This window comes from Sturnira hondurensis, unplaced genomic scaffold, assembly GCF_014824575.4.
Source record: "Sturnira hondurensis isolate 20B ecotype Veracruz unplaced genomic scaffold, ASM1482457v3 Scaffold0015509, whole genome shotgun sequence".
Taxonomy (NCBI): Eukaryota; Metazoa; Chordata; class Mammalia; order Chiroptera; family Phyllostomidae; genus Sturnira; species Sturnira hondurensis.
In genome coordinates, this window is record NW_028088140.1 from 13,086,912 (window position 1) to 13,335,985 (window position 249,074).

A 249,074-nucleotide genomic window follows, 5' to 3' on the forward strand; every position below is an offset into this window, starting at 1 on the left:
GCTATTGCTGTCGATGTGTAAGATGGTATGTCCCAATCTTGATTTCTTTCCCTGATCATTGGTAATGTTCAGTAGGTTAACCAACATTTACAACAAGGAAGAGTGGGTTGCGATTCTGGAATTTTAATGGTAAAAACCATATGCCCTGTTCTAAGCTAGGGAAATCCCTTAATACACGTTTCAAGATACCTCACTAACCTTCCTCACTCTAACCCACCTTAATTTTCTTATTACTTCAACTCAGACCCTGATTCAGCTGGACAAATGTAATTGCTATTTTTCCCCTATGTAATTTTCTTCTCTGAACAACAAAGCTGGAAAAGCTGAAATCCAGAAAAGAGAAATGATTTATCCCAATTACATTTTAGTTAGGGCTCTTTCTCCAGTATCATACTTCTCATTTCTACTCCCAAGCCATTATCTTAGGCTTTCCCTCTTACCCCAACTTTGTTTTCTCCTTTCTACCAAAGCCTGTCCTCAACCCTTTAAAATCTTTCTTGAAAATTTTTCTCCTCTAAGTAACCAGACCTTTCTGATATTCTCCTGGCTCTAATCACCCCCTTTACTCTAAGATTCTATTTCTCTTTTAGGTATAGAATCATATGCTGTAGGGTCATTGAAATTTCTGGCTTAGAAGAGCACCCCAATTTTTGTAGTAAAAGACCCCAACTAGCTAAATCATTAGTCTGAGATCACAAAGCCAAGTCTAGAACACAAGTCTTTGAGTCCATAGTTCAAGATTTCTTTTTAGTACGTGAAAATGTGTATTTGTGCTTCTTTTCTCTATCCATATTCTTATGTCTTCTCATGAGGTCCATCCTTCTAATTTCTTTGTCACCATTACCATCATCATAATTATAGTCAATGTCATAACTCAGCCATTCCCCAGAGCACTTCGCACAGTGCCAGTGGCTACTCTATGACCATTACTGATTGCCCAGCTTCTTAACTTTTTTCTTAAATATATTTTATTGATTATACCATTACAGTTGTTCTATTCCCCCCTTCATTCCCCTCCACCCACACCCTCCCTCCCCCACCATTCTCCCCCACTTAGTTTATAACCACATGTCTCAAGTTCTTTGGATTCTATATTTCCCCCACTAATCTCACCCTCCCCCTATCTATTTTCTACCTACCCTCTATGCTATTTTCTGTGCCTTCTCCCCCCTTCTCCCCCTCCCACCCCCATTTCTAACCCTCCATGTGTTCTTCATTTCTATGGTTCCACTCCTGATCTAGCTGTCCTCTTGGTTTGCTTTTGTTTTAGGTGTGGTTGTTAATAACTGTGAGTTTGCTGTCCTTTCACTGTTCATATTTTTCATCTTCTTTTTCTTATATAAGTCCCTTTAGCATTTCATATAATAAGGGCTTGGTGATGATGAACTCCTTGAACTTGACCTTATCTGAGAAGCACTTTATCTGTCCTTCCATTCTAAATGAAAGTTTTGCTGGATAAAGCAATCTTGGCTGTAGGTCTTTGGATTTCATGACTTGGAATACTTCTTTCCAGCCCCTTCTTGCCTGTAAGGTCTCTTTTGAGAAATCAGCTGACAGTCTGATGGGTACTCCTTTGTAGGTGACTGTCCCCTTATCCCTTGATGCTTCTAGGATTCTCTCCTTCATTTTGGTCTTGGCTAATGTAATTATGATGTGCGTTGGTGTGTTCCTTCTTGGGTCCAACTTCTTTGGGACTCTCTGAGCTTCCTGGCTTTCCTGGAAGTCTATTTCCTTTGCCAGAACAGGGAAATTCTCCTTTATTATTTGTTCAAATACGTTTTCCACTCGTGGCTGTTTCTTTTCCCCTTCTGGTACCCCTATAATTCGGATGTTGGAACGTTTAAAGATGTCCTGGAGGTTCCTAAGCCTCTCCTCATTGTTTTGAATTCTCATTTCTTCATTCCTTTCTGGTGGGATGTTTTGTTCTTCCTTCTGGTCCATTCCATTGATTTGAGTCCCCGTTTCCTTCCCATCACTATTGGTTTCCTGTGCATCTCCCTTCATTTCAATTAGTTTAGCCTTCATATGTTCCTCTAATTTGTGACTTTGTTCCTCTAATTTGTGACTATAATCTACCAGTTCTGTGAGCATCCTGATAAGTAGTGTCTTGAATTGTGCTTCTGAGAGGCTGGCAATTTCTCGGTCGCTTAGAGTTATTGGCTCTGGGACTTTGAGTTCTTCTTGCACCATCTTTCGGGTTGTTCGTGCCTGTTCCATAGCAGGATCAGAGCCCTAAAGTGTTCACTAGAACAGGGCAACTAAGTCGCTGGGTTGTGACATTGTATGTGGGGGCAGGGTCAAAGAGGGACTATGGCGTCCTGTTCGTCGCCTGCTGCCACGGCCCTCACCGGTGCTGCAGTTGCTGCCGTCACCGGGCCCACGCGTTTCCTCCCACTGCACACGAGTGTGCCACCGCCGTCAGCCCTCGCCCCCTGGGGCCTGCGTGGTCTGTCTCACTGTGCGTGAATATGCGCCCACGGTCTGCCCCACACCCCAACTGGTTCCCGTCTGCCTGCACGCCTGGGTCGGGGGCCCTGTCCTGCCCGACCCTGCTCGCTGCTGGCTCCGCCCCTCTTACCGTCCCCATTGAACGGTTAGATGTAGTCGGACTTCCGTATAATTCAATTCCTGTCCTTTGGTTGTGTCTTTGTTTCTCCAAACCTTTGTTGTATTCAAACTTGGTTGTGGGAGAAGGCACAGTGTTTCCACCTATGCCTCCATCTTGGCGGAAGTCAACTTTTTTCCTTATATCCCAAATGATTCCGCTTTTGTCACCCTGTGTCCATCACTACCAAGTCTCAAGGAAACTAGAGTTGGTACAATGAAAGAAACATTGCTACTGATGTAAGGAAATCTGCTCTTTTATCTGAAATATGAAATATCAAAATGCAACTTGCTAAACTGAAAGAGGAGGAAAGATGATGACCACAGGGAACATAGTTTTATGAACATTAAACTTTTGTCTTAAACTTTTGACTTAACTTTTGTCTATTAGATTGGCAGGACCCAATACCAACTAGTGTAAAGATGCTGGATTTCAAAGAGCCTGCTATACCATGGTTGAAATGAACTGGACAGCAATGAACTCCTGATTCAAGCTGGGCCAATCTGACTCTCTTAAGGCAATTTATACTTTAGGCCTAGAAACAATAGAACCTGTCCTTTAGAGGTTAGAATTACAAAGTGATGTAAAACTAGGGCCCAGCCCTCGCTAGTATGGCTCAGTGGTTGAGTGCCAGCCTGCGAATCAAAGGGTTGCTGGTTTGATTTCCAGGCAGGGCACATATCTGGGTTGAGAGCCAGATCCCCAGTGGGGAACGTGCGAGAGGCAATCACACATTGTTGCTTCTCTCCCTTTCTCCTTCCCTTCCTCTCTGTCTAAAAATAAATAAATAAAATCTTAAATAAATAAATAAATATAAAAAGACAACTACTTAAAAAACAAACAAACTAGGGCCCAGATGGTCATGCCTGATGAAGCTGGGAAAGAGAGAATGAAGTAGAACTTCAGAGACGCAAAGATGACTCGAAATGGACAGCAATCTTGGGTCCTGATTCCTACTCCCCGTTCCACTTCTCAGTGGCCTGTGAGAAACCCAGTAAGCCCACCAAAATTCTTCTACTTCTGCTTCTTCTTTTCTTTCTCCTTGGCAACTGGTGTTGAGCAGGTTTCTTTTGCAACCAAGAAGTATTAACTAAGAGTCTCCCTTTCTTCATAGAACTGAAAGATGAACCAGGCAATTGCACATGGTTGGGATGTCAAGGAGGGGGTTGCAAGGAGTTGAAGACATTGCTTCCTTCTCTGTAGGAGGTAGTGCTTTTCTATCTGTGCTTTTCTATAAATCAGATTACACAATCACAGATATCTTTTTCTGCCACCCTCCCACCCACTTCCAGGTAGACACAGCAACTCTGGCCAGCCTTCAGCCTTCATAAAACTTTATGTGCTCTCATGCACTTCCTTCTGAAGAACCTAGAGCACACTTTTGTTTATTTAGAGGCAGAGATAAGCTTAAAGCTTTGTTAAAGTGAATCGAACTGGTCTTTGGCATTTCACATCCACTGTCTCTGTTGGGAGGTAGTAGGATACATTGCAGAGATTCTCCAACTTCAGTCACTAGCAGACTACCTTTATGAATTTTGACATTTCTACATACCACTTGTATTATAGTTTTCTTAATATTTTTAGAAATATACTTAAAATATTTTTGTTTACGCTCATCTGTAATGTTCATTAACCAAATGATAGTTTGCTATGCATATTATATGTTTCTAATATACATTAAAATGTAAAACTGTTATAATGAAAATACATTGTTACCACCTAAGGTCATCTCATATGCTCCACCTTAGAAAATGTTAGTGTAGTGTGGGTGTTGGAGTCAGACAGGTCTTAGCTCTGCCACTGAATACCTGTAGCATTGGCCCTGGCTGGATGGCTCTGTTGATTAGAACATGGTCCCAATATGTCAAGGTTGCAGGTTCAGTCTCCAGTCAAGGGACACACAAGAAGCAACTACTGAATGCATAAATAAGTGGAACAATAAATCAGTGTCTCTCTCCTTTCCCCGCTCTCTCTGAAATCAATAAAAAAATTTTTAAACTATTTAAAATCAAGCTGCTCTTGGAATGCTAAAAAATTACCACATCTGAAATTATTCTACCCCCACGTCACCCCAGTCCCACCCTAGAAACAGGATTCCATTCCTATATCACAAGCCAGTACCTGTATGGAGAACTGATTTCCTCCACAGCCTGTCTTTACATGCTTGCTACTGTGTAATATTTCATTTCTTTATTTGGTTCTTTTTAAAATTTGTTTTTGTATTAATTTTAATTGAATTTATTGGGGTGACATTGATTAATAACATTATGTAGGTTTTAGGTGTACAAGTCTATAATATAATACATCCTCTGTATTATATATTGTGTGTTCACCACCCCAAGTCGAAGTGTGTTTTCTTCTTTTTTAATTTTGAGAACTTTAAAAATACAAGAAAGTAATTATTTCTATGATGATTAAAGTTAGAGTTAGAAGATATGTCACATTACACAGAAATTAAAACAAATCCTAATGAGGCCAAGTCACACAGCAAGACGACAGCACTCCTAGAATTGTACTGAACTACCCTGTCCCCTGGTACAAGCTGGTTTTCACTACTGAGGTGATTCCTTTGCTTACATTTACAGGTTTGGGTATATTACTGAGCCTTTTGAATGATCTTAGCTCTGTGTCTTTCATTTTGATGTTTAGCATAAAATACTGTATGGGGGGGAAAAGAGATAGCCCTGGAAACACCTGTTTTAGAATGTGAAGTAGATCCAAAAATATACATCCACAGAGAGAACCCCCAATTATAGTGATGTGCATGACCAAAATTGACCCCAGGTTATAGACTGACCTGGGTTGTCAGGCTTTTACTTAACACTGTGGTCATGCTAAGGACCGATGAGCAGGCATCTCCTGCAGCTGGGGTTCTCTCTCTGTAGGAGAAATGAAGCACAGTCAACAGGGAACCTGCAGAGAAGGTGGTATAACACAGCCTTCACACTTTATTCACTTTTGTTCTGAATAGCTTTGAGATAGCTTAAACAAAGGATATGCATACAATAAAGTTAGCATCAGGATTGTTTAAAGAAGAAGCGAACCAAAAAGGCTACATACACTTTTGTCCGTAAGCCTCCTGACAACCATAACAAAAAGGGAAATAAGTGGTAAAGAAAGGTGGATGCCCACCAATTATCTACAACAGAAAAAGATTTTCCTGGAACTAAATTCTTAAAATATTTTTTCACACATAAGGTCTTATTTTAGGAGCTATTGTGCAATATAATAGGCAATGTCCCAGACAGTGGTTTTACAATAAATGCAGAAAATTTTCATAGGACTGTTTGCTGTAACAAGTTTGGATTAGAGTCAAGATTACTATAACAAGGCCTACTGGCTACAACCTTAGATTGGCCTTTAATGAACAGCAAGATATTTATTTCTGGGCCACAGTTTTGCCACCTATATAATGAAGGGACTGCCTTTTAGATCAGAGAAGAAGTAGAGAAGACTATCAGATTCATCTGGAACGTTTATTAAAAACACACATGCTTTCTGCATTATCCTAATCCCTTGCATATCAAATGTCTTGTGAAAAATTATTCTAGATTACTTTTTTAATACCAAAAAAATAAGGAGAGTAATACAGCACTCATGTACTTGGCACTCAAAATGAGCTAATGTTAACATGTAGTCATATATCCTTTAGACCTTAAAAATAGAAAGAAAGAACAAAACATTATAGATCAGGATAAAGGGTCTATATTAGTTACAATGGGCTAGGCTACACTGCAGTAAGAAACACACAATCCTGCAACATTAGTGACTGGAAACAGCAGAGATCTGTTTCTCAGCTACAACACATGTTTACTGTGCGTCCTTTGGGAACTCTGTTGTGCTTTGTCCTCATTCCAGGATTCAAGCTGATGAAGTAGCCTGGAACAATGAAATCTAAAACACTGCAAGTCACTACAGTAAAAAGAAAAAAACAGTGAATTGTGCATATGGTTCTTAAATCCTTTATTCAGAAGTAACACTTTCACTCTCATTTTATTGGCAAAGGTAACTCATATGGTCATGCCTAACTTCAAAGAATGTGCCTAGAAGAAAAGCCAGAATATTCATAAACTGTCTCATTCCCCTTTGCTTTCCTCCCAGCTGTTTTCCCCTCCACTCAGAGGCAGCCATTATCATGAATTCGGTGCCTATCTAGACTCTATTCTATATTTTTACTGCAAAATAAGCATTTATAAGTAATATACAGTAAAGGGGGGAATAAAACAACTGTAATGGTATAATCAATAAAATATATTTTAAAAAATAAAAATAAAAATAAATAAAAAAATAATATACAGTAGTGTTAGTTTGTATATTTCATAAAATATTTGTTAATAATATTATACTTTGAAAATGCCTTAAATTTTTAAAAATATATTTTGACTCCTGGATTTATTTATACTGAATCATATAGATCTGGTTCATTTATTTAAACTGTTCCCTATAATTCCATACTAAAAATATACTGTGAGTTACTTATCTATTCTCTTACACACAAACAAAATATTTTCTATTTTATTCCTGGTAGTGTGGGGTTATAAATATGTTTGAGAGAGTCCTTGGAAATCTTTCTCATTGGGTTTGATAAGACAAATACTAATACCATACATAATGCAATCACTGTATGTAGTGAATTAACTTCTCTCTTACGCATCTAGCATGATACTAGTTTGGTGACATTCTTGGGAGAGTTGGGAAAATAGTCACTCAAATAATTGTTTTTGTTTGTTCTCTGGTTCAGATGAAGGATCCTATTTGAGAAAGGCTGCTTGGAGTGTAATCTAGAAGTAGATTGCAAGGTCTTTACATGTGGCCACTTTCAACTTTTCTAGGTATTACCAAATTATTCTCCAAATAGTCCTTGGAATTTCTATTACTTGTATATGACACTTATCCTTTCCTAACACTTGCTATTTTCAGACATTTTACTTTTAGCAAATCCCATGGGTATGAAATAGTATCTCATTGTCATTTTAAGCTGTATGTCTCTGATTACCAGTGAAGTGGAGCATTTTTTTCATATTTAGGACTTGAATGTATCTGTGCATCTCCTACTCAAATTTTCCATTGATAGTATCGTTTATGTATTTCCTATTGATTTAGAGTGGTTCTTTATACCTTTTGGATCTAATGCTTCCTCTGCTACATATGTGGCCATCTCTCAGTGATTCTGGAATATTTTTTACCTACACATCACCCACCACAACTACTAAAGTCACTATATCTCTAACTCACTATATCTCTAACATTTTTTAAAATATATTTTATTGATTATGCTGTTACAGTTGTCCCATTTTTCCCCCTTCACTCCCCTCTGCCCTGCACACCCCTTCCCACCTACATTCCCCCCACCCCTTTAGTTTGTGTCCATGGGTTGTACATACAAGTTCTTTGACTTCCAGATTTCCTATATTATTCTTACCCTCCACCTGTCTACTTTCTACCTACCATCTATGCTACTTATTCTCGTACCTTCTGCCCTCCCCCCTTCTCCTCCTCCCACTCCCCTCTTGATAACCCTCCATGTGATCTCCATTTCTGTGGTTCTGTTCCTGTTCTAGTTTTTTGCTTAGTTTGCTTTTGTTTTTGTTTTTGTTTTAGGTTTGGTTGTTAATAACTGTGAGTTTGTTGCCATTTTACTGTTCATATTTTTCATCTTTTTTCTTAGATAAATTCCTTTAATATTTCATATAATAAGGGCTAGTGATGATGAACTTCTTTAACTTGACCTTATCTGAGAAGCACTTTATCTGTCCTTCCATTCTAAATGAAAGCTTTGCTGGATAGAGCAATCTTGGACATAGGTTCTTGCCTTTCATGACTTGGAATACTTCTTTCCAGCCCCTTTTGGCCTGTAAGGTCTCTTTTGAGAGATCAGGTGACAGTCTTAGGGGCACTCCTTTGTAGGCAACTGTCTCCTTTTCTCTTGCTGCTTCTAGGATTCTCTTCTTAATTTTTAATTTTGGATGATGTAGTTATGATGTGCCTTGGTGTGTTCCTCCTTGGGTCCAACTTCTTAGGGATTGTCTGAGCTTCCTGGATTTCCTGGAAGTCAATATCCTTTGCCAGATTGGGGAAGTTCTCCTTTATGATTTGTTCACATAAGTTTTCCACTTGTTGCTCTTCCTCTTCTCCTTCTGGTAGCCCTATAACTCAGATGTTGGAATGTGTAAAGATGTGCTGGAGGTTCCTAAGCCTCTCCTCATTTTTTTGAATTCTTGTTTTTTTCATTTTTTTCTGGTTGGATGTTTCCTTCTTCCTTCTGGTTCACATTGTTGATTTGAGTCCCAGTTTCCTTCTCATTATTATTGGTTCCCTGTACATTTTCTTTCATTTCACTTGGCATAGCCTTTATTTTTTTCATCTAATTTGCAACCAAATTCAACCAATTCTGTGAGCATCCTGATTAGTAGTGTTTTGAACTGTGCATCTGATAGGTTGGCTATCTCTTCATCGCTTAGTTGTATTTTTTCTGGAGCTTTGATCTGTTCTTTTATTTGGGCCATTTTTTGTTTTTTGTCTTGACCCTCCTGTTACATAGTGAGGGGTGGAACTTTAGGTGTTCACCAGGGCGGGGCAACCCACGTTGCTGTGTTGTCAGGAAGGGGTCCAAGATGGAACAGTGGTTCCATCTATATTTCTCTACTGGATTTCAATTACTTCCCCCACTTCCCACAAGCAAATTGAGCCCTTCTGGTGCTGATTCCCAGGTGGGTTGCCTTGTGTATGTTCTAGGACCCTGTGGGTCTCTCCATCAAAATCTCCTATGAGGCTGGGAGTTTCTCCTGCTGCCTCAACCCCCACAGGGGATGTGTTTAATTGGTGGTTTGAGGCTTTATTTCCCCATGCTGGGACCCTGGGTTGTGTGGTCTGTCCCGCTACTCAATTGTTTCTCCTGGTTTTTCTGCATGTGAACGTGGGACCATCCCCAGTCTGCAATCTGCCGCCTTGCAGGTCCGCCAGCTGCAACCTTGCTGCAAGTCCTGTCTGCCCCACTGCTCATGTCCACCCCTCCTATGGGTCTGGATGAATGTGTCTTTTTTAACTCCTTGGCTGTGGGACTTCCATACAGTTCGATTTGTCAGTTCTGGTTGTTTTTTTGTTTTTAAATTATTGTCCTTCTTTTGGTTGTGCTAGGAGGCACAGTGTTTCTACCTACACCTCCATCTTGGCTGGAAATCCTCAATCTCTAACATTTATTTATTTATTTAATTCTTATTCAAGTACAGTTTTCTGTTTTATAGTCCCTGCCCTGCCCCCCCAGTGCTCCCCACCTCCCTCCCATTCCGCCCCCCACCTTAATTATTGTCCATATGTCCTTTTAAAAATTTAATTCTTATTCAAGTACAGTTTTCTGTTTTATATTCCCTGCCCTGCCCCCCCAGTGCTCCCCACCTCCCTCCCATTTCCGCCCCCCACCTTAATTATTGTCCATGGGTCCTTTATACTTATTCATGTGAGTCCCTGCCCTTTTTTCCTATGATTCTCTCCCCTCTCCTCTCTGGACCCTGTCAGCCTGTTCCGTATTTGAGTGTTATTGGTCATATTTTGCTTGCTTGTTTGTTTTGTTGTTTAGACTCCTGTTAAAGGTGAGATCATATGGTATTTGTCTTTCACCACCTGGCTTATTTTGCTCAACATAATGCTCTCCAGTTCCATCCATGATGTTGCAAAAGGTAGGAGCTCCTTCTTCCTTTCTGCAGCATAGAATTCCATTGTGTAAATGTACCATAGCTTTTTGATCCAGTCATTAACTGATGGGCATCTAGGTTGCTTCCAACTCTTGGCTATTGTAAATTGTGCTGCTATGAATATTGGGGTGCATAGGTTCTTTTGGATTGGTGGTTCAGGGTTCTTAGGATATACTCCTAATAGTGGAATTGCTGGGTCAAAAGGCACATTCATTTTTAGTCTTCTTAGAAAGTTCCATACTGTTTTCCATAGTGGTTGTACAAGTCTGCAATCCCACCAACAGTGAACTAGGGTTCCCTTTTCCCCACAACCTCTCCAGCACTTGTTGTTTGTTCCTTTTTTTATGATAGCCATTCTGACTGCTGTAAAGTGGTATCTCATTGTGGCTTTAATTTGCATCTCTCTGATAGCTAGCGATATCGAGCACCTTTTCATGTGTCTCTGGATCCTCTGTATGTCCTCGTTGGAGAAGTTGTGTTCAAGTCCTTTGCCCATTTTTTAATTGGGTTGCTCATCTTCTTTGAGTGGAGTCGAGTGAGTTCTTTGTATATTTTGGAGATTAAACCTTTGTCTGAGGTATCATTGGCAAATATGCTTTCCCAAACAGTTGCTTCTCTTTTTATTTTGATACTGTTTTCCTTAGCCATGCAGAAGCTTTTAATTTTGATGAGATCCCATTTGTTTATTCTTTCCTTTATGTTCCTTGCTCTAGGGGACGTATCAGTAAAAATCTTGCTGTGTGGAATATCTGAGATTCTCCTGCCAATGTTCTCCTCTAGGGCTTTAATGGTTTCCCGGCTTATATTTAAGTCTTTTATCCGCCTTGAATTAATTTTGGCGTATGGTGTAAGTTGGTGCTTGAGTTTCATTTTTTTGCATGTAGCTGTCCAGTTCTCCCAACACCATTTGTTGAAGAGGCTATCTTTACCCCATTTGATGTTATTGCCCCCTTTGTTGAATATTAATGACTGTAGAGAGTTGGGTTTATTTCTGGGCTCTCAGTTCTATTCCATTGGTCTATGTGCCTGTTTTTATGCCAGTACCAGGCTGTTTTGATTACAGTGGCCTTGTAATACAGTTTGATATCAGGTATTGTGATCCCTCCTACTTTGTTCTTCTTTCTCAAAATTGCGGCTGCTATTCGGGGTCTTTTATGGTTCCATATAAATTTTTGAAGTGTTTGTTCTATGTCTGTGAAATATGCCATTGGAACTTTAATAGGTATTGCATTGAATCTGTAAATTGCTTTGGGTAGTATGGACATTTTGATGATGTTAATTCTTCCAATCCATGAGCATGGTATATATTTCCATTTGTTTGTCTTCCTTGATTTCTTTCTTCAGTGTTGTATAGTTTTCTACGCACAGGTCTTTAACCTCCTTGGTTAGGTTTATTCCCAGATATTTTATTTTTCTTTTTGCTATATCAAATGGGATTTTTTTCCTGATTTCTGCTTCTTCTGTTTTATCTCTAAAATTTTAAAATTAATTTTATTTATTTATTTGTTTGTTTATTTGTTTTTAGAAAGAAGGGAAGGAAGGGAGGAAAGAGAGGGAGAGAAAAATCAATGTGTGAGAGAAACATTAATTGGTTGCCACCTGGCCAGCAATCCAGGCATGTGCCCTGACTGAGAAACAAAGCAATGATCTTTTAGTTCTCAGGCCAGCACTCAATCCACTGAGCCACGCCAGCCAGGGCTATCTAACCTTTTATGGGTCTGTGTCATGACTTAACACACATAGTTTTATACATATACACCCAAACCTAGGATATTTTAAACCAAGCTACAAAGAGTTCTTCTAAATATATAGATGCATTTTATATATTCATTATATCCCTAAATAGCATCTTTCCTGAAAAGAAGACAAATTGTGAATTTGCCTAAATTACAAAGAACTTTTGAACGTCCAGACCTGGACAAGGCTGGCTATTCTTTGTTAAGCACTGTTATTGTTACCCAAAGATCAGCAAGTTCAAATGCTCTCCTCATAGAGGTCTTCTTGGACCCTGTGGGCAGTAGAACCATTTAAAATAAGCTGACCAGTCCTTTAAATGAAACAGGATTTGTGATACTCTCTAACAGACTGGGGCAGAGCAGTCCATGGTGCCCTGTGCTCATGAGTTGGCAGTAATGTCTTTAAAAGGGAACATTAGCTTAAAAAAACATTTTAAGTGCAAAAATTGTGTGATAATTATAGAAATAAGTGGAGAGTTCAATTTAAAAAAATAGTATCATTATCAAAACAGACAACATGCAGAAGTGTGTTAAGATCATGGTGTTATTTATGGTACTTCTCCCATTTTCTCTAATATTTGAGTCTTTCTTCAAATATCCTATGAGAGACTTACATTATATTATTAATTCAAAAATCAGAATAAGAAGCAAAACCAAAATGTAACCCACAGTAATTACAAGGATTCTGTTTCTCAAGTGGGTGGGTATTCACTTCAAGTTGGGGGAGAAATCAAAGACAGAAAAGTGTAAGGGTCTTTCCCATTGGTAAGTTTTTCAATGTAAAATTGAAAGTGCTAGAAAACTGCAGCTTACCTAGGATGGGGAGAAGTGGCCAAATGCTGTGACTGAGAAATGCAGAGAAAAAGTCCTTGTGATGGAGAAGAAGAACAGAATGAAGCAAGGAAGGAAAATGTTGGCTCTGCCAAGTTTACGGGGGTCTGGGATAAATTTTTATGCCCAACTTAACAAGGCAAGAAGGCACAGAGTGGAGAATTCAAGAAGGTTTGATGTAAAAAGCTTTATGTGGGCCCTGCCCAGGTGGCTCAGTTGGTTGGAGTGTTATCCTATTCCCCAGAAAGTTGACGGTTTGATTCCAGGTCAGAAAACATACCTAGGGTTGCAGGTTCGATTTCCTAGCCAGGGCACATATGGAGGCAACCAACTGGTGTTTGTTTTCTCCTTTCTCAAATCAATAAACATTGGGTGAAGATTTTAGAAAATAGTTTAAAAAATTGTTATCCTTACATGAGGACATTTTTTTCATTGCTTTTAGAGTGAGAAAAGGAGAAAGAAAAACATGTGAGAGAGAACTATTGATCAGTTGTTTCCTGGACACTCCTGGACTGGGATCCTAGGCATCCCGACTGGAATACAGACCCACAACCTAGGCAGTACCCTGACCAGAAGTCAGACTCACAACCTTTGGCTATGGGATGATGCTCCAACCAACTGAGCCACACCAGCCAGGGACAAAAAAAAAAAGGTGTTATTGTTTTTTAAAAACCCTCACGTGTAAGCCTTGGCTCTGCTGTTAACTAGTATTTGACCACAAGTAAGTCACTCAACCTCATCTGAGATATGAAGGTGGCACCCAGGATTGACGTGAGCCCCAAATTCAGTGATGTCTGTGAAAGCACTTGGTAAATGCTGAAGTTCCAAACTCAGGTTAATTATTAGTAATGAGAAAAGGGCACCAGAGGAATGCTAGTGAAGAGCAGAGAGAGAGAGAAAGCTCCTAGTCAGGGACAGGGTGGGAAGAGTGCCCGTGACAGAGAAAGCAAGACCAGTGCACATGACACGGGAGCCAAATATCCCAGCCCTTTCTGATTCACTGGGGTGGGCTTGGTGTTACAAACCCTCGAGACACAGGGATTTGGAGGAAAAACACCTTGCACATGTGCTATATATATTTAAAATCTAATAATGTTATTTCTTATGAAATCTCTTCACACAACATTGGGTTAAGAATGCTTGCCAGTAAAGGTCACTATGGCATCCAGAAAATGGCATCCAGACTGTATGATACATTTTGATAGGTGTAAACGATGCTAAGAGAGGAAGAATTTTTTCTATCCCAATGCCCTTCACCTTCTGTGAGGGGAGTGATGTCACCAGCTCTTGTTAAAGAAGAAACTGGACTCAGGCTGGTGTCCCTACCTCAGCTCCCCAAGGTTCAGTTAACTTTAGGGACAAATAACTAGCTGACTATTCTTCCCCTCCCATACCTTAAAACTGGGGGTTGCATCTGTAATTTTTCTTTCCCCTAAAAGATAGCTGAATATTGTCTTTCTTTTAACCACAGTTCATCAGCCACAAATAAAAACTAAATAAGTGACCTATGGGAGGAAGTGTTATAGTGATGGACCTCACTCCTCTCCCAGTTCCTGATCCCAGGCACCACCATCATGGTTGCTGTTTTCATCGAGGAATTAAGACCTCCAAAGAAATTCTAATTTGCAGTGACCTAAACCTGGCTCTTCGCTTAGAGATGCCTGGCTTTGGGAAAGGCCTAGATATTAGGTCCTTTCCTCATTACACTGTTGAAATGGTTCTTATGAGCTCTATATAACAGATATGGCCATTGAGACTTAGAGTGATTCAATATACTTCCCAAAGCCCAAGTGGTGTATTGTAAAGTTTCTATTATTGTCTTCAGAATCAGCTCTTTTTACATGTAGCTCAGTAATTGTAAAATTGTAAAAAACAATAGACAGTGAAATTGACAAATATCTCCCTGGCTGTTGGGAATGTGCAAATATAACTTCTTTCATGTGAAGGAAGTGAGAATTCAGACCAGTGAGAATGGGATGCTTATGTTCCATTTATCAGATGAGGGATATGGGTTAAGTCTCCACTGGCCACGTGCTCCTTCTTTGCTACATTGGTGCTTTCTATTTAATATAATCTTGCAATGAAATTATTTTCATTATATTGTCATCTGAAACTTCAATATTTATCACAAATAGCCACTATTTTCTCCTGTATTTAATTACATAGTCTATAGTCTACATATTTGTGTTCCCCTTCCCAAATTCATGTTAAAATTCTAAACTCAAAGGTCATGGTATTAGTAGGTGTGGCCTTAGGGGGTAGCTTGGTCATGAGGGTGGAGCCTGGTGAATATGATCAGTGGCCTTATAAAAGAGATTCCCCAGAACTCTCTAGCGGCTTCCACTATGTGAGGACACAACCAAAAGCCTGGAAGAAGGCTCCCACCTGACTGTGCTGGCACTTTGATCTCAGATTTTCAGCCGCCAGACCTGTGAGCAACAAACTTCTGTTATTTATAGGGTACCTACTCTGTGTTATTAGCCTGAATGGACTAAGACACACAGGGAAAAGTAGCACCCATTATATAAAATGGAAAAGATTGCAATATAGCATTACATATACAGTATAATCTCAATTTCATTATTTTTTTAACTAATTTCTAAGTTAGTACGAGAGGCAATGTGCTGTAGTTGAAGAAAGCATGGACTTGAAATCAGAAAGAGGAAGGCGTGAATATGGTCTCTGCTTCTCACTAGCTTTTATATAGCTGGGGCAAGTTACTTAAAGTAACTTTAAACTTTACTTAAGTAACTTTAAGAGTTTAAACTCTCTGATCCCAGTTGTTTTATCTGAAAAATGGAAGGGGTAAGGAAATTAGTACATTTATTTTGGGGAAGTTGAATGAAATTAGGACTAATTTAGGTAAAATACTTGACACACAGAAATAAGATAATACATGATTTTTTTATTATTTTAAGCAAGAAATATAAAGAGCCAGCTTCGTAGGCACATGACTGTGTAGTCACACAGAGCCCCATGCTTAAGAAGGGCCTTGATTTAATGCTCTGCTGTTGCCATCTTAGAATTTGTAATAGTTTTTGGAGTAGGGGGTCCACATTTTCATTTTGCACTGGGCACTGCAAACCATGGAGCTGGTTCTGTGAATACACACATATACACACTCTCACAGAAGGAAAAGATTGAAAAACAATAAACCAAACTGTTAATAGTCTTTGTCTTTGGGTGGTTTTAGGGGTGAGTTTTATCTTATCCCTAATTCTTCTATATATTCTATGTTTTCCATTATAAATGTATATTACTTTTTAATCAGGAAAAAAAAGTTAATACATGTTCTTTACAAACAAAACTGTCTTTTCTGTTTTGCAAATGAGTGAAACCAAGGTAATGCATAGGAAATGACTCACCTGAGATTGCTTAAGCAATCAGTGTTACACGTGCTCAGGAAACTGCACTTCCAGTTCTGTACTCACTCCCCTGGGCCTGTGTTACCCACAGTTTTTCTAATAAGAGTCCCTTGGGGCGACTGACTGGGTTGGGGAACTCAGCACTGCACCATGCAGAAGCCCAGGATCACCCACTCTGTGCTCGTCTGCCTGGCCAACTGCTGTGGGAGGTCCAGAAGTAGAAGTCACAATTCTTGTTCTCAAAAAGCTTACTGACTGTTTGTATATGAAACAGTGATGTAAATACTATTGTTCAGACTCTAAATGTTGTTAAGAACAGCACAAGGAGAAATCGGTTGTCAAGGAGCAACAGAACAATTGGCACAAAACCTTTTCAGCGGGGCTGTTCACAAATTAAAAAGGAGGTATGCTGGAGTTTTATTCTTTTCAATTTCCCCCCACCCTCTGCAAAGATATTTGAAGGTAGGCAGTGTGAAGAGAAGGTAATATAAGTGTGCAGGCTCATTTGGTTTGCGTATTATATAGTTTGCAGTATTAAAGTTATCCTTTAGTAAACTTTCATTGAGAAGGTTTCTTTTTTAATTTTGTTTAATTATTGTTCAAGTACAGTTTTCTGTCTTTTACTCCCATCCCAGCCCACCCCCTCCAGTGCTCCCCACCTCCCTCCCATTTCCACCCCCCTTAGTTGTTGTCCATGTGTCCTTTATACTAGTTCCTGTAAATCCTTCCCTTTTTTCCCCTGAAATTCCCTCCCCTCTCCCCTCTGGTCACTATCCCCCTGTTCTCTATTTCAGTGTCTTTGGTTGTATTTTGCTTTCTTGTTTGTTTTGTTGTTTAGCTTCCTGTTAAAGGTGAGATCATATGGTATTTGTCTTTCAACACCTGACTTATTTCACTCTGCATAATGTTTCCCATTTCCATCTATGCTATTGCAAAGGGTAGGAGTTCCTTCTTTCTTTCTGCTGCGTAGAATTCCATTGTGTATATGTACCATAATTTTTTGATCTGTTCATTTACTGACAGGCACCTAGGTTGCTTCCAGCTCTTGGCTATTATAAATTGTGCTGCTATGAACATTGGGGTGCATAGGTTCTTTTGGATTGGTGTTTTAGGGTTCTTAGGATGATATGTCCCCTAGAGCGAGGGACATAAAGGAAAGAACAAACAAATGGAATCTCATCAAAATTAAAAACTTTTGCATGGCTAAAGAAAACAGTATTAAAATAAAATGAGAACCAACTGTATGGGAAAACATATTTGCCAATGATACCTCAGACAAGGGTTTAATCTCCAAAATATACAAAGAACTTACACGACTCCACTCTAAGAAGACAAGCAACCCAATTAAAAAGTGGGCAAAGGACTTGAACAGACATTTCTCCAAGAAGGACATACAGAAGATCCAGAGACACATGAAAAGATGCTCAGTATCACTAGCTATCAGAGAGATGCAAATTAAAACCACAATGAGATACCACTTTACTCCGGTTGGAATGGCCATCATAAACAAAGCAACAAACGACAAGTGTTGGAGAGGTTGTGGAGAACAGGGGACCCTAATCCATTGTTGGTGGGATTGCAGACTGGTACAACCACTGTAGAAAACAATATGGAATTTTCTCAGAAAACTAAAAATGGGCCTGCCTTTTGATCCAGCAATTCCACTGCTGGGATTATATCCTGAGAAGGTTTCTTTATTTCACATTCACAGTAGCTCAAGCAGCAACCCACCTCTGATTTTCCCTTCTGCACTTTCTCTTCCTCTTCTGTTCCTCTTGGCAAGACATCTCAATGGGAAACTTCTTGTCCTGTGGCCCACCTCAAGCGTTTTGTAAACATTCACACATTTTATCCCTGCTTCACCTAACCTTTCCTCCTCCAAGAACCAAACTTACAATTTAAGTTTCTCTCAGCAGCACAGTAAATCTTTGTGGACTTATATACTTACAGAACCTCCAGAACTGATCTCTGGCACAATTATGTTGGCCCAGACTAGAGGCTCTGAGCTGAGATAAAGGAGATACAGACTCAGAAGGGTTTAATAGCCAGGCTTATACTGATGACATTCACGTGAAAATTCTTATCAACTGCCCTTAATGTGTTCTTCTTATTCTATACAAGGCCTGCAATTTGCTTTACAACTGTGACCTGATTTAGTTTAATCATCACAATGATCTTTATCAGTTAGGTACTATAATCCCCAGTTTTACAGGGGGAAAAGAGACAAAGTAACTTGCTCATAAACACAGCTAGTCAAAATCCATAGAAAGTACAACACCAGGAGTGAACACTAATGTACACCATGGACTTTGACTGATAATGATACCTCAGTGTAGATGCGCTGATGCCCAGTGTTGATAGAGGGGGAGGCTGCGCCTGTGTAGGGGCAGGGGTATGCGGGAAAGCTCTGCACTGCATGCTCAGTTTTGCCTAAAACAGTTCTATAAAATAAAGTCTATTTTAAAACACACACACACACTAGCAAATAGCAGGACCAGGAGTCAAAACTAGATCTTTCTCCTTGGTTGATAGTGAGTTACTGTCATCAACAACCTGCTTAGCTCCACTGAGTAGGTAGCAATAATGATGGGGGGGTGTCATCCTGTTGCAGATCACACTGCTGCGTCTGAGTGTGTGGCAGGAGTAGGGTAAGCAGTAGTATGTGGGGACAAGAGAAAGAATTGTTAAGAAGAAATCTTGAACTGGGTCTTGGCTCTATCACCTGGTAGCTGCATGATCTTGGACACATCATTATTGTTTTAGTTTCCTTATCTGTACATTGCAACTGGGTGATTGTGAGGGTCAAGTAAAATAAAATATGTACAAAGTACTTTGAAGTCATAAGCAACTATTCCCATATTAGTTGTCTTGCACACACACTCACATGTGCACAAGTATGTGATTACAAGGGTAACTGGGAAAGTTAGCTTCTAATTCTCTAAGCCACCTTCACCACTAAGTTGCCTCTATGATCTGTAAGATGGAGTAGTTGGACTGGAACCCCATCTCTGAGGGTTTGTTTTTTTCAGTCTTGAAACTCTGATTTCCACACTCTTACCAAGAACTCCACTGCTGAGTTGTCTGAGCCTCCCGCCCTGCCCCTTCCCACCAGGCTTCGGGCTCTCTGCCCATTTCTTGGTAGAGAAATAGCGCCTTCCAGCCTTTATCTTCCCCACATTCCAACCCTGAGTCCTTTGTGCAATTTGGGAAAAGGTACAACAGTGACATTCAGCCTTCCCTGTCTGAGGAGCACTGTCAATAAAAAAAGACCCTGTTGCCAGCATCCCATCTGCTACTGGGATAAGTAGCCACAGTTTTCTTTTTTCCTATTCTTTTTTTTCAATATGTCATTTCAAAGCTTGAAAAAAATGTCACACAATTTTGTGTGACCTGTGACTACCCAGCCCTAACACACCCAGGGCCCTTAGAGGCTTTTAAACAAGTTGCCTGCTTGTTTAAAATTTGAGGAGTTCCCAAGAGGTACCTTAAGGGGTAACCTGAGAAATAGATGGTGGGACTGGCGGGGAGGGGTGGGTATGACTCTGGGGTCCGAGCAGCCTCACTTTAATCTGTTTTATACTAACCTCTGCATTAGATCTCATTTACGAAAAGGTTTCCCTTGCTTTAAAAAGCTTAAAAGCCTCTGATGTCTCTTTCCTATTATTACTAAGAAGAATCAGCTATTACACCTCCACCCTCTTAAGCCATCAGAAGAGTACCAGGCACCTTTCAACTTCATCACAGAGGTGAGAGGTGAGAAGGGCTCTGTGTCAAAATGACAAGGCTCTGATACTAATCATTTGTTGAGTAGTGAGTCACAGTTAAAATCCCCATACCCTGAATGCAAAAGACCGAAGGGAAATTTTGCTTACCACAACCAAGAGCATCCCCGGGCTGCAGGGGGCATTCCCATGAGCACTGTGTGACCTGAGTTCCTACATATGTCAAATCGGGGTTTAGCCTATTTAGAACATCTATCAAGAGATGAGCAGTCAGGATGGGAATGTTATATGAGTGGCAGCCACAGCTCAGCAATACTTCGAATATACTGAATTTTGGTCTACAGCTCCACTGTCCAATATGGTAGCTAGTACCTAATTAAATGTAAATGTATTCAAATTAAATGAAATTTAAAATTCAAAGCCTCAGTTTTACTACCCACATTTCAAGGACTCAATCTCTACATGCGGTTAATGGATGTTATACTGAACAGTGAACATTTGTTCTCTAACACTTCCATTTCCAAAACTTCTATTCAACAGTGTTAGAGTCACACAATCTAATTCTTAATTATCTATCTGGCCAATCTGGGCCCCTCATCAAGCCCTGCACTGGTAGCCCCCTCCAGGGACCACCTCCTTCCCCCCATTCTCCCCAAAGTTTTCCTTTTCTGTTCCTCCTGGCCCTAGGATTCCTGCAGCAGTGAGTTTGCAAGGGGCAGAATGAATATGTGAAAGAGTGTATGTGAGTTTGTAAGCATGTTCTGAATATGCCCTTACTCTCCCTTTGGTGTCTGGTTTGTCATGTGTCTGGCCTGCCCAGTTTTCACTAGCAGAGGTAACAGATGGGGTAATTTTTCTTAAAATTCTTCTAATTACATCAATATTCCAATAGGGAACCTTAACTTTAATAAAGTTAAGGTATCTCTAATACTAAAATTCAGACCTGGATCTGAGATCTCATACTGTTATACAGTAAGTGTTTACTTACTGAATTTTGGTCTACAGCTCCACTGTCCAATATGGTAGCTAGTACCTAATTAAACGTAAATTTATTTAAATTAAATGAAATTTAAAATTCAAATCCCCAGTTATACTAGCCACACATTAGAAACAGTTAAACACATGTTAGAAACAGAATTTAAGATCTGAAAGGATCTTAGAAACCATTTGTTCGACAGCTTCACTCTTCACAAAGAAGACTATGAGATCCAGAGGTCAGTGACTTGCCTCAGAACACACAGCAATTCAGCACACACAGGCACTCAGGTCATCTGGTTCCCACGGCAGGGCTTTCCTCATTGTTCGGCATTGTTCTCATGACTGCCTCTTCAGGGCCCCACAGCTCTTCGCACCTCCTACATCATAAGACACTTCTAGGGTCTCAGTGTAGTACCCCACTCCATGACCATTTTCTGAATGGCTCTGAGTGTTTATTCAAGCATAGTCTAAAAAAATTCTTCCCAAGCTGCAGGTTGTCTAAAACTGTCCCCTGAGCTTCACACTGTAAGAGTCACCCTAGCAGTAAAGAGAAATTGAAACCTTTCCTGGCTAGATGGTCTAGCTTCCATATAGGTATAGTTTCAGTGTTGCAGCCAAATGTCAGAAGCACTCTCCACTAGAGCTTGACATTTCAGGTTTGTGTCTCACAAAGCTATGTATTTTGTGATTTTTATATCCCCATAGTGCCTAACACATTATCCTTGCAGTCGAGGAAATTAGATTTGAGAGACAAGATCTAGAAGATCGGACATGGTTGTGATAATCAGAACTCCAGATTCTATTTCTGCTTATATTCTAGAACCAAAGTCAGCGGAATGTGACCTGTGGGGCCAAACCTGGTCCACTGTTAGGTTTTTTGTTTTGTTTTGTTTTGGTAAATAAAGTTTTATTGAACACAGCCACACTCATTTGTTCACATAGCTGCTTTCTCACTTCTATAGCAGAGTTGGATATGGTAGTTGTGACAGAAACCATATGGCCCTCAGAGGTAAAAATATTTACTTTCTGGTCCTTTACAGAAAAAAATTGCTGATGCTTGGTCCAGAGTCACAAGTAAATAAACCACTTTCCAAATCCTGCTTGTTATTTACTTCCAAATGATGCTATGAGGTGGGAAAGATTCAAATTCAGAAAGATTTTGCCAAACCAAAATCATTATTATAGCCAATTACAGCTTTTTCCTTTTAAAACCAATGTGCTTATTAATAGGAAATATATATATAATTATTTAAATTATATATAATTATATATATCACTAAAGGATGATCAGAATTTTCATAACAGGGATGCAAAGTGAAAGAAATAGTTGATATTTGCTTCTTACATCTTTTTTTTCCAGCAAGACAATATTTTTGATAGTCAGGTTTTGTTGAGAATGAGGATTTTCTAAATTTCTTATTTCTTCTTTAAAGTATTATCATAGAGTTTCTTATAAGGCACACCCTAATCAAACAGGAAGAAAAAAAAGACAAAGTCCACCTTTTCTGACCCTCGATTGTAGGAATTATGTGAAGAAGAAAAGCAAAGGAAGAGAAAGCAGGGATTTAAATGTGTTCCAGTCTCTCCTCTCTGGGCGAAAATGGTGGTAAGAGTACGGACTCCTCTCGGAATGCCTGGGCAATGTTGAATGTATTTCTGTTTCCTGCTCTGCAAATCGGGGTTAATAGTGTTATTTACCTTGCAGAATTGTTATGAGAACTAAGCAACAGCTTAGAACAGTGTATTAAAGTGCTTAGAATAGTGCCTATTACGTGGTGGCATTGTTATGGGGGATGGGAGTGGTGGGTATTACTGGTGGATTTTGAAGGAATGCAGAGAGAGGGCCCAACATCTCTCTCCCACTTTGGAGTCTGGAAGATCACCTCAAAGGCTTCCTCTGCACCAACCTGGAATGGCCACATGAAAGCAAACTCTTTACCAGAAGTGAGGTGGAGCTTGCCTTTTGCCAGGACTGTCAGTAGCTCTCAGTCCCCATGTACCTACAGCAGAACAGAAGCCAAGGGTCTGTTAGGAAAGTTTTCAAAGGGGGATTATCTTTTCTTTTTTTTCTTTAATCCTCACCTGAGAATATGTTTTTATTGATTTTGCAGAGAGAAAGGAAGGGAGGGAGGGAAGAAGAGAGAGAAACATTAATGTGAGAAATATCCATTGGTTGCCTCCTGTACACACCCCACTGGGAATTGAACTCAAACCTTTTGGTGTTCGGGATGATAATCTAACCAGCTGAGCCACCTGGCCAGGGTCAGAGGGGATTACCATAGAGGGTGGACCACTGGGCTGGTACCGCTGAGGTGGGAGCACATACAAATCATAGCAGATTGCAGAACAGGACAAATCACCATAAGAGCCAAGATAGGACAGAGTCTACAACAGAGCCCCCTGAGTTCTTAAGAGCAGGCAGAGAATATACCATGAGTCACCCTGGCCACAGACATCAGCTACCGTTGCCAGCAGGAGGCCCTGGAGCAGGCCAAGTCTCTCCTCAGCATTCATCAATTCAGGGGGCAACCCAGCCCTGCCATAGCAGAAACTCACAAAGATGACAAGTCACAGGATACATCTGAGAGCTGTCACCCTTGCACCACCAAACATACATAAACCACACCCCTCCCCCATGCACCTAGATGCCGTCTTTGGGGGTGATGAGTGGAAATCTGAAAGACTGACCATTCTATCGAAGCCGAACTGTTTGCCATTTAAATGAGATCAGACAGAAATATGGTACATCCCTCCTCTCACCACTTGTCCAGCAGGGTGGGGACTTATGAATACATTACATCATTTAATAGATACAAAGAACTTGCCTCCCCCATTTTTTTAATCACATTTGGATGTGAGTAGTTTATGACTTTGTTCCTCACCCTGCCTTTTAAACTCTGAACTGGATCACTGCCCTTTAACACCCCCCCCCTCCCCGCCCCTTCCCCAAGCTCTCAGGGACATACCCACACCCAGACAGACACAAGCTGTGGTCTAAAACCAGCTTCAGGAACAAGCCAGAAGAGATTGTGGCCCTAAGGTAAACAGGAAAAAAACATTTCCAAAAAAATACACACCCCTGGTAGCAGGGAAAACATGACTGCTTTCATGAACTGAATTCGAAGGTATAACTTTTTCCTGCTCTCTTTCTGGCTAATCAGGGGAGAAAACAAGGGCATCATACAACCAGTTAATAATAATGTATTGTTTACTTACTTTGTAGAAGAAGGCTTATGCTTTGGAGCCTATTAGGTAAACTACAATTAAAGAAATTTTTTTAAAGATAAGGGGAGCATAAGAAAGAACAACAGAAGTTCCTGAGCCTCAGTCTTGGGAATATGCTGGAGACCACCCCACCCGTGGTGACAAGGAACCCTCCTCAGCCCCACTGGTGTGCAGTCAGATAGTATTCTTGGGCTGTTTTTCAACTTCCTTGATAAATCCACAGGGTTTCTGTGCCAGTAGTGAAGCTACTAGCTCGGAGCAGGCTGTGTAACCTCAGATGGGTCTTCTGGGACTGGAGGGGCATTGGAGCCACTGGAGAAAATGATGCTGTCACTCCAGCTCAAAAGGTCACCTACTACGATGCCACATGTCACCATTGGAGCATACATGCTCTCTCTCTCTCATGTGTATGCTTATGTACACTTCCCCCACCGGCTGAGGCCGACACAGGCATCCCACATCAGATGGATGAATAGCTTGTCTGTCCTACCAGCTGTGTGCTCCCTCCCACCCAAAGAAAGCTGTAGAGACTCAGACCGGAAAGCCTGGCATAGCCCACGCAGTCTGCTACGACACTGTTAGCACTCAGTAAGGGCGAAGGCACCTGAGGGAAGCAAGATGGAATCAGAAAGAGAAATCATCAACTTTCAAGTAAGTTCTCTCTGGGAGAGAGGAGTGGAGATGGCGACCCTGGGGGAAGTTGGGGAAAGAAAGGATTAATGTTTTGGTCACTTGATATTCTCTCCTTCCTCCCCACCTCAATTCTCTTCCTACCTCCCTTGTCCAAATACTCCCTAGGGTTTATCTCCTTATTTTCTCTTTCTCTCCCTTTCCCTGCCTGGTTCTTCACTTGTTTTTAAATATGTGAGAAACAGATTGTTTAAATCCCTCTTGACCTCTGCTTCCTTTTGTCAAAGAGCTAATTAGAGTCATGTTACCAGAAAATGATTTCACATTCTGCATGGCGCTTTTCCCAAAACCCCTGGACAGCAGAGAGTTATTTGAGAGTTGTTGGGCAGTCCTCTGGAGACAAGGAAAGATATGAGTTTTGGGGCTGGGAAGAAAGGCAGCTGGCCAACTGCGTTTTACAGGTTGGAAAAAAAGCGCGATTCCTGGGCTCTCTCCACAAAGCTCTGCTCTATAGCTCTGCTCTAGGACAGTGGCTCATTCGGACAGTGCAAGAAAAGAACATCAGTCTAGTCTACTGGGAGGAAGCAGAGACATGTATCCCTCCCTGCGTCAGGTTTCGGGAGGGGGTGGGGCTCAGCATTCCCCAGCTCTTTTTATTGAATAGAATTGAGTCAACCCTTCTATAGCAGATCACAGTGGTTGTATGATAAATTCTCACTGTCTGACAGTTAGAATGGGGAAGGACTATTAAGATCAAGAATTTTTGGTCACCGAATATATTCTTCAAGCAAAATCTTAAGTAGTACCCCAGTATATGCTTCAGATTCAGGAGGAGCTGCTGTGTGTTGGGCAGAGTGTGGGAGCCTGATGGGACCTCCACCCCTGACTCCCCCACCCCCACCCCTGAGACACAATCAGGGAAGTTCTAACATTAGTTGGAGTGCTATGTCAAAACAATTAACCTAGCACAATCACAAACCAGTGTCATTTTCCTTGACTGTCATCCAGCCCCAAACATGGACCCACATTAGGGCTTGCTGGTCCCTCTGCCTGGAATCATCTTTTCCTTGGCTGGCTCCTAGTACATTCAGGTCTTGGCTCACATGTTACTGCCTCAAGGAGACCCTCCCCTTACCCTCTCTACAGGAACCCTCCTCCAGATTTAACTTTACCAACTGTTTTATTTCTCCCACAACCCTGCAAACTTTTGAAGTTACATTGTTTATTATTGATTACTTACTTTAATGTCACTAGGACATAAACTCCACTGAGGCAGGATCTCCTCTGTTTTATTCATTGCTATATCTCTAGTGCTCAAGGTTAGTGCTGGGTGCACAGCAACTGCTTAGAAAATATTTGTTAAATGAACGAGTTAAAGAGCCATGAATTAGATGGATTGCTGATGGGCATAGGTCACTCAGCCAGAACACAACAGAGTCAGGACTCCAATCCAGGACTTTGATGCTTCATCTGGTTCTTTTTTTAAAATTGATTTTTAAAAGAGAGAGAGAGGAGGGGGAGGAGGGGGGAGAGACTGATGTTGATTTGTTGTTCCGCTTATTTATGCATTCATTGATTGAGTCTTGTATGTGCACTGTCCAGAGACTGAACCTGCAACCTTGGTGTATTGGAACGACTCTCTGACCAGGGCTCATCTGGTACAGTTCTTGCTTCCGTTGGATCCATAGTAGCTAAGGAAACAGTATTGCTCATTTTCAGACTCTGAAGAACAAGTTTCTTATGTGCTGATGAACTAAACAATCCTAAATTACAGGGTAAGGGCTCTGAATCCTAAAGGTTAAGAAAGAAAGGGGAAGATAGGGCTAAGGACAAGAAAATTACTGGCCAGGCCTTGATACATGTCTCTATCTCTGGTAGGTAACTAAAGTCTTAGAGTATCTTTCTCTTCTTCATTAGAATTATTTTCTCTCTCCTAATATACCCTTTATTCTGGTTTCTTATTCATGCTTTCCTTTGATCATTTATGTATTTGGTTGGTCAGAAGGTTATCATCCATTAGTTTCTACAACTTCCCCTCCAGCTCTGGATCCAATTAGGTCTTGAATCCTCTTTGCAAATTGAGTCACTGTGATCTGAGAAGAAGGTGAGCATTGGTTATAGACAGGTGGAGTGTCTGTCCCCTGGGAGCGTCATTTTACCTTCTCCTCACATAGCTGCTGCCGCCTGAAACCCAGAGGAAGGACATCAATAAAGGCCCTAGAACATTATGTATTAAATACATGTGAGTTCATCCGCTGGTTTTTTCTTTTTAATGGTTTCCCAGGGGTGGTAAAAAGTTTGTTGGCTATAGCTATGTCATTTCATCCATTCATTCAACTAATAGTTACTGATTAATGACTATTCCACTCTATGCTTGCTATGTATGGAAAAGTTATCATAGCTCATGAGGTCATTATAATGGGTTGAATTTTTGCATGAGCCAAATAATGTTGCTCTGTTTCATAGCCCCAAAACAAATTATTTTTTTAATTTAAAGAAAGTTTTTTTAATCCTCACCCAAGTATATGTATATTGATTTTTTTTAAGAGAGAGAGGAAGGGAGAGAGGCAGAGAGAAACAGTGGTCAGCTGCTTCCCGTGTGGGAAGGCAGGTGGATCCCTGCCTCCACCAGGGATCAATCGCACAATCTAGGAATGTGCTCTGACTGGGCATCAAACCCACAACCTTTTAGTATACAAGGATGCTCCAACCAACTGAGCAACCCAGCCAGGGCCCAAGACAAATTCTTAAACTTGTAAATGTGTTATCTACTCCAAGGAGAACAGGTAGAAACATGTTAATGATTCACTGTTTCCCATCCAGAACACCTTAGAGCCAAATCCGAACAATAATGGCACAGTATTTAAACCAAGGCAACTTTCTTTACCATATGATTATTGTTCTCCCCTTTATAATCCTGATCTTGGAGACTTCATTTATGTTAAGCACAATGATTAACTCCTATCGATTACTATTTCATCGCCAAAACAAAACAAGTCAAAATAAGAACAAATATTTTCTGAGCTTCAAAACTGTACTAAATAACAAATAAACCATGATACCTAACCTTAATAAAGTTCATAATTAATAATTGTGTATATAAATACAATTATATAAAGAAACTGTTAAAAATACTGTTTTCAAAAAATACGATTCCAACAGACAATAAAACCATTACTGATGGCTAACAAGTTTTCATTGTAATGCTAATCTTTATAGTTTTCATTTATGTTACAAAAACATAGCTAATCCATCAAAACACTGATTTCAAAGTTTTTATTGCCTAGAACGAGGCTAAAGGAAGTAGCATGGTATGTTTTAACACTGGCAGACTTGTGAATGACGTGGACACACCCAAATGGTTTAATGATTGTATCTGTCTTCACTGTTCAGAACTGTGGCTGGTTTGGACGACATGAATCACAGGTGCATGTGTCTTGCTTATTGCTGCATTGCTCTCACTAAAACATTGAAATCACAGATGATACAACTGCATTTTGGGAAACTCCAATCCAAAAACATTAATTTAAGCCTCTATAGTTAGTGTTGTGGCTGTTTCCTTAGGTCAAAACCTGTGAGACTGGGATGGTTAGTAGTGGTACTACTACTTGGATGTAAAGAAGATGAATACCCAGTGCTCACAGAGAGTTTCCTCTCCCAGGTAAAACCACCCCTGTCCGATAGCTGTGACTTCCAAGCTTCTGCCCTTCCCTGGCCCTGCCAGGGAGCTAAGGCTTCTCTCCCTGACTCTAGACTTGACTAGTTATCCATCTTTCCCCAGCTCCCAGAATCTGAACATATGAAGGATGGAAGAAAATCCCTTGTTTCCCCTTCAACAAGGGTTGCAACCCCACCCCTAAGTATGGAGTTCAAGCCACTTGCCCTGCTCCCTCTGAAAGGGAGTTCCTCTTCCACTTACTATTAGCCTAAATAGATTCAGTCCTCTGCCTCCTTTTTTCTACCTGTGCTAAGTGTTGATGGAGATGTGACGATGATCAGAGGCAGTCTCCTAGTGGAGGAACTAAGACCTGTACACACTGAATGCAAATTCAGTGTAGAAAGGGTTAAGTATAGCAGAAAAGAAATGTTAATACTGTTATTTCTAGATTATGAATGACTTTTTTCTCCTTTTACTTTTTGTTTCCTCTACATATTTTCTACTAACCCATATATTTTATTTAGCGAAGAAAAACCCTGTGGTTTAAAAAAGGAAATTAGAGAAGCAGATGTGCCTATATGCAAATTAATATATGTCTGAACATGGACCCTAGAGGCATACACATACACACATATATTCCCTGTCTCTGATTACCATAGGAAATACTGATGAATCTTTTTTTAAGTGGCATCTTCTTTTAAGTGGTTGTTTCACTTTTAAAAGTTCAACACAATATCTCAATTCTTGTTTTTCATATCTGGATATGCTCCAAGAACAGACTTTAGAAATGAGATATCCTGGGACAAAACTGCAAACCACTGAGCTTCTATGGAGGCCCTTCAGAGGGACAGTATCAGACACAAGTAGAAGAGGGTAGGTAGGTGGTGGCATCCCTGATTTAGTTAGATCTTATTCCTGATGACTTCAGTAGCATGTCTTACTACTACCTAAAGAAAAATACGAAAAGCACTTGCATTAAATAGATAGCTACATTTAGAATAATAGACTATTTTAAAAATTCTTAGACACAAGGAGATGTTAGAAATAAATGTTTTCTAAGTTTAGGTGAGAAATTTATAGGAGAATGAATGGTACCTGCTGACATATGGATCGCTTTGTGAAATCACTTGTGCAGATTCCTACAGAATGAGCTTCATGCAGCCTCTATTTAGGTCATCGCCACTTCGTTGGAATGGCATGTTGTAGGTGGTATATTGATAGATACCCAGACAGGTGACAGAGTATGTGGGATGACTTCTTGGAGGAGATAAGACTTTGGTAAAATTTGTGAGAATAGTGTGACCAAAGCTAGAAGGAGGAAAACACAGGGCATAGTTGGAAAAGGACAAATAGTCCGATTTGTCTAGACTACTAGGTGAATGGAGGATATCACTATTAAGGTAGGTGGGAACCAGATCATGACGGTCCTTGAGGGGCAAGTAACTCTCCTCAGGGATGAACTGACCAATAGCACCTGGGTTCTTTCCAGGAGGTCCTGGAAAGAGGTGGGCAAGTAATAAAAAAATCTAGTGCCTCTTGAGAACTAATGCCATTCCCAGATCTAGACTTCTAAATGGGACCTGGAGGAGTCATTAGTCTCATAGACCATAGGCCTTGTCTGATAAAGGAAAAAATGAGGTCCAGAGACGTGCGATGCTTAATTGGGTCTTAGAATCCCATATGATCTGCCCAGAGTCAGCCATGACATTGAGCAGAGTATCCAGTTGTCAGCAGACAAACTACTCAATGAACACTGTATTTGTTGACAAATTTATATATTCAATTTGCCAGGCACAGTGAAAGTGTCTTTCAAATACAAAATGTAACCAAACTTCCCAACTACCTGATGGTCATTACTCTGCCTCTGATGGATGAGACACTGAAGCTCTGAGAGGCACTAAAGCAGGTCTGGTACTCAAATCTAGATTTTCTTTCTGCTATACTCTAGCTCAGTGGTTTCCAAATGTGGTCCCTGGAGCAGGAGTAGTCCATCACATGGGAACTTGTTATAAATGCAAATTCTCAGGCCCTACATCAGACCTACTGAATCGCAAACCCTGGGGACAGGGCCCAGCAATCTGTATTTTAATAAACCCCCTGGTGATTCTCATGTGCCAAGATTCAGAACCACAGTTTAAATACATGGCTAATTGATACAGGAGGGACTTGGAGTCTCCAAGACTGCTTTCTTTCTCCTAATTAATCCTAGGTAAGCCAAGGAGTAGCACTTGCACAAGACCTTGGGTGATACAGAACTGCCCTCCCCCTTCCTCCAAAGGATGTTGGCTTTAGGGTAGAATTCAACTGACCCCACACTCTGCAGTGTAGTCCTGGCATGATCCTCATCCAGAGACAAGCTGCCAGGCACTTTTTGAGAGGACAAAGGATGTAAACTCACAAATTCAAACTTCTTGTTTCAAGGCGAATCACCACCATAATCACTGCTACTACGTAAATGTTGAGATTTACACCCACTCAGATGAGAGATGGTTGGGATTACTTCAGCCTGGGGAGGAGGTGTGTAAGGCCTATCCCACTGGGGACATTAAGTATAATGAAGAACACAGGTGAAGATGGATGTCTCTCTCCCATTACCCAGCCATGCTTTTCATGGGAAGGAGAGGAGCAACTGTAGGCAAGAGTGAGACTTTCCCATAGTGCACTGGGGCACAGACTCCTGGCGTGGGAAACACCACCTTTCTGCAGGGGTAGAAGAAAGAGCAGAGGCAGGTATTATTCCCGAAGAGTCTGCCCAGAGCCTTGAGCACAGGAGTCAGGAGGGCAGAGGGCAGCACTGAAACATCAGCCAGCAGGAGAGAGTTGCATCTGCAGTCTGGAAATCTCTGCAAAAGGACTAACAAGAGTCCTGAAACAGTGAGCCTCAGTGAGGCTGCAAGGTCACCAGGCTCCATGCCAAGAGAACGGAAAATCCCTGGGCCTCTCCAGATGTGAACTCCCTATTTCCACAAGCCCCCTTTAGGGAACCCGGGTCATTGACCCTCAGGTGTGAGTGTCAGGCTATGGTCTTTGTTTTTGTGTGCTTGCCTTGCACCTTGGGCACAGAGTTCATGGACTGGTGTTTGCCCAGATACACATTTTCATTCCTCATCTGTACACAACCACGCTGGGTCTCATTCAAGCAGCCAGGATCTTTCCCCTTCAGCTGCAGTTTCCTAGAAGTGTGACCGCCCAGTGTTGATTCGAATAGGGCTTAGTCCCTAGGGATAGCAGGGCAGGGCAGGGCAGGGTTGGCAGTATGGGACCTTTAATGCCATGCATTGTCTCTGTCTCTCTGGTCGTCACACTAATCTACATAATGTTATGCCCATACACACCTCTCCTGTGAACTGCCTTCAAAGGGGTTAGGGATGGGGGTGAGGAACAGAAATCTTGCAAAGCCTGTGACTTGTCCCGGTTGCCACAACAGAATCTCTGTTAACCAGACCCTAGGCTACTTCAGACAACCACTGGAAGCCAGTGCCTTCCTTACCCAACAGCCTCCAAGCCCAGGAGCTCTGTACTTTCAAGCCTTGAGGAGCAGTCAACAGGACAGAAGATTTAAATCCTTTGCTGAGATCTCCCCTCTCCTGGCAGTTGTAGGAGTGGTTTGAAGAGGAGATGGGGGACGGGGATAGGGAGTGGTAGGCAAACTTTCTGCTCAATGCAATTTCCACTGGTATTCCCAAACCTCTAGAGTTCAGTGTTGCCTGTGCATGCTTTTCACAGCAAGAGTATCCAGCTGCAGTGGTGGGGGGTCGGGGGTGCTTCTTTCAATGTGAGATAGAGAGATAGAAACAGAGAGGAAAGAGAGAAAGGAGGAGGGGAGAGCGAGGATATGTATATGGGAAAAAGACTGAGAAACAAAAAAGAGCCTTGTTTTGTTTTTCCATTCTCTATGTGATTGGCAGCGTTTTTCCTCCTCCCTTAAGAAGTCAGCCTCCTCCCCTACCATCCTAATGTGACCTACTTATCTACTCCCTTAAAGGGAGGTACTTTGGAAGGCGTCTCAGTCCAGGGCAGTTCTGTCTGAGTCTCAAAGAGACAAGCTCTGTAGTAAGTGAAATCCAGAAGCTGTAAAATTGCGCAGCAAGTGGTAGGAAAGTTAGGCAAGGCTGAGGAAAGAAGGGAAATAGAGGTTAGCCCTGAGGAGAGTGTTCGGTGGTGTGCTCTGGGACATCGGGACTATTTGCGCCGAGACTAAGGCAAACAGGTTTTGGACCCAGCACAGAATAGAATAGTGGAAGCAGCTGTCGTTGACTCCTGGAGAGGGTGTCCAAACAGAATAAAAATAAAATCCCAGTTTTCCAAGTTTCCTGCTTTCTGCTCCTAGTTTACTGAGCTGATTTATCTCATCTCTGAGCCCCAGTTTTCTTATCTGCAAAGTAGAGACAATAATTTCTACCTCAGAAGACTGATGAAAAGATTAAATAATTTATTCCACCCTCTGTTCACTCCTAAAGAAAACTCAACTATGCCCGAGAACAATGGCACATAAATCATAACAACTATCATTTACATATATCTATTTTGTAGGAGGCACTGTATGTATAGCTTATCTCAATTCTGTAAGAAATGTATTATGACCATTTACCGATAAGGAATCTGAGGCTCTGAGAAGTTAAATAGCTTAGGCAAAGTCACACAGCTAGCAAATAGCAGAGCTGAGGTTGGCACTCATTGTTGTCTGACTCAAGGCATGTCCTCTTAAATATCTCCCCTAGACTGTCACATCACTGGCCTTAATGACAAAGGAATTGGCAAAACCCTTCTTCCCAAATATTAAGTAAATTTAGAATGCTGAGTCACACTGGGCCCCTGAGAAACCAAAGTATAATTGGGTTGTATAATGCTATCATTTTATGTTAATCTTGGCAAGGAGGAGAGATTGTCTTGCAGTCTGGAGACTATAAACACCTATCTGGTTCTAGCCTCTGGGCCTTCAGTCTGGCTTCCCTCCAATCCATTCTCCTCATTGTAGCCACAGAGAACATTTTCCTGTTTCTATCACTGGTTCCCAGCTGCCTTCAGAATTACATCCAAACCCAGCATGGTCAAGGCCTATCCTGTCCTTTGTAGGCCCTAAACTTGAAAAACCCAATCCTATTTTTTGTCAAATGTATTAAAATACATCTAGATCACTTACCGAATGTGAATTATTTATGTAAAAAATTTGAAAGGGTTTTTCATTATTTGCATTTTGGAATAATTAATTTAAATGTTTAGTTTTCATATGTAGGTGCCAATAATTTTTTTCAGGTCTCAAATATTTGGGACCTTTGGGAAGCTCCTGGTCCTACGGGCTGTACATGTGGTGCCTAGTGGGTAGAACAGCCCTCTGTGTGGCCCCATCCACTTCCGCTGCATACCAGGCTTTTGTAAATACTGTTTCCTCTGCCAAGAATTTTGTTCCTCCTTTTTCAGCTGTGCCCTGATTATACCATTCTCCCCTCCTTCATTGCACAGAAATTTAATTATTTTGACCTAAGTTCATAGATGCCTAGACTGTTTCTTTGTGTGTAAAATAGGAGTGATACTGGTACCTACTTCATATGGCTATTAAGAAGATAAAATAAGTTTTAGTACACCAAAGCCTTGCTACACAAAGTATGGTTCATGGACTTTCACCTGGGAGCTTGTTAGAAACACAAAATCTCAGACACCACCCCAGACACACTGAATCAGAATCTGTAGGTTAACAAGATCCATCGATGATTCGAATGCATATTGAAATTCGAGGAGCACTGTGCTAAAGCTCTTAGAACAACAATTTCTATTTTTAAAAATGTATTTATTTATTTTTTAGAGAGACAGGAAGGGGGGGAGAAAGAGAGAGGAACATTGATGTAAGAAACATCACTTAGTTACCTCTTGTACACACCCTGACCAAGAACAGAAACTGCAACTGAGGCATTGAACCAGCGACCTTTCACTTTGTGGGACAATGCCCAACCAACCAACTCACCTGTACTGAGCCATCAGTAAGGGCAGAACAGTGATTTTCAAGTTAGGCTTTTTCATCTCATTGCACACATAAACTAATTAGTGTAATTCTGCAACACACCAAAAAATGTATATTTTTGCCAATCTAACAAAAAAGGTATAATTTTGGTTGACTTACCAAGAAAAGTAATTACCTACCCTTTTTGCTCCAATACGACTTCTAAAAAATTCAGGTGCCTATATTTGTACATACGGATTGTAGGTATCAAGAATTAACCAATCATATGCAACCTAATTATGCTACATGACCAATAAGATGGAACTCTATTATATGACCTATGTATTTATGGTTCAAGGCACAGCATTCACACTGGGCAGCTATTGTTGTGTTGGCTGTATTTTTTAATTTGACAATCTAAGGGGAAAAAGGTCAGTGCCCCTGGCTAAATAGTCAGGTTTTGTATTTTTCAAAAATTCTTGTGGCATACCAGTGTGCACTAGCTGAATCTAATTTAGTGAAAATCGCTGAATTAGAACAATGCCTGTTACATAATAAACAACTAGATAAATGACAACCATTGTTATTATTGTCATGATCGTCAAAAGTCAGGTTTGCAGTTTTCTTTCACATCTTACTTTTAACTTCAAAACTCTTTGTCGGTGGTCTGCAAACAGCTCCTGGGGAACACTGGCATACCTGGGACCTGGACCTGGCATTTCAGCCTAATGCTAATGTTACAACCAAGCCGGGGTTGCTGCACTCACCTTCCCTCCAGGAGATAGATAAAGAAGTAGGCAAATGCAACATGTGGTGTAATAAGGGCTACCAAAAGACGATGCACGAGTCCTGCAGGAGGCAGCTGAACCAGGCTTGAGAGGTCAAGGAGAGTGCTGTGCATTCTACTGCCTGAAAGATGTTTCAGTAACTCAAGATTCCCCTGCAAAGTGACAAAGTGGTTTCTACCTAAACAATGAACTAACTGCATCCAGGTGTGAGAGGGCCCAGAAAGGCCTTTAACTTTGCTCTAGGAAGTAGAATACTGACTGCCCTTGCGGTCTGTTCCCAAAACAAACAAGGGAACCATGGGAATTTGAGTCTAGGCAGTACTTGGTGTCCAGGTACAAGCCCCCTCACTTAGAGAAAACTTCAGCTTTATTGCAAACCAGACCCTCAGGAGCTGTAAAATTCTTAGTCTCTCAGAGCCGTAGTTTCCTCATTTCCAGAACTAGAATAACCATTCGCCTCCCTACAGGGGTCTTGGGAGGATTAAGTGAGAAGACAGAAGTAAAGTTCCAGACACAGAGAAGGGACTGAAGGACTTGTCCCTTCTATTCTCCCTAGTTCGAGCAGCACGGTGTAGCAGCTGGGTGGATTTTGGCCTGAGGGCTAGAGCTTCTACACTGCAAAATATTTCTTCTTACAAGTACCACCCACTTTTTAACTCCCCCAACCTAGTCTGGGAGGCTGAGATATACTGCAATCATGTCGTCTACAAGCTGGAAGGGAGGGGATCAGTTAGTGTCACAAATGGAGTCGTTTTGGAAGGAAGAAAAGGCACACTGTTTTCCCGGAGCCCTAAACAGCCCTTGATGGTTGGATGCTCTGAAAGCTCCTGAACTGACCCGACACAGTGCAGCCACGGCGAAAGTCCGGCTGCCTTCCTGTCCTTAAATGGTGCATTCCCTGGTAAAGACCTTCGTGGAAATATGAATATTACTTTCATAACGGGCGCACTATGGCCTGTGCCGTCCCCCACCCAAACTAGCCCCGGAAAAGCAGACGAGCACTGAACGGAAAAGGCAGAGCTGTTGGGCAGCCGCTGATTGGCTGAGAGGAGGCCGCGACAACGCGGAGGGGCTAGCCGGAGAAGGGGCGGGGCGAGGGGGGTACCCAAGGGTGGGGCAGGCAGGGCTCAGGGGCGCGCCTTGGCGGGAGAACCAGGAGGACGAGCGCAGAATGAGCTGACTCTGGCTCAGTGCCTGGGAAGGTACAAGGTGGCCTATAGATAACCTTTCCCCCTCCGACCCTGGGGCCTTCCTCAAATTTGGCCGTCAGTTTAAGTTTCCTGGCTTATCTCTCTCTTCCACTGGCATGGAGATCCAGAGCAGTCTTAAACCTTTTTGAAAGCAAAATACCCCCCTCCCACCCCCAGCTCAGCTCAGCTTTCGGCTCAGTCTGTAGGGCAAACTGGCTTCGGGGTGGGGGAGGGCACGGAGACCTTTTCCCGTCTCTCCCCCTCGGGAGCGGACTTGCAGATCCGGTGGGCGGAGCCCACTCAGGGCTATTTCGGTTCCTATTTGCAGAGGAGCCTTTGATTTCCTGCTTAGGTCCCCATAAGCTTTCCTTATGTTGTTATTAATAATAGCTACCACTTTTGGAGTACTTGCTCTGTATCAAGCAGGCACTTTACATATTTTTTCTGGTATTTCTGGACAACTGTGTGTCATTAACCCCATTTTACAGATGAAAAACTTGAAGTTCAGAAAAGCCAGCTTGCTGAATGTCACAGCTATAGTAAGGGGTTCAACTGGGATCCGAGTCCTAGGATGGCTGACTCTAGCTGAGCACTTGCACCCTGCTTGCCATACTCTCTGGATGAGGCTATGCCAGGACTATGTTGTAGCACGTGGTGTTCAGCTAAAGTCTACCCTAAAGCCATATTGATTTCTTTTGAAGAACAAAAATTCAGTGGAGTAAATTTGAAAATCTAACTGGCTAAATTGAAAGATTCATGAGTGGAGCAGCATGCCATCCAGCAAGTAGAGCTGAGCATACAATGTGGAAGGTATTTATAGGCAGGAGCTGATGGGGACAAGAAAGCTGATACGGTCAGGGGAATGCAGATTAGGGCCACAGTTAATGATCACCTCATACCTGGCAGAATAGCTATCATCAATAAATATACAAACAGCAAGTGGGAGCCCTGGCACACTATTGGTGAGGATGAGGATTAGTGAAGCTGTTACCAGAGAAACTCGAAACTCGTTCTTCTGGTAAATGTGGTAAAGAATTGCAGATCAGCAAGTCTAGTACTGTGTAAGCAGGGTTTATGAATGATACGTTCTAGTGGAAGAGAAGGGGCCTTGCCAAGGTGGGGGAGCAAGGCAAATGCTTGGGTGGCAAAAAGCAAAACTGGCAAGATCAGGGGTGGCAAGAGGATCAGGTCCTTTGTTCCCAGGACTTGTATAGTTGGTGGGATGGGGGTAGAGGTATATATTGATTGATGAGTAAAGGTGGTGCCAGCTTGGAGTGGGGTGGGATACTACCTAAACGTATGTATGCGTGTGGGTCTTTTAGCTTGATTCTTGCTCCAAACTAGCCTTGTTCCTCTTGTCATAAAACAGACACAGATAGGAGGCAGTTAATTAAAGTCTAGGCAGTTATCTAAAGTTGTTTATGGGCCCTTTATTTAAGCATTAGGGGTCCTCATAAAACAGTAACCAGAGGCAGACAATTAACCAAAGTTGTTTTATGAGCTTCTTTGGGCACTGTTGACCCCCCCTTTTCCACCTTCCAGACCTTGGGATGAATACAGATTCAAAGACTTTCTTTCCCTGATAGTGGAAACAATACACACAGAATTTCAAGGGCTCCCCTCCTTAGTGCTAGCATGGTGTTTCTTATGATGTTGGAACACCTGGCGATATTATTGGCCCAGGCTCAGAACTGCTGAATGGGGTGCCAGAGATTTGTGAAAAGGAAACGAAATGTTTATTTAATGCTATTCAGGCCTAACGCCTCCATTAAAATATCAAAGTCCCTTAGGTTATACACCTACCCCCCACACACACACACACACACAGTGCTTCCTTCTCCCCCAGCGCTAATTTGGGGTACCGTATCTCAGGAAAAGAAGCACATGTCTGTGTTTCAGGTCGCTGGTACCATGAACTGTGTCGCCGTCCAGGCAGGATCTCCAGTTAATCCAAAGTCATGTGGCACCTTCTCATGGTCCACTTGCAAGAGTTCTCCGTACCCATTTTTCCAGGCAAAGTCTCTCCTGCTTTCCATGCCACTCGGCCAAAGGGAGCACCCCAAAGCTGCGTGGGCCTCTTTTACCAGAGCTGCAGGGGGTCTGCACTCTGACCAAAAGCGCGTGGCTTTCTTCTTCACCTGGTTGCAGGGATCTCCATTCTGTCAAAGTGCGTGATTTTCCCTTTCACCTGGGCAAGAGGGGGTCCTCATTCTGCCAAAGCCGCGTGGCTCTCTTTTCACCTCACCAAGAGGGGATCCTTACTCTTCTGAAACCGCATGGCTCTCCCCCCAGTGGCTGCCATGTCTGGGTTTAAATCCCTGCGCCAATCTTCCTCTGTACCCCTATTTCCGACTCCTCCCACGATCAGTTACACCTGCCAGTATTTCTGTGTTATTATAAGTTTACTGGGCTGCCATTGTTAGTCTGGGCAGGTATGGCCCCATGTCCTAGAGCCAATCTTCTCCAAGCTCCCACGCAGGTGCTGTAACTCAGGAGACCTGCCCCCCAGTTACATCTTGGGTAGAAGCCACTCCCTTCTCCCTGGCTCAAAGCATGGCCACAGCCATTTAACATATCTATGAAACCAGTTGAAGGTTATAGATACATTAAATTACCATTCCAGAGGTTAGCTGCAAAACTGTTGCGATACAAAACAACTCTCAATGGCCCTACTCCATTTATCCCTTCCCCCGGGGGGTGGGTGGGGGTGGGTGAGGACATCTTAATATTTCCTGGACACCCTGAGCTCTTGACCCCATTCCAAATTCTTTTGGGGGGCCCCCTTCCTGGCTGCACCCTGTTACAGGGTGGGTAGTGGAAATTTGTGGGGGGGTTTACACTTTGTAAAGTGTACAATTGTCTAATCCCTATGCTGTACATCTGCCACTAACACAAAATAATATTGAATGTAAACTGTAATTGAAAAATAACGTTTAAAAAAGAAGTCATTAGCAAAAGAAAAGAAAAGATTGTTTCATTATTTTCTCTTGTGGGAAGGGCATGTGTCTCATGAGACAGATTGCCTCAATTTCCCTGAGCGGGTGGGCTGTGAAGAGTTCATGAAACAGATTACTTCCGTGTTACTAACCAGAAAATTCCAGATTGATAGATTAAGATTACATTCCTGGAGAAGCTTAAAACTGCCATGAAGTTAGGTACTAAATCTAGGTTCAGTGTCATGGAGTTTAGCATAAGCAACTTCATTTTGAGCCTGTGGTTTCTCTTTTAACACATCAAAGACATTTTGGGGGGTCTAGACTAGGAAATAACCTAACCGCTAGAGCAATACTAGAAAAGATTTCCCCTAGAGCCTGTTTCTCTAGCACAGGGATCTCAACAAAGCTAGTGATCTGGAATTCTTTTCTGACTTCTGTGAGAAGCATCTTAGTTTGGGGCACATTCCCCCAACTGTTACAGAAAACAGCTCAGCTGCTTTCGGGTGTACAGAGTGGAACTTTATTTTACACGCGAGGACCCAGAGGAGTCAGTCTCCAAATTCTGGGCCCTGATCAGTGGGGAACAATTGCTTATATAGGGATGAGGGGCAGTCTGCCACTCAGACCGTTACTTCTGGCGCGAAAGCAAGAAAGCAGAACTGCTGATAGGAGTTAATACGAATTTCTTTGTTCTTACTTCCTAGTTATTTAGCTACTTGCCCTCCCTGATCCTGTTGACTCAGCTGCGAGCCTGTACCCTGGGTAGGCCATTAGCCATTACATTTATCTTATTGATTCACCAGCTAGCCCCCCTCCTGGGCAGGCCACTACATTTCCATCCTCCTGACCCTTTGCCAACCTCTAGGTCCATCCATGCTGTCACAAATGGTAAGATTTCAAATGGTTTGCTTTGAAATGCATTGGGTAGCCCAGTGAGTTAGATCATTGTCCTGTTATGTCAAAGCTGTGGGTTCAATCCCTGGTCAGGGCACACAAAAGAATCAACCAATGAATTCATAAATAAGTGAAATAATAAATCAATGTCTCTCTTTCCCCCTTTTTCTGAAATCAATACATTTTTAAAAATATATTTTAAAAAAAGGCCCTGGCTGGTGTAGCTCAGTGGATTGAGCGTGGGCCTGCGAACCACAGGATCGCGGTTCGATTCCCAGTCAGGGCACATTCCTGGGTTGCAGGCCGGTTCCCTGCAGGCCAACTCCCAGCAGGGGACTCATGAGAGGCAACCATACATTGATGTTTCTCTCCTTCTCTCCTTCCCTTCCCCTCTGAAGATAAATAAATAAAATATTAAAAAAATAAATAAAGTTTAGATTAAAAAATATATATATATATTTAAAAAAAGATTTCAAATAGTTCAAATGGTGAACCCTGAAGAGAAAGAACAAGGCATTCTATTGATCCAAAGCCTCACAAGGCAGCATTCACCTGCAAATCAGTCATAAATATCATCAATCTAGAGAAGTAGAGAGTGAGACATGAGGAGCAAGTCAGTGTAGTCACTTTCAGGAGCTCAGAGTACTTGAGAAGTACAACAATCTCCCAGGTCCTACCTACGTGCCCCACAAAATAGACACAGCCCATGTCCCCAGAACAACCCCCTTCTTGTTGAGTGGGTAGGACTGCTTAAGAAGTCATAAGTGGTAGCTTTGAAAACCAGGGAGCATTATACACATGGAAGGCAGGGCTTTTGTTCTAATGAAACATCCATAAGGCAATGTCTGGTTTTTATTATTTAAAAATAATATAAGCAATTTGTCAAATAATTACATCTAATGAAAAGAATTATGTAAGAGAAAAGTCTGAAAACCACCTGGAAGACCCATACCTTAAGATCCCTAGACAAAAGTGTGCAACAATTTGGGAAGATCAGTTCTTGTCCTCATCTCCAACCTACAGCCCACTCTGTCCATCTGGTAGTGAAATGGGGAGGAGACCTCTGTGGCATTTGAGCCACAGTGGGCTGGGGTGGAGAGGATTCTCCATTCACTTACGAGTAAGCACAATACAAACTGGACATTTAAAAATAAAAGAGACTGTTAAAAGGGGAAGAAGAATAGAAGTTACCAAGCCCTTTGGGTGAGTTAATGATCAGTTGAGCACTGAAGGTCCTGAAGCCTTTGAAAGGAAGGCCTCAGTAACCAGAGTGCTGTTCCTCCAGGGTGTGTCATATTAGAACTACACTTCAACTTTTTTCAGGCCAAAAATATTTACCCTGTTCTAAAACTTCAGTTTCCACATTTGTGATATAAAGCAGTTGGATTTGATGACTCCTAGGCTGCCCTCAAGTTTAGAAACTCTTGATTCTGCAATGCTCAGATATTTTCATTAAGTGATGCACAACTCCTCCATCTCAATAATGTGTTAATCATCTGACCAATTGCTCAGCTTTCCTGCTGTATGAGATCATCACTGCCAGTGCATTTGGCTGCCAGAGGGCAAACAATCCATGTGCTGTGACAATAGGTCTGGCAAATCTGAGGCATTTTGATTTAATCTGAAATAGCACTAAATGTGGTGAAGTCTCCAACACACCATTGGACAACAGGGCCTGGGGCAAAGCCTCTGAATTTGCTTTCAGCCAGCAAGAATCTTAAGGCCTCGGGGCTTTGGGGAGCCAAGAATCATAGTCCTAGAAACCTTACACGGAGGATCCTCAGAAAGTTACCAGGTCTGCCCCTAGCCCTCATATGATTCATTACATTGGCACTGTCATCAGCCTAGTCCATTATGCTGAGGTTCTACTTGATATGATCCATAGTTGGGGCTAGAACCATCTGGAGAAGGTACTTGGGGGAAATCTATATATATCACATGACTAAATACAGTCATGGCAAATGATCATGATGTCAAAGTGACAACCCACACATAGTTTCCAGAAGGCATCTGTGGCTCCTTATAGGTACCACAAACTTTCAAATCCATAGATGAAGCAATAGGTTAGTGTGAGGAACAGGGTTTTTCTTCTTTTTAGTAAATTCTTACACAATGTTCTGAGTGCCATCACCGAAGTATATGAAAGATGTAGGAGCACAGAGAAGGGAGGAAAGCGGTAGGGAAAGGGGCACATTTATTGAACACTATCAGCATAGTGGTTAAGAATACAGGCCACAGAGCTAGACTGCTTGGACTTCAATCCTGGGTCTTCCACTTCTAGCTGTACTGTCTAAACTAAGGCAAATTACCTAATCTCTCTGTGCCTGTTTCTTATAGGACTATTATGAAAGTGAAACAAATTAATTTACATAAAACACTAAGAACCATGCCTGACCCATATAAATGCTATATAAGTGTGACTTAGTGTGACAAGTCCTATGCTAACTGCCTTACATCTATTATTTGTTTAATAGCAGCAATTCCTTTTGAAAAGGAAAATACAACAAATTACCAAGTTTAGTATACTAGTTATAGCAACGTCTGTGACTAGGGGTATATATGGGGAAGGATATATGGATGCATAGACCAAGCCCTTGTTTCTTTTACCAGTTCCTTCTACATAAAGGCTTCATACTATGTCTGATTGCTTTTTGGGGGGACACAATAATATGAATTGGAAATCTCTCCATGTCAGAATATGTAGCTCCACTTCAACCTTTTAACTGCTATATAGCATTACACAACATGGATATATGGTAGACTCTTTACACATCCCCATATAGTTACTGTGTATCTAATGTTTACTGTACATAGTACAGCATGTGGGAGGAAACAGGGTAACAAAGCAACATAGAGCATAGTCCCCCAAGAAGCTTGTAACTTTTGGGGGAAATGTGGGACTTAGATGAAATAATCAGAGACTAGTACAAGGAGGTATGTAATAAAATATTAAATTGAATTTAAAACTAAGTGTCAGTCTAGTGATTTAATAGGAAACAACACATTGTATATGAAAATGGAGCTGAGGACCTGCCTTGTGGAAGTGCTGGCTGAGACAGAGAACAGATCTACCCATTAGTTCTTCTAGCCTCTCGAAAAATTACTCAAGACAAGAAGGACAAGTCTCCACTCCCTTAACAAGCTACAACACAGCAGCATGTTGGTGTCTCATCTGGAGGAGGAATGCAGCAGGCCTAGGTGATCTGCAACTTGCTCGGATTGTGGGCAGCACCTTCCTTCTAAAGCTGTGCGGGAGATTGTTCTCACTTCTGTCTTCTGATAAAGGCTCAAGTTGTTCTCCTTGAATCCCAAGTGGTACAGACACTTTAAGGCACTGCGACTCTGCTCAAGGAATTGGAATGGGTACTCCCTGTTTTGAGGTCCTGAGAACACTGTTTGGCTCCGCATCTTGGGAAGAATTTGCAGGGTTGTGAAAGCTGTTGTACCATAGGGCCAAGCTGGGGACATTCTGTGCTTAGGTATTCATAAGCTTTTGCCAACGCTGTATTTCTTTTACTCCACCCTAAGCACTAATCACCACCTAAGTCAGTAACACCTGGTTGCTAAAGAGAATTAGATTGTGTCAAAGCCCACACTTGACATTCCTTTTGCAAGGCCCTGCCCAGCAGCATTTTTAATACCTTGGTTAGAGTAAACCTTTTGACCTTACCCTTGACCACTTATACTTCTACACATGCCTTTGTCTCTATACTGATGGGATAGTCAATAATAGAAAACTATTTACTGGGCACTTACTATATATTTAGCTCTGTGTAAAGCATGGGGTTAGGGATATTGGGGAGGGAGATTCATAAGAAAAACGAGACATGGCTCTGCCCTTGGCTTCGAACTTTGATACACACAAGAACACAACACAGTAGATCCTGAAGTGGTCAAGGTAGGTGGCAGAGACAACAGCCTCACCCATATCACTTCCCAAATAGTCACCTCTCAGTTCTTTCTGGCACCCCTGGAGCCTGAGTTCAGTGAAACAGGATGACCTGAGGTGGCAAACAGATCAACATTTTGCTCACAGTGTCACAAAAAGTCAGTGTTTCCCTGGTCGCTTGGGAACCAAAATGACTGTTCCAATTTTCCCTCTAACTTTTTATTTTCTGATACAGAAAAACAGAAAGACTAGTACAATGAATGTCTTTAAACTCTTCACCTATATTCATCAATATTGCCATACTTATTGTATCTCTTTCCACAGTACATAATTCCACCTCACCCACACCCCCAATTTGAAAGTAAGTTGTAGACATCATCCCTGATATCTACAGATATCAGTGATACCTACAGATATCAGTGATACTGATATCAGAACCCTGATATCAGTATCACTCAGAAGAAAATTGACTTTGATATACTGTTCATATTCACTTTGGCCAATTATTCCCAAAACAACACTCTTTGTAGCTCTTTTCCTTTTTTTATCTTTCCAGGCTCTTTTCCTTTTTAAGAATTAAAACATAATCAAGGATTAATCACTTTGATTGCTGTCCCGTCTCTGAAGTCTCTTTTGATCTGCAGCGGCACTCTAATTCCCTTTTTTTGTCTTATCATCATCTTGACATTTTTGAAGACTGTAGATCTGTCGTATTGGAGAATGATTCACTATTTGGATTTGTTTGATTATTTTCTCATGACTGAATTCAGATTCTATCTTTTTGCAGTAAAATATCTTTACCATAAAATTCACCATTTTAACCATGTTTAAGTATATAACTCAGTGGCATTAGGTACATTAATAATACTGTGCAATCATTACCACTACCACTGTCTATTTCCAGAAACTTTTCATCGTCCTAACAGATATTCCATTCTCATTAAATAGTAACTCCTTATTTCAACCTCCTCCCAGCTCCTAGTAACCTAGAGTAACCATCACTCTACTTTCTGTCTCTGAATTTGCCTATGTAGACACCTCATGTGAGTAAAATTTGTTGTTTTGTATCTAGCTTATTATTAGTATAATGTTTTCAAGTCTCATCCATGTTGCAGCATGTATCAAAATTTTCCTCCTTCTTATGGCTGAATAATATTTCCTTGTATGTATATGCCACATTTTGCTTATCTATTCATCTGTTGATGAGCACTTAAGGTATCTAACTTTTGGCTATTTTGTATATTGTTTCTATGAACATTGGTGTACAAGTATTTAAGTTTATGTTTTCAGTTCTTTTAGGTATATACGTACAATACCTAGGAGTAGAAATGCTGCATCACATGATGACTCTATGCTTAACGTTTTTTAGTACATTTTAGTGATTTTGCTATTGCAATTGTCCCACTTTTTTCTTCCCTTTATCCCACTCCATCCTGCACCACGCTCCCACCAGTATTCCCCACCTTTGAGTTCATGTCCATGGGTCGTACATCTAAGTTTGTTGGCTTCTCCATTTCTGATACTATCTTTAACCTCCCCCTGTCTATTTTCTACCTATCAATTGTGATTCTTATTCCCTGTACATTTTCCTCATTCTGCCCCCACCTCTTCCTGCTGATAACCCTCCATATGATCACCATTTCTGTGATTCTGTTCCTATTCTAGTTGTTTGCTTGGTTTCTTTTTGGTTTTGTTTTTTAGGTTCAGTTGTTGATAATTGTTTGTTGTCATTTTACTGTTCATAGTTTTGATCTTCAATTTCTTAGATAAGTCCCTTTAACATTTCATATAATAAGGGCTTGGTGATGATGAACTCCTTTAGCTTTACCTTGTCTGGGAAGCACTTTATCTGTCCCTCCATTCTAAATTATAGCTTTGCTGGATAGAGTCATCTTGGATGTAGGTCCTTGCCTTTCATGACTTTGAATACTTCTTTCCAGCCCTTTCTTGCCTCTAAGATTTCTTTTGAGAAATCAGCTAATAGTCTATGGAAACTCCTCTGTAGGTTAGCTCTCTGCCTTTTCTCTTGCTGCTTTTAAGATTCTCTCCTCTTTAATCTTGGGTAATGTAATTATGATGTGCCTTGGTGTGTTTCTTCTTGGGTCCAATTTTTTTGCAACTCTCTGAGCTTCCTGGACTTCCTGGAGGTCTATTTCCTTTGCCTGATTGGGGAATTTCTCCTTCATTATTTTTTCAAGTAAGTTTTCAATTTGCTGTTCTTCCTTTTCCCCTTCTGGTACCCCTATAATTTGGATGTTGGAGTGTTTAAAGTTGTACTAGAGGTTCTTAAGCCTCTCCTCATTTTTTTGAATTCTTGGTTCTTCATTCTGTCCTAGTTGAATGTTTATTTCTTCCTTCTGTTCCCAAATCTCTGATTTGAGTCCAGGTTTTCTTCCCTTCACTGTTGGTTCACTGTATATTTCACTTTTTATAGCCTTCACTTCTTCTTTTTTTTTTTTGCATATGTACTCTACAATTTATGTGAGCATCCTGATTACCAGTGTTTTGAGCTCTGCATCTGATAGGTTGGCTATCTCTTTATTGTTTAGTTGTTTTTCTGGAGTTTTGATCTGTTCTTTCACTTGGGCCATATTTCTTTGTCTTGGTACATCTGTTATATTGTAAGGGGCAGAGCCTTAGGTATTCACCAGGGTGGGGCAACCCAGGTGGCTGAGTTGTGGTGGTGTATGTGGGGGAGGGATCATAGAGGAAACAATACCACTTGTTCAGCTCTCTGCCCTCTTTCAGTCACTTCTCCCACTATCCAAAAGGAAATTGTGCCCTTCTGGTGTTGATTCCCAGGTGGGTAGGTTTGTGTATATTCTAGGACCCGGTGGGTCTCTCCATTGAACTCTCCTATGAGGCTGAGAGTTTTTCCCTGCCATCTTAACCTTCACAGATTTTTTCAGTCAGAGGTTTTGAGGCTTTATTTCCCCATAGTGGAACCCTGAGTTGCTCAGTCTCCCCAGTTGTTCCACCCAATTTACCCCCACGTGTATGTGGGACCACCAAGGTCCGCTAGCCACCACCTTGCCACAAGTCCTCTCTGCCCAGCTGCCCATCTCTGCCCCTCCTACTGGTCTGAATGAATGTTTCTTCTCTAACTCCTTGGTTGCCAGACTTCCATACAGTCCAATTTTCTGTAAGTTCTGGTTGTTTTTTGTTTTTAAATTTGTTGTCCTTCTTTTGGTTGTGTGAGAAGAGACAGTGTATCAATCTATGCCTCCATCTTGGCCCTAAGTCATGAAAAGTTTGTTTTCTTCTAAGAGTTTCATAGTTTTAGCTCTTAAGTTTAGGCCTTTGAATCATTCTGAGTTAATTTTTGTGTATGGTGTAAGATAAAGGTCCATTTTCATTGTTTTGTATGTGGGAATATCTAGTTTTTCCAGCACCATTTGTTGAAAAGACTACCCTTTTCCCGTTGGTTTATTACTTCCATGCACTCTTTTTTTTTTTGGTCCATATGTCTGTTATATTCCATTTTAAGAAATATATGGGTTTTTTCAACCTCTTTCTCAAATTTATACCCACTCTCTCAAACAAAAGGGAATGAGGAGAAAAGTCTTAAAGGCAAAGGAATTTAGTATTATGGTGCCCTGGATTGGAATGCCAGGAAGAGCACAACAGGCTGGAGGCGCCCAGTTTTCAGATAAGTATTCAAATTGTCAGTGATGAGCAAGCATTTTATTCTTTCTTAAACCTATTCCCTTACTATCTTCAGCACAACTATTCTACATTTTTCCCGTGTTACCAAACTTAAAGGAACCAAATATGCTTGCAAGTCATGTTGTTTTAAAATTCTACATGATGCAAATGAGATTGATTTTGTGTGTGTTTAGCCTTTAACCCATAGAAGAAGAACTGCAATTAATCAATAGTTATTTATCGAGCACAATTTATATGGGGCATGGTAACATAAAATTTATAGTCAGGGTGGCTTATAGTATAATTGGGGGACTCTAAGTATCTACAATATCTATCTATGTCTATATATCTATGACTTGATAATTACTTGGAAATGGGAGAGATGAAAATTAAAATTGTTGGTTAAAAAAAGAATTCTCAAAGTAGGGCCTTTGGGGGATTGTTAAAGAGAAAGAGAAAATTCAGATTCAGGGTTCAGGATGAAAAATACTGGTATTTAAATGCAAAGGCAAGAATGAGTAAGCTATCTGGTGACATTGAGCAGGCCAGCCCGACTAGATCAGAGAGGTGTGCAGGCAAGCACTGGTGGACATGTGGGGTGGGGCTAAATTATGTAGGCTTTAAAAATAACTAGGCTTTTTAAATAATGAGGAAAGCCTTAACATTCTTAAATAACATGATTCATTTTTTCTAACAGAGGAGTGGAATACTGCTGTAGGTAGGCTGGTCCAGGAGGGGACATAAGAAAGATTATTAGAGAAGAAAAATTGATTAAGATCTCACAGGATTTACCTTGGAAAGAAAAGCAGTAAATTTTTGCCACAAGTCCGATACCAGACTGAGGTATTTTTCAAAACTTCTTATTCATATCCATGGTTAGAAAATGCACTAGATCTAAGATCCCATGAGATTTAGCTCAAGTTCAACCCGACCTTCCAGCGTTTTGTGTTAATGGTGTAAAATTCTCACTCTTGGCTCTATTTTGGTTTGGCACCCTCTCTAGATTGTCTCACTGTGGTGCCATGTTTCCAAAGCATCCAAGATACAGGCAAGGCTATAATTTCAGTTTCCCTATTTTTGCGAAAGGTCAAGTTTTTAAAAACTGTTAGTGGGTCAAATGGAATTTGTCTGTTGAAAATGTACATGAAAACTGGGAGACATTGCAGTTGGTCTTTAGAACCTCCTCCCCATATCTCCCCCTCTCCCCCTAGAGCAGGAGTGTCAAACTCATTTTCACCAGGGGCCACATCAGCTTCTTGGTTGCCTTCAAAGGGCCAAATGTAATTTTATGAGTGTAAATATGTAACTACTCCTTAAATAGGGGCAAGGAGCTTGGCGCTGCTGCCAGGTAGAAACAAGGTGCCAGCCAGATGAAACAAAGTGGAGGGCCGGATTCGACCCACCAGCCTTGTGTTTGCCACCTGTGCCCTAGAGGCTAAGCTTTGTTAGGGTCTAGTACTTTCTCTTCATTTAATGCTTTCCCATGACAGTTGGAAACTACCTGTGATGCACACAAGTAGCTCAGGGTGCTCAGTCCTAGACAAGTATGCTAAGTCTCAATATTTGGGAGAGTCACTGGAAAAGAGAGGGTAAGCAGGGGCCTGGGCTAGGCTCAGGGGAGATACAAGGACCCCATGAACATTCCAGAGCACAGTTTGAACAATGGCATGTGAGGAGCCTTTAGGTTGATTTCCCCTGTGGTCAGAGGCTGACTGCATTTTTAAACTCCCTTCCCAGCCTGAACACTCCCAACATTGGAATTTCGTCAGATGGCTACTGTGTTTGGTTTTCAACCAGGACAAACAGAGAAAAAAGATTTGTTTTCCTGTCTGCTTTTGCTGAACGGAATCTCTGATTCTACTTACTCATCATGCCTTAGACACAGTGGGGCTGGTTAAGACTTAGGACATTAAACTCTGAGCACACAGGACTCCTTACTTTCCTGAATCTTTTTACATATCCTGAGCCTGAGTACAAATTTCATCCTCTGCCCCCCACTCCTTGCCAAAGTCTTTTCAATCCTTGGGTAATTCTGCAGCTAATTCCCAGCTAATATTCTACCCACAGATTGTTATTTCAGCTGAACGTTCCCAAACTTGAACATCCTTACCAAATATTTCAGCTTCCTCACAATCTTATTTTTTATTTTTGTTTTTATTTTTTATTTTTTAATGTATTTTATTGATTATGCCATTACAGTTGTCTTATTTCCCCCCTTCATTCCCCTCGACCCTGCACACCCCCCCACCATTCCCCCCTTTAGTTTATGACCACGTGTCTCAAGTTCTTTAGATTCTATATTTCCCATACTATTCTTGCCCTCCCCCCTGTCTATTTTTACCTACCTTCTATACTACTTATTCTCTGTACCTTCCCCCCCTTCTCCTCCTCCCACTCCCCTGTTGCTAACCCCCCATGTGATCTTCATTTCTATGGTTCTGCTCCTGATCTAGCTATCCTCTTAGTTTGCTTTGTTTTAGGTGTGGTTGTTAACAACTGTTAGTGTGCTGTCCTTTCACTGTTCATATTTTTTATCTTCTTCTTCTTAGATAAATCCCTTGAACATTTCATATAATAAGGGCTTGGTGATGATGAACTCCTTGAATTTGACCTTATCTGAGAAGCACTTTATCTGCCCTTCCATTCTAAATGAAAGCTTTGCTGGATAAAGCAATCTTGGATGTAGGTCTTGGGATTTCATGACTTGAAATATTTCTTTGCAGCCCCTTCTTGCCTGTAAGGTCTCTTTTGAGAAATCAGCTGACAGTCTGATGGGAACTCCCTTTTAGGTTACTCTCTCCTTACCTCTTGCTGCTTCTAGAATTCTCTCCTTCATTTAAATCTCGGCTAATGTTAATTATGATGTGCCTTGGTGTGTTCCTTCTTGGGTCCAATTTCTTTGAGACTTCCTGAATTTCCTGGAAGTCTATTTCCTTTGCAAGGCTGGGGAAGTTCTCCTTTACTATTTGTTCAAATAAGTTTTCCACTCGTGGCTGTTCCTCTTCCCCTTCTGGTACCCCTATAATTTGGATGTTGGAATGTTTAAAGATGTCCTGGAGATTCCTAAGCCTCTCCTCACTTTTTTGAATTTTTGTTTCTTCATCCTTTCTGTTTGGTCAATTTTTTCTTCCTTCTGGTCCACTCCCTTGATTTGAGTCCCAGTTTCCTTTCCATCACTATTGGTTTCCTGTGCATTTCCCTCCATTTCAATTAGTTTAGCCTTCATTTGTTCCTCTAACTTGTGACTAAAATCAACCAGTTTTGTGAGCATCCTGATCACCAGTGTTTTGAACTGTGCGTCTGATAGGTTGGCTATTTCTTGGTCACTTAGAGTTACTGGCTCTGGGGCTTTGAGTTCTTCTTGAGTCATATTTTGGTCTGTTTGTGCCTGTTATGTATGAGGAGCGGAGCCCTAGGTGTTCAACAGGGCGGGGCAACTCAGTTGCTGAGTTGTGATGCTGTATGTGGGGGCGGGACCAGAGAGGGACAATGGCGGTCCCCTCTGCTGCTTCCTGCATGCAGCTGGGGCCTGTGTGGTCTGTCTCACTGCTTGCTCCTTCACTGGTTTATCTGCGTGCAATGTGTGACTGTGGTCAGCCTGCTGCCTTACGCCCTCACTGGGTCCACCTGTTGCTACCCCACACCTGGGATCCACTCACGGCTGCCTGCGCACCTGGGTCAGGAGATCTTTCCTGCCTGACCCTGCTCTGCTGCTGGCTCCGCCCCTCTCCTTGTTCTGGCTGAACGGTTGATTGTTATTGGACTTCCGCATAGTTCAATTTTCTGTGTTTTGGCTGCGTTTTTGTTACTGAAACTTTGTTGACTTTAAAGTCGATTGTGAGAGGAGGCACAGTGTTTTCACCTACGCCTCCATCTTGGTGGAAGTCTTGGCTTCCTCACAATCTAGTTATCTTCTCTCATGTGCATGCCTTTCTGGTATAATTTTGAAGTGGTGAAAATTCTCCTCTTATTTAAAGGGTGTAGAAAGCTCAGCCCTTCTGAGAAAGCTCAGAAGAGGTGTTACAGAAATCTGTATGCCTAATTCCAGACTTCTGGGAGTTTCAGGTAAAATTTATAAAAATCTTTTATGTTCTGGTGCTTTTCTTTTCACTTTCATTTCCCCTTAACTGAAAATTGGTTAGGAGCAAGAAAAGAGATTGTGAATCCCAAGTTAAAACAATCTCAATTTAAAACAACACCCACATACAAACACAAGGAGAGGCTTTGCACTTTCCATTTCTGATCCAGGGTTCAGGAGATAGAAACAACTCCAGGTGAGCAGTTTTGCAGATGCCCATGCATGTCCGGAACATTCCCCCAAGGGTCATTAGAGACAGTCCAGCAGGGGTGTGGGGGCCAGTCTTCTGTTTTGGTTTTCTTTCAGAACTTGTGTCCAGGGAGCATCCTGTTCTGTTATATGTATACCCACTGCTGTCTCCAAATTGCTAGGTGGAGAACAACAAATACTCAGGCTCCTGGCATTGAGTTAGAATAGAAATGGGCTTGGTTTCAAGGCTATGACAGGGATGGTGGCTGAGTCCTCCCCCTCAAACCCTTCTGAGTTTTGCCTTTCACTCTTCCCCTGCCCAGATCCCCAGAGCTTAACTGTCCTCACGTAACAGTTGAAGGGAACTTTAAATGTTTTCAAAAGTGCCCTTGATTCTTGCACATACTTAAGAAGCAGCTGTTTTCCTTTCAGAACATTAGACAAACCTGACTGTCTTCCTTCTCCCTCACTCACTTGTATCTGGGCGGCTGGGCACTGCTGAGCTGGGACCTCTCATAAGGGAGCTTGCAGTGAGGTGCACACACCCAGCCTTTTGAGTGAGGGACCTGAATGGGGTGGGAGGGTCGTGTTTGTGGGGATTTGCATTTTTGCAGGCTGTATTTAGAAGCTGCTTTCCTGCTTCCAAAAAGCAATGGCCCACTCTGGCTACAATTATGACCAAATAGTCACTTTCTTTCAGAAAACTCTATTTTCAGATGTTAACTCTTTTTTAAAAGACAATTTTATTTATTTATTTATTCATTTATTTATTTATTTTTAAAGAAAGGAGAAGGGAGGGAGAAAGACAGGAAGAGAAACATTCATTGGTTGCCTATCACACACATCCCGGTTGTGACCAGCCCACAACCCAGGCACATGCCCTAACTGGGAATCAGACCAGTGAACATTTGCTTTGCAGGAGGAAACTCAACCAACTGAGCCATGCTGGCCAGGGCTACTCTTTTCTTTGAAATGGGAGGGGGGGAAAGTGGCTTTGCAGGCAGGTGGTCCCTAGTGCATTCTGTCTCCTGAGGAAGGAGGGGCAGTGTTGTTTGGTAAAATTTCTCTTCGCTATCTTGGGGATACATCAAGACAGAAAATGAGGTAGGGCCTTAGGGACTGCAGAGACTGAAGATTCCTTTTTTCATCATCTAGGCAGTCAGCGAAGTCTCAAGTGGGTTCATTGCATAGACAGACCTGGAAGAGAGGATTAGTGGGTTGTGCTCCCATTTTCCTTCTTATCAGACCTATGATACTTCCATCCAGGTAGCATCATGCAGTAGCCAAGGGAGCCAGACTGCCTAGCTTTGAATCCCATGTTACTAGTTGTGTGATCTGCTCGCTCTTTGTGTGAACTTGGGCAAATTCCTGAATAATGGTGCCTACCTTATAGGATTACTGTGAGGATTAAATGAGTTAATACAGGCAAAGTGTGTGTGGCATATATTATAAAAGCACTAGTGTGATTATGTTTTTTTTTCTTTCCTTGTCTGTAAAATGAGGAAATGCTATTAACTGTTATGTTGGTCATTCTGCACTATGGACAGGAAGAGCACCCCTTGTGTGCTGAACACTTACTGTACATGATGTTATGAAGAGATGCAGAGGAAAGGAAAGATCTGGCTCTTACCTTCTGTGAGAGAGAGGAAGGGGAGGCTCCTCAGAGAGATTCTCAGAGAACATGCAGAAGAGAAAAAAATTCTATGTGCTGCTTCCCTTATGGAAAATGTCATGACACAGAGTCTGTCAGTCTTGAAGACCGGTGGTCATTTCTCCACCCAGAGCTACATTATCAGCTCAGCTTGAGGATCAAAGAAAACTGTGGAGGGATCATGCAGCTTCTGACATGCTTGGCCTTGGTCTTTGGACTACAGCTCCCTGTTCCTTAGTGACTGGTTTTGTTTTGCTTTTTTTTTCACTTTTTTTAAATTTTATTTTTCAGTTAAAGTTTGCATTCAATATTATTTTGTACTAGTTTCAAGTGTAGAGCATAGTGGTTAGACAATCATGTACTTTACAGAGTGTTCCCCCAATATTTCTAGTACCCACCTGGCACTATACATGGTTATTACAATATTAGTGACTATATCTCTCATGCTGTATTTTATATCTCTGTGGCTATTTTATAACTACTAATTTGTACTTCTTAACCCCTTCAGATTTCCCAACCTGTCCCCCTAACCCCGCTCCCCTCTGGCAATCATCAGTTTGTTCTCTGTGTCTGTGAGTCTGTTTCAATTATTTGTTCATTATTTTGTTCTTTAGATTCCACATATAAAGTGAAATCATATGGTATTTTATCATGCATCTTACTTCTTCCACTAGTCAGCAAGTTCTTGAAAGCAGAATCCAAATTATATTTGGATTATATTAATTATATCACTGTTATATTTTCCCATATCCTAGTATATCTTTACATTTCCTCATGTCCCTTATATTCTAGCATCCTCTCCTAATATAGCTCCTAATTAGAGGTCCATAAATATTTATTGGGTAAAGAAATTTGTTAAACCAAATGGTAATGTTAATAAACAATGCTAATCCAATAAATTTAAGTAAATAAATAAAAATAAAAAAAGAATGGCTTTAAAATCACTAAAAAGAATTAAATACAATACAAAAATGAAATAATTAGGTGGAAGAATTTGAGTACACAGGTCTCTCCCCTTCCAGTCTTCTTTCAAACCCCTCATACCCTTACACAACCTATAAAGATATATAGACAATTATATGTTGAGGGTCCTAGAAAGCCACGCAGAATTGAACCCAGTAGGGTAAGATTATAGAGAACAATGGATTATTTGCGTACTACATTGTAGAGGAAAAGGATGGAACATAGAGTTCAGGATGGGGATAGAGGAAGGACTGTAATAGCAATGAATTTCATTCTTTGAAATATTGCCCAACATCCTGGTATCTGGGGAATTTACCTCCCTTGCCAAGTCTCCCTAGCCAAGCCAGGTCACTGGTGGACCTGTTGGTTTTCCCCTGAGCCACTCCAGACCTGTTACCCTCTCACCCATCCCAAGGCATATGCTGGATGCAAAGTAAATACAAGGATGGATGCTCTTGGGCCAACTGAGCTTGGACTCAAGTTGGTAAATAACCACTGGGCTTTTAAATTCAGAGCTATGCTTTGTGTGCATGGGAAAAACCTTCCCTGATTTGGGCTCATTCATTTAGGGACTCACAGTATTGAGCAGACTGGGTGGGCTGCCTCAGCAGGAAGATGAGCCCTCGGAAAAGGTGTCCCCATATAGGATCTGAAGGCAAAAGGAAAGTTGCCCCAGGGTAGGTGGGAGGATGGGTGAAGCTGGGAGATCCCTTCCAGAAATGAGAGCAGCTTTCCACTTTAAGGACTACAAGCCTGCCAGCCCACAGTTGTCAAGGTGGAAACTTATAAAAAATAGCACTGTCAGGAGGGATGCTTCACCCTCCAGGCACTCTGTTCTGAAGCCCCTTTCTTGGTTCCATTCACCTCACGCCAGCTACCCAAAGAACCTGGCCTTGAGGCTGACGGCCCTGTTGACCTGTGTGATGCTCCCTCTTACAGCATGAACCTTTTTCTGATCCAGTCTTCCAAAAGCTAAGAACCTATAATAGCCCTTGGATAAGGGGACACAGAGGTCCCGTTAAAAGTCCTGTGGGAGTTTTAGAGCTTATATCTATGAAAAATCAAGAGAAGGTAAATTTAAACTTATTGAAAGCAACTCACACAAGGGCAGGATTTCTAAACCTGGGTCCAGTAAATCCCCAAGGAGGTCTATGAATTCAGGGGTGGTAAATCCACTGAAACTATGTGTGAAATTATACATGTATGGGTAGGTGTGGCTACATTTTTTCTGGAACAAGGGTCCATAACCTTTAGCAGGTTCTTTATCAGATTCTATCAGACAAAACAACAAATTTTCCTAGAGGATAAAGGTGGGAACAGGGTGTGAGAGGAATTTAGAGGACATTCCAGCTCCTCCCACTTCCCATGTGTCGCAAATATATGTGCAGTGGGAAACAATGACAAACACAGGGAAGTGACAGATTGCTTTTTTTGAAAAAGACCTCAAAACTGATAGAATCCTGAGGATTTCCCAGATTTTCTTATAAAAGTTGTCTTTCTCCTCTTAAGTAACACTGCTCTTTCTTACCTGCCCCTCTCCCTTCCATGTTGTCTTCACTGCCGCTGGGGAACCTATTGTAGTTGCTGCTATTTGTCCAATGAGACTGAGGTCAGAAGGGGAGGGAGGTTTGTTGGTTGGTCTGGAATGAGGAGCCACGGTCCAGGAAAGGCTGAGTTTATGTGATTCAGTCGTTGCCAAACTTTTCGAGCTTATCAAACTTAAAGCTTCAAAAACATCTTTGGCCCTGGCCAAGTGGCTCATTTTGTCCCATACCCCAAAAGTTTCTTGGTCAGGACACATGCCTACTTTGCTGGTTCGATTCCCCAATCCAGGCACGTATGGATGGCTTGAAGTTTCTCACATCGAAGTTCCTTCTTCTTCTCCTTCTTCTTCTCCTTCTTCTTCTTCCTCTTCCTCTTCCTCCTCCTCCTCCTCTTCCTCCCTCTCCCTCTCCCTCTCTCCCTTTCCCTTTCTCCTTCCCCCTCCCCCCCTCTCGTAAAAACAAACAGCCCTGCCTGGCATAGCTCAGTGGATTGAGCGGGGGCCTGTGAACCAGAGGATCATGATTCCATTCCCAGTCAGGGCACATGCCTGGGTTGCAGGCCAGTTCCCAGCAGGGGATGCACAAGAGGCAACCATACAATGGTATTTCTCTCCCTCTCTCCTTCCCTTCCCCTCTGAAGATGAATGAATAAAATCTTAAAAACAAACAAACAAACAAAACAAAACAAAAACACCTTTGGACTCCTCCAAGGAATTGTAGTTATACGTTTAGTAACCATGCATTAAAAATCTCATGCTGATAAAAAGCCACTGTACATTAAATAATTCTTCAACATGTACTTTTAAACTTGCATCAGCACCTGTATGTGTTTTAAAACTAGCTCAGCATCTGAATGTGAGCTAAATTATTTATTTGATTACAGGCCTTGTGCATCTGGATCCAAGGACCCTATACTGTAACTGAGGGCCCTCTCCCCATCCCATAAAATGGGGGTCACTAGTCTAATTTAAGCTCTTCACTTCACAAATGAGGAAGCTGTGGTCTAGGAAAATGAAGCATCTACTGAAGTAGGGTGGAGCCCTTTCCAGAACCCAGGTCTCTTAACCATCTCCTGAGCTTTTTTCAGGATGCCCAGGCAGCTGCAAAATGTTTTCAGGGTTTCCACTCTCCTGTTGGCCCTGGAACGGCCTCCTCCCCCACACCTGCAGCCACACTTCTCCCACTCTTCCCTCACTGGAAGGTCTCCAAAGGGCTCGTGAGGGAAGAAATGATTGTTTAGGGCTTTCCAGATCTGGGAAACAAGAGAGTCAGCTGTGACACCAGGTCTTGGCAACAAAGTGGAACACAGAACTATAACAACGGCTGCCAGGGCCTGCAGGCACCATCCATGGGTTCAGCCTGACCTCACTTAGTCCTTACAACAACCCTGTAAGTTAAGTATTATTATTATTATTATTATTATTATAAAGATTTTATTTACTTATTTTTAGAGAGAGGAAGGGAGAGAGACAGAGAGAGAGAGAGAGACACATCAGTGTGTCATTGCCTCTCTCATGCTCCCCACTGGGGACCTGGCCCACAACCCAACCTGACTGGGAATCGAACCAGCAACCCTTTGGTTTGCAGGCCAGCACTCAGTCCACTGAGCCACACCACCCAGGGCTAATTATTATTATTATCATCATCAGTTTACAGATGAGGAGACTGAAGCTTAAAGACATGTTATTAATGGCTTCAGAGATAGCATTCAAACCAAGTCTAAATTCAGACCATGTGATGGTAACCACTATGCTATACTACACTATGTAAGGCTAGGCTCAGGATTCTCGAATCCTCTTTAAGACTAAATGGTTTTGCTACCCCTTTACTCAAGGAATCATCCTGAACCTTATCACAGCTTACCAGTAATGTGTAAGCCCCTGTCTTCCAGGACAATGAAAGCAACATTGCCACATCTTCCAGGGACCCAGGTGGACTTTATGGACAATACTCAATCCCTGAGGGCAGAAGCACTTATTCTTTAAATTCTGATTCTAGCTCGTAGCCAGTGTGCAAAGGAGGTTGGAAAACGTGAGTTCCTATGCTCTTTCTACCTCTACCTGGGCTGTTCTCCATCCTAACGTGCTTCCTCCCCAGTTCACTCACTAACTAAAGAGTATAGGCTAACGTAAAGGTTCCCCTTCTTCAGGAAGCCATTCAGGACTCTGTGAATCCACAATGATTTTTCCCGTTCCTTCTAAGCATTTTCTCCCCGACGCTAAATGCAGCTTCAGCCTTTCAATTCTTTTGGCTCACTGAAAGCAGAGCCAAATGTATTCTGTGGCCCCTTCCACAAGTGCCCAGCTTGGAGCTGGACGTACCATATACTGCCAACAAATACTTGCTGAAGTAAATCCGATGTTTTTTAGATCAAATTTCCCCCCTCCTGGACCATTTATTCTGGCCACATCTTTTCTCTGAAGAAATTGCTCTTCTCCCTTGGCTCATGAGTTTTGAAAGTACTGGGATCTGTTTTTGCTACCTTGTCAGAAGCAAGCCTGACCTTTCTGAGAAGCTTTTGTCTGTTGGGCCCGTGTGGCTCTGCCTGGAAGACGTGAGTCCAGCTTTTGTGTACCTGAACTGGCTCTCATAAAGCCCTAAGAGACCATTTTAAATAGCTGAGCTGCCAAAGCCTTTTGGCAGCTCAGCTATTTAAAATCACCAGAGTCCAGGCAATGAGTTAAAGGCAAGACACAGATAAAGGCGTGTGCAGTGTTCTTCAACACTCTTGTCACTTTCTCTCAAGGGCGCTTGTTAACCAAGTGTGTTTGCCTTTTGCTACCCTGGAAGGCCATGAAACTCTTTATCTCTTCAGACTGAGACAGAACTTCTGGGTAACAGGCAGTTCAGATCCTGATCCACAAGACTATCTCCCCAGGGCCCAGGGCTCTGGCATTGTGACTGAGTAAGCCCTCTGGCCACAGTGCTGGATGACTGACCTTCATAGGGTCAACCAAGACTGTTAACTGAAGCTTGCTGAGAGTCTCAATCAAGACACACACCTCTCTGAACCTCAGTTTCTTCATCTGTAAAACGAAGGGTTGGGCATCTTGCACTGATGTTCTAGAGTCCTAAAATAGCACTGTCTTCCCAGCCCTTCCCCCACCTCCACCCCCACCTGCTACTGAGATTTTTAACCGCACTTGGTATTGTCCAGCCAGGAGTTCCTACAGGTAGAGATAGTTTTATTGACAGAACAGGGTTGCCACCATCAGCACCCTAGAAAACTGCAGAAGTGGACAGGGGGGCCTTTCAAGACATTTGACATTAAATTAATAAATCAGATTCTTGAGTTACCTTTGGAAAATGCTTCATCCCTTTCTGACTACCGGAGTACTATTGTTCACTGAATAATTTTAATAACAATAATAATGTCTGAAAGTTTTACCTGTTCTTTACAGGTTATAAAATGGTTCTGCATCTACTATCTCATTTTTAAATCTTCATGACAACCCCATGTAGAAGACAGTGATTATTATTCCCATTTTGCAGATCAGAAAAATGGGTTTATCTGGTAACCCAACCAGAATGATAAAGCTGAGAATGAATGTACTATGTCCTAAATAGAAACCAAAGGGACATAGAAGCCAGGAACAAATGCATACCCTTTTAAGGATGCTTAATTTACCATTCCAATCCTCACTGTGAGTATCTGAAGGAATATCTCAGTGATATATACATTATATGCAAAAAATATGTAGACTTGGTTCTGGAGTTTTTGAACCAGGAGATTGTGGGTGTTTTGCAAAGAAACACTGTAGGGCTCATTCTGTTCCTTCCTACAAGAAAGAGCCTGAGAAAGCAGAGAAGATTGGGAAGGAGGAGAATACTGGGCGATTACCACCCTGCTTTGTTCTTACTTTGCATCATTTTTGTCAGGGAGAGAGTAGAAAGAGAGTTAAGGCCAAGGCCAGTGAAGGACTTGAAAAAGAGGAAAAGGCTCCCTACATATGGCCCCTTCTCCTTCCTTTTCTCACCCTACAGCTCCTTCCTGGAGATAGGCAGGGTAAGGGAGCTCTCTTGAGATCTGAGTTTCCTTTGTGAAGCTGGGGGGTCTCCTGCAATAGCAGTGGGAGGGGGCAGCTCAGGCTGCAATCTCTCCCATACCCCCCAGGTATGATTAACAAAGGTCAAGCTCTGCTGTTGACTCAGGCTTCCTTCTAGAAAGTGGCAGAGTATAATTCTATTTAGAAAAAAAAAGACTGAAATAGTGACCAAGATACACTATATCAATACCCTTAAATTGAGCACACAAGCCTTGGCCCTTGTGGCTCAGTTGGTTGGAGTCTTGTCCTGCATACCACAATGTTGCGGTTTGATCCCCAGTCAGGGCACATCCCAGGGTTGGGGGTTAAATCCCCGGTGGGGGCATATACTGGAGGCAACCTATCTTTCTCTCTCTCCCTCTCCTACTTTCTCTAAGAGCAATGAAAGAATTTCCTTGGGTAAGGATGAAAAAATAATAATAATAAATAATAAAAACTTTTAAAAAATGGGCAAAAGAAAATGAGCTGATCCTTAATAAGGTGAAGCAAGAACTTCATACTTATGTCCCTGTCTGAAGAGGTAAACCCTTCGAACTCTAGGTACCTGTTCTGTAACTTGATACACTGTGCTCTGGGCCCAGTCAGAAAGCACAGCTACTCAGAGGTGGGAAAAGCACTGGGTGAGGCAGGAAGAGCTGTTTGTTTTGGCTCTCCAAGGAAGACTTGCTAATCTGAATCCACGGAGTAACTACAGGGTTATCGTCAACATTTCTTAGAAAAGAAAACCTCTTTGATTGTCCTTACCAAAGGCCAGGAACTTCAAACAAATTATGTTGTTTAATCCTCACTACATCTAGGCAACAGAGGAACTATTCTAAACCTATTGTACAGGGGAGTGAAAGGTCAAGGTCACACAGCTAGCAGGTGGAAGATTCAGGATTCATGCTCAGGGTGGGCGACCCTAGAACTGCACTCCTGACCAGAGCAGAGCACTGTCTCCATGTGTGAGCTGGGTGTGGACAGAGGTCTCTGGGCATGGGACCTTTGAACGGCAATGCCCAGAGTGACCAGCCAGGCGAAGGCCCAGGCTTCAGGTTGACTTCAGATCACTTGTAAAGGAAATAGCCCCTTCCTAAGATGAGAGATCTGGCCCCACTGCCCCACAGTAGTTGCCCAACCTCTGTGGCTAAACAAAGAAAGCAGAGGTGAGGAAATCAGAACATCCTGGGGAAAGAGCAAAGAACAGAAAACACTCCAACACCATGGGACCTGGAGGCTAAGGGGCAAGGGTGCCTTGCGAACCTGGCTGCAGGCTGTGGCCAGAGCCACTGTACTTGGCTGTGTGAGCCTCTGCCTGCAATAACCTCCTTGGGAACTCAGGGAACCCTGAGAAAAAGCACAGAGGTTGGATTGGTCCTTTTACCCCAAGGAGCTTCACAGACACCCCTTAATTACAAGCCTAGGGGAAAGGGGAGTAAATGGTATACTGGCCAGGACACTTACCTCATCAGCTGTTGTGAAGACAGGCCTAGGAAGCAGAAGGAAGGCAGGGAAGGAGGGAGGGAATGGGAAATGGATGTAGAGAAGCAGGGATTAGGGGACTTCCCCAGCATAGGGCCAGGGCTTTAACTGCAAGGGAGAAGCCTGGGAAGCCTTCGAAGGGACACTATTTCTTGACTGCAACATGTGCCTCCCCACTGTCTTTCTTCTGACATCCTCCTAGAATGTTCCAAGCTTCACCACGACCTTACTTAGGTCAGGGGACTAAGACAACAGCAAGGGGTAACCACAAACTCTCTTTCTGAGACTCAGGCAACATTAGCATTGCTAATGCCAGAAACTTGTAGTGTTTATTTTGGAAGATGAGCTCCCAGAGATTTTAATCCTTTATTGGCATTACTAGGGATTCTTGTCTCCAGGATGAGGTCACATGAGAGGCTGCTCTATGGAAGGGTGTTCCCTTTTGGACAAATCTTAAAGGCCCAAGAAAGGAGAGTACTATGCCATTTCCTTTCCCCATTTGGAAGTCTAGCTTCTAATTTATAAATTAGTAGATAGACCTGTTTCATAGTCAATAAGTCCCTGTTGTTGGCATCTTGGCCTCCCTCCTATTTGGAGGGGGTACAGGGTGACTTTTGTGGTGAATCCTGGGACTCTGTGATTGTCAGCCCTGGAACCAGAGCAGTCCCATTTTTCACTGTAATGTAGAGAGCGCCCACACAGATGATTTCCTGACAATCCATTCCTGAAAACTCTGTGCTGCCACCACCCAAAGATCCAGACATGTGTCCTCCTAGATCAAGCCCTCTCTCTCTTATAATAATCTCTGTTTTAGAGATTATACCTCTATACTTCTATATCTCATTTCTACTCCATGATGAAGTCAGAGGGGCTGCCTCCCCCCAGTACATGCCAGTCATGTAACTGCTCACCCTGATTCTTCAGAGAGACCATGGAAGTGCAAAGCCTTCCTGGAATCCCTGCAGGACCTCTGTGGGTAGTGTCAGGGATGTGAGCTGGTGAACTAAATGGAAGAGGTCAAGACCTCAGGCTTAGTTTTTCAAGTTTAGGACCACAGCCTTTCCAAGGCAGGCAGCTTCCTGGTCTTCGCATGACAGCTCTTTTTCATAGGGCGCTGATGATGTACCCCACCCAGCATGTGAAGACACAGTCCTGCCCTCAGGCCTCTGGGAACCTGAGCAAGAGAGAGATACTCAGCTCTGAGTGCAGACACAACTCCGAAAGCAGGCAGGCTGAGGTCTGAGAGGTAGGGCCTTTGTTTCCTTCTCTCAGGAAAAACTTAGCTAACTAGATGACTTCCCTGAAGAAGGTAATACTAAGGAGGAGTAAACAAGATGTTCTTTGGTGAGCATAAGGGAGGAACAGGAATCAAGATAGGGCCCGAGCACTAAAAGAATGCTTGGAGATGGAGGAGGGAAGCGTGGCCTGAGGCAAGTGAGAAGCACAGTGGAAGTAGAGAGGGAGGGAAGACTGGCCACTAGAGGAGGAAATGAGAGGGCAAGGCTGAGAGAAGAGTGCCATCTGCTGAACCTCCCTCAGGCACCCCTGGGCATACCACCCCTCTCCCACTAGCCCAGCACTGACTGACCCAAATCAGGCCCTGCTGAGCAGGTGCCCATGGAGAAATCTAGAGAATAAAGGCAAAAAGGATCAAATAGTCTGATCTTCAGGAGGCAGTGTGACATTGTGTAAAAGACACAAATGGGCTCAAGCCAGACCAGCTGGCTTCCTTTCCTAGTATCGTTCCTACCAGTTGTGCATCTTGAGCAAGTTGTCTTCCCTGTAGTCCTGGGCAGGTTGTGCTTCCTGGGTTGTGTGGTGATTCTTTCTCAACCTCACCTTCCTCTTCTGGAAAATGGGTTCTTAGAGGGTTTAAATGAAACAGTAGCTAGATGGTGCTATGCAGAGTTTCTGGCACACAGCGGAGGTACACTCATTTCTCCTTCCATGGAAGAAAAGCCATTGGTTCTTTAAAATACATGGTGAGATTCAGAATTAGAGAGAATGACAGAGAAAAAAAAGAAAACGTTCCTTTTGCATTTTTCCTAGGAGCCACAGAAATTCCCTAGCTGTCATAGGGAATTTGCTCATCAGCATGATGGAGCTATTCATGGTGTGTCACAGCACCCCTGAAAACCAGGCCAGCCTGGGAAGGCAGGGGAAGAAGAGTGAGCCTGTGGTCCAGGGGTAGGGTTCCAGTCCAGGCTCTGCCACTGAACTGTGTGGTCTGGGTACATCACCCAACTTCCATGGTCTCACTTTGCCTGATACCTTTGGTCCTATAATTTCTGATTCTGTGAGTCCATGAGACCTGCTTAACTTCCCTTAGAAATTCCACCAACCAATCAATCGGGTGATGAATCTATCTGTCCAGATAGATTAGTTTCCTCAGAATCTTCTGTCTTTGCAATAAGGAAAGACCTAGTGTGAACCAGATAATTGCAGTTCGATTCCCAGTCAAGGCACATGCCTGGGTTGCAGGCCAGTACCCGGCAGGGGCCAGTTCCCAGCAGGGGATACACAAGAAGCAACCGTACATTGATGTTTCTCTTCCTCTCTCCTTCCCTTCCCCTCTAAAGATAAATAAATTAAATTAAATTAAATTAAAAAACAAAAGAAAGATCTAGTGTGTCAGGGCCTGGGTTCAGAGGCATGGGTTCCCCTGGCTTGTGAGGATAGCCAGATCTTTACCAGGATCAGAAGAGACTTATGCACTGTTGATTGCAGGTGAAGGAAATGAACCCAAAGCACCTGATACTGTTATAGAACAGGGCCAAGGGGGTAACAATATACTATTACTGAAAGTACCCCCTTCTAGATTCGAATTGTCTGCCACTAGAAGAAAGATGTCTCTCAATGCCAGAGACTTGTGAAAAGGAAAGGAAATGTTTGTTTAAAGCTATACAGACTTAAAGTAGTGACCTAGTGTCTTCATTCAAATATTGAAGTCTTTTAAGATACCCACAGACACACACAGTCCTTCCTTCTCCCCCTGCCCTTATCTGGGGTACCATATCTCAGGAAAAGTTGCAGTCTGTGATTTAGGCTCCCAGCACCATCAGCTGTGTCACTGTCAGGATCTCCAATTAACCCAAAGCCATGTGGCACCTTCTCATGGCCCACCAACAAAAGTCCTTGCACCCCTTTTCCTCCAGGCACGCCTCTCCTGCTTCCTAAGCCACGTGGCAAAAGGAAGCACCCCAAAGCTATGTAGTTCTCTCTTGGCAAAGCTGCAGGGTTGGGTGGGGGTGCTCGCCACTCTGCCAAAGCCAAGGATCTCTGCTAAAGCAGTATGGTGATTCTCCCTCACTTGGCTGTGGGGGTTTGGGTTCACATGGCTCTCTCTGCCGCATGGTTCCTCCTTCAATGGCTGCTGAGTCTGGGTTTAAATCCTCGGGCCAATCTTCCTCTGCACCCCTCATTTCCAACTCCTCCCATGATCAGTTACACCTGCCAGCATTCCTGTATTATTCCAAGTTTTCTGGGCTGCCATTGTGAGTCTGGGTAGGTGTGGCCCCATGTCATGGAGCTAATCATCTCCAAGCTCTCACGCAAGTGCTGTAACCAGGGGGACCTGAGCCCAGTTATATCTTGGGTGGAAGTACCTTCCATCCCCCTGGCTCAGAGCACAGCCACAGCTATTTAACATATCTATGCAACCAGTTAAATGTTATAGATATGTTAAATGACCATGCCAGAGGTTAGCTGCAAAGCTGTTGCTGTACAAAACAGCTCTGCATGTTTCTGTTCCATGTGTCCTTTCCCCCAACTCACACCTATGGCGAGGTTGGGGTGGGGAAGGGGTGAGGACATTGTGATATTTCTTTCTAATATTTCCTGGACACCTTGAGTTCTGGACCCCATTCCAAATCCCTATTGGGGCCCCCTCTCTTGGCTGCACCCTGTTTCAATACCAAAAGAGGAAGTTTATTATAAAGTGTCAGAGTCTCCTCTAGGAGCCAAGTGCCGAGGAATTGTGGGGGTCATGTGAAGGCCTGGAACCAAAAAGTAGGGAGAACATATCAACCCAGGCAGCTTCTTTCACTGCCTTTATGGGGATGCCAGTCCTCCCTTTTCTGCTGCTTCTTGTGCATCTTGGTTTATATAATCAGTTTGATAGCAACAGTGAATCTCATTTGCAAATTCATGAAAGAAATAATCTCAGTACCTGACCCTGCCTGGATGGAATATCTACCCCAAGTCCACTCAGCCATACCCAGATCAGCCAGGTATTCGTAGACCACTATAATAATCTCTTAAATATAATCTCTCTAGGCAATTTCCTTGGTGAGTAGAGTGGGGGAATCTTAGAGAAGGGGAGGTTGTGACTGCCCTAACACCTAAAATGGGGTTATGTTAGTTAGGATACAGATTTGCCTGCTACAGTGAAACCCCAAGTAATAAAGGTTTAGACAAGATAGAAGTTTCTTTCTCTCCTGTGTGTAACAGTGAGTGTCAGTGGTTTGGGGATAATGTGGAGTCTCTGCAGTGCTAGGTGCCCAGGCTCCATCTAGCTTATTGCTCTGCATTTAGGATATTTGACTTATTCACATGGTGAGGAAGGCTCACCACAATGTCCTTGATTGGAATAATCAAGGCAAGAGGGAATAGAGAGGTCATGGGCCTTCCTTTTAAGGAAGCCATTATTTCTGCTAACTTCTTATTAACCAGAACTTAGTCATGAGGACATTCTGCAAAATAGATTGGGAAAGGTTGACTTTAGCTAGGTAGCTATGAACCAGTCAAAAATCCTACCACTCTGCAAGGTCAAATAGATATTGGGGGATGACCTCCTACAAACAGCAATGTGGCCTCAATTTCTAGAAACACACCAAAGATTTTGTGTCTCCTGAGTCTAGCTTTGGGAGCAGGTTATTGCCAAGGAGAGATGTGGCAAAAACCTGGGAAAATGTCAACGTGCAGAAGCTTAGGAAGATGTGACCAGGAGGAGTTTAGAACAAATAATTTCTAAAATCCTTCTGCACTCTTACACCACTTCAAGAAAGGCATGGAGTAGATGTGCCTCTTCCCCCCTACCCTAAAGTACAGAAAAGGAAGTTCTTAGGATAGATTGCAGAAGTGAGAATGTAAAAGTTCTTTAAGGAATAGATTTTCAGTGCTACAGTTCTTATAGGCCTAGCTCAGCTCTGCTCAAAAAGAGGGAGTTGAAGTCATTTCCTTCAGGTGACAGACAGACACACATATCATGTTCCTGCCTAGCAACCCCATCCTGCAGCTGTGCAGGGCAGAGTAGTCCAGAGCAGCTAATCTACCAGTAAACCTGTGTGAGCACCTCCTGAATGCAGGGCACTGTGCTGACTGCTGTAGAGGAGCCCATGTTGCTCACTGACCCCTTCCTCTCAGCCACTAGAGTAACCTTATCTTTAGCTGATGTCTTCCTGCTCACCAGTAATTACTTGATGGGGTAAGAGGCTTCAGTTCCAACTCAGCGGATATGGTAATGAGTCACAATGCATATGGTAACTGTGGCTTCGCTGACAGTGCATTCACCATCTCAGTGCTGCATTCTGGGCTTTGGGCAAAAAAGGAAGGTTGCTAGAGGAGGCTGATTTCCTGTCACTCAACAGCAGTGTGTGTGTGTGTGTGTGTGTGTGTGTGTGTGTGTGTGTGTGTTTGAACTTGGGATGTGGAAGGCAGAAGGATGGTATAAAAATGACAGTAGGAAGTTAAGAACTCAAAGTAGATGCTGTAGCTTTTAGTCACAGGGATGTCAAGCTGAGGTAGGACAGCTGAGAGCAGAAAGAGCCCCTAACTAGGAGTCAACCTGGGGTCACACTCTGTTTGGCTACATCTGAATTGAGTGACCTTCCATGTTCAAACATAATTTCTCCTGTTTTAGGAAACAGAGATAATTGACTTGTGCAACTCCAAAGCATTTACAAAATGAACGAATTGGACTCCAAGCCTCACAAAGGCAAGGTCTACATTTTATTGTCTGTGTCCCTTCAGCACCAGGCATGGCACTTGTACACATAGTAACTCTTCAGTGGGTATTGTCTAGGTTGAATCACTGAAACCACCTGGGCTACTTTACATGTAAAGAAGCTGAAACAGAGTGAGGGACAGTGACTTGTGTAAGGTCACACAGGCTAGCTGGGAAGATTAAGCACAGAAACCACCCAGCACCTAACACATGCTGTGCATTCGATCAGCATCAGTATCCTTTCTTTCTAAATGGCAGCACCAGCAGAATTCAGATCTTTTAATTCTGACACCTCTGCTCTTCTTGACCCTCAACATGTTGCCTCTGAGTTATTCATCTAAAATCAGACAGCTTGTTAAGGTGAAGATGGGATTTGTTGGCAGGAGAGCTGCAGCTGACACCTTGTCCACCAAGGGCATCAGATTTAAGTATTATGGCTAAAGAACAGGGGCTCTGGAGCTGACTGCCACTTACTAGCTATGCGACCTCATTTAATCTCCACATGCCTCAGCTTTCTCATTGTAAAATGGGACTGAAATCGTATCAAACGTCACAAGGTTGTGATGATTAAGTCAGTTAAATTATATTAAGTGCTCAGGAACATACCTGGTACATATAGTGAGCATATGATTAAGCATTTGCTGCTGCTATTCAAGTTAATGTTAAGCTTTTACTTCTGTAGTGGTGGCAACAGAGTTGGTGACTGCAATCGACCTTCACAAGAACAACCATTTGATAATCTAGGAGTTTGTTCTACTGAAGAGGATAAAATTCCTAGAGGTGTTTTAAAGGGCTGGTGACTCTATTGTATAAATTCTTGGGGGGCTTGGGGCTTCTTCAATAAAGACTCTCAAGGGTTGAGTACAGTACAGTGCCATAGAGTTGGGGGACAATTAGAAAGCAATGACCAATAACTCCTGGGGGATACAGGCCTGGGATAACCATCTTGTATCCACAGCACACCAAGGGCTGAGGTGGGACACTGGCTTTCTGCAAGCACATCTTTTTCCTTTGAAATCTTTAATATCCTTGTATAGTCAACAGAATGCCCAAGCACAAAGAAAAGGCTGAACGCCAAAGGACTAGAGCCAGGAAAACTATGTGAGAGGCAACCTTGCTCCTGCCAAGAAGAGGATACTATTTCTCCACCCCCCCCCCCGCCCCCTGCACCCCTTGTGGGTCCCGCAACCTCCTCTCATTCCCATCCCCCTTCCAACCCAGTCCTATGGGCCACAGGTTTCTGCCTGAAAAAGCTATTAGGAGCTGCTCACTCAGAATATTTCCTCCTGACCTACTTCCTAAGTGCTGAGGCAGAATGCTTGCTCTACTGAGATAGGTAGCATTAGCTCAGCATTCCCCCAGCCTGTGTCATCCCGGATGCTGAATGTCTGTCACTCATTCACAGCCAATTGCCACACCTGGAAGGTGGTTTTTCTTAATGGTTTCCCATGTCAACACATGGACTGACTAACCTGACAGGTTCCTGGAGCAGAGCTGAAACCTGTTTCCTGGTATAAACATGCTTTCTGCCTTTTCTCTTGTCTGCCTGTTTTTGTAATTTGGTTCAGAGCTACCACGGTCCAGAGTTATCATGGTCTCAGAAAAAAATTTGGTTCAGAGTTATCATGGTCCCAGGAACCCATCCTGAGATTGTCATTCCAAAATTTTCCTAGTTTCATCATCATCGTCTGCAGAATACTTTATAGAGAACCTATTATGTGGCTAAGTATTTTACATGTTAATGTTGTCTTCAATATGCCTGTTACCCAACCTTGCAAGGTAGGTATATTAGGACAGTCTTTCTCAGACTTTAACATGCATATACCATATTTTGTTGTGTATAATGCACACTTTTTTTGCCAAAATTTTTGAGGGATAATAAGGATCCACATTATACATGGGTAGTGCCTGAAATACCTTGTATCTGTTCTTGTGTTTTATAATTATTTGTTACATAAAATTTCTTGTACCATAATATGTTCAAAAATAAATTCTAAAATTCCTTTATAATACAAACAAATATCTAAATATAAATAAATACATAACTGAATTAAAAAATAAAACTAAGGATTTTTTCCTGGAAGTTTGGGTCAAAACTGTAGGTATGCATTATACACAGAGAATTATGGTAAATCACCTGGGGATCTTGGTAAAATGCAGATTCTGTTGAGTAGGTCTGGGGGAGGCCTGAGATTCTGCATTTCTGCAAGCTTCCAGGGGCAGCCGTAATATCGAGAGGAAACTTTTGGTTACCAGTGATTGAAATCCAATATGAACTAGTTGAATAAAAGGAGGAATTTATTACAAGGATATCAGGAGCCTCAGAAAGCAAGGACAGGATTGAAAATGGGCCTCAGGACTCTCTTGGCCTTGTGACTGCTTTTCTTCCTGCCCTCACCTTATTGCTTCATTCTTCCTATCCCTTCCTTTCTTCCTTTCCTCGTTCTGCCAAGGCAACTCTACCCACAGTGCTGTGGATTCCATGTCTTCTTCCTTCACTTACTTTCTTGTTTTAATAGTACATGTCTTCCAGTAACTTCCTAAGAAGCTGAACAAAAGAATAGCATTTTTGCTTATGCAGCTGAAAATGTCTTTATACTTTATTGATGATTTGCCCAAGTATAGAGTTCTAGCTTTCAGAGTGGCTGTTGTGATACCAATGCCATTTCAGTTCTCTATCCTTTGTATCTTAAGTCTAGGAGCTTTTAGATTCTCTTCTCTGACTTCCAGTGCTCTGGAAGTTCACAGTGATGTACATTGGGATGGGTCTTTTCTCATTCATTCTACTGGACAGTGAATACTTTTGACCCCCCAAAATTATGTCCTGCTATAAAAAATTGTTGATTATTTATTTAATTATTTCTTCCCCTTTTTTTCTTTGTTCAATCTATCTCCTGTTTTTTTTTTCTTAAGATTTTATTTATTTATCTTTACAGAGGAAGGGAAGGAGAGAGGGAAAGAAATATCAATGTATGGTTGCCTCTTGTGCATCCCTTGCTGGGAACTGACCTGCAACCCAGGCATGTGCCCTGACTGGGAATCGAACTGTGATTATTTGGTTCACAGACCCATGCTTAATCCACTGAGCTACATCAGCCAGGGCAATCTATCTCCCCTTATTAACATGATGGATCTTCTTACCTGTCCCTTTAATCTTCTTATCTTCTGTACCTGATTTTCCATCTCTTTATCTCTTTGCTTTACTTTTTGTGAGATTTTATGAATTTCTAACTTTTCGAGTTGAATTTTTAAATATTTATATTTTTATTTAAATTTCTAATTTCCAAAAGTTCTCTTTTTATTCTCTGAATATTTCTCTTAATAAGATGCTATTCTTATTTCATTTACATAATAGCTTCTTTTTTGTCTCAGGATAATCTTTTCAGGATATTATCATTCTTTTCTTTTTTAAATTTTTATTCTCTCTGCATTTTTTCCCTGTGTTTCTTATTTTTTTATTTTTGATCTCTGTCTTCCATGTAGACTTTTTATTTGTATTAGTGAGGCACTAAACAGTTGAATGGAGAGGGAACTGGGTAGTGACAGATTGAAGACCTCTTCATTGTACAACCCTTTTAAATCTTTTGAATTCTGAGCCATTTTAGTAAAAAGTTTATTCAAAGAACAAAAAGAGAACTCTTTAAAGTTTGTTTTAAGCTTTATGTGCATGAGTATAGCTTGTCCATGGGAGAACTTCACTGTAGAGATATTAAAATGGGATGTCAAGGGGACTTCCAAATGTCAGTGTTTAAAAGTTTTTTACTGGGCCATTAAGTATTTTCTGATAAGAATCTTCTAGACTCCTATAAGGGGATAGGTGTTGACAGAGGCCATAAACCTAACTGACACTATTTCTGCATGAGAGCAGGAGGAAGGCTGGGTATCACACTGCTCAGAATCCAGATTTTCAGTCTGGTGCTTCAACCCTCTCCCAATTGTACAGGCATACCTCGTTTCATCACATCCTTATTTTTCAGACCATAAGATGAACCTAGGTTTTAGAGTAGGAAAAAAATTTTGAAGCAAAATATGTGGTAAAATATTTAATAACATAAATAACATAATATTTCACCACTGTAAATGTAAACAGAACTCAACAGCAGCGTTAACAACCATTATTCCTCCCAAATTGGGGGGGGGGGTATCTTATAGTCCGAAAAATATGGTACTTTACTGCACTTCACAAATACTGTGCTCTTTTAAAAAAGCAAATTGAAGGTTTGTGGCAACCCTGCATTGAGCAAGTCTATTGATGCCATTTTTCCAGCATTCACTCACTTTGTCTTTGTCACATTTTTTCCCTTAAGTCCTCACTTAAAGATGTATTGATTTTTAGAGAAAGAAGAAGGGAGAGAGAAGAACATTAATGTGAGAGAGAAACAGATCAGTTGCCTCCCATACACAACCCCCCCCATCCTAAGGACTGAACCCACAACCTAGGTACATTCTTAAATTGGGAATTGAACCCACAACCTTTTGGTGCACAGGAGGAAGCTCCAACTAACTGAGCCACCTGGCCAGAGCTTACTGTGTCACACTTTGATAATTCACTCAATATTTCAAACTTTTTAATTATCATATTTCTTGTGATGATATGCCATCAGTGATCTTTGATGTTACTACTGGAGTTGTTTTGGGGCACCACAAACCATACCCATAGAAGATGGTAAGCATGTGTGTTCTGACTACCTAATTTTTGATGTAGATAAAACAACCTTATATTGAAAGGAGGCTCCATGTAGGACTTTCATGGCTAAAGAAGAGATGTCAATGTCTGGTTTCAAAGCTTCAAAGGACAGACTGCCTCTGTTATGAGGGGCTAATGCATCCAGTGACTTTAAGTTGAAGTTAACGCTTATTTACCATTTTGATTTGCCATCCTATGTTTCTCTCTCTCTTCCTCCCCTCAGGCTTCCCTATTCCCTGAGACACACAATATTGAAATTAGGCCAATAAATATCCTACAATGTCCTCTAAATCACAGGTGGCAAATACAAGGCCCATGGCCAAATCCTGCCCTCTACCTTGTTTTATCCAGCCGGCACCTTGTTTCCACCCAGCAGCAGCTCCTTGCCCCTAGTTAAGGAGTAGTTGCATTTATACAGTTGTAAAATTACATTCAGCCCTTTGAAGGCAACCAACAGGCTGATGTGGCCTCTGGTGAAAATGAGTTTGACATCCTTGCTCTAAATGTTCAGGTGAAAGGAAGAGACACATGTCTCTCACTTTAACTCAAAAGCTAGTAACGATTAAGATTAGTGAGGAAGGCATGTCAAAAGCCAAGAGAGACTGAAAGCCAGGCCCCTTGTGCCAAACAGCCAAGTTGTGAATACAAAGAGAAAGTTCTTGAAGGAAATTAAAAGTGCTACTTTAGTGAACTCCCAAATAAAAAAGCAATATAGCCTTATTGGTGATATGGAGAAAGTTTTAGTGGTTTAGAGAGAAAATTTCAAAAAACTTCAACATTCCCTTAAGCCAAAGCCTAACCCAGAGCAAGGCCCTAACTCTCTTCAATTCTATGAAGGGTGATAAAGGTAAGGAAGCTACAGAAGAAAAGTTTGAAGCCAGCAGAGGTTGGCTTATAAATTTTAAGTAAAGAAGCATTCTCCATAACACAAAAGTGCAAGGTGAAACAGCAAGTGCTGATGTAGAAGCTGCAGCAAGTTACCCAGAAGTTCTAGCTAAGATAATGAATGAAGGTGGCTACCTACCCTAAACACCTGATTCTCAATGTAGATGAAACAACCTTATATTGAAAGGAGATTCCATGTAGGACTTTCATGGCTAAAGAAGAGATGTCAATGTCTGGTTTCAAAGCTTCAAAGGACAGACTGCCTCTGTTATGAGGGGCTAATGCATCTAGTGACTTTAAGTTGAAGTTAACGCTTATTTACCATTTTGAAAATCCTAGGACCCTTAAGAATTGTGGTAAGCCTACTCTGCCTACACCCTATAAACAAAGCCTGGATGACAGCACATCTATTTACACATGGTTTACTAAATATTTTAAGTCCACTGTTGAGATCTACTGCTCAAGAAAAAAAAACTTTTCAAACTATTACCACTTATTGACAATGCACCCGATCACCCAAGTACTCAGATGGAGGTATACAACCATATTAGTGTTGTTTTCATGAAAGGGATTGCAACATCTATTCTGCAGTCCATGGATTAAGGAGTAATTTTGACTTACACATATTATTATTTGGGAAATATATTTCATAAAACAATAGCTACTATAGATAGTAATTCTTTTAATGGAGCTGGGCAAAGTAAATTGAAAAGCTTCTGGAAAACATCCAACACTCTGGATGCCATTAAGAACATTTATGATGCTTGGGAAGAGATCAAAATAGTAACAGTAACAGAGCTTTGGAAGCTATTAATTTTAACCCTCATGGATGACTTTGAGCGGTTCAAGACTTCAGTTAAGGAAGTAACTGCAGATGTAGTGAAAATATCAAGAGATCTAGAATTAGAAGTAGAGCCTGAAAATGTGACTGAATTGTTGCAATCTCATAATAAAACTTGAATGGATGAAGAGTTGCTTCTTTTTAAGTATATTTTATTGATTATGCTATTACACTTGTCCCAATTTTATTCTCCCCTTTATCCTCCCTCTGTCCTGCACAACCCCACCCTCCAGCATTCCCTCCCTTGGTTCATGTCCACTAGGTCCTACATGTAAGTTCTTTTGGCTTCTTTATTTCCTCTACTATTCTTAACCTACCTCTGTCTATTTTATGCCTACCAGCTATGCCTATTCCCTATAATTCCCCCCACTATGCCTCTCCTACCTCCCCATTGATAACCCTCCATGTGATCTCCATTTCTGTGGTTCTGTTCCTGTTCTAGATGTTTGCTCAATTTTTGTTTTTTAGGTTCAGTTGTTGATAGTTATGAGTTTGTTGTCATTTTATTGTTCATAGTTTATCTTCTATTTCTTAGATAAGTACCTTTAACATTTCATATAATAAGGGCTTTGTGATAATGAACCCCTTTAACTTGACCTTATATGGAAAACACTGTATCTGCCCTTCCATTCTAACTGATAGATTTTCTGGATAGAGTCATCTGGGATGTAGGTCCTTGCCTTTCATGACTCTAAATACTTCTTTTCAGCCCCTTCTTGCCTGCAAGGTCTCTTTTCAGAAATCAGCTGACAGTCTTATGGGCACTCCTTTGTAGGTAACTGTCTCCTTTTCTCTTGCTGCTTTTAAGATTCTCACCTTATCTTTTTTTAAAATTTATTTATTTATTTTTAGAGGAGAAGGGAAGGAGAGAAGGAGAGAAATATCAATGTATGGTTGCCTCTTGTGAGTCCCCTGCTGGGAACTGGCCTGCAACCCAGGCATGTGCCCTGACTGGGAATCGAACTGTGATCGTGTGGTTCACAGGCCCCCGCTCAATCCACTGAGCTACACCAGCCAGGGCCTCACCTTATCTTTAATTCTGGCTAATGTAATTATGATGTGCCTTGGTGTGTGCTTCCTTGGGTTCAACTTCTTTGGGATTGTCTGAGCTTCCTGGACTTCCTATTTCCTTTGCCAGATTGGGGAAGTTCTTCATTATTTTTTCAAATAACTTTTCCGCTTGTTGTTCTTCCTCTTCTCCTTCTGGCACCCCTATGATTCAGACGTTGGAACATTTAAAGATGTCCTAAAGGTTTCTAAGCCTCTCCTTGGTTTTTTTTTTATTCTTGTTTCTTCATTCCATTCTGGTTGAATGTTTCTTTCTTCCTTTTGTTTCAAGCTGTTAATTTGAGTCCCAGTTTCCTTCCCATCACTACTGGTTCCCTGTACATTTTCCTTTATTTCACTTAGCATAGCCTTAATTTTTTCATCTGAGTTGCAAACATATTCAACCAGTTCTGTGAGCACCCTGATTACCCTTTAACATTTCATATAATAAGGGCTTAGTGATGATGAACTCCTTTAACTTGACCTTATCTTGATCTTAACTTGACCTGATTACCAGTGTTTTTAACTGTGTATCTGATAGGTTGGTTATTTGTTTGTCGCTTAGTTGTATTTTTTTCCTGGAGCTTTGATCTGTTCTTTCATTTGGGCCATTTTTTTTTTCGTCTCAGCGTACCTGTTTTGTAGTAAGGGGTGGAGCCTTAGTTGTTCATCAGGGTGGGGCAACCCATATCGCTGCCTTGTGATGCTGTATGTGGGGGAGGGGTCTGAGAGGGAACAGTGGCCCTTGCTCTGCTCTCTGCCAGATTTCAGTCCCTTCCCCCGCTACCCACAAGCAAATTGGGCCCTTCTGGTGCTGATTCCTGGGTGGGTGGGTTTGTGTACATTTTAGGACCATGTGGGTCTCTCCAATGAACTCTCCTGTGAGGCTGGGAGTTTCTCCCACTGTCACCTCAACCCCCACTGGTGTTTTCAGTCAGAGGCTTTGAGGCTTTATTTCTCCACACTGGAACCCTAGATTGTGCAGTCTGTCTCACTCCCCAGGTGTTCCTCCTGGTTTATCTTCACATGAAGGTGTGACCAGACTTCCCAGTCCACAATCTGCCTCCTCTCATGGTCTACCAGCTGTCACCTACTGTGGGTTGTCTCCACCCGGCTGACCGTCTCCATCCCTCCTATTGGTCTGGATGAATGTTTCTTTAACTCCTTGGTTGTTGGACTTCCATACAGTTTGGTTTTTGTCAGTTCTGGTAGGTTTTGTTTTAAAATTATCATCCTTCTTTTGGTTTTGTGAGGAGGCACAGTATGTCTACCCATCTTGTCCGGAATTCCCTGTTTAGTTCTTTTTCTGGAGTTTTGAACTGTTCTTTCATTTGGCCCATGTTTATTTGTCTGCTCATTTGGCAGCCTCTCTGTGTTTGTTTCTATGTATTAGGTAGAGCTGCTACAACTCCCCGTCTTGATAGTGTGGCCTAATGTATTAGGTGTCCTGTAGGGTTCAGTGGCATAGCCTCCCCTGTCACTCAAGCTGGGCACTCAAGGTGTGCCCTTCATGAGAGCTGAGTACACCCTCCTCTTGTAGTTGAGCCTTGATTGCTGTTGATAGGTCATTGGGAGGGATTTACAGAGGCCAGCCAGCTTCAAGGACTGGCTGTGACCACTGACCACCAACCTCCATCCTCCTTGGAGGATCAGCCGTGTAGGGGCAAGGTGCTGGTGCTCCAGCATGATCTGTAGTTGTCTACTTGGTGCACGGGCTCTGGGGTTTCCCAGCTGGTACAGGCCAAGATCAGCCCCCACTTGTGTTCTGCCCAGGACCACTCTGCATGAGCTATAAGGCAATCTGAAGTAGTTGTTACTGGAAGTGGAGATTCTAAGGTGAAGCCAAGCTGTGAAACTAGGCTGACTGCTGCTAGTGCTGGCCCTGGGACCACTTAGCAAGGAGTGTGAGAGCAGGGGGCTTTCATAGGCTGGCTGTTGCTTGTTTGAGAGAATTTAGGAAGTTGTGAAGCATGAGTGAAGACCAGCCATTTATATGGAAAAGCCACAGTTAACGGCTTGGGTGGGCTGGTATGTTGAGTGAGAGAGAGTTTCAGAGGATCTCCAGAGCAGGGCAAATAGTGTTGGACTGATGGAGTCTCAGATAAGACACCCTCCCACTGGCTCTGTGGCTCTGAGGGGAGAGGGTTCAGAAAAGGAACAATGGCCTCTGCCTACCTTTCTGTCTGGGAGAAAGTTGTCCTTCAGCTCTCACCTTGATACCAAATGCTTCACTTCTTCCATGTATGCCGCTTGTGCCTTTCAAACTTCTACCCCAGTGCTTGAGCTCAGAGGGAGTGAATGTGCATAAGTTCATGTATGGGTTATTTAAAAGGAACTGCTTGGGGCTCCAGCAGTTTCTTCCACCGACTCAGTCCCCATTGGTGTTTGCAACCAGAAGTTATGGGTACTTTTCTTTCTGGCACTAGAACCCTGGTCTGGGGGAGCCTGCTGTGTGGCTGGGACTTCTTGCTCCCAGGATATCCTGCTGAATTTTTGTCCACCATACATGACCTTGGGACCAGCCCCACGCAGGTCTCTGGCCCTCCTACCAATCTGGATGGATGTGGTTTCTTTAATTCTGTAATTGTCAGATTTCCATTTAACTTCATCTGAGAGTTCTGAGTGATGGTTGTTCTATAGTTTAGTTGTAATTTTGACGTGGTCACGTGAGGAGGTGGACTGTGTTTACCTATGCTGGCGTCTTAACTGAAGGACTACTGTCTTGTTTTAAGAAATTGCCACAGCTACCACAATTTTTAATGACCACCACCCTGATCAGTCAGTGGACATCAACATGAAGGCAAGATCTTCCACCAGCAAAAAGATTACAGTATGATGAAGGTTCAGATAATGGTTAGTATTTTTTAGCAATAAAGCTTTTTAAAATTAAAGTATGTACATTTTTAGATATAATTATATTACACATTTAACAGACTACAATATAGTGTAAACATAACTTTTAAATGCACTGGGAAACCAAAACAATTTGTGTTACTTATTTTATTGCAGTATTTGCTTTATTGAGGTGGTCTGGAAAAGAACCTGCTTATTTTTACTCTATTTATCTTATTGAGACTAAGTTCAAAGTTTGTGGACCTAAACCAGTTGATGAACAATGTTGCAAGAGAAGTATTCTAGAAAAGAGCAAATCTCTAGTCTCTTGCCTTGAGGAGGAGCTGTCACCTTTGAGGGGGTGATGGAGGAAATCTAGAAGGTTAAATTAATTGCTCTACAAATAAACTTTAGGCCCACCCCCACCTCAGCTCTGCGTCTCACTCCCACATTCCTTGGTATTCTGTGTTTCTAAATCTAGTGCCTTCTGGAACTTCTCATGTCCCATTATTAGTTCTTTGCTTGCAGGGCCACAGCCTCTACTGCTTGGACAAGTTATCTGTCCTTCTTTGTTCTGCTAGTGCCCTTTTCCATTCTCTTTGTCTTTGCAGTTTATACTTTTAAATATCCCTTCATTGTTGTTAAGATGGCTATACTCCCAAATTGGTCTACATATTCAATGCAATCTCTATCAAAACCCCAGCTGACTTCTTTGCAGAGTTGATCCTAAATTTAGACAGAATTTCATGGATCCCAGAATAGCTATGATGATCTTGAAAAAGAATAATTTTAGAAGACTCACATCTCTCACTTTTAGAACTTACTATAAAGCTACACTAAGCATGTAATCAAGTATAATACTGGCATAGGAATTTATATAGAGATCAATGAAACAGAATTGAGAGTCCAGAAATAAACCCTCATATGTATGATTAATTGATCTTCAATAAGGGTACTGAAACAATTCAATGGAAGAAAGAATAGTCTTTTCAGCAAGTGGCACTGGAACAACTGGATATCCACATACAAAAGAATAAAGTTGAACCTCATCCCACACACAAAAATCCATTCAAAATTGATCATAGGCTTCAATGTAAGAGGTAAAAGGTAAAACTCTTATAAGAAGATGTAAGAGTAAATCTTTATTAAGCAAAGTCCTGTTAGATGTAATACCAAAAGCACAATTAACAAAGGAAAAAAAATTAATTGAACTCATGAAAACTAAAAACTTTTGTTTGGGGCTTCCAGTCAAGATGGTAGTATAGGTAAACAAGATACACAGAACCTCCTATGACCACATCAGAATTACAACTGGACTACAGAAAAACCATTATTCAGAACCTCCTGATATCTGGTTGAACAGAGCTCCTGTAACTGAGGTTGTAGAGAAGCCATGTTGAGACTGATAGAAAGGGCAGAGATGTGGAAATAACTAGCTTAACAGCAATGTGCGGCGGTTAAAAAATTGGGAGCGATATTTTGGTTTGAAGGACTCCCCCAAGACAAGGAGCAATGGGCCCCAGCCCCACATCAGGCCCCCCAGCCCAGTGTTCCAGTGCCAGGAAGAGAAGTCCCATAACTTCTTGCTAAGAAAACCAGCAGTGATAGTGGCCGAGTGAGAGAAAGGCTCCTGAAGTCATAGGCAGTCTTCTTAAAGCACCTGTGCAAGAACTTACTCAGACTCACTCCCTCTGAGCTCTAGCACTGGAGCAGCAGCTTGAAAGGCTCCAGGGACACAAGGGGAGAAACTGAATTGTCTAGCTTCAGTATAAAGGCTGCAGGGGTAGCTTTCTCTCAGATAAAAGAGCTGACAGAAGCCACTGTTCCTTTTCTGAGTCATCCTCCACATAGAGCTGGCAGATGGGTGCCATATCTGAGTTTCTATCAACCTGGCTCACACTGTTTGCTGCACTCTGGAGATTCCCTGAGATCCTGTCCCATTTAACTTTTGGACCCACACAAGCCATTTTCAGTGGCTTTTCCATACAAACAGACTATCTTGGCTCATGCTGCTGACTTTCTAAAATCTCTCAAACAAGCATCATCTGGCCTCTGAGTGCCCTGTACCTTATCTAAGTGGTCCCAGGTCGACCACTAGCAGCCACAGCCTTGGTCTGTAATGTGGCCTCTCTTGGGCACCTCTAATCTCAGCAAAAGTAGCAGTCATCTGCAAATCACTTTGTAGCTCATGCAAGGTGTTCCTGGTCAGGGCTCATTTTCATGGTGGCTCATCTTGGCCTGCATCTCCTGGGAGGCCCCAGAGTCAGCACACCCAGTAGACACCTTCAGACCATGCCCATGTACCAACCAAACATTTCCACAAGTGACACCTCAAGGGATGGACTCAGCCGGTACATGAGCCCTGCTAAAGTGGGTCCTGCTTCATGGGGTGGGCTCCTGCAGAGCCAATCTTCCACAGTGGTCACAGTCCTCATAGCCAGTTGATCTTAGGGTCAGTATCTCCTATTGAAATGCCAATGGCAATAAGGCTCAACTGCAAGGAAGGTGCACAGAGCTCACACAGGGGCACACCTGTAGTGCCCAGCTCAGACAACTGGGGAGGTTGAGCCACTGGACCCTACAGAATACCTACTACATAGGGTCATTCTACCATTACTGGTAGATGTAACAGTTCTATCTAATACATAGAAATAAACACAAAGCAGCAGCCAAAATGAGGAAACAAAGAAACATGTCCCAATAAAAGAACAGAACAAAAATCCAGAAAAAAATGCTAAACAAAATGGAGACAAGCAATCTATGAGATGCAGAGCTCAAAACACTGGCTATACGGATGCTCAGTGAACTTAAGGGAAGAGTAGATTAACTTAGAATTCAACAAAAAGATAGAAAACATAAAAAAGAACCAGTCAGACATGAAGAATATACTAACTGAAATGAAGAATACATTACAGCAAAAAGAAAAAAGAATAAAAGAATGAGGATGGTGTAAGGACCTCCTGGGACAACTTCAAGCATTCCAACATTCATATCCTGAGAGGGTGAGAAGGAGAACAAAGAAAGCAAGAAATTGAAAACCTGTTTGAAGAAACAATGAAGAAAACGTCCCTAACCTGATGAAGGAAACAGACATACAAGTCCAGGAAGTATAAAGTCCCAAACAAGATAAGCTCCAAAAGGCCCACAATCAACACAGTCTTATGGAATTCCCATAAGACTGTCAGATGATTACTCAGTAGAAAGTATGCAGATCAGAAGGGACTGGCCCAAAATATTCAGAGAAATGAACAGCAAAGACCTTTAACCAAGATTATGCTACCCAGCACAACTATTATTTAGAATTGAAGGACATATAAAGAGCTTTCCACACAAGAAAAAACTAAAAGAGTTCATCATTGGCAAATGATTATTACATGAATTGGTAAAAAATTTTCTTTAATAAGAAAAATAAATATTAAAATATGAATAATAAATACATATCTATGGCACTTGTTGGGTGGAGAAGTTGGTTGGAGCATTGTCCCACACACCAAAAGGTTGCCAGTTCTATCCCTAGTCAGGTAACATGCCTACGTTTCTGGTTTGATCCCTGGTCAGGGTGCATGCAGAAGACAACTGATGATGTTTCTCTCTTACATTGATGTCTTTCTCTCCTTCTGCCTCTCTCCTCCTTCCTCTCTCTCTAAAAATCAATAAGCATATCCTCAGGTAAGGATTTTAAAAATAAATACCTATCAATAGTTACTTTAAATGCAATTACTCAGTCAAAAGACATGTGGCTACTGACCCTTAGATATGCTGTCTATAAGAGACTCACTTTAGACTTCTGGCAAAGATGGAGGCATAAGTGGAAACACTGCCTCCTCGCACAAGTAAGTTTAAAGACAACAAAGTTTTAGTAACAAAAACACAACCAAAACACAGAAAATTGAAGTATATGGAAGTCTGAGAACAACGAACCGTTCAGCCAGACCTGTAAGAGAGGCGGAGCCAGCGACTGGCGGCGGGGTTGCTCAGGAAAACTCGGCCAAACCGACCCAGGCACATGGGTGGCGGTTTGCAGATCCAAGGAGTGGGGTTGGGACGTGCGGACCCAGTGAAGGCATAAGGCAGCAGGCAGACCACAGACACATATTGCACACAGATAAACCAGTGAAGGAGCAAGCAGTGAGACAGACCACACAGGCCCCAGCTGCATGCAGGAAGCAGCAGAGGGGACCGCCATTGTCCCTCTCTGACTCCGCCCCCACATACAGCATCACAACTCAGCAACTGAGTTGCCCCGCCCTGTTGAACACCTAGGGCTCCGCTCCTCATACATAACAGGCACAAACAGACCAAAATATGACTCAAGAAGAACTCAAAGCCCCAGAGCCAGTAACTCTAAGCGACCAAGAAATAGCCAACCTATCAGACGCACAGTTCAAAACACTGGTGATCAGGATGCTCACAAAACTGGTTGATTTTAGTCACAAGTTAGAGGAACAAATGAAGGCTAAACTAATTGAAATGGAGGGAAATGCATAGGAAACCAATAGTGATGGAAAGGAAACTGGGACTCAAATCAAGGGAGTGGACCAGAAGGAAGAAAAAATTGACCAAACAGAAAGGATGAAGAAACAAGAATTCAAAAAAGTGAGGAGAGGCTTAGGAATCTCCAGGACATCTTTAAACATTCCAACATCCAAATTATAGGGGTACCAGAAGGGGAAGAGGAACAGCCACGAGTGGAAAACTTATTTGAACAAATAGTAAAGGAGAACTTCCCCAGCCTTGCAAAGGAAATAGACTTCCAGGAAATTCAGGAAGTCTCAAAGAAATTGGACCCAAGAAGGAACACACCAAGGCACATCATAATTAACATTAGCCGAGATTTAAATGAAGGAGAGAATTCTAGAAGCAGCAAGAGGTAAGGAGAGAGTAACCTAAAAGGGAGTTCCCATCAGACTGTCAGCTGATTTCTCAAAAGAGACCTTACAGGCAAGAAGGGGCTGCAAAGAAATATTTCAAGTCATGAAATCCCAAGACCTACATCCAAGATTGCTTTATCCAGCAAAGCTTTCATTTAGAATGGAAGGGCAGATAAAGTGCTTCTCAGATAAGGTCAAATTCAAGGAGTTCATCATCACCAAGCCCTTATTATATGAAATGTTCAAGGGATTTATCTAAGAAAAAGAAGATAAAAAATATGAACAGTGAAAGGACAGCACACTAACAGTTGTTAACAACCACACCTAAAACAAAGCAAACTAAGAGGATAGCTAGATCAGGAGCAGAACCATAGAAATGAAGATCACATGGGGGGTTAGCAACAGGGGAGTGGGAGGAGGAGAAGGGGGGAGAAGGTACAGAGAATAAGTAACGTAGATGGTAGGTAGAAAATAGAAAGGAGGGCAAGAATAGTATGGGAAATATAGAGTCTAAAGAACTTGAGACACATGGACATAAACTAAAGGGGGGAATGGTGGGGGAGGGGTGTGCAGGGTCGAGGGGAGTGAAGGGGGAAATAAGACAACTGTAATGGCATAATCAATAAAATATATTAAAAAAATAAGAGACTCACTTTAGATTGAAAGACAGACACAGATTAAAAGTAAAAGGATGGAGAAAGAAATGTCATGAAAGTGAAAACAAAATAAAAAAATCTGGGGTAGCAGTACTTGTACTAGACAAAATAGACTGTAAAACAAAGGCTATAGAAAGAAACGAAGAAGGACCCAGCAATTCCACTTCTGGGTATTTATTTGAAGAAACCCAAACATTAAATCGTAAACCTATATACATCCACATGTTTATTACAGCATTATTTATAATGGCCAAGATATGGAAGCAAGATAAAGGTCCATCAATAGATGAATGAATAAAGAAGTGGTGCATGTATACAATGGAATATTATTCAGACATAAGAAAGAATAAAATCTTGCCACCTGCAACAACATAGATAGAAGTAGAGGGTATTGTGCTGAGTGAATTACGTCAGACAGAGAAAGACACATGCCAGATGATTTTTTACATGTGGAATCTAAAAACAACATAAACAAACAAGCAGAACAGAAACAGACCCATATATTCAGGAAACATTTTGATGGTTTCCAGATGGGAGTGGGGGATAGAGGTGTTACAGAACAAAAACAGGGGTTTCTTCTGCCTGCTGCCACAAAAGCCAGATCTGGGAGGCATAGGCTGGTGAGAAAGGAAAGGTTTTATTCAGACGCTGTGCAATCTGGGAGAATGACAGATTCCCCATCTCTCAGCTCAACTCCTTCATAAAACCAAGACAGAGTCCCACCGTCCTTAGCAAGACCAAAACAAAAGCCAGTACCCAGAGTCTCTGCTCCATTTTAAAGTACCATATTTTGGTGACTGCAGGTGGCTGCTAAGTAGTCATCCAGGAAGCTTAGCTTGTTCCTGGCCTTGGCCCATTTCAGGTTCCCTCCTGAAGGCCATATATAGCCCATGAGATGGCTGGGGTCACAAGATTTTGCACATTTCCAGTGTGCTCAGCAGGTGGGCAAGAGAATGAGAAAGACTCTCCTGGAGGTCATGGGCCACATGACTTTTGGGCCACCTGATTGCTAAGGCCACATGGCCCATGGAGAGGAGAGGACAGCACACTGTCCGAGTGCAAGTCCTGAGCAGTGAACTACAAGCAAGTTTCTTTGTTCTCTTGGGTTTATATTAGTTTGGATGTGGGACAGATGAGGTGCTTTCTCAAAATGACCAATTAACCTCCCAAACTTTCGTGTGCTTCAAGTGGGTCCACTTTCCGACCAATCCCTGTTTCTTCAAGCTAGACTGATAGGCCTCTTTGGTTAAGCCCCTCCTCCTGCACCATTTTGATTTCTATGGTGCCTGTGCCTGCCTGCCTTCCCCTGGTCCCATCCCCAATTTGGTACTAGAAGGAGGTATTAGGGCTTTTCCTCTACTCAATTATCTTGTTAGCTTTGCGTGTGTTCAGTGTAAGAACCTAACCCTGCCACCATCTAGGCTAAGGTAGTGAGGGGAATTCGCCTGGCATTCTGTCAGCTTTGAAAGGGGGCCCTGAGAATCTGCAAGGCATGGCTCAGTTACCTGGGCAATGTGTCTTGAAACCTTGCAGCAGTGCAGCCTGGTGCTGCACCGTGACACTCGGCATCCTTGCCATGGCCCTGCATAGTTTGCAAAGACATTCTTTGTTTGGCTTCATGCATTCAATACTTGAATCTCAGACCTCCATCTCCAGTAACAGGGGGATGGGTGAAAAAAGTGAAAGGATTTAGAAGTACAAATTGGTAGTTGCAGAATAGTCATGAGGATATAAAGTACAGCATGGAATATAGCCGATAATATTGTAATAACTATATATGGTATCAGATGTATACTAGATTTACTGGGGTCATCACTCTGTAAATTATATAAATGTCTAATCATGGGGTTGTTCATCTAAAACTGTAATTTAAAAATAAAAATAAAATATTTTCCTAGCTGGTATGGTTCAGTGTCTTGAGTACTGGCCTCTGAACCAGAAGTTTGCCAGTTTGATTCCCAGTCCGGGCATATGCTTTGGTTTTGGGCAAGGTCCCTAATTGGAGCTGTGCAAGAGGCAACCCATTGTTTCTCTCCCACATCGATGTTTCTCTCCCTCTCTTTCTCCCTCCCTCCCCTCTCTAAAAATAAATAAATACAATCCTTAAAAAAATAAATTTTTTTAAAAAGAAAAGAAACTTTTGTTTTTAATGACACCATCCAAACAGTGGGAAAAGAACCTACACAATGGGAGAAAATATTTACAAATCATGTATCTGATAAGGAGCTTATATCCAGAATATTTAGAGAAATTTTACAATCTTTAGTAAAAAGATAACCCAATTTTGAAATAAATCAAAGGATTTATTAAGCAGGCATTTTTCCAAAGAAGATACCCATATGGCTAGTAAGCACATAAGCTAATGGTCCAAACCATTAGCCATCAGGGAAATACAAATTCAAAACCATAATTAGATACCGTATCATACTCACCAAGAGGTTATTATCTAAATGACAGTAGACAAATGTTATTAAGAATGTGGAGAGATTGGAAACTCACACAGTACTGGTAGGAATGTAAAATGATGCAGCCACTTTGAAAAACAGTTTGGCAGTTCCTCAAAAAGTTCAATATAGACCATATGACCCAGCAATTTCACTCCTAGATATATACATTCACACAATTAATGAATGTTCAAAGCAACATTATTCAAAATAGCCAAAAGGAGGAAACAACACACATTAATCAACTGAAGAATGGATAAATAAAATGTGGCATATCCTTGCAATGGAATATTAACCAAGGATGCAGAGATCAACACATGCTACCACATAAATGAATTTTAAAAACATTATTGAGGACAAAAGTCACAAAAGACCAGTTTTACATGATTCTATTTATATAAAATGTCCAGAATAGTGAAATCTATGTAGAAAAAAGGCAGACTAATGGTTGCTTAGGATGGGGCATGGTTAGTGAGGGAGGGAAATGGGTATAGGGCTTCTTTTGGAGGTGATGGAAATGTGAAATTGTGGTGATGGTTGCACTCTTCTAATACACTGAAAGCCACAGAATCATACACTTTAAATATTGAATTGTATGGTGTGTGAATTACATCTCAATAAAGATACTATAATGGAGCTTCCTGAGTAGTCCTGTTACAGAACAGACTCATGCGGGGGTGAGGAGACAAGATACTGTTACCAATTGGACATGCCCGTCTCCCAGTGTCCTCCTGTACTGGCTTCACCTTGCCTGCCACCTTTAGGAATTATGGCTCTCAATGTCAGAGTTTGGTGAAAAGGAAAGGAATTGTTTATTCAAAAGTTATAAAGACTTAATGTCTTCGTTAAAATCCCCAAGTCCCTTAAAACACCCACAAACACACACAGTCCTTCCTTTCCCCCTTTGCCGAGTCCAGGGTACCATATCACAGGAGAAAAAATAGAATTTTGTGGCTCAGCACTGGTTCTTCCCAGTAACCCATGCTCAGCTGTCAGGCCTCCCTTAGTTCCCAGCACCATCAGCCGTGCTGCTGGGATATCCAGTTCTTAATCCAAACCCATGTGACACCTTCTCATGGCCCACCAGTGAGAGTCCTCTCACCCCTTTTCTTCCCAGCAAGGTCTCTCCTGCTTCCTAAGCCTCGTGGCAAAACCAAGCACCCCAAAGCTTCATGGTCCCAACCCAGCATGGCTGCTGCGCCTGGGTTTAAATCCCAGCACCAATCTTCCCCTGTAGTCCCATTTCCGACTCCTCCCACAACCTGCTACACCTGCCAGCATTCCCGTATTTTTCCAACTTTTCTCGGCTTCCATAGCAAGTCTGGGCAGGCATGGCCCCATGGCATGTAGCAAATCATCTCCAAGCTCTCACACAGGCACTGTAACCAAGGGGATCTGCCTCTCAGTTACTCATGGGTGGAAGTCACTCCCATCTCCCTGGCTCAAAGAATGGTCACAGCTATTTAACATATCTATGAAGCCAGCCAAAAGTTACAGATATGTTAAATAACTGTTTTAGCATATAAAATAACACTCAATGTCCCTGCTCCCTGTGTCCGAGCCCCCAGTTGTAGGGGTGAGGATATCCTATATTTTATAATTCTTGGACACCCCAAGTTCTGGACCCTGTTTCAAATCCTTTGCAGGGTGGAGTTGGTTGCATCCTATTACAGTCTACCTGCAGATCTCTGGGGTCATCACCCTGGTATGTGGAAGTCTCCAGTGTATCTTATGCCCAGTGCCCACTTATAGCCACACTAGGAGACCAAATCTGAGGTGACATGTTTGTTCTTAATCTAATGGTTATTTAAGGGATCACTACTGGCTTTACTAGGGGATGTACCTGAAAGTGGTATTTATTGAGTCAGACAAATTCATAATCTTTGTCTCATTTTAGTCTCTTACTCAATCGAAAATGGTTCTTTTTATTTTTAAAAAGATATCTCCTTTTATTAATAACAAATAAAAACTACTTCCTTACTTTGCAAGCCTGGGAATACATTCTAAATGAGGATGCAAACCCGGTTCATTAATTTATTCAACAAATATTTATCAAGCACTCACTATGTGGTCGCCACTCTGAAAATGATTCTGAAAATGCAATGGTGAAAACTGCAGAGAGGTGAAAGAGAACCACAACAAATAAGTCCTTCGGTCAATATAGACACATCTTCTTTCAAAGGACAAAAATTTCTCTACCGGAGGAATGGAGGTGTTTGAACCTATGGAGGGATTAAGAGAAATATCTACACACCTTTTTTTTTCCCTTGAGAACTCAAAGGTGAGTTTTTTTAAAGTTACATAAATATTAGAGTAACAGTAACAAATGAAAAAGAATTAACAATTCTTTGTTAAAAGAATTAACAATCCTGCCATCTGCCCCTCTCCTACCACCATCTATCTAATGTCAAACTGTTTCTCCACTTAATGCACTTTTTAAAAGTTCTAGCTCCTTTCCCCTTTATAGTTTTGACCACCCTCTTTGCGTGTCTCTTAGAGGAGCCAGGACTCTCTTTAAGAAATGCAGACCTGAGGCAGTGAAGCTTGGTGTCAGCCAAGATCCTCCCATCTGCTCAGAAGGCTGGGAAAGTAAAGAAGTAAATGCAAATGCCAGCACCAATTTGCTTCTGGGCATATTCCCCAGGACTCAGAAACACCAGGAGCTGGGGCTGATGCCTCAGATGTTTCCCTGGAAATATCCCACCCTCAGAGACCAACAATGTGAACATAATATGGCACCAGCAAGTCAGTGGGGACATCTTGGGAAGGAATGTGAGCAGGTGTGCTGGCATGGGAGTCTGACCTAGGCAATGACAGGGAGCAGATTAAGCCCCAGTGGCAGGTGTGAGAGCCTCCCTGTTTCCACACTCAGGTGGGACTGACTCTGCTGAGGCAACTGAAGCAAGTGGGGTCTAAATGCCAGAAAAATCCTGAACAGACGCTGTGAAATCGATGAGTCTCTTTGTCTTCAGTAAGTCTCCATTCATCCGTAAATGGAGATCTTAATACACATCTGGCAGGATACTGTGAGGGTCAGAGATCACCCAGCAGTCTAGCACAGTTTGTGGTTCTCGGTGAATGGTGTCTTGCTTTGGGTCTAGGGCTCCCCTCTTCTTTGGGGCTGATTCCTGGCCCCTAAAATTTCTACGATTTAGCTTTATACTCATCTCTCAGTGAGTAGAATATTTTTTTATTCTTACAAGGCTTCTTTTACAATATGACTACAAAGTTATACATGTTTATTATAGAATCTTCAAAAATTTCAGAAAAACAACACAAGATAAAAATAATCTATAATGGGACCACTCAAATGACAGTTAACATTTTTATGTATATTCTCCCAGTCTTCTGTTCTATATACATATTATCATCAAGTATACACATTTAGTGTCCTATTTCATATCCTAATGAAATTATTTGAATATTATGATATAAATCTTATATCACAACAATTTAAAATAATTAGCATTCAAATACTAATATCTCATAGCATGATTGTATTACGATTATTTAACCAGTTCCCTATTGTTAGCTGTGTCCCATTTGCACTGTTATAAATAGTACCAACATGAACATTCTTTTTTTAAAATTTTATTTATTTATTTTTAGAGAGAGGGAAAGGGAAGGAAAAAGAGAGGAAAAGAAACATCCATGTGTGGTTGCCTCTTGAGTGCCTACTACTGGGTACCTGGCCCACAATCCCTGACTGGGAATCGAACTGGCAACCCTTTGTTCTGCAGCCCGCACCCAATTCACTGAGCTATACCAGCCTTGAACATCATTAACATTCTTAAAGCTAAATCTCTGCACACATTTGTGATTATTTTCAACGGATAAATTTCTAAAATGGAACTACTACCTCTAACAGTAAGCATATTTTTAGGGCTTTTGGCAAATTCACTGTGAAGGAAATACTTTTTAAATTTTGTTTCCTCTATTATAATATTTTTCTCTTTTTCTGCTCATAAAAGTAATATATTTTTGTCAAAAATTTATGCAGAAATATATATTTAAAAATATTCAAAGTTTCCCTTAATTCTGTTTCCAGAGATAATGTGCTGTTAACAGTTTGGTATACATTAGGAGTTTCTTGAATTACTCTAGTTAATACAGATTAAATCAATGACTATATTTTAAATTTCTCCCTTCCTTTTCCTTATTTCTCACAAACCTAGGCTGAGTTCTAATGGGGTATAGGCTGAGACACCTCAGGGCCCTCACCCAAGCCTCGCTTGGGGGCTGGGAAAAGCAGCAACACTAGGATTAAGAGTTATTTTTTCATATCAGTAACAGCAGACTAGCCTCCTAGCCTGCTTGGAGCCAGGAAGGTATGCAGGACTTTAACCATGAAGTAGCTAGAAGGCAGCTCCAGGGTTAGAGCGCCTGCAGGAGAGCTTGGAGATGGTTTGCTCCACGTCTGCACAAACAAACTATGGCAGCCAATAAAGGCAGAGAATTTGGGAGAGCAAGCAGGTGTAGCTGATTGTGGGAGGAGCTGGAAATGGGGTTACAGAAGAAGATCCACAGGGGAATTTAAACCCAGGTGTGGCAGCCATGCTGTGACTTAACCATACAGGTTTGGGAGTGGAGAGTGGGCTTCCCTTGACCACGCAGCTTAGGAAGCAGGGAAGGGAGATGTAGCAGCTATGTGGAGCTCTCACTCTCAGCAGTTTGAAAGGATGCAGGAGGATTCCCACCAGCCTGCCTTGAGGATGAGGTTTTGGATTAAGAACAGGAGTCTGGCCGAGCTACAGATTTCTATTTCTTTTCCTAAAATATATTACCCCTGACTGGCCTGGTAAGGCAAGAGGAAGCAGGACTGTGTGTGTTTATGGGTGTTTTAAACAAGCTTTGGGATTTAATGGTGACATTTACCATCACTCTAAACTTGCATAACTTTTTAATAAATAGTTGCTTTCCTTTTTACCAAACTCTGGCATTGAGAGCAACAATTCTTACCAGTGGTGGCAAGGACAAATCATAGTACAAAAGACGCTGGGGAAGGAGGGGTTTGTTTCTGTAACAGAGTCATGAGTGAACTCCTTCTTTGAAGGTGGCCTGTGTCTGGGTCCATACCATTCATACCCTCCCCTTAGTACAGCCCGGTCTTGAAACACAGGCAAGCTCATGTCTTCTCTGGAATCTACTGCCAGTCTCTTCACTCCGAGCGGATACACAGCAGGAGGGGCACCAGGTGGGGCACCAGGTGGAGTTGTGGAGACATTCATCTGGTAAACTTAGGTTCTGGGTAAACTCACCATCTTTTTATTTTAATTGTTTAAAAGATGTTATTATTTTTAGAGGGGAAGGGGAGGAGAAAGAGAAACATCAATGTGTGATTGCCTCTCGTGTGCCCCCTACTGGGGACCTAGCCTGCAACTCAGGCATGTGTAAGCATATTTCTGCGTTTTCTACTTTTCTTCCTATAGTTGATTTCTAGTTTCATGACATTGTGTTAAAAATATGCTTTATATAATTTGAATCTTCTTGAATTTATTGAGGCATGTTTTGTCACCTAATATGTAGTCTAACTGGTAAACTGTTCCATGTGCACCTAAGAAAAATGTGTAATCTGCAGTCTCAGGATGAAAAGTTCTATAAATGTCTATTCAATTTGGTCTAATGTGGCATTTAAGGCCATTATTTCCTTATCAATTTTCTACCTGGATGATTTATTCTTTGAGGTAAGTGGGTTATTTAAGTCCCCACTACTTCTGTATTACTCTTAACTTCTGCCTCTATGTTCATTAATATTTACCTTATATACTTGGGCGCTTCTATGCTGGCCATGTGGATATTTACAATTGTCGGATCCTCTTCTTGGATTGATCCCTTCATTATTATGCAGTAGCCGTCTTTGTCTTTTTTCTACATCCTTTGTTTTAAAGTCTATTTTGCCTGATATACAATAAGTAGTTTTACCCCAGCTTTCCTTTTGTTTCTATTTGCATGCACTATTTCTTCCATTGCTTCACTTTCGGTCTGTGTGTGTCTTTTAAGCTAAAGTGAGTCTCTTGTAGGTAGCATATCTATTGGTCTTTCACTTTTATCCATTTAGCCACACTATGGTTTTCAAGGGAAGCATTTAGTCCATTTACATTGAAAGGGATTATTGTCAGATGTTCTTATTGCCATTTGTTAATTGATTGTTTTTTCTTTTCTCTCCTCTTTTCTTGAATTCTTTCCTTTTGATTTGCTGGTTTTCTTTAGTGTCTTGATTGGTAGGTTTTCGGTTGATGGTATCAGGCGTTCCCTGTATATATTCATCTATATCTATAGCACTCTCTTTTAACCTGGCATTTACTGTATTTTGCTTTGTAATGCATACACAAGGTTTTGTGCACATTATACTTGGTATTATTATACCCATCATCATAACCATGATATGTAATCATTATACCCATGTATAATGCACATCTTTATTTTTTCCTAAAAAATTTGGGCAAAAAGGTGTGCATTATATACCACAAAATACAGTATGTTCAAAGGCATTCTAAAAGCACTACATTTTTACTCCCCTTCCATGCTTTATGTCTTTGACATCATATTTTATATTTTTTTGTATTGTGTATCCCCTGGCTATCTATGGTAGTTATAGCTAATTTTGCTATTTTTGTCTTTTAACTTTCTTATTAACTTTTTAAGAGGTTGATTCAATGTATTTATTATATATTTGCCTTTACCAGTGAGATTTCTTTCTTGTATTTACTACTTCTGGTTATGCCTTTTCTGCATAATGAAGACCCTTTAACATTCTCTATAAAGCTGGTTTAGCAGCGGTGAATTCCTGTACTTTTTGCTTATCTGGGAAACTCTTTATCTTTTCTTCAATTCTGAATGATAACCTTGCCAGCTACAGTATTTTAAGTTTTATTTTTTATTAATACATTTTATTGATTATGCTATTATAGTTGTCCCATTTTCCCTTCTCTCCCCTTCACCCTGCACACCTCCTCCCACCCACATTCCCCAAACATGCATTTCCCCCCTTTAGGTCATGTCCACATGTCATATTTATAAGTTCTTTAGCTTCTACATTTCCACACTATTCTTACCCTTCCCCTGTCTATTTTCTACCTACAATCTATGCTACTTATTTTCTGTATCTTTTACCCCTCTCTCCTTCTTCCACTCCCCTGTTGCAAACTCTCCATGTGATCTCCATTTCTGTGGTTCTATTCCTGTTCTAGTTGTTTGCTTAGTTTGTTTTTGTTTTAGCAGTGGTTGTTAATAATTGTGAGTTTGCTGTCATTTTACTGTACATGTTTTTTATCTTTTTCTTAGATAAGTCCCTTTAGCATTTCATATAATAAGGGCTTGGTGATGATGAACTGTTTTAATTTGACTTTACCTGAGAAGCACTTTATCTGCCCTTCCATTCTAAATGAAAACTTTGCTGAATAGGGCAACCTTGGATGTAGGTCCTTGCCTTTCATGACTTGGAATACTTCTTTCCAGCCCCTTCTTGCCTGTAAAGTCTCTTTTGAGAAATCAGCTGACAGTCTGATGGGAACTCCTTTGTAGGTGACTGTTCCTTTATTTCTTGCTACTTCTAGGATTCTCTTCTGCCCTGGCTGGCATAGCTCAGTGGGTTGAGCACAGGCCTGTGAAGCAAAGGATTGCCAGTTTGATTCCCAGTCAGGGCACATGCCTGGGTTGCAGGCCAGGTCCCCAGTAGGGGACACATGAGAGGCAACCACACATTGATGCTTCTCTCCCACTCTTTCTCCTTCCCTTACCCTCTCTCTAAAAATAAATAATTAAATATTTTGTTAAAAAGATTTTATTCTTTTCTTTAATTTTGGGTAATGTAAATATGGTGTGCCTTGGTGTGTTCCTTCTTGGGTCCAACTTCTTTGGGACTCTCTGAGCTTCCTGGGCTTCCCAGAAGTCTATTTCCTTAGCCAGATTGGGGAGTTCTCCTTTATTATTTGTTCAAATAAGTTTCCCCACTTGTTGCTTTTCCTCTTCTCCTTCTGGTACCCCTATAATTTGGATGTTGGAACATTTAAAGATGTCCTGTAGGTTTCTAAGCCTCTCCTCATTTTTTTGAATTCTCGTTTCTTCATTCTTTTCTGATTGGATGCTTCTTTCTTCCTCTGGTCCACTCCATTGATTTGAGTCCCAGTTTCCTTCTCATCACTATTAGTTCCCTGTACATTTTCCTTCATTCCACTTGGCATAGCCTTAATTTTTTCATCTAATTTGTGACCAAATTCAACCAATTCTGTGAGCATCCTGATTACCAGTGTTTTGAACTGTGCATCTGATAGGTTGGCTATCTCTTTGTCTCTAGTTGTGTTTTTTTCTGGAGCTTTGATCTGTTCTTTTGTTTGGGCTATTTTGGGGGGTCTTGACCTGCCTATTACATAGTGAAGGGCAGAGCCTTAGGTATTCACCAGGGTGGGGCAACCCATGTTGCTGGATTTTTATGCTGTATGTGGGCAATGGTCAGGGAGGGAACGGTGCCACTTGCTCTGCTCTCTGCCAGATTTTAATCACTTCCCCTGCTTTCCCCAAGCAAACTGGGACCTTCTGGTGCTGATTTCCTTGTGGGTGGGCTTGTGTACATTCTAGAACATTGTGGGTCTCTCCAATGAATTCTTGCGTGAGTCTGGGCATTTCTATTAGCACCTCAATCCCCACAGGTGTTTTCAATTGGTGTTTTGATGCTTTATTTCCCAGTGCTGGGAGCCTGTTTTGCGTGGTCTGGCTCACTCCCCAGTTTCACCTGGTTTATCTGCACATAAATGTGGGACCACATGGTCCACCAGCTGCCTTGTGGGCTGCACCCTTTCACAATCCGCCACCTCACTGGGTCCGCCAGCTGCTGCCTTGCATTGCCAGGATATGCCAGCCACCGCTTTTTGCCATGACCCCTCTCCACTGGGCTGCCTGACTCCGCTCCCTCCTACCAGTCTGGATAAATGTGTCTACTCCTTGGTTGTCGGACTTCCATAAAGTTTAATTTTCTGTCAGTACTGGTTGTTTTTTGTTTCTAAATTGTTGTTGTCCTTATTTTGGTTGTATGAGAAGGCACAGTGTGTCTACCTATGCCTCCATCTTGGCCAGAAGTCATAGTTTAAGCTTTAGATTTCTTTCTCTCAGCACTTCAAATTTTCCTGCCACTCCCTTCTGGCCTGTAAAGTTGCTGCTGAAAAATTAGCTGATAGCCTTGTGAGTTTCCCCTTGTATGCGACCTGTTGTTTTCTTCTTGCTGCCTTCAAGCGTGGCTCTTTATCCTTAACTTTTGCCATTTTAATTGCAGTATCTCTTAGTGTAGACCTCTTGGGCTTATCTTGTTTGGAACTCTCTGTTTCCTGGAGGTGAATGTCTGTTTCCTTTCTCCAGTTTTCAGCCATCATTTCTTCAAATATACTTTCAGCTCATTCCTCTCTCTCTTCTCCTTTTGGAATCCCTAGAATGCAGATGTTAGAGCACTTAATGTTTTTCCAGAGGTCTCTTCTCCTAACCTCATTAATTTTTTTTTTTCATTTTGCTGTTCTGATTGGGTAATTTTCACTATTCTGTTTTCCAGATTGCTAATTTGTTCTTTTGTATTAACTAATCTGCTGTTTGATTGTTTTGTAATATATTCTTTATTTCAATTATTATATTCTAACTCTTTGTTGAAGTGCTGTCCAAATTCCTCTATTCTACTGTCAAGTGTATTTAGCATACGTATGAGCCTTTGTTTGAATTCTTTATCAGTCAAATTACTTATCTCCATTTTATTAGGGTTTTTCCCTGGGGTTTTCTCTTATTTCTTCATTTGGGGTATATTCTTCTGTTTCCCTATTTTGTTTGACTTTCTGTGTTTGTTCCTATAACTTATATGAAATATAAGATTGTCTCCCTCAATCTTAAAAATGTGGCCCCTGTGTAAACTGTGTGCTGGATAGGTTTGCAGGCCATTTGTACTCAGAGAGTCTACATGGGGTTCCTGTTGTGCTGCCTGGCTATAAGTGGGTTCTGAGTGAGGCATTCTGGTATGTGAGTGCTTCCTTGCCCTTCTACTCCAACCAAGGCTGCCTGATACAGGCTGGGCTGCCCAGTGTGCACACAGCTTCTCTTGCTTTAATCATCTGTTGCCTAAATCAGATTTGGGAGGGGCTGCTCTGAGTTCAAGCCTTGCAGCGCCCCACTATCTCTGTATTTTTTGTCAGTGAACTGCCCTGCATGCATGCACTGCCACACCTTGCTAGTTGTGCTCCTTATCTGGGCAGCACAGCCCTGCATACAAGCACACATGTGTGTGCAGGAGCACTCCACTCTCTCCACAATTCCTCTGGAGTGGCAGTCCTGTGTGCAGGTACCACAGCATTTTTCTGGCTCTGCACTCTCTCCGGTGGGGAGCCCTGGGTACACATGTAGCCCAGTGAATATGCTTAGCTGAGTCCTGCTGCACCCATTGAATCAGTTTCTAGGTGGAGGGGCCCTGTTTATACATGATACAGTTCATTCCTATTCCTGCTTTGATAGGGGTAGCTGGAAACATGCTTCAGCATCCCTGCAGGTCAGTCAGAGAATCCACTTACAGTACCCACCTGTTATCCAAGCAAGTCCAGAGAAAATGTGAACAATGGTGCTCACTGGTTCCTCCAGTCCTGGATAGCTTCTTCAGCTCCCAGAGAGTTTCCCAAACTCCTCTATTCAGTCTCTTTCTCTTGTTTGTTGTGCAGAAGCTATTCAATTGGCTCTTGGTTATCTCTCAGGAGAAATTGCCAAAAATATAGGTGTAGACTTGATCTTTTGGGGAGGTAATGAGCTCAGCATCCTCCCTTGCCACTTTTTTTAAAAAATACCATTTCTTTCTTTTTTTTTTTAAATTTATCTTTAGAGGGGAAGGGAAGGAGAGAGGAAGGAAACATCAATGTATGGTTGCTTCTCATGCATCCCCTGCAGGGAACTGGCCCCTGCTGGAAACTGGCCTGCAACCCAAGCATGTGCTCTGACTGGGAATCGAACCGCGATTGTCTGGTTCGCAGGCCCGTGCTCAATCCACTGAGCTACACCAGCCAGGGCTCCTCCCTTGCCACTTTTTAATGTTTGGAATATGTTTCCCCATTAAACCTTGGGGTTAGTGACCCCCAAGGTCACTCACTACCTTGTCCCCTAGTTTTATTGTTTCTTTTTTACCTTTAACTATTTAAGGTATTTGAAATTTATCTAATGAATTTTGGATCCTTTTGACTGAAAAGTTTGTGATACTTAACATTCTTAAGATTCTTATTTATACTAAGATTTGTTTCAAAATCAACTGATCTGTTTATTTGTTTGTTTAGTATCCTCATCCAAGGACATTTTTTTTCATTGATTTTAGAGAGAAAGGGAGAGAGAGAAACATCAATGCAAGAGAGAAGCATTGATTGGCTGCCTCCTGTATGCACATGGCCTGGGGACCTAACACACAATCTTTTGGGTACAGGATAACACTTCAACTGAGCCACACTGTCCTGGGCTGACCTATTTATTTAATAGACGTTATTTTTGTAGGGCAAACCTTTCCTCTTTATTTTTTCTAAGAGTCTAAGCAATTTTGCTTTAACATTTTTGCCAAACAAACAAAGATTTTGGCCCTTGCTGGTGTGGCTCAGTGGATTGAGTGCTGGCCTTCAAATTAAAGGGTCGCTGGTTCAATTCCCAGTCTAAGACACATGCCAGGGTTGTGGGCCAATGGGGGGCACGTGGGAGGCAACCATATATTGATGTTTCTCTCCCTCTCTTCTCTTTCCCTTCCCCTCTCTAAAAATAAATAAATAAATAAAATCTTTTTTTAACAATAAAATTTTTGCAACAAGTTGGTTTTAGCAATAAACCTAATTAGTTAATTTGAGAAGAGTTGATATATTTAAGATATTCAGATTTCTAATATTTTCATTAATACTTTTGCTATAATTATAACATATTTACCAGTTTTATTTTTGTTTATTAATATTTTTTTTGTTTTTTACTACATTTACAGGGAATAGTTTATTATACCTTTTTTAGGAAAAAATTCAATCCTAGAGGTTTATTTACTACATTTATTGATATTCTCCTTTTTTAAATTTTTATTTATCTTTTATTGTTGTTCAAGTACAGTTTTTTCCCATCTATTCTGCTTTGTAACTCATTAATTTTTAAGAATCATTTAAATTTTATTCTTCAGGTCTGTTTTATTGTTTTTAATAACTTTTCTGAGATAAATTTTATTTGTTCATTTTCATAATTTTTTTATACTGGCAGCATTTACTTTTAATGTCTTTGACCGCATCCCATATATGCTTGATATTCATAATTAACTAAACTATTCTGCAGGGTCATCATGTTAGAGCATGTATAAGTACTTCATTCCCTTTTAGTAGAATAACATTCCACTGTATGAATATAACACATTTGATTTATCGATTCTTTAGCTGATGGGCATTTTGGTTCATTTTATTACGGCTACTATGAATAAAAGGCTGCTATAAATGTTGATGTACAAGTTTTCATGCAGACATATGTTTTCATTTCTCTTGGGTAAATAGCTAGGAGTAGAATAGTGGGTCATATGGTAACTCTTTTTAAAAAGTTAACCTTTTGAAGTATTACCAACCCATTTTCCAAAGCAGCAGCACCATTGTACATTGCCATCAGTAGTGACAGTTTCATGTTCTTCACATCCTCATCAACATTTGGTGTTTAAGTCATTTTTATTCCAGTCATTCTTGTACATTTGAAGCGGTATCTCATAATTTGCAATGACAACTTATGATGACTAATTATGTTGACTATTTTCTTATGTGCTTACTGGATGTTCATGGAGCTTTTATAGACAATGGCCATTTTAATTGAGTTGCTTGTCTTTTTATTTGTTGATCTACAATATTTCTTTATATATTCTGGACATTAACCCCTTATCAGATACATGATTTGAAATATTTTCTCCTGTTCTCTAAGTTTTCTTTTCACTTTCTTGATGGTATCATTTGAAACAAAAATATTTGTAATTTTAATGAAGTTCAATTTTTTTAAGTTTTTAAAATATATTCCATTGACTATGCTATTACAGTTGTCCCAATCTTTTCTCCCCTTTATGCCCTTCCACCATGCAACCCCAAGAACCCTCCAGCATTCCATGCCCCCTTAGTTCATGCCCATAGGTTGTATATATAAATCCTTTGGCTTCTCCATTTCCTATACTATTTTTAACCTCCCCCTGTCTATTTTGTGCCTACCAATTATGTTTCTTATTCTCTGTACCTTTTCCCTCATTCTCCCGCCCCTCCATGTGATCTTCATTTCTGTGATTCTGTTCCTGTTCTAGTTGTTCACTTTGTTTTTGTTTTTCTTTTTTAAGTTCAGTTGTTGATAGTTGTGAGTTTGTTGTCATTTTGCTGTTCATAGTTTTGATCTTCTTTCCCTTATATAAATCCCTTTAACATTTCATATAATAAGAGCTTGGTGATAATGAACTCCTTTAACTTGACCTTATCTGGGAAGCACTTTATCTGCCCTTCCATTCTTAATGATAGCTTTGCTGGATAGAGCCATCTTGGATGTAGGTCCTTGCCTTTCATGACTTGAAATACATCTTTCCAGCCCCTTCTTGCCTGTAAGGTGTCTTTTGAGAATCAGATGACAGTCTTATGGGAACTCCTTTGTAGGTGACTGTCTTCTTTTCTCTTGCTGCTTCTAGGATTCTCTCCTTCATTTTAATCTTGGATAGTTTAATTTAGATGTGTCTTTGTGTTCCTTCTTGGACCCAACTTCTTTGAGATTCTCTGAGAGTCCTGGACTTTCATGTCTAGTTCCTTTGCCAGATCAAATAAGTTTTCTATTTGTTGGTCTTCTTCTTTTCTTCTCCTTCTGGCACCCCTATGATTTTGATGTTGGAATGTTTAAATTTGTCCGAAAGGTTCCTCAGCCTCTCCTCATTTTTTTTTTTGATTTCTTGGTTCTTTCCTGTTCTAGTTGGATGTTTATTTCTTCCTTTTGTTCCAAGTCATTGATCTAAGACCTGGTTTCCTTCCCATCACTGTTGGTTCCCTATATATTTCCTTTATTTCACTTTGTATAGCCTTAGTTTCTTCTTTCATTTTGCATTTGTACTCAATCATTTCTGTGACCATCCTGATTACCAGTGTTTTGAATTCTACACCAGATAGATTGCCTATCTCCTTGTCACTTAGTTCTTTTTCTGGAGTTTTGATCTGTTCTTTCATTTGGGCCATATTTCTTTTTCTTTATGCACCTGTTATGTTGTAAAAGGTGGAGTCTTAGGTATTCCTCAGTGCAGGGCAACCCACCTAGGTGTGTTGTGGCACAGTATCTGGGGAAGGGGTCAGAGGGAACAATGCTACTTGTTAGCTTGCTTGTCTCTTACCCCATTTTTCAGTATGTCCCTTGCTTCCCTAAAGCGGACTGTGCCCTTTCAGGTGCTGATTCCTGGGTGGCTGGGTTTGTGTACATTCTAGGACCCTGTGAGTCTCTCCAACTAACTCTCCTATGAGGCTTAGAGTTTCTCCTACCACCTTAGCTCCCCACAGGTGTTTACAGACAGAGGTTTTAAAGCTTTATTTCCTTGTGCTGGAACCCTGGGTTGCATGGTTTGTCTCACTCCCCAGTTGTTCGTCCTGGCTTATCTGCAGTCAAATTTGGAGCCTTGTACTTCACCAGCCACTGCCTTGCTGACTGGTCCTCCAGCTGTAGACCAGTTGCCACCTTGCCCCACATCCTTCCTTTCTACCCCAGCTTCCCATCTCCACCCCTCCTACCAGTCTGGATGAATGTTTCTTTTTTAACTCTTGGTTATTGGAGTTCCATGCAGCTACTGGCATTTCTGGGGATTTTTTGTTTTTAAATTGGTTCTTAGCCTTCTTTTAGTTGTGTGAGGAAGCAAAGTGTTTCTACCCACACCTCCATCTTGGCTGGAAATTCAATTTCTTTTTTTTAAAGATTTTATTTATTTATTTTTTAGAGAGGAGACAGAAAGAAGAAAGAGAGGGAGTGAAACATCAATGTGCAGTTGCCTCTTACATGCTCCCTAATGGAAACCTGGCCCACAACCCAGGCCTGTGCCGTAGTTGGGAATCAAACTGGTGATCCTTTGGTTTGCAGGCCAACACTCAATCCACTGAGCCACACCAGCCGGGGCTTTCTTTTCCTTTTAGCACTTACGTTTTTTGGTGTCATAACTAAAAAAATCATGGCATAATCCAAAGTCACAAAGATTTACTTCTATATTTTCTTCTAAGTGTTTTATACATATAGTTTTTTAATTTAGGTCTATGACCCATTCTGAGTTAACATTTGGATATGGTGTGAGATCAGGATCAAATGCCATCCTTTGCATATAAATATCTAGTTGTCTTTGTGTCATTTGCTGAAGAGATTATACATTCCTTATTGCATTGTCTTGATGCCCTTGTTAAAAGTAGATTGTTAATAAAACAAATGCTAATAAATATTAGCATTTGTTTCTGAGCTTTTAATTCTTCTCCTTTGATTTATATGTCTATCCTTATGTCCATAGTCTTTTTTATTGAATTCATTGGGGTGACATTGGTTAATAAAATGATATAGGTTTCAGGAGCAAAATTCTATGATACATCACATGTATATTGTATTGTATGTTGACCACCCAAGTCAGGTCTCCTTTCATCACCATCTATCCCTCCTAAACCCTCTCCTACCTCTTCCATTCCCCATTCCATCTAGAAATCACCATACTGTTGTCTGTGTCTATGCTAGAAGTCTTGATTATGGTGTAATTGAATTTTTAATTTATTCTTTGGAACATGAAAGTATATGAAAACATCTTTAAGCTTTCAAGTTTCTAGAAATTTACTTTAATATTCAGTTTTATTGCATTATGGTCACTTTACCTTTCATTTGTAGTTTTATTGCACTATGGTAAAAAACATTTTCATCACCCTCAAAATATTCCTCATGCAATTTATAATCATTCCACTTACAATCAATCTCCATTCCCACCCCTACCCCAAGCAACCACTAATTTACTTTCTGTCTCAGTAGCTTTGCCTGTTCTGGACATTTCATATGAATAGAACAATACAGCTTGTAGTCTTTTACAATACATCAGTCTTCTTTCACTTAATATAGTGTTTTTGAGGTTCATCCATGTTGTAGCATGTGTCAGTACTTTATTCCTTTTCATTGTTGAATACTATTCCATTGTATGAATGTATTACATTTTATTTATACATTTACCAATTGATGGGCAGTCTGGTTTAATTTTAATTAATTTGAATTTAAATATGGAAGCAAGTAAATTTTTTTCTTTACGTATAACTTTATTGTATAGGCAGAACTAAATTTCTCTTTAACCTTTGAAAGGATTATATATTAGTATATGAATTGAGACATGCTGTAGTATAAAATACACACTAAGTTTTAAAAACTTAGAATTATGAGTATGCTTAAAGAAATAAAGTAGAAGATTGAGAGAATGAAGAAGGAATAAAAACTATCAAAATAAACTTGAAAGGTTAACAAAATATGCCCTGACAAGTGTGACTCAGTTGGTTGGGTGTCAGCAAACCAAAAGCTCACCACTTCGATTTTTGGTCAGGGCATATCAATGTTTCTCTCCCCCCCTTCCCTGTTCTCTAAAAATAAATTAAAATCTTTTTTTTAAGATTAACAAGATGGAGGGAAAGGCATTAATCTCTTTTAAATTAAAGAAAAGGCATTCAATATTCAGGTCTGAGCCCGGACCAGTGTGGCTCAGTGGGCTGGGCATTGTCCCACAAAGCTAAAGGTCACTGGTTCAGGGCACACACCTGGGTTGTAGGTTCAGTCACATTCAGGCACATGCAAGAGCCAACTCATTGATGTTTCTCTCTCTTTCTCCCTCTCTTTCCTTCTCCCTAAAAATAAATAAATAAAATCTAAAAAAAAATATTCAGTGCAGGAATTCAATGCTGGATTCCTGCAGCAATGATAGTATCCCCCTTGTGTTTTTAGTAGGCACTGTGCTGTTCTGTGTGTACTGTCTCTTTCCAGCCTCACAGCAGCCAGTGAGGTAGGGACTATCACATGTCACCACCTGGAGCTTTAGGACACCAAGGCTCAGAGAACTCAGCTTGTCCAAGGTCCCCAGCTAGCAAGTAGAAAAGCCAGATTTGACCCGACTCTGACTTCAGTCCACATTTTTATAGATTACAGATTAATGAAAAGTTCACCAGGAGTTCAAACAAGATGTGTGTTTGGCTACAGCCTGGTCTTTAGGTTTCAGGAGCAGTTGGAGAGATGAGCAGAACAGGAGGGGCAAGGGGATGACGTGGTAAAAATAGGGGATCTTTTTTCTCAAAATGACAAGTTATTTTACATGCTACACTTGTCCACTAAGCAATTCACTCTTTCAGAAGGGATTCCTATGGAAATCAGGCATAGACTCTGCCCCTTATCCCTGAAAAATACCTCAGCACAAAACCTTCAGAGGCAGTTCCTGAAGCTTGGCAGCACCCCCAGCCCAGCTACAAGATGAGATAGGCTGTACCAAGGCACCCAGGGAAAGAAGCTAGCCTGGTGACCACCACCACCCCCCATTGCTCTCAGTGACATCAGTCCACAGCAGACACCATCCCTGCAGTGGAATCAAGGCTCAGTCAAGAGGCATCTGGTTTTATGTCCAGCTCTCTGGAGTTCTGACAACACTGCCCTTCAGAGGCTTCTGCAATCACAGTCCCCTCCAGCACTATGACCAAGGGAGCAGACATTCAGTATTGAGCCAGGGAGTACTAGTGGTGATGACTGAGAGAGAAAGAAAGGACCTATGTCAAGAGAGCTGGCAAGCCCAGGTTGTTGACATGTGTGGGACTGGGCACTGTGAGGGTGACAGAGCTATTTTTGCCAAGCAGAGTGCTGTCAGCAAGCAGGAGGTGAAGAGCGATGCTGCAGGCAGTGCCACTTGAACCTTGCCAAGGGCTGGACTCCAACAGCCTAAGGACCTAAAACTATCTTCACTGTAGTTTCACAAAAACTGTGGGAAGGTGAGGGGCCCTAATGACTCTGACATCCAGAGACAGGAGTCAGAGAACATGGAGATCGCCACACCATTTTGAAAAGAGACATCATCTACTATCATCTCTTTTCCTCTCCCATCTTCCTATAATCCTGATCATAATTCATTGCTTGCCACCTGCTTGGAAGTGATATTGTTTCAGGTTATGCTCAGCAGTGAGCATCTGTCACAGAGGACTTTTGCCCATGACATGCTTCCAAAAGCCATGGTGCAATGGCCCTGGAAGACAACTGTAACTGGCACCAGGCAAATAGGTACCCCTCTCTTTACACAAGAGTCTCATTCCTGAAAAGTGGTTCATTCACTAAATCCTACTGGGCTGCAACTCTGAGAATGAGATTCCAGGCTATGAGTGCATAGGGGTTGCCACCCAGCCCCAAACACAGGGTGTTATCCTTTATCCCTCCCTTTCCCACACCTTCAACCTCCAACCATTCAACAAATCTTGATGGTTCTACTTCCTTAACCTGTCTTTGGGCAGTCCCATTGCCATACCCACCGTCCCTGCTCTGCGTCAGACCCACTGGGTCACCCTGGGACTCCTGACTCCAACCCATCTTTTGTGTTGCCTCAGTAGTCATCCTTCTAAAATGCTGCGGTAAGGGTGCCAGTCATTGAGGGAAACCTTTTTATTGCTCCCCACTGCTCTTATGATAAAGTCTAGGTACATTATCAGGCCTACTAGTCTGTCTCACTCCCCATACCTTGTCAGCCTTCTGCCTTCCATCCCTATCTAGGGACTGCTTCGGTCCTGAATGTGGAACCCACTGCATCTCTGAGACAGCTGACACCTGGTCTGCTCATCTTTCAAGGCTGAAAGCTCCCACCAGCTTTCACATCTGTTTCCCCCATTAGAGAAGCTCCCTGAGGGCAGGAGCTGGGTTTATCAGTCTTTGTATCCCCAACATCTAGCATCAGTGCCTGGGACTCAGTAGGGACACCCAGTACATGCTTGTAGAATAAATGAATTAACAGGGGAGAAATTTGTTCTTTATTTATCATATACTTAACTTTATTATGTTTTTCTCTATTATAAAAGGATGATGTGTTGTCAAAAATTCAAAATAGGAAAATATATAACTTAGAAAAATTCCTTATTGTGATATAAATTCCTTCCATATTTTTCCTATGCTTATACTAATGCATAATCATATAAAATAGATACACTTAATATTTTGCTTAGTTTTTACCAATATAGGATCATATCATATTCATAATGACTTTGTCCCACTAAGTACATTTCATATATCTTCCCATGTTTATGTACAGAGGTCTACCTCATTCTTTTTAAAGACATATGTACTATTTCATTGTGTGGAGAAAATGTATTTCAATGAGTTCCACCTGCAGAACCACCCCCGACCCCCAATCCACCATAGATGAGAATAAGTCTACCAAGACATGATCTGTTTGGGGAGGAAAGGTGGTTGATCTCTCAAAGGAAAAGGGCCAGGAGCCTGTTCCTCAATGGCCTCTTATTGGGTTCAGTTTGCACAGGAACACACATAAAGCTCATCAATCACTGTCAGGCAGTGAGGATCAAACAATAGATAACATACAAAGAACTACAAGGGCTTTTTCTGAGTTCAGGTCAGATAGCTAAAGGGTCATAAAACTTTGGGAAACAAACTCATTTCATGCTTGGACCCTTATCAGAAAATTGAGGGCATCCTTAGCATAGCAGGTTTCACAGGATTTTATGCATTCTTTCTTAGGCCTGATTGCCCCAGGGAAATGCCTGTTCCTGCCCAGGGCTGCACTGCCCTCTGTCATTGCTTCAGGCCTAAATCAGGCAGGGGAAGTAAGGCAGCCAAGAGATTAGGAGACTTCTCACAGACAGAATGAGGACTCAGGCTATGTCAAAGCTGAGGGGCAAGGGTCCATCACCCTCTTTTTCTATAGCCCCCAAGTCCTTCCCTAAGGGCACCTTTGTTACCATGCCTGTCTTAGGTCATCCCTCCTTTAAGGAATCTTACCTGTCATTGGCTAACCAGTCATCCACCCCGGGCCAAGCTGGATGAAGTAAAGGGGGCAGAGTCAGTGTGCCTGCCAGGGAGATAAGCTTTGTCTCCTTAGTGGCTTAGGGTCCCTAGATCTCTCACTCAGCCTTAGGGGAAGGGTTACAACTTCTGAAACCAGGCAGGGCAGTTCCCAACAGATGAGCATTTTTAGTGAGGAAAACTCCCAGAAGTGGACCTATTAAATAAATTATTAATAATATTTTTAATTTTACTAGATAATTCCCATATTATTCTTCAAAAAACAGCATAGTAATTTGGATACATTTGGCAGTAATTTACACTTACACTCCCACCAAGGGTGTGAAGTGCTCACTTATCTACATATTCACTAACATTGAGTATTGTCAGTCAATCAAATCTTTGCCAATCTAATAGGAAATATATGCACTATAGCCATTTGTGATGCTTCTTTAGTGGCTTGTTTGTTCACATGCTCTATTTTTCTATTAGATTCACTTTAAAGACCTCAGTGAGCATCAGAAAAATCAGTCCTTTGTCCTATATGTTGCAGTTTTTTCCTCATTTGTCTTTGTCTTCTGACACTGTGTGGTATGTAGCAGTGCAAGGAGTGGCTAGAGCACAGAGTCTGCAGGAAAAATAATTGATAATCTTGATTTTGTCTCTAAATCACTAGCTGAATGACCATAGTTTAGTCTAGGAGTGTCAAACTCATTTTCACTGGGGACCACATCAGCCTCACAGTTGCCTTCAAAGGGCCGAATATAGAGCTCCTTGCCCCTAGTTAAGGAGTGGTTACATTTATACAGTCCTAAAATTACATTTGGCCCTTTGAAAGCACCTGAGAGGCTGATGTGGTCCCTGGTGAAAATGAGTTTGACACCCCTGATTTAGTCACTTAACCTCTGGTTCCCCACCTATAAACTGAGGAATATGACTAGCACTTAACTCATGGACTATTAGGAGAATGAAATGAGTTAATGTATATAAAATGTTCATCATAACTATTATTTTATTATTATGCATTGAAACAGTTTTAATTTTCATGCAGTCAAATTGATTGGTCCTTTATGGCTTCTGGATTTTAAGTCATGCTTATAAAGGTTTTTCTCCTTCTAAAATTAGGAAAATACTCACTACAGGTGTTGTTTAAAGGAGTCTGTGAGGAATCCATTTGCAATATCAATCTCCCTCCAGCTCCTGTTTTGCTGTCCTGTAAATTAATCTGTCCACACACCAGGACTTTTTAAAAAGAGGGGACCTCTGTGTTTGCATCATGTCTGAGGACTAGGTAAGGTTGCCTTCGAGGTTGAGCACTGGTTTGGAAAATGGACTGTACTGGCTATAGATTCACGTCTATGAAGAGTGGTCCTGAGCAGGTCACCCCCTCCCTTCACACACTGAACAACTTCTACTGTCAGTAAGTGCCAGCCTCATACTGAGTTTCCTGCACTGAAGGAGTTCACAGTCCAGCGAGACAACAGGTGGGCCATCCCACGGAAGTGTAACCAAAGACCTCATGGCAAAAATGACATTTTTGATGAGAGGAAGAGTGAATTGCAAGAGTGACACAGAGGACATTCCAAACAGTGGGGACAGGTGTTCAGTCACTGCTCCACAAATGTGTGCCTCCCTCCAATGCATCGAGCCCTCGCCCTACTCCTGCAGGAAGGCACAGGGGCAGAGAGGACAGGCTGAAGTTTTGGAAAGAGGTGGGGAGATGAAGGGTAGTCAGAAGCCAGGTGACAGCATCAGACTAAGACTTCTCCTCTCAGCTCTCTAGAACTTAAGGAGTCAGATGGCTTGAAGAAAGTGACTTCATTCCTGGGGCTCACTTTGTTCATCCTTATGTATGAATATGCAGCCTCAGCTGATGTCCTTAGGCCTCTGTGCAAATTCTACATAATCACATAGATGCAAACATTCTGTCTTGTACAACCAAAAGATTTAACACCCTCAGGGCATTTTTCTGGGCTAACTGATAACTGAAGTGGTTCCTGCCTAGGGGCTTCTCTGTGGGTTCAGCCTGAACTCATTCTCGGCTCATCCTGAGCCTTCTTCCTGCAGAGCGTACAGCTTCCTGTTGGAGCCCAACATCTGTGTTCCAGTCAGGCCCTGCATCCTCTGTCTTGAGTCTTGACTCTCCCTCACCTTTTTGTTGACTCAGGTCAGGACTCTACTTCAATACTATTTAACCCTGACAAAGATACTCCTCCACAGGAAGGGCTGAGACTCCTATTCTGACAGGTTTTTAGTAGCAGGATTAGAAATTGCCTCCCTCCTTCCTGCCGCACCTACTGTGTCCTTTGGCCTTGTTTCTGTCAGGCATTGGCATGGGCCCCTCTCTGTCCCTGGTAGTTCTATAGTCTGCTCACTAGTAAGGGTTAAAGGTTTAGAGGTGGAAAGGGTACTCCACTCCTGTGCAGACCACTAGGGCCAGGGAACAGTGTCCTCCAGGGGGCAGTGGTGGTTCTAAAGCAACCAGGGCTTTGGAGGTCTAAAGACCACTGTAGAGGACAGCCCTACACCCTGGGCCTTACAGTCCAGTGCAAGGGGCACTGAAAAAGGCGCCTGGCTATTAGGGAAAGGTTCCCACCACTGAAGGCGCCTGAGCTTGTGTGCTTGGCTTGTACCCCATCCTGGCCCTTAGGAAACTCTGGTGTTTTGGCACCTTTATTTAAGAGGCTCACTCCATAGTCCACCAATGAGAACAGTTAAGTATAGAATCTGGCTAGTTCATCCACCTTCTGGAGGCCAACCCTGACCCAAGAAGCAAACAGTGAAGCAGTCACTGGATTTCTTAAGGCCTATGGTCCTCTTGGCAACAAGAAATCGTAATAGTTTTCTCCTGCTCTTACTAGTAGCCTGGGCTGGCTTCACAGGACCTGTTCAGAAGGGCCCAGCACTGAGAAGGGTCCCTACTTGGTTTAATGCTCTGATGCAGCCATCCTGAAATTCTCATTAACTTTGAACTTGAGAGCCCACATGTTTCTGTGCCCTGCAAATTACTGTAGGTTACATTAATACCCACTTGAAAACTATTTTTTAGGGTTTTACTTATTTATTTTTAGAGAAAGGGGAAGGGAGGAAGAAAGAGAAAGAAACATCAATGTGTGGTTGCCTCTTGCACATCCCCCACCAGGGACCTGGCCTGCAACCCAGGCATATGCCTGGACTGGGCATCAAACCAGCGACCCTTAGTTTCACAGGCCAGTGCTCAATCCTCTGAGCCACACCAGCCAGGGCCATTTGACAGCCTTCTACTAGTGTGTTTCCCAGCCTATCCCATTAGAGTATTGGTTCCCAAGGTAGGGATTCTGTGATTACCAGAGGAAGAACATTCTGAAGAAGGCTTCTTGTCCTTCAAGATCAAGCTGATGTGGCGTTGACGCTCCCGAGGTCTCCACTGAACTTCCCAGGTGAATGTCCTGCTTTCCCACTTCATTTGTATATTTCACATGACACCTGTCCCTTCCTGCAGTTCATCACAACCTCCCCATCTACATTATCACCTCTCTGCCATGCCCTCTGTGTTCTGACTTGCCTACAATAGATAGACACTCATTCAATATTTGTTGACTGACTGGAAAGCAAACAGAGCTATCTTCTCAGTACAGAGTACAGGCTCAGCACACAGTGGGTATTCAGTCATTGCTGCCAACTAGCAGAGCAGGCCAGGCTGTCACACCACATGGCTGTGCCCTTGCCTCAGCCAAGGCATCGCACAGGTGCTCCCACTCTCCACTTCCTACACAGTGGGGACAGAACAGCTGAGGTCCAGACTGGTGCTTCTGACCTACAGGGTTTCCTGGTTGGAGCTAGAAGGAGACTGTTGCCACCCATTGGTGTGGTTCCAAAATGCGCTGGGGTGGGGGAATTATTAATAATCCCTGATATTTTCACAACACTTTAAAGTTTTCAAGCCACTTTCATAAACATGATCCTCAAACTGTCCTATACATCAAAACAAACTCTTAAATACCAATAATATGGTTGTTGTTTAAACATTTCTTCTTTTACTGCTCATGATCATTGAGGAAATTTTTGAAAACACAGATAAAGCAAAAAGGAAAAGAATATTTCATATCCTAGTACCTAGAGATGACTTAATACTTTAGTCCATATCATTATCAGATTTATCTATGTATATCAATATATATCTTTTTTTAAAGATTTTATTTATAGAGATAAGGGGAGGGAGAATAAGAGGAAAAGAAACATCACTGTGTGGTTGTCTCTCATGTGCTCCCCACTGCGGACCTGGCCTGCAATCCAGGCATGTGCCCTGACTGGGAATCAAACTTGAGACCCCTTGGTTCACAGGCTGGCACTAAATCCCCTGAGCCACACCAGCCAGAGGTAAATATCTATCTTTAAAAGTAGGATGATACTATTACTGTTTTTGTACTTTTATTATTCCCATTTGGCTAGGTGGCTAACAGAGGTCCCTGGTCACACAGCTGTTGGGGGCAGGGCTGGAACCGAGTGTTATACTCCTAAACCAGGCTGCTGCCCAGACTCCAAAGGGGGCCAGAGAGCTGGATGGCTCCATTTTATGGCTGTGGGAATGAAGCCAGGCAAAAAAAGTGTTTGCTCTGACTGGGCTTAGGAGGAAAGACCCCCAAATTGCCCCACAGTGCACCATATCTTAGGCCGGGCTGGACTGGGCCTGACAACCAAAGAGTTCCCACCTCTGCAGAACTGAACTCTGCCTCACGGTAAATAGTTGCAGGGACAACAGTGGTCATCTGTCAGGCAGGGGGCCCAGGGGAACAGGTGCCAAGTGGCAGGATCAGGCTGTACAGGACTGACCCCGGAGAGCAACTGGATATCTGCTTGGTGGCCTTGGTATTTTTAGAAAGGGAGTAAGGACACAGCAGTGACCAACAAGTTCAGTGCTACCCAGGGGCATTACCCTGGGCTGTAGGAAAGGTGCATCCAGTCTGGTTTTGGAGCCACTAGCTGAGGGAAGGACTAGCCTGCCTACCTTTCTTTCCTCCTCCTCTCCTTCCTGAGCACACAGTACCAGTCAGATATTGTGTTGGGTGAGAGGAAAGATTTCCTTAGGGCTCTGGCCTTCCAGGAAGATGACAAAGAGCAAGAGCTAAACTGGGCTAACCTGGGGTTTGCAAAATAGCACCATGGTTAAGAGTTTGTACTCTGGCCCTGGCTGGTGTGGCTCAGTGGATTGAATGCCTGACTGTGAACCAAAAAGTCACTGGTTCCACTCCTAGTCAGGGCACATGCCTGGGTTGCGGGCCAGCTCCCCAGTGGGGGCTCTATAAGAGGCAACCACACATTGACGTTTTTCTCCTTCTCTTTCTCCCTCCCTTCCCCTCTGTAAAAATAAATAAATAAAAATAGTTTGTACTCTGGCATCAGACAGATCTGGACTCACCTTGAGTCTCCTATCTGTAGCCGTGTGACCTCAGACAATCTCTCTGAACCTGTGGTTTCCTTTGTGCCAGTACATGGTAAATCCTGAATAAATGCTGAATAAATGCAGGTATTAAAAGAGAGGCTGCAAATTTGGAAGAATCTGGAGTGTGGGTTGTCCAACATGTTCACCACTTTCTGTGGATCTAGCTTTGGAGAGTTTGGCATCCCTTTGTGTATAGACTAGACCATACAAAGGCCTCTCGCAGTGAGTGTGGAGGGGTGGTATCCTCTCATTTTACAAAAGAGGAGGCTGAGGACTTCCGCCAAAATGGAGGCATAGGTGGAAACACTGTGCCTTCTCCCACAACCAAGTTTGACTACAACAAAAGTTTTGGAGAACTAGGACACACCCAAAGACCAGAAAATGGAATTATACGGAAGTCCGACAGCTACGAACCGCTCAACGGGGACAGTAAGAGAGGCGGAGCCAGCAGCGGAGCTGGGTTGGGCAGGACAGATCCCCCAACCTAGGCGCTAGGGCGCGGGCAGCCCAAAGCCAGTCGGGGTGCGGGGTAGACTGACCAAGGTCGCACATTCGCGCACAGTGAGACGGACCACGCAGGCCCCAGGGGACGAACCCAGTGGTGGAGGGCTGATAGCGGTGGCACACTTGCGTGCAGTGGAACGAAATGCGTGGGCCTGGTGACGGTGGTGGCTGCGGTGCCGGTGGGGGTCTCGGCAGTGGGCGGCAGAGGGAAGCCATTGTCCCTCTTTGACCCTGCCCCCACATACAACGTCACAACCCAGCGACTGAGTTGCCCTGCCCTGGTGAAAACCTAGGGCTCCGATCCTGCTACTTAACAGGCACAAACAGCCCAAAAGATGGCACAAGAGGAACTCAAAGTCCCAGAGCCAATAACTCTAAGCGACCAACAGATTGCCAGCCTCTCAGAAGCCCAATTTAAAACACTGTTTATCAGGATGCTCACAGAATTGGTAGATTACAGCCACAAATTAGAGGAACATATGAAGGCTAAACTAATTGAAATGAAGGGAGATGTCCAGGAAACCAATAGCGATGGAAAGGAAACTGGGACTCAAATCAATGGAATGGACCAGAAGGAAGAACAAAACATCCAACCAGAAAGGAATGAAGAAATGAGAATTCAAAACAATGAGGAGAGGCTTAGGAACCTCCAGGACATCTTTAAACATTCCAACATCCGGATTATAGGGGTACCAGAAGGGGGAAAGAAACAGCCACGAATGGAAAACATATTTGAACAAATAATAAAGGAGAACTTCCCCAGTCTGGCAAAGGAAATAGACTTCCAGGAAATCCAGGAAGCTCAGAGAGTCCCAAAGAAGGTGGACCCAAGNACAAGTATGTAACTTTCCACCTTCCACATTTTATCCCATCCAGTCTTCATTCATTGCTCTGATTGGGGTCCAAAAATTATAAGAAGTAGGAATATTTTCAAGATTTTTTTACATAAGAGGCACTTGGGAACTGATTTCAGTTGGGGAGGTGGGGAGGTAAGGGAATTTAAGTTTTGCACACAGACATGTAAAAAAACTCAGATAGATAGATGGGGGGAGGGTGAGAATAGTGGGGGAAATATAGAGTCTAAAGAAATTGAGACACGTGGTTATAAACTAAGGGGGGAGAATAGTGGGGGAGGGAGTGTGCGGGTGGAGGGGAATGAAGGGGGGGAATAGAACAACTGTAATGGTATAATCAATAAAATATATTTAAAAAAATAAAAAAAATACATATCACAAAAAAAAAAAAAAGAGGAGGCTGAGAAGCACCAAGGCTGCCTGACCTGCTGCAGGCACTGAGAAAAGTGGCAGCCAGACTAGGTTCAGACTACTTGGCTCTAAGCGTTCATTCTGTCTTCATTTTCCCCAGACGCTGGCGCACAACCTCAGAGCTGCTGCTTAGAGCACTGGAGTTGGGTCTGGGAGAATGTGAGATTTTGTGCTTCGTTGCTTCCAAGTTCTGAGGAATGGAAAGAGAGAAGGTGCGAGAACCCAGGCAGGATCTGCTGGGCCAGGATGGGGACAGCAGAAGACTCCTGGGGCTGGGCTGCCAGGCAATCCTGGCAAACTGCTTCCCAGTACAGACCTCTTTGGATTGGCTAAACCAAGCTGGGGACATCTGCCACAGAGCTGACCAACCCCTGGCTTGGATATAGGGACTCTATCTTGATTTCACGGCTCCTGGAGCTGGAGCTGGGCTTCTTCCAATGAGTGCAGTAGCTTCTCTTCATCTGTAGCTTGTCTCATCTATGCCAGGACCTGGAAACTATCAACCACAAGGGCAGCGGACACATGCACCAATGCTGTGCCGAAGTGCTGAGGGCCGTCGGGAATCCAAATGCTCATGTAAGACAGCCATTTCCTGGATCACTCAGTGGGCTCCATATAAGAGGGCCATGGCACACAGGTCACTATGGTCCTGCCTCTTAAGCCCCTTCTGAATAAATACAGGGGGTGACAAATGCATCATTCATTCATTCAGTATGCCAGGCTAGGTGTTAGTTCTGGGATATAGCAGTGGACAGGACAGATAAAGCCCTTGTTCCTGTTAAGTTTATCTACTGGGGTAAGATTGAAAAGGCCTTGCCATCTCCTGGCTTCCCCCATTATACACTTTGTTCTCTGCTAAGCCTTGTCATTTTTAGGGGATGAAGAAAATAGGAACATAGGGAAGGCAGGGATCTTTGTTGTATCCTAGATGCCTAGCACACAATAGGAATTGAAAACATGTTTGTTGAACTGAACTGAGGGGGAATCTTGGCAGGCTCTTGGCAGGGCTGGGTGGAGTGGGAAATTCACCACCACTTCCCGTTTTCCCATGTCAGTGTCTGATATGATCTATTTCATCAGGTCTTCTCACCTAGACTGTAGCCAGAGATTGTAGGCAGAGTTCTTATTGCTTCTTAATCTAACTGTATGAAATTCCAAGGAAAACATATGTTGCCTTCTGGAAACATGTATGTTGCCTTTTGGAAACATATAATCAGTGGGGACATATAAAACTCACACCCACCATCATGTAGAATGTTGATATTTTGCTCTTCTTTTTTTAAATCCTCACTTGAGAACATTTTTTCATTGCTTTTAGAGAGGGGGTAAGGGGAAGAGAGAGAGAGAAGCTGATATTTTGCTTTATAATTAATTGTTCTGAAAGTCATTTTTACTTACCTATGTTTAGGCCTCCTATCTGGATTTAGGGTCCACCACAAAATCTAAGGTTCTACAAAACCAAGAAAGACTCGGTAAAAACTTCTGAGTGGAGACATGCGGAGGATCTAGGATAAATGTATCAGACCATTGTAGACAGGCCCATGGTCCGCAGCTGAGCAGCGACAGGCACTGGGGAGATGAGCTACTGGAGCAGGCTGGCTGCTGGCACAAAATACCTGAACGCTGTTCAGTGGAAAGATCTAGAGAGATTATCTAGACACACTTTAGACTGGTGTCTCCTTTTGAGTTTATACAGCCTGTGCTTCCGGGGACTGGGGGGTGGAGTGGTGATGGATGCAGGCTCCGAGCCGGCCTGGGTTCAAACCTGACAGCTGGGTGATCCTGGGCAAAATTACTGACTTATCCTGGGCCTTGATTTTCACATCTGGAAAATAGATGTTGTTAAAAGAATTCAGTGACAAAATCCATATGAACATGGCTAGCACTGAGCTTGTAAGAGAGAAAGAGCTGCCAACCACTGCAGTTTGGCAGAGTGGTGCAGACCAAAGGCCCTCAAACTTGAGTGTGCCTCAGAACCACCTGGCTGGGTTTCACCCGAGTTTCTGACTCTGCAGGTCTGGGGTGGAACCTGAGAATTTTCATTTCTAATAAACTTCCATATGATGCTGTTGCTGCTGCTGCTTCAGCACCATAATTTAAGAACTATTGGTATACAAAAGAAAGAATATAGTTTAGGATTTTGACACTGGAACCATTTCTTAGTATCTGGTGACTTTGGGAAGGTAATCTCCTTGAAGCTCAATGTCTTCATTTGTAAAATGGGGCTATTTATATCCACTTTGTGGGGGTGTGCCTGGCATACAGCATTATCATTACTTAGGTACTGTTGTTTAAATTTTAGTCCAGTTTGTTGGCCCTTGAAAGATGAGTCAGATTGCAATGTGCAGAGATGGGCTGGGTAGGCTTGGGGTTGCTGCCGAGAGCCCCAGAACAGGGCCTGATGAAAAAGCGCACAGGAACAAGGGGCTAGCTAATTCAGGAAGTACTCTTGTTTAAGGTGTGTACTGGAAGAGAGCAGAAATATTCTTTGGAAATTTTTATGTAACAGATCCATAATTAACTTTGGACCCTAACAAGTATGTGTTTCCTGAAAGCCACTGACATGACGACCTCATCCAGGGGAAGTGGAAAATGCTTCCTCAAGAAGAGCAAGCAGGCCCCGTGGGGTTCCTATCCCAACCCCTACACCATCCTGTCCCTCCTGCACATGGTGTCTCCTTTTATATGTAGTCCCCTTTTGTTAGAGAGAAACCCTGAAGAGCTCTTGGATTCATAAAGGGATGCAAGCACTTGGGTTCCTGGTTCCTGGTAGGTTGAGCTCACCCAGGGCCCAAGGAGCTGTTTCCAGGGGCGGGGGGCCGGAGGCGGGAGGGGGGCCCTGGTGGAGGACAGAGGCATGACAGACTTTCCCAGGGGGAGCCTGCTCCTACGTGCCCTGTGAGTTGGCTGCCGGCTGTGAAGCCTGGGTTTGCAGACTGCCCAAGGCTCCGAGGAGATTTCTGGACCGGTTGGGTGTTATTACCGGAACAGCACACAAAAGACACCCCACTCTAGGTGAATTGGAGACTGTTGATTTCTTAAGGGCAAGATCCACTTGCTCTTGGCACTGGGAGGCTGCAGGCAGACCAGGGTCTAGGCCTTTGTAGGGTTTGGCCTGAAGACCAGCGGCAGCTTCCCTCCTGAGTCATTCATTCCCTGAGGCAGGATGATAAGGAAGAAAGGTCTGTACCAGGGCCAGGGGCCTTGAGGCAAAGATTCTCTGTCCAAACACAACTCCCCTCACCCAGCAGTCATTGGCTAAAATGCCACCCTTAGAGACATTTTTAAAAACTAATTTTAGAGAGGGAGAGAGAAACATCAGTTTGTTGTTCCATTTATTTATGGACACACTTGGTGGTTTTCACATGTGCCTGGACAGGGGATGGATGATGCTCTAACCTTCTGAGAGACCTGGTCAGGGCCTTTAAAGACCCTTTCTTTTGCCCTTTTTGAAAAGTCTCTTTGAAGTAACTCTTTCAAATAAATAAAGAAGTCAGTCATTTATCATGTATTTAATGTGGCAAGTCACTTTAAAGGCTCACGGTGCCTGTGTGAGCTAGGCACTGTGGGGACCTGGAAATACGGAAGATGGAGTCCCCACAGTAAAACAGGTAGTGATGAGCCAACTAGAGAGGTCTCAGCAAAGCCCAGGAAAGCACCAAGCAGGACAGCCTTTGCACAGGGCCTGCATGGAATGTAACTGTGAACAGGGTCTAGAAGAGAGCAGAGGCTTCTTTGGAAGTGGGGTAGCATGGGGAAGAGAGGCCTTAAATCCTGGAGCAAAGGATGGGGTGTGTGCAGGAACAGTGAGTAATCTGGTGTGGCCCAGTACTGCTGAGCATCAGAGAACCTGGCAGAGGCAAAGCCCAGAGAAGAGTTAGCTCTCTGCCCCATCCCCCCCCACAGGAGGAGGGACAGGTACCAGTCCAGAGAGTGGGTAAATACGGCCACTTGGGAGCATATGAATTGCCCAGTCATAGCAGGGAGCGTGGGGACCCAGGGTCAATGGGCTTGTCTGAGGACTTCCTCTAACGTAAGTCTAGTGCAGCTTGAAGGCAAGACTCATGGGACAAAAAGAGAGGGTGTCTGATGGGTAGAGAAGAGGCATTTCAAAACCCATGGGGCAGCTGAGAAGAAAAAAAGCACCTTCAAAATCTGGGCTGGGACAGGCTCTGATTCAGAACAGAGTGTTTAAAATGCCCCTATGCCCACAGGGAGGGTATGACACCAAGTAGGAGAGATTTTTCTCTCATCTCATATTTGTTTTAATACTTGTTTTCAAAGCACATTGACCCCCATTACCTCACTGATCTCTTAACCAGCACTCTGTGCTAAACAGGGCAGGCATGATTTCCCTTTCACAGATAGAAAAGCAAGGGCCTGGGTAAGATGAAGTTATAACTTCTGCTTTATTTTAACCTATTTATTTTAACCATTGGCCTTTTGGGTTGCATATTTGTTTCTGTTTTAAATTTATATTCTTTTTGTATAGTTCAAATATTCACATGGTTCAAAGTTCAAAAGGTACAGATAAAAGTCTCTCTTGTCTCAACTCTGTTCTCCCAAGTTACCTCCTAGCAGTTTGAACCCAAGCCTCCTGACTAGGTACTTCCTGCCAGGCAGTACAGGGGCTCAAGGACATGACCCTTTCCACCTCCTACCACGCCGCCCCCCCCCCCCCCCCCCCCCCCCCCCCCCCCCCCCGGCTGTAAATTCAGGAAAGCCTAACACAAGTGCCACTCAGGTAAAGGTACTATACCTCCTCTTAGCAAGTGTAAATATGTACCTTATGGGACTATTTAACTGTCTCCTTTCATCTTTAGATCCTAAACTCCTTGGAGCCAGGGAGTACGTCTTCAATTTCTGGGCAGTAGCAGAGTAGGGCTTAAAATGACAGGCTCTGGCACACAGAACAATGGGGATAACTGTGCTGTGTGAACTTGGGTCAGTTATTCAGGCTCTCTGAGCCTCTGCTTTTGCAACTGTGATTATCGTGTCCTCACCAGCTTCACAGGGCTGTTGAGAGCTGGATAAGATAGCACGTGTTCCAAATCTGACTCCGTGCCAGGCACATGCTACATACTCTGTAAGTGGGAACTTTCATTCCAGTGTACTAAGAACCTCCTGCCTGTGTACACAGCACCTCAGACCCAGGTACCCTCTCAAAATTCATTCTGACAAAGGATTAGGGATCTCAAGCACCTAATTAAAAGCAACTTGGCATTGTACTCTTCCTGGGCAGGGATCTGCCCCTCCTTTTAATGGGAAACCAGCCTTCCAAAGGCTGGGCTCACTGCCACCTCCTTTTCAGGTGAGGCCTGCCTTTTCTGGATGGTCAGTCACGTCAAGACCAACAGAAGGGGCCACATGCCACTGCCCCTCTGAGCTTATTGTGTCTGTAGTCCTGAGTCTGAAGTGGTACAAAAGGGGACTGCCATGTGGCTTTTCTCAGGGCTGACAAGAATGACTCACCAGAGGGTTACCAATGCCCTAGGACAAAGCGACTCACTAGACCTGCCCCTGGGCCTGGCTCTACAGCTGTTTGACCTTTGCCTCTCTCAGGGAAATATTCTTGGCCCCTGATAATTCTCCACTCAGAGTAGAGAGCTTCCCTCCCCTACATCACCCTCTGTTAGAAGAGACCCAAGGAATCACTTATTCCAACCTCACCTGACTCACAGATAAGAACAGGAGTGCAGTGATGGGATCCAGCTTGCTCCTGCATCTCACCTGTAGCAGGACCAGGATTCAAACTTGGGTCCAGGGTGCCTTCTGTGCTGCCACAGACCCCTGCCTCCCCTCGGCTCCTTCCCCACAGGGCACACACTCACTAAACCCTGGAGTCTAAACCCTCCAAGCAGTGGTTTCCAGGGCCCTCTGAAATCTTGTTTCCAAGAAATGCTGAGTACTGTCTTGGAACTTGTGGTCCCCCATTGACCATAATGTCAATAAACAATGTAAAAATGTGTTTACTTTGTCAAGAGAGGCATTCCTTCCTATCCAACCAGTTTTGTAAAGAAACAAAGATTGTATAGGCCAACAAGTATTAAGGGATAAAGTACTGTCTGGCAGAACAAGGGAGCAATCCTTGACTTCAAGAGCTGGAATCCACACCAGCCTGGGGAGCTAGGAGTTGGTGGGAGCACCTTCCCCAGGGAAGTCAGAGCTGGAACCCAAGGGAAGGGTGAGGAAGAGGGAGGGAAATGGCAGTGCTGCAAGTGCCTGGGAGTCAAACTGGGAAACTGCTGCGGAGTGTCTGTCATTTCCCTAACCTGGCATCACCCCACCCCATCACCAGAACCTCCATGTGCTCCAGGAGGGAACTCTGGACCTTCTCCCATCTACTCCACACCAGCCCCTGCTCCAACTTCAAGTCAACCAAAATTCCCCCTTTTGTTCAGATGTGATTCATTGATTGTCAGGATTTGAAAAGGCTGGCTTTCGCAGGGGTGTCTGCAATTGGGATGCTGGAGTCTTTGGCACCGCCTTCTGCTGTCCTGCAGTAAAAGTTGGGGGTGAGGGGAGGAAGGGCCAATGGAATGCCTGAGACAGAGGGTCATTGAGAGACAGACCTCAGACTAGGAAAAACCAAAGAAGGGCTGCCTTCCCTTCTGGGGAAGAACAAAGTTTCATTCAGTCTCTCTATAGCTTCCAACCATCCAGAGATGAGATTCTCCTATTTTGTAGATGTGGAAACCGAGGCCCAAAGTGCAAAGCCCACAGGCAGAGCTGTGCCAAGAAGCTGGGAGTCCTCCCTCCAGCCCCTACTCTGAGGAACCAGAGGAAAAGGGCCAGGAAATAGGGAAGGGTAGGTAGGCTTGAGGGGAGGGGAGGCCCCACAAGGTCTAGCAGAGTGGCCCTGCAGGCTGCTTGCTTCAGGCAGGCCTCAGGCACCTCCAGAGCTGCGCCTCAGCCCTGGGAGGGGGTTGGGGCCATGGGAGAGAGGTGGAGAGGCAGATTCCGAGTACAGTGAAATATTAGTGACTCACACTGGGTAGCTCCGAAGGCTGGCCCAGCCCACATTCCCGGGTCTTTGTTCCCAGCCATCTGGGCCCAGCCTTAAAGGGCCAGCTCCTAGAGGCAGCAGAGAAGGTTGCCCTGCCCATCATCCAACCTGCCACCTCCACTGTCCTCTCCAGACTTCTTATTGGGTTGCTCCTCGTCTCTGGGTAGTGGGGTAAGAAGGGTGATACCCTATGGGATTTGGGGGTTCACCCCATTCAGTCCTCAGGCTATAAGGGAGGACCCTCAGGTCATCTCAGCAAGCCCTCTGCCTCAGGGTAGGGCTACACCTAAACTGGCCTAGGAGGATTAAGAAAACTGTTTCCCCAAGCAAGCAAAATGTAACCAAAGACACTGAAATGCAGAACATACTGACAGGGTCCAGAGGAGAGAGGGGAGAGAATCACAGGGGAAAAAGGGAAGGACTCAAATGAACAAATATAAAGGATACATGGACAATAACTAAGGTGGGGGGCGGAGATGGGAGGGAGGTGGGGAGCACTTGGAGGGGGGCAGGCTGGGAATACAAGACAGAAAACTGTACTCGAACAAGTATTAAATAAAAATTTAAAAGAAAAGAAAACTATTTCCCTCCCCTTCAAAGCAACTTCTTCCAGGGTCTCACAATCAGGTCCCTTCTAACCACAATCCCACTTGCGGCAGTTTGTGCTGGTTCCCCACTTGGTTCTGGTCCAATCTCAGCACTGGTTTATCCTTAACCTTCCATTTAGGTTGGCCTTTCCAGATTTGTGAACCAGGCTCCCTGTCCTGGGCCTCCAAGGGGTCCAGGTTTCACACCAAGCCTGGCCTGACCATGAATTCAGGGGAGAAACATCCTGCCACTCCAGGGCAGCCCAAGTGCCTGTCACTTCTTTGGATGCCATGCCCCACCATGTGGACACTCTGGAGAACTGGTGCCTTCAGGAGACTGTGCAGTGTGATGGTGGTGGGGCAGCCTGCAGAGCCTCCCACCAACAAGTTATGGACAAAAAAGCATCCTCAGTTGTGAAGCAACCCTGAGCTGGTACAAATAAAAGTGAAAGCAGGCCCTAAATTAGAGAGGAAAGGATGAGGCTCTCAGACCAATTTAACAACAGAATCCTAAAAGTTCTAATAAAACTTACAAATAGCAGTATTTTTGGTTGAGGCTTGGGGACATCTCTGTGTTCCCCAAGTACCTACTACCTCACACACTATTTGGGTTTAAGGGTATGTCCATTGTTAACATACAAATTTTCAGAAAAGGGATTTTGTTCCTTGAAGCTTTCATAGTAATTTTACAATTTATCTGATTTTGAACTGCGGGCTGGGTTTGGCAGAAAAAGTGCAAATCTTGTAGTGCAAATTGGAGGGTGGAACAGGGAGAGGAGTGGGCACAGCTGGCGGGAGAAGCCCGGCTCCCAGACAGAAGCACTTTGAGTTTTGAGGAGATAGTATGTCCTTGGAACCCAGGATAAACCACTGCCAAATGGGCAAGGGGCACAGGCTGTAGCCTTGGGGTCTTTGTGAGCTAATGGCCTTGGCACCCTGGCCAGCTGATTCTGAACAAGCCCGGCACTGAGGAGCATCCAGAACCCTCTGAGAGGCACCCCCCACCCACCCAATACTCAGGTAGCTTCCCGACCACAGGCTGTGACATCTCCCAAGGTCCTCCCTCTCCCTTCCTGCACTCTGGTTCAGTTCCCTGTCACCCTGACCCTGAATCAATGCCATACCTTTTGACAGGTCTCCTGCCTCTGGGCCCTCCCCTGGCCAATCATCCCAAGCAGCACTTCTGCATTATAACCTCCCCAAAATGTACCCAAGTTCTCTTGAGTGGCTGGCTGTGCATTGCCTGCAGCACCCAGTCTGAACTTGGCTCACCCTGAGCTCCAATCCACATACCCTGCACTGTGACTCCCTCTTCTGGAGTTAGTGACTTCTTGAGGATAAGAGCTCTGTTTTATATTTAAAAATCAAATCAAAGCAAATGTAAATTGTGCCAATAAATCCTAGCCAGAAAATAAAAAACAAATTCAGAGCTTCACACACACACACACACACATCCAGATGTGTGTCCGTACCTGAGTCTGTTTGACCACAGGTGAGCGTGAGCTGGGCTGCAGCCAGGGGCTGAGGGGCTGAGAAGGGGCCATTTCCTCAGCTCCTGATCCATTCCCGCTTGCTAAACTGTGGTCCTGCCTCAGGAGGTGTCGTTCTGGGAGAGAGGTGCCTTTCCTACTCCACCCAAGCCTCCTGCTATTGTCTTCTGACAGGCTCTCCTCTCAGAAGGAAACAGTGGCCCTAGGCCAGGTCTGGCCCCTGTGAAACAGCAAAAAACGTACATTTTATAAGTGGCTGAGACTCCTCCAGGCTTTCTTCAGCTGGATGTGTGAAGGTGCGAGGGAAGGGCAACCCTACCCACTGTGAAACCTGTATTACATTATTCCAGAGTTCTTTCAGGCCATAAAACTGAGGGTGGTGTCACCTGCCCTCAGCCAGTTGGAGGAGAGCTTTAAAACCTCACTCTTCTTTCCAGTCCCTCAACTGCTTCCCTCTTGAGCCTCCCAGGTAAGCCTGTGCTTTCTTCCTTACAGCCTGGAAACCCTGACCCCAGCAGGAGCCAACCCATCAACCTGAACCATTATGCCACCAAGAAGAGCATGGCAGAGAGCATGCTGGATGTGGCTCTCTTCATGTCCAATGCCATGCGGCTGAGGACGGTGCTGGAGAAGGGGCTGTCCTCTCAATACTGTTACCCTCACCACCCTCATCAGCATCTCTCTGCTCCTGCAGGTCGTCATTGGAATCCTCCTGGTGGTCATTGGTGAGCCCAAGCCTAGAGTTGGCCTCCGTGCCCCCTAGTGGGAAGCTGAGCCCCTGTGTCTCTCAGACATGCACTAACCCCCGGTGTTAGCCCTCTGCACCTACAAATGCCCAAGTACCACCTTGGGATGGATAGGGATGGACGACAAGCATCCTGCTCTACATCTTGGTGTTCCCTATGGTGGCCACTCCACAATACCTGATGAACGACACTCCCCACTAACTTGTAGCCGAGTTCCACATTACCCTCTGTGTGAGTCCACCCCCACTCTTAGAAGACCCACTGCGGCTTCCCAAACCCCGACTCTGTGAGGCACCACACAGACACCCTCACACTGGTCAGTGAGGGAAGAGCCATCAAGTTCAGTGACACTCCCTCCCTAGACTTCTGTCACATGGATCTTGGAGCTGCTGGACTTTTTCTGAACTCTAGTGGGTGTTGTAAGGGAAGCTCCAGGCTGTTGCCCCCACCCTGACTTTTACCTTTCACCCTCATTTCTCCATAGCATGGCTGAACCTCAATGAGGTAGAAAAGCAGTGGAGACTAAACCAGATCAACAATGCTGCCACCAGCTTGGTCTTCATCACTGTTGTCATCAACATCTTCATTACAGCCTTTGGGGCACATGAGACAGGATTCCTGGCTGCCAGGAGCTCAAGGGATCTTCTCTGAACTCAGCTGGGACCCAGGTGGGACATGATGGGAGGCTCTCAGGCCCAAAGCTTTTTCTCACCTTTGAAGATTTGGGGTAAGAGAAATACTTGCCAAGGAAAAGGATAAGGCAGATCTGGAGCAAAAAGGGAGTCTTGGAGAAGAGCTGGATGGGGACTTGGAAAGACCCTTCACGCTGTTAATGGTGCTTCTCCTTCAGGTTATAGGCTCAGGTGTTTCCATAGACTGAGAGGGGTGGGAGGCAGCGTGGTTAGTGGTTGGCTCTGCCACTCCAGTAAGAGGCAAGATGGAAAGTTGAGATTTCTTCTTGTGGCCCATGAACCAATAGCAGCAAAAGCATCTGAGAGCTTGTTGGATATGCAGACTCACAGGCCCACTCCAGATCTACTGAGTCAGCATGTACATCTTGAAGGCTGCCAGGGGAATAATCAAGGGCTCGATGGAGTCTGAGAACACCGCCCTCACAACCTCTTCTCTGTGTCCCCCACAGGTACCAGGCCTGAAGCTGCTTCTGCCGCTTCCTCCCTGATCCACCAGGCTGACAAGCACTTTCCACAGCTCCCAGGAGCACCTGAAAAGGCAGTGTAGATGCCTGCCTGCTACCCACAGCACCTCAATGAAAGGGGGCCATTATACCGGTCCAAGTGAATTGCATCTTGGCCTAGAGCCTTGAGCTCAGACAGGGGCAGTGACAACCCTCCCTCCTGTGGTGCCTGCCCCTGAGGCAGTCTGCCTAAGGCCCAGTCCCACCAGCTTCAGGACTCCGGTTCTGACTACTCCATTCCTTCCCTTTGCCCCATTCATTCCCAGGTAAGATGGGATGACTTCTGTCTATAAAAGTTTCTGCAAATCCACTGAAGTCAATTTTTATGTCTTTAGTTGCGTCTGAGCTGCCATCTCCATCTGTGTCCTTGAAAGGGTTTGAAGGCTCCAAGCCTGGATGGAGGGAAAGCTTTTAATCACCTGCTCTCCTCTGAGGTGTACGCCAAGTCAACTTTCTATGTGCCACCCGCCTCGGGCTAATTACTAGTCAATTCTAGAATAATGCATGTATGCACACTCCTTTTTGAGACCCACTATAAACCTATTCTAGCTTTCATATTAGCTCCTTTTGGGGGGCACGTGTTTAAGGAATAGAAAGAAATTTTGATTTATGCCTATGCCAAATATAACCAGGGAGGTCAATCTGCACCTGTAAAGCATCAACAGGACGTCCTCAGCTCAAGCAGAAAGGAGTTTTAGGTTGTCTGCTTTTTAAGAATAAGCCATACCTCAACTCCTCTCCACTGCTCACCAAAACCATTTCTGGCCCCATTTCCAGCTGTGTTCACCCAGGGTGTCCACCACCCTTGCTCCACTGATCTGCCAAACAGAAAAAGTGGGGTCAAATCTCATCTGTGAGATCCTCATGCAGGAACAGCTTGGGGAGGGGGCACCGTCTGCCACACAGCCAACACCAACTAATGGGAAAGGGTGGAGGGTGTTATGAAATGGTCCTTGGCACATCCTTCAAAGAGGCCTGATGGCCAAAGGACAAAGACGTGAACACTGGGGCCCTCAGCCCAACCCTCTACTACCATGATGGGCAATAAGAAAACAACAAGAGCCATTCTGTTTTCTATGAAGATGCTGTATTTAATGCTTTCTCTCCCAGCATCCCAGTCCCTCCCCCACCCTAGACATTTCCCTACAGGGTAAGAGCCCTTGCCAGGTCCTCCCCCTTAAGGCAGATGGTGTGCAGGTAACAAATATCACACACACAAGGCACTGGCCAAGAGCAGAGGGGGTGGTGGGCAGGGCAGGGGAGGCTGGGCTGGCTCCTCTTGTCTGGAGAAGTAAAGCAGGAGGGCTGTTTGGGTGGGCTTAGGCCTCCCTGTGAATACCCAACTATGAAGAGTGGCCCCAGAAAGAAACCTAGCACCCCAGCTGGCCAACTGCAGCTCTAGCCTACTCCTCACAGACCTTTTTTTCCCAAAGGCAGTAAGTAAGCTGGAGCAGAGACCCTACAGAGCCACAGCCCCAGAGGCAAGTATAGGCATCCATAAGCCACTGAGAGGTCCTTGTCCTTCTTGATTTCTTATGACAGGCAAGGATTCTCTTCGAGCTCAAGAGTTCTCAATAGGCTCATTCTTCCCCATGCCAAGTCCATGCTCTAGGTAACTACAGAGCCTGTGGGGTGAGCTCTCCAAATGCTGTGCCTCAGACTCACAGTGTGGAGCTGGGCCTGCTGACTGGCCTCCCTTCCTCACAGCAGGGAGCCCTGTTTGCCTTTCTTAACAGCCACTGGGGTCCAGGATCCAGTGTCCAATGCACCATTGGTGAATTCAGCAGCAGCAGCAGAGGCAGCAGCAGCAGTAGAAAAATGCCCAGGCGCAAAGGCACCTGGAGATCATTAGTGCAAGACAAGTGCATGATCATCAGGTGACAGAAAGAGTGACCTAGACCACAAAGGCCAGGGGCTATTTTACCTGAACTAGCTCCACTTTTCAGCTCCTCCTGGCCCCTGCTCCCTTCCACTTGGGGAAGAGATCTCAGAACCATGTTTTCACCTCCCCAGACCTGTCACCCTGCCACTTCCTACCCTGGTCCCAGTTTTATGGTTTGGTTTCTCCCACCCCTTCCTCTTCTTCCACTCAAGGCCACAGCTGGGGCACTCCCTGCAGGAGGGCAAGTCTGGGGGGACTGTGCTCAGTGGGCTTAAGCTTTCCACTTCCCTTTTCATCCCCTCCTGCTGGCCCCTGGCCCCTTCTCTCACCTAATCATGGTTTACTTTCTTATACCCACATCCTCTTCCTCTTGGCCTCCTCCACCTTGCCTGTCCTGCTTGGCCCATATGCCAAACATGAGGATGAGCCCACTGCCCACTGCTTCCTCGTCTCCCAACCCCCTGTTGCACCAGGAAGACGATGCCAGTTCTGTGCCTCTGATGGGTCTGAAGCCAGCACTGCACAGAGGGTAAGGTTAATGCCCTGGTTGGTGGCCAGCTGTTTGGCAGCTACCTGGGAGAGATGTGCATATCTCTGGAAGGCATGAGCCTGGGGTGGAGCAGAAGTGCTCCAAGAGGGGCCAGCTCCTCTGGTTGTAAATCAGCTCTGGGTCCAGGGCCGAGGGACACAACTCTACATACGAGTGTGTCTGAGGTATGCAAGTGGGGCCGATCCTGAAAGGCACCACTCTTCCCCCTCTCACAGTTCATGCTGGGCCTGAACAGTTAAAGTTTTTCTATTCTGATTTAAAAATAAAAATCAATAAAAACTATCCAACCAAAGAGCTTCCCGTTCCTGGTCACACTGCTCCGGCAACGAGCACTGGGGGGAAGGCTGGAACGCATCTCAAGAACCCAGGCAGGTGTCACTCAGGCAGGCCTCTCCTGGACCTAACAGCACAGCCTGCCCAGGAGCTGTTCCACCTCTGACTGAGAACTTCCTCCTGGACCCCCTTCCCCAAGTGCTTCCTCTGGAGGCCCAGAGGATGGGGGGGGGGCCTTAGCAGCTGTTCCATGTGAGGGGGGAGCCCCTGTGGAGTGGGGGTGTTAGTGCTGAGGCCTCTCTGGGCCCAGCCGTGGCTTCTGCTCCCTTCTCGCTCCCTCCAGCAGTCAGCAGGCTGCTGGGGGAGCAGCTGCAAGTCAAGGGCAGGAAGTTGTTGGTCCAGCAGGCCACAGCTCAGGATTACAGCATCTTCATCTGGCGGCGGTTCCACATGCCTCGCTTGGAATGGAAGTGATGGAAGAAATTCCTGAGGGAGAGACGTTCCACTTCCAGGCCTGCTTGGAGGATCCTGAGTAGGGGAGGGGCAGGATGAGCTGCAGAAGCATAGGTGGCAACTGGGCTCCACACCTCTAACAGACCTGTCCCTGTCTTCCTGCTCGCCCACCACAGGGCAGGGGAGCAAGATGCAGTGCAGAGTGTGGGCTTTGGAGCCAGACAGCCTGGGCCTCAGCCCCAGCTCCATACTGTGTAAGTTATGTACGTCACCTTTCACAGCCTTAGTCTGCTAATCTCTAGAAAGAGGGTGACAATGGCACCCACGCACTGGAGGGTGGGGTAATGACGAGATGGTGGACATAGGCGCTCAGCACAGTTCCTGGCATGCAGCCAGCAGGGGACACGTCATAGTGTGTGACAGAGGCAGAGGGCTGAAGCAGACCTTGTCCCTAGCCCTTCGCTGTCCCCTTTCCACATGCACAGCCCATTTAGATTAAAAAAGTAAAATAAAATACAAAAGAAGCCTGTACTTTGGGCAGGGTGGAAGTTACTGGAATTTGAAGCAGTTTCCTTCTCCCTGGCCCTCTGCAGAGGCAGGAAGGTTGAGAACTGAACCAGAGGCTGCCTCTTCCCAGCCCGGCAGGAAGACCACAGGTGGAGGTGACACTGGGCCCAGCTTCTGTCCACTTTGGGAATCTACTTGGATCTGGCTAATCTCATATAAGCTCCCTCCGCCTCCCTCCTTTGCACTTTAAATTCTCTTAGTATCATCATTTTTCTTTCCTTTCTTTCCTCTAAGGAAAAAATGTAAACATTCAGTTTTTAAGCCTCCGACACTTACTAGCTGTGAGATTTGGGGCAAGTTATTCACTTCTCAAGACTCGCTTTTCTCATTTGGAGGTTTGGGGAGGAACAAATGAGTGGGTGTGAACTACCCACAAGCACAGAGGTCCAGTGATGGACAGCTGTGTTTGTCCTGTCTCTCAGGAAGAAGTGTCTCTCTCCCTTGTCAAGGTCCCCACTGCCCTGCTGCTCCTTACCTTGCCCTGTCCCCCTCCCCTGGACACAGTTCCAGCAATTCTACCCTTTCTTTCTCAGATTCCTCCCCCAGCCCTCTCTCCTTTGCCCCTGCCCCTCAGGCTCAACTCTCAAAGTACCATCCTCTTTCCCTCCCCTCCTCCTGGCAGCAAATTTCTTGAAAGAGGAAGCTCATACTAACACAGCCTCCACATCCTCACCACCCACGAGTTCCACAAACCTCTACAACCTAGAGGCCCGGACCAGCCAGCTCCCTGCCCTATCCTTCTCCTCTTCCCTGAAACTCCCGTCTTCCCAGGCTGCTGAGGACCCAGAACCTCTCAGGTGGCTTGTTGCTCTTTAATGGTTCACACAACCTCCTTTGTTGGCCCCCAAGTCTTTCTCGACCCCTTGGCCTGTCTCTCTTATCCATGACACAACTTTAGCCCCCCTCCCCCAGGCAGCTTCATCCTGGAGGACGAAGCCATGTGCTCCCACTGAGACTTGCTTGCTACTCAGAACATTATCACTTATGTCTGTACAGATCCACTTTACTTTTCCCCTGACCGTTTACCAAGCACTTTCCACACCAGCCCAGTGACAGAGACAGAGGCAGTGTCCTTCCCCTTTTAACAGGGAGAGAAACTGAGTTTCAGCAAGGGAAGTAATTGGAGTCCAGTAAGTGGCAGAGCTTCCTCTGAGTCCAGTGCCTTCACCTGCTTTAGGGGAGTCTGCCTGGGTCTGGGATGATCTCACCCAGTACCCACTTCCCCGAGTACCTGATAGGCAGAATTCTAGCACACCCCTCAGACGCCCCCTTTGCCCAGTCACCTGTCCAGCAGCTCCCAGTCTTCCCCACCCCAGCGGTCTCGGAATTCCTTGGTGTTCATGCCCCCGATCCTGGCCAGGTCTGACTTGTAGATGCCAAGGAGCCCAAATCCATTCACCTCCCAGTAGCCTGTGGACAAGAAGCTCCAGGTGAGGTGAGCCAGGACCCGGAGAAAGGAATGAAGACGTCTTCCAGAGGACAGCCCTAGAGCCTTTTCTGAAAGACGCACGATACAGTCCTTGTAGCTGAAAACTATCTCATCTGGGTAAGTTCCTTGCCTATTTTGGGGGTAGCCCCTTGAGCTAAGGTCCAGGGTCCAGTGAAAGCAGTAGTCCTACTAAGCAGTGACCAAGGGCTGCAGATAGCTCTGCAGTAAGTTCTGCAGTAGTATCTCAGGACAGTAGCTACTAGAGCACAGCCAAGTGCCGCGCTCCTTGCCTCTCAGGGACCAGGGCCTTGTCTTTCCATCTTTGCGTCCTCACAGAGCACAGAGTCTGGCACACAGTAAATGTGTAATAACTGTGATGAAAGAATGAAGGGGAAGATGGGATGGGCAACATTCATCACTACTGCCGCAGCTGCAGCTGTGCTGTCGGCACCGCCCCTGGGCTGCTTCTCTGGACTGTCCAGGTAAGCAGAGGAGCGGGGGCGGGGGGAGGGGCGGGGTGTGACCCTGCTGTGGCAGAACTGTTTCCAGCTCCGGGACTAAGAACCAAGGCTGGTGAGGGCTTTCCTTCCCTCCCCAGCTCAGGGCACAGCTCACCCTCAGGACACTGGGGGGTGGCCCCACAATGCAGCCGCATCACCATGGGGGCGAAGGCCATCTTGCCCTCCACACAGTGCTTCCGGATGGTATCGACGACTCCAGCTGGAAAGTGGATGTGGAGGTCACAGAGGAAGACGATGCTGTGTGGGTCCTGGGGACACATGTGGAAGGCTCAGGGCTAGGGGGTCAAGGGCTAGGGCCAGGGCCTAGGAGGTCAAGCTGCTCTCCCTGGTTCTTTCCATTTGCATGACTAACAAACTGCCACCAAAGTACTGGGCAGATTTTCACTGCATGGGGCATCAGAGCACAGTTCTCCCAGTGAGAAGTTGAGTCTGACCCCTCCCCCACTGTGTGGACTCCCAGGACTTGGACAAATGCTCCCCTGTTGTTTGTTTCGTTCAGCCCTGGCAGTACAACAGAAAGGACCCCCATCTCCTCACTCCTTCTTCCCTGAGGAGCTGGCCACCCCACACACTCCAAATGTCTCTCTGCATCTTACCCAATCCTTAGTCACATCCCTCAAGCACCCCCAGTCCATTTACCTTCACTAGGTCTATGCCAGCCTGAAGTCCAGCAGAGCGCTCAAAGTTTCCACTTAGCTTTATGTACTGGTAGCTGCAGGGAAGGGGAGAAGGGCTGAGCATTAGGATGAGGCTGCGGTGCCCCCTGAAGGAAGTTAGCAGGCACAGAGTGCTGATGATAGGTTCCTGGCATGGGACTGTGGGTAGAGACTGGGAATCAGCAAAGCTGGATGAGCCTCCAGGCTCTGCCCTGGATCCAGCAGCCCTGACTTCAGGAAGAAGAGGGTCATGTTGCACCCTAGCTGGGAAACCTCCTCACCTCCGCAGCTTGGACCTTTTCAGGGCCATCTCGACATCCATGTCCTCACTGCTGTAGTCAGTGATGATGATGTTGAAGTGTGCGTCACCGGTGATTCGAAACAGCTTTTCCATGTCTCTGATGAACTGCTGCACCCAGCGTGCCTGGTTCTTCACTGCCCAAGTAGGGCAAGCAGAGAGAAAGGAGCAGAGGTAACACAAAGAAGGGCATGTTCACTCCTGGGTCCTGCATGAGTCGGAGCCCCATCACACCTCTGCTCGGGGCAGTGCAGCTGTGGGAAACTGGTGGCTATGAAGCACAAAGACAGAAGGCACAGACGAGCTCGCTCCTGACAGGGCCTCTACACTCCGAGAAGGCCTTCAACTGGGACCAGCCATCAGCTCTCTCATAGTGCCCCCCCATGCTCTAACACTAAAGCCCTGTAATCCGTCCATCTTACCATCATCCTTTATTTCCTGTCCTACCCCACTGTCATACTGCTGTCTGATACATGGTCCCATCTTGGTTATAAAAAGCAGCTACCCCATTCTATTCAGATCTCTCTGCTGTACTTCCCCAGACCAGTTAGAAACCCAGCACAATCCCAGCAGATTGTCAACCAACCCCGGAACGTGGCGCCACAGCAATAGTGACAGCCTCAGGTCAGTGTGTTCCCAGCTGCATGTGAACTAGCCATGTAAACATAGACTAGTGACTTTCCCCTGTGAGCCTCAGTCTCTCAACTGTAAAGTGGCTGTTTTCACAAGTTCCTGTGAGATCTGAGTCGGTGAGCAGAGACCTGGGTGCCCACGATTATTCGTAGGGTGCCTGCTCTGCAGGAGGCTCACCAGGCACGATGAAGTGGACCATAGCGCGGTGATCCCAGGAGAAGCCCTGGGGCCAGCACAGCTTGGGCTCTGGGGCCTGGACACTGAAGACACGTCTCCGGCGGTTGTGTGGTCCCCAAACCAGGCCCTGCAGGTTCTGGGCCTCGGCATCTTCCCCGCCGGCCAGATTGATGCCCTGCCAGCCTCGCGCAGACACATACTCAGAGAGCCGTACCAGGCGCTGGCCTTGCTCCACCAGCTCAAGCTCCAGGAGGTAGCGACCCCCACGCAGCTGGTCCTGACGCTTCTCCACATTCACAATGCGCCGTAACTGGTATCTCCTACAGCAAAAAGGGCGGGGGCCTTGAGTAATTCTTTTCCCCAATGTGGGGTAGCATGGTGTGGTAGAAGGCTGCAAGGCCAATTGTTAAGAGACCCTGGTTTTTGTCCTAGCTTTGCCATTGGCTAAAATGCTTACCCTCTCTAGTGTTCCCTGCCTCTATCTTTAAAAATGCACCTACTGAGCTGGGGTGATCTCTAGTCCTTTATAGCTTAGCTCATATGTAAGGTGAGAGAGTTTCCTTCAGGAGTTGACCCTCATTAATAAAACGCTCTGTTCAATCAACAGTACATAATACACAATTAGATAAATGTTGATTGGTTGGCTCAGACTCATTAGTCACTAGGGAAATGCAAATCTAAACCACAATGTGATACCATTTCAGACCCATTAGGATGGTTGTTTTTTTAAAAAGGGTAAGTACCAAATGTTAGCAAGGATGTAGCAAAACTGGAACCTTCATACACTGCTGATAGGAATGTAAAATGGTGCAGCTGATTTGAAAAGAGACTGGCAGGTCCCCAAAATGTTAAATGTAGAGTTACCCTATGACCAGGAATACTCCTAGGTGCATACCCAAGAGAACTGAAAACATGCTCACACAAGACCTCAGTACATGAATGTTCGTAGTAGCATTATACTCATAACAGCCAAAAAGGGGAAATAACCCAAATGCCAATTAACTGATGATACACAGTATCCACACAATGGGACATGAGACAGCAATATAAGGGCTGAAATATGCAATGCATTGACAACATTGATGAGCCTTAAAAACGTTTTGCTAAGTGTAAGGAGACAGACACAAAAGGCCACATATTATATAATTCCATTTATATAAAATGTCTACAGCAGGTGAATCCATAGTGCTAGAAAGTAGAGGAGCAGTTGCCAGGGACTGGGAGGAAGGAGGAGTGGGGATTAACCACTATTAGCTACAGGGAGTCTTTTAAAAGTGATTTTAAAAAATGTCCTGGAATCAGATAGCGGTAATAGTTACACAAATTGTGAATATCCTTAAAAACCACTGAATTGTATACTATAAAATGGTAAATTAAAGGGTTTGTGAATTTGATCTCAATTGAAAAAATGCTGATTGGTTAAATGAATGGAACAGTAAAGAACTCAGCCACATCTCCGGCCCTAGTCCTTTTAGCTCACATCTGGGCTTATTAGTTTCTTTTAGCCTCAGCTTTGCCTGATCTGCCTTTTTACTAGCTTTCTCCCTGAGAGAGGGGACCGGCCCTTGTCAGACCTCCCCAGGCATTGCAGACCCTTCCCTGACGGTGGGACAAAGGCCTCACTGGTCCAGGTCACCTCCAGGGGCAGGGGCTCCAGGCACTTGTCCTTCTCATGAGTCTGCAGCAGGGGAACCATTGCAGCCCCTAGGTCCCTGCTCCCCGGGCCAGCAGGCTGCCACATTCCTCAGCCATGGCCCCAGGAGAGCCCTTTACCTTACCCCTGGCTTCTCTGGTTGAGCTTCTTTAAGAAGACCCGTGCAATCTCGAGAGCCTCCTGCTCCGGCAGCAGCAGGTTGCCAGATGTGTTACAGTTCAGATCAATCCAGTCGCTCCGCAGGGCTTGGAAGTCAAGGTTCTGTGCACTGAAGGTCTGGTCCCAGTTCACCACTGGGTCAAACATGGGCACGTATTCAAACACCTCACTCACATCCTCTTCCTCTTCCTCACCCTCTTCCTCTCCCTCCACTTGTCCTTCCTGGCCTGCAGCTGCCACCACCTCCTCCGCCCCAGGCCAGCCCCTTCTCAGGGTCTGAGGCTCCATCCTGTCACCCGTCCTCTGCTTTGCAATGTAGGACTCAACTTGACTAAGCCACTGGGACTGCCCTAGAGTCTTCCTGGGGCCATCACCTGTGGGCCCAGGCCTTTTGATTTGAGGCCAGTTCCCCACCAGGTGTCCAGGGGGCCACTTGGCAGAGTGAGGTGGATCCTGGCTGGGCTCAGGGCTAGGTTTTCTCTCCCTCTTCTCTGGTTGCTGCCCTGGGACACTGCTGGTCCTCACTGGGAGGGGAGCTGTAGAATTCTGTTTGGAAAAGGGGGCCAGCAGCCCCTCCTGGGGCCGCGCCAGGAGTTTCCTCAGGCTTCGGAGGCGGTAGTCAGTGACATCCTGCTCTGGGATAGAGGTAGGCACTTGGTTTCCCTCTGGCCTCCTGGCATTCCGGTCATTGGAGGCAGGGGTCTCCTCTGCCGCCTCTCCATACTGGGACTCTTCTAGAAGGCCTTCCTCAAAACCTGTTGTTAATAACAGCCATTCAGAGTTTTCAACCTTTCCTCAAGAAGATACAAGACAGCTGATGATTATATGTGACACCAGGGTTTCAGACTGGGTGGCATCTGGGCTCTGCCACTCACTGTGTGACCTGGGGCAAGTCACTCAACCTCAGTAACCCTGGTTTCTCCACTTGCATAAAGGGACTAATAATCCACCTGCCACAGGGTTTTTGTGGAGGGGAGTGATATAAAGCGCAGAGTGCCTAGCAAGTGCCTGGCACACGGAGGATCCCAACAAATGGACCCAGCCAGGCCCTAAGGCCCCAAGAAGAAAGGCCAAAGGAAGACAGTGCTTCTCTGCAGCATCAGCAGAACTTCTCAAGCGATGTGCCAGGGACAGCACGCCCTCAATTGCGCAGCCCAAGTAATCTCCTCTAGGGCCTGGAATCTCCCCCAGCTGACCCACTTGCTATCACCAACGGTCACGTTCTACAGGGGCCTTGGTTTGGAAAAGCCAGGGGCACTGCTCCATGCCCTTGGGTGAGGGAGGAGAGGCTGTGTGGTTTGATTTCAAGCTCCTCACGGACAGGGCTGGCACGGTCTGCATTTCTAGAAATGAACAGTGGTCACCCCTCCCAGCCTGGCCTGGAAGCCTCAGCTCTCACTCGGTACCTGGCTGCTCGGGACCCTGTTCCTCAGGTTGGTCAATCTTGATGTATTCCTGAAAGCTGAATCTGTAGGAGGAAGAGACAGGCAGAATGGCACCCGTGCCCTGAAGGCAAAGCAGGAAATTCTGCTGGAAGTCCCAGCAGCAGTCAGAAGTCATGCCGCAGCCCAGAACAGAGGATGGAAGCTGGGTGGGAGTGTGCAGGCCTGTGAACCTGGGTAGTGCCCAGGAAGAGCCAAGGCTCCTCGGGTTAGAAGGATATCTGCAGCCCCTCTAGTCCAGGCAACCACCCAGGCTCTGGCAGAGCACTGTCTTCTTGCCTTGCTCATTGTTGCTCACCTGTCTTGGTAGAACGTGCTTTCCTGGTAGAAGCATTTGTTATGGGTTTCCATGTGGCTCAGGCGGGTGTAGTCATTAGGGTAAACGAAGGACAGATGAACCTGGAGGTAGAGAAAGAAGTAGCGGGAGGAAGAGGGTGGGATCCTGGTAAGAAGTCCACCCACCTGAGGCGAGCCTATCTCCAGCTCCTCAGGACCTGCCCTAGTGGGGAGAGAGGGGCTGCTCTGTGCTCTGAATGAAACATCTGCTTACACAGACCAGGATTCCGCCCCACTCCCTATGCCTCCTCGCTGGCCTCTCTGGAGCTGTTGGAACCCTGACCTAGCTTACTCCGCAATGCATGTGTCCCTCTTCTCCTGACCCAGCTTGTTCTCCCTAGCAGCCTTGGAGACCCTGCCCTCCTCCTCCAGCCATCTTACCCTCTCCTGCAACCTCTGCACCTTTATCTGCAACCTCCCACCACTCTGGAACAACCCCTTGTATTATTTACTACACTCCTTTTTGCCTTCCTTAAATATAGCTCAAAGTGATCTCCACCCAAAACCTTCTCAGTGACACCCCAGCCATCCTCCAAGTCCTGGCTTTTCTCTTCCTGTCTCCAGCATTCTCTCGTAATCATCTCTTGATCTTGAACAGTGTTCATTCTGCTTCTCCAGTTTCCACGTGGACTGGAGATTCTCTTTCATTCCCCTCCACAGTTCCTGTCCCCAGTGGCTTGTCTATGAGTGTAATGAATACTGCTGGCTGCCTGGCTGGCAGGACTGACCCAGGCAGGCCACGGTTGTGTGGCCCATGGAGCAGGGAGTGTAGGAGGCCTCACACCAGCCCAACTCACGTCATCACTGTGGCAGAACTGGTGTGTAGGGGCTTCCTAAGGCAAGAATTCTCAGGCTTTGCAGGGAAGTCCATCTGGGCCAGAAGCAAGTTGAAATGCTAGTTCTCCCAGCCCAGGGGCCTGTGAGACCTTCCAGACTGCTGATATGTGATGTGGTGAGGAGGGGGCAGTCAGCTTCAACAACCCCCTATCTCAGCCATAGACAACAAGGCCTCTCTCCTGCCCCCCACTGTGTGGGCCCCAGACTTACAAACCGGAGGCCCTGGTAACGCTGCAGTGGGAGCCCATCCACCAGGTAGCTGGGTTTGTAGGGACAATCAGGCAGGATGTGGCGGAGATGAGACTTGGGGATCAGAGGCACTGAGGGACGGTAAGGGAAGAGGGATGAGGGTGGAGGTGGGAGCCTGAAACTGGGGCTGGCTTCCAACCACCCAGGCTCCTGGCCAAGAGGTAAGGCTGAAGCCCTCTGCCCCTAGCAGGCCCCTCTCTGTATCCACTCGAAGCAGCTGTGGTCAGAGTCCATGGCCATTGACTGAGGCTGCCAGACCAAGGCTGGCGCAACTCATCTAGGGCAGGGCATCCACACAGCACCTTGGTGACAGAGGGCTCACATAGTCTCTAGTTCAAGGCACAATATAGCATTGGGATCGCTGTCCAGAGCTAGCCTCACCCTAGTGCAGTGCAATAACTGAATTTCCTTCTAGATGTGGGGGTATGGGTAGAGCAGGACATGACTTTGTCAAAAGACTCAAACACCTCAGTGGGAACATATTTCTCTCCCTGGGTGACAAGAAGCTATGGCAGCTGTGGTTGCAGGGGCCGCTCAGAGAACTCTGGGCTCTCATTCATGCTCTCTGGTCCTGGCTGGTAGTTGCACAAACGTGTGTTCTGTCATGATCTGTAAAATGTAAAACTGTACACATGTACTTCTATACTTTTCATTATGCATGGTGTATTTTACACCACAGTCTTCCGGGTTTGGGGGCACTGTGGTGGCACTGCAGGTCTCCTGCATCTCCTCCACCCACACCATGGCCCTGGCAGTGTACTGTCCCCAGACTGGGTGACAGGCATACAGCCAAGGCCTCACCTTGATAGAGGGTGTCCCGAGGGTCAGGCCGAAGCATGTCAGCGAGGGGCTGCTCCTCTGTGGGAAGAGAGTCTGGGGAGCCGGCGTGGCTGGCTGCAGTCTGTGGGATGTGGCCCACTTCATCCATCCTCAGGAATGTCTCATCTGGGCCAGGAAGGAAAGAACAGAGGGCTACTGTGAGCCCTGGAGCAGACCAAACCCAGAGCCCAGACCCTGCTTCTTTGAGGGGCCCGGAAGAGGCTGGGTCAGGCTCCTGTGTGCCCCCAGGGACAGCACAAGTTGTATTCAACCCTTCTCCCTCTGGCCCTAAACCCCCAGAACTTGCAGTTTCAGTTTGTAATCTCCCTTCGACCCCTCCACTAGCCCCATGATCAGCATACACCACAGTTTTTGTGTTACTTCTAAAAAGACACAGCTTCCTCAAAATGCTATACTGTGACCTGATGGAAATTTGTCATTGTAAGTATTTTTAATTTATTGAACAAACACATATAGCCCTGGCTGGTGTGGCTCAGTGGATTGAGTGTGGGCCTATGAACCAAAGGGTCACTGGTTGGATTCCCAGTCAGGGCACACACCTGGGTTGCAGGCCAGGTCCCTAGTATGGACACTCAAGAGGCAACCATACATTGATGTTTCTCTCCCTCTCTTCCCCCCACCCCTAAAAATAAATAAATAAATAAAATCTTCAACACACACACACACACACACACACACACACACACACAGCACTTACCACAAAATAAGCCCGGCATGTTCTAGGCATCTTACAAATAATACATTTAATCTTCATAACATCACTTGATTTATATATTGTATCATTATCATTATCATTCCTATTTTACAGATTAGGAACTGTGGTGAATAGACTCTAAGTCACTTGCCTAAGATCACACAACTGATAAGTGGCAAAGTTTGAGCCCAGGCACAGTCTCAGCCTGCAGGCTATGATGCCTCTGGGACAGACAGGTCGAGTTGCCTACCACGAGCAGGGTGCCCCCCAGTGGTCCTTGAAGCCCTACTCCTCACCTGAGGGTTGCTTGCCTCTCTGCTCTTCTTCCTGGGTTCATTTGTCTTCAGCCCCAAAGAGAGCTCTCCTGGTACATCCAAGGCTACTCAACTCTGATCCATTTGACTAGTTTCTTACCTGAGCTTTGATATGGGTCTCTTTCTTCTGGATTCACATTGAATCTATGGATTCCAATTCTGCCCTCTTTCTCTCACAGCAACCTAGCAACTGCCCCTTCTGCTTTGACTGTCGGCCTCTTGCTTTGGTCACCAACAACCTCCTCCCATCACCTTGCCTGTTCCACACGTGCACCTTCTCCTGTGAACCCAGCCACCCGTTCTCTCTCCATCCCGCCCTGTCACACACACACACACACACACACACACACACACACATACACACACACACCCAGCCTTCCAGGTCCCCTCCCAGCACCTGCCTTTTCCTTCTCCCCTTAAGGTCTAGCCCTGTCTGCTCTTCCTCATGGCCCCACCTGCCAGGTGGCAACTTCTCAGTGGGACCTCTGGATAAGACTCTTGCCAAGAAAATCATAAGCAAAGAACAGTGCAATGGAAGAACTCATTTACTGCAAAGTCAAAACAGCTGGGAGAGTTTCCTCTCCTCTGTCATGGCTTGGAAAGAACGAGCGCTGTCTCATCTGTGAAACAGCCAACTGTCCTCACTCAGGTCTTCCATCTGGAGTAAGCTTCTTACAAATAACCCATAGTTCATAGTCCCTGGATGTCCTTGGAATCACATACAAAATATTGTGTAGGGGTGCACAAGGGAATTTTTCAGAGTAGAAGACTTATAGAGCTTCCCTCAGTATCTCAAAGGGATCTCTGACCCCTGAGAGTTAAAGACCTCTGACCTTAGGGTCCCTTTAGGTTCTGTTCCTGTCCCTTCACATCCATGTTCTAAGCACCTTGAGCTTTAGCCTCCTCCTCCCACCCTTCCCCTCACCCAATTCCCGAGGTGGGCTGAGCCTCCTGTGTGGGCACCATCCTGCTTCCATCTCAGAGCCTGTACTCACTTGTGAAGAGGGACAATGAAGGGGAGTTAATGATGGTGAACTTGGCTCCAGGCTCACTCCGTCGCCACTGGAAGAGGCAAGAGGGGGGACATGGAAGGTTGGAGGCAGACAGATTTTGAAAAGGGTTCAAGAGACAAAGCTAAGAGCTGACAGTGGAACTCACCGCGACTTCCACGTGATCAGTGCCCTCGTCATTCTGCTTGTGCAGCACCTCAAAGTAGTACCTGCGGGAGGCTGACAGGCTGCCAGGAGGAGAGAGTAGGGAGACAAGGCTGTCCCGGGCCCCTGTGGTTGCCCCTGTCCCACTCTTCCACTGTGCCCACCTAGTCCTGCAGGACCTCACCACCCAAACTCTCGTCTCCTTGCTCTTAGGAGTCCCGGGGTCCTGCCGTTTAACCACTTAGGTCAGAGTCCCCACTAGACCACTTACTAACGTTAACAGGACAATGGGGAGAATCAAATACATTATAATAATTAACCCTTAGAGAGTTGTTACTTTGTGCTAGGCTCTGTTCTAGGTGTTTTATATACACTAACTCACTTAATCCTTGCTTGTAGATAGGAACACTGAGGCACAGAAATCTGAGGTCATTTGTCCAAAGTGGCCGAGGTAATATGTGGTGGAGTTGGGATTTGGACCCAGGAATTTGGATTTGCTTCAGAGCCCATGGCGTTTGCTGTTATGCTGCATTACACTACAGAGGCTGGCACATTGCAAGTGCTCTTTGCAAGCTGGACTGTTGTTATTATCAATATAGATATTATTACCATCAAGCCAATGCATGTCCTTGCTTGTGCGTATGTTAGCCACCAGGTGGCACTCTGACGTTGGGCTAAGTCTCCCAGCCAGCTGTTAAAGTGATTCCAGCCACTATTACGTGGCAAAGGCCTTTGTTTCCCTCCAGGCTACTAAGGGATCCCTGAGACTAGGTCCTTTTATACAGCACAGGCAGGGCAGCAGGTGTTTAGGCTGTACAGCTGTGGACATTTGAGGGTATGGACAGAATGTGAAAGGCAAGGACTGGGAGCAAGGAGACCTATTTCTGTTTTCCAGTCCAGAGTGTCCAGTAGCTGTGTGACCTTCATTAAGTCACACCCCCCTCTGGGCCTCAGTTTCTTCCTCTGCAAAATGAGGAAGGACGAGCCAGATGGTTTCTAAGTCAAAGACTTCATTTACTAGGCCCTGGCTGGTGTAGCTCAGTGTATTGAGCACGGGCCTGCGAACCAGACGATCGCGGTTCGACTCCCAGTCAGGGCACACGCTTGGGTTGCAGGCCAGTTCCCAGCAGGGGACTCACGAGAGGCAACCATACATTTCTCTCCCTCTCTCCTTCTCTTCCCCTCTAAAAGAAAAATAAATAAAATCTTAAAAAAAAGACTTCATTTACTAATATGCATGGGTGCCCAGCACACTGAGTCTCAGAAATAAGGACGGCTGGAGAGCGGCGGGGACATGCTAGGCTCTATGACTTGGCCTTGGCCTCAGCACCTGCGGGAGGCTGGGGTTTCTTCACCACTCTTGAGAATATCGTGATGCTCCCTACTCACCTCACTGGCTTGGAAATTTGACTCCGAAATTTCCCGAACTCTCCTGGGGCAGTCCACTCTTTTCCAGTCTGGAAATATGAGGAAACAGAGCAAAAGGAAGGTGGAAAAGAGAAAATACAAAGGATGGGAGGTGGTGAGTGAAGAAAAAGGAAGGAATGAGGAAGAGAAAAGGTGAGTGAGAAGAGGGAGGAGATGATGAATGATGATGAGACAGAAGACAGAAGCGAGCAAAGGGAGTGACCTGGGCAAGAAGCACCTCCACCCTCCCCAAAAGGCCCTAGCACTCTGTCCCCTCAGCTCTGAGTCCTTAGCTCCGTGCTAAGGACTCAATCTTCCTGGGGTCCTTTCCAAGCCTTGTCCTGACTCCTTCCTCCTCCTGTTCATAACTGTGTAAAATGGGGTGGGGTGAGAGGGAGGATGATTCTTGTTCCCACCTTCTTCCCTGGCAATCACAGCAGAGGTAGGAGTGGTAATGAGAGTCTATGATGGAGGCTGGGATCCCTTCAATGCCTGGCACCTGGGACCAAGGGGAGAGCCCCAGGGTTGAGCTGATCCTACCTTGCCCACACTGGCTAGCAGCTGAAGGCCTGAGACCTGGTCATCCTCGCTCAGCCAGAATTCTGCATTGTCGTCTGCAGCAATAGCAAATTGGATTGTCCCTGGGCAGTGGGGGAGAGTCCAGGTGAGAGAGCAAGAACATCAGAGCCAGGACTGAGGGCCATACTATATTGTGTTGAGGCAATTAAATTCTCTCGGGTGCTTGGTGCATGACTTCCCTCTTGTAGAGTGAATGGGGTTTCTCCATCCAGGGAGATACTATGAAGAAGGAAAGGCTAGAGAGAGAGGTGATGCTAGTTTCAGACTTGCAACACTAGTTGGAATGAATTCAGCCTGGGGGAGGGGGTGGGGATGGGGCTGGATGGGACCTCACTGGACTCAATCTCCCCTCTCCTCAAGGACATACTAACAGTGTTCCAGTGCAGACTTATTTTGTAGCTACAGGCTTATGTTCTCTGGATACCCTAAAGAACTCTGGTGCAGGAAAGCAGAAGGGTGGGACACTGGGGCTGGCCTCACCATCAATGAAGGGGTGCAGGTAGCCAAAGATGCGGAGGCCATAGTTGGTCCATTTGGGGAACACGGCCAGCTTCCTCAGAGTTGTGCGGATCTACGCCAGAAAAGGGGAGGGAAACCGTTACCCAGTAGAGGGAAGAGGAAAGTGAAGAGACTGGCTCACATAGGGCTGGTGGGAAGACTAGGAGGGAGTGAGACAGGGCATGAGCTTGACATGGAGTATAGGCAAGATTTCCACCCCCACTCAGGCGCTTCATCCAGGTGACACTGTGCAGTGCACAACCAGCATAACTGTGTGTGGTGGCCCCCGGTAAACTATATGACGGCCATAGTGAGAGTCTAAATCTGAAATGCTGGCGAGGACGGCAGAAGGAATCTCTGGGAACGGAACAAGGAAGGTAGATACTGTGCAGAGAGGAAAGAAGGGCTCACAAAATAAAGGAAAGAAAGCAAACAAGAAAAAAAGGAAAGATCAGGACGACAGAAGGTGGGAGGAGGCATGGGTAAGAGGCAGAACTGGGTAGAGGGGGAGGAGATAGTGTGGAGGAAGAAAGAAGAAAGGGACCATAGCACTCACATGGGGATACAGTGGGAAATGGAGGTTCCTCCTGAGCTGCTGGATGGAACTGCCACACCAGTCTTCAAACACGTGCAGGTTAGCGCGGCCCCGGAACTGCATGGGCAGAGAGGTGAGTGAGAGTGAGCACCCTGAACCTGTCCGTGGCCCCAAGGCTTGAGAGGCAGGGTGGAGAGACAGAGGCACAGGCCACTGCAGCCCCAGCTTGTGAGTTTCTCTCACTGTTGAAGGTCACGGCTCACTTCAGTCTCATTCCAATCCTTGGCACCCCAGGATTCTTTCAGGAACTTCATCCCTGTGGCCTGGCCCTGAGGCCTGGGTCTGTTTTTCTGGACACACACACACACACACACACACTGGCTCTTTCCACGCAGGAAGTGGGCTGGTTTGCATTCCCCAGGCAAGGGGGAGTAACAGCCTTGACAAAATGGCAGAGTTGAAAGAGGAAACTGGAAGTGCCAAGTGAGGGTTTTAGCAGAAGACTCGCTCCCCTCCCTCTCCTCTCCTAATGCCTAGTAAGAGGAAAGCATCACAGCTGTCTGTTGGTGAAACCTTATCTACCTAGTGGTCTTCACACTTGGGGCTCCCCTTGTGGGGCAGCAGCTGGAAAAGCACTACGGGAGGTCTCTGGGGGCCCATCTGCAGACCTCACCTCCTGGCCTCCCACCGGTCTCAAGCGTTCAAAGCCCCACTCAGCCCAGGCCTCCCTGGAATATCAAGCCAGGTGCCTGCGGCTTCTGGGCAGTGCTGGGAAGGCAGGAAGGCAGGAGCGGAGGATGTATTCTCTCTCTCCTCCTCAGGAGAGAGCGGGAGGCCTGGAACAGAGGGCCCCCTTCAGAAGAAAGGGCTAAGGCAGTAGCAAGTACTCTGAGTGGGTGGAGGCCTAGAGTTTGAGAGAGAGGGGAAGCAGGGGAATACCGTCCCAATTTATCTGGACAATAAGTTTCAGATTACCCCACCTCAGCCCTTTTCTCCTCCCCTCCCCCAGAGCTTAATCTCCAGGTTGTAGGCGGTGGGACCTCAATTACTCTACGAAAACAGATCCTGCCCTCCCTTCTCTTTGTGGCCCATCCATTATCAAAATCTAAGCTGCCCTTAGGAAAACAGAGGAGGAAGGGCCCCCAGACTGGAAGTCCAGATAGAAGGAAGTGACAGGAGGTCTCCAGCAAGAGATCTAGAGGGGGAGATGGTGAAAGAAGAGAACATGGGGGTAGAGAACTCCTCAAGGGAACGCCAAAGATCTGAGCTGTGGCTGATGGGTGGGCACAGGCCTCCGCTGGGGGAAACACTGGCTACAGCCGGACCCAGTAAAGACCCAAGAGAGCCTGTCATTCCCCATCCCTTCAGCAATTTAGAACTTCCTGGGTGCACTGGCCTGACCAATGCTAGGAATGTGGGATCTTGGGAAGCAGCCATCACTCCTGGGGCGGGTGGGTGAGAAAATGTGGGCTGGGTAGGTGGGGGGAGGGTTAAGGCTTCTTGAAAGGAAAGAATAAGTACATTGTGCTACTTCTGGATAAATTCCTTAAGTCCCGTTTATAAGATTCAGTGTCTCCTGCCAATGGCCTCACTGCCCTTTCCTGGGACTTGCAGGGCTGTGTGCTCAGATCCACAACAAATTGTGGAGGGAGGGCATACCACCAGAAAAATCTGCTGTGTTCAGCCAGGTCAGAGACCATGGTGGGTTTGGGCAGGGAAAGGAGGGAAGGAAGAAAGAGTGTGGTTGGCCACCTCCCACCTCTCTGCTCCTGGCCTCGCCTGAGATGCTGCAGGAAACTACAGGCCAGGAGATGCAAGTGCAGAAAGAGGACCTTCCACCCCCTTGGAGGTCTAGGCCCTCACTCAGCATTAAGCCAGCCCTCAAACCATGTTTCACCCACCCTCAGGCTGTAGGTGGGGAGTCTCTCAGGGGCCACTGGCACCATCTTCCTCCCCAGGCCCAGAATGGCAACCCCACCAGGATTTGTGTCTCTCCAAGTTTTGGAGATTTTGTATCTGGCAGGGATGTGGGACTCCAGTTCATCAGCGCCACCATTCGCCTGCTTTCCACTGTCCAGCAGGGACTAAGACCCAGCGAAGGTCACTGGGTCTTAGTCTCTGCTGGACAGAGCATGTCTATGGCCAATGATGGATTTGGAACTTCCAGTTACAAGTAGTGGAGAAAATATCTGTTGAAATTCATTCATTTTAGAGGTGAGAATATTGATGCCCAGAGAGGTATCAAGTGACTCCCTACAGGTACACAGCAATTATTCTTGTAGAAGTGGAGAGGGTGTCTTGGAGTGTGGGTGGAGGTAGGTGAGGCCAGCCTCAATGAGTCCTTACAGAGGAAGGTCCACTTCTCCCACTCCCACTACACTGCCTCTGCCAGGCCTCACCAGGTTTGCCAGGCCTCAGCAGAGCCTCCAGCTGGATTGAAGCTTCTTCCTCTCCACTAATTCTTCACACTGCCTTCAGAATTGCTGCTCCAGAGGTTCCCAAAAGGCTTCAGAACAAAACCTCACCCTGGCACGACTGACATACCTTCCTAGCCACACCTTACACCACTCCCTGTCCCACACCTGCACTCCACCCACAGCAAACTCCTTTACCTCTCCCTGCCTTACAAATACTATGTATTTCCTGGTTGGAAGGCCCTTCCTTTGCCTCCCCCACCTGACCAACTACGGCTCACCCTTCGAGGGTCTTTTTATATCCTTCTCTCTGAGGCCTTCGCCCTCCTCTGTGTTCCTGTGTATCTTGATTATTTGAATGAACAATAGCTTGGAGAAACCCAGAACTTTATGTTCCTTCATTTTTGCTATGAGCACTGACTAACTGCTTTGTACTAATTAAAGATGAAAAAAATGTGGAGGTACGGGATGCAGAGGGCAGGAAGGCAGGGGTGGTCAGCTGTACCTCAAGGAAAGCCCAAGAGCCCATCATAGGATGTGAGCCTCACTCACTGGCCCTCCACTGTGTCGCCCTGCTCTCGACCAGATTCACACTCGCACAGGCAGCACAGCTGGCTGCTGATTCACCTCATGAGTCAATGAGGCCTTGCCTGGGAGAAGCACAGAGGTTAGACCACATGACCCCAACACAGCAAGACAATGAGGTCACCACTTCCTATATACCAGACTCCTGAGTTTCTACATATTCAAGCTACTCTTGATTCCCTGTTCACACCTGTCCTTTGAGGGAGCTCCGCCTTGGAATCAGGAGTTCCAGATTCCATGAAGATAAGCAGTAGCTTTGGATTTTGAGAAAAGGGCCAAAGGCCCACTTGGTGAAATCCTAGTGGGTAAAATTCCCCACATGAATAGGTGATTTGTAAATGAACAGAGATGCCACTTGTATCGCACCAAGGCAACCACCGTGCATAATGACAGTGTTTCTGGGCCCTGAGAAAAGGAATGTCTGATGCACACAAAATCTTGTATACAAGCGTTCACTGTGGCATTATTCGTAGTAACCAAACGGCAGAAACAACCAAAATATCCATCTATTGAGGAATGAGTGAATAAAATGTGGTACATCCACATCATAAATATCACTCAGCAATAAAAGAAATGGAAATACTGATATATGCTACAGCATGCATGAGCCTTGAAAACATGATGCTCAGTGAGCCCTACTGGGGTAGCTCAGTTGGTTAGAACTTTGTCCTGATACATCAAGGTCGAGGGTTCGATCCCCAGTCAGGACATGTAGTGGAATCAACCAATGAATGCATACATAAGTGGAACAACAAATGGATATTTCTCTCTCTCAACTCAATAAATGAAAATCAAACACACACACACATGATGCTCAGTGAAAGAAGCCAGGTGCAAATGGACACATATTGTATAGTTCCATTTATATGAAATGGCCAGTCTAAAGAGACAGAAAGTAGACTAATATTTTTAAATGGGTGAACTATATGGTATATAGTTATACCTCAATAAAACTAGAGCCAAGACAAAAGGAAAGCCTGAGAAGGAATCTACTGCATTAGAGATGCTGCCTCAGCTTTGGCCAGTATGGCTCAGTTAGTTTAAGCATTGTCTTGTAAACCAAAAGATCATAGGTTCAATTCATGGTCAGGGCACATGCCTGGGTTGTAGGTTTGGTTCCAGTCAGGGAATGTGCAAGAGGCAACCAATTGATGTTTCTTTCTCATATCAATGTCTCTCTCCCTTCTCTTCTCTGTAAAATCAATAAGCATGTCCTCAGGTGAGGATAAAAAAAGAGAGAGAGAGAAAGAGACTCTGTCTCACTGAAGCCTGCCATGAAAATTCTGACTTGAATTGATCTGATTTGTGTTCACCAAAAATCAGTTGCCTCTTGCATACCCCTGACCAGGGGATCTGGCCCACAACCCAGACATGTGCCTAACCAGAAATCAACTGGCCACCTTTTGGTTTGTCAGAATGATGCCCAACCCACTGAGTCATGCCAGTCAGGGCCAGAGGCAGCATCTTGAATAACAGGCAGTATTTTGGTCAAAGGACCTGTATATTGACCGGTAAATGAATAATTTGGCACTGAGGTTTAATTACTGAGGCTTGCTAATTGGTGTCTTATAGTTTGGGTTGACATGAATAAGTTTCTGACTGCAGTTACCACATGAAGACCAGCCCCCACAGCCCTGGCCATCCACTCTGACGGGCCTCTCTCTGACACCCCAAGGAGAATTTCCAAGACTGTTTTGCTTTTGAGGGTCACTTCTGCCCTTAGAGACTCTGAGCAGCCAGCCAAAGCCTGGGGCAGGGAGACAGTCAAAGAAGAGACCATTATCTCTTATGTTCTTATGTTCTTCCTTGCTCACCCACAGAGCAGTGCTATGCCATCTTGAGTGAGTGAGTTAAGCCCTCTCATTACCTGACAGCTAGCAGATGTTCAATACATGACAAATCAACCTGAGCTCTCCCCACCAAAGCTATATGGCAAAAGAAAGGAGACAGATAAGGAAGTGTGAACAGACAGGTCCCCTTGACGGGCTGGCTGTAAGGGAGCACTGTGTGGCTGTGTGACTGTGTATGTTAGCTGTTTCACCTTTCAGGGCCTTATTTCCTTTGTGAAATAAGAAAATCCAAAATAGGATTGGATTAGTGACTCCCTGAAGATCCCTGGAGATAGATGGTAATGGGAATTCTTACAAAGTCAGTGAAAATCAGGCATTTACCACCAAAAGGCTATACACACTTACTAAAAGATCAATTATTTCTTTAACACGTTAATCCTATATTAATCACTATTTACTATTTATATACTATTGCCATTTCATATATATCTCCATTCTTGATGGGCCAAAAAAAATAAGGGGAAAGTTAATGATTAATAAATGCAGAATGTTATATAGTAATAATCTTTCAAAATAACTGTTTCATCAAGAAAAATAATCCAAAAAAGAAAAATGATTCAATCACCATAAACAAACTGCAAAAATATTTATAGGATGTGACAAATAGTTTATGTAACTAATTTATAAACATTTTATGTAATTTATTAACTTACATTGCTAATTTATGGACAGAAAACCACCCAATGAAAAATGGGCAAGGAACACAAATATGCAGCCTGAAGAGAAGAAACACAACAGTCACTAAATGCATGGAATGATGAGTCAGAAACAAAAGACCTGAACTGCGCTCCATAGGAGAGAAGGCCGCATCGCTGGGCCAATGGTCTTTGAGGCACCTTTCTCCAAAATGCTCTCTCCAGGTGAGGTGGGGCACAATTATCTGATGATGTCACCTAGTATAGGTGCACCAGTGTTGTGGCGCATCGTTTCTCAGGGCTTGAAACAGAGGCAGTTGCATGGGGTGAATAAACTAACCCCAATGTCACATTTAGCATGGTGCTGCCTCCTTCACCCCCACCACACAGCAAATGGGTAGCTTGGAAATCAAATCGCCCAGGCTGAAGAGATACATTCATGATGGGTATGGATGAAGATGAGGGACTGGCCAGGACCACCCAGACCAGAAAAGTGATCCATGTCCACAGGCCTTGGAAGCAAGGGATGCTGGGGTTGTGGACAAGTTGTAAAATATGAAACCCAAATTTAAAATGTTCACTCCAAGCACTGTGGTACTCTGGAGTCCCACCATAAGCATTTCCTCAAGGTCATCTTGAGTGAATTAATTAACTTCCTTGAGCTTCAGTTTCTTGGCCAAAAAAAAAAAAAAAAAAAGAATCTGTCGAATCCTACATAAATAAAGGGTATCATGATGATTATGACAAGTTTTATTCTTACATTTCACTGCTTCCTATAAAAATTTTCTAAAACAAGGTTTCCTAGTGTATGTTTCTTGAAATACTGGTCTCACAGGCTTTTAATAAATGTTTCATGGAAAAAAGCAATTCAAGAAGCACATGAGTTTGGTACACACTGAGCTAAACCAAATTACACAGATTACTGCAGAACTTCTCAGAAATTTTCATGTGCTAATGTGTATTTCCAAGAAGTGGATGCAGTATATAGCTTTTAAACTTTATTTGACAATGGACTCCTTTCTTCCTGGAATATCTTATGGGACTTAATGATTCAAGAAAGACACTTTGGAAAGCATATCTTTTAGACAGGCATGGACATGAAAGTCATGGCTTCCCCAAGCCTTGTTTTTCTTGCCTATAAATTAACGATAGTGATACTATTTTACAGGGTCATAAATTGATATGAGATGATACACAAAGCCAGACACATAGTAGGCCCACAGAAAATGTCAGTTCTCCTCTAAAGGAAGAAAATCGAATGAGCCAGGAACTCTTCTTTTCTTTTTCAAGCTAGGAAAAATATTTAACAATAAGCACTGGAAAAAAATTTTGGCCCTGGCTGGTATGGCTCAGTGGATTGAGCACGGGCCTGTGAACTGAAAGGTCACTGGTCCAGCTCTCAGTCAGGGCACACGCCTGCGTAGCAGGCTAGGTTCCCAGCTGGGGGTGTGCTAGAGACAACCAATGGATGTATCTCTTGCACACCAATGTTTCTCTCTCTCTCTCCCTTCCCCTCTCTCTGAAAGTAAATAAAACCTTACAAAATTTTGGTGGTTTCTGTAATTATTTGTAAAAACTATTTTTTAACCCTCTCAAAGAACAGAGACAGCAGAGTCCCTTACCTCTGAGAGCCAGGGGACAGCCTTATTCCACTTCAGATAGCTGCTGTTACTGCTCCCATCGTGCTCAAAGTCCTGGTCCTGGCAGAAGAGTAAAGAATGAACTTGGTGGGAATATTAGGATAAGAACAGGGTTTGGGGCCCCCTGGAAGTGCCTCTGGGGAAGGAGAGGTCAGGTGATACGGCTCCGGCCCAGGAAGCTTTTCCATGTAGCGGACACTCCATTTACCACCCATACTATAACCCTCAGGAATATGCACCTCCTTGAGTTTCAGCAGTATATACTCCTGGGGTTCTTTTACTTTCTGAGTTTTTTCAGTCTCCTCATATGGAAAACAACTTTTTTCTAATTAGAGCAGGCTCTTCCAAGGGCAAGGACCTTGCCTTCCCTTTCTCTAAATCCCCTCAAGACTCTGCCCATATTTGTTACTCATTTATCCTAACAAGTGGGAGCCCTTTGGGGACATCCCAACTGTTCCCTACTGTGCAAGCCCACAAGTTCAGTTTGGCCTGGTTCAGTCTTGGGGGTCCATATCTGTTGTGGGCTCAACTTCAGGGCTCCAGGCTAAATTGGATCCCAATTTCCCTAAACTCCACCCGCCCACCCCTGCTGCTCCTATCTCACTAGAGACCATTGGTCCAAAAGACACTAGGAAAAATTCTCCACTAGAAATCTGTCCCCCAGCTGTTTGTGGGATGTGATGGAGAGGGATTTGTCTATCCTATCCCCTCTGATTCTTAGAAGAAAGCATCTGGGATCGTAACCAAAGTACCAGCCCAGTATTAACACTGGCAAGAGGCAGGACATTCTGGTCCCATCTCAGTCCCTCAGTTGCTGCTGGGGGTGAAGGCCACATACCTGGAGGGCCATACATGGGCATCTTGCATTGTATGATGAAGGCTTTGAAGAACACAGGATGTACATCTCTACCGACCCAGCTAGGAAGTCCTCTAATGCCAGGCTGCCATCCCAGGGACACTTTCTCCTCTGCCTCTCTTACCACAGAAAAGCAGGTTTCCCTCAAGGCTGTAAGGGCAGAGGCGGCCAAGGTCCCAGGTTAATGCACTAGCAGGGAAAGTGGGCTGGCCCTGCCACATACCTGGGAGCCTAGCCTGTGGGGATGGTAGAACTGGAGATGTGGATCCACAGCTGGAATGTTCCTGCTGGCCAGAGCCTTGGCCAGTTCTCTCCAGCTGCCATACCCTATGGAAGGCAAAGGAGAGAGAGACAAGGTCAGCAACACCTGAAGACCTCATAAATCTGTAGTACTTGGGAGGAATAACAGAAGTAATCATCTTTCCTTCTGCTGATTCTCACCCCTTTCCAAATGGTGGACATGAAGTGACTGGTGGTGTTGGGAAATAGTTATAACCATGGTCAAGATCTACTGAGCAAAGAGGAAATGAGCTTATATCCAGTAGAATGCTGCCTTCCACTCATGAGAGAAGGAGCCAGGCCAGGTGAAAATGGAGCACTGTCCTCCCACTGGACTGACTCTCCCCACCGGGCTGATTCTTCCCCAGCTGCCGTTAGAGGCAGTTTCTCCCAGAGGCTGCTCTGGGAAAATGGTTGTGACAGGCAGCGAGACTAAGTTCTCCCCCGCACAAGTTCCCTTTCTAGCTCAGCCCCTCTCCTTTGAGCCCAGGGAAACAGTGTGCTGTCTAGTTGGGGAGCCCTCTGCCCTCTCCCACTGCACATTAATCTCTGGGTTGCTGGATGGAACCAGAGCTGAGAGAGGCAGGAAAGGGTGGGCCTAGAACTTGGTGTGTGCCAAACAAATCAGTGACATTTGAGGCCTAGATACTCCTGGGTTGACCTAGAGGTGTGTGATACTGGTGCCTGCACCCCGCCAGCTCTGGAACTGGTTGGCCTGCATACATCTCGAAAGGCTAAAAGCCAAACTATGATGAAAGTGAGGGGGTACAGGAAACTGCTGGGGTGCACGAATGTACTCACAACCAAGCAAAGAGGCAAGGAGCTGAGCTCAGACTGGGGGCGGGCGGGGGGCGGGGAATCAAAATTCAGTGGTCACTCTTTCTTCACTGGGGTGTCAGAGCCTACTGACTACGTGACAGGGGACGGTGTAGGCATGGCTGTTGGACTTTGAACACGTGGGGCCAAACAACTGTTAGCCATGACCAGACCCACACACACTAGCCAGGGCTAGAAGGGGCTTTCAAGATCACGTAGTCATTTCAGATGAGAGAAATGGGACCCTGGCTGGTCAAATGCCTTATCTAGGCCCACTCAGCACACAGTGACAAAGGTAAAACCAGAACCCAAGTGTTCAGATGAATTTTCAGTGAGCTGCTGCTGCTCTGCCTCCAACAGCTCCATCCAGATGCTCCCATGATACTACAGCGGGCACCGGGTACAGGAGTTAGACTAACATCTCCAATCCCTGGGAACCAATAGCTGTCTGAAAGCAGAAGTGTCACAGGAACCTTCTGCAGGTGTCAGGAGAGACAGACAGCTGACCAGACAGAGGAAAGAGCACAACTCACCAATATGGGCACACAGAGGGTAGACAGCAATTTTTGCGTGAATGTTTATGTAACTGACTCTAAGAGGGGACTGATTCAGGGGCGTGGGGATCCTTTTCTTACGCAGTTTTGTGCAGTCCTTTAGTGTGTACTAAGCACCTTCATAGGCCTGATCTCACTCAAGACTTATAAGAATTTACAAGATAGGTCAGGTCTGATTACTCCCATCCTACAGCTGGCAAAAGAGAAGCTCAGAGTTTAAAGTCACAGAGTTTATAAACTGTGACTTTTAGTTGTTTCAAAACCAGGATCAGAAAAGAGAGTCTCTCTGGCTCACAAGCCAGTGTTTTCTCATTCTGCCTACACCTCAGCTCCTGTTATGTTTATAGGGACTTCCTCAGGCAGTCAGGAACAACAGTCAGGTTAGTTCATGAAGGTGGGTATTCTGGGGAAGCAGCACTCAGGGCCACTGAAGTGAGGTGAGGGTATGGGAGTGAGGCAGAAAGAGAACAAATGCTCCCAGACCTACATCTGCATTTCTGGATGAGCTCAGGGGAAAGCCGTTTGTTTACCTGCTGATCCCAACTCAGCCAAATCTAATGTACGAGCCCCATCCCTTCCCAAGCCCAAGCAGCTGCTTGCTAGTGTTTGGGGACTCAAGTGACTGGGGGAAAAATAAGTCACACTGCGGGAAGGGGAGGGCAGGCCCTGTTTGCTTTTGCCTCTGAATGACTAGGCCATCTCTTCCCTGACTTTGCATTTATGAATAAAAACAATCTACTTCAGACAAAGTTGTGAGGAAATAATAATAAAAATACTATTTGTCTTACCAATGCAAGTCACAGTACATCTCAGATGCACATTCTTTCTCATAACTAGCTTTTAATTCCAATCAAATTCTTTTGACTCTGAAAGCCATACCCAAAAGTGAAACAACTTACTCCAAGGCCAGTGAACTACCACTGCGGGCCTTCAGCGTGTCTTTTCCTGGCATTTGCTGGGGATTGACAAAGACTGCCTCCTTGATCAAACCATAGACAGCCTCCTCTAAGCCCTCTTATAGACCAGGCCTCATCCTTGGGCCCTGCCCCTGGCCTGCCTAGCCCAGTGTTTAGAAGGAATCCTATTGAATCTTGTTAGCAAGACTCCCCATACTCTCATTGTCTCCTCTTAGGAATTTTTCATGCATTGAGCCATTTACTCCGCTTCTTGACTGTTAACCCCCTAGTCATCTTTGCCATATCCAGAGTTGAGCACAGTTCTATATTGAAGTCTCTCTCCTGTACTGTGATAGTACTAAACAAAATCTGTCATTATCACCTTTAGTTACCATCCAGCTCTATTTCTCTTTAAATGAAGGTAGAAGGTGGCCCTCTCAGTGAACAAGGACAAACCCACCGTGGGGGAATGGGGATCAGTGACTTTAAACCTGACCATGTCCTGCCCCCGTTACCCTCCTGCCACACCCCTAATGCTCGAGGCAGCTCAAGGTCACTGGATGGCTTTGAAATATTTGGAAAGTCAACAACCCAGCCTTTGGTAACTAACTGACAGAGTATGAAATTCCATGTGAGAACTTCTCAATATAGTATAAAGACAAGCAAGACTTTGGAGTCAGAAAGGTCAAATTGTACACCTACCACTTAGAACCTGGCTTCTTCATCTGGACGGTGGGGATAAAAACACCTGCCTGTAGGACCACTGTGGTGACTAAATTATGCGTGTCAGACCAAGTGTGGTGTTTGTCGCACACAGTAAGCATTCAGTAAGTACTCAGTAAGCATTCCCTTCCTCTAACAACTTTCGACTTTGGGGTATTGGACTTGGAAGTTGAAAGCTGTGAGTTCCAACCTGTTTACAACTCTCTGAACTGTAAGTGGCCAGTAGCTCTCTCACTCTCTTCTCTCTATGCTCACTGGCCAGAGAATTGAGCGGACTGTGGCCCAGCAGTGACCCAGCAGTAGAGCAAGGTCATACTTCCTGTGTTTCATGGGCTCTGCTTTCTGACCTCCATCCCACATCCATCTCCCCACACACTTCACAGACACACACACACAGACACAGACACACACACACACACACACACACACACACACACTTAATACTCACCAAGTGCATACTGAGTGTGAAGCACGGGGCTGGGCATTTGGTATTTCCTTTCCCCCTGCCTTTTCCTCTGTATCAACCCAACCATTGGATACCCAGGCATTGCTCAGCCCCCTGGGGGACGATGGAGCTAAAGAATGTGCTGATTTAATTATTAACGCTTGTCACTTGCCTTCTAGTAAGTGAACTCCTCCTGCTCTTGGCCACACCTCTCCTCCCAGAGTGCCAGCTGCCAGGGCCTGTTTCTCCTGCAACAGGTGTCACATTTGTGTCAGGAGACAGACACCCTGATCTCAGGTGACAGATGAAGCACCACCATGGGCCTCACATTCTGCCCTAACAAAGCTGGGCTATCAAATTCACCATCAGCCGGAACTTTGCCAACATCCTGCCTCTGTGGAGTGTGGACTCTTGAAAGGCCTGAAGATGAACATCTTATGTCTTTGGTGAAAATACTACATACAGTATATCTCTTGATGCTTTTTTCAAAGACTCTCATGTACATTATTTCACTGCATCTTCACAACCTCCCTGTGAACTGCTGTCATCTCCATTTAAGATGAAGAGACAGAGATCATCAGCTCAAGGTCACAGAGTGAATGAGACAACCCATGTAAAGGACTTAGTGCCTGAGACATCAAAAGCACTTAACACACTGCCATTTATCATTTTATTATTAGTCACAGTATTGCAGGTCCAAAACTTATAATTAATTAATAAATGTAAATTAATTTACATTTATTTCTCCTGACCTCTGGTTTGATTCTCTAGTTGACATATCATGTGGTCAACAGGGACATTCACACTGAGAATAAAGGAAGCCCTTCACTGTTCAGGAAGAGGGATTTGGAAGTACAGCTGACAGGACTGTCTGATGCACTGGATATGCGAAAGGAATCAAGAATGATCCAAAGATTTCTGGCCCGAGCAGTTGGAAGTTTGGAGTTGCCATTCACTAAGACGGGGAACTTAGGATGGGGAGTCAAGAACAATGCCTGAAAGAGGAGTGGAAGCATTAGGGGTGTGGCAGGTGGGTAACATCCAGGAGACAGAGGCAATGGGAATAGTATTTCTGAAGCTCTCTCTCCAGCCTTTGGGCAGAGCTCCTGAGCCAAAACACATGAGCCTGCTGGGGCCATAAGAACATGGGGTTGAAGGAGAAAGGAGTCCAATAGAGCAGGCCCCATAGGCTCTGCCGGGTGTAAAGGACCCAAAGATTCAGGGTGAATGTAGACAATATGCTAAGAAGCCCAGCGTTGGAACAGAAGAAAGATGAAGAAATCTAGAGGAGCTGAACAGAGACAGAGCGAGCCCTTGCCCCTCTGGAGCTGGAGTCCCCAACCTCTGGGCTGCTGACCCGTACCAGTCCAGGTCCATTAGGAACTGGGCCACTCAGCAGGAGGTGAGCTTGAATGTAATGCACTTGAACCATGCTGAAACCATCCGCTTGATCTCAGTCTGTGGGAAAATTGTCTTCTATAAAACCGGTGCCTGGTGTCAAAAAGGTTGGGCACCACTGCTCTACAGAACAGGACGTCGTCTGGGAATAGAAGGCCATGACACCCAGGCCACGGCTCGACAAATGCCAGGAACCAGCACTGAGTCCCAGGACAAAAAAAGCAGAGACTACGAGGGCCAGCCACACAGCCTCGGCAGAACAAAGCTGCTATGGCTAGAAACCAGCAGGTCCTGAACGCCACCAGAAACCTAAGGTGGCACTGACAGCCAGGGATTATGCCAGGGACCTGGGAGGGAGTCTCCGAGGCAATCCTAGCTCCAATGGCTGTATGGCTTAACCTTTCCTTTCCAGCCCATAACACCCCAGGGAACTTGATGCAAGAGAAATTATTGCTAATGTAACCTTAACAGTTAACATTTATGTGTCAGGCATGTGGACACTTACATTTATATGAAATGGAATATAGATTACTTTATTTAATACAATAATCCTTCAGGAAAATATGGTTTAGAGGTTAAAATCTTGCTGAAAGTCACAAAGGTGCTAAATGACACAGGCCAGTGTATGTGAACTCAGGACAAAAGCCTGTGACCTTAAATCCATTACTCTCTACTGAACATAATTGAGCATTTGCCCACCTTTACCATCACTCTCATTACAACCTGGGTCAGGTACTAATTTTAATCCCCTTCCTGACCCTTCCCAATTACCTCCCACTAACCTACCCACACCTGCCTCACGCACACCCCAGTTTGCTCCAATTTGGCCACTATGACTCTCCAAAGAGCCAAAGAAAAGCAAGAGGGAATATGGAGATCCAAATATCTCAAAACAGGTAGAAAATTGGTCAAGAAACATTTGAGCATAGGCCTGCTACCCTTTTCCTGGTTTCTGAGCCTCTTCCTTCCCAACCTTAGATAAACAACCCAACTGTGTGTCTGTGAGCAGAGGCTGGCCCAGAGGATTACATGTATTTTGGTCAGCTCCATCTCTCTCTCCCTCACAGCACAGGTGCTGAGGGGAGGGGCCTCAAGGAGCAGGAGAGGGGTGGAATTGTGAGGTCTCTCCAACTTCTCCTTGATGAGCAAACAGAGATGGGTAGGGCCTGACCAGCTTCTTCCCCCACTAACTCCCCCTCCCCCAGCTGCTGCTGCTGAAAACCAGGCTCAGGAACTAGAAGAAGAGCCAGCTGCTTCCCCTCTCCCTGCCAAGCCAGCACCTGAGCTGCTGTAATGGCTGTGGTTGCTGGCAGGTTGAGGCTTGTCAGCGAGATGCAAGGGACTGTACCTACTGCCCTGATGAATGCTGCCTAAAAGCGGCCCGAAAGAGGGCATCCAAGCTGGGCAAGGTATCTGCTCATGTTTTGGCCCTGCTGACAGTTTCCTGCCCACCCAAACACCAGACTCAAGTATGAAACATTAAGAAGATAGGGAGGAGTCAGAGGGCAAATGCCCTTTCTAGCCTGCTGTGGCCACTCTGGGAAACAGGCTGTCTGCATATAGCCACCTCTGTGACCTTACATGGCCCAAGCATGGTCCAAGCTGAGGGTTTGATCAGCAGAGGCCCTGAAGGTTTGGCCAGGCCCTGGGCCATCATCAGCATTACAAAAACCAAATAAAACAAAAATAAACCCCATAACATGTAAGGGCCCATTTACTAGTCAGTGACAGAACAGTGACAGCCACAAACACAGCTCTATCCAAGGGCAATTTTGACGGAAGACCCTTGAGGAAATGGGATGGTTTCAGGAAAATCTAGAGGTAACAGGGTCTAGGATTTCTTTTTTAAAAAAAGATTTTATTTATTTATCTTTAGAGGGGAAGGGAAGGAGAGAGGGAGAGAAATATCAATGTATGGTTGCCTCTCATGCGTCCGCCGCTGGGAACCGGCAACTGGCCTGCAACCCAGGCATGTGTCCTGACTGGGAATTGAACTGCAAACGTGTGGTTCGCAGGCCCGCGCTCAATCCACTGAGCTACACCAGCCAGGGCTTAGGATTTCTAAAAACAGGTCCAAGCCCATTCAAAAGGTGCTTTAATCCTCCGATTGACCTGGACAAGAACCACTCAGGTGTTCTTAGAGTCCCTCCAAACCCACTAGGCTTGTCATTTCCAGTCTTCTTTCTAAACTGGGACACAGACAAGCTTTGGAACATGGAGGAAGATGTGGGCTGATCCTTTCTTGTCCAGGAGTCTTTCAAAAAGTTTAGTGGCGGTCAAGAGTAAGCAATCAGCAGGTTGGGGAAGAGCTACTGAGTGAACTGACCACCAGCGTTTACTGGTGGTATGCTTAGTACTCTGCCAGCTGCTGGGGCAGTGGTACGAAGAGAGTATTTGGCCCATCCACTCCTTGGTGCAGTTAGGGCAGACATCACGGTAGATGAAAGAACCAACACACCCGTGGACTCGTATGTGTGTGGTGGCACTCACACCTGTGCCCCGCGCAGGGCTGACACAAGCCAGTTCTGTGTTATGCTACAGGCAGAAACACATTAGACAGCAGGGCTAACTGGGTGCTAATGATGTGATGTTGCTCGATGATTTTCTAGACTTGCAGGAACTTCAGGCAAAACTCTCGGCAAACATTTTCTGGGATGAGGTAGCTGGTCCTCAGGGTATCTAAGAGTTCAGAAGAAGCAACATAGACATAGCAAAACCTTGATTCCTCAAGATGGCAATGGAGTTTTCAAATGCCACCAGAACTCACTTGAAAATTTGATGTTGCCCATGGAAGCTCTGAGAGTGGTTGGGGCCACGGTGGGACAATGCTTTCTTCTACTGCTTTCCAGGGGGAAGGAGGGAGCAGTGGAGGCCCAAGACCCCAGGAATTCTTTCCCAACTAGTGGAGGTGGCTCCACCCCAACTTGAGGGAGAGGGCGGGTTTCCATAGTTCCATGTCTTGGAGGACATTCAGAGACAGAGGTGTTATAGAAAGAATAGGAACTAGAAGAAAAAAAAAAAACAACAAAGACTAGAAACAAGTCCAGAAGGGGAAAAAAACAAAGTTTGGTGCTTGTGGCTTTGAGAAAATGGAAAGGAGAGCATTACCTAACCAGCTACTGAGACAGGACAGAAGTGGGAAAAGTTTGATAATAATTATGTTAATTATGAAGACTGTGGGGTGACTACAGTAAAATGCCAAGACAGTCTTGGGCAGAGAACAGCACTTTACAAAGCCTTCCACCTACATCAACCACTTCACCCACCCACAGGTGGGTGCCCTGTGCACGTAACAAAATAACCGCAGCAACTAACACATGCGCATTTGCCCAGGCCAGTCAGCATGCTAAGCTCCTGACATGCATGGTCACATTTAATCTTCATTAACAATCCTTTCAGGTAGCTATTAATATTACTGCCATTTTACAGAGGAGCAAACTGAGGCCTCAGACAGTTAGGAGGGTGGGTATCTGCCCAAGACCTCAGTACCTCTAGATAATAGAGCCAAAAATTTTCAACCCCAGTTCACTTGATAAAATTTTAAAAATATTTTATTAATTTATTTTTAGAGAGAGGGGAAGGGAAGGAGAATGAATGGGAGAGAAACATCAATGTGTTTGCCTCTCGTGTGTCCCCTATTGGGAACCTGGCCTGCAAGCCCGGCATGTGCCCTGACTGGGAATGGAACCCGCGACCCTTTGCTTCACAGGCCCGTGCTCAATCAGCTGAGCTACACCAGCCAGGGCAACTTGATTAATTTTTAAAAAAATTTCTAGCCCTGACTGGTGTAGCTCAGTGGATTGAGCACGGGCCTGTGAACCACATGATCACAGTTCCATTCCCAGTCAGGGCACATGCCTAAGTTGCAGGCCAGTTCCCAGCAGGGGACTCATGAGAGGCAACCATACATTGATACTTCTCTCCTTCTCTTCTTCCCTTCCTCTCTGAAGATAAATAAATAAAATCTTTTAAAAAATTTCTTAACAAGTATCCTACACAGACCCATTTGTTTATTAAGGAAAACAACAACACAGAAATCAGGACGAGGGACCCTGAGGTGAAGGACATTTTCTAGGGCAACATGGGGCAAGGTTAGGGACCAGAAGCCACAGCCTCCTAGCCCTCTCACCCCATAATGTCTCCTCTTAGAACAACACACTCTTTTAAGCACCTTACTGAACTCCTTTTCTTTTCTATATCAGGCCTGAGAACAAAGTAAGATCCACTGTCTGTTCCGAAGGGCTGCCAGCTGCTTGATCCATGAGGTCCAATAAAAGTGGCTTGCCAAGGCCACGCTGAGGCTGTTGTGATCTGTTCTCAGGAAGGAGGGGCGATGAATGGGACAGGAAAGCTTGGAATGTGGGGACTCTCTGCTTTCTTCCTCCCCACAAACTATCATTTTAGTGGAACCTCAGGGGTTAGACTACACCAAGGGCATAAGCCTGAGGTATATGTTAGCCCCCATCCTTGAGTCAACCATCCCACCATGATCCATCCACCTAATGTTTCTACATCACACCCCTTTCATATTCTTGGTCTCATTCTTATTTTTATCCCAATTTCATGAGTTATTTCCACTTCGCTGATGGGAACAGAGACCCACAGTAAGTTAGTGGCTTTGTCTAATGTCCAAGGAAGTCAGTGTCCAGGCCAGGCTAGAGTCTAGGCCTTTGATTCCCAGCTCAAGGTTCAGTGCATCACAGCACAGTGCTCATCTGTGGCTACCCAAGTTAAAAAAACAGGATGGGGTGCCTGGAGAGGACTCAGCTGACCCCAAATTAGGAAGAAGTTGAAAATCAGCACTGTACTGTCAGGAACTAGATCTTGTGTGTTAAAATCCTCTTACTCTATAAATCAACTGCAATGAGCAGTTTCAACACACCCCAACTTCAGAGAGAGGTTAAATTACTTGGGCCTGATTTTATATGCTGATGGTAATAAATCACCACATGTGGGGTGAACAAATGAATAAATAAATGACAAGGAGGGTTCCATGAGGGGCCTGGCACATCTATTATCAGAACTGATTAGGTGTCTTCTTGCCAGAGACTGAATGAACCACAGATACCGGCCCTAATATTCTGAAAAGTTAGCCAGCTTAATGCTGTCTTAAGCACCCTATGGGCAATCACAATGGCACAGATATCAAAGTCACAACCCAAAGGTGCCTCTAAGGAAGCTTTAAGAGATGTGTGTGTGTGTGTATGTGTGTGTGTGAAAAATATAATGACCGTGCCCTGGCTGGTGTGGTGCAGTGGATTGAGCATGGGCCTGCAAACCAAAGGGTCACCAGTTTGATTCCCAGTCAGGGCACATGCCTGGGTTGTGAGCCAGGTCTCTGGTGGGGCGCGTGCTACAGACAACCACACATTGATGTTTCTCTCCTTCTCTTTCTCTCTCCTTTACCCTCTGTCTAAAAATAAGTAAATAAAATCTTTAAATATACAAATAATGAACACAAAATTTGTCATCTTTACTATTTTTAAGTGAACAGTTCAATGGCCTAAGTATATTCACAGCTGTGCAACCATCACCACCATCCCCCTCCAGAACAAACTGAAACTCTATACCCATGAAATACTGATTCCACCTTCTTCTCTCCCCAAGGCCTTGGCAATTACCATTCTACATTGTCTTTGTGCACTGGGCTCTGCTAGATACCTCATATATGTAAAAGCATATAATATCTGGCCCTTTGTGTCTGGCTTATTTCACAACATAATGTCCTCAAGTTTTAGCCAGGTGGTAGGATATGTCAGAATTTCCTTTCTTTTTAAGGCTGAATCATATTTCCAGTGTAGGGATAGACCACATTTTATTCACCCATTCACCCCTCAGTGGGTGCTTGGTTTGTTTCCACCTTTTGGCTCTTGTAAATAATGCTGCTGTCAACATGGGTGTGCACAAGCAACTGCCTGAGTCCCTGCTTTCTCTTCTTTTGGTAGGGAACTCTCCTTTAAACTGCTAAACTTTATCCATTCTTCCAGAGGTAAAAGCAGGAGCTGAACGTCAAGGGCGGCCAGGGCCAGGCTGCTATCCTCATAGTAGAAACATGGTGGCAAACATCATGTTTAACTGAGAATACAAGTCGGGGGATAGTGGGTGGAAGGAGGAGGAGTGTTGGGAGGGTTGGAGCAGGCTGGGGCAATCCCAGCATAGGTACAGAGAAAAAGCAGAACTTCTGAGTGGGTCCAGGGTAGGGCTTTACCTAGGGACAGTGATGTCCTAGTCAACCAGCCTGTGTGGAAATTAGTAGTTTCCACATATCCCAGCTTCTGAGAGCAGTTTAAGTTACCCGGGCCCTTAGAAACTGCAGCACGGTGCCAATACTGGTCCACAAACTGTTGGTTAGCAGTCCTCAGTGAGACAGGTACAGAAACATAGAGTAAGCATTTGGAACCTTTCAGTGCAATCTGACATTGCAGCTGCATCGACATGGACAGTGGAGTCATCTCACCAAATAGACCATCTCGGACCTTTTCAACTCCTCCGGTCAGTGGCATCTGTTACAAGCTGCGTAATGTGTAGAATGATCCCGAGTCAGTCAGTGACAGACTGGGAACTAAAAACCAAAACCAGCCCCGGCTGGTGTGGCTCAGTGGATTGAGTGCTGGCCTGTGAACTAAAGGTTTGCTAGTTCAATTCCCAGTCAGGGCACATGCCTGGGTTGCAGGGCAGGTCCCCAGTAGGGGGCCCATGAGGGGCAACCACAAACTGATGTTTCTCTCCTTCTCTTTCTTTCTCCCTTCCCCTCTCTCTAAAAATAAATAAAATGGGCTCTGGTTGGTGTAGCTCAGTGGATTGAGCGCAGGCCTGCGAACCAGACGATCTCTGTTCAATTCCCAGTTCGATTCCCAGTCTGGGCACATGCCTGGGTTGCAGGCCAGTTCCCAACAGGGGACACATGAGAGGCAACCATACATTGATATTTCTCTCCCTCTCTCCTTCCCTTCCTCTCTAAGGATAAATAAATAAAATAAAATAAAAAATAAAAAATAAAAATAAATAAAATGTTTTTTTAGTAAAGATTTTATTTATTTATCTTTAGAGGGGAAGGGAAGGAGAGAGGGAAAGAAATACCAATGTATGGTTGCCTCTTGTGTGTCCCCCGCTGGGAACTGGCCTGCAACCCAGGCATGTGCCCAGACTGGGAATCGAACTGGGAATCGAACTGCGATTGTGTGGTTTGCAGGCCCGTGCTCAATCCACTGAGCTACACCAGCCAGGGCTGTTTTAAAAAAAATAAAAAATAAAAACCAAACTAGAAAAAACAGGTCCTTCTACATAGTTTGCTGCGGTTAGCACCATGGGCCTGCCTTCCTTCCTTTCTTCTTTTCTTCCCCCCGCCCCCCTCTCTCTCTTTCTTCCTTCCTAACTTAGGAAAAAGGTAATTTTGAGAAAGAATACAAAGTAGCTCACAGAATCAAAGAGAGGACCTCATAACCAGGCCCTACCTACAAAGGCCAAGAACTAGGTCAGTGATTGGAATCTAAGCTAACCTTTGTGTGTCTCTGCTTAGAATTCAAATTCCCAGGAAAGACAGTCTGAGTGGGCTTAGATTGGGTCAGGTATCCCTTTGGTGGTGAGAGGGTAGGGATTGTTTCAGGGGAGACCCCAGCTCCCCTAGCAGAACAGGTGGAGGAAGGGGTGGTTTTACTCTGGGGATTATCTGAGGCTTCTACACAAGAATAGCTGGACTCTGAATAACTGCTATTCCTGAAACAAAAGTGGGATGCATCTTAGAGCTATTATATTTTTAAAGCAGGATCACATAAAATACAGATATAGCTGATTAGTAAAGACACAGCTACATGAAGGTAGTTTTATAGTACTTAAGAGACTTTACAGAATGTGTGGAGGATGGGAAAGCTGGTTATTTAGAATATACTCAGGAAAAGTGAGTTCCAGACCCATGAAGACAGACAATGTTCAAAACACATTTCTTGAAAAGATGAGGTGAAACAATCAGCTGTTAGAGCTTTGAAAGTAATACTCCATCCATTCACTTAACCTTGGTTAAGAAAACAACAGAAAATGCAAGAACTATTGTAGCCTAGAGCAGCTGAGAAACCCTTGTAGCAAGCCCAGCACTGTCCACAGTAGAGAACTGAAGGCTCGAACACTGGGGTCACTGTCTGAGGTCGTGAGCAAGTCAGAGGTAGACCCAGACTAGACCCCAGGTCTCCTCTCTTCTGGCTTAGGCTTCAGTTCAGACCCCATAAATAACCTGCCAATGTGTGAGGTTGTTACCAGGTTATCAGAATTATCAGGTTATTCTGCAGTACATAATGGTAATGCAGCATTCTGTCATTTGGAATCTCAGAAATGAAAACAGCCCCTCTTGTGGAAACAGGGCTGTGGTGTAGAGAGAGAGCCTGGAGAACAAGTTCCTCTGGGTATCTGACCATCTGGGTCCAGACCAGTTCTAACACTAGTCTGTCCTTGTGTAGAGGAAGGCTTTTGAGCTCTTCAGAGGCAGAGGCTGCGTCACACACACCTCTGCCCCGCCACCCCCACTTTAGCCACAGCTTTAAATATGGAAGATGTTAAAAAAATGACTATGTCACTAAAATACCTTTTTTAAACCAAATTTTGTACTCTAGGCATGTTTATTAAAAAATACTCAATCAACATACATGGAAATATCCACAAGCACATTAAACACTGTTTTGCTGTACACTCTACAAGGAAGGAAAAAAATACCCTTTCCTCTGAGATGGCTATAAATGAACAAGCCCTGGCCCGTGTGGCTCAGTTGGTTGGAGTGTACTCTGGTGAGAAATGTCAAGGGTTCATCTCCGGGTCAGGACATGTGCCTAGAGGCATGTGCCAGAGGCGGCTGATCGAGGTTTCTCTCTCACATCAATGTTCCTCTCTGCTTTTCTCTCCCTCCCTTCCCCTCTCTCTAAAATCAATAGGCATGTCCTCAGTGAGGATAAAGAAATAATAAAAATAAACAAAATAAAATAAAATAACAAATATAAGTATACTTGAGATTAGACAGAGATTTAGACTCAGTGGGAAAGAGGCTAAGTAGGACCACCAGCAGTCAGCTCAGTCAATATTATTTGTTTGTCTTCTACCTTCACAAGAAGGATTCTGCTCATTGGACTGCACTGTGACTATTAAAATACCTACTTCAGCTCAGTTACTACTGGTCACAATACCACAAGGTCATCTTTCCTTCACAAATGCAATGAAACACTGGCTCCTGGGACAGCTGATTAAACTCGTTAGTATATGGTTTTTATATCCCATACAGTCAAAACATCAGCTCTATTTCTATAAGGAGAAGAGCAATAGATAGAAAAGTGAAACTCTGATAAAGTCAACTGGTTACTGGATGTGTCAGTGACCATATTTTCTGAACCCGAAATCAGGGTATGTGCTCTGACCAAGGTAACAGAGGGGGAAGCAGTTCCCCCTTCCTGCAAACCCAGGCCGAGTAGTAACATTGTTTATTTGACACTAAATGATCAGTTTCATAGATCTCTGCTGTCCTTAGTCTCACCCAATTTGCTAAAGTCACTGGTGAAATGACCAGCCAGGCCTGATTTATACAACTCCGTCTGGCCTGTTCATAGTTGGCTTAACAGGAATGTGAACTAAAGATGCACAAATAGGTCAAGAGGATTAAAGTTCATTCCCAGACCCTGTATCCCACACCCCATGCGCTGCTCCCCTCACCCAATCCCTTTCACCACTCTTTCCCTTGAGCCAGTGGGCTGATCCAGGCCTACCACCATGCCTGACTGAAGTGACAGTTGGCTCAAACCATGCACAGCAATGGGGACAGTGCAGAGTTATTGCTGGGTCAAACACAGTTTGGAATCTCCCCACCCCCTGAGGACATATGGAGGAGATAAAAAGCCAAGAATATGAAAGTGACTAACGTAGCAAAGAAAACTTCCCACGTAAACTTCCCTAGAATTATCAGGAGCACCACACTGAAGGTTGAGTGAGTGGCTCAACTCTACCCACTTTTTGCCAAGGAGGCTGAGCTAAGAAGCAACAGTCACTCAACCTGAATTTGTGTCCCTGATTTGGCTTGAAGAACCTCAGTGAACGAATAAATGAATAAGATCTGGTGGGAACCAAAGAGGAACTCAAGGACAGCTAGCCACGACCTGATAAAAACCGCTCCCCAAACTGGACAAACCTACTCTAATCCTTACAAAAAAAAAAAAAAGCAGGTGTGGCTCAGTTGAACCCAGTCGGGGCATACAGGAGGCATCTGATCAACGTTTCTCTCTCACATCAATGTTTCCCTCCCTCACTTCTCCCTTCCTTCCCATTTCCCTAAATCAATAAGCCTGTCCTTGGGTGAGGATTTAAAAAAAAAAAATAACAAAAGGAGAAAGTAAAAGACCGAGTGATTTGGAGAAGGAACCAGTGTACAAGAAAAGTCCAAAGATGAAAAGCAAGAGGAAGACTTACCACCACGGTGCCGTGTGCTGCTAACAGTTTAATATTTCAACCTTTCTAATCTATACAACTCTCATTTTACTTGTGTGATACCTAAATGGTTTCTGGAACTTTCTCCTACCAGGAGCATTTGTGACGACAAGTGAAGCACAGAGAACTTAGGTTGTTTTTTGGCTTCCTGAGCATAAACTTTGATATTTAATGACCTGTGATAGCAGCTGGTATCTTAGTAATACACAAAACCCTCGGGAATCTGTTAACTGTTTAGCAATCCCAGGTCTTACGGGAATATCTTTTCCATCTTTCCAAGAGCCTGTTGTAGGCAGTGTGTAGCAAGATGCAAATACTCCCTGGAGCGGGCTGAGGCACGGAGCAAGGCTTCCCTGGAGTTCACTGCCACACAAAAACAGGTACAGGTTTCTCACAAGGACTGCACAGTCTGTTATTTATTTTGAATTGGCTTCTCAGATCAGTTTATTAGAGCACTGATGGCAGCACTAAATAGCTCATAGTGAGAAGGAAGCTTCAAAAGAGAAATTAAAGAGGAAACTGCATTGGCAGTCAATTGACTGCATTTATTGAGCACCTAGTATGTATACATAGCTGCCTTCCCTGGCTCTGGGCAGGTGATTCATAAAGTATTGTGTTCCAAATCAGTCTCCAGCAAGCTCCTGCCTTCTCATGCTGAAGCAGGTCTGGAGGAGGTGCTTCAGGAAGTGGGTGGAGTTGCTGGGTCTGGGAATGGAAGTAACTGCCATACTGAGACACAGCCCAAGGAGGGCAGTCTGGATTGCTCCTGCTCCATCTGCCTGCTCTCGGCCCCACCCAGGCACCTGCCCTGGTTCCCTGACTGGAACACACTGGACATACCATGTGTGCGTGTGTGTAATAATTATCTTTTCCCCACACATTTTGTCCATTATGCCTAGCACACAGTAGGCACCTGTTGAAGGAATGATGCGTTGTTAGCAGTATCCACCTAGTTTCTCACAATGGTTAAGAGAAAGAACTCTAAAGTCAGTGCATTGGTGTCTAACTATGTAATCCTCATCACCAAACCTTGGTTTCTTCCTCTAAAATAGTGACATTACCAGGATTTACCTTGTGAGGGTATTACGAGGATTGAATGAGAGTGGCAAAAAGCAAGTGCTCAGTGAGTACTGGGGGTGATAACAGCAGTAATAACAGTTAATACATTTAGCATTTACTATGTGCCTGGCAGTCTGCTAAACATTTTACAAATATCACTCATTTAATTTTCATTAAAACCCCTTGAGGTAGGTCCTATTATTATCTCCTTTTTACAGGTGAGGAAATAGAAATTCAGAGATTAAGTAACTTGCCCAAAGCCACTTAGCTTGCAAGTGGCTGAGCCAGGGTCTGAGCTCTAGACCTCTGGTCCCAGCAGCTGTTCTTACCCAGCACTCCGGACCTGCTTCCCCAGCAGTCGTTCCTGGCCACCAGGACCCTCCTCTCTGAACCCAGAGTCTCAGCTAGTGCTTCACTGTGCATGATGTCATGTAACCAAACCCACCCTGCACGCGGAAAGCGGAGTTGCAACACGGAAAAAGCACATGAGGGATACAGACCTGGGAGTGACTACAAACTTCCTGCACATGGTTCCGTTTGTTTCCCGAAAATTCCAAATGAACTACAAATATATATGCAGGGGTGGGGGCAAAGTAGGTTTAGAGTTGTTGGTATGGAAAATAATATAATAAATTAAAAAATAATAACAAGAATAAACTCTGTTTCAGGGACTTACAACTGTGAATCTCTTTGGCCCACCCTGTATAAAGCATATTCTGTCCTCCTATCCCTCCCCACCACAATTGATGTTGACAGGTGAACAGATTCCCAGCCTCTTCCATTTGCTCACATGCTAACAGAATTTACTAGTTGTTTGTTTTAAAAGATAGGCTCATATTACATATATTAGTCTGGAACTTGTTTTTCTCACATTATGAACATTTCTCTAGGTCAAAATATAATTTATTTTTCTAAATAGCTGCAATAATATTCCACAGTATGGCTATTGCACAATTTAGCAAGTGATTTTCCTATTGATGGACATCTGATTGTTTCCAAACAATGCTTTAAGCATGTGTGGGTGCTATGATTTCTGTAGATCAAGTTCCAAAGTGAAATTACAATGTGTCGTATATTTTAAACATTTCAGTAATTAACACATGACTTTCCAAGAAGATTTAAAAACAATTCACATTGTCACCAACATTATTTAAAAGTGTCAGTTTGCAGGCAGTTTATCAGCACCACATAATATTTAAATGTTTGCCAATCTGATGGGGGTATATATTTTTAAAACACAGGTGGGCTTGTCCTATACTTATTATGTGCAACTTGCTTTATTCCCTCAACAATAATGTCAAGGATGTCTTTTTATTTGTTTAAAAAATTTGATGTTTATGTCATACAATCCAACTGGGACAGTTGATCTATGAGTGAAATGGACATACCAATGGTGACCTACCTTAACTGGCAAGAGAAGGTAGAAAATATTTTAGAACAAGTACAGTATCACTCCACACCCACTAGGATAGCTACCATCAAAAAGACAGAATGTGCTGACTTGTCAGCAATAATGTGGTGACTGAGCAATAATGTGGCTCATCTGGTCAGAGCAATATCCCATATACTAAAAGGTTACAGGTTCAGTTCCCAGTCAGGCACATATGGGAGGCAACCAAACAATGTTTCTCTCTCACATGGATTTTTTTTCTCTCTCTCCTCCTCTCTCTAAAATTAATAGACATATCCTTGGATAAACATTAAAAAAAATGACAAGTGTTGCTGAGGAGGCAAAAGAAATTGGAACTTTATACACTGCTGGTGAGAACATAAAATGGTGAGGCCCCTTTGTAAAACTGTCTGGCAGCTACTCATAAAAATGTAAACACAGGTACCATAATTCTACTCCTTGCTATTGTTTATACCTAAGAGAAATGAAAGCATTGGAGCAGCAATATTCATAATAGTCAATAAGTTAAAATAACCCAAACACCATCAATAATGATGGGATAAACAAACTGGACTATTATCCAGCAATAAAAAGAAATGAAATACTGATACATGCTACCACATGGATACATGCTACCACAAGGCTACCATGAGCCTTGAAAACAATGTGCCAAGTAAAGGAAGCCAGACACAAAAGGTCACATATTATATGGTTCCATTAATATGAAATGTCTGGAGTAGGTAAACTCATATGGAAAGAAAGTAGATTACAGGTTGCCAGTGCTGGGGGTGGACTACTAAATGGGTACTGGGTTTCTTTTGGGAATAATGAAAATGTTCTGGAATTAGATAGCAGTGATGTTTGCACAACCTTGTTAATTATATTAAACCACTGAATTATACTTTAATGAACAAATAACGCCCCCATAATCTCTACTTCACTTTCCATCCCAACATCTGGATCTCTGTTCTCCCTCCTTCCCCAAACATCTGCACCCCCCAAACAATTACCATGATCCCTAGAGAGCAGGCAACAGGTTTCTTTGCCAAGCTGCCCAGGTAGGGTTTGTAGATAGCACATGCCCCTCCATCCCAGACCCAACTCACTCCTCTTTGTACCCGGATCCTTTACTTATTAAACCAATTAGATTAAATGACTCAAGTTGCACCCTAGGGCATGAAGTGAAAAAAACAGCTCACTGGAGTCTGACTTACACTTGAAAGGGCCTGCTTTCCTCTGAGCCCCAGGTCTCCTAACCAGCTCCTTTCCCTACCCCACCGCCTCCCACAAAGCATTGCTGATTGTGGGAAGAAATCTGAGGATGAGGGTGAGATGGCTATGATACCCAGAGTGCTTTCTCAACCCCAAGGAAGCACACACCAACTCCTCAAAGAGTTAACACAAAAGTCAGCTCATTTCCACTGCTTACAAAACCAGCAGGTAACCAGCTCAGCAACCAGTTCTTCAAAGACTTGTCACCTGCAAAATTGCCAGGAGGGTATCTGAAGCCTGCCCTTTGCTGCCACATTTTAGCCCTGCATAGCTGGTTCCCCAATGACATTTCTTTGGGTGAACCAACCCTGTCAAAACTTGCTGGAGCTGGATGTGCTGGGGAGGACATGCAGCGAACTATCTGCAGCAACCTGGGCCCATCACTCATCTTACCAGAAAATAAGGGTAAGGGTCTAGATGATTTGCCTAGACTCTAAGAATGGTGAATGTTCAGATCAATAAATGCTGAATGAATTCACTAGGTCCTGGAGGGGAATAAAGGTATGTCGAAGAAGGCCTCCATCTTCAGGGAAGACTGTCTGTCTAGCAGGAGAAGGGAGGACTGATATCTAAGTAGATAATTTCAATATTATGCACAAGGGGTGAGACAGTACAGAGGCTGGAGTGTGGCAAAGAGGCTTCCTGAGCTCCTTTCATTCCTGCTCTCACCACCTGCCCCAAAGTGTACTCTTCTGTCCTGCTGCTTAAGGCTATGGTGGGTACACACAGTAAGGCTGGCAGGAACTTCTCTAGGCCACAACCCAGTTCTGCTCTCAGCACCTCCTTGCAAATATCACCTCAGAGGCATCCCTCCTGACATCGTGGAATCCAGAAGGGAGGTGTGATGTAAGTCAGATCCTGTCCTGGAGTGGAACCACATCCTCTTGCCACCACCCTGCATCCAGGCATTTTCGCCTTTGTTTATTTATAAGACTCTCTTAAAATAGGTCCCAGCAAACAAGAGCAGAGACCCGATTTGGGTCGATGTGATCAGCATTTGGGAGCAAAAAGATTCCCTGAGAGCAAAGTTGCTATTTTTTTCTCCTACTCCATATCTGGGTTTCAGTATCATCCAAATCCCCCAGGAAGCCTTCCCTTCCCCCAGCATGGTACTGCTTCCCAAGTTTTTCCTGACTTAGAAACTTCCTCACCACTGCCCTCTCAGTGCAGTCAGTTCCTAAAGCACGGGGTCCTCACTCAGGCAGCTTTCTGATGCTCATTCATTATTGAGCAATTGCATTTTGCAAAGTACACCTTGGCTACAGACCTTTTGCTCATCAAGCCTATCTACTCACCCCTAAAAGGGGTATGAGTCCTAGAAAGGAGGGGTAGCAAAAGTATAGCCAAGGTCAGTAGATGCCTGTTTCCTCAGCCCCCATCAGCCTCAGGAAAAATTGTCCATCAACTTTGAAATGCTGGCCAGCAATGTTGTGGGAGTGGGTCTGTCTCAAAAGCCAGCTGGGACCTGGCAGAGATTCCAGGGGTGTGGAGTGAGAAAAACCAGCTGAGTGTGTTGTATCCCCACCTTCACCACGTGGAGAGCTCCCTAGCAAGGTGTTGCGAGGCTAGTGCCTCTACCTAGTCACACTGTCCTGTCAGCTTTACTAGGTTGCATGGGAGCTAAGGACTTTGGCTCCTGGGCTCCTTCTGGATAAATCACTTAACTCTATTTTGTAGCATGATAAGCTGCCTGGGAGACTTTGAGGAATGTGACAGAGAGGATTGTCTATTTCTTCCCTTCCTGTGGTTTAAGTCTCCAGTCCTGAAAGGAGTGTGCTTGCAATCCCTGTTTGGGAAAGAGCTGCTGGAGCTTGGCTCTAGGGGCCTGTGCAGAGGGAAGGGCTAGGGTTGAGTGGTGAACTTGAGACTGAGGGTTGGGGGTGATGTTTAAGAGAGAGGGTTTAAAGCAGATCAGAGTCAATTTTCCAAGGGACACCTGCAGAGAATCAAACCTGAGTTACACAGGCAAAACTTAAAAATAAAAACATTGTTTCAAAATATGCACTGGCCCTCCAGAAGTGACAGAAACAATGGGAAGGATCTGAAAGCTTTCTCCTCATCAACTAATGTTAATGGATGTCCACCCTAGATCCAGCTTGGATTGGGAGGGGAAGACAGTCTGCCCCCATTGGCTATGGGACCTTGGGCTAGATCATTTTTCGCATATCTTCCAGTTATAATTGATTAAATTTCTTTCACAGGTTAACCAACACCAACCCTCTACTCAGGGACTCCTGACAGGTGGCCTCCAAGCCAATGCTAGAAGTGACATGGAAGTTTCTGCATGCCACAGTAGTCAGCCCCACAGCTGGATGGCTCACTTTGTTACTAAGTTCTTTTCTTTTGCAGGGTCTGCCAACTAGAGATGGAGACCCTCATACACATGGAGCCATGGGTTAGGAGAGGGGCGAAAGGGTGAGGGGTGGCAGTGCCAGTAGTGCTACAGGCCACTTGGTTCCTGTCTTTTGAGCCCTGTCAGTCCGTTTACATCTGTTCTCTTGCCTCTCCTGAAAACAATAGTCCACAGCCAGTAGCAAGGCAGTAAGGAGTGTCTAAATTGATAGCCACCACCTAGTGCCACCTAGGCTCAGTGACATTCGGGGGCTCTCTGCTAAGGGCAGTAGAAACGACAGGGGCAGAGCCAGTCACTGAGCACAGCGGAGACCTGGGAAGGTGTGCAAGCTCCTCACTCACTCACCCTGAAAGATATGCAAAACATACAGTTACGTGAAAAAAGTTGCTATATATATTAAAATGTGAAGCTATCAAAAAAAATTTTTTAGCTGTCACAGCCAAGGGGAGGCTAAAGAAGACATGATGAATGAATGTAATATGATGCTGTAGATGGGATTCTGGAACAAAAAAGGAACATTCAAAAGGAAATCAGAACTAAGTGTGCACTTTAGTTAATAATGTGTCAACCGATATTGGTTATTAACTGTGACAAATGTACCAAACTTATATTAATAGAGGAAACTGGGTCTGAGGTAAATAACAAGTCCCTGTACCATCTTTGCAACTTTGTATGAGTATAAAACTACTCTAAAATAAGCCCTGGCTGGTTGTAGCTCAGTGGATTGAGCACAGGCCTGCGAACCAGAGGATCATGATTTGATTCTCAGTCAGGGCACATGCCTGGGTTGCAGGCTGGTTCCCTGCAGGCCAACTCCCAGCTGGAGACGCATGAAAGGCAATCATACATTGATGTTTCCCTTCCCCCCTAAAGATACATAAATAATTAAAAAAGAAGAAGAAGATGGGAGGAGGTCTGTAGCACTCAAGGAAAGGACTGATAAAACAAATTTGGCTAATTGCTTGCCTCTGGCCACTATCTGTTTTATGAGAGGGTCCCTGGTGCTTACAGAAAGAGCCCATAGGTAACTTTGGGTAACTGCCTCAACTTTAACTGTCTCCTGTCTCATGTATCTATTTTACAAGATGACCAACTGGGGTCTGAAGCAAGATAAGGATCTGGGATAACAACCCCCACACATACATATATTTGAGTAGTCTCATACCCTGTGGAAGCAGGCCACTTTTACCTGTCAATCAATATGTAGTTTCTTGGCCCCCATCCCACCAACTATATAAGTCCTCAGGACAAAGGACCTGATGCTCTTGTCACCCAACTTCTTGTCTTTCACTCTCATCTCAGCAAGTCGTCCTCTTCCATGAGAAAGTGTCACTAATAAACCCTTGTTGCACACTAAAAAAATAAAAATAAAAATAAAAATAAAACTACTCTAAAATAGAAGGTTTATTTTTAAATGTACTTATGTCTATAAATACAGGGATTGAAATATGTGTAAGTATCATATAGACAGCGTAGAGAAGGAGGCATATTAAACTTTTTAAAGTTCTTCCTTTGTGTGTCTTTATATTATATGCTTTTGAAATTTTTAAAATAATACTTACTTACTTTTTTTTAGATTTTATTTATTTATCTTTTAGATGGGAAGGGAAAGAGAGAGGGAGAGAAATATCAGTATATGGTTGCCTCTCTTGTGTCCCCTACCGGGAACTGGCTTGCAACCCAGGCATGTGCCCTGACGGGGAATTGAACCGCAATCTCAGGCCCGTGCTCAATCCACTGAGCCATACCAGCCAGGGTTGCTTTTGAAATTTTTTAAAAATGTTTTTATGTAGCAGAAAAGAGATGAGAAAAAAAATACAGGAAAGTCAAACTTAGAAAACAGCCACATTCCCTTGCTTCTGTGAGTAGGAGGAGCACTGTGCTAGGTGTCAGGAAGCAGGGGTTTTGGTCCCTGTTGTCCCAGTAGCTTTGGGATTCTAGTGACCTTCTCTGACCCTCAGGTTTCTTATTATAAAATGATGACATTTAGGGACTGTTCCAGATGTTACCCTCTGTTATCTGATGATAAACACATACAAATGAAAACTTCATATTGCTAGCAGATCCATTGTGGGGCTCTTTAAATAACAAGGGTCCCTAGTGCATTTAAAATATTTCAGTTCTTAAAATAAAAAGCATTCTGAACTGCATAGAACTGTTCAAGGATGTATTTATGGGTATACTGTACCTATGCAGTTTCAGAGCTTTAAAAAAATGCAAGACAAATTGGCTTACAGTCTGATTTATAAGAAAAGTATTGGCTAATGCTTAACAGGCTCAAATCTACGCAAATGAAAGAAGACAAAAAAGATGGATGGAGTTGCATATGGCAATGCTCCCACTTGTCACTGATCTAGGTCTCTTCACGGGAGAGGCTTGAAAATCCCTGGCGGGTTCCACAGAGCTTTGTTTCTACCTCCCCATTCATGTCCCCCAACTCCTATCTACTCCAGATGCAGACCTATTCAGACCCCTATCTCTCCAAAGATAGCAATCCTGGACACAGTAACGTGAAACAAGGGTCTTCAGGACACTCTCCCCCATGACAATGAGGTATGTCAGGGAGACAATATCCCATCCAGTGGAAACATTCTGAAAATGGGACAAAGAAGCGTGAGAAAGGCCAGAAATCGCAAAAGCCAAACCCAAGGATAGAGACAAATTTCTCCCCTAGGCAAGTTTCAGCAAGAGCCAATTCTTGATTTGGAATTTATCCAAAGTAATTCTCCAATCCAAGAAGAATGGGAGGTGGGGTACAGGGGCAGTGTAGACAAGCCTTCCTTTCCCTGCCTAGGCTCTTAGGAACCCAAGGTTGGAGGCTGCAGTGGCAACAAAGAGGAAAGGAGCATGTTGTGAGAGCCACTGGTGCCACTGCCTTTTCTCTGGGGAAGGGCAGCATGGTGCTCATCCATCCACCTCTTTATTCTTTCCTCTGACATTAATTATTCCAGGAGGAGATTCAAACCCCAAGTTGTCTCAAGGAAAAGCTACCAAGTGTCTAACTAAGTCACTAGTTACATGGTATGGAATATCTGTTAAACCTTATGGTGGCTTCTTCAGAAGATATATGTGATGTGTTCACATATATGGGTTTAGGGGCAGAAGTGTGATGATTGAGGGCAGAAGGCTTAAAGATCCAGTTTATTCTAACTTTGAGAAGTTTATCCTCAAATTTGAAAACACTGGACTAATCCAAAAGACAAAAATTAGTTTTTTACAAAAACACTAACAGATATAAGTTAATATACTACAAACTAGCAAGTAAACAATGGGCATAGAATAATGGAGGGGTTAGAATTGAATGGAGTCGCTCTTAGAAGGCTGGTTGGGAGTTGTAAACATTTTGTTTTGTTTTGTTTTTTACTTTTAAGTAATTTTTTGTCCTCATCCAAGGTCATTTTTTTTCATTGCTTTTTAGAGAGAAAGGAAGATAGAGAAAAAAGAGAGAGGGGGACATCGATTGGCTGCCTCTCATACATGCCCTGACAGGGAGGGTGTCAAACCCTCAACCTCCAGACAACACTCCAACTGAGCTTCTCCAGCTGCAGCAATTTTTTATTTTTCAATTACAATTTACATACAATATTTTACTAGTTTCCAAGCATACGACCATATCATTAGATGTTATGTAACTTACTAAGTGATCATTCCGATAAACCTAGTACCCATCTGACAGCATACATAGTTATTAGTATATTATTGACTACATTCCTTATACAGTACTTTACATCCCCAAGACTATTCTGTAACTACCAAGTGGACCCTTAATCTTTTCATCCTTTCTTAATCTTTTCACCTTTTCCCCATCCTCTCAACCACCGCTCCTATCTGGCAACTGTTACAATGTTCTCTGTATCTGTGATTTTGTGTTCTGCTTCTTCATTTATTTTGTTTTTTTGATTCAATTGTTGAGATATATATTTAGTGCCATTTTATTGTTCATATACATATAGTTTTTCCTTCTTCAATAAGACACTTTTACATTTTAAGTAATACTGGTTTGGTGGTGATGAATTCCTTTAGCTTTTTCTTGACTGGGAAGCTCCTTATCTGTCCTTTGATTCTAAGAGATAGCTTTGCTGAGTAAAGTAATCTTGGTAGTAGGTGGCTTTGCTTTTCATCATTGTCAATATTTTTGGCCAATCCTTTCTAGCCTGCAAAGTTTCTGCTGATAAATCAGCTGACAATCTTATTAGAGCTCCCTTGTAGGTACCTTACTGCTTTCCTCTGCTGCTTTTAAGATTCTTTAACATTTGCATTTTAATTATGATGTGTCTTGGTGTGGACCTCTTTGGCTCCATCTTATTTAGGACTCTGAGCTTCCTGGACTGCTATGTTTATTTCCTTCACTAAATTAGGGAAATTTTTCACAATTATTTTTCCAAATAGGTTTTTAATTTGTGCTCTCTCTCTTTTCCTTTTAGCACCCCCATGATGTGAATGTTGGTATGCTTGAAGTTGTTCCAGAAATTCCTTACATTACTTTGGATTCTTTTGCCTTTTGCTGTTCTGATTTGGTGATTTTGAATTCATATGTTCCAAATTGCTGATTTCATCCTCTGCCTTACTACTTCACTGTTGATTCCCTGTAACATATTCATTTCAGTTAATGTATTCCTCATTTCTTTTTTAAAAATTTTTTGTTGTTGCTCAAGTACCGTATTCTTACTTTCTTTTTTTAATTGTTCAAGTACAGTCTTCTGCCTTTTCCCCTCACCCCAGCCCTCCCCACCTCCCTCCTTCTTTCTGGCTATATTTTTTTGTCTTCTGGTTTGGTTTTTATGTTTCCTATCTATTTGTTGAAGTCCTCTCTAAATTCATCTACTCTTCCCCTAAGTTCATTGAGAATCCTTATAACCAGTGTTTTGAACTCTGCATCTAGTACATTGCTTGTCTTCTTTCTGTTTACTTCTTTTTCTGGAGTTTTGTTCTATTCTTTTGGAATATGTTTCTTTGTCTCCTCATTTTTGCAGTCTCCCTGTGTTTGTTTCTATGTATTAGGTAGAGCTGCTATGACTCCCTGTATTGGTGGCATGGCCTAATATGGTAAGTGTCCTATGGGGTACAGTGGCACAGCCTCCCTGTGCACCAGAACTGGGTACACCAAGTGCATCCCCTCCACACGAACCATGTGAACTGGGTATACCCTCCAGTTGTAGTTAAGCCTTGATTGCTGTTGGCATGTCAATGAAAGTGATTTACCCCTAGGTTGTAAGACCTGGCTGCAACCACCATGGAGGATCAGCTGTGCAGGGACCCACCCCACAGAGCAGGACTCACTTCAGTGGAGTTCTGGTGCCTAGTGAGTCCACCCCTTAAGTGTGTTCCTTGTGGAGGTGGTTAGGTGGTGCTTTGATGTGGTCTGAAAATGTCCACCAAGTGCTCTGGCTCTGGAGTGACCCAGACAGTGCAGGCCAAGGTCAGTTGTCACTTGTATTCTGCCCAGGGCCAGCCAGCATAAGCTGCAAAGCGATCTGTAGATGGCTGCTTCTTGTGCTGGGCTTTGGAGGTGCCCAGGAGAGGTGAAGGTGCAAACCAAATCCAACTACCTCTAGTGTCAGGCCTGGAGCCACTTAGCAAAAGGTATGGTTCATGCCAAGGCCAGGTGCTGCTGGTTTGAGAGATTTTAGGAAAGTCTGAAGCATAAGCCAAGACAGGCCATTCATATGGAAAAGTCACTGGAAATAGCTTGGGTGGGCCCACAAGTTGGGTGAGCTGGGGCCTCAAGGAATCACCAGGGCAAAGAGTGATAGCCAGGTTGACAGAAACTTAGGTATGGTACTCACCTGCCAGCTCTGTTGGAGGAGGGCTCAGCAAAGGAACAATGGCCTCTGCCAACACTTCTGTCTGGGAGAAAGCTACCCCTCCAGCTCTCACCCTGATGCCAGATAATTCAGTTCCTCCCTATAAGTCCCTGGCATGCCTTTCAAGCTACTGCCCCAGCACTGGAGCTCAGAGCAAGTGAGTCCAAGTTAAGTCTCTGCACAGTCCATTAAGAGGAATGCCTGGGACTCCAGAAGCCCTCTGCCTCACCCAGCCATGATGGGGACCTCTCTTTCTCATACTGAATCACTAGAGGTTGGGAGGCCTGGTATAGAGCTGAGACTCCTCACTTCTCAGGGTGTCCTCTGCAGCAGAGATATACCTCTAGATGTTTTAAGCATCACACATGGGTGTCGAAGAAGCTCATTCTGAGTCTCCATCCCTCCTACAAGTCTCAATGTGGCTTCTTTATATCTATAGTTCATAGGACTTCCTATTCAGCTAGATTTCAGGTAGTTCTGAATAAAACTTGTTCTGTAGTTTAGCTGTAATTTTGATGTGGTTGTGGGTGGATGCAAGTACTGCATTTTGGGAGTGGTAAACTTTATACATACCCAGCCTAGGCCCTCTGTGAGCTGAATGTGCTAACCCTGATAGCTGAGGCACAGAGAACTTTGGATCTAGAAGTCAGACCTAGATTTCCATTCTGTTTCTGCCGCTCACCTCTACTGCCACTTTCAATGAGTGGTGAGCCACTTTGTGTTTTAGATTCACGTCATAGAATAATAACCACTGCTCTTTTCAGAATGTTGCAAGAATCAATGAAAAAAAAGAAAAAAAAGACTATATATATATATATATATATATATATATATATATACATATAATTTTTGCTCTAAGATCCATGGAGGGAGAAGTGCTAAAATCAATTCAAATTGGTTCTGCTTGTTTGTTTCCAATATGAGAACAAACCTAATAGTGGTCTTTATTATACAGTCTACACTCCATTCCAGCCTATGCAGATGTCAGCATGTACAATAATTCTATCGATGACCCACTGCTTGGCACACAGAGAGGAAAAGAAGAGCTTGGCAGAACACCAGTTCTGCTCACTGTCTCGGCTTGCTTCCCTTTTTATCTTAACAGGGAACCCAAACCCCTCCTTTCCCCTCCCACTACCCATGATTTTATCACTGTGACTGTACAACCCCTTTAGTTGCCTTCTCTCTATAGAACTCATTGACTTCTGGCAGTTTTTAGATTTCAAAGACATTAGAGGCCTATGGAACAGCCTTCTTTAGAAATCCTGTCTGCCTGCACTCCTGGTTTTCCTCAGCTCCTTTCTTTCCAACCCACCCTTTCTTCTCTAGTTGCTTTTTTTTTTTTTTATAGTTTCCTTCTTTCCCTAGAGAAGCAAGGGAAAGAGGAGTGAGGCCAGGTCAGTTGTCACTTGTATTCTGCCCAGGGCCAGCCAGCATAAGCTGCAAAGCGATCTGTAGATGGCTGCTTCTTGTGCTGGGCTTTGTCAAGGGGGCCCAAAGGAGGGAGGGTATGTGAGGCAGTGGAGACACAGTTTTATCTTACCTTTGGCTGTTGTGCAACAGGTTAATCTTCCTGCACCTTTTCTCTATAACTAACTCTGCATATTAAGATGAGGGGCATTAAAATCTCATTGTCTAATGGCTGCCTGCTCAGCTTTGGGTTATGTAGCACTTGATAATACCAGGCAGGCTTAACTGTCATCTTGGCCAAACATCCTGGGGTACGAAAAGGCCCCCAGACAAAGTGCCAGAGAAAGGAACATGAGTGGGGAAATGAGCTCTGGAGTCATACAGACCTATGTGTGACCCTTGGCTTTGCCACTTACTAGGTATACATCCTGGACAAATTCCTACCCTCACTGAACTGTTTTTCTCAACTGAAAATTAGAGCTAATAAGATACAGCAAAATGGAACTGAATGAAAATTTCAAGTAGAATGGCTGAACCAGACAGTATTTTTTAAATTGAGGATCACAACCCAAAAGTGATACATTAAATCAATTTAGTGTGTCACAAACAGTATTTTTTTAAAATAAAAGAAATGAGGAGTATCTGAGATTTTGCCCCCTGGCATATGTTGTCAGTTTGACTCAAACTCTTATAAAACTTTTCTTTAAAAAAAGTAATAAAAATTTAAAAAACAAGATATGAAAGAAACTTATCACAGTCATCCCACATAGTATTGTGTTGTTAAAAGTTTGTTCCAGTTGTGTGTGTTGGTACTGCCAATGTACAGTATACTTTTTTTGTGGATGATGGTAAAATGTTTGAGTCCTTGACATGGAAGGATCAGCTGAGATCCAGGAAGAGGTAGCCAGTGAGGTCACACATGTCTGCCACATGGAATCTCCTGTCTGAAGCTATAAATGTTGGTTTAAAATTCATTCATTCATTCTTCTTGAACTAACTACCCAGCTCCCATCACCACACACACTCCTGTAAGCTCCCTTCAGGTGTCTTCATCCTTTTTCTCTCCCCAAACACTGGGGCTTTGGCTCAGCATCTGCACTGAGTGGGTGAGGCTACATCTCCTCAGTCAAACCCTAAGCTCCCCAAGGGCAGACTGGCAGCTTCTCATCCCTTTCTCAATAGCTGGCAGTGTGGGTTCTGCACAGTGGGAGCATTCATCAGTGGAGGGCAGGCTCAGGTTTGTGACGAGAGAAGGGCAACTGGGTCCCTTTAGACTCTGATTCAACAAGTGTTTATTGAAGGCTCACACCATGCCAGACATCATATTTAATTTCAAAGGAACCCCATGGGATGGCAGGGAGGGCATAAATCATTGTCTTAACTTTAAGGTGAAGAAACCATGAATAAGCAGCAGAGATTTGAATGCTAGTCCAATTTTCTTATTATTACCTCATTCATTCATTTGTTTGTTCTTTCTTTCAACAGATAATTAATGCCTACTATATGCTAGGCATCCTACCCACCAATGAAGACAAACACATGAACTGTTCCTGAACTCAAATAAGAGATAACAGACAAGAATTTGGTAAGTGTTTAAAGAAGGGGTTGGAGAAAAGAGCTGAATTTGAGACATATTTCATCATTACATGGGAAAAGGGAGTGAAAGGGCTAGTGATTTACTTTGTTAATTTTGAAATTGAACATATGTGATCCTCAGTGTCAAATGCTGTAGAGGTGAGTGGGATGAAGGCTGTTAAGAGGTCGGTGGCTGTGGAATTGAGGTCTACCAAAGTTCACAGACCTTAAGTGACTTGCTATGGTAATTAATGGCTTTAATTGCATGGTAAACAGTAAGGAGGGAAGAAGAGGGTGCAGGTGGGGTGGGAAGAGAGAAAAGAGTAGAAGTGATCTTGGCATCTTTCATCCAACAAGCTCCAAGTTTCTTAAAGACATTAATTCACTGCTCCACGCAGCAAGGAGTTAGCAGCAAACCTGAGGTTTATTTTATGGGTCAAAAATCTGAAAAAAGACAGGAAAAATGCTTTGTGCAAGAGCTCACAAAAGATTTAGCAATCGATAGCAGAGAAGGCATGGCTCCCAGGCAGCCGGACTTTGAGAGAGGTGGCAGTCAGAGAGAAGAGGGTGTGTGAGCAGCGGCCCTGCCCAGTGGTGAAGGAAGCTGAGTTGATGGCAGTGAAGGCTTCAGGGTGTGGTCACTCAGCAGGTAGGAGATAGGTGTGTAGGGAAGCAGGGCCAGCTATAAATTTGGGATGCCTTGTGGTCATGTTAGTCACTGCAGACACTCCCTATAACTCCCAGGACTTCAATGCTAGGAAAATATCAGTCAGTGATTGCAAACCCAAAAACATCATACCAGTTTGCATCTGTTGAGCCGCTGTGTCTGTCTATGAGTTCCCTCCCACTCAGGAATCTGTTTAAACAAAAGGAAAAGTGCTCATGGATATCACTCCTCACTCCTTCATTTCCTTGCCAGGTTTTAGTTTTTCTTTTCTTAGGTCTTTGCTGGTATCTCTTCCTGAGTCTTTTTCTATCACTTCCTCTTTCTCCTCCCATTGGTTTCTCTTTACTCCATCTGATCCCTTTGTTTCTGTCTCTTGGCCCTATATCCCCATGTCATACTCCTTGTCCTTAGCATTCAGAATTAATTCAACACTGGGAGCAGAACCCCCAAGACTATGCTACAGTATTTTACCTCCAAGGGAGCCCCTGAAAGTATAGTTATGAGGCACTAAGTGCAGGTGTCTAGTAGAAGAAGCACTCAACAGTGATAGCAGCTGAAAGTCAGAGAATCTGAGGACAAGGAGGCTAGAGGGTACTGGAGGCCCAGCTTATGACACAGGAAGCCCTGTCAACGAGTGACTTGCTTGCACAAGGTCAGCCAACTGGGTCCATGCCCTTAGGAGAAGGGATCAGGAAAACACTCATAAAACAAGCTAACGCACCTAGACCAGATCTCCTCTCCTGGGAAGGAAACTCAATCCTCATCCTGTGTGTCTGGTTTATCCCAAAGCCCAACAAGGTGCTCAGGCTTCTTCTCCCCTGTCCTTTCCTCTCAGCCTTAAGGGAGGGCTCCCACCCCAACTGGCTGAGGAGCATGCATTGGTTTACACTAGCCCTTGGTCAGTGCTGTGTACCAAGGTCCTCAAAACTCACACAGTGTGTCTGCACTTACATATGGCATGCTTCATTTACTTAAGACACTTAATTGGGCCCTAAGTTTTTGACCACCCTGAACTAATCATATAAAGGTCACAATGACCACAGTCAAATAGGCTCAAGCACCCTGAAGGAACATCAGCCTCAAGAGGCCTTCCAAACCCCCTAAGAGAGTCTTGTCCTCAGATTTCACATTGTTTGGGTCTCTGAATTTTGACAGAAAACACTGTCACTGGATTTCATATCTTCTCATCACACCAAAACTCCACTGTCATGTCCCCAGATTCACCAACTTGCCATTTAATTGGATTTCCTAATTCCACTATCCAGGTGATGCCATCATTAATATTCTTTCAGGGCAGGGCAAGGCAATGTTCCCTTGCATGTCCAGCTTGCTGAAAGTACCCTCTATAAGGATGGACTTGGGAATATTCAAGAAGAGAAAGTCATAAATTCTGCCTTATCACTATAAATTCCTCAACTCTGGTGTTTTGGATCTTCTAACCTAGCCCTACCTATCTGCTTTCCTCAGTCTATTATTCCAATCTGTAAATTTTCTTTTTCCAGAGGTGCCATCATAGCCATACCTTCCTCCCCCTCCTCCCCTGAGCCTATGATCTCCCACATGGAGGAATCCTTGCTTCCTGAGAGCTAATAAAAAACCAACACAGGTGGACAAACATATAAGGAATACGTCAAACACAAAATAAAACCAGGCAGCCAACAGCAAATGGGGCCAACAGCTATAGCTATTAAAATTCATCATGGGTCACAGAGGATCACTCTAGTGCATGGTAGAGGGCACTGGTTGGGAGCATCCAAACCCAGCATCATGTGGCCTTGTAGTAACCCACCTACAGTCTGAAGCATCCAGTCCTTGAGGGGCAATTAGACATGAGTAAAAAAGGTGGTGTGGAAGCTGGAGAGGAAAGCATCTCATTCAGCAATAAGAAGAATAAGGCCGGCCCTGACTGGTGTGGCTCAGTGGGTAGGGCACTGTCCTGCAAACCAAAAGGTTGCCAGTTCAATTACCAGTCAGAGCACATGCCTGCATAATGGGCCAGGTCCCTGGTTGGAAGCGTGCAAGAGGCAACCAATCAATGTTTCTCTAGCACATATATATTTTCTCCCTCTCTTTCTCCCTCCCTTCCCCTCTCTCTAAAAATAAATAAAAAATTTTTTTAAAAAATGGAAGCACAAGGCTGGCTTCATTGTACCCAATCAAAAGCAGCATAAAATGGAAAGAAGGAAAACAGTCTTTCTTTGGGTCAACTGTGGGGCACTATTAATGTATTAATAAGCCCAGGAGTAAGCAGAGAGTACTTGGCAAGTGGCCAGGGTGGGGAGTGGGGGGAGCAATAAAACAGGAAGAGCTGAGGTAGGTCTTCAATTTTTCAGTCACTGCACAGGAAATCTAGGGTGGGTATGAAAGTGGAGGGGTGGGAGTGGGAAGAGACTAAGAAACCCAGTGGGCACTGCACCCAGGAGAGGACTTAAGGATCACAAGTCTGGAAACAAACTAGTAAGTGCTTAGGGTAGGAAATCAAAACATTTAGAGGATGGCTATGGTGCTGAATAAGAGGTACAATGAAGATAACAAGCAGGCCTCACTGAGAACAGCTCAGGAAGACACTGGACATGGGAAAGACACTGGCCTCAGGTGACAAAAACAAGGAAAATAAAATGTCTACATCCTGACTTGGGAGATGAGGTAAAAGTGTAAGAATGGAGGGGAAGCTAACCATGGCAGGGAATAAGCCACCACTTGGTTCAATGCTCAAGAATAATAAATGAAGGCGTTCTGGCAGAATAGCTCAGTTGGTTAGAGCATTGTCCCAGTCCACCAAGGTTGACAGTTCAGTTCTCAGTGAGAGCACATACAGGAAACAAGCACATACAGTGAATGCATAAATAAGTGGAACAACAAATTGATGTTTCTCTCTCTCTCTCCCTCCCTCAAATCAATGACAGTGGTTCCTCAGAAAGTTAAACTCCTGGGTATATAACAAAAGCACTGAAAACAGGTATTCAAGCAAGAATTTGTATCCAGTGTTCATAGCAACACTATTCACAACAACCACAGGTGAAAGTGGAAGCAAACCACATGTCCATCAATATGCAAGAATTTTGAAAGCATGTTAAGTGAAAGAAGTCAGACATAAAAGGTCACACATCATATGAATCAATTTATACAAAATATCCATAGAGACAGAAAGAAGGTTAGAGATTGTCAGGAGCTAATTGAGAGGAATGAAAAGTGACTGCTTAATGACTGGTGTCTCCTCTGCCAGTGATGAAAATGTTTTGGAACTACACCAAGGTGACAGCTTCATCATATTGTGGATGTACTAAATGCCACCGAATTGTACACTTTTAAAGGTCAATGTTATATGAATTTTGCTTCAACTTAAAAAATGAATAAAGAATAAATGGGGGCAGCAAGAGAGTCTAAGGAACAAGGCTGAGAGATACCATAATTGAAAAGCAAAGATAGAGATGTGCAAGGAGCTGAGTTATTAGTATTTATTCTCTAGTTCCACAGCACTCATTTTTTTTCTGCCAGGATCCTTGATAAGTGACATGGGACAACACACCTATAGGCATATTTAGGTTTCTTCGACTCTCTCAAAATGCTAACAAATTCCAACTTTTCTCTGCCCCTCAAGAAAACATACTGGAATACAAGTGAGAGAGAAGGTATGAAACTTCTTTTATATTAATAGATACATATAAAAACACAAAATATATACTATCAGTATAATAAATCGTTCAGGAACATTGATATTAGTATAATTCTTAGCATGCAAAGTGTTTCACATTGTGCCTGGTACACAGAAGGTACTCCCCTAAAACTAGTTATTATTAATATTCTAGAACCATGTTTATGGCAGAACCTGAAGCTAACTAAAATGTTAGGTCTCCTTTTACACCCCCAGATTTCTTAACTCCTAACCAAAGAGGCTAGGTGGGGGCTTTCACAATAATCCTAACAAAACAAGTGAAATCTGAGTTGAAATCCTGAAAACACTCTGAATAATGACTCTTTGTTACCAAAGAAGAAAGACCACACCACCACATTAGGCCACAGCCTGTCTTTCCAGCTTACTCTCCTATCACTACTCTCAGGAGTCCTGTGTGCTCCAATTTTTGGTGTATGTGCCACTTGCTCATGAACTTGGCTGATGACAAGGGGCCCATCTGTAGGTCTTCCTACATCCTTGTTCTAATGCCTCAGCTTCCAATATTACTCATGGGTCTCTGAGACATGGAAAACCATATCCCTCAGGAATTTCTCCCCATTGAAGTTATACCTGGATGTTGGCACAAATGCCTTTAAGCTGTGGTCCCTCCTAATCCTGCATGGCTTCTATGGAGTGGTAGAAAGTGGGGGAAGAGGAAGAAGAGACTACACAGCCCAGGGACTCACACTCCTAAACTCTTGGCTCCTAAATTCAGGCTGAGGGCTGCTTAAGCAAAATTCCGTTTAATGTAATGGGTTGACTTTGAAATACCAGAGACTGCAATGTGAACTTTACATTACAAAGGATGGACAATAAGGCCCTTTTCTAAAATGGACTATGCCCATGAAGAGGAGAACTTCACTGAAGAGACCTCAGGCTAAGTGACCTAGAGAGAAGCATGGTCTGCCTCTCCAGCAAGGACTCCACTGCTGCTGAGCCATCAGTGCCAGGGCACATATAAAAACCACCACTCACCTCTGTGGCTACTGTTACTTTGTATTGTTTTTAAAAACTATCTCTGAAGCTTAACAATTAATTCATGGTTAAATTAGATGGAAAATTTATCTGAGGCTATGCAAAAACCTGGTGGATAAGGGGAGGTACTGCTAAGGAAAGTAGCTGAGATACTACCATAGTTTTTAAAGGCTTGCTAGATATAATGGTGATTTACTGAATGCTCTCCCTCTAAGATCAAAACAACACTGTATTTCAAAATAGTACTGAAGTGCTAGGTTTCATTTTATTTTTTTCTAAGAAAAAAGTAAAAGCCATAAAACTGCACTTATTCTTAACTTAAAATTTATGTACATAGAAGGTACAAGGGTCAAGACGGTGGTATAGGTAAACACAGAACTCCCCTCTTCCCACAATCACATCAAAATTACAACTAAACTACAATACAGCCATCATTCAGACCTGCCTGAAATTCAGGTGAATGGCATTCCAACAACTAAGGAATTAAAGAAGCCACATCGAGATTGCTAGGAGGGGCAGAGATGCAGAAGGGGCTGGTCCCACACTCACGTATGATGGAAAAATCAGGAGGGATATCTCAGTTTTGGAGGACCCCCCTGAGGAGCAACCCCATACTAGGCCCACCAATCCAGGTTTCAGTACCAAGAAGAGAAGTCCCCATAACTTCTGGCTATAAAAATCAGTAGGGATTGAAGCTGAGGAAAATGGAGGCTTCTGCAATCCCAGGCAGTTCCTCTTAAAGGGCCTGCACACAGACTTAATCAGACTCACTCCTCTAACCTTCAGCACAGAGATGGCAGCTTGAAAGGTACCACAGGCATATGGGAAGGAACTGAATTGTTTGACATCAAGGAAAGAGCTTTCTTCCAGAAAGAAATGCTGGAAGAGGCCATTGTTCGTTTTCTGAGATGTGCCCCAGTAGAGCCAGCAGGTGGTCACCATATCTGAAACTCCATTAACCTGGCTCACACTGTTAGCCCCACCTTGGTGATTTCTTGAAGCCCTGCTCCACCCAATTTGTGGGCCCACCCAAGCAAGCTGTTTCCAGTGATTTTTCCATATGAATGGTCTGTCTTGGCTCATGCTTCAGATTTTCCTAAAATCTCTCAAACAAGCAGCATCTTGCCTCAGTGAGCCCTGTATTTCTCCCTACGTGACTCCAGGCCCAGCACTACCAGCCACTGGCTTTGATTCACAGCTTGGCCTCACGTGGACACTTCCAAGCCCAGCACACATAGAAGCCATCTCCAGGTCACTTTGTAACTCATGCCAGGTTGTTCCAGGTAGAATACAAGCTGTGGCTAAGCTTGGCTTGCACCTCCTGGTAGGCACCATGGCCAGCACACCCAGTGAGTAACTTCAGACTATGTCAAAGCACCACCACAAGTGACACACTCAAGGGGTGAACTCAGTTGGTACCAGAGCCCTGCTAAAGTAATTCCTGCTATGTGGGGTGGGCCCTACACAGCTGATTTTTCATCATGGTCAGAGGTCAGTGGTCAGTGGTCATGGCCAGTCCTTGCAGCTAAAAGGCCTGGTGGTCAATACTTCCCATTGATGTGCCAACAGCAATTAAGACTCAGCTACAAGAGAGGGTGCACACTGCCCACACAGTGGCGGGAGGGGGGCACCTGGAATGCCCAGCTTGGGTGATCGGGGAGGCCATGCCACTGGACCCTACAGGACACTCTACTAAGCCTGGAAGACATAGGGAGACATAGCAGCTCTACCTAATACATAGAAACAAACACAAGGAGGCTGCCAAAATGAGGAGATAAAGAAACATGGCTCAAGTGAAAGAACAGAACAAACTCCAGAAAAAGAACTAAACAAAATGGAGACAAGCAATCTACTAGATGCAGAGTCAAAACCCTGGTAATAGGGGTGCTCAATGATGTTAATGAGAACCTCAACAACATAAAAAAGGACCAGCCAGAAATGAAGGATACATTAACTGAAGTGGAGAATAATTTATAGGGAAGCAAGAGTAGACTAGATGAAACTAAGAAAATCAGTAATTTGGAAGATAAGGAAGCAAAAAATACCAAATCAGAACAGCAAAAGAGAAAAAAAGACTAATAAAAAAAAAGGATATTGTAAGCAGCCTCTGGGACAACTTCAAGTGTACCAAAATTCCCATCATGGGGTTGCTGGAGGCAGAAGAGAATAAGAAATTTAAAACCTATTTAAAAAATGATGAAAAACTTCCCTAACCTGTAGAAGAAAACAGACATACAACCCCAGGAAGTGCAGAGTCCCAAACAAGATGAATCCAAAGAGGACCACACCAAGACACATAATTAAAATGCAAAAGGTTAAAGACAAGTAGATAATCTTTTTTTAAAATATATTTTATTTATTTTTAGAGGGGAAGGAAAGGAGAGAGGAAGAGAAATATCAATGTATGGTTGCTTCTTGTGCATCCCCTGCTGGGAACTGGCTCCTGCTGGGAACTGGCCCGCAACCTAGGCATGTGCCCTGACTGGGAATCGAACTGCGATCATCTGGTTCACAGGCCCGCACTCAATGACAAGTAGATAATCTTAAAAGAAGCAAGAGAAAAGCCATTGGTTACCTACCCAGGAGTTCCTATAAGACTCTGAGCTGATTTCTCAGTAGAAACTTTGCAAGACAGAAGGGATTGGCAAGAGATATTCAAAGTGATGAAATGCAAGGATCTACAATCAAGTTTACTCTACGCATCAGATTCTACAATTTAGAATTGAAGGACAGATAAAGAGCCTCCCAGATAAGAAAAAGCTAAGTGTGTTCATTACCAACAAAACAGTATTACATGAAATGTTAAAGGATCTTCTTTAAGAAAAGAAAGAAGAAGAAAAAAATTTAAAATATGATCAACAAAATGTCAATAAATACATATTTATCAACAATTGAATCTAAAAGAAAAAGAAAATAAACAAGCAGAACAGAAACAGACTCACAGATAGAGAGAATGTTTTGACAGTTGCCAGATGGGAGGGAGGTTGAGAGGGTGGTTAAAAAGGGTGAAGGGATTAGGAAGTACAAATTGGGTGTTACAGAATGGCCATGGGGATGTAAAGATAGCATACAAAATAAAGGCAATAATATTCTAATAACTATGCATGATGTCAGATGGGTACTCTATTTATTGGGATGATTACTTAGGAAGTTACATAATGTCTAATCACGGATTTGTATACCTAAAACTAATGTAATAATGTATGTCAATTGTAATTGAAAATAAAAAATGATTAAAAAAAGATTATGTACCTAGAAACACCAAAGATAATGACAAGCTATTAGAATTGATAAATTATTTAGCAGGATTGCAAGAAGGGTCAATATACAAAAATCAATTGTATTTACTACGTACTATCAATAAGCAATTGAAAATTAAATTTAAAATACAGTATTATTTTACAATAGTATCATAAATTATAAAATACATTGGAATAAATTTTGTGAGAGATGTGCAAGACCTTGACATTGAAAATTTCAAACCATTGCTGAGAGAAATTAAAGAAAACATAAGTAAAGATGTATTCCATTAGGTATTAGAAGACTCAATATTACTAAGTTGTCCACCTCCCCCAATTTCATTCTGCTCAAAATCCCAAAAGACTTTTCTAGAATGTAATGAGCAAATTCTAAAAGGCTAAAAGATCATAATAGCCATGAGAATCATAAAGAAAAAGCACAAAGTTGGAAGACTTACAAAACTTTATAACTTACAATAAAGCAACACCAATTAATAACACGTGATTATACTGATGTCAAATTTGGACTTTTTGAATAGACCAATAGAGTCCAGAATTAACATGTACACACATGCACACATAATTCATTTTATATTTTTTTTAAGATTGTATTTATTTTTAGAAAGAAGGGAAGGAGGGAGAAAGGGAGGGAGAGAAACACTGATCAGTTGTTTCTCATATGTACCCTGACCAGAGACCAAACCTACAACCCAGGCATGTGCCTTGACTAGGGATTGAACCTTCAACCTTTTGCTTTGTGGGACGACATCCAACCAACTAAGCCACGCTGGTCAGGGCCACAATTCATTTTCATTAAGGATTCAAATAAAATTCAATAGGAAGAGGAACACAGAAAAATTTTTCCAGAGTTGGAACATATAGATATTTGTACAGAAAAAAATTAACCATAATCCATATCTCATACTATACCCCAAAATTAATTCAAGGTGGCTCACAGGCCTAAATTCAAAAGACAAAACTATAAATTTTCTAGAAGAAAATACTTCTATAAGACAATATGTTTATAATCTTAGGGGAGGCAAAGATTTATTAGACAGAACATAAAAATTAATTAGATGGCCTTGGCCAGGTAGCTCAGTTGTTTAGAGCATTGTCATGATACACCAAGTTTGCAGGGTTCACTCCCTGGTCAGGGCACGTACAAAAATCAGCTAAGGAATTCATAAGTAAGTGAACAAAAACTGAGATATTTCTGTCTCACTCACTTTCTCTCTAATCAATAAATAAAAATTTTAAGAAATTAATTAGCACATAAAAGGCCTACTGATAAAGAACAAAAAGAATTAATTGGGCCTCATCAAAACTATAAACTTCTCATGAAATAAAAAGCCTTGCAAGTAGGAAAAATGTATAAAACTTATCTGACAAAGGACTAATATCCAGAACATTAAAAAGAACTATAAATTAGCCCTGGCTGGTGTGGCTCAGTGGATTGAGTGCCAGCCTATGAACGAAAGGATCACCAGTTTGATTCCCAATCAGGGCACACGCCTGGGTTGTGGGCCAGGTCCCCAGTGGGGGGCATATGAGAGGCAACCACACATTGATGTTTCTTTCCCTCCCTTTCTCCCTCCCTTCCCCCTCTCTAAAAATAAATAAATGAAATCTTTTAAAAAAACCTACAAATTAAAAAGATAATCCAATAAAAATGAGCTAAAGATTTAAATACTTCATGAAAGTTTTAAAAAATGGTCAACATGCAAATGGCAAGGTCTTCAACCTCACTGGTTACTAGGAAATGTAAAGTAAAACCATAATAAGATACCATTTCATACCTACTTGAATAGCTAAAATTAAAAAGGCTGATAATGCCAAATGTTACCAAGGATGTGGATCAACTGTAATGCTTTTATATTGCAAGTGAGGGTATAAAATGATACAAATACTATGAAAATCAGTTTGGCAGTTTCTTACAGAAATTAAACGTATACCTACCCTATGACCCAGCAATTCTACTCTTATAGACAAAAGAGAAATAAAAGCATATGTCTACACAAAGTCTTCTATAACAAAGCTTATAGCAGTTTTATTTATCATAGCCCAAACAGGAAAGCATTCAAATTTCCATGAAGAGAGAATGGATAAACAGTGGTTTAGCCAAAATATGGAATACTACTTATCAATTTTTAAAAAATGCCAACATAAGCAACACCATGGACAAACTCAAAATAATTTCTAGTGAAAATACCATACAAAAAGAATATATACATACTGTAGGACTACATTCATAAAAGAAGTTCAAGAGCAGGCAAAGCAAAACTGTTAGGGAAACCCGCCCCAACAGCAGTTGCCCTAGAAGGAACTGACTAAAAAATGGTTTTAGGGAATACTGTGGTGGCTGAAATGTTTTATGGGTAATAGTAGCATGGGTGTATACACTGAACTATGTGTGTAATTAAGATCCATGTATGTTACTGTATGTAAATTATTCCTCAATTAAGAAAAAACACTGCAACATATGCAGGAATCTCAAAGACAAATAGTTATTTTGACAGGTAGAAATTTGTTAAGAAAAAAAAGATACAAGCCCATACACAGGTTTTATGAAACACTTGTGGAGACAATTAGGATGTAAAATATATATACATTAGAAAAGGTGCCATGAATCCTCGAATCATGATGGGACTGAATTCTCTGCCATTTAAACTTGTCTGTTGTTTTTTTCCAGAAAGAGCAACGATACAGACTTATAACGGTGAAACTTTCAGTTTTCAAATTTATGATGATGTGAAAATGATAGGCATCCAGTAGAAACTGTACTTTGAATGCAACCTTTTCCCAGGCGAGGGATACGTTGTAGCATACTGTCATGTTGTAGCATACTGTGGCCATGAGCCACAGCTCCCAGTCAGCCATTCTCAACTTACAATATTTTAAACTTACAATGGGTTTATTGTGATGTCACCCCATTGTAAATTGAGGAGCTTCTGTATTTATAAAATGGGATTTAGATGAGGTTAGTCTAAAAGTCTGAAAATGTAGGAATGGTGCAGCCTAACAGGCTTATAGGAGAATATAAGGGGCTGAGGATAATGGCTGGGAAAAATGTCCATTAAATCTGGCCAATAGGAGACTCCATTTCCAGTTCTATTTACATATTTGTAAAATGAGAAGGCTTAAACAGATTATCTTTGACACTCCTTCTGCTCCAAAACTTTTAACCTATGACCTGGCCTGTGTGCCTCAATTGCTTGGAGCAGTGCCCCATACACCAAAATACTTCAGGTTCAATTTCTAGTTAGGGCACATAGGCAACCAATCTCTCTTTCTCTCCCCATCTCCCTCTCTTCCTTTCTCTCTCAAATCAATAAATGTATCCTCAGATGAAGATTTAAGGAAAAAAGAAAACAACTTTTAACCTGTGGGTTGAAATGGTGGCTGCAGATAAGATCCAGAAAACTTTTGGAAAATGCCAATACCCAGGTCCTGCCCAAAACCAATTAAATCAAAGTATGGGGGTGGAGTGAGCACCCATTTTTTTGTGTGTTTCTTTATAATTCTGGACCCAGAGGCACAGGCCAAACAGACCTTTACCACATTTTTTAATTAATAAACTTTATCATTAAGAGCAGTTTTAGGCTCCAGCAATACTGAGTGGAAAGTACCAAGGTTCTGTATACTCCAGTCCCAAAATACCCACGACATCCTCATCAACACCCCTCACCAAAATGGTACATTTTTTACTACTGATGAACCTATATTGACACATCATTGTCACCTAAAGCCCATAGTTTACACAATGTCATTCTTGGTGTTCCACATTCTATTGGTTTGCACAAATGTATAATGACTTGCACTCATTATTATAGTGTCATACAGAATAGTTTCACTGCCCTAAAAATTCTCTGCACTCTACCTATTCACACCTCCCTTCCTTCTATACCCTGGTAATCATGACTTTTTTTCCACATTGTCTCTGTAGTTTTGCCTTTTCCAGATGTAAAGTAGTTAGAATCATCAGCATGTGACCTTTTCAGATTGGCTTTCCACTTAGTAATATGCTTTTACTTCCTCCATGTCTTTCCATAGCTCATTTCTTTTTAGTACATTATCTTTGAGTTTATTGAACCATTTGTTTGCTGAAGGACATCTTGGTTGCTTCCAAGTCTTGGTTATTAAGAATAAAGCTGCTATTTTAAATATCTGCATGCAGGTTTTTTTATGGACATAAGTTTTCAACTCCTTTGGGTGAATACCAAGAAATATGTAGCATGATTGCTGCATCATTTGGTAAGAGTTAGGTTTAGTTTTGACTTCCAGCCAATATGGAGGCGTAGGTAGACACACTCTGCCTCCTCACACAATCAAAAGAAGGACAACAACAATTTAAAAACAAAAAAACAACCAGAACCAACTGAAAATTGAACTGCATAGAAGTCTGACAACCAAGGAGTTAAAGAAAACACATTCATCCAGACCGGTAGGAGTGCTGGAGATGGGCAACTGGGCAGAGAGAACTTGCGGCAAGGAAGCAGTGGGCGAACCTGATTAGGTGGCGGCTTGAGGACTGGGCAGTCCCACATTCTTGAGCAGATAGACCTGGAGAAACAACTGCGGAGTGGAACGGACTGTGCAGCCCAGGGCCCCAGCACAGGGAAATAAAGTCTCAAGTCACTGACTGAAAACACCTGTCGGGGTTGAGGTGCCGGAATAAACTCCCAGCCTCACAGGACAGTTCACTGGAGAGACCCACAGGGTCCTAAAATGTACACAAACCCACCCACACAGGAATCAGCACCAGAAGGGCCCAATTTGCTTGTGGGAGGCGGCAGAGGGGACCGAAATCCAAGAGAGAGCGGAGAAAGTGTTTTTGCTCCCTCTCAGACCCCTTCCCCACATACAGAGTCACAGCCCAGCTATGTGGATTACCCCACCCTGTTGAACACCTAAGCCTCCACCCCTCACTACATAACAGGTGTGCCAAGACAAAAAAAAAAATAGCCCAAATGAAAGAACAGATCAAAGGTCCAGAAAAAATACAACTAAGCAACGAAGAGGTAGCCACCTATGTATGTCAGGGCATACTTTTGTATGTCAGATGCACAGTTCAAAACACTGGTAATCAGGATGCTCACGGAACTGGTTGAATTTGGTCACAAATTAGGTGAAAAAAATGAAGGCTACACTAAGTGAAATAAAGGAAAATGTACAGGAACTAATAGTGATGAGAAGGAAACTGGGACTCAAATCAAAGGAGTGGACCAGAAGGAAGAAAGAAACATCCAACCAGAAAAGAATGAACAAACAAGAATTCAAAAAAATTAGGAGAAGCTTAGGAACCTCCAGGACATCTTTAAATTTCCAACATTCAACTTGTAGGGGTACCAGAAGGAGAAGAGGAAGAGCAACAAGTGGAAAACTTATGTGAACAAATAATAAAGGAGAACTTCCCCAGTCTGGCAAAAGAAACAGACTTCCAGGAAGTCCAGGAAGCTCAGAGAGTCCCAAAGAAGTTGGACCCAAGGAGGAACACACCAAGGCACATCATCATTAAGTTACCCAAGATTAAAGATAAGGAATCTTTTTTTAAATATTTTATTTTTTATTTATTTTTAGAGAGGGGGAAGGGGGAAAGAGAGGGAGAGAAACATCAATGTGTGATCACCCCTCCCGCACCCCGCACTGGGCAACCCAGTGGTTGTTCCCTGGCATGTGCCCTGACTGGGAAATGAAAAGGCAACCCCTTGCTTCTCAGTCCAGCACTCAATCCACGGCAAGGAAAGAATCTTAAAAGTAGCAAGAGGAAAGGAAAGAGTTACCTATCAAGGAGTTTCAATAAGACTATCGGATGATTTCTAAAAAGAAACCTTACAGGCAAGAAGGGGTTGGAAAGAAGTATTTAAATTAAAGTCATGAAAAGTGAGGACCTACACCCAAGATTGCTCTATCCAGCAAAGCTATCATTTAGAATGGAAGGGCAGATAAAGTGCTTCCCAGATAAGGTCAAGTTAAAGGAGTTCATTATCACCAAGCCGTTATTATATGAAATGTTAAAGGGACTTATCTGAGAAAAGGAAGGACAAAAATATGAACAGTAAAATTACAACAACTACCAACAGATAAACCTAAAAAAATAAACAAAAAACAAGAAAAACAAAAACTAAGCAAACTAGAATAGGAACAGAATCAGAGAAAGGGATATCACATGGATGGTTTTCAGTGGGGAGGGAGAAGGGAGGAATAGGGGAGAAAAAGTACAGGGAAGAAGAAGCATAATTGGTAGGCATTAAACTGGATGAGGAGAAGTCAAAAATGCTATAAGAAACAGAGAACTCAAAGAACTTACATGTACAACTGACCCATGGACATGAACTAAGGGAGGGGGGAGCTGGAGGGTTGGGGAGTAGAGGATGGAGGGGGGATAAAGGGAGGAGCTTGGGCAAAAACTGTTATAGTATAATCAATAAAGTATACTTAAAAAATAAAAGTACCTGGCTGGTGTAGCTCAGTGGATTGAGCACGGGCCTACAAACCACACGATCGCGGTTCGATTCCCAGTCAGGGCACATGCCTGGGTTGCAGGCCAGTTCCCAGCAGGGGACTCACGAGAGGCAACCATACATTGATATTTCTCTCTTCTCTCCTTCCCTTCCTCTTTAAAGATAAATAAATAAAATCTTTTAAAAAATTAAAAAAAATAAAAGTAAAGTTACTGTCCTAAGGTCAATTAGGTTTTCCCCTATGTTATCTTCCAGGAATTTTGTAATTTCTCACTTACATTTGGATCTGTGATTTATTTTGAATTGGTTTTTGTGAAGAGTGAATGATACAGTCTGAATTCTTTCTTTTTTGCACTTTTTTTTGGCATGTAGTTATTCCAGCACCATTTATTTAAAAGACTCATCTTTGTTCTCTTGTATTACCTTTGCTCCTTTGTGAAAGATCAGTTCACTCTATTTGTGTGGGCCTGTTTCTAGGCTCTCTGTTGTGTTCCATTGACTGATTTGTTTGGGGTTTTGGGTTTTTTTTGTTTCTTTTGTCAATACCACATTGTCTTGATTACTACTACTGTAGCATACTTTAGAATCAGTTTGCCAATATCCACAAGACAACTTACTGGGTGGTTATTTTGTTTTCATTTTATTTATTTTATCCTCACCTAAGGACATTTTTTCATTGCTTTTTTACAGAGAGAGAGGAAGAGAAAGAGATTGAGAAACAACGATGTGAGAAACATGAATTGGTTGCCTCCATATTCACCCAAATCGGAGATCCAACCTGAAGACTCTTGTACAGGACAACACTCTAACAAACTCAAGCCACACCAGCCAGGACAATGTGCTAGGGTTTTGATAGATTGTACTGAACCTATAGATTAAGAGTGGAAGAACTGACATCTTGACAATATTGAGTCTCCCTCATATCCATGAACATGGAATATCGCTCCATTTATTCAGTTCTTTGAATTTGTTTATCAGAGTTTTGTAGTTTTCCTCCTTGTACATGTTTTGTTAGCTATCTATTTCACTTTGGACAGTTCTAATGTAAATAGTAATGTTTTTAATTTCAAATTCCACTTGTTCATTGCTGGTATATAGAAAAGAGATTGATTTTTGTATGTTTATCTTGTATCCTGCAACCTTGCTATAATTGCTTATTAGTTCCAACGGGTTTTTCTTTTTTTCAAGGATAAAATAAGATTTTACTTATGGACTTACAGTAAAGGAGGAAGTCTTAACTTGCAAGACAATTCTTCGGCAGTATGTACAACATACTCTTTATTTCCATGGAATAGAATTAAAAGCAGACTGAGATAACAGAGTATACACTAGAAATTAGCAAACACTGGGAACACAGTAGTTAAAAGACAAACAAATGAGGCCTTAACACACAAAACCCTTCACTGGGTTCGCTGACTGCAGCCAATACCAGGGTTGAATCACACAATGGAGACAGGTTCCAGAACACTTGGAAAGGGAGTGGGGTGAAGGTGGAAAGGGGCCACACTGGGATGTGGGTTTCGTACTAGGTAAATTGCCTTTGCTATGTATGTACAGAATCAGTTTGCTGTATTTCTTAGGAATACACATGGAAAGAAAGACTCAATCATTACTCATGAATCCATTGCATTGCAATACCAACATCATCAGAAGTAGGGACAATTCACTCAGATCCAAATTTCAGTAGCAGGAAATAAATATCAAAACATCATCACTGGATCTCAATACAAAAGATCTACTCTACCCAACTCCCCCCACTTTGTGGCTTTGTCTGAGACTTGGGCCCAGGATGCCTTCCCTCCTTGGAGTGATGGGACCAAGTTTTGCAAACTGAAAACTGTCTTCCAGATGTGGTCACTATATTTTTGTTCCAATGCATTATGATGAGCCCACATTCAGCTGCAGATTGAAACCTTGGTTGTTCTTCATTGCTCTCTACCTCTCATTTCCTATGGACATGAAAGGAGCCACTGCACCTGGCAGGGAAGGGAAAAAGGTGGAGGAGGAAGTCACCACCACCAATAAGAAGGCCCCCCACCACTCACACACACCCCAGCAATTTTAATTGTTCTTTCAGATTTTCTAGAGATGATCGTCATCTCTGAAGAAGGACAATTTGTTTCTTCCTTTCCAATCTGTGTATCTTTTATTTTATTTTCTTGTTTTATTGCATTAACTAGGACTTCCGGCACAATATTGAAAAGGAATGCTGAGAGGAGACATCCTTGTCTTGTTCTGAAGTTAACAAGAAAACTTTGAGCTTCTCACCATAAGTACAATGTGAGTTGTAGGTATTTTCATGTTAGATGTTCTTTATCAAGTTCAGTAAGTTCACCTCTATTCCTAATTTGCTGAGTTTTTTATCTTCTTTTTTATCAGAGGTCTGTGTGATTGTTAATTTTTAAGTATGTTTTATTTATCATGCTATTACAGTTCTCCTATTTTTTTCTCCCCTTTCTCCTGCTCTGCGTTGCACCCACCTCCTGCCAGCATTACCCTCCTCCCTTAGATCATGTCCATGGGTTGTATATATAAGTTCTTTGGCTGCTCCATTTCCTATAGTATTCTTGACCTCACCTTGTCTATTTTATGCCCACCAATTATGTTTCTTACTCCCTGTACCTTTCCCTGTTCTCCCTGCTCTCCCTCCCTGCTGATAACCCTCCATGTGATCTCCAATTTGGTGATTCTGTTCCTGTTCTACTTGTTTTAGTTTTAGTTTTTGTTTTTAGGTTCAGTTGTTAATAGTTGTGAGTTTGTTGTCATTTTACTGTTCATAGTTTTGATCTTCTTTTTCTTAGGTAAGTCCCTTTAACATTTCATATAATAAGGGCTTGGAGATGATGAACTCCTTTAACTTGACCTTATCTGGGAAGCACTTTACCTGCCCTTCCATTCTAAATGAAAGCTTTGCTGGCTAAGAGTAATCTTGGACGTGGGCCCTTAACTTTCATGACTTGGAATACTTCTTTCCAGCCCTTTCTTGCCTGCAAGGGTTCTTTTGACAAGTTAGCTGACAGTCTTATGGGAACTTTTTTGTAGGTAATTCTCTCCTTTCCTCTTGCTTTTACAATCCTCTCCTCTTTAACCTTGGGTAATGTAATTACAATGGGTTTTGGTGTTTCTCCTTGGGTCTAACTTCTTTGGGACTCTCTGAGCTTCCTGGACTTCCTGGAATTCTATTTCCTTGGCCAGATTGGAGAAGTTCTCCTTCATTATTTGCTTAAATAAGTTTTCAATTTGTTGCTCTTCCTCTTCTCCTTCTGGCACCCTTATGATTTGGGTGTTGGAACGTTTAAGGTTGTCCCAGAGGTTCCTAAGCCTCTCCTCATTTTTAAAAATTCTTGCTTCTTCATTCTGTTCCAGTTGGATGTTTATTTCTTTCATTTGTTCCAAATCATTGATTTAAGTCCCAATTTCCTTCCCTTCACTGTTGGTTTTCTGTATATTTTCCTTTATTTCACTTTGGATAGCCTTTCCTTCTTCCTGCATTTTGTGACCATACTCAGTCATTTCTGTGAGCATCCTGATGACTAGTGTTTTGAAATCTGCATCTGATAGGTTGTCTATCTCCTTGTCTTTTAGTTCCTTTTCTGGAATTCTGATATGCTCTTTCATTTGGACCACATTTCTTTTTGTCTCTGTGCACCTATAATGTCACAAGGGGTGGAGCCAGGTATTTGCCAGGGCAGTGCAACCCACTTGGCTGCATTGTGGCACTGTATGTGGGGAAGGGGTTGGAGAGGGAACAATGCCCTTGCTTGGCTCTCGGCTGGCTTTCAGTCACTTCCCACACTACCCACAAGCAAATTGGTCCCTTCTGGTGTTGATTCCTGGGTGGGTAGGTTTGTGCATGTTCTAGGATCCCATGGGTTTCTCCAATGAACTCTCCTGTGAGGCTGGGAGTTTCTCCCACCACAGCAACCCCCCACAGATTTTTACAGCCAGAGGTTTCGAGGCTCTATTTCTCTATGTTGGAATCCTAGATTTCGCAGTCTGTTTCTCCCCAGTTGTTCCTCCTGGTTTATCTGCACACAAATGTGGGGCTGCCTGCTCCACTAGCCACTGCTTCACCAAATAGCCTCTCTACCCCAGCTGCCCATCCCTGCCTCTCCTACCAGTCGGAATGAATGTTTAACTCCTTGGTTGTCAGACTTCCATACAGTTCCATTTTCTGGCAGTTCTGTTTTTGTTTTTGTTTTTAATTTGTTTTTGTATGTCATTTGATTGTGCGAGGAAGCAAAGCATATCTACCTATGACTCTGTCTTGGCCAGAAGTCAGGGCCACTTTCTTTTGATTAATGTTAACATGGTTTATCTTTCCCCATTCTTGTTCATATATATATGTATATACATATATGTGTGTGTTGTATATATATATACATATAGTGTATATGTTTGTGTTTCCAGTAGACAACATAGTTGAGGTCCATGTGACAATGTTATTTATTTGTTTGTTTGTTTGTTTATTTTTATCCTCATTCCAGGACATGCTTACTGACTTTTTTTGAGCAGGGGGTGGAATGGAGGAGGAGAGAGAGGGAGAGAAACACTGATGTTTGAGAAGCATCAATGAGCTGCCTCTTGTATGTGCCCCTAACTGGGACCCATCCTGCAACCTAGATATGTGCCCTGACTGGGAAATGAACCCTGCAACCTTCTGGCTTACAGGAACAATGCTCCAACCAAATGGGCCACATTGCCAGGGCTGACAATGTCTTCTAATTGGTATATTTAGGTCATTGATATTTAAACATATGTACACTTATATATAAGCATACATAATTGAATATATTGTTGATATTATTATTTTGAATACCTGTTATCTGTTAGATTAATTAAGAACAAGAAAAATAAAAGCTTTCCTTTTACTTTAACATAGTCATTCCCCAATGCTCTTCCTTTTTTTATACAGATCTGAGTTCCTGACTTGTATCATTTTCTTTCTCTCTGAAGTTCTTTTACTGTTTCTTGAAAGGCAGGTCTACTGGCAATAAATTCCCTCAATATTTGTTTGTCTGAGGAAGTATTTCTCCTTCACTTTTGAAAGATAATTTCATTAAGTTGGTGGCTTTTCTTCTTGATATTTTGAATATTTCACTCCACTACCTTCTTCCTTGCATGTTTTCTTAGATGTCAGATGTATCTCTTATTTTTGCTCCTCTATAGGTGAGTTGTTCCCCACCCCTCCCACCTCTGGCTTATTTCTGGCTATTTTTTATCTCTGACTTTCTGAACTTTGAATGGCTGGGGGTGGGGGGACATTTATCCTGCCCTCCAGGGGGAGGATAAGCTTGGTGTTCTCTCACCTTCTTGGATCTGTAGTTTGACATCTGACATTAATTTGGGAAAATTCTCAGTCATTATTGCTTCAACTATGTCTTCTGTTCCATTCTTTCTTCTTTTCTAGTATTCCCATCATGCACAGGCTATATATCCTTGGTAGTTGTCACACAGCCCTTGGATACTCTGTTCTATTTTTTTTCAGTCTTTTTTTCCTTTGCTGTTCATTTTGAAAGTCTATTGTCATATCCTCAGCTCAGAGATCCTTTCTCTGGCCATGTCCAGTATACTAATGAACCCATTTAAGGGAATTCTTCATTTCTGTTATGGTATTTTGAGCTATATAATATCTTTATTATTCTTCCTTAAAATTCTCTTCTGTCTGATAACATTATCCATCTGTTTTTACATGTTGTCTACTTTTCCATTAAAGCCTGTAGCACATTAATCATAGATCTTAAATTCCTGGTCTGGTAATTCCAATATTTCCAACATATTTAACATGTTCTGTTGTTTGTTTAGTCTCTTCAAACTCTGTTTTTGCCCTTTAAATGCCTTGTAGAGTTGGTAAAATAAACTGCTGTCAATAGGCCTTCAGTGATATGTCATTAAGGGATGGGAGGTGGGGGGTGGCAGGTGTTCTATACTGCTACGATTAGGTCTCAATCTTTGGGTGAGCCTATGCCCCTGGACTGAACTTCACCAGTCTCAGTTACCACACCCACCCTTAGATGTAACAGTATGTCTAGTGTAGGCTGGGGTGGGTATCTTCTTTCCCCCAGGTAGGTTAGGCTGTGATCAAATAGTTTCTCCTTAGGGCAGGCCTTCTGAAGAAGGAGTGCTCTGGCATATTTCAGATAGTTCCTTTCCCTTCTCCCGGTTGGAAGCACAGAGGGATTTTCCTCTAGTACTCACTGGGAAGACCTGGTAGAGCTCCTGAAGGTAAAACTCACAAAAATATGAGGATCATATGATGGGTTCCCCAGCAGTTTCTGTGGTTTGGTTTTGTTTTCTTGACATATAACAGTTCATAACTTTAAAGTGTACAATGTGTTGATTTGACACATTTATATATTGCAATGTGATTACCACCAAAGTGTCAGCTAACACCTCTATCATGTTACATAATTACCCTTTCTTTTTTGCAGTAGGAACAATTAAGAACAAGCCTCTTAGCAACTTTGAAGTTCATAATACAGTATTGTTGACCACAATCACTATGCTGTGCATTAGATCTGCCCCCTGATGTTTTTAACTCTCAGACTTGTCTTTGCAGAGACTCTAGCAATTTGTCGATTGCAGTTTAGGTTTTCCTACCCTGGCACTGGTTCCCATTGAGGTTTCTGCTCTACTATGTTTTAAAATTAACTATATTTTTGCCCTGACTGGTGTGGCTCAGTGGGTTGGGGGCTGTTCCACAAACCAAAAAGCTGCCATTTGGATTCCCAGTCAGGGCACATGCCTGGGTTGCAGGCCAGGTCCTGGTTGGGGGTGTGCAGGAAGCAACCAATCAATGTTTCTCTCTCACATCGATGTTTCTCTCCCTCTCTTTCTACCTCTCCTCCTCTCTCTCTGAAAATAAAATCTCTTTAAGAAATTAACTATATTTTAAAGTATAACACATACAACAAAATGTACCCATTTTAAGTGAACAGTTTCATGAGTGCTGACAAATGTGTATGCTTGAATAACCTTACCCCTTTGCCTTGGTTATTTTTTAAGCTCTCTAGATCAGGACTGTCAAACTCATTTTCACTGGGGGCCACATCAGCCTTGCAATTGCTTTCAAAGGGCTGAAATAATTTTAAGACTGCATAAATGTAACTACTTCTGAACTGCTAAGGAGTTGAAATTACATTTGGCCCTTTGAAGGCAACCTCAAGGTTGATGTGGCCCCCAGTGAAAATGAGTTTGACACCTTGCCCTAGATCATCTAGTATGCAGCCAGGGCTGAGAAACACTGCTCTATCATTCTTAGTTGTCAGCCAAAGCCTTGGAACTATTGATTGTCAGGTTATTTACTCCTTTATCGGTTTTGGTTTCTTAACATCTCTTGTTCCAGGATAGAACATTAGTAAACACCACCCCATCACAGGGGTCCCAATTCGCTGATCCCTGATACAGAAGCAGGCTCAAAGTAGAGATTAAAAATTTACCGAAATGGTCAAGTAATTCATCCACCCTTCACTTACCAATTGAGCCTGTACCCATTTCTCACAGCTTTCCCTCAATTTTAGCTGCTTTTTGACTGTAAGTACCTCTTTTCTCTCCCTCCCCGCCCTCCCTAGGGAATGTAGTAGCCTCTTCTCCCATTAGATCAGGTTCCTCATCATGCCCTTAGCACATCCTTGCTTATTCCTTCTGTCTTCATCCTCCTGATCTCCATCTATTTAAGGCCTCTTTGTCATTTAAGTTCAAGTTCAAATCCCACTTCCACTACAAAGCCTTTCTCCCCAGCTAGATTATGTAGCACTTGAGCACATAATCATGCTTCACGTGCCCTTAGAGCTCACCTTGCTCTAGGTATTTTAAACAATCAAACTCAATTAAGCAAATATGGGGCCAGGTGAGGGCTTTCTTTGACACAAGCATAATGCTATGTTCTGGGCAAGAGAGTGGTGACTAAGGCACACAACAGACATGGTTCCTGCCTTCACAAGACATACTCCAAACGAGTATAATAAGCTTCACCTAGAGTCAAAGCTTACCTGGGTACTGGAGAGAACATATCAAAGGGATGTATTATTTCTGATGTACACATCTGTCTGTGCAAGAACATCATAGATCTCTGAATACCAACTGGGGTTCACACTTCTTTGTATCCCCTGCAGCTCTATACACCACATGATCAAACATTTATTGGCTGGACCTGAACTCATAGAACAAGTACCATTGGAAATGTATGGAGCCATTATAGGGGGCAATTCAACACCAAACATTTTTTTCATCTTCTCTCTCCTTTCTACTTCATTATCTCCTTCCTTCTCTGTTCTTTGTCCCATTCCCAGTCTTCACTGGCATAACTCTGGAACCAGCCTGAGCCCCCAAACACTCTGGTCAGGTCAGTGCTTAGCTATGCACTTCCTTACATCTTCTTCACTGTTTATGTCTTAGCTTATCCCATCTGGAGGAACAGCAAAGACCTAAGGTTTTCTATCTTGGCTACACATTAGAATCACCCGGAAAGCAGGTGCTCGCTCTCCTTTCCCTCAAATCTAATTATTGACTTGATGTGAGGTTTTAATATGAATAGCTCTTGTAGCTCCCCAGGTGATCCAAATGACAGCCAAACCAAGAACCACAAGGATAGACTAGGACTTAAAAAAGCCTCTACCTTCTCAGCTGAGGGTGATCGTCCCCAGATCACCTTGCTCTAGGTATTTTAAACAATCAAACTCAATTAAGCAAATATGGGGCCAGGTGAGAGATAACCATGAAACCTGGCATGAGCAAAGAGAATGGCATCACTTGCACCAGGAGCAGAGCAAGGACAGGTACTTCTTATTTCTAGCATCTGAGCTCTAGAATGATTGTCACTCACCAAGCTGAAGCCAGCATCTTCAGATAATCTATCTTCTCCCTGACCCAGATAAAGTCAGGAAGGAGATAGACTTGCTAATAGGCATGCTGAGAGCAAGAAGATAGACTGCCCTGTTAAATAAGAATGTGCTTTTGATGGGGCAGAGGGAATATAAAAGGAGGTAATACCCGAAAAGTAGTTGGCACAGCATTATTAGTTCTCAATAAATTGAGAACTAATACAGAACAAAAGGGGAGGCTTCAAGGTCCTACCCTCTGTGTGGAGGAACCTTGTCCCAGGCTTTCCCTGCAGCTGGGGCAGAGAGGCAGGAATGTGCCCATGAGAACAGACCTGGAGAACTGTGTCCAGGGCTCCCTGCAAAGAGACTTGGAACTCCCCACAGGCAGCCCAGCCCAGCTGCTGCCCAGCCACAACTGTTGGCAGAGAATCTCCACGTCTAAAATTAGCCTCCAGCTCTCCACCCAGGCAGTTCCACCACTCACTCTGGCAGATGGGGCCCTGCGGTGAGGTAATGACTGAGAGCCCCTCTGTCTCAGGACAAGGGGTTAGAGGAAGGCAGCAAAGAGCAAAGTCCACTCTCCCATCATGATCAGCCTCAGCTGGAAATGGGAAATACATGAAAAGCAAGAGCATTTGTACGTATGGAATTTGACTCTGGCTTTGCTTCTGTTTTTCCTTCGTGTCTGCACCTATAAGGTATACCCTGTCCTATTTCTTTTTTTAAATATTTTATTTATTTATTTTAGACAGAGGGGAAGGGGGGGGAGAAAGAAAGGAAGAGAAACATTAATGTGTGGTTGCCTCTCGCATGCCCCCTACCGAGGATCAGGCTCACAACCCAGGCATGTGCCCTGACTGGGAATTGAACTGGAGACCCTTTGGTTCACAGGCCAGTGCTCAATCCACTGAGCCACACCAACTAGGGCCACCCTGTCCTATTCTTAACTCAAGGAACACACACACACACACACACACACACACACAAGGAAAGCAACCTTTTACTGAGAGTTTTAAGATTTTCCAGGTTTTCGATTTTTGCCACCACTGTCTTGTGAGGTTGAGGTCATATTCCCATTACACGGAAGAGGGAATGCTCATCAAATTAGTTGACCTAAGTTGGTGATCCTGTGAGGAAGACTCCAGAACGGCCTGCCTCCTTCTTTTGGAGGGAATGTTGGCTTTTTGGAGGGCCATCTCTAGGGCAAGCTCCCTCCCAGAAGCGGAGCCTGAGCCCCTGACTCACTGACCTCCACCTCTAGTTCCCTCAGCTTCTGATGGTCTAGTCAGGAAGCCTGTGGCTGGAGTTGCCAAAATAAGCAGCAAACCCAAAAGCCAACAGCTGGACGGATGTCCCTCCCACCCTAGGGCTGAGCACACTGGTGTTTCTGTGGTGGCTGCCCAGGAGGCAGGGAGCAGGTGGTGAGGCTCTGAGTGGGAATTGGTCCACGGTCCATAGCTCAGAAGTGCAGAAGAGGAGCAGGAGGGCTATGAGAAAGATGACTATGGTCAGTCACTGGGGCCTGTGGAAATGTCCCCCAAAGTCACTGGGTCTCTCCAGCCAAAATCTTCCCAGAGATCCTTTTCTTAATGACCATTAACCAGGGCTCATCCAACCTCAGCCCCTCCCTCACTGCCTCCACCTTGGGAACCTGTCCTTCTATTTCCAGGTGAGTAAGAGAGGAAAGAACGTGAGCAGAGGAAGATGGAGGATGGTCACTGTCTCAGGGACAAGAGCTGGGCCTAGTCCTGACTAGGTGAAAAGACAGGATCACACAGCTAGGTGACTGGACCCAGAATCCAGCATCTTCTCTGAGTCTCCTTTTTCTAGTCTTTGTATAGCCACTTCCAGCTGGGAATCCTCAGTACTGGTGCAGATACCAGTACTATTTCTTTGGGAATAGTGTCACAGCCAGAGGGAACCAAGAACCCAGTAGCCAAGCCTTCTCATTTAACAAATAAGAAAACTGAGGCCCTGGCTGGTGTAGCTCAGTGGATTGAGCACAGGCCTGCAAACCACACGATCACGGTTCAATTCTCAGTCAGGGCACATGCCTAGGTTGCAGGCCAGTTCTCAGCAGGGGACTCACGAGAGGCAACCATACATTGATATTTCTCTCCTTCTCTGTTTCCCTTCCCCTCTAAAGATAAATAAATAAAATCTTAAAAAAAAAAAAAAGGAAAGAAAACTGAGGCCCAGAAGGCAGAAGTGACTTGCTCAAAGTCACAAAGCCAATTCACATCAGAACCAAGTCTGGGACCCAGATTCCCTGACTCCCAGCCCAGGGTTCTTAGCCCTAATCATGTGTTTAAGAGAAAAAAGACATCTAAGTTCCCTTCTAGCCCAAATTCTGTAGTAGGTTTCTACTTTCCTCCTCTACTACAACAGAGCTCAGTTGGTCACACAATTTGCCAGTGGCTCTTCCTGCTCCTTGGCCAAATATGCTGGTTTCTTCTTAGACTTTCTGGACCTGCTGCTCACTTTTTTTCCTTATCAAGACTCCTTAGAAGTATGATCCCCTCCTCCATATTTCTCTAACTATTCATTTTGTCTCTCTAATTGGCTAGTTGTAACCAGCCCAAAGTATCCCCAAGTGTATCCCCTTCTACTTCTGAAGATTCCAAGTCCTGTCTCCTTATTCCAAGTTCAGCAGTCCAGAAAACGGCAGCTCACGCTGCTCATGGGGAGGGCTGTGGACAGGGTAAGACAGTGGCACCATCAGAGCCATGCCATGAAGCAAAATGTCTTCAACAAGATTTAAGTTATCAAGAGAGATTCTAGGCTACATCCACTAATGGTCTGCTGAGCTTCTGAACCATCCTATACATCACACCTACTGCTGAGAGTCAGCACACTTTAAAGTGAGCCTCCCGGCTCCTTTGATAGGCATAAGAGGCATGTCTGTGCCAATGTCCTCTGGCATCTTAGTTTCTCCTCTGTATAAAGGAAGTAGCAAGCTGTCCCTTCTCTCTCCTAGTGAACTCCAGGATTCATCCTGCCAGATGGGTGTCAATTTCCAAACCCACTGCTTATGGTGTCCTCATCCACCCATAAGCTGTGGCAGAGGACACCTTTCCCAACAGATAGAAAGGAGAAGCAGCAACCTCTGATCCTGCAGTGTGACTGAATCCTAAGTTGCTCCGAGTTCCCAAGAGAAAGGATCCACGTGAAAACAAGGCTCTATTGTCTCCCTCACCTTCTACTCCTTCCCTCACATGATTGACTCATGAAAACCCTGCCAGCTAGGGAAAGTGTTCATTCACTACCCCGGAACTTTCCAGCCTTCTCAGAAATATAAAGGAGCAGAAAAATATAGAAAAACAACTCTTTCTTGGACATTTTTTCTTGGTTTTAGAAGAAACAACTTTGGATTTTTTTCTGCCTCTCAGGCCTTCCAATTTCTAAATATATCGAGTAGAATAATTTTGAGCAAACCAAGTTATGTATAATATATGTTTATCTTGCTAAACTAGCAGAAAATGACTTTAGATTTGTATGGAGAGCTTGAAATATTTCCTGTTTCCCTAAAAATATTATATTTCCATTTCCCAGAAGTTGAACCTCCCTAATTTTTGTATCAACAAATACTTTAGGCAGTTTGTGCCCATGCTTCTTTCTCAAAGTGGTAAATACCAACTTTCAATTTAACAGCTCTTGCTTCAATAGCAGACAGATGGTATTTCCTGGGAAATACAATTAAAACTTCGCCATTGTACAATGCTCTTTATGCAAATATTTTTCCAATTTTTATGCATCAGAGTAAAGCTGATTTCTTACTCCACATACTAACTCAAGCTTGAATATTATTTTCTTCACCTCCTCTCTGTACTCTCCCAAACATGTTCTGAACCCACTTATTGTTACCTTCTGTGATTTTTCTTCAATTTGTCATCCATTTCATCTCTTACCCCACAGGGAATGGCCAGCAATGGACTTTGCCGACTAGGGCTAGGATTATGAAAACACTGACTCTCAACAGCTTGTATCTTTCTACAGAGATGAGAGTAAAGGAGAAGACAACCATTTTTTTAAATATGTACTTTTCCGCCCTGGCTGGTGTAGCTCAGTGGATTGAGTGCGGGCCTGTGAACCACACGATCGGGGTTCGATTCCCAGTCAGGGCACATGCCTGGGTTGCAGGCCAGTTCCCAGTGCGGGACGCACGAGAGGCAACCCTACCTACATTGATATTTCTCTGCTGTTCTTCCCTTCCCCTCTAAAGATAAATAAAAAAAAATTTATAAATAAATAAATAAATAAATATGTACTTTTCTATCAAAGGGGTTGGTGATTCCTGTGCTCTAACACTCTTCTGGTTTAAAATCAACGTCATCTATTCCTATTCCCCATTCCTCCTCAACTCAAAGAGGAAATCGTTAATTCCATTCTATTCTGTTACTTAGAAGAAGCTTTAGAGACAGCAGGACAAACATGTGAAGACAAAGGTCATCTACATATCAAGGAGAGAGGCCTCAGAAGAAGCCAAGCCTGCCAGCACCTTGATCTTGGACTTCAGCTTCCAGAATTGTGAAAGAATAAATTTCCATTGTTTAAGCCAAACCCTCCGCCCAAATTAAAAAAAAAAAAAAGCTCTACTCTATTTTAGTAGTATGGACTCTATTCTGAGGATGGGAGAGAGGAACAAAGGGACCTGTTAAATGACAAATGTCAAGTCTTGGCCAGCCCATTACAATGTGAGAAATTAATACCAACAAGAAGTGTCTCCACAAGTTACCCCCAACTATCAATATCAATACAGTACATCACTGGAGAAATTTCAGAAAATCCACAAATTACCTCTAACAGCAGCTGAGTTGGGCACACAATGCACCCCCAGCTAGGTGGCAATAACCAACTAGCTCACTGGCAAGAAAACATAAACAGACTGGAAAACAGGTTACATGCATGTCAGATTGCTTGGACAGGTAGGAAAAAAAGAGCCTCATGAAACTCAGACATTAAAAGGAGCATTCTCAGCCAACAAAAAGAGAATGAGCAATGGCAGGATGGCAAGTAGTACGGTGTACTGTAAAGAGCACTGCCAAAGCATTGGGGGTGCTGGAGCCCAGCCCCTCTCTCTAGGCCTTACATTCTGCATTGGTAAAATCAGAAGTATTTTAATGTATTTTAAGAGGCAATGTAAATCAATTTGTAATGACTGCATGGCAAGCTATGTGGGGAAGATTCTGAGACGGCATGTGGGTTCAGTAAAAAAAAATTCATGTTTTATTGGAAATGTCTGCCATTGGCCTGTAATAAGAAATGCAGGCATTTCCATCTTAGCATTTAAAAATCTCTGCCCTGGCCAGTGTGGCTCAGTTGGTTGGAGCATCAACCATAGAAAGAAAGGTTGCAGGTTTGATTCCTGGCCAGAGCACAGGCCTAGGTCCCAGGTTTGGTCCCCAGTCAGAGTATGTACAAGAGGCAACTGATTAATGCTTCTCCCTTACATTGATGTTTCTCTCCCTTCCTTCTCCGCTCTCTAAAATTAATAAGCATGTCCTCATGTGAGGATTAAGAAAAAAATCTCTGAGATCCATTTTTGTTCTAGAATTCTTTGTGAAAGGCAATATCCAAAACCCAATCAAAGAGGGAAAAGGGGCTCTAAAAGCTGGCTAAATGATAAACAATATAGCATCTAATATTCATTAAACATTATGTATCAGAAATTGTTCTAAGTCCTTTATATACATTATTTTACTTAATTGTCACAAGAAAAACCCAATGAGGTAGGGACTATTAATATCCCATTTTACAGGTAAGGAACCGAGGCACAATGAGGCTCCAGAATCTGCTGATGAAGACCCAGCTGACTAGGCATTAGAGCTGGGGCTCAAACTCAGGTAGTCTCACTTCAGAGACTTGCTCTTAACCACCATGTTATGATGAAGGAAGACAAGGAAGAGTAAAGACACTAGCCGATGGAATGGAGGACACAACAGCAACCTTAGATGTTAAGGCAGAAAGGAGGGCTCTTCCTCCTAAGGAAGAAACGTGGGCACAGTGAAGGCTGTGCAGACTCAGTTGTCAGTTAAACACCTGCCTCTTCCAAGCACTCCCTCAGTGCTTGTGGGGAGCAAACAGTCACGACCAATACTTTGGAGTCATCTCTGGCTTCTCTAAAACACCTAGTTAAAGTGCACAAGACCAACCCAGATGAAGTAGGAATAAAAGAAAAAATCAACTGCAAGTTTCAGACCACTTAAGTGCAATAAAACTTCCAAAAAAAGAGGGAGATCAGCTGAGACTGAAATAATTGAAGAAGGTTTCAGGAAAGAGAGGGGGCAATGGACAGTTTTCAAAGGCAAGCGGGAGTATCATGACACTGGGGAGCAGCATTCAAGAATCTGAGAGAAGTCATGGCCAGGTGGCTCCGTTGATTGGCATATTATCCCAAACACCAAAAGGTTGTGAGTTCCATCCCCAGTTAGGGCACATACCTAAGTTGCAGGTTCATTCCCCAGTCGGTGAGCATACAGGAGGCAACCATTCAACATTTCTCTCTCACATTGATGTTTCTTTCTCTCTCTCTCTCTCTCTCTCTCTCTCTCATCAGTAGAAAATATTGTTGGGTAAGGATTAAAGAAAATCTGAGAGAAGACTAGCTGAAGGTAGGCAGACCCAAACCTGGGTTCTCCGGGGAGAAGTGAGGGTGAAGCTATTCTCCCTGAATGGTTACTTCCAGAGTTTATACACACTCATCTGCATCTCCTAGCAGAGGGACTGCTTTCTGGCTCTTTCTCCCACCTAATATGTGTGCCCTGCAGCTACAGTAAAGGTATGTAATTGGAAGGACATCCCTAAGTCAATCAAACTCTGAGGACCTAACATGTACCAGGTATTGGGCAAAGCACTCAGGCTGGTTCTTAACTAGAGGTTCATGGATAGATGTCAGGGGCCTGTGAACCTCCCCAAAAGAGCATGCAAAATATATCAGGGGGCAAATTTCTGGGGGGAGAGTCCACAGTCTCCTCATCAGATTCTCTAAGTGCATGTATGCCCCAAAGGTTAAAAAGTCCCTGTACCAGGGAGATAAAAGGGGAAAGAATGCCTGGGTCTAGCACTCTAGAAATTCACAATCTCATGGGGGAAGACAAACACAGACATAAATAACTCTGATGCAAGGCAGACTTTAATAAGTGAACTAACGGAGGTACAAAAAAAATGCTGGGAGGGAAAGGAGAGCAGAGTTCACTCCAATTGGGCTGTCGATAGGACACTGTCTCCCCACATCCTGGTTTTGGGATCCACATTTGTAATGAGGAAAACAACCCCAGGCCTAGACAGAGCCCCTGGCCAGCACCTCTCTCTCTGGTACTCCGAGTTGAGACCGACTCTTCCTACCAGGGAGGTGAAGAAGGACACTGCTTTCAGGACAATGGGAGGTAGCAGGAGGGAGATAGATGCTCATCCTCATATGAACAATGGTCCTGTTCCATTTTCTCTTCTACCCAGCTCCCATTCTCTGACCACCTGGGGTGCTTGTAATCCTGACACTCAGTACTTAATCCTCAATCATGTTCTTTATCCCTAAATTACCTGTGTTAGGAAAGTCCCTGCTCAGAGAGCTCCTGCACTCTCCACACTAGTCTTTTCTCTCACTCCTCCACCCAGAAACTTTGTGCCATTACCATGTTTCATTTTTTTCCAGAAACTAATCACCATCTGGAACTCTTATCTATTTTTGTATGTTTATTATCTGTCTCTTCCTCATGAAATGCAGCTCCATTGAAGTAAAGCCTTTAAATTTCTGATTCCCTTCTATGTCCCTAATCCATACAACATTGCCTGGCACGTTGGAGTGAGTGCTCAATAAGTATTCGTTGAATGAATATCTGTCTCCTAGTCCCTTTGTATCCAAGTCCCAGAAAGAAAATGTCAGGAGAAATGAAAGCACTGTTTTTCTCCTGAGAACATTTTTGAGAGGCTGGGTATCCAAGATAGCCCTTAACCAAAGTGATAGAGGCAGAATGTGGCCAGGGAACCCTGTGTGAAACCCAGAATTCCAGTATCCTTTCGCCTTCTACATAAACTCCACTACCAAATTCTGTCACTTCTGCCTTTGACAGCTCTAAGTTAGGCACTCATCACCCACACTTTAGGTCACTGTAATAACCCCCTCAGTTATCTATCTCCAAACCATCCTGCAAACTTCCAACAGCTTAATCCACCTGTAACCACAATTCCTAGGACACAAAAGGTGTTCAATAAATGTCTGAAGAATTAAAAAATGAATTAGTGGATGAATATAAAAAATACTGCTTTCCATCATATCAAATCCCTGCTTTAAAAAAGTTGGAGTTGCTCTCTACTAGTACTTTGGACTGACTTTGGACTTGCTAGAGAGCAACCAAGTCCAAACTCAGCAGTTTGGCACTCGAGATTCCAATCACATCACAACCACCTTTCCAACCTCATCTCCTTCATGCCAGGTGGGCCTCTGCACTACAGGATTCATGTTCTCTTAACTGTAACTTAGCTTATGCCACATTCCTCCAATGGAAATACTCACCTTTGATTAGACACACACACCCCCATAATCATAGACTACTGGAGCTGGAGAAGGTCTTAAAAATTCAAACAAAAGGCCCTGGCTGGTGTAGCTCACTGGATTGAGTGCGGGCCTGCAAATCACACGATCATGGTTTGAATCCCAATCAGGGCACAAGCCTGGGTTGCAGGCCAGTTCCCAGCAGGGGACTCCTCATGAGAGGCAACCATACATTGATATTTCTCTCCTTCTCTCCTTCCCTTCCTCTCTAAAGATAAATAAATAAAATCTTTAAAAAAAATTCGAGCAAAAGGACTTTTGGGAAATACAGCAAAATACTAAGGAATGGTGGAGACAATATGACAAACTCTTGTTTATTTACATAGTTAACCTGTCCATCATGTAAAGTAAACTTCAGGGGCCAATAAAATGACGGTGTGAATATCAGAAACAGCAAACAAAAAAAGAAGGAAAAAACCCCAGCCCTGGCTGGTGTAGTTCAGTGGACTGAGCACCAGCCTGCAAACTGAAAGGTCACTGGTTTGATCCTCAGTCAGGGCACATTCCTGGGTAGCAGGCCAGGTCCTGGGTTGGGGGCATGCAAGAAGCAACTGATAGATGTTTCTCCCACATGTGGAAGTTAGTTAGTTAGTTTCTTTTTCTTTCTCCCTCCCTCCCTTCCCCTCTCTCTAAAAGATAAATATGACATTTTTAAAAAGAAAACCAAAAACTGAAAATATATATTAAGACTTTGTCCCTGGTTCCTGAGGAAATCCTCAGTGCCCTCCCTCCCCCACCAATCTTTGACTCCGAGGTGGTGGTGAGCAGGGTTAGGAGACCAGCTGGTTGGTAAGGGAGGATGTGTGTGTGCACGTGACTGCATGCATCCATTTGAACCCTGGGTTGGCAGGCAGGAAAAAAGGAGTAGATCAGAGGATTTGTAAGAAGATCTCAGCAGAGAGGCCTTTAATCTTTGAGGCAACTGCTTATATGGAGACCATGTTGTGAGAGATGACCTTGGAGGCCAAGTAGCCAGAAGCATTGGGATTGCTGCCACCTCTCAGTTCAGGCAACTGAGTCTTGAAAGACCAGGGCCAGAATGTCAAAGACTGCCTGTCCCCTTGGTTCCTTAGTGACCCTGGAAAGGTTCCAAGCATAGCCCTGAAAGAGGCATCCCACTCCAAAGACCAGGAAACTGAAGCCCTCCAAAGAAAAGGGGTTTGGCCCTAAATGGGTAACTCGTTTGGTTGGAGTGTTGTCCCAATGCACCAAGGTTGCAAGTTCTTTCTCTGGTCAGGGCACATTCAGGCAGCAACAATGAAACTCTCTCCCTTTCTCTCTATCAAATCAGTAAATTTAAAAAAATAAAAATAAAAATAAAAATAGGCCCTGGCTGGTGTAGCTCAGTGGATTGAGTGTGGGCTGCGAACCAAAGAGTCACAGGTTTGATTCCCAGTCAGGGCACATGCCTGGGTTGCAGGCCAAATCCCCCAGTGGGGGCCACGTGAGAGGCAACCACACACTGATGTTTCTCTCCCTTTCTCCCTCCCTTCCTCTCTAAAAATAAATAATTAACTTTAAAAATTAAAAGAAAATAAAAATAAAGGGTGCTTGCCCAAGGACCCTCTGTGAGTCAGTTACAAAGCTAGGAATGAAGCTGAAATACCTGCCCAACATTTCTACCTTCCAGTCCCAGAAATCTTCAAAGTCCTCTGGGACATGCAGCAGAGGGACAGGCTAGCTTTCCCCAACTGCTGAGTTTCTGTGGCCTGGAACATCCTCCCAACAGCTCTCATTCTCAAAAAATCCTTGCCTTCTCAACGAACACCTATCCCTCAATGCAAATATTTGCCTGGGATCAAAAGGGAAGGATGGAGGCAGTGATGAACATGAAGGAGAAAAGAGTGGTTAAAGGGCGTGTATTTGCCCTAACTGGTGTGGCTCAGTGGATTGGGATTTGATTTGCAAGCCAAAGGGTTGCTTTTTCAATTCCTGGTCAGGGCACATGTCTGGTTGCAGACCATGTCCCCAGATGGTCCTGTGAGAGGCAGCCAATCTGTTTTTTCTCTCACATGAATGTTTCTCTCCCTCTTACTCCCTCCCTTTCCCTGTCTCTAATAATAAATAAATAAGAAAAAAAAGAATGTGTATTTGGTGGCAGGTGCTGGGCACAGATGGCCTGGAGACTGCTGAGGAACTGGGCACAGCTGTGTCTTGGACTGAGAAGTTGAAGGAGCATTGGCAAAAGGGCTAAGTGAGGACTGTATCTATCCACTCGGCCATTCTCTGATTCCTACCAGCATTCGCTAAGCTCCTAATATATCCTACTCTTAGGTTAAATCTAATCAAGCCCCTAATGTGTGGTAGGCTCACTAAATCTTATTTAGTTATAAGAAAGCTTTATAGAGAGGGAATTATAACCCTGTTACCCAGATAAACCACCTGAGGCTTAAAAGGAGGAAATTCCTTGTACAAAGTCTTGTAACCGGTGAGTAATGGAGCTTGGATTTGAATCCTGTCCTGCCTTCAAATTCCTTAATTTTTTCCAGGAACCATCAATGCTTTTTATCGCACTTGGACCCCATAAAAAAGTTAACTGCTCCATAAACACTTTACTTTGTTTTAAAATGAATCACCTCTGCAGTCATTCAAAATTTGCAAAGTAAAAAAAAAAAAAAAAAAACACTGAAAAATACACATCACTCAATATTTGGGGCATTTATACATAAAATCATTCCAACTGTTACATCATCTCTGTATTCCCACCCCACCTTTCTTTCTCTTTCTCCCATTCTTGGGCCCTCCTCCAGGTCCCAACACAATAGAGCACAATTCTAATTGCTATGGAGTGAGACCCTCTGCTCCACACCACAGAACAGTTTGAAAGAAATGGGTAGAGAAGGCAGGTACTATCTCTTCCTTGGCTTGTTTTCTCATCTATTTGTTTAAGCGACTGGATCTCTGATGTTTGTGACTTTATGCATCCATATGCTACAGGCCGGGCAGTGGCCACAGATCTTCACCCTCGGAGTGTCCCATGAGTCTGTGGGAGTGGATAGAAGCCCACATGACAAACTTGAGCTTCCTGGCTTTTTTGGCCAGTTGCCTGGGTTGTTTCATCAGTAGTGTCAGGGGTGCCCCAAGCATTACTGAATTTTCCTTGTATTCACATCATTGTTTAAAATAAAGGTGATGTCTGGTGGATGTGACTCAGTGGACTTAGTGTTGGCCTGCAAACCTAAGGGTCACTGGTTCAAGTCCCAGGGCACATGCCTGGGTTATGGACCAGGTCCCCGGTTGAAGGCATTTGAGAGGCAACCAATTAATGTGTCTTTCACACATCGATGTTTCTCTCCCTCTCTCTAAAAATAAATAAAAACTTTAAAATACATATAAATAAAATAAAATAAAATAAAATAAAGGTGGCTCAGGCCCCAACACCTATCCATGAATCCCAAGCTTTTGATATTCTTTTCATACATAAGTAGGAATTTACTCTTGAATGTCATTCAATTTTTCAATACCTAAATAAAGACACACATACAAAAAATAATTTTTGAGCTTTTTTGGTTTTGGTTTTGAATGTAGAATTCTTGTTTAAGGTATTTCAGAATCCAGCATTTATTTATCACTGCTTATTATACTTTTTCCCCAATAATCTCTGGTCAGAGTAGTGGTATTAGGTGGGTGTTAATTTCTTCTTCACACTTTTGTATGTATCACAGCACTTTAGTTCACATATTTTATGCCTTGATTTGGTACAAAAAAATTTTAAGTGGCTTACAAGGACCACAGAATGTAAAATGACATAAACTAGAAGTAGTTGTGGGATGAAAATAAAGGTATAGGCATAGAATGATACCAAAATGAAGACCATAAAATCTTTTACACTTTCCCAGAATCAAAAATTGAATTCTGAAGCTTTTTAGTATTCTTTGTTTTTGTTTTTTTTAATCCTCACCCAAGAACATTTTTTTCATTATTTTTTTAGAGACAAAGGAAGGGAGAGAGAGAAACATCCATGTGAGGTGAGAGAGAAGTGTTAACAGGTTGCCTCCCTCATGCAACCAAACCGGGGATGTACAGCACCCAGACCAAGAATTAAACCCACAACCTTGGTATGTGCCCTGACCAGAAATCAAACCTGCAACCTTTTGGTTGTAGAACCACACTCCAACCAACTGAGCCACACCGGCCTGGGCCTGAGTGATTTTACAACTTCCAGGCCAATAAAAATGAAAACAAACTGATTGCTCAAGAGAAGCATGGCTATTTCCAATATTTTGGGAGGACTCTCATACACAGGATACACAGTGTTTCTCAATCCCATCCTTGTAGCAGCTCTAATGGAGAATTTTACAGGGCTGTACCTGTAAAATTAGACCCTTGGCCTTTCTTAGCCACTTCCTAAGTTTGTATATCTATGCTTATGGTAATGACTGAAAGGGAGCCCAAAAGGGGGATACTGGAGGACTGGTAATGTTCTGCTTCTTCATCAGGGTGCTCATTGCACAGACATGCTCAGTTTGTGGAAATTCATAAAGCTGTACGCTTATATGTGCACTTTTCTGTACATACAAGATACTTCAATGAAAAGTTTAAACACACACACACACATGCACGCACACACACAAACACTCAACCAGAGACTACAAGGACAATTTGCATCCTTTTCTAAAATTAAGGAATTTTTTAAAACTTTAGCATAAAAATAAATTACTAAAAATCATAAGATAAAAATACTCATTCTTACTTGTGTCATGGATACTTCTAACACTAACAGCAGCACTTGTTGGAATCTAAGAGTGTTAAAATTTAAAGATCTATCCACCTTGCTTTGCTCAGAATTATAACATATTCCCTCTCTATGTTCCCCAATGCCCTCTATACACACCATCCAAACTATTTTCACCTCTTCCAGTAGTTTTTTATATCAGACAACATATAAATCTATTAATTGTGGATCACAGGGTCAAAGGAGGATTGCCTGAGAGTGCAAACATGAATGGTTGGCCTAGTCATTCTTGGATGACCTCATCATTCTTGGATACAAGGAAAAGTGCTCATGGAAAATAAAAGAGTAGATTTCGAAGCCTTGGCTGGTGTAGCTCAGTGGATTGAGCACGGGCCTTCGAACCAGACTATCGAGGTTTGATTCCCAGTCAGGGCACATTCTTGGGTTGCAGGCCAGTTCCCGGCAGGGGCCAGTTCGCAGCAGGGGATGCACAAGAAGCAACCACACAATGATGTTTCTCTTCCTCTCTCCTTCCCTTCTCCTCTAAAGATAAATAAATAAAATATTTTAAAAAAATAAAAATAAAAGAGTAGATTTCGAGACTGGTAGAACTTGGTAGAGAGCTAGACAGTGAGCAGCCAACTCCAAGAACAGCCTCTAGGCCCCATTCCAAAGCAAACTCTGCTATGGAGGCTGCATTGCTCTGTTCCATAAAGCTTGGCACTAGAGGGCAAGATCAGGCTCCAGGGCAAAGACATGGCCTGGAAAATTACTGCAGTGCAACTACCAGCCACTCCTAAAACCAGCACAGAAGCGGCTGCTTCAGAAAGCCCTGTGCAGCAAAGCAGTTATAACCACACAGGGTGCCTGAACACCTCCCAGCACAGGGAGTGGTGAGCAGCTCAGCAATGCCTGGCAGGTGAACAGGCCTCAGCTCAGACTGAGGGGCCCTGGGTGGTGGACAGGATAGAAAGAAGAGCTGTGTCACTGCAATTCTGCTGGCCATGCAGGAACAGGGACTGAAGAGACCAGGGAAAAGAGACACCACATCTGGGGGTCTCCTGTTGTCATTCACTGCATTCCTGGTACACGGTGGTAGGGCCAAAGAAAACACATGATAAAAAAGCATTGGTGGCTTAATTTTTTTATCCTCACCAAAGACATGCTTATTGATTTTAGAAAGAGTGGGAGGGAGGGAGAAGGAGAGGGAAAGAAATATCAATGGGAGAGAGAAAGATTGACTGGCTGCCTCTGACATGCACCTCAATACAAACCTGCAACCCAGGCTTGTGCCCTGACCAGGAATCAAACCTTCAACCTTCTAGTTTATAGGATGACATTCCAACCTGCTGAGTCACACCAGCCAGGGTGATGGCTTAATTCTTATCTTTCGCATTCCTGTTTAAAGGTTATTTTTTACAGTGAATATAGAGGACTTCCGCCAAGATGGAGGCAGAGGTGGAAACACTGTGCCTTCTCCCACAACCAAGTTTGAATGCAACAAAGGTTTGGGGAAAAAGACGCCGCCAAAGAACAGAAAATTGAACTATAACGGAAGTCCGACAACAACAAACCATTCAACCAGACCAGTAAGAGGAGCGGAACCAGCACCGAAGCAGGGACAGGCAGGAAAGATCCCCCAACCCCAGGCACCCAGGCAGCCCCGCGTCAGGCTGACCCAGTGAGGGCTGGGGCAGCGGGCTGGCTGTGGTCACACATTTGCCCGCAGATAAACCAGCAGAGAAGTGAACAGTGGGACGGACCGCAGGGCCCCTGGTAGTGGCAGGAGGCAGCAGAGGGGGAGCGCCATTGCTTTCCTTTGGCCCCGCCCCCACATACAGCATTAAAACCCAGTGACTGAGTGGCCCCACCCTGGTGAACACCTAGGGCTCTGCTCCTCATACGTAACAGGCACAAACAGTCCAAAATATGGCTCAAGAAGAATTCAAAGCCCCAGAGCCGATAACTCTAAGCAACCAGGAAATAGGGAACCTCTCAGATGCACAATTCAAGACACTAGTGATCAGGATGCTCACAGAACTGGTTGATTATAGTCACAAATTAGAGGAACATATGAAGGCTAAACTAAGTGAAATTAGGGGAATGCACAGGAAACCAATAGTGATGGGAAGGAAACTGGGATTCAAATCAAGGGGGTGGACCAGAAGGAAGGAAGAAATGATCAAACAAAAAAGTGAAGTTATAAGAATTCAAAAAAATGAAGAGAGGCTTAGGGACCTCCAGGACATCTTTAAACGTTCCAACATCCGAATTATAGGGGTACCAGAAGGGGAAAAGAAACAGCCACGAGTGGAAAACTTATTTGAACAAATAATAAAGGAGAACTTCCCCAGTCTGGCAAAGGAAATAGACTTCCAGGAAATCCAGGAAGCTCAGAGTCCCAAAGAAGGTGGACCTAAGAAGGAACACACCAAGGCACATCATAATTACACTAGCCAAGATTAAAATGAAGCAGAGAATCCCAGAAGCAGCAAGAGATAAGGGGACAGTCACCTACAAAGGACTTCCCATCAGACTGTCAGCTGATTTCTCAAAAGAGACCTTACAAGCAAGAAGGAGCTGGAAGGAAGTATTCCAAGTCATGAAATCCAAAGACCTACAGCCAAGACTGCTCTATCCAGCAAAACTTTCATTTAGAATGGAAGGGCAGATAAAGTGCTTCTCAGATAAGATCAAGTTCAAGGAGTTCATCATCACCAAGTCCTTATTATATGAAATGTTAAAGGGACCTATCTAAGAAAAAGAAGATGAAAAATATGAACAGTGAAAGGACAGCAAACTCACAGTTACTAACAACCACACCTAAAGCAAACCAAGAGGACAGCTAGATCAGGAGTGGAACCATAGAAATGAATAACACATGGAGGATAATCAACAGGGGAGTGGGAGGAGGAGAAGGGGGGAGAAGATACAGAAAATGGCATAGATGGTAGGTAGAAAATAGATAGGGGGGGAGGGCAAGAATAGTATGGGAAATACAGAATCTAAAGAACTTGAAACAGGTGGTCATAAACTAAAGGGAGAGAATGGTGGGGGAGGGAGTGTGCGGGTGGAGGGGAATGAAGGGGGGAATAGAACAACTGTAATGGTATAATGAATAAAATATATTTAAAAATAAATAAAAGCTATTTTTTATATGTCTTATGGTACGTGGAACAACAATTCCTATGTTCTATTCTTAGATTGGTCTCTGATAAACAAAGCATCTGCCAGTGGAAATAAACCTGTCAAGAGCTCGGAAATTCTAAGCTTACCATCTATAACCAGAAGGTATTTGTTTGAGTACCTAGTGTGTGACCAGATTTGAATACTGATTTTGAAGTTACACACAGCAGCCAGGTGACCAGAATGGCAACATAAAGTCACAGGAAGGTAGGACACAGGAACAGGAGCCAGAGGTAGCACAGGAAAGAGGACCAACCCAGCCAGGGCAGCAAGAGATGGAGTCCACGGCCACAGGGCGCACGTGAAGCAGTTGTACTTCCCTTCTCCAACTTGCCTGTGCAGAGTTTCAACTCTAAGCCACACCATCCTTGCTCTGCCCACACATCTGTCTCATTTGTTTCTCCCTCTCTCCCTGCCTGCATCGCAGATTACTGTTCTGCCCAGAATTACCTCTGTTACTGGAGGGTTTGTATCCTTTCCAAATCACAATGGCTGTGGTGACCCCGGAGCTGAAGCATCGGCCTGACACCTGTGGGTGTGCCTCTTCAGCCACTCCAAGTCAGTTAGAAACCAAAGGAGCAAACCAGAGAGATGTGTTAGAGAATTAAGGCAGGGAAAGCTCATTAATTACTGAGTTTGAGAATACTTGGGGTTCAGCAAGTGAACCTACCACTTAAAAGGAGACATACAAGACTCGGCCTTGGGAGATCTAGAAAGAAGCTGGTGCACAGTGTCATTCAGCCCTGGCTTTGTGCCAAAACGTGATCTCTTGGCTCCAGCATCAAGTTGGTTCCAGCAGGTCAATCATAGAGCAAAGAACCTAGAAACCATTTCAGTCCAGACCTCTGCCCTCAGGAGGGACTGAGCTAACCCAGTCTGAACAAATGGGTATAACCTGTTAAAACCTGCCAGAATGGAGAGTCTTTAACTTCCAATAATAGTCTGTTCCCAGCACTGCTTTTCAGCTGGTACATACTGGTACAGCTATACCAGTTAATAAAATACTGAAACACTTGTGAACAAGTTGGGATACAGTGACTACCCCAGGCCCTCTGAATGCCCACTACCACCTTGTTCCCAGGAGAACTTTGTGACCCAGCAGCTAAAGGGTGAATGTCAGCCACAGTATGGGACCTGTAGTACCCTGTCCATAGCAAGGGACCTGTAGTACCCTGTGTAGGCATCCCTGCCAAAGTATTGTTAAGCTGTGTTGTTACTATCCTTGCCTGTCCCACTTGATATGGCTACCCTATTCTAAAACTTTCAACTGCTATTATCTATAAATGCCATTTTTTAAGGTTGTTATTCTAAGTCTTTCATAATATACCACCATTCCATATTCTCCTTCATACCTTCTGCATCAAACCCAGAGGCTCAACTCCACAAACACTAGCTTCCCCCACCTCTTGGTCTTTGTTTACACTGCTCTTTCTGACTGGAGTAGCCTTCTCTTTCTGTATCTATTAAAATCTTACCAGCTCCTCAAGATCTCCTGAAATGTCACCATTCCCATGACATTAATTTTCAAAGCTGTGTCTTATTACCAGAAGTGTCACAATAGCATCTAGAGTTTACATTTGTAAAACTTAGTGACAGTTTCATATTGGAATTATTTTTACATGTGCACCCAAACTCCCCTCCTAAAGAGAAAGTTGTTGAGAGGGCAGAAGCCATAACCTCAGTCATCATTGTATCTAAGTCACACAGCAGCACAATGCTTCGCTCAAGCTATGTGCTAAATACACATTTGTTTAAATGAGTGAGTGGGCAGCTCTAATTATTTTGTCTCAGGGACCCATTTTCTATCTGTTAATGATTTGAGTTGCTTTTCTTTAAAGTTACTCCAATTGTGGTTGCATCTTTTTTTACGGAGCCTAAATTACACACCATCCATATCTTAAACTACTGAGCTATTCCATAAAGATGAAGGAGGAAGCCTGCTCCCTTGTCATTACTTTACCACCCTAGAGTTTGTGACTGCCATCTCTCCATATACTTCTTCCAGCACCCGACTGATGTACCAGTCACACAGGACAAGCAAATGAACGGTTCTTGGTAATGAAGGGCAGCCTTAGAGATGACAGGAAAGCTGGTGGTAGAGTGAACTGGCAGAGACTGCTATAGGGAGGAGGTAGGGTGGCTTGTTGGGGAGCAGAGCTAAGATGGGACTCTGGTTGCTGTGGTTGAGGCCCTGGGTACAGTACTGGAAGGAGAAGTTTTACTGCCCTGGTTGCTATGGATTGGCCAGGGTGTAGAGGAGGGAATGCTAGCAACTCCCTTCCTACCTCTCCCTGCTCTCCCTTCAGAGAAATAGCTATGAGCTGGGAGTAAGACCTATAAGGACAAGGGGTCTTTGACACAAGATGTCTGTACTTCTTATAAACAAAGAAGGATGGGAGACAAGGAGTCAGATACCACAGTCACTGTCTAAATCTCATTCCAAAATAAAATCAAGGGAAAAAGCAGAACTCAATGGGACAGCCAGCATGAAAAGTCACCCTGTAGAGGCGATGAGTTTCAGGGTTCTGAGGGATCCATCAGTGTCCAAGCTTGGACTCTTGTTAACAATGATTGTTAAGGAGACAGAAAGCCAATTCTGGGATAGGAAACTGGGAACATTGTTCTGGAGAAGAGTCAGTATGGGAAAGGAAACAAAAATAAGAAAACCCAGTCAGAGTTAAGATTCTTCTAGAAGGGAAACCAAACAGACCCAAGAATTGATGGCTAAGGATGAGACAGACAACCAGAGCCAGAATGTGAGATTTGATTATGGCAAATTGCTTCTGGTCTCTGCCGACAAAGCACGCTAGAGGTGAATAGTGGGGGAGAAGGGAGGTTACTGATTTTAGGGTTACAAAACAACTGCCTTCCTCTGTTTTTAATTTGTGCAGAGAATCTCACTGGCTACCACACTACTAATATTGAAAAGGGGTGTCCCAAGGAGAAAAAAAGAAAGGTCTCTCCCAGGGCCTCCCACCTGCACACACTCCAATTGGGCTCATCCACTTGGGATCATGAAAGGAATAGAAGAGTAGATTCGTTCTGTCTTTCAGAGGTAAAAACAAGGCTCAGAGAAGGGAAGAACTAGCCATGGGAAGACAGATTTGGGTCATCGGGAGGAAGAACTCTCATACTGAGAGCTGTAGAACTAACTGTCTTCCTCATGACATATTGAGCTCTCTGAAAGAAACCTTGGAGATGATTTGGCCCAAGCTCCTCCTGCCATTTGTCTCTTGATTCCCCAACTACTTAGAGACAGAACAAGGATAGGAACCTCAGTCTCCCAACTCACAACCAGAATTATTTCAAATGCAACACAGTGAGAAGTTCCACCATAAACATTATCTCTACCCTGAACCAGCTCAGTTATTGACCCTAGTGATTCCCTTTGGTTACAGGAGACAAAGCACCACACCCAACTCTGAGCAAAGCAACTGACACAAGGACATGGCAGAGAATCTTCTAACCAGTAATTTCGTCAGTTATTCCTTCTGTTTCCTGGGAGGGGAAAGTGGAGGCATGACAGAAGATGTGCTAGAAATGTGAACTCGGCCCCTTGCTTGGGCTTGGGAAGAGAATCTGGTAGTTCTGGGAGTCTCTCCACTTCTTCTAGCTATTATACTGACCTTTTACAGTCCCTGACACTGTCAGAGTTTTACTTGTTACTTCCACCAATAGTAAATTGTAAATCATCCCGAAGAGCCGTACCTGTTGAAGTGAAAAGAGAGAGATCGTCCCCTCCGCATTTTCCCAGGAGGAAGCTGAGACACAGAAAACAGTCACCCTGGCTAAATTAAATGGCATTAAGTGTGCTGTGCATTGTTTCCTTGAGTAGGTTTGGGGAGTTTGGTGAATTCCGCAGGGCTCCCGAGGGCTTCAGATAACTAGCTGTAGGAATGGCCAGGACTAAGACAGGGGACGGCTCAATGAGGAGGTGGGAGACTTGGAGGAAGAGGAAGGGGGTGGGAGGGGAGTAGTGTGGCCTACGGGAAGGGGAGAGGAGAAGTAGCTCTAAGAGGTATTGTTAAAAATAAAGAACCGCGGAATACGCATCAGGAGAGGAAATGCAGCCAGCCTTAGAGAAAGCGGTGAACAAAGTTTGGGCCGCACAGACCAGGGCGCGTGGCCTCGGTTGAGACGGCCGAGGGCATCCCAGACACAAATCTACAGACCGCGCGTGTCTCCTCCTGGGAGACTGCAAGCCTGGCGCCGCTGGAAGTGCCCCAAGTCTGAGCCAGCATTTTCACGGGGCAGGGGAGCTTCTCTTCCCGACGCCCTCCGAGGAGAGAAGCTAGCAGCCCCGGGGATGCCCGATCCCATGTATCCCGGCGCCCAGGCCCGGCCTTGGCCCTTCCTCCCCCCGTAGCCAGTGGGACAGCGCCGGGCACCTGGAGACGAAAACGAGTTCAAAATCGCGTCCGAGGATGGGCGTCAACTCTCCCTAGGGTTTGAGCCAGTGGTACTACCGGTTCCCACCTCCGCGTCCTCTCCCGCCCCCCCCCCCCCGCCGCGCGTTGCTACTTACTCCGGTTCAGGGGATTCCCGCCGACCTGGGCCGACGCCACCAGTTCCAAATAAAGAGTCCAGAGCCCCACGGACACCACGGAGAGAACCAGCAGCAGCCGGAAGCGCCGCCGCAGCAGCTTGACCAGGAGCAGGAGGAGCAGCGCGGCGCGGGGACTCCCCATTGCGCTGCGCCCAGGCGGCCGCCGCCGGCCCCAGCTCCACAGCCGGGCCCAGCGCCCAGGGCGCGCGGGGTCCCAACCCCAGTCCAGCGTCTCAGGGCTGAGCCGAGGCCGTCTCCCCCCGCTGCGCTCCAGCGGGGCTCGGGCTCATGCTTCGCGCGTCAGGGGTCTGTCAGCTGCTCGGGCGCCGCGCGCCAGCCCCAGGTCCCTACAGGAGTGGAGCCCGGCTCCTCCTTCCCGAGTGTCCTCCGCGCTCGACTTTCCTCTCCACGCCTCTAACAGTCGTAGGCGAGGTGCCTCCCTCCCTCTCGGCTCACTCTCACACAGTGCCCATCGAGAGGTTCCCGAGGTGCCGGCCAACCCGCTCCTCCTCTCTCCTCCCCCTCCAGCTTCCTCCCAGCGTTGGCTGTGGCGGCGCACCCACCTGTCCCGCCCCCGCCCTGGCCGGGTCCCCACCCCAGGGCACAGGTGAGCCCCGCCCCCAGGAGACCTGGGAAAGAGGCTGTCTTCACACGTTGTGTGCAGGACGAGGTGAGGCCCCAGGACTGGTAGCTGGCGCCCCCCGCCGGGTGGGATGGGTGGGGTGCAGATGGGAGCGGGTTATGAACGCTGCATGACTGAGGGAAACTGAGGTACTCCAGGCACTGGATCGTGTTGCTACCCAAGCAGAAGTGAAGCTGAGCAGATTCGGAATGCAGGTGGGGGTTCGTGTTGAGGTGACACCTGAGATTTTGGTTTCAGGGCCTTTCATGGCCTACTCTCTACTTTAGGTAACAAGAATAGACATTACTAGTTGGGAGGCAATGGCCACTTCATTTAGCCATAGGTTCCTCTTCCAGGGAGGATACAAAGACCATTCCTTCCCAGCCTCAAACATATCTCCAGGAGGCACTGGGAAGTTATATGGCCCCCAGGGTGAACTCCAGGTAACTTTTCCCAGACTACGATAAAATACCTGTTGGGAGAGAATGGATAGATGGTAGAGGGTTCTGAAAAAGAATTAAAAATCAAAAAACATAACTCACTAAAGTCGAAAAGATCATTAAGACATTCAGCAGTATTCTAGTTCTCTGCCTTCGGGCAGGTAAAACGTTATCTGATTTAAATGAGATAATTAAGGTCCAAAGGAGCAGAGTGAATTTCCTCAGGTCATTCAGAAGGTAATAATGTAGTTTTATTTTCCACTGTTCCTCCTGAGAAAAATGATCAGGAGACGATGGAGAAAGGAGAAATGCAAAAAGCATTCCAGACACTTTAAAATCAAAGTAATAACATGCAAATACTGTTCCAAGACAAGTTCATTGAACAGAGGGCTATGTTTTCCCTTTTCTCTGTTACCACCTCAGTCCACCTTGTCTCTACTGGACTATAGCAAATGTTCCTCAAGTAGCTCCCTGGACTTCAGGCTCCCTCACCCCACCCTAGCCCTTCTCTCTGCACTACCAGCTACTAGTCTTTACAAAATTCTCTTACATATCTATACACCTGGTCAGAAATATTTAATGGCTTCTCAGTACTTACTGATTAAAAGGCAAACTACAAATCTAAATTCAAGGTCTTCCAAAACCTTTTTCACGTTGTGCTCCAACTAAAATGAGTTTATTCACTGCCCTTCAACACATTTTCTTTTCTAATTGGTTAAGTTTGAGCTTTGTTGGACCAACCCAATCCTGCACAACCCCTCCTTCCTTGGGACTTTAGTAGAATTTACAATGGCCCCACTCAATGATATGGACAGACTTCACTTTTGACCAACTTCACTGTGAGGCTTCAAAAGTGGGAACTTCCAATCTTCAGTCTGTAGCATTACCCGGGAGGAAAAATTATCCTCTACCCTTCAAGTTCTTCTGTCTGAACTAGTAACCAAATTAACACAAAACAGATTAGCAGTAGCAAAACAAATTAAAAGTTTAATAATATGTACACCTTCTGTATACGTGGAAGCTAAGTAACCAAACTGGTGGGAGTCACCACCTTTTAAAATCAGCAAAACAAGCATTCGAGCAAAATAGAAACAAAGACATGGAAATAAAAAACAAACTGACAGTGACCAGAGGGGAGGGGGAAGGGGGACAATGGAGGAAAGAAGGGGAAGAGTCAAGGAACATGTATAAAGGACCCATGTGAGACAGGATATAGTGAGGAAGGAGGAAACTCCAGAGGTGCCCCAGGGCTAAGACAGAGGATACAATACAGGACTGAGACCCTGTTCTGAGACTGGTTGTCCCCACTTTCTGGAAAAGTGCTGAATCATGGTGACTCATGAATGTACCTGTGCAGACGATGCTATGTGACCCCTGCTTCATTATAATAGTATTATAATAAATTAACACTGTGCGACCCCCTTCTCCAGTGGCCAATTAAGGAAAATCATGGGAGACCACATGCACAGTAGCTTTAAAGTAATACAACTACTTGTGTGTGTGCAATAAAAGCCCGCCAAAACTAGCCAGGGAGGATCTGCCCTATTAGAACAGAATCCCTCCAACCCCTGAGGTCAATTTCTGCTCAGAGTTGGCCTGCTCCTATGTTCTGTGGAGTGTACTATCACTTAATAAATCTGCTCTCTTTCTTTATGCTATAAACTCTGTGTGTTTGGTTCAATTCTTTGTCCGCAATCACCAAGAACCTGGTTACCAGTGCCCACTGTGACACATGGACAAAGACAATGGGGGGGGCTGAATGTGGAAGATGGGGGACGGGGGGAGAGTAATAAGGGGGAAAATGAGGACAACTGTAACTGAACAATTAATTTTTTAAAAACATTAAATAGGCCTGGCTGGTGTAGCTCAGTGGACTGAGCTTGGGCCTGTGAACCAAAGGGTGGCCATTTCAATTCCCAGTCAGGGCACATGCCTAGGTTGCAGGCCAGGTCCCCAGTACAGAGCATGTAAGAGGCAACCACGCATTGATGTTTCTCTCCCTTTCTCCTTCCCTTTCCCTCTCTCTAAAAATAAATAAATTAAATTAAATTTATTTTATTTTATTCATATTTTATATGTAAATATAAAATTTATTCATATTTTATTGGTAATTTAAAATATAAATTTTATTCATATTTTTTATGTAAATAAATACCACCTTTGGCTAAAGACAAAGATGTTGGAGGCTGAGAGTTGGTTACAGGAGTTTACCAGGACGAGCCCAGGAAGCAAGGGTAAGACTGTTAATGCAGATTTAAGCCCATGCCTTCTCCTTTGGTAGTGGGGGCATGCCTGGTACAGTGAAGGGAACCTTTAGAAATTGAGATTTCCTTACAAATATAAATGTCCTTTTACAAACAGTAACTTCTACTTGGTTTTCAGACTTCTCCCAGGTCAGCTGTTTCATGAAATTAACCAGCCTGAAACAACCAATATCCCAAAGTAGTGCATTCTGGATTGGCAAACTCTGCTCCTCTTCACAGCATGATGCCAATTTGTCATGCAGTGACATTTGAGGGTGAAGGTAGCACCTGGAGTCAACATCCCCCAGAACTTTCGGTGCAGTTGTTTAGCAAAAGGTGAATCTAAAGGATAATTCTCTGGTCATCAATAGCCTCAGGGAAACGTCTCTGTGAAGTTCCAAACCACAGCTGTGTGCACTTCCCATCTCTTTCTCCCCAAAAGACCAAGACTGGAGAAGTCAGCATGTATGTACAAGCTTGGCTGAGGCAGGTGGGAGGTCACTGTAAATCGTCTCTCTCTCACTGTGGACAACCTGGCATGGGGACTGGAGGTAAAGCTGAGTCACTTTCAGGACTTTGTCACAGATACAGACCTCAATACCAGCCCTCCTAACAGAACATAGGCAATCAATTCAATCAACCAAACCCTTGAAGTGTCTACTATGTGGGAACCAGAAGATATGTAAAACAGAGAGCATGCTGTCACTTTAGAAGAAAGGCTATCCCATAGAAAAACAAATCTGACATGGTAAAGGCTCAGTTTTTGGTCCAAAAAGTGAATTACAAAGAAATTCAGAAAAGGAAAAAGATTGCTCTAGAGCTTTAATTCTGTGCCCTCCTCTTCTCACTTGCTGCACCTTTTCTTTTTCCCCAGAGAGAAAGAGAAGGAGTGAGATAGAAACAGTGATCAGTTGCCTCTTGCACTCCTCCACATGGGGAGAGGGGAGGGGGTGTGTACAGAACCTGCAACCCAGCCATGTGACCTGATCAGGAACAGAACTGGGGAACTTTTGCCTTGTGGAACGACGGCCAACCAACCGAGCCATCCCAGGCAGGGCATACTTTTTTCCCAGTTTAAATGCATTTTATTTTTAGACAACCTACATGACATGGGTTTCTTTTTCTTAGAAACAATGCCTCCACTTGGAATAAATCAAGGTCAAAATAAATGAAGAGCTTAAGATAGCATCAGTCTTGTTTATTCAAGTCCTGGTGCGTGGATGAAAGGCAGCAGCCAGATATGATGACAGGTGACAGACCCAAATTGCCACATTTATTAATACGTTTCCATTTCTATATGATCCTAAAAGAAAGATATATATGGGGTTGCCCTATCCTTGCAGTAGTCCAGCAGAACAACCATGCCATCTGGATTCATGTTGTCACCAATCAAGAATTGGCAGTTTTTGAAATTAGCACAGATGTGCTTGATTTGTTCTACAGCCCCTGTCATAAAAGGCTTCACTCTTTCTGGTCTCTGTTTCTCCAGGTTCCCTTTCATTGATTTCATGTAATCTTTGATGTACTGCTTGTAGGCTGGGCTTTTGTGAAGCTGTTTTCCTGCAAATGATGGTTCCTGACAATATCAACACCAGTGATGACTGTGCTTTCAGTACCTTCACCCTCTGGGCTATCAGCGAAGGCCTTTCCACCACTGAGCAAGTCATCTATATCATCCTCTCTCCTACTGACCATCTTTCCCTCCACCTTCAGGCACAGCCTGTCTGCGATCTCCTGGATTGTGGATGTCATAGAACAACTTAATCATAGCTGATGATGTTCTGGTAGATGATCACAATGGTGGCTGAAAGGAGAAGTGGACGCTGGTTTAACAGGAGTCCAGAGCTCAGAGTGAGCTCAGTGCAACCAATGCAGCACTCAGGGGGAGCCTTGAATAGATTATTCCTTTCCCTACTTATGGTGAGAAGGTGAAGGGATGGAGAGGGATAAGGAGGCCAAGAAACCCTTGTGGGTTCTACTCTCTCCATCTTCTATTTTCTTTCTTGTTGTGGTTGCCTCCTCAGCACTGGGATAGCCCTCACCCCCAGACCCTGCGTTCAGACTGCTTACTTGAAATCCCTTTTTGACTCCTAGCCATTTCATAGCAGTGGAGGATCTGGACTTTGAGACCTGAATCCCATTCTCAGTTAATTGAGCTAGCTGTCACCCTCCCTCCAGAGACAAGTATGTGGGTTGAAGTATTCATGGTGACAAATTTTGGTGGCATGGTATTGTCACCAATGTCTGTTTATTGTCATGTCAATTTAATGAGATGCTCACTGGTGGTTCTAATAATTTCCATTGTTTCTTTGCTCGCCTACTTCAGCCCTGGCACCTGACTCAGAATGGCCCAGGATCACCTTGCAGAAGTTGCACCTAATAAGAAAAATAATTTCTATCAAGTCATCTGTAAAACGATGAATGGGCTCTGGTCTTTGGCTTATCAAGAATGTCAGAGTCAAGCCAGCCCTGGCTGGTGTAGCTCAGTGGATTGAGCACGGGCCTGCAAACCAGAGGATCGAGGTTCAATTCCCAGTCAGGGCACATGCCTGGGTTGCAGGCCAGTTCCCTGCAGGCCAACTCCCAGCAGGGGATGCACGAAAGGCAACCATACATTGATGTTTCTCTCCTTCTCCTTCCCCTCTAAAGATAAATAAATAAATAAAATTAAAAAAAAGAATGTCAGAGTCAAGTCAAACCACAAAGATGGCAGGTCAAACCACAAAGGTTCTTTTCTCAGATTACAGAGGATTGTTACAGATGTCAGGCTAAGCTTTCTAAAATGGGCCAAGGATAGCCAAGAGACCAAAAAATTCTGGTTTGCAGAGAGTTCAAAGGGAAAGATTTCAGTGAACATTAGGTATGGTGGCAGAACTCTTGTATCCAGAGCAATTTTTATTCTGGTCTATATGGATATTAGAATATAAGTAACTCCATGACCCCAGTATCACTCTTCCCATTTCCTAAAACTTGACATCTACATTATAATGGGGCACCTTTGGGCTTACAGAGCATTTTTACATCTATATCATGTGTTTTATTTCTTACATCCAAATGGGGATAGCAAACAAACTTCAGAAGCCTCAGTTTAAGATAACCTACACCAAATTCACATGCCCAGTAAGCAATATAATCAGAACTAGAACCAGATCTTTAGTCCTGGTGTTCTTTCCATTGTACCCAGAGATACTCTTCTTTGGCTTGACACTCCATAATTTCTTATGCCCTGACAGACCGTCACTCTTCTTTTTTTACTTCAGGAACTTCTCTGCTGTTCAAATGTATCTCATGGAGATAATGGTAGTAGAATTTCTGACGAGTCTATGAGGATCTCTGGGCCATCACTAAGCCAGTGTTTTATTTATTTGTTTGTTTGTTTTTGTGTTGCCTGTAGTCATTTTAAATTTATTTTTATATTTTTAAATTTATTTAATTGTTGTTCAATATTTTTAAATATGTTTTATTGATTATGCCATTAGTTGTCCCATTTTCCCCCCTTCACTCCCCTCCACCCTGCACATGCCCTCCCACCCACATTCCTCCCTTTTTAGTTTATGTCCATATGTCATACTTATAAGTTCTTTAGATTCTACATTTCCATACTATTCTTACTCTCCCCCTATTTTCTACCTACCATCTATGCCACTTATTCTCTGTACCTTTTCCCCGTCTCTCCTCCTCCCACACCTCTGTTGCAAACCCGCCATGTGATCTCCATTTCTGTGGTTCTGTTCCTGTTCTGGCTGTTTGCTTAGTTTGTTTTTGTTTTTGTTTTAGGTATGGTTGTTAATAATTGTGAGTTTGCTGTCATTTTCCTGTACATGTTCTTTATCTTTTACTTAGATAAGTCCCTTTAACATTTCATATAATAAGGGCTTGGTGATGATGAACTCCTTGAACTTGACCTTATCTGACAAGTGCTTTATCTGCCCTTCCATTCTAAATGAAAACTTTGCTGGATAGAGCAGTCTTGGATGTAGGTCTTTGGATTTCATGACTTGGAATACTTCCTTCCAGCCCCTTCTTGCCTGTAAAGTCTCTTTTGAGAAATCCGCTGACAGTCTGATGGTAGCTCCTTTGTAGGTGACTGTCCCCTTATCTCTTGCTGCTTCTAGAATTTTCTCCTTAATTTTAATATTGGCTAATGTAATTATGATGTGCCTTGGTGTGTTTCTCCTTGGGTCCACCTTCTTTGGGACTCTCTGAGCTTCCTGGATTTCCTGGAAGTCTATTTTCTTTGCCAGACTGGGGAAGTTCTCCTTTATTATTTGTTCAAATATCTTTTCCACTTATTGCTCTTCCTCTTCTCATTCTGGTATCCCTATAATTTGGATGTTGGAATGTTTAAAGATGTCCTGGAGGTTCCTAAGCCTCTCCTCATTTTTTAAAATTCTTTTTTCTTTATTCTGTTCTGGTTAAATGTTTCGTTCTTCCTTCTGGTCTATTCCATTGATTTGAGTCCCAGTTTCCTTTCCATCGCTATTGGTTTCCTGGACATCTCCCTTCATTTCACTTAGTGTAGCCTTCACTTTTTCATCTAATTTGCAACCAAATTCAACCAATTCTGTGAGCATCCTGATTACCAGTATTTTAAACTGTGCATCTGATAGGTTGGCTATCTCTTCATCACTTAGTTGTATTTTTTTCTGGAGCTTTGATCTATTCAATCGTTTGGGACTTTTTTTTTGTCTTGATGCGCCTATTACATAGTTGGGGGTGGAGCCTTAGGTGTTCACCTGGGTGGGGCAACCCACATCACTGGGTTGAGATGCTGTATGTGAGGGTGGGGTCCAAGAGGGAACAATGGCGCTTTCTCTGCACATTGCCAGATTTCAGTCACTTCCCCCGCTTCCCCCAAGCAAATTGGGCCCTTCTGGTGCTGATTCCCATGTGGGTAGGCTTATGTACATTCTAGGACCCTGTGGGTCTCTCCAACAAACTCTCCTGTGAGGCTGGGACTTTCTCCCGGCACCTCAACCCCCATAGGTATTTTCAATTGGTGTTTTGAGATTTTATTTTCCTGCACTGGGACCCTGGGTTGTGTGGTCTGTCTTACTCCCCAGTTTCACCTGGTTTATCTGTGAGGGAATATGGGACCTCAAGGTCCACCAGTTGCCTTGTGCACTGCGCCCCTCCACAGTCTGCCACGTCGCTGGGTCTGCCCACTACCACCCCGTGCACCCAGGGTCCACCAGCCACCCGCCTGCAGGCCTGGAGTCCACCTGCTGTTCCCTTGTGTGACTGACCCCTCTCCACCTGGTAGCCCAACTCTGCCCCTCTTACTGATCTGGATGAATATGTCTAACTCCTTGGTTGTTGGACTTCCATAGAGTTCAATTTTCTGTCAGGCTGTTTTTTGTTTCTAAACTGTTGCTGTCCCTATTTTGGTTTTCCGAGGAGGCACAGTGTGTTGACCTATGCCTCCATCTTGGCCGGAAGTCCTTGCTAAGCCAGTGTTTTAGACTAAGATGTGGGAGGACTGAGTTCCTTTGAGATAATTTCTGAGAGAGAGAGAATAGTGCTAAAGCTATGCCCAAGTACATATTCACCTTGGCAAGCATTTATTTATCTCTTTCAACACATGTAAAGCATACATACCCAAAGCTATAGGTTTCACTGATTTCATTTTACAGAGAAGACAGGCTTAGCCCTAGCTAGTTGGCTCAGTGGATTAAGCGTTGGCCTGAGAACCAAAAGGCTGACGGGTTCAAGCCCTAGTCAGGGCACATGCCAGGGTTGCAGGCCAGGCCCCTAGTTGGGGGCACGTGACAGACAACCAGAAATGGATGTTTCTCTCCCTCTCTTTCTCCCTCCCTTCCCCTCTCTCTAAAAATAAATAAATAAATAAATGAATAATTTTTAAAATGTTCTAAAAGAAAATGGGCTTAGAGATTTTTTTTACCATTACAGCAATTTTGCAACAATCATTTTTCTCTTTTCTTTTACATTCATTTTTGTTGTGGTAAAGCGCTTGGAGATTTTAACAAAGGGCTCAAAGTGATATAGGTGACTTGTATCTTAGATGGGACTCAAACTCAGGTTTCCTACTTCAGATCCAGGCCTTTTTTCCTCTTTTTTTTCCTTTGCACATGTTGTTCCCCTGGAAGTTCCCCTGGAGAAATATATTCACCCTGGAAATTCTGAGCTCACTCCAGCACATCTATAACTCACCCAGCCACATGACAATTCTCGCCCTCCCCACCCTCATCAATGTTGCCTGCTTTGCTCTTTGCTAGAGAGATCTTTTTCCTATCCCTTCCTTCCATGAATCCATCTTTTACAAATCTTTCTGTAGAGTTTCTGCTATGGAGGCCAATCCCAGGAAAGGGTGGAAACTCTAGCTGAATACTTCTTATTGGCTGCTTTTCTTAATCTCAGTACAGCCGGGCCCTTTTGTCCCGATGATGGAAAGAACTTTACGAGCTCTGACCAAGCCTTAGTTGCTCTGTTGTTATCAAACTAAAGGGTTTTTTCGTCTGTGTGCATCAAAACCCAATCAGACACAAATAGGAGTTTGCAGTCAAGAAAATCAAGGTTTGTTTCTAAGAAAGTGACAGCAAACCCAGAGTAATAGGTGAGCTTGTCCAAGGGCGAGAGAGGTGGGTGAGTCAGGGTGCTGGATGAAGCCAGCTTGAATCAAAATGAACAAAAGGAGAAAGGTCATATTAAAGAAATGAAGTTACTGCATGGTTACAGCCCTCTATGGTCCTAAATTTCATACTAGAAAGGAGAACAGATGACTATTTACCATCCCTATGGAAGATTATGTGCAAGACTGCATCATGGGGAGCCAAAGAAAATTTGAAGAGAGGTCAGAAACATTATGCTGAAGGGTCAGAACAAAGCCTGTTAGCTAGAAATAATCCTGGGCAATTCACCTCTGAAAACTTAGGACTTCATTTTCTCCCACACAAATAAGTTACTGATGCAATCCTCAAGCGTGATGGCCCAGAGAGAACTGTATGCTTCGAAGCTAAAATTTGGCATCTATGGCTGGGTCTTGCTTTCTTTTTCTTTAATTATTATTTTTTTATCAAGTGATCAGCAATGAGTATTCTCTTTATTTCAGGTCAGTCTCAAAAGATGATGGACATCATTTCACTATTATTATTACTACTATCATCTCTTCCTTAGAGAGAGGAAGGAAGAGGGAGGGAGAGAAAGAGAAACATTGATCTATTGCCTCCCATCTGTGCCCTAACCAGGAATCAAGTCCCCCATCTTTTGGTGTACAGGACAAAGTTTCAACCAACTGACCCATCCTACCAGGGCGTCCTTTCCCATAATTATTACAACCTCTCTTTCTGCCTTCCTCCCCAAGGAGAAAGGATTCCCCAGAAAGTAATCAGACAATTATGCAAGTCAAAAATTAACTTCGACTTGTAGGTTTTTCACTGAGTAATACCAATTATTTCCCTGCACTTGGGTTTGCTCTGTTGCTGGGAAACTACAAGGACAAAGAGTGAATAGCACTCTTTGTTGCTCATTAGTTGGTGCTGAAACAAAGGCTAATGAGCCTTCCCTGAAGCTCTACCTTTCTCAGACCAGTAACCCCACTAGAAAAACATTCTCACCCTCCTCTAGAAAGACACTCTCCTGTCTGCATCCTGCAGTCTGCTACTACAAATAATGGTGGAGGGACTGTAGCTGAAGCTAAGGCATAAGGACCCACAACTCTGCGCAGCTTCTCAAGTCCTGGCATATGTTTGATGTTAGAAGCTCATTATGTGGCTCACCATGGCTCCAGGCCCATGGTCCTGAGTGCCCATACCTCTGAGTGAATGCTTGATACTTCCTTCTCTTTTCCCAAGGATACATCCCACTGGCTTGATCCTCACAAGTACAGACAGACACAGGTGTATACATACTTCCTTTTGTGAGGCTGCACAGATGGTGGACCCAGGGGCAGCCTTCTTGCATGCTCTCCAGCACCACCTTCTGCAACACCGGGGGTGTCCCCAGCATTTCCACAATGAGCCGCAGGTCTCTAGGCCTCTGATGTCACAACTTTTTCACTCCTTAACAGGGCTTGTTGGTGACCAGATCTGTTCTACATTCTATAATCCATAATTATGGAAATGTTCTTATTCCCTAGTCATATGAAGTTCTGCCTCTTCTAAGGCCAAGGATGCCTTCCCCTAATAAAGCAGAGATGGAATATAGATGTTCCTTCCCTTGTCAAATACAATCGAATGTACTCACCTGCTGGGATGGCTGCAGCAACCCGACCAGTGGACGCAGGGCATAATTAACCTACCTCATGGCTTTGCTAGGGGAGAACAATGATTCTAAAGGCCAGTACATGTGCAGAGTGCCACATAACAGCTCAAGTGCTCAAGCCCAAGACAGGCTTTCTGAAAACCTTCTTTGTCTAAGTTCATAGGTCTAGGCTATAAACTCTGGTGAGAGAACTCCAGCCATGCCACTTAACACTCAATCACTGTGGCATCTCAGCAATATGTCTCGGTTTCCAGACGGTGATGCAGGGCACTGATGAGAGTCAGAGCTGTTGGTTTTGGGTTTCTCAGCCTTGTTATCTAAGGACCGGCTGCTTGGGATTTGATCAGGGCTGGTTTGGGAGAGAGGCAGACGCCGACTTTTCCCCAGAACAGACTACTCTTTGAGCTATGCCGCCACCCGGACTGGAGATGGAAGAAAGAAAACAAAAATCCCCACTGTATGTGGTTGTCTGGAATTTAACTTGGCCCTGGAGAGGGAAAAATCAAAGAGCAACATTGCTCTTCCACTCCTAATGCCCTCTGCAGACTGCAAACCTCATTAATGCTGAAACTGTCAGAACAGAGACAGGGTTAGGGTCTAGACTCTCATCTCCTTCCTAGGTCAACACGAAGTGCCCAGTGGGAATGTCTGATTTAAATGTTTTTAAACTGATTTGAGAGACAGGAAAAGAGAGATTTATTGTTGCACTTATTTATGTATTCATTGGTTGATTCTTATATGTGCTCTGACCAGGGATCAAACCCACAACCTTGGCTCATCAGGATGATGCTCTCACCAACTTACCTACCTGGCCAGAGCTGGGAGTGTTTGATTTAAAGGTAGTTTGCAAAATGTAATTGAAACAACATTATCATCTGGCTAAGCTATGAAGAAAGGGGATGAACCTAGTTTAGTGATTTGGAACAAGGACAGTCAGTGAAACTAGTCCAGTGAGAAAGTTTTTTTCTTGTTTTCCTGCTCCCTCCAGTATTAGCCACATACCCAGTGGGTGGTGGTAGTGGAAGGTGGTCACGGCAAGTGTTGGGCACCAGGAACAGTTTTTTTGAAAAGCAAAGTGCTGAGTTCTTCTTAAACATTCATTTTGCCCTGGCACTTCTAAGTCTTCTGCCTTGACAAAGACTCTGCTTTTCAACCAGGCATCTTACTCTCCACAGAGGACTGTCATGGTAGGTCAGTGGGAGATATGCATGGAAATTCTTGCATTCTAGTTCTTTTTAGAAAACAGTTCACACTCTCGACTCTCCTTCAGAGTATTTAGAAAGGGAACTCAGAGACTTCAAATCAGTCTCTGAATTGTTTCTCATCTAAGTCAGCTACCTTTTGCCATACAATGTCTAATTCCAGTGTTAGCTTTCTAGGTTGAATATTTTGCTTGTAGGCAAGTTTGCCCTAAATTCCATGGTATTCTCAAGGAAGATTATTCCCAATTTTAGAGACCTCTAAGGAAAAGAAACCCCCAAACATTCCTACCATTAGCAGTTGGAGTTATGGGAAAGCATAATATGAGATCATCTTCAGGAGAGGACCTGGGTGATTAGTGGAGAGAATCCAAGTCGGAATCCTGAGAACAGCAACACCAATGGGACAAGTGAAATAGGGGCCAGAGATAAGGAGTGGGCAAGCCCAGGAGACACAGGAGTCAGATGCACACAGAATGCTGAGAAGCAGCAGAGCAGGAGCAATTATCAGTGCAGATGTAGGAGACTTCATCATGTTACTCAGAATGGCATGCAATTAAAAACTTATAAATTGTTTACTCTTGGAATTTTCTATGTAACATTTTTGGACCCATGGTTGACCATGGGTAACTCAAACTGGTAAGTGGAACTGCAGATAAAGGGAACTACTGTAGATAGAGAGAGAGAGAGAGGTGAGCTGACTTATCAAGTACATTATTTTATAACAAATATTTGTCCAGACTAAAAAAGATATTTAGCACCCAACTTAAAGTGATTCTATCACAATAACCTACATTTCAATATTAATTGGGTCTATCTCTCAATTTCATATTCTAAACAAGAATTTCACATTCTTGGTTAGTTCGTGTGTCAATGGAACATATTTAATAAAAAAAGTGGGGAGCTGGCTCAGTTTTTTTTTAAAGCCATGTAGCCCAAGAACCAAAGAGGAAGAGGTGTCATGACCTGCAAACAAAAGCAGTTAATTGCTGCCACCTAGGAGGTCAACCTCCCAGAAAGCTGCTATGGGAACGGCAGTGGGTTTCTCAGAAACAATGTTAATCCATACACACACTATTTAAGATGTGAATATTATCATCTGGCAGTTTTAAAAAAAGGAGTACATAACTTCTGAAATGAGAGATGTCCTATACACTAACACAGGTAGACTGTGATGTCACCTGAAACGGGGGGTGAAAGGGCACTGCTCCAGAAGTCCAGGTTGTGCTCACACTTGTCTTTTGTGTGGCTAAACTGAAACTAAGCCACTGGTCAATCCAGGAGTGGAATGCTTCACAGCTTAGACCATAATGCAATATTTTAATATAGAAACTTAAAAAACAAAATGCTTTTGAAACATTTTCTTTCCAGTATCTCCATTCACTTAGCAGCTAGATTCTCCCTCCAGATCCATCTTAACCTCCCTGCTGACCTCACTTATTCTTTTTATTTTTAAAATTTTTTTAAAAAATGTATTTTATTGATTATACCATTACAGTTGTTCTATTCCCCCCTTCATTCCCCTCCACCCACACACTCCCTCCCCCACCATTCTCCCCCTTTAGTTTATGACCACCTGTTTCAAGTTCTTTAGATTCTGTATTTCCCATACTATTCTTGCCCTCCCCCCCTATCTATTTTCTACCTACCATCTATGCCATTTTCTGTATCTTCTCCCCCCTTCTCCTCCTCCCACTCCCCTGTTGATTACCCTCCATGTGTTATTCATTTCTATGGTTCCACTCCTGATCTAGCTGTCCTCTTGGTTTGCTTTAGGTGTGGTTGTTAGTAACTGTGAGTTTGCTGTCCTTTCACTGTTCATATTTTTCATCTTCTTTTTCTTAGATAGGTCCCTTTAACATTTCATATAATAAGGACTTGGTGATGATGAACTCCTTGAACTTGATCTTATCTGAGAAGCACTTTATCTGTCCTTCCATTCTAAATGAAAGTTTTGCTGGATAAAGCAATCTTGGCTGTAGGTCTTTGGATTTCATGACTTGGAATACTTCTTTCCAGCCCCTTCTTGCCTGTAAGGTCCCTTTTGAGAAATCCGCTGACAGTCTGATGGGTACTCCTTTGTAGGTAACTGTCCCCTTATCTCTTGCTGCTTCTAGGATTCTCTCCTTCATTTTAGTCTTGGCTAATGTAATTATGATGTGCCTTGGTGTGTTCCTTCTTGGGTCCAACTTCTTTGGGACTCTCTGAGCTTCCTGGATTTCCTGGAAGTCTATTTCCTTTGCCAGACTGGGGAAGTTCTCCTTTATTATTTGTTCAAATAAGTTTTCCACTTGTGGCTGTTTCTTTCCCCCTTCTGGTACCCCTATAATCCGGATGTTGGAACGTTTAAAGATGTCCTGGAGGTTCCTAAGCCTCTCCTCATTGTTTTGAATTCTCATTTCTTCATTCCTTTCTGGTCGGATGTTTCGTTCTTCCTTCTGGTCCATTCCATTGATTTGAGTCCCAGTTTCCTTTCCATCGCTATTGGTTTCCTGGACATCTCCCTTCATTTCAATTAGTTTAGCCTTCATATGTTCCTCTAATTTGTGACTATAATCAACCAGTTCTGTGAGCATCCTGATAAAAAGTGTCTTGAATTGTGCTTCTGAGAGGCTGGCAATTTCTCGGTCGCTGAGAGTTATCGACTCTGGGACTTTGAGTTTTTCTTGCGCCATCTTTTGGGCTGTTCGTGCCTGTTCAGTAGCAGGATTGGAGCCCTAAAGTGTTCACTAGAGCAGGGCAACTAAGTCGCTGGGTTGTGACGTTGTATGTGGGGGTGGGGTCAAAGAGGAACAATTGTGTCCCATCTGCTGCCTGCTGCCGCGGCCCCCACCGGCACCGCAGCCACCACCATCACCAGGCCCACGTGTTTCGTTCCACTGCACGTAAGTGTGCCACCACCATCAGCCTTCCACCACTGGGTTCGCCCCCTGGGGCCTGTGTGGTCCGTCTCACTGTGGGCGAATGTGTGACTGTGGTCAGTCTGCCCCACACCCCGACTGGTTCCGGGCTGCCTGCGCGCTTAGGTCAGAGGATCTGTCCTGCCCAACCCTGCTCCGCTGCTGGCTCTGCCCCTCTTACCGTCCCCGTTGAACAGTTCGTAGTTGTCGGACTTCCGTATAATTCAATTTTCTGGTCTTTGGGTGTGTCTTTGTTCTCCAAACCTTTGTTGTACTCACTTATTCTTTTTAATTATATTTTATTTATTATACTATTATACTATTATACTGTATTTGACATCTCCATGGCCTGCCCTTTTCCCTGATAGTCTGCCTGTTGTAGATCCATTTTCACTCTGTGTCCTTAGGTACATGGGAGGTTAGGAAGGTACATGAGCAGATTATGACTTGCTGCAATCCTACATAGTTTTCCATTGGTAGTTAGTCTAACCCAATGAACCCCTTCCTCACCAAGACCTCTCCATCACAATTTTATCACTTGCCCCTTATTGGCTCCCTCCCATCTTTCCAAATGTTCACTCTTCTTATCAACCTCCCATCACATCAATGCCTGTATTTCTTTCAGTGGATGGCCTTGGTTTTATTTCCTCTACAAAAAATGAGGCAGTCACCCCTTATCTAGTCATATTGCCTCCCTCAGCACTGGCTCTCATTCTCCTCCAACATCTTTTTCATGAACATCCCCTCCCTTTCATCCCTCTATTGTCAATACCTTCCTCTGCCTTTTTCCTTTTAGTCTATAAATATGATTATATCATCTCCAACCTAAACCCATCAAAACTCCTTTTATCAACTCTATCTCCAGCTACTTTCCATCTCCTTCCTCATCTCATCTCTCAAGCTAATATGTGCCGACCTCCATCTTCACTTCACTGAAATTGCTCTAACTTCACCTGCTACTAAATTGCCAAATCTCAATTCTAATTTACCTTATTTTTCTGCAGCATTTAACAATACTGTCAACCTCTAACTTCTTGACCTTCTCATTCCTCTAGGTTTCCAAATACTTTTTATTCAGACCATTCTTTTTTTTTTTTATTCCTCACTTAAGGACACACTCATTGACTTTTCTTTTCTCTTCTTTTCTTTTCTTTTCCTGTAATTGATTTTAGAGAGAGGGGAAGGGAGGGAGAGAAACATCGATGCGAGACAGAAACACCCATGGCTACCTCTCTTAGGTTCCCCAGAGAGGAACTCAGGCATGAACCAGCAACTCAGGCATGTACCCCGACTAGGAATCAAACCTGTGAACTTTCAGTTTACTGGACAATGCTCTAACAAACTGAACCACACCAGCCAAGATTCAGACCATTCTTCTATTACTAGGTGTATTCTCTGACCATTAGGTTTCCCCTTCCTGGCCCTCTTTTTATCTACATGCTTCCTATCTCTGACCTCATCAACAACTTAGTTTGGATCAATGATTTCAATTATCTTCTATATGCTAATAATTCCAGATCTCTGTCTTTAATCTTAACCTCCCTGCTGACCTCACTTATTCTTTTTAATTATATTTTATTGATTATACTATTATAGTCACCCCAATTTTTCCCCTTTTCTCCCCTCTACCCAGCATCCCTCACTCCCTCAGGCAATCCCTATACCATTGTTCACATCAACAGGTCATGTGTATAAGTACTTTGCCTACTCCATTTCCTATACTGTATTTGACATCTCCATGGCTATTCTGTAACTACCTCTTTGTACTTCTTAATACCCTCACTTCTTCACCCATTCCCCCACACTCCCCTTCTATCTGGCTACCATCAAAATGCTCTCCATATCCATGATTCTGTCTCTGTCCATCAGGTTGCTTAATTTGTTATTTATTTTTTTACTTTTTAAAAAATATATTTTATTGATTATGCTATTACAATTGTCCCATTTTTTTCCTCCCCTTTATTTCCCTCCACCTGCACCTCCCCCCTCCCCCCTTAGTTCATGTCCATGGGTCATACATATAAGTTTTTTGGTTTCTCTATTTCCTGTATTATTCTTAACCTCTCCCTATTTTGTACTTCCCATTTATGTTTCTTATTCCCTGTACCTTTTCTCCCATTCTACCCCTCTCTTCCCCCACTGATAATCTTCCATGTGATCCCTATTTCTTCCATGTGTAGGGTTCTGTTTCTATTCTAATTGTTTGCTTAGTTTGTCTTTGTTTTTTTTAAAAAATATTTAATGTATTTATTTTTAGAGAGAGGAGAAGGGAAGGAGAAAGACAGGGAGAGAAACATCAATGTGTGGTTGCCTCTCACACACACCCCTACTGGAGATCTGGTCCTCAACCCAGGCATGTGCCCTGACTGGGATTCAAACAGGCAATGCTTTAGTTGGCAGACCTGCACTCAGTCCACTGAGCCACACCAGCCAGGGCTAGTTTGTTTTTGTTTGGGGGTTAAGTTGTTGATAGTTGTGAGTTTGTTGTTATTTTACGGTCCATATTTTTTATCTTCTTTTTCTTAAATAAGTCCCTTTAACATTTCATATAATAAAGGCTCGATGATGATGAGCTCCTTTAACTTGACCTTATCTGGGAAGCACTTTGTCCATCTTTCCATTCTAAATGATAGCTTTGCTGGACAGAGTAATCTTGAATGTAGGTCCTTGCTTTTCATGACTTTGAATACATTTTTTCCAGCCCCTTCTTGCCTGTAAGTTTCCTTTTGAGAAATCAGCTGATAGTCTTAATGAGAACTCCTTTGTAGGTAAGTAACCATCTCCTTTTCTCTCGCTACTTTTAAGATTCTTTCCTTATCTTTCAGCTTGGGTACTGTAATTATGATGTGCCTTGGTATGTGCTTCCTTGGGTCCAACTTCTTTGAGACTCACTGAGCTTTCTGGACTTTCTGGAACTCTATTTCTTTGGCCAAATTGGGGAAGCTCTCCTTCATTGTTTTCAATTTGTTGCTCTTCTTCTCCTTCTGGCATCCCTATGATTCAGATGTTGGAGCGTTTAGAGTTGTCCTGGAGGTTCCTTAGCCACTGTTCATTGAAAAAAATTTTTTTCTCTCTTCATTTAAAAAAATTCTTGTTTCTTCATTCTGTTCTGGTTAAATGTTTATCTCTTCCTTCTTCTCCAAATCATTGATTGGAGTCCAGGTTTCCTTCCCTTCACAATTGATTAATTCCCTGTATATTTTTCTTTATTTCACTTTACATAGCCTTCACTTTTTCCTGTATTTTCTGAGAGCCTCCTGATAACCAATATTTTGAACTCTGCATCTGATAGGTTGGCTATCTCTTCATTGCTTAGTTCTGTTTTTGGAACTTTAATCTGTTCTTTCACTTGGGCCATTTTTCTTTTTTGGTCTCCCCACGCCTGTTACATTGTAAGGGGCAGAGCCTTAGGTATTCACCAGGGTGCCAAAACCCACATGGCTGTTTTGTGGCTCTCTATGTGGGAGAGGGATCCAAGAGAACAATGCTGCTTCCTCAGCTCTGACAGCTTTCAGTAACACCCCACCCCTTGCTACTCACAAGCATATTGGGCACCTTTGGTGCTGATTCCCGGATGGGTGGGTTTGTGTACATTCTAGGACCCCGTGGGTTTATCTAACAAACTGTCCTGTGAAGCTGGGCATTTCTCCCACCACCACAAACCCCACAGATTTTTATAGCCAGAAGTTTTGAGGCTTTATTTGCCATGCTGGAGCCTTGGGTTGCTCAGTCTATCTTGCTCTTGTTTTCCTCCTGGTTTATCTGCACACAGATGTGGGACTGCCTGGTTTGCAGCCGCCTGCTCACCTGCCTGTTCCTTCAATGGCTGCCTTGTCACAAGTCCTCTCCGCCCTGGCTGCCCATCTCTGATCCGTCCCTCCCACCAGTCTGAGTGAATGTTTCTTCTTTAACTCCTTGGTTGTCAGACTTCCCTACAGTTTGATTTTCTGCCATATCTAGTAATTTTTAAAAATTTGTTCTTGTCCTTCTTTTGGTTGTTTGAGGAGGCAAAGTGTATCTATCTACGCCTCCATCTTGGCTGGAAGTTCTTAATTTGTTTTTTTAGATTCAATTGTGGATAAAAATTTATTTATTGCCATTATATTGTTCATAGTTTTAATCTTCTTTTTCTTAATAAGTCCCTTTATCATTTCATAATAACGGTTTGATGGTGATGAACTCTTTCAGTTTTTTCTTCCCTGGGAAGCTCTTTATGTGCCCTTCGATTCTAAATTATAGCTTTGCTGTGTAGAGCAATCTTGGATGTAGGTCCTTGCTTTTCATGACTTTGCTATTTTTTGGAATCCTTTCTAGCCTGCAAAGAAAGTTTCTTTTGAAAAATAAGCTGACAGTCTTATGGGAGTTCCCCTGTAGGTAACTATTCCTTCTCTCTTGCTGCTTTTAAGATTCTCTCTTTATCTTTAACCTTTGGCATTTTAACTGTGATGTGTCTTGGGGTGGGCCTCTTTGCATCCATCTTATTTGGGACTCTGTCCTTCTTGGACTTGCGTGTGTATTTTCTTCACCAAATTAGGGAAATTTTCTTCATTATCTTTTCAAATAGATTTCCAATTTCTTGCTCTTTCTCTTCTCCTTCTGGCACCCCTCTGTGACGAATGTTGGAATGCATGAAGTTGTCCTAGAGGTGGCTTCCCTAATAGGGTGTCCTGTAGGGTCCAGTGGCACAGCCTCCCCTATCACCCAAGCTAGATATTGGAGGTGTGCCATTTGTGTGGGCTGAGTACATGCTTCTTTGGCCAATGAGCCTTGATTTCTGTTGGCAGTTCAATGGGAGGGATTTTCCCAGGTTAGCCAGCTGCAAAGACTGGCTGTGGCCACCAACCACCAACCTCTGCTCTCTGTGGAGGATCAGCTGTGCAGGGGTAGGGTACTGGTGCTGCGACATGGTCTGTAGCTGTCTACTTGGTGTGTAGGCTCTGAGGTTTCCTGGGTGGTACAGGCTAAGGTCAGCTCCCAACTGTGTTTTGTCTGGGTCACCCTGCCTGAGCTATAAAGCAATCTGAGATCACTGCTACTAGTATGGGCTTGAAGATTCCCAGGCAAAGCCAAGGTGTGAAGCTAGGCTGGCTACTGCTAGTGCTATGCCTGGGATCACTTAGTAAGAGGCACAGGGGCGGAGTGCTCACTGAGGCCACCTGTTGCTTGAGAGGATTTAGGAAGTTGTGAAGCATGAGCCAAGACCAGCCAAAAATATGGAAAAGCAACTTGGGTGGGCCTATAAGTTGGTTGGGACAGAGTCTCCAGGGATCTTCAAGGTGGGGCAAAAAGTGTTAACCAGATCCATGGAGTCTCAGATATGGCTGGCTCTGTGGTTCTGTGGAGAGAGGGTTCAGAAGGGGAACAATGTTCTCTGCCCGCTTTTCTATCTGGGAGAAAGCTGTCCACCAGCTCTTGCTTTGATGTCAGACACTTTTGTTTCTCCCTGTATGTCACTGGTGCCTTTCAAGCTGCTACCCTGGTGCTGGAGGTCAGAGAGAGTGAGTCTGAGTAAATACATGTATGGGTTTTTTAAAAGGAAATGCTTGAGATTCCAGAAGTTTTTTCCACTGACTCAATCCCCACTGGTTTTCACAGCCAGAAGTTATAGAGACTTATATTCCTGGCACTGAAACCCTGTGCTGGGGAGCCTGGTGTGGGGCTGGGACTCCTCACTCACAGTGCATACCTCCCAGATTTTTATCCACCACATGTGGGACCAGCCTGTTCTGTATCTCTGTCTGAATGGATGTGGTTTCTTTAATTCCATAGTTGTCAGACTTCCATTCAACTCAATTTCTGACCGTTCTGAGTGATGGTGGTTCTATAATTTAGTTGCAATTTTGATGTGGTTGTGAGAGGAGGTGAGCCATGTCTACCTATGTTGGCATCTTGACCAAAAGTCCTGACCTCACACATTACTAATCCATAATCTCAAATTTAGTAGATAGCTCAGTTGGTTACAGTGTCAACCTGATGTGCCAAGATTGCGAATTCAATTCTCTGTTCAGGGCACATACAAGAATCAACCAATGGCCCTGGCTGGTGTGGCTTAGTGGATTGAGTGCCAGACTGTGAAGCAAAGAGTTGCTGGTTTGATTCCCAGTCAGGGCGCATGCCTGGGTTGTGGGCCAGGTCACCGGTAGGGGGTGCACAAGAGTCAACCATACATCTCTTTTCCTCTTTCTCCCTCCCTTCCACAATCTAAAAATAAATAAAATCTTTTAAAAAATCAACCAATAAATGCATAAATTAGTGGAGGAAAAAATGGAAGTTTCTCTCTCTCTAGAATCAATAAAAATAAGCAAACATTTACAGGAAACCTACTGCTTCCCACATATGCTAAATCTCAGTTAATGCTGTCACTATACACATGGTTCCCCAAGCCACAAACTTTGGATTTAGACAATTATCCTGACTTCTGGCCAAGATGGAGGCATAGGTAGATACACTGTGACTCCTCGAACAACCAAAAATAAGGACAACAACAATTTAAAAACAAAATAACAACCAAAACTGAGAGAAAATTGAATTGTATGGAAGTCCGACAACCAAGGAGTTAAAATAGACACATTCATCCAGATGGTAGGCAGGGCAGAGTCAGGTAGCTGAGCAGAGAGGGGTCGTGGCACAGGAAGCGGTGACACTGGGTGCACAAGGCACCCAGGTGCGCAAGACAGCACTGGGCAGACACTGGGTGACCAGGCAGTGGCTGGCAAACCCCAGGCATAGGGTGGCAACGGGCAGACCCAGTGAGGCGGCGATTGAGAAGCGGGGCACCATGTGCAAGGTGGCTGCGTGACCAGGCAGCGGTCCCACATTTGTGCGCAGATAACTGGGGAGCGATACAAATCCTGCAACCCAGGGTTCTAGCACTGGGAAATAAAGCTCCAAAACACTGATTGAAAATACATGTGGGGGTTGAGGTGCAGGGAGAGACTCCCAGCCTCACAGGAGAGTTTGTTGGAGACCCACAGGGTCCTAGAATGCACACAAACCTGAAAACCAGCACCAGAAAGGCCCAGTTTGCTTCGGGGAAGTGGCGAAAGGGACTGAGGTGCAACAGAGAGCTGAGCAAAGCGCAACAGTTCCCTCTCAGACCCCGCCCCCACATACAGAGTCACAACCCAGTGATTTGGGTTTCCCTGCCCTGGCAAACAATTAAGGCTCCGCCCCTAATACATAACAGGCACAAACAGACCAAAACATTATGGCTCCAGCAGAAGAACAGCTCAAAGTCGTAGAGCTAATACTTCTAAGCGACAAAGAAATAGCCAACCTATCAGATGCACAGTTCAAAACACTGCTGATAAGGATGCTCACAGAACTGGTTGATTTTAGTCACAAATTAGAGGAACAAATGAAGGCTACACTAAGTGAAATGAAGGAAAATCCACAGGGAACCAATAGTGATGGAAACAAATCTGGGACTCAAATCAATGGAGTGGATCAAAAGGAAGAAAGAAACATTCAACCAGAACACAATAAAGAAACAAGAATTCAAAAAAATGAGGAGAGGCTTAGGAACCTCCAGGACATCTTTAAACGTTCCAACATTCAAATTACAGGGGTACCAGAAGGGGAAGAGGAAGAGCAACAAGTGGAAAACTTATTTGAACAAATAATAAAGGAGAACTTCCCCAGTCTGGCAAAGGAAACAGACTTCCAGGAAATCCAGGAAGCTCAGAGAGTCCCAAAGAAGTTGGACCCAAGAAGGAACACACCAAGGCACATCATAATTACATTAGCCAAGATTAAAATGAAGGAGAGAATCCTAGAAGCAGCAAGAGATAAGGGTAGAGTCACCTACAAAGGAGTTTCAATCAGACTGTCAGCTAATTTCTCCACAGAGACCTTACAGGCAAGAAGAGGCTGGAAAGAAGTATTCCATGTCATGAAATCCAAAGACCTACATCCAAAATTGCTCTACCCAGCAAAACTATCATTTAGAATGGAAGGGCAGATAAAGTGCTTCTCAGATAAGGTCAAATTCAAGGAGTTCATCATCACCAAGCCCTGATTATATGAAATGTTAAAGGGAC

General features: G+C 43.8%; 2 protein-coding genes, 1 long non-coding RNA gene, 1 other non-coding gene and 1 pseudogene across 4 annotated transcripts; 2 read left to right on the forward strand and 3 right to left on the reverse strand.

Moving 5' to 3' along the window:
• The first annotated feature begins 24,621 nt into the window (after nucleotides 1–24,621).
• Nucleotides 24,622–124,327, forward strand: NINJ2 (ninjurin 2). The gene is given in 5 exon segments (XM_037064817.1): nucleotides 24,622–24,804; nucleotides 122,622–122,776; nucleotides 122,778–122,851; nucleotides 123,357–123,540; nucleotides 124,014–124,327. Coding segments are annotated over 4 exon segments (579 nt in total). The 3' UTR covers nucleotides 123,524–123,540; nucleotides 124,014–124,327.
• LOC119000003 (uncharacterized) lies at nucleotides 77,215–91,550 on the forward strand. Its single transcript, XR_005069218.1, has 3 exons — nucleotides 77,215–77,250; nucleotides 87,309–87,312; nucleotides 91,454–91,550. It is a non-coding gene; the product is annotated as an uncharacterized LOC119000003 (long non-coding RNA).
• Nucleotides 124,328–125,152: 825 nt separating the features above from the next.
• B4GALNT3 (beta-1,4-N-acetyl-galactosaminyltransferase 3) lies at nucleotides 125,153–225,916 on the reverse strand. The gene is made up of 20 exons (XM_037064816.1): nucleotides 225,391–225,916; nucleotides 150,408–150,511; nucleotides 149,311–149,388; nucleotides 142,226–142,321; nucleotides 141,652–141,742; nucleotides 141,133–141,233; nucleotides 140,575–140,642; nucleotides 139,190–139,268; nucleotides 139,027–139,093; nucleotides 136,985–137,128; nucleotides 136,145–136,254; nucleotides 135,060–135,160; nucleotides 134,726–134,787; nucleotides 133,285–134,074; nucleotides 131,507–131,826; nucleotides 130,680–130,833; nucleotides 130,382–130,454; nucleotides 129,837–129,990; nucleotides 129,076–129,202; nucleotides 125,153–127,300 (listed from the first exon to the last, which is right to left on the reverse strand). The coding sequence occupies exons 1-20, from the start codon at nucleotides 225,551–225,553 to the stop codon at nucleotides 127,192–127,194; spliced, it is 2,991 nt and encodes a 996-aa protein (XP_036920711.1). The 5' UTR covers nucleotides 225,554–225,916; the 3' UTR covers nucleotides 125,153–127,191.
• A 4,076-nt stretch (nucleotides 225,917–229,992) lies between these two features.
• On the reverse strand, nucleotides 229,993–230,704 carry LOC118999908 (translationally-controlled tumor protein-like; annotated as a pseudogene).
• Nucleotides 230,705–235,751: 5,047 nt separating this feature from the next.
• Nucleotides 235,752–235,820, reverse strand: LOC119000047 (small nucleolar RNA SNORD2). The gene has a single exon (XR_005069236.1). It is a non-coding gene; the product is annotated as a small nucleolar RNA SNORD2 (small nucleolar RNA).
• Between the last annotated feature and the right edge of the window lie 13,254 nt (nucleotides 235,821–249,074).

What these genes read in the sequence shown, in the direction of transcription:
- B4GALNT3 (XM_037064816.1), bottom strand. Translation starts at nt 225,553, where the DNA reads ATGGGGAGTCCCCGCGCCGCGCTGCTCCTCCTGCTCCTGGTCAAGCTG. An exon ending in ATTTCCCACTGTATCCCCAT is followed by an intron (nt 141,743 to 142,225) that starts GTGAGTGCTATG and finishes TTTCTGGCGTAG; the next exon opens with ATCCGCACAACTCTGAGGAA. An exon ending in AGCACGTTCTACCAAGACAG is followed by an intron (nt 134,788 to 135,059) that starts GTGAGCAACAAT and finishes TTCCTCCTACAG; the next exon opens with ATTCAGCTTTCAGGAATACA.